General features: G+C 42.9%; 2 protein-coding genes, 1 long non-coding RNA gene and 1 pseudogene across 14 annotated transcripts; 2 read left to right on the top strand and 2 right to left on the bottom strand.

The window, feature by feature from the left end:
- The first annotated feature begins 54,976 nt into the window (after positions 1–54,976).
- Positions 54,977–76,473, top strand: Eif2s2 (eukaryotic translation initiation factor 2, subunit 2 (beta)). The gene is made up of 9 exons (NM_026030.2): positions 54,977–55,193; positions 59,523–59,700; positions 60,076–60,179; positions 63,437–63,572; positions 69,319–69,413; positions 70,064–70,212; positions 71,211–71,267; positions 74,249–74,334; positions 74,983–76,473. Exons 1-9 carry the CDS (start codon positions 55,179–55,181, stop codon positions 75,156–75,158), a joined length of 996 nt encoding a protein of 331 aa, NP_080306.1. The 5' UTR covers positions 54,977–55,178; the 3' UTR covers positions 75,159–76,473.
- Positions 76,474–76,872: 399 nt separating this feature from the next.
- Positions 76,873–156,963, bottom strand: Raly (hnRNP-associated with lethal yellow). 10 transcript variants are annotated; one of them, XM_006499014.4, is made up of 10 exons: positions 156,652–156,806; positions 126,794–126,876; positions 90,350–90,614; positions 88,133–88,205; positions 87,925–87,972; positions 85,877–86,043; positions 84,220–84,333; positions 83,834–84,069; positions 81,927–81,975; positions 76,873–80,989 (listed from the first exon to the last, which is right to left on the bottom strand). In XM_006499014.4, the coding sequence occupies exons 3-9, from the start codon at positions 90,603–90,605 to the stop codon at positions 81,931–81,933; spliced, it is 939 nt and encodes a 312-aa protein (XP_006499077.1). In that variant the 5' UTR covers positions 90,606–90,614; positions 126,794–126,876; positions 156,652–156,806; the 3' UTR covers positions 76,873–80,989; positions 81,927–81,930. The 10 variants fall into 10 exon arrangements, with proteins under 10 accessions (XP_006499077.1, XP_006499076.1, XP_006499078.1 ...); XM_006499013.4 differs by lacking the exon at positions 156,652–156,806 and adding an exon at positions 156,335–156,610; XM_006499015.3 differs by lacking the exon at positions 126,794–126,876 and having other exon boundaries at positions 156,652–156,792.
- A 10,782-nt stretch (positions 156,964–167,745) lies between these two features.
- On the bottom strand, positions 167,746–198,780 carry Gm38598. Of its 3 annotated transcripts, none has more exons than XR_866881.2 (4): positions 198,531–198,780; positions 188,157–188,313; positions 168,484–168,564; positions 167,746–167,881 (listed from the first exon to the last, which is right to left on the bottom strand). It is a non-coding gene; the product is annotated as a predicted gene, 38598 (long non-coding RNA). The 3 variants fall into 3 exon arrangements; XR_866879.2 differs by lacking the exon at positions 198,531–198,780 and adding an exon at positions 197,872–197,935; XR_866880.2 differs by lacking the exons at positions 168,484–168,564; positions 198,531–198,780 and adding an exon at positions 197,872–197,935.
- Gm14214 (predicted gene 14214) lies at positions 177,834–178,670 on the top strand (annotated as a pseudogene).
- Positions 198,781–207,898: the final 9,118 nt, after the last annotated feature.

Genomic DNA, 207,898 nt, shown 5'->3' with positions numbered 1-207,898 from the left:
GAGGTCTGCCATGAACAAAAGAGACATTTCAAACTGCTGAACTGTTCCAATGGTACGAGCAGGAAGTTCCCACACAAGCAAGCTGAACTTCACACATACTGCGTGAAGTCCAGGTGCATCAAGTACCTCTGATCTCCACAACTTGGGATTTACACCTTAATTTTGAGAGTGCCTCCTAATTGGAAATGTGGCAACTAAGTTATCATAAGCAAAAAAAAAAAAAAAAAAAAAAAAAAAAGTCTCACACCAGGCCCGGTATGGTTGCATATGACTGCCTGTAATGCCAGCACTTGGGAGATTGTGACAGGATGATTGCCACAAATGTGAGGCCAGCCTGGTCTACATTGTGAGGTCTTGTCATAAGATAACAATAAACAAAACCAAACAATAACAACAAAACAAGCAAACAAAACACCTAAAAAGGGGACCTATACCAAGAAAACCTGTGTTGACTTCAAACCACCATGAAAATCCATGTCAAAGGCCCAGTGGAGTAGTCAGAGGGTGGTACCACAGCTACAGCTCAGTAGCAGCCCTGAGAAGGGGTACCCGAGGAGATGGCTCTGTGAGTAAAGGTGCTTGCTGCCAACTCTGAAGACCTGAGTTCAATTCCCAGACCCACAAGATGGAAGGTAAGATGCGTCTGAGATGTGTTAGCTATGTGAGCGTTCTGTCCTGTTCACTGGGACTGTAAAACGGCAAGGCTTACCCAAGGCTGCAAACTGGGTGTGGATAGCCTCCAGGCCTCAGCCCTGTGCCCCAGCCTGATCTTTGTTTGTTTCTTTCTCTTTCTGTTTTTGTTTTCTTTCTGAGGGTCTCATTCAAGTGCTCTGACTGTCCTGGAACTCCCTCTGGAGTCCAGGCTGACTTCAAACTCACAGAGGTCCTCCTGGCTCTGCCTCCTGAGTGCTGGGATGCCACCACCACTCAGCTACATTTTAAAACCAGAAAACAGATCTTGTGCCTAATATTATATTCTTCTGGTAGCAGGAATTATTTAGAATTCAGTAACTTTTGTTTTCTGGAATTTTGTTCTGGTTATGAAAAATGACACAGGTATATAATACGTATTTCCCTTTTACTTGAATGTTTTTTAACTTTTGGAAGAGTTCGTTGATTTTTAAAAATATCTAGTAAAGGATAATATGTAGTGGGTGAGGCTAGGGATATAGCTCAGTGGTAGAATGCTTGACCATCAAGAATGAGACCCTAAGTTCAATCCTTAGCACAGCAAACACAATAATAAATTAATAATAATAACAATATTAATAACAACAACAACAGCCAGGCATGGTGGCTCACGTCTTTAATCCCAGCACTGGAGAGGCAGAGGCAGGCGGATTTCTGAGTTCGAGGCCAGCCTGGTCTACAAAGTGAGTTCCAGGACGGCCAGGGCTATACAGAGAAACCCTGTCTCGAAAACAACAACAACAATGTGGGCCGAGGACACAGCTCAGCAGGTAAAAGTGCGTGTCATGCAACCCTGACAACCTGATTTTGACCTCCCAGAATCCACACAGATAGCTGGATGTGGGGGATGGTCAGCAAGATGGCTAAACAAGGAAAGGCACTTGCTGATACCCTGAGCTCTCTCTCCAGAACACACATGGTGGAAGGAGAAGTACTCTGACCTCCACAGTGTTCCATAGCTTGAGAGCACATACATAACCACCTACACACGCACACACACACACAGATGTAAAAATAAAAGGCCAGATGTGGTGGGCACATCTGCCATCCCAGCACTTCTACTGTGAGACAGGAGATGAGACAAAAAAATCAACCCGAAGTTCTGTTCTTTTTTTCTTTCTTTTTAAGGTTTATTTATTTTATTTTATGTATATGAGTACACTGCAGCTGTACAGATGGTTGTGAGCCTTCATGTGGTTGTTGGGAATTGAATTTTTAGGACCTCTGATTGCTCCGGCCAACCCTATTTGCTCTGGTCAGCCCCACTCTCTCAGGTCCAAATATTTATTTATTAAGTACACTGTAGCTGTCTTCAGACACCAGAAGAGGGCATCAGATCTCATTACAGATGGTTATGAGCCACCATGTGGTTGCTGGGATTTGAACTCAGGACCTTCGGAAGAGCAGTCAGTACACTTACCCACTGAGCCATCTTGCCAGCCCCTAACCAGAAATTCTTGGGTGAGCTAGCCTGGAGTATGAAGCAGGCTAGCTACCTCAACACAGTGGTAGATGAGAACCAACTCCCTAAAGTTGTCCTCTGAACAGATCAAATAGACGACGATGATGACAGAGATGTGATTGAAATCCTCCTGCCAGAGTTTGGTAAACATTTCCTTCCCCCAGCTCCCACCCACACAGAGTGAGTCCTTGTCACCAATTCCTTCCCTGTTCGACCTGAACTGATTCAGGATCATGGCAGTAATAAGGGATGTGGAACAAACCTCTCCCTAAAGAGATTACAATGAACAGGGCTTTTTAAATCTTGAACCTAATGAGATTCTTTTAATGGTGGAATTGTTTTTTTTAAAGATAAGTAAGGGGAGTTATCATAGAGGATAAACCTACTATAATGATAAAGCCTGACTTATTGAGAACTAGAAGTGTCCTCTAGTACAACAACCTATGAGACATTTTTTAGGTGAGAAAATGAACCAGGGCAGGGGGCTTTGGTTTGGGTTTTCTACATACGTGTTTGTGTGCCCACACAGTTGCACAAGTATGTATGTCTGTGTAGGTTGGAGGTCCATACTGGGTGTCTTTTTTAATCATGCATCACCTTTTTGGTTGTTGTTGTTGTTCCTTGTTTGTATCTAGAGTCCCTCACTGAACTTAGAGCTTGCGAATCGGCTGGACTGACTGGCCGGAGAATCCCAGGCACCTTCCTGTTTCTGCCTCCTTGACTCTGGGATAACAGACCCAGCCTGTTTCACAAGGGCACTGAGGGTCACGCCCAGACCCTCTGTGCTTGGCATGCGCCTTACTAACTGAGCCGTCTCCCTGCCCCTAGGGAAGGTGTTTTGTTTGTCTGTTTTGGATTGTTTTTGTTTTTGTTTTTCAAGGCCAGTTTTCTCTGGATAGCCCTGGCTGTCCTTGAACTCACTTTGTAGACCAGGCTGGCCTTGAACTCAGAAATCCGCCTGCCTCTGCCTCCTAAATGCTGGGATTAAAGGCGTACACCACCGCTGCCCGGCGTAGGAAGTTGGTTTTTGTGTGTGTTTAAAAAAAAAAAAAAACCCACAATAACTTACACTTGCTCTTTCAATCAGTAAGGGGCAGGTGCAAGATTTTCCTGCAACACCTTCTCCCTCTGGTAACTTTAACCTGGTTACATAGCCATCTATCTGTTTCTCTGAGTATGGGGCAAACCCTAGGGAATCCACAAATGAAAAATATGAGGGATCCAAGAAAGCCTGGGGATAAGCAGAATATTATAAAACACAGAGAAATTGCGGTATCATAGGTGACTGACGTGAGACTAGGAAGCTAGAGAAAGTGAGAACTCTACTACGAGAATGGGCGTCACCTTGCAGCATTTATCTTTCTTTCCTGCCATGTGCCATGCTGTCCCTCAGATGTTCTCCCAGGACCAGGGGACCTGATGCCTCCCATCAGCCCCCAGGACTCAGGAAGGGCAGCTATTCGTGCTAGATTATTTTGGAGTCTGAAACTGATAACTTTCTTCCCAGCCCTTCCTCGGTGGGGGCTTTTGAACTGCTGTCTTCAGGACTTGTAAAGTCAGGCAGAGCAGGAGCTGAGCCCCCTGAAGGGCTCCTGTCAGCTCTGCTGTTCCCCCAACAACCTTTCTAACCCATAGACCATAGACACACTGCAGCTCTGCTCTTACCCAGGAACCTATCCCCTCTCTCCTTGGCTCAGAGGGTTGCCCGCTGGAGAAGCATGAGGACCTGAGCTTGGATGTCCAGGACCCACGTAGTAAGTCAAGTACAGCAGCTGTGAACATCTGTAGCCACAGCAGAGCAGGGTTGGAGGAGACAGGCAGACCCTAAGAGCTTGCCGGTTGAAGTGGCAATGCCAGGTTCAATGAGAGACCAGGCCTCAAAAAATAATATGGGTAATGATAGAAGAAAATATCTCAAATTTACCTCTGGCTTCTGTACACATCCACATGTATGTGCAGACACACCTGCATACATTCATATGCATCACATACACACACACTTAAGAAAATGGATAGAATTGTTCCCATTATGTTGTTTCACCCCATCATAGGGGTGCTCAGATTTAAAGTGCATCTCTGTGTTAACACTTTGTAAAAAGAAGGAGGAGGAGGAGAAGGAAAAGAAGAAAAGAAAAGAAAGAGACAAATGGAGAAAATGAATAGGAAAACCATTGAGTAGTAATGAGGTGTATGATGGGTGCGGGTGTTTGCCACCAAGCCGGACAACCGGAGGAACGCTGACTCCTGGGGAAGGAAGGGGAAAAAGAAGGAATAAGGAAAGCGGGGAGGAGATGGAGGAAAATAACTGATAACAGGTAACAGCTTGAGCCCAGAAACAAATATACAAGGTCTTTCCTCTTGTCTTCCCTCTACTGAGTCTGTGATGAGATCCATCAGGAAGTCTCCGGAGCAGAGCGCTGTGGCCGCCTGGGGGCAGTGCAGTCTCGCGGATAGGTTTTGCAGCCGCCGAGTTTGAGGCCCATTTCAGAGTTGGTTCTGCCCAGTAGTTTCCTTTCCTTTCTCTTCAGGTCCTCGTCTGAGTTCATCCTTATTTCAGGTTCCCACTGAATTGGTTAGGGAGGAACGGGGATCTGGGGCCTGGGGTGACACTCATTCACATAACACACCCACTTGTGTACATCCCGGAAATGTCCAGGTTCCAATTTCCACGAGGCAGAGTTAAATAAGACTGGAGGCATCTTTGAGCCAACAAACATCTGATTTAAAGAGCACAGGCTGGTCTTAAATACTGTTAACAAGTGCAGGTTGTGGAGACGTCCCATTTTCTTAGTTCTTTCTTAGCTCCTGGCTCTCCATGAACGATGGATGGAAGAAATACCCCCTCCCCGCTTTTAGGAGCTTTTAGCTATTTAGGAAAAGACATCGATTGCTCAACCGGTGCCTGCTGTCCTTGGTGCGTTGCTCCCAGTGGTTATATCAGGCCTCTACTCTAGGTTGGCGTCTTTGCCTGATGAATGCCTGGGGCGGAGGCTGGGAATCAGCAGTGTCTGTGCCCGCCCCTCTGAGCACACAGGCGCCCCATTCAAAACAATGTGGCCCTAGGCATCAGTGAAAGGGCTGCAGTCAGACTTGGCCTCACAAGGACTCACCTCTCTTTATCACCATCTCAAGCCCCGCTCAGGAAGCTCTCTCTTCGCTAACCTCAAGAGTCCCTTTTCCCTCAGTCAAAATCAGCTTCCAGCTCTAACACCCTGGGGTGATTTTTTTTAAAAATCTGTTGATTGATCCCGTGCCCTGTTTCTGGGATGGTTGCTTGCTGTCCTCTGAGCATAGGGAGTACTCTAAGCTTCCATACCCTTTTCTCACATGGTCACCTCATCTGAAATACATTTTCTGTCTCTCTGCCTGATGAATTCTTTATCTATCTTTATGTCCTAAATGAAACGTCCTAGAGCCGAGCACAGTGGTACGTACCTGTAGCTCTAGCAACTGGGAGACAGAGGAAGAAAGATCAGAAGTTCAAGGCCAGCCTGGACTCACCCCACCTCCTCCCCCAGTCTCTCCCATAGTTTCCCCCGACTCTTTCCTTCCCCTTGGAGTTCATACACAACCTTGTGGTTCCTTCCCCATTTTCACGTAGCCGGGCTTTAGCTGTGTTTTCCTGTTAGATGGTGAACTCAGTGTGGGCTTTAAACACTCAGCCAAGAGGCCGTGCTGAGGTTGCTTTGCCTCATTATCTTAAGGCTATCTCGTTAGCGGTAGCTCAGCCTAACACTGAGCACATAGGAGCCCGGTGTTCAACCCTGCTGGATATGATCAAAGCTGGAAGACATCAGGCAAAATGTGGTTATTCTTTTATTTTCACTTTCTATTTCCACTTCCCAGGAGATTTAGGTAACTGCTCCCAATTTCCTCTCTTATCATTTATAGTCCTCCTGGCCATCTGCATCCCATTACGATTTCATCTGGCTGTCTAGGGCCAACTTTCCTAGGCCTGGCTGCCTGCTCATTTGTGACTTTTATCAACCTGCTGCTCTGTGGGTGATGTTGTAGGCACTGGGTAGGCAGCAGCAAAGGACACTTTCCTAGCACTTAGACTGCAGGGGGAACAGGAGACCAAGATAGGTAAACAAAGGGGATTTCAATGACTAGGGATTCTAGGAAGGAAAGGGGGTCACGTGGTACAAAGAACAATAGAATCTCAGAGGGAAGAGTCCAGCCATGGGGGTATGTGCTAAGAAAGCCTTTCATGCAGAGGGTGAGCAGCCACACTGGTCCTGAACAGGAACAAGTGATGGAAAAGTTGTGAAGCATGCAGCTACATAAGGAGAGGGCTTGCACATTTTCCTTAGCTTGCTGGCATCCCTTCAGAGAGCCCTTAGTGGCTTTGATCCCTTCTGGGAAGTGACCAGTTCCCCCTAGCCTTCACCTCCTCACCACTCCATCCAATTTCCTCTCAGTGAATCTTGTTGATCATCTGACACATACCTGATCCCTTCATCTGATCTTGGTGACTGGAGTGCCAACTTATGGGGTTGAATCTTCCTTTGTGTGGTCTCTTATTAAGATAAGACCTCCTTCCTTGATTTCTTCAAGAAGTTCTGGGTTCTGCTCTCTTTAGGAAAGAGCCAAAGATTCAGATGGACATCCAACTGTAGCATGGGTTGGGGGACCTAGTCCCCTGTTTTGACACTCACAGGCGACTGAGCCTGGGCTCCACCTCTGTGAATCCCAGACTTATCTTCCCACATGGATTCTTTTTTTTTTTTTTTTTTTTTTTTTTTTTTTAAAGATTTATTTATTTATTATATGTAAGTACACTGTAGCTGTCTTCAGACACTCCAGAAGAGGGAGTCAGATCTTGTTACGGATGGTTGTGAGCCACCATGTGGTTGCTGGGATTTGAACTCTGGACCTTCGGAAGAGCAGTCGGGTGCTCTAACCCACTGAGCCATCTCACCAGCCCCCCCACATGGATTCTTATTATTCTCTATTCTACATTGTTGTCCAGTGGGCTCTTATGCCCAGATGGCGAGAGAGTCATCTTAGATGCCCAAGTGCTTACATAAAGGGGCTAGAGAGCTTCCTGGTGCTGGAGACATGAAAAGCTTTAAGTAAGTCAGGAGCCCATATCGAAGCCAGATGGTTCGCTTTACAGTAAAGATCACAGGGCCTGAAAACTATGAGGAAGGAGGGCCAGCCAGGGGACAAGCTCTTTGGAGTGAAGATCCTGGCATGCCTGTACTTAGGAAGGTGCAGGCCTTCTACCCACAGACTCCCTGCCCTTAGATTCCTACTGGACTCCTAGGCCAGTCAGATTCTCCTCAGGTCCAGACTAGTAGAAGGTTCAAACAATAAGGGCTGAAGAATGAAGCTGACTGTTCTCTGAAACGTCAGGCTCCCTACATCTTCCTGGTCAGATGCACCCCAACAATGCCTTTTTCTCTAATAAATTGACAAGCCCCGTGTCTCATTCTGACAGCCTCCTTAACCTGCCTTTCTACTGTGTAGAATACATTTCAAGTATTGAAAGCACTCTTACCCATTGAACATCTCTGCCTGGGGACTTTACATACCAGCACTTATGTTAGAACTTGGGAGTTCCCATCGTTACTGATACAGAAGTAGAGGTTGTCTTTAGGCAAGTTGGAGAGGGTACAGCATGCCAGGGCTCCAGCGACCTCTCTGTTCCCATCTGCATCATCGGCTCCGTGTAACAGGCAGCATTCATGGGGAAAGACCCATGACCCCATGCTCACACCGAAGACTAGGCAATGCTTTTGTTCCTAAAGACTGATTTCCTACCCACCCAGCTTCATCTTTATCAGATCCTGCGAACGAACAGTCCTAGCAACGTTGAGACATGAGATAATGTTTAGTCTCCATGTGGGCAAAATGTGATGCTTAGATGACAACGGAACTGTGAACTTTAAGTTCCTGGGAAGAGGTCACGTTTACCTTGAACGTTCTGATCGACTGATTGGAACTTCAGTGACATTGGAGGGGTTGGAATGTTCTGAGTCCAGAGCCAAACACTTCATCCGTACATTGCCCATCTCTGTGTGTGATCGAACATCCACGTGACTATTGGATAAATCCTTTTGAACTGTACCAACCGACTCTTAGGTTCTACCAACTCAAAAGCGAAGAATGTCCTCAGAAACCATCTGCTGCTCAGGGCACAGGAGTTGAAGCTTTGCCGTCACCTTTGCCTGCTGTTTCCACCAATGTTTTTTAAAAATTGTCTTCTTATAACTTGCTCTAGTTTGCTCCTATTAAAAACTTCATGAATAAATTAAAAAAAAAAACTTCATGAAGTTGTAACCTTATTGTAATATTGGTGGTGGTGGTGGGGAGGAGCTGGGTAACCTAAATTGTGTTTCCAGATCTTAGCCACTCAGACTTTCAGGATAAATTCTCCCTTGGCTCCTACTGTTTGGTTTTGGAAACATTATCAGTTTTGAACATGAACCATCCCACGCAGGCTAATGAGTTGAATGCTTGGTCCTTGGCAGGGGCTTACTTTGAAAGTCCTAGTCCTTAAGTTAGTGAGATCCATTTGACAAATGTGAGTCCTAAGTCCTCTGAAGATTGTGCCTGCTGCCAGCATCTTCTTTCCCTGCCTCTCTCTCTCTCTCTCTCTCTCTCTCTCTCTCTCTCTCTCTCTCTCTCTCTCTCTCTCTCTGCTCCTGCTACAGTGGTGTTCTGTTTCCCCATGAGGCCAGAACAGTGGAGATAAGGACTAGGAACCCTCCGAAACCCTGAGCCAAAGGAAGGAATTCTTCCCTTTAATTAATTAATTTATCATAGTGATACAAGCATAGCTCTCATAAGGCTTGAGGCTTCATCATCTCAAGAGCTAACGGCTGATTTCACAGGCCTCTCCTCTAATCTGCTCCCCTAAGGCAAGATGCTTAGCTTTGATTGTCAATTTGGCTCAACTTAGAATCACCCAAAAAAAAAAGAGTCTCAGTGAGGGATTAGCTCCATTAGGTTGACCTGAGGTCACTGTCTTAATTAAGCTAGTGAATGTGGAAGCCACATACGAGGGCCCCGTACGTCTCCTAGGCAAAGTTCTGATCTGTGTAAGAGTGGGGAGGTCATGCTGAGAACATGCAAGCAAGCAGGTGCACACACATGCATGCATTGATCATTCTGCTCTTCACTGTGGACATGATGTCACCAGCTGTCACCAGCTCCTGCTGTCATAATGTCCCCACAGTGATGCCTAAAAGAACACTTTCTCCCACACATTGTGGTGGTTTGAATAAGAATGGCCTCCATAGATGTATGTATCTGACCGCTGAGTCCACCAGGGAGTCAAACTGAGATGGAGTAGAAGATTAGGGTCTGATAGAATAGGTATGGGCTTGTTGGAAGATAGGTGTCATCGAGGGTAACCTTTGAGGTTTCAAAAGCCTACACCAGGCCCCAGTCTGTCTCTCTCTCTCTCTCCCCCCACCCCATCTCTCATTCTCTGTCTCTCTCTCCCCACCCCACCCTGTCTCTCCCTGCTGCCTATGGATCAGGGTGTAAAGCTCAAAGCTACTGTTCCAGCACCATGCCTGCCTGCTTCCTGCCATGATAATCATGGACTCAACCCTTTGAAACTGTAATCAAGCCCATAATTAGATGCTTTATTTTATAAGAGTTGCCTTGATCTTGGTATCTCTTCACAGCAATAAAACAGTACCTACAGCAGTCAGGATCTTTTATTAGAGCAGCAGAAGAAATAAAACAAGGACAAAGGGAAAGTCTACAATGTCCTGGGTCGAAGAAGAGAGATAAAAAAACAACAGACAGGGGGTTCCACCACTCTCTCATACTTTCTTTTATGAGGAGGAAAGCAAAGTATGTAACAATGAGATTCTTCTGTGTGCCGATTAGTTTTATGCTCAGCTTAACACAACCTGGGGTCTGCGTAAAGAGGGACCCCGGTTGAGGAAACACCACCGTCAGGTTGGCCTATAGGTAAACCTGTAAGGCAATTCTTGACTAATGATTAACATGGGAAGGTCCAACTCACTCTGGGCAGTGCTACCCTTGAGCAGGGGACCCTGGATTGTATAAGAAAGCAAACTGAGCAAGCCACGGAGAGCAAACTAGTGTGCAGCATTCCTCCATGGCTTCTGAGAGAATTCCTGCCTCCAGGTTCGTGCCTTGAGTTCCTGCCCTGACTTCCCTTCCTGTAAGCTATAAGATGAAATAAATCCCTTCCTCCTCAGGTTGCTTCCAGTCACGATGTTTATCGTAGCAACTGAAAGCGGACTAGGGCATTCCTTCCAGAGTGCTACTGAACGTGAGTATGTGAGATGTATGAGGGGCTTTGTCCTAAGCCTCCCGGAGTTGCACAACTGGAGTTATCATAAGGTCCCAAGATGGAGTTGAGACCTGTGTGCTTCCTGCACCCTCTAATTTGCTCAACTATATAATACGATTGGAAAAGGGAGCAAACTCTCAAAGCCCTTCGGTTCCAACAGGCTGCTCTTCGGTTCTGTCCAACAAGGACATGAGTCTACTTCTAGACTCTTCAACACTTGCAGGCAGTTCAGAAAAGCTGGGGTCCATCCTTACTCCCCTCCTGACGTTACTTCTCACCCTTTAAGGACTACACACTAAGCCCAAGGGCTGGCTTTTGGAGAAGTTTAGCAGGAGACTGTCAGTTATGTATATAGTTCATTCTTATTAGCTGCTGCGACAGGAGTAAGTTCTAGGAAACTTCTGCTCTGATTTGAATACAGTTTCCCAGCAGCAAACTTCACGTTGAGATTCGCTCACTAGTGTAACAGAGTTGGGTTTCCCCACAGGAAGGGATTACTGTAGGGCTAGCAATAATAGTAATCGTTCTCACGAGAGTAGGTAAGTCATGTCACTCTTGAGTTACAACCCCTGCAGCTGCTCCCCAAACAGTCGGGACTACAGGTTTGAGCCACCACTGTCACAGGCTGAGGCTGGCACCATCCTGCTTCACCTGTGCCCCTGAGCTTGTACTCACCTCCCCCGTCAGTTTTCTGGCACCCTCGACAGAAGCTGAGTTGTGCAGATGGCACTCTGCCACCATTCCAGGCCCATACGCTAACTAGACCTCTTTCTTCCCAAATAACTCAATTTAGATATTGTAATAACTGAACCAAGCTTCCCAGGGTGCGCTGAAGGTTGCTTAGGTCGGCAGGACTGTTTTTGAACAGGCAAGAAATAACTCAGACTTTTATGCTCTGTAGATTTTATACCTTCCTTCCTTTCCCAGGGTATAGATGAGTAGACCTCATCTTTTTGAAGCATGACAATGATACTATTTGTGTTTGTTTGAATGTGACCACTGCTCTTACACGTGGAGAGAAATAAACATCACAGGGTAATTTTTTCACTATAATTGGGATGAGAATGCTGACTTGTTTTCAGCGGAGTTGGCAGTAACATGGACAAGGGTGTTGTGACATTCCTCCCTATGGGCTCACATTGTAATTGTGAAATCTTCTCAGTCAGAGTCCTCTCTTCCCACGCTGGGCTCCCCTGGAGTTCAGAAGCCCACCAGACCCGCCAGCTCCCACCAGCTCCACTCACTCAGCGGCATCTCTGCTGACAGTATCACTTGCTCATGTTACTGATGAAGCACTGGGGATCCGGGAGGGCAGATAACTCAGCCTTAAAATCAGATTCTGGAGTGATGGTTAGATCCAAAACCAGCCCTTTGATGCTCTGGTCCTCTTTCTATTCTGCCATGGGCTCCCAGAAACTTGAGCTAGAACACAAACCAAACACAGATCTCCCAAAGACATGAACAAGTTCATGGACTTTACCTGCATGAGACAAAGCCACCACACAACACAGAGGAGCACTTCCAGGTCTGGAGACACAAGTGGCAAAGAGCCTCCTTGCTAGGTGCCCACCCAGACACAAGTGAGCATGCTTGCTTGACATTTGCTCCCCTCCCCCTTAGCAGGGTTTGGTCATGGCTACAGCATCCTGACAACCTATTTAAACCAACATGCAGGAACTGGCATCAAAGTACCATTTCCCACCAGTCTGAGTCCTTGAGCCTCTGCAGCCTCAGAAGAGGGAGTCATCAGCTGAAACCTCCAGGAACCACCGGGGATCCCAGAAGGTATGTGCTAAACTCCATCCAGATGTTGTGTTTCGTTTTGTTCTTTTTCTTCTTTTTTCCTCTCTAATCATAATCAAAGAGTGAACAAGTGGTTTTCACATTATCAAGCAACGCAGGGAAGAAATACAGTTTCCTTCTTTCCTGGCCAGGTCTGTACCAAATAAAGGAGCAAGAAAGAGACTTAGGGTTTTTGGGTAATACAGACAAGCACCTGAATTCACATTTGGTGCTTTATACACACAGCGGAAATACCAGGTATACAAGGTAGACCATGTCGCAGACCCTTCAGTAAGACCCAATCAGCACTGACTTTTCAGCTTCCAGGGTTGTTACCTGTGCTCAAGGGAGCCCATCAGTCTTAAAATCCCTCTTAAAAACGACTGTGGTGCAAATAGGTCAGACAGTAAAATAGAGGCGTTGCTGTCTTAGAAAGGGAGAGACTGTGAATGAAACTTTCTGGGAGCACCTGCGCATCCGCTGTGCCCATCAGCTTCGTCATCCCCGTGGGTCACAAGCGGTCACCAGACAGCTCGCAAAACTGTTCTCTGGCCGCCCAGCTCTCCTGGGGTTAACTTGCTGAGAGGCTAGGATGAGGAAAACCAGATCTTCCTAGGCTGCAGCTCACTTGACTGCCCTTCACCCCACACCTGAACTCGGGCTCCTGGGAGAGAACCTGAGGAAAGGCAGCTTAGCCAAGGCTGCACTGCCAGGGGCTTCTCTGCCAGGGGCCACTTCTGGCTGCAAGCTGTAGGCAGGACCAGGAATGGATGTCACTGGAGATGGGAAGCTCAGTGACGAAGGGATCTTACTTCCAGTCCTCAAAAGATGCCATTTTCAGTGTTCTCCTCTGAATTGGTGAGTTTCAAGACGTTAGTCCTTTAGACTGTGTGAGCAAAGCCAGACTCTAGCTTACTTACCAGTAAAACACACAAGGAAACAAAGACTATTGAGCCATTTTACTAAATCCTTTCTGATTCATGGTTTTCTTCAAAAATGCTTTTTTGGAGCTGGGGCAGACGCCTGCAGTCCCAGCACTTGGGGGACTGGAGGCAGGAGACTTGGAGTTCAAGGTCATCCTCACCTCTAAACCAATTAAAGACCAGTCGAGGCAACATGAGACCATGCCTCCAAAACAAAAATAAAAACAGACCAAAGAAATTTTGATTAACTTAAATTCAATTATTTAATTAAACAATTTTCTTGAGACAAAGTCTCATATGTGCAGGCTGCTTGTGAACCCATTACATAGTCCAGGCTGATTTTAAATTCCTGAAACTCCTGCCTCTACCTCCAGAGGGCTGGGTGGAATTAAGTGTTCTCTACCACATCTAGATTTTTAATTTTTTATTAACTCTCAGACAGAAAAAAAAAAGTCTCAAAAGAAAATAAAAAGACACACGTCACCAGATACAGTTTCCATTTGCTTCACAGAACCCCTAAGAATCCCTACAGGCCATGAGAGATCCACAGATTTCTAGGGTAAACCACACAGCTTGAAACTACATCTTAATTTTGAATCCTTTCGTTCCATCAAGAATGATCTGTTATTGAATACAAAAGAACCTAAAATGGAAGGACAGGGCCATGTATGAGCATTGAGCCCCACCCAGTGGAGAAAAATAAACGTCGTCTATATTCTTGTCTCCACAGAATTTCTATACTGTGTAACAGATATAATGAAATAATTAATATCTAAAGGGTTCTTATTTTTTGTGTATTCTCCCTCTTTTTTTCCATCATGTTTTACTTCTGCTTCTTTGCTTCTCTAGAAAACTGTCAATAAAAAAACAAACAAACATATATTCTTCTATGAAAAAAAAAAAAAGAAAACTGCCCTCTAGTTTCGATATTTAGATAGTTGTGCTCTGGAGCATGCTGCTTGCTGGAATTTCAGAATCACACCTTTCTGGTGTGATTTGGGTACAAACCTTTCCAAAATGGTTAAGCACTTAAAACATTATAAAGGCAGCAGGCCACTGAGCACATCTTACAGACAGGCCAACAAAACAGCACCAGAAAAGAGAAGGCTGAAGGTCTGAACCCTTCCCTGTGGCGGACCGGCCCTACTGAGATAGATGGAGAAAGGGGGTGATCCCTCCTGGAGGCAGCAGCCATGCATGCTGCAGAGCCAACAACACAGAGCATCAGCAGGGCAAACCCAGGCAGGAGCCGAGCCACCCTTACCTGGAAGCCCTGTCAGAAACCCAGGCAGCCTCAGCCTGCTCTGTGAGAGTGAAGGGAAAGGGAGAGAGCCACACTGAAGGCACAGATGTGTCTGTCTGTCATCCTAAGACACGGGAATTGTACTCGAGATGGGGACACTAGCGCTGATGGCTGTGCTTTGGGCACAGTCTGTATCAGGACAGCCATGCAAAGGCAATTACCTGGAAATGGGAGCCATTATAGCCTTTTGATTTGCTTCCTCCAATATCCTGTCAGACAGATGAAAAAAAGAGAGAGAGAGAGAGAGAGAGAGAGACAGACTTAACTCTGAAGTAAATTGCAGGTTGAGGTATTTGGTTTCAGCCTCCTTCAGGTTGAAGCTTTCCAAAGCAGAATTTTGTGTGCTCAGGAAACCAAACACTGGATGCTATTGCTCTAGCATGCTTGCAGATTCAGACATAAGGAAACGTGTAGCCAAATGGAGACAATTGGTTTTAACAGGTTGTTAGTCTGTCGAGTGCAGAGAGACTCACTTTGTGTAGGAGCTTTGAAAGAGGCTCTTTCAGGTTCTGCAAGACAGTCTGGAGGAATCTCAAAGTGGAAACAGTTCCAACACGTCCTAGTCGCTCACACTGGGACTGTTTCTCTTTCAAGCGCTGATGCCCATGGGTAGGCACTCAGGCATCAGGCAAGCTTGCCAGAGGTTACAGTCGGACGTGGGAAGCCAAAGAGCCAAGTGTTCAGACTGGACAGAAGCAGTCGAGATCCAGAGCCAGGATGCCAACCAAACAGATGAGCTGCTAAAGAAGAGAAATAGGATTGAGAAAGCTCAGATGTCTGCACCAGGGGTTCTGACCACGCGGCACCTTTGACTGAGTCAAGGGAGACTGAACCCTGGAGGAGAGTGTGCGGGGAGAAAGACTGAGTTAAGAGAAACTGCTTCCTTCTGGTGGGGAAGATTTATTCAGATTTGGGAGAAATTAGAAAGAGCTGTGCAGCCACAGTCTGAATCCAATTTAAATACCTGTGTGGCTGGCTCTAGTGGCCATGTGTACAGCCCTCGGAGGGATGCTTTGTGCTCCCAGGCAGCTAACCTGAGGAAAAGCAGAGGGGTGGGCACTGGGACAGGGGAAGGGTTTGATCCACTTACTGACTAGCCTCAGCAAATTTTGAGAGGATCCTGCTGGAAACTGCCTGCCGGGGACCAGCAGCTCAATCATTACCTGCTGCTAGAGAATTCCTCCCTGCATTCTTGGGTACTCTTTAGAAAGAATTCACTTGGAGAAAAAAAATCCTAAACATGAAACATTCCCATTTGTTTGCATTTTGTCGCAAGTGTGGGAGGGTGAAGGATGTGACTCTTCTCTTGTTTAGAAATAATTCTGTAGCCAGAGTCCCAGGCTCCAGGCTCCACTGTCTTCCTGGTTTACTCTGCTCTCCAGGGCCATCAGAAGTCATTCAAAGCAACAGTCAGTAGGTGGGCTTTTAGAAGGGGAAATTTTGCTATTTGAAATAGTTTCCTTATGTCTTATGGCAGCTCGTCTTGACATTTGTATCTAGGGCAGCATCTGCAATGACATTTGGCTTGGTGTCTATGTTAAGTCAATTCAAACATTAATTAGAAAGCGCCACCCTTGGCGTTACTATAATAAAGGATATGGACAACATTTTGTTCAACCCTGTAACGTCACTGGCTGCTTTAAGCCTGACCACAGCCAGGTCAGACAGCAGCTGACTAATGCTCATAGCTCAAGACCAAGAAGATACCAGGAGAGGAAAGCAGGAGGTAGAAACCAGTCAGGTAGGAAAGGGACACAGTCATGGTTTGAATAACACTTGGTCTCCCAGTTGCTACCATAGTTTGGAGGAGTTATGGAACCTTTTGGAGGTGGGGACTTTTGAGGGAAGTGGGTCACTCAGGGTGGGCTTTCAGGGTTTACAGCCTCGACCTATTTCCTGCTCTTGCTTTCTCTGCCTCCTGTGTGCCCTTGATGTGACTTCTTATCTCCCTTCTCGTGCCAACATGGCTTCTCTACCATTATGGACATCTAAGCCTCTGGAACTAAATAAAGCCTTTTCTTCCTCAGGTAACTGTCAGAGTTTTATTGCAGCAGCAGCAACAGCAACAAAACAAAACAAAAATCAATTATTATAGACCCCAAAGAATCAGCTCTGGAAATGTTCTTCCTAGAGGTCAGGTATAGCAAAAGAGCACTCCAGTGCCTACTTCCTTGTTACCTCTTGGCCTAGTCTAGGAGCTACACACAGGGATGTGAATAAACTGCAAGCAAGCTCCTGGACATCTGATCAGACCAGCTGGACTGGACAGCTCATGCTTCACCCTTCTTTTCTGCCGTGTGTGTGTGTGTGTGTGTGTGTGTGTGTGTGTGTGTGTGTGTGTGTGTGTGTGTGTGTGTGAGAGAGAGAGAGAGAGAGAGAGAGAGAACAAGCCTGCACTGAAAGCTCAATGAACCCCTCTTGCTATACAAGATCTCTGTCTTCTCGCTCCCTCTCCCTCCCTCTCTGTGTCTCCCTCCCTCCCTCCCTCCCTCTTTTTGCCCTCCCTCCTTCTCTACACACACACACACACCTAGTAACCTATTAGAAACTCTTTTCTAAAATGCATAGTCTATGATCTGTAACTTTCATTCTTCAAAATTCTCTGGACAAAAACCCCAAAGCCACCACAGCTCCGGGCAGCTTGAACCTCTGTTGAGTTTTCAGGAACCCTAGACCTCCAGGCTAAGCTCACTGAATGCCAAGAAAGTCTTCACTGAACTCAAATTAGTCTTATTACTTATAAAAAAGAACATGTCCTACCCAGGCTTTTGTTGTCCCTGCATCCACTGTGAGTTCAGACTGGCCTCTTCCACTGGCAGGGACTCTTGTGGGAGAGATGAGAGTGGAAAGAATCTGCCGTGGTTGAGGAAGGGGAACGGAGTCAGACTTTACAGCTTGGGACAGCTAACTTAAAGGTGTGTGCCACCTTGCCCAGCTTGTATTCTCTTTTAAGTAACCTTACTTTTAATTTAGAAAACATGTTCAGCTTGATGAATTTTTACTGTGAACCCATCTGTGGTGGTTTGTATATGCTTAAGCCCAGGGAGTGGCATTATTAGGAGGTTTGGCCTTGTTGGAGTAGGTGTGGGCTTAAGACCCTCACTCTAGATGCCTGGAAGTCAGTATTCTGCCAGTAGCCTTCAGATGAAGATGTAGAACTCTCATCTCCTCCTGCACCATGCCTGTCTGAATGCTGTTATGCTCCTGCCTTGATGATAATGGACCTAACCTCTGAACCTGTAAGCCAGCCCCAATTAAATGTTGTCCTTTATAAGACTTGCCTTGGTCATGGTGTCTGTTCACAGCAGTAAAGCCCTAACTAAGACACCACCAGACACATAAATCCTAAGCCTAAATAGGAAATAGAAATGAGCAGGTACTGGGGAGTCACCTGTTCTCTACTTTCAGGCTCTTGTCTCAAGGAGTCATTAACCTGACCTCTGATGCCCTTTGCCTGTTTGGGAAGCTTTTACCGTGTGCGTGTGCGTGTGTGTGTGTGTGTGCATGTGAGTGTGTGTAAGTGTGATTTTTGTTTTTGTTAGATCACAGGTCTGTCCTTTAATATTTCTTTCTCAGCCAAGACTCCCTCTCCCTAAATGACTATCTTGTGTCAAGTTGACATAAAACTAGCTAGCATACCTTTTAAGACACTGGTCACTTGGATGGAGACCAAATCTCACAACCTGAAGAATTCAAGCTACACCTTATTTCCCTGCCTCTCTGTCTGGGACAAAGGCTTAAGAAGCTGTTTTGTGCTGTGGTTTGACAGCCTTAAATTATGGCCCTACCTCTACCTGTTTCCTCTCTTCTCCCCATTACATAGGTTATCTCAAAAACTCCAAGTTGGGTATCTGCTTTCCTTGGGGATTTCTCTAAAGGCTCTTTTCTCTGTCAGTCCCCTCATCTTTTTCTCTTACTCATAATTTATCTTTTCTAATGAATCTCATTGTACACACACACATGCCAGCGGACTGGAGAGATGACCTGTGGTTAAGAGCACGGAGTTTCTTCCATTTCCATTTCCTTTTTCAGCTTCTTTCCCAAACCAACAAACTTGCCTCCTCTTCCTCTAACACCTTTGCAGAGAAAGCTCCCATCTGACCTTCCTCCCCAGCCAATGACCCAGAAGCAATCCCCTCTCTCATGCCCCAAAGAACTTTCTTCAAACCGAGTGTGTCCTCCCTTCTATTTCCTGTGCACCTCTCTATCCATCCTCCTGACTCCCTCCTACTCTCTATGGGTTTTTTTTTCCTTAATAATCCTATGTTCACTTCTTGTCAACTGGTTGCTTGTTCCAACTCTCAACCTATGGCTGACTTTATTTAATACTGTTTTCAATATCCAAACAGAAAACTCTTTTTAAAAGTGTGTGCTAAGGGGCTGGTGAGATGGCTCAGTGGGTAAGAGCACCTGACTGCTCTTCCGAAGGTCCAGAGTTCAAATCCCAGCAACCACATGGTGGCTCACAACCATCTGTAACAAGATCTGACGCCCTCTTCTGGTGTGTCTGAAGACAGCTACAGTGTACTTACATGTAATAAATAAATAAATCTTTTTAAAAAAAAAAAAGTGTGTGCTAAGACTGTGACACACTACAACTAAAAACAGACTTTTTTTTTCTTGTTTTTCCAGTAAATAACACAATCTCAGGGTACACAGTGTGATCCTGTAATCCTGCGACACTCCAGCCCCATAGTAAACTGCTTTATAGAAGGGGAGCAGAAGTGAAAATGGAGTCACCCTGGCTAAGATCCTAGAGCTCTCATTTCCCACTGTGATCCACAGTTTATGGGACTGTTCCTCATCAAAGAGGTCAGGGTCCTGGTCTCCCACTGTTCACAGCCTGAGGCCCCTGCTGCCTAAACCTCTCAGTGCTCTGCAGATAGCCTCCCCCTTCCACAACTGCTTCTTGCAGCTGCCTGCCACCCAGACACTGTGGGCAAGTGTCCCCCATGCTCCCTGACTTGTGAGTGTTCATTGTTCCCAGGTCCTCAGAGTAGCTCAGTCTCAAACCATAGGCCTCTTACTTAGGATGGCGCCTGCCTATGCCCTGGGCAGTATTCCGAGCCACACAGTGTGCTGCCTCTTCTCTGATGCTGGAGTAGTCCCTGTCAGACTGTCACTTGTAATAGGGACACAGCTCTGTACCACGTTGGCAGCTCCCTGAGTTCTTTTAGAGACTTCTGCCCAGGCAAAACTAGGATTCATGGTTTCAGTGAAGAAATGGGTTTCAGGGTAAGCGACATATGAAGCAAAGTTGGCTATATTCAAAGCACAAAGAGAGGTTCAGAGATGGGAGAGCTAAAAGGAAGAGGGGGAGAGTAAAGAGGGAGTGGGGGGAGCTGAGAGAGAGTAGGGGAGCTGAGAAGGAGTGGGGGGAGCTGAGAGAGAGTAGGGGAGCTAAGAAGGAGTGGGGGGAGCTAAGAGGGAGTGGGGGGAGCTGAGAGAGTGGGGGAGCTGAGGAGTGGGGGGAGCTGAGAGGGAGTGGGGGGAGCTGAGAGAGTGGGGGAGCTGAGAAGGAGTGGGGGGAGCTGAGAGGGAGTGGGGGAGCTGAGAAGGAGTGGGGGGAGCTGAGAGGGAATGGGGGAGCTGAGAGGGAGTGGGGGAGCTGAGAGGGAGTGGGGGAGCTGAGAAGGAGTGGGGGGAGCTGAGAGGGAATGGGGGAGCTGAGAGGGAGTGGGGGAGCTGAGAAGGAGTGGGGGGAGCTGAGAGGGAGTGGGGGGACAAGTGTGGGCTTCTTTCTCAATGAAGAGTTACACTTAAGTTTATTTACAATGGTGATTTGTGTGTGTGTATGTGTGTGTATGTGTGTATGTGTGTGTACGTGTGTGTGTATGTGTGTGTGTGTATGTGTGTATATGTGTGTGTGTATGTGTATGTGTGTGTGTATGTGTGTGTGTGTGTATGTATGTGTGTGTGTGTGTGTGTGTGTGTGTGTGTGTGTGTGTGTGTGTGTGTGTGTGTGTGGTTTTGGTGACTGTCAAGTTATATCTCTAAAAGTTGCCAGGAAATGGCCCCTTCTATTTAATGTTGCCAAAGAGTTTAATCTGTAATAAGGTTAAAAGTTAAAGATTTTGTTTCTCAGAAAACAAAAGTTCTCAGGTAGGTTCACCGGTATGTTTAGGTTTCAGAAAAAGAGGGGAATGCAAGAAACTCAAGATGATAGTTTATTTTGGCCCTAAGTCAGCACATTTGATTTTGAAGAGTTTTTCAGATAATTTTCTTTATTTTAATTCTATTAGAGTAAAACTATTAGAGCAACGTTAGGCTATAAAATGTGTAACGCAGGTACTCTGTATTATTCCAGTCTTTTAAGATGTACTAAATCTTTTATGGTCAAACATGTGGTTTCTATTAATGAATAATCCAGATGCATTTGAAAACAACATGCATTTCCCACTGTGGGGTGGAGGGCTGTGTGTTTTACACGGTGTCGTTTACGACAGCTTCCTGACTGACTCTGTGACTGCCCAGTCTGTCCATTTTAAACAGAAAGATGCAGACACCTCCACCCGCAACTGTTTAACTACTTCTTCCTTTCTTTTTTTTTTAGATTTATTTATTTATTATATGTAAGTACACTGTAGCTGCCTTCAGACACTCCAGAAGAGGGCGCCAGATCTTGTTACGGATGGTTGTGAGCCACCATGTGGTTGCTGGGATTTGAACTCTGGACCTTTGGAAGAGCAGTCGGGTGCTCTTACCCCCTGAGCCATCTCACCAGTCCCTTCTTCCTTTCTTTTGCCAGTGTTTACTGCAAATACTGCTTCACGTCCTTGTCAACACTCGCTACAGTCTTTTTAAAAAAATTATTATAGTCCTAGTGAGCATAACACTGTTTTATTGTGAGTGTGATGTTGAGTATTTTTGCACCTGCTTACATTGGGATATTTGCCTTTATGTTAATTTTCATAGTCTAAATATTAAAGCTTTAGATGATACATAATTTGAAACTATTTGGTCTCATTCTGTGGTCTGTTTTGACATATATATATATATATATATATATATATATATATATATCCTCTGAAGAACAATTTTCAACTTTGTTTGGTTTATATTTTATTTTTACTTTATGTGTATGGGTGTTTGGCCTCCACATGTGCCTGTGCACCACTGTGTACCTGGTGCCTGAGAGGTCATAAGAAGGCCTCAGATCCCCTGGAAGTGTAATTGTGGGTTCTGTGAGCTGCTGTGTGGGTGCTGGGAGTCAAACTGGGTCCTCTGGAAGAGCAACTATCACTTTTAATCTCTGAGACATTTTCTTTTGCTCCTGTTTTTGTTTTGTTGAGAACGGGCCTCCCGTAGCCCAGGCTGCTCTCAAACCAAGTGTGGTAACATACATCTATAATAACGCTAGTTCTGGGAAAGGCAGAGACACGGGGATTCCTGGGGCCTCACTGGGCAGCCAGTGCAGGCAAAACTGTTAGCTCCAAGTTCAGCTAAAGAGCCGGTCTCAAACAATGAGGTGGAACGTGATAGAGAAGGATATTCAGCGTTGACTTCCAGCCTTCATATGCACATTTACAGACACACACACACACACACACATGCGTGCCACATCTGTATGAACCATAAGCAGTTAATGTTCACTAGAATTGTATAATGTTTATAAGAGCACAGTGAGGTATAAGACCAGCGTCCTGCCTCTTTACAATGTAGGGAGCAGCTGTTCTTAAACACTTTGGATTCAAAAATTCTTTATACCCGGCAAAATTCTGTCAAGAATCCCACAGAGCTCACAGAAGTAGAGAGCTTTAGTTAGGAGGCAAAAGGGACTCTGAAAAAATGCTCAGGATTAAGGAGAAACAGCTGCATGCAAACTATCCGAATTAATTGCCTGGAAGATAATTGACCCCAATTGGTTTGTGAAAGATTTGGAAACAAAAGAACTCCAGGGAAAAACAAATAATGATTCAAGAACTACTAAAGCAAGACAATGAGATCTGTCTCAACCAAATTACCCCTTAAAGAATAAGCTCTGCAAACTAGGAAAATATTTCAATTAACATTTTTCCAACTCTGCCTTTGAACTGTATTGAACAAGCTGTAAATACACCAGATTTTTCAAATAGTTCCCAATAAAACGTTATTTTTTATTTATCAGGCAACCTGGATTCTCATTCTTTTACCTAAGATTCTCAGCTAGGGGTAGAATCTGTACTTTTTGATAATTTTTATTACTTTTATTTATGTGTGCATGTATGCACACAAGTATGGAAGTTAGAGGACATCTTGTGAGAGTCAGTTCTCTACTTCCACCATGGCAGACATGGGGCTCAAAGTGGTCTTCAGGGTTAGCAGCAAGCACCTTCATCTGATGATCCATCTCCCCAGAACCATCAGGACAGCCTGAAATCTGAAGCTTTGAAATCTTAATTGAGGAAGTTGACATACTCACACACACAGACACATACACACACCACATACACACACCACACACATACTACACACACATACACACCACACACACATACCACACACACACACCACAAACACACACACCACTTTACACCCCTAAGCATGCACAAATGCCTGTACACACATACCTTCATACTTTCAAGCATGTGCACATGAGCACACGTACACTCACTTTCCAAAAGGATCCACATCTTCACCTCTTCAGCCCTTCCTGCCTGTCCTCAGGTTAACATGGGCATGCTCACAGTACCCTTTACCTGACTTCTAGAGGACTGCCACAATACAGTTTCAGGTCTCTTTCCCTCTCTTGCCAACAGTATGTCTCCAACTTTATAAAGTGGTACTTTGGGGTTTTTGTTGTTGTTGTTGCTGTTGTTCTTAATAAAATGCTAAAAATTATTATTTATAATTCAATTCATTTTGATACAAGTTAATGAAAAGCTATTGCTGCTAAGAAAATTAGTATTAAACATTAATCACATTATTTTATAAAACCCTAGTCTCTGCCTTCTCTCTTCAGATGGGTGTGTCCCACCGGTCCACTGGCAGCAAATGGACCTCTGATCTCTCCATACAGGCCATGATATGCACGTGAACCATGCTGTGTAGGTGAAAGGTAAACCGTATTCCTAATTGTCTGTGGATGGTACATATTCCAAGTGAGTTTCTTTTCTGGCAATGATCATGAATACCTAACTTCCCCGTGGAATTGAGACAGTTGATACATTCAATCATACAAGAGATAAATTATTATGTATTTATGAAACCCATAAAACGAAAAGCACACACCACATAAAACTGAGGTGCATTAGTGAGAACTAGTGACAGGATATAATTTAAATCAATTTGTTTAGGAAACTCAATGAGTTAAGAAGAAAATCAAGCCGCAGCCATGTTTTACCCACAAGCAATACTTGACAATGAGAATGGTGGTGGTGATGGTGGTGGTTGTTGCTTCTGAAAATTAAAGGGCTTTCTTCAGTCTGGAAACATGAGAGTGTTGCAACGGATTTCTCATTTTCAGGCTGTTATTAAATAATAAGAAATTTACCATGGAAATTTCATTTTCCTGGAAAACATATATTGAGCTGAATACTAGGCTCAATAGAGAATAAAGTCGATCCCAACCTTCCAGGAACTTGGGGAGCAGCAGGGGGTCACAGGTTTATTGGCCAAGGATAGGAAGGGTTTTCCCAGTCTCAGTGACAGACAGACAGACAGCTCCTGCTAGACTGACTGCATCACTGGAGAACACAGGTGGTGACGGGGCAAATGGTGCTGAGACTGGCGACAGAGATAAGGATTAGTCATGTTCTTCCTACAGAGTCTTCTGGAAAGATTTTTCTAGTACCTCTGAAAAGTTATTTGCAATTAAAACGCTACTTCAAAGTCCACATCTTCGACGATTTATGAGAGATACCATCTATTTACAAATACAAGTGTAAAAATGTACAGCTGGGTATTTAATAAAGACTTTGTGAGAATGCAAGCCATTCATCAACCATGAGGAATGGGCCGTTCAAACCAATGGCCTTACAGTGACATTTTTCTTGGTATAAAGATATGAGATCAGGGGCTGGAGAGGTGGCTTAGTGGTTAAGGGTACTTGTTCTTGCCAAGGACTCAGGTTGGGTCTGCGAACCTACATGCTATTCACAACCATCTGTAACTCCAGGCCCAACCTGGCTGTCAAAAACACCAGATACACAAATAATACACATAAATACAGGCAGGCAAAACACTCAAATGTATGAAATAAATCTAATTTAGAAAGAAAGAAAGAAAGAAAGAAAGAAAGAAAGAAAGAAAGAAAGAAAGAAAGAAAGAAAGAAGGAAGGAAGGAAGGAAGGAAGGAAGGAAGGAAGGAAGGAAGGAAGGAAGGAAGGAAGGAAGGAAGGAAAGAAAGAAAGAAAGAAAGAAAGAAAGAAAGAAAGAAAGAAAGAAAGAAAGAAAGAAAGAAAGAAAGAAGGGAAGGAAGAAAGGAAGGAGGAAGGGAGAGAGAGAGGAAGAAAGAAAGAAAGAAAGAAAGAAAGAAAGAAAGAAAGAAAGAAAGAAAGAAAGAAAGAAAGAAAGAAAGAAAGAAAAAAGAGAAAAAGAAAGAAAGCAGGAAAGAGGCAAATAGTTGGCTCATGCAAACATTGAAAGATTAACTGAAAGGCCGGATCACCCTGTTCTCCAACTCTAGACTCCATTCCAAAATATTCAGACTTTGGCAAGACTAGGGAGGAAGATAAGATGACTTGGAAATCCAGAAAATCCACTTTTCTTCTGGGCTTTCTTAGAAGAAAAGTCTGCCTTTCTCCTCTAATGCCTCTCTGACTCAGCCCCAGGTCCAAGGAGGGAGCTGTCAGTTTCCCTGGAGGAGGCAAAGAACATAGCACAGATCCTTGGCCTGCCTTTAAGACGGGCCACCTCTCCTCAGATGGTTGTCAGTTAACGCAGATTCCCACATCCCTTTGAAGAGCCATGGCTTTTCTATATGGGAGGAAACTGGTCCAGCTTCCAGAGAAGACAGAGCTTAAGTCTGTAGTCTCCAGTACACCAGGAGGAGGACACAGCCTGCACTTTGAAGTGCTGCTTCTGGGCCTTCCCCACTTGCTTAGAAACTTTACTACATCCACATCTGCTCTCCAAAGCAGATGCTGAGACAGAAAGTGGGCAGCACAGAGATCTCCAGTGGGGATTCCCAGATGTGAGCCCTGAGGAGATGAAGTGCAGCCCTGCTGTCAAGCTGAAGGAGAGCAGGGCTTGAGTTCTCCCGACTCGTGCAGCCAGGCAGTTCTGAAAAACGAATCCCAAGTGAGGGACGGAGGATAAAATCCCATGCTTTCTTCCATTGTCTGTCTACTTAGGCTAAAATGACTTTCCCAAGTCAGACCTGCCTTGTGTATGGGAGGTAGCTGATCTAAGGTCAGGCAGTTAAACTAGATCATGGCTTTGTTGTCCTGAACTATTTGTCAACATACTTAGATGAGGGTGGCAATAGGATATGCATTGCATGTGCAAGCCTTTGCTTCTCGGGTACCATGAAGAGTCGTTTTAGAGGAGGTGATGAGGAGGCCTCACCAGGGCCCAGCTACAGCAGTTATGGAACAGAAGAGACGGGGCTCATCTGGACACTGCGTGCAGGCAGATTTCTAAGAGGCTCCTCTACTAGTTGAGATTCATGATGCACTAAAGTGGATATTTTAAAATCTATTTAAAGTGGTAATCTTGGTACTCAAGAGCCCCATAAGCAGTCTAACCCACATTTGTCACTACTAACCTTGTCTAGACCTATGGTGAACACCTTGTCCACTGGCTGACCAATCTAATTTCAGAAATGGCTTTCTGTCTTAGAAACGTACTTAATCTCCCTGCCTTATGTTGGCTTGATAGAGTCCTTCAGTTGACATCTTGACATATTTCTGTGAAAATGTAGGCTCCACGAGGCAGAGGCCTGTCTGCTTCTTGTTGTGCATCCTCAGCCTCTCACTGTCCAGCAGACAATTGAAGCTTGAATCATTTCTACTGAATGACTTAATACATGAACAAATGAATGAAAGAATGCCCTAAAGCAACAGAAATGTGTAGAATCAAGTTGCCAGGGAGTGAGTGGCTGGAGAGAGAGGAGCAGGAGACAGAGAGAACACACACAGAGGTGGACACTGCTTCCTGAGAGTTGGAGATGAACCAGGTGTATGGGAATTCCTTTAGAGAAAGACTCAGAGTCAAGGGGTAGAAGAGCTGCTCTAGGCATCAAAGAAGGAGACATGGAGCTTATGTAAGGACGCCGTGAGCTGAGTGAGGCCTGAGCCACAGGACTGACCAGGGCAGATGGTGGCCATGAGCATCAATCAGAGCAAACAGCTCAACCCAAGCCACAGTGCCAGGGGGTCTGCAGTCCTGACACATGATGGAAGAACAGCTCTGACATTTCTGGCCTGGGAATGTCCCCAGGGGCGAGGATGGCAGCAGCAGCTGAAGCCACAGAAGGGGGAGGGGCAGTAAAATGCCAGGTTCCCAAATCACCACAAGAGTAGCTCAGGAAATAAGCAATGGTGCTGTGTCAAGAAGCTCCAGGCAGTTACAGGTAAGCGGTCCACGTGCAACGACAACTGAACCCACGGCAACTGTGCTGGCTCCTTCACTTCAGTCATGACCCTCAGTCTGTTCTCATAGCAGGGGTGGGTGAGGCCAGGCCTCATGGGTAACTGTGACCACTGTTGGCAAGAGTTCCAGCCTTAACTGTAGCCAGGAGAGTTAGCACCTGTGAGTGAGAGCGTTGAGGACATGAGGAAGGGATGCTGTAGAGGGCAAGGAGCCCAAGGATACACAGGCATTGCTGGGTTTCCCTATCCTGTGCATTCACAACCACGCCCATGCAGTGAAATCTCGGTACAAAGCCAGAAGATTGGGTTTAGTTTGTTTTAGGAGAGCGGAACACATGGAGGTGGAAGTCTAGAGACAGCAGGGAAGCTCTGTGCCTTTGCCGGATCTTCATGCATATATTTCTTTTGTTCCTTTGTTCTGTTCTGTTCTGTTCTGTTCTGTTCTGTTCTGTTCTGTTCTGTTCTGTTCTGTTTTGTTCTGTTTTGTTTTGAGACAGGGTTTCTTTCGTGTAGTCCTGGCTGTAACATACTTTCTTTTCTTTTTTAGAAATGTATTTGTTATATATATATATATATATATATATGAGTACACTGTAGCTGTCTTCAGGCACACCAGAAGAGGGCATCAGATCCCATTACAGATGGTTGTGAGCCACCAAGTGGTTGCTTAGAATTGAACTCAGGACCTCTGGAAGAGCAGTCAGTGCTCTTGACTGCTGAGCCATCTCTCCAATTGTATGTATATATTCCTTAATCTATGTCCACTGTTATATCCTTTATGACAAAGTGATGAATCTAAGTGTCTTTGTAAGGTCTGTGAGCTGCTGACACTACCTAATCAAACCCAAGCATCTCCAGCCTCTCTCCACCTTTCAACGTGCCTTCTAGAACACTGATGTGTCATGGCGCCTTCTAGAACACTGATGTGTCATGGTGCCTTCTAGAACACTGATGTGTCATGGTGCCTTCTAGAACACTGATGTGTCATGGCGCCTTCTAGAACACTGATGTGTCATGGCGCCTTCTAGAACACTGATGTGTCATGGCGCCTTCTAGAACACTGATGTGTCATGGTGCCTTCTAGAACACTGATGTGTCATGGTGCCTTCTAGAACACTGATGTGTCATGGTGCCTTCTAGAACACTGACTGTGTCACGGCACCTTCTAGAACACTGATGTGTCATGGCACCTTCTAGAACACTGATGTGTCACGGCACCTTCTAGAACACTGATGTGTCATGGCTCCTATGCTGCTCTTGGCTGCTTCTCACTCTATCCTCTAAGTTTCAGCCTCCACAGCTTTCACCCCAGGCAGCATGAGCTTGCCCTCCATTAATGTACCAGGTTCTGAAACGCAGACTGACTGCTTCATCTGCCTCTCCTCAGATTCATTGCAAGGCACAGTAACAGGCACATGTCCATACACATCTGTCAAGCCAAACGAAGCATGGGCAGAAAGGAAGATGTAAGGGAAATCATTCTCTGTCTTTGCTTTCCTCACAGACGAAGCGCCTCTGATCATTCTGTCACCACCTCTAGCTCGCACCTTGTCTCACCTCAGTTGCAAGAAAGGGCTGGCCCTGTGCAAACCAGGACCTTAAGAATATGACTTGGGAATTCAGCCGTTTCCCCCAAGTCCTTCCTCCTGTGTCATTCGCTCTCTTATTCACTGGCTTCTACAGATTCCCAGTTCTGTATCAATGAGGGCTCTGCTGCTGGGCTTTCCTCTAACACCTGACAGGGACAGGGGTTCTCTCTCTCTCTCTCCCTCCAGCATGGGCAGAAAGGAAGATGTAAGGGAAATCATTCTCTGTCTTTGCTTTCCTCACAGACGAAGCGCCTCTGATCATTCTGTCACCACCTCTAGCTCGCACCTTGTCTCACCTCAGTTGCAAGAAAGGGCTGGCCCTGTGCAAACCAGGACCTTAAGAATATGACTTGGGAATTCAGCCGTTTCCCCCAAGTCCTTCCTCCTGTGTCATTCGCTCTCTTATTCACTGGCTTCTACAGATTCCCAGTTCTGTATCAATGAGGGCTCTGCTGCTGGGCTTTCCTCTAACACCTGACAGGGACAGGGGTTCTCTCTCTCTCTCTCTCTCTCTCTCTCTCTCTCTCTCTCTCTCTCTCTCTCTCTCTCTCTCTCTCTCCTCTGAGTTGTACTGATTCTCTTATTCAAGTAAACAACAACGAAACCCTTCCTCCAAGCACCCAGGGTGGACAGGCATGCATCCAGCTTCAGGTTTCTGTGGCTGCATTTTAGCAACACAAGTGGAAAAAAACAATCCTTACTTCATAAAAATGGCTCTATACACCACTGTTGGGTCACAAGACTGCTCCTTGCACAGACTACATTCTTTTCCGGAGACAGGGGACTGTGATTATCCAGTCCAGAGGGGAGTTCTTCCCTCCCTGCTCCCAGCACCACACACATCTACTCTGGCTGGTGGGCTGGAGGTAGGGTCTCTCTAGACTTGTTAGCTGCAGCAGGTGTGGTAGTGAGCGCTGTCAAAGGTCTGCACACAAATGTTCATAGCATGTTATTGACGCCAGGACCAGCCAACAGGTGCCGCAGTAAACAGTCTGTCATACAATCTAAAGAAGTTCAGCAGTAAAACAGAGTGAGCGTTTCAACCTGAGAAAACCTCAAAGACGGCAAGCTGAGCAAAGACAGCAGACGCAAGCACGCATGGTGCATGGCTGCATTTCGTATTGTATTTAGAAAAGACACAGAGTAGTGTGTGTGTGCAAGAGGAGACTTGGAAGGCCATAAGCAAGATGTGAGGTAATGGTTTCACAGCTGTGTAGATCTGTCAAAAGTCTCTAAGGCCTACACGGGGCTGGGTGTACTTAGCAGTTATTTACATTATATCTATATAAAGGAAGTGCTGAGTGGCCGTGATGTCATTTAGGATAGAGTCTTGGCTCAGTCCCCAGGCTCTGGCTGTGCAGCGCCCCTCAGTGCACCCCGATCCTCTACAGCACTGTGGCAGCACATTGATTGCAGTTCCTCCATATATATATATATATATATATATATATATCTGTGTCCTTGTGTTGCTCCTTTCCCCACCAATATCCACCAAGCCAGGTGCTTTCTTCAGAGTTTAGCTCAGAAATGCTTAAGAAATGGAAGCACTTCTGCTATCTTTCTGTCCTTTAGTCCCTGAATATTCCCTTGGGTCTGTTGTTGTTTGTTTTTAAACTTCTTTATACATTGCCTCCTTGTAGAAACTCTTAAAAGCTAGTGCGAACAAAATTTCTTATAGAAATAAACTCTGGATTTGGGGGTGAGGCTGGTAATGCAGCATGCGTGGTGTTCTGGAAACCCTAGATTTGGTTCCCAGCAGCACACAGACCCGGGCCACAACCTCACAATCCTCGCACATGGCATCTGAACACTAAAGGACCAGAAGCTGAAGGCCATTCTTGGCTACATAACAAGTTTGAGGCCAGTTTGGGCTATATACAGTGCAAAACAACAGAACAAAATAGTTTAAAAAATGAGATTTAAAGAAAAAAAAAACAAACAAAAAAACATGGGAAGCTTGGTGTGGTCATGGCTTGTCCTGAACCCCAGTGCCAGGAAGACAGAGACAGGCAGATCTCTGTGAACACTGACTACATAGTGAGTTCCAGGGAAACCAGGGCTGCATAGTGAGACTCTGTCTCAAACAAACAGAATAATTTTCCTGGGGCTGAAGAGATGGTTCAGTAGTTAAGAGGACCGGCTGACATTGCAGAGGACTTGAGTTCAGTCCCCAGACCCCACGTGAGAGTAACAACTATCTGTAACTCTGATTCCAGAGAGAGGATCAGACATCTTTTGGCCTCCAAGGGCACTGCATGTAGGTGTACATTTACATACATGCAGGCAAAACACCAGGACACATAAAAAGAGAGAAAGAGAGGGTTAGAGGGAGCGGGGAGGGAGAGAGGGAGAGAGAGATCTGGGCTGGGAAGATGGCTCAGTGGTTAAGCGTCTCTACTGCTTGCTGGGGTTGGGTGGTGGTGGCACACACCTTTAATCCCAGCACTTGGGAGGCAGAGGCAGGCAGATTTCTGTGAATTTGAGGCCAGCTTGGTGTACAGAGTAAGTTCCAGACAGCCAAGGCTACACAGAGAGACCCTGTCTCAAAACTACAACAACAACAAGCATCTACTGCTCTTGTGGATGAAGCTCGCAACTGACTTCTCAGAACTCCAGCTCTGGGGGATCCTATCGCCCTCTACTGGCCCATGTGAATAACTGTACTCATGTATACAATACCTCCTCTGCCCCCAACACTCATACACAAGTAAACATACACATAATTTTAAATTAAAGATAAATCAAAATTTTAAAATAAAATAAGGAAAAAGAAACCCCACCTTCTTGCTTACTTATATGCCAGAAACTGTAGACACTTTTACTTGGTGGAGACTGTTACTGCCGTCTGTAGTATCACAGTCCCAGAGAAAGGCTACAACGCTAAGACAGACCCGTGCATTCTCCAGCAGTTTGAATACTATCCCAGTCATTTTTTTCTAATTATGAAGAGCTTTCTTGCTAATTATTAAATCCATGTGTATTTCAGGAGGAGCTCTGCCCTTGCTTGCTTCACTCACAGTCAATCCATCATGTGTACTTTTAGGAGCTATTTGATGTTCAAGAAGCAATTAGAACCCCCGTAATGCTCATTTCTGAGAAAAAAGATGTGGGTGAATTTAAGCAAAACCATATGTTAATAAAATCCTCAAAAGAATAAACAGAATGCCATTGAGGAAAGCTATGATCCACTGTGGGGGCTCGTCCGACTCCAGCGGAGTCAGTGTGGCTGGAGCCGCCTGCATGCACATCTTTATTCCACATTTTCTCCCAGGGGGACTGTGGGAAGATGAGAGAGGGGATCATGTGGGGAGCACAGACATGTTTGGCATGCTGTTCCCAGCCGTACCGATATCTAGACTTTCTGGAAACCTTCTTGCCACAGAGCATCACAAACTGCTTACGACAAAATCAACGGGACTATCTTAAGTGCACACTGAACTCTTAAGAAAGCAGAAGTCTCGGTTATTTGTGCCTGTCTTTCTCTTTTCTCTGTCCAAGGATGAAAAGTATAAAGGGTCCTAAACCTGGAGGAAAAACGCAAATTAGACAGATGAGGAAGTGGAAGACATTGTTTATGCACTAATAATGGATCTGATGCCTGAATTTTTAAATTGTCGTAGTATATATATATATATATATATATATATATATATATATATACACACACACATATTCAATCAAGCAAACAAACAACAAAACTCAGGGACAGAGAATGAGACATGAAATTGATGGATGCACAGGAGGAACATGAGAACATGGACATTTGGTCAGAGAATTAACTAGATTTTTTTTCTACCATCAAACACACAGGAGAAGGACACAAGTCTCATATTCTTGCTCTACAGGAAAGCAATGCCTCCCTTAAGAACATGTCTCCATAGCCTGGACATTGGATGGTGATGCCTTTAATCCCAGCATTTAGGAGGCAGAGGCAGGCTCTGAGTTCGAGGTCAGCATGGTCTATAGAGTGAGTGTCAGGGCAGCCAGGGATTATCAGAGAAAATCTGTCTTGAAAAAAACAACAGGGGAGGGCAATGTTGCTATCTCTGTCTGTATATGAAGACATTTTACAAGAGCAAATAACAAACCTTTCTGGAGAGACAGACTTAGTTCAGATAACAAAATATTCACACAGATAAAAACCAAGGTTAATCAAAATTAACCTTATAGAGGCCAGAGAAATAGCTCATTGGTTAAGAGCCACCCTGCTCTTATAGAGATCATCAGAGCTCAGGACCCAGTGCCCACCCAGTAGTTCACAGCTGGTTCACAACAACTGCAGACAAGGACTCATGCACAAAAATGAAAATAACACGACATCTTTTTAAAAATGAGTCTTTAAATATTATAAAACGTAACTTTAAGATGATAAAAAATGTGCATTATAGATGTTTATGGCTTGTGAATTAGGTCAGACCTTAAGTTTCTATATAAAGGGGGGGGGGCTGTGATGCTAAAGACATCATGACAAATGATAAAAGAAGCATAAATAAGGTGCTATAGAAGTTCAGTGGCGAAAAAAAAAATGTTGTCCTACTGAAGTTATAGGAGAAAGGGAAGCCCAAGGAATGAAAAAGGGAGAATTCTCAAAATCAGTAAAACAATGGAAAGGTTATTATTATTTTTTTTTAGAAGAATTCTCTACTGGAAGAAGGGCAAGGCTGTGTGTTGGGATAACTGGAACCTGCAAAGCATGAGGTAAACAAGAGACACACAGAAGAAAAACAAAGACCAGAAACCTCTGGGTGGGAAAGGTTTAAACTGGCACGAGTATGCCGTCAGCGAAAGGGACCTGAAGTACAATTTAGGAAAGACAACAGTAAGAGGACCTTGGTCACTCACAGTCCCAAAGGAATGAAGCTACTCTAGAGAGACATTTTGCCCTTCCCTTGGGCTATTAGAAGCAATGCCCATCCCAGCCCCACCCGCCACGGCAAGAACTGGCATTTCCCCAGGAATCTCCCCAAAGGGGATGAGGAAGGGTGAGGTCCTGGTGCCAGCCAGAGAAGCCCGACTCCCAGGAAAGGATTTCACACAATTCTGACAAATCAGACCACCTTGCAGGACAGAAAGGAACCTAGCCGGAAAAGAAAGACATATTTTGGGTGTCAACCACTTAGCAGGTTGACCCTGGATAGGAAGGAGCGATTAGACAGTCCAGATCCGCTGCTGGAATAACTTTATTCTGGGTTTTTGTTTTTGTTTTGTTTTATCTTTCCTCTTCAGCTGGCACCAGCTACTTTCTGCCTCAGTAGGGACACAAGACAAGAATGTTTGGACTCTACAGGCCCTGAAGTCTCGGCTTTGCTATATCCTCCTTGCTCCGTGTTGTCTTGGCTCTGCTTTCCTTTAATTTGGAAGCACATTTGAACTGTGTGGACTCGGTTGAGCCATTTGGATCATTACAGTGTAAATTTGTTAATCTGGAAGCTCTTGAGCAAATTCAGCCTGCCAATGAAGGATTTAGGTGTTTGCTGTAAAACAGGAACGGTTGAATGGGGTTCTGGTGAACTTTTTGGAGCCCAGAGAACCGAGAGTGTTGGGGATACTTCTATTTTAATTTGCGTGATATAAAGTCTGCACTATCCCAGAATCTGACTAGTCTTCTGCAAACTTGCAATGTGGATCAGAGAGTATGCTGTGACCCAATACAATTCTTTTTAGCTGTAATTTTGTGTATGAATTACATGGGCATTGGTTCTTAAGTTCCTGGAGGAAGGGAGAAAGAAAGAAAGAAAGAAAGAAAGAAAGAAAGAAAGAAAGAAAGAAAGAAAGAAAGAAAGAAAGAAAGAAAGAAAGAAAGAAAGAAAGAAAGAAAGAAAGAGGGGGGGTAGGGGGAGGGGGGAAGAAGAAGAAGAAGAAGAAGAAGAAGAAGAAGAAGAAGAAGAAGAAGAAGAAGAAGAAGAGGAAGAGGAAGAGGAAGAAGAGAAAGAAAGAAAGAAAGAAAGAAAGAAAGAAAGAAAGAAAGAAAGAAAGAAAGAAAGAAAGAAAGAAAGGAAGGAAGGAAGGAAGGAAGGAAGGAAGGAAGGAAGAAAGAAAGAAAGAAAGAAAGAAAGAAAGAAAGAAAGAAAGAAAGAAAGAAAGAAAGAGAAAGAGAGAGAGAGAAAGAAAAGAAAGAGAGAGGCAAACTTCTAACCTTTGCATTTTAAAATTTATTTAGATCCCTAATTTATAGTAAGACTATGTCTGGGTGTGTCCTCACCTGTATGCCTGTCTAGGTCTCTCTGTGTGTTCGTGTGTGTGTGTGTGTGTGTGTGTGTGTGTGTGTGTGTGTGTGCGTGTGTGTGTTAGGAATGATTTTTGGTCTATATTAACATAGAGGTGCTGTTACATGCCAGGGTTTTTTCTCTCTTCCTTTGAAAAGATAGTGAGCTAAAACAAAAAACAAAAACAAACAAACAAAAGCCCATAGGTGTTAATTTTAGAATTTGGGACAGAAAAAAAGTCGGTGGCACAAGGACTCTGCCTCATTCAGGCCTAACTAAAATGCAGATATCGAAAGACTCACTTGGGGCTTTCTGGCTGAATGTTTGATTCTGATACTTTCAAATTCATTCTAAAAACTGAAGCTGAAGGCTGGAGAGATGGCTGGAGAGATGGTTAAGAGCACTGGCTGCTCTTCTAGAGGTCCTGAGTTCAGTTCCCAGCAACTACATGGTGGCTCACAACCATCTGTAATGGGATCCGATGCCCTCTTCTGGTGTATCTGAAGACAGCTACAGTGTACTCATATAAATAAAATAAATAAATCTTTTAAAAAGAATTTTTTTTAAAAAAACTGAAGCTGATAAAAAAAATTGCTTTTTTTACAAGAGGTAAAATGATTTATAACAAAGATTTAAAATACAATCAGCTGTCAGTGCCTGACAAATACAGAAGTAGATGCTCACAGCCATCCATTGAACAGAGCAGAGGATCCCCAATGAAGGAGCTAGAGAAAGTACCCAAGGAGCTGAAGGGGTTTTCAGCCCTATAGAAAGAACAACAATATGAACTAACCAGTACCCCTAGAGCTCCGTGGGACTAAACTACCAATCAAAGAAAACATGGTGGGACTCATGGTCCTAGCTGCATATGTAGCAGAGGATGGCCTAGTCGGTCATCAGTGGGAGGAGAGGCCATTGGTCCTGTGAAGGTTCTATGCCCCAGTATAGGGGAATGCCAGGAACAGGAAGCAGGAATGGGTGGGTTGATGAGCAGGGGTAGGGGGTAGGGTATTTTTTGAGGGGATAACATTGAAATGTAAATAAAGAAAATATCTAATGAAAAAAAAGAAAAAGAAAAACTATATATATATATTAAGCATTCCTAATGCAATATTTGAGATATTCAAAAAAATTAAGTAAAATACAATCAGATGATTTTAATTTGTCATGAATATTGTTCAAATTTAACAATGTGTTTAAATATAATAAATCTATACTGCCTTATAAACTTGGACAGTATTAATTTCTTTGAAATCTGTTAAAATGGTACTTGGGATCTATTGATATGTCTTAAAAAACATTAAAGTGATTGAAATACATCCTGAAGATGAGCTACAGAGATTGTTCAGTGAGTAAAATGCTTTCTGTTCAAGAATGAACATGAATTTGGCACTTTTTTTTCTTGGCTTTTGGAGGCAGGGTTTTTTTGTGTAGCCCTGGCTATCCTGGAATGCCCTTTGTAGATCAGGCAGGCCTCAAACTCACAGAGATCTGCCTGCCTATGTCTCCCAAGAGCTAAGATTAAAGGCGTGTGCCACCACACCTGGCTCAAGACCCGAGTTTGGATCCCAGGCCCAGTAGTTTATAATTTTTAACCTCAGATCTATGATGCAGAGACAGTTGGATTCCAAGGGTTTTCTGACCACTCATTTTAAAAATAGTGCACTCTATTATAAATATAAATAAAAAGTGCACTCTAGTTTCATTAAAGGGCCAGTAATATTGCATAGTATTAATAATAATGTGGAGAAAAATTAAGAAAGATATTTCAGTGTCAAACTCTAGTGTCTACACATACTTACACAGATAAGTACACACTCACACCCCACATCACACAAATACAAGATAAGTACAGTATTAAGCGCTATCTGATCTTCTAAAGAAGGTATTTTTATTTTTAAGGTTCTCTCTCTCTCTCTCTCTCTCTCTCTCTCTCTCTCTCTCTCTCTCCCTCCCTCCCTCCCTCCCTCCCTCTCTCTCTCTCTCTCTCTCTCTCTCTCTCTCTCTCTCTCTCTCTCTCTCTCTCTCTCTCTCTCTGTGTGTGTGATCATGAATGTAGGCTTGTGTGTGTGTGTGCAGGTACCTGGAGGTTGGAAGGAGGTGTTAGATTCCTCAGAGCTAGAGTTAGAAGCAGGTGCTGGTTTGAACTCTGGTTGGTCCTCACAGCTGAGCAGCAAACGCTCCTAATGCTAAGCAGCCCCTAAAGCAAATATTTTAGAGACAATAAATATCTATCATGCTTGATTGAAAGTTCAGTTTGCGTCAATAAAATAGCATTCCTCAGAATTTTCATAAGGAAAGGTTTTGCTCTTTAGTTTGCTTGCTGTTGTTGTTGTGCTGAGGCAGGGCCTTATGTAGTCCAAGCTATCCTTTGACGCCTTGTGTATCTGAGGATGGACGTAAATTCTACCTCCCAAGTGCTGGATTTATGGCATGAATCATTGCATGCAGCCTATTGGTTATAGACTCTGCATTGACTACATAGATTGTGATTAGAATTTTCTTGCAAAACAGATTCTAGAAATTAGTTTTTATTTGTAAGTAGTCAAATAAAACAGGAAATGAGAGGATATATTTTAAATTAAATTCTTCTAAAGGATATTAAATTAATTTTACTAGATTATTCCTATGGTTCTGTTTTCTGTGACTACTCTCTGGAAATAATATATCAATAAAATTTATCAATAAGCCGGGCAGTGGTGGCGCATGCCTTTCTTTAATTCCAGCACTTGGAAGGCAGAAGCAGACAGATTTCTGAGTTCAAGGCCAGCCTGGTCTACAGAGTGAGTTCCAGGACAGACAGGGCTACACAGAGATACCCTGTATATATATATACCCTGTCTCCCCTTCTCCATTGCCGGGATTTTAAGCACATGCCACCACACCTGGTACTTTTCTACACGTGGGTTCTGAGCATTGAACTCAGGCAAGCATTTTTTCAGTTGAGCTATGTCCCTATGTTTTAAAACTCTTTGGGGGGGGGGGCGGCGAGGGAGTGCTGTGGAGATGGCTCAGTGGTTAAGAGCAGTAACTACTTTTGCAGAAAACCTGAGTTTGGCTTCCAGCACCCATGCTGGGTGGCTTATTAATCATCTGTAACTCCACCTCCAGGACATCTAGCGCCCTCTTCTGACTTCCACGGGCACTGCAGAATGATACGCGCACACAGACATGCAAACATTCATAAACATAAAAATACAACTTAGAAAAGAAGAACTTTTGGAGACAGGGTTCATCAAGTTGTTCAGGCTGACCTTGAACTCACTGTGTGAACAAGCAGGCCTTAATTTGTGACTCTGATGCCTCAGTCTCCCAAGCAGCTGGGATTACTGGCCCCTGCAACCAGGCCCAGCTTATTTTTTAAATAAATATATACTGATTACACCTATAAATGCTATCTATAATTTGTAAGGTTTACAGAGAAATACATCTTATAGAAAAAGATTTATTTGTAGTGACTTTAGTGAAAATGATTAATTCATTAATTAATGAAAAGTAGTTAATTTCATTAATTCATGTAAATTAATAATTAATGCTTTATATTCAAAGCAATTAGACTTTCTTAGATGCTGATCTGCTTTTAATAACATTTAAAGAGAGCCAGAATTAAAAGACAAGAATTTAATGTTTTCTGTTTCCTGTTAATTTGTCGGACTTTTAGAAGAATCAAGGCTTATTTCAACTTCCGTTTAGGGAGACAGGGTCTCACTATATAGCTCTGGGAGGACTGGAACTCACTATGTAGACCAGGCTGGCCTGGAACTCATAAAGATCCACCTGCCTTTGCCTCCCAAACTCTGAGATTAAAGGCGTGCGCCACCAGTCTGGAAAGCTGACATCTTTTAATGGTCACTTTATAGCTTTGCTTAAGAGAATAATTGAGACACACGCATGCTCCTGGTCCCAAGTCTGTTTTTGGTCATTGATGCTATTTTTTAAAATCTTGTAAAGATATTTCTAAGTGGCTCTTTCCCTCCAGGGGTCCTAGGAGCTGTGAGTTCCATGAACACATGGTCAAATCCAAGAACCACGCCACACACAACTATTCCTACGAATGTACAAAAATGGCAAGAAGAAACCCTGGTCACAAAGGAATTTCTTCCTTCCTTCCTTCCTTTCTTTCTCTCTCTCTCTCTTTCTTTCTCTCTTTCTCTCTTTCTCTCTTTCTCTCTTTCTTTCTTTCTTTCTTTCTTTCTTTCTTTCTTTCTTTCTTTCTTTCTTTCTTTCTTTCTTTCTTTCTTTTTTCGAGACAGGGTTTCTCTGTGTAGCCCTGGGTGTCTGGAACTCACTCTGTAGACCAGGCTGGACTTGAACTCAGAAATCTGCCTACCTCTGCCTCCCAAGTGCTGGGATTAAAGGCGTGTGCCACCAATGCTCGGCAGGAATTAATTTCTTAAGGGGTTTGACCTCAGGTTCCCCCGAAACCTCATTTTCCAAGCTTAGCAAAGGGAGCTGAAGAGGGCTCAGGTAAGCAATGTGAAGGTCATGGGTGCCCATGCTAAGGTCTTTGTAAAGAATGGCATGACTGCAAGCTCCAAGGAGTTGCTGTCATTGCCCACCCCAAACCTTGAAATCATGTTTACTCCTGCAAAACCAAGACCTGCCAATAAAACCTCTGCCAGGGGCTGGAGAGATGGCTCAGAGGTTAAGAGCACTGTCTGCTCTTCCAGAGTTCATGAGTTCAATTCCCAGCAACCACGTGGTGGCTCACAACCACCTGTAGTGAGGACTAGTGCCCTCTCCTGGCTTGCAAGCATAAATGCAGGCAGAACACTTAATAAATAGATAAATCTTTTTTTTTTTTTTTTTTTTTTGATTTTTTGAGACAGGGTTTCTCTGTGTAGCTCTGGCTGTCCTGGAACTCACTTTGTAGACCAGGCTGGCCTTGAACTCAGAAATCCGCCTGTCTCTGCCTCCCAAGTGCTGGGATTAAAGGCGTGCGCCACCACGCCCGGCTCTAGATAAATCTTAAAGAAAAAAAAAGAGAGTGAGAGAGAGAAACCTCTGCCAACCCAAGGCCAAGCCCCAAAACAAGACCAGCCCTACAGCTTCATCTCAGGTCCCAGGCTTAAGCTATTGTCCTGGGTCTGCTCCCAAAGACGTCCACGGTCCTGTAAGCCCTAACACAAAAGACCTCTGCCTGCCAATGTGAAGGCAAACGGATTGAGTGACCCAGTTCCCTTACCCCAACCCTCTGGCTGCTTGCAGGTAGCTGGTGTCTATGCTATTTTTACAAATAAAGGAGGCATTTTAAAAAAATAGATGTTTCAAAATGTAAATTTACCTAAGGGACTATCCAAGTTAAATTTTAATGCAGTAATGTAAAACGAGAATCCAATTCTTTGTGCCAAAAGTAACAGGATTTTCTTTAAAATGTTGTTCTGCTCTTTGTAAGGACACTGGCTAGTTTTATGTTAACTCGACACAGTGTATACTCAATTGAGAGGAGGGATCCTCACTTGAGAAAATGCCTCTGTAACATCTGGCTATAAGATATTTTCTTAATTAGTGATTGATGGGAGAGGCCCTAGCCCATTGTGGGTCATGCCATCCTTGGGCTGGTGGTCCCGCGTTCTATAAGAAAGCAGGCTGAGCAAGCCATGATGAGCAAGCCAGTAAACAGCACTCCTCCATTGTCTTTACATCAGCTCCTGTCTCCAGGTTCCTGCCCTAATTTTCTTCAGCAATGGGCTACAAAATGGAAGTATAAGCCCAAATACCCTTGGCTCCCAGACTTTTGGTTATGGTATGTTCATTCACCATAGTAATAGGAACCCTAACTAGGACTAATGACGTTTACAAAAGGAATTGGCTTACGGTGCAGGTGCAGAGTTTATAGTTTATTTTGATGACTACAGAGCTGGAGAAAGGGCTCAGCATGTACTGCTACTGCAGAGGATCCCAGCTTGGTTCCCAGCACTCAGACCGTGTGGCTCACAGCTGATAGAGGCCTCAGTGGTAAATCAAGGTTTCTACAAGATGGACAAATGACTTTTTCACCCAGGCCTAGTCATATCCTAGGAAGGAATGTTTATTGGAGCAACCTCTTACCTTGGGCATTATCAGAGAGGAGAGACCGTAGGAAAGGCGCGTGTGGCCTCCTAAGGCTGCAACAATTTCCTTTCCCTAAGAATTCACCCATAGAAAGGCTTCAGCCTGTTTTCCCCCTAACAGCCCTCATCCATATCCCTCAGGAGAGAGGCTGCCTGTCACTGTGTGTGCTGATAAGCACAATTTTGTCTATTGAAAGTCAGACTCCTGTCTCTTTGCTGCATTCTGTGTCTTTACACTGCCTCAGAAGTCTAACAACGTTATCATCTGTAACTCCAGCTCCAGGGGATCCCACACCTCTGACCTCTATGGGCACCTATGCTGAGGGTCTCTGTGACCTCTATGGCCAGCAGAGTAACAATCTGCAGGAGGCAAGAAGATGGTTCAGTTCAACTTTACTAAGCAGTCAGTGTTCATTCAAACTTCAGGAGCCTGGCCTTCCTACCAAATATAGTTTATTTTGGGTATATTTAAGCACAAAACAATTTGGTGCTTTCCTAGTGGAAATTAACTCACTGTGGGCGGGGCCACCCCTAGGCTGGTGGTCCTGGCTTCTACAAGAAAGCAGACTGAGCAAGCCATGGGAAATAAGCCAGTAAGAGCATCCTTCCCATGGCCTCTGCATCAGCTTTTTCCTGTTTGAGCTCCTGTCCTACCTTCCTGTGATGGTGAACAGGGATATGAAAACATAACCCAAATAAACCCTTTGCTTCTCAAGGTGGCTTGGTGATGGTGTTTCATCACAGCAATGTAACTAAGACAGAAGCCATAAGCAGGAGGATCTCTGTGACTTCAAGGCCACCCTAGTCTACATAGTGAGTTCCAGGCCAGTTCAGGCTATATAATGAAACCTGTCTCACGGAGAAAATCTTGCCTTTTTGCAGAACAGTAAACCATTAAAGGAGCATTCAGAAGGAAAACGTAATTGTTCTTTAGCTTCATCTTAACTATAAATCTCTATGAAAGTAGAATCCTCCTGGCAAATCGTTGAGGTTTCTCCTTTGCTGTTTATTGTAATGCTAAATGCTAGCTCCTAAGATCTGGAGTCTGTATGTAGCTTCTGGGAACCTGCCCTCCCCTCCCCACCCCCCTCAATTCTGATTGGTAAATAAAGATGCCAGCAGCCAAAAGCTGGGAAGGAAAGAGGTGGTGGGGGGGGGGGATTTAGGTTTCCTGTGTTTGGGACCATGAGGAGGAGGAGGGGGAGGAGGAGGAAGAGGAGGAGGAGGAGGAGAAGGAGGAGGGAGGAGGAGGAGGGGGAGGAGGAGGAAGAGGAGGAGGGGGAGGAGAAGGAGGAGGAGGAGGAGGAGGAGGAAGAGGAAGAGGAGGAGGAGGAATGGAGACACAGAAGCAACCTCAGAAGGATAAAAATGTACAGGAGAGAGCTGCCACGCCTTAGGAGAGTGTGCAGGAGAGGAGAGAGAGCAGTCATGGAAGAAAAAGAATGTATAAGAGGGAAAACAGAGCCGCCATATAAAAGGGCCAAGAGAGCACAACCCAGAGAACCTCTCAATTGGGCCAAGAGCAGCCAAGATGGAACATAGAAATTAGTAAGAAACAGTGGGGTTATGCATAGAAAGGAGATTCTAACAACATGGAGGTTAGGCAGTTGCCCAGCTATTGTGCTGCTTAAGACATATTAAAATATAAAGACTCTGTGTGTGTGTGTGTGTCTGTCTGTCTGTCTGTCTGTCTGTCTTTCATCCGAGAACATAAATGGTCTAAGTCGGGAAGGAACCCTGCACCAGATTTATTAAATTATTCATACTACAGAGAATAATAAATTTTGTCATTTCTGAAAAGGGAATCACAAAGAAATTTAATAACATGATTCTCATGACACCAATCGACAAATGTCAGCTACACTTCCGTAGTACCCACTCAAAGTAGAACATAGTAGCAATAGGTTATGTGGGAAATGTCAGAAGCAAAGACAAAGTTGGTACGTTTAAAGTCTTTATAGTTTAATAAAACAGATAGAATCATTCCTAATAAATACACTGGGACATAGTTGCAATTGAGAGGTTTTCAGTAGGAAGCAGTTATTTTTGGATAGAAGACATAGGAGGGCCAGAGACACCTGACCAATACGTGAAAAGACAAAAAGAGCCTAAAATGAGATGGCTCACTGAGTGAAGATCCTGCTGTGTTAGCATGAGGATCTGAGCTCAGATTCCCTGCGCACCACACATACACAATTAATGCAGTCTCTCTGTGTTCTTCCCCATCCTGCTTCCCTGACATGCCTGGTAGCTTCAGCATCTGAGCTTCTCTGGTTAAATTTTCTTCAGAAAATAAATCAATGTTCAGGATTCTGCGAGGGGAAAGAATCTATCAGGAGTTTAACTTCCTGTAAAGACCTTCAGCCACACATTATGTGGCATCTGCTAGTTCCAATTCGCAATATCTCAGTGATATGCAACAGTCTCGCCTGTCTCTTAAAAGATTCTCTTTCTGCAAATATTTAAGATTCAGATTTTTTTTTTTGAAGATTCATTTATTGCTGGGCATGGTGGCACATGCCTTTAATCCCAGCACTTGGGAGGCAGAGGCAGGCAGATTTCTGAGTTCGAGGCCATCCTGGTCTACAGAGTGAGTTCTAGGACAGCCAGGACTATACAGAGAAACCCTGTTTCGAAAAACAATACAAAACAAAAAAAATTCATTTATTTATTTTATGTATATGAGTACACCATTACTCTCTGTAGACACACCAGGAGAGGGCATCAGATCCCATTACAGATGGTTGTGAGCCACCATGTGATTGTGAAAGAGTAGTAAACTCAGTGCTCCAAGGTATGCTAATCATAAAACAGATAGCAACATTCCTCCACCCACCCACTTCCTGGGTTCAAGGAGTGTTCACTCAAAGAAAGTCACCCTGACCCACCCTGACCATTGCTGGAATCTGCAATGCAAATGTGCTATTGTTAGGGGCTCTTAGAAACTGTCTTGAGAGTTAACAATTACCAGGTATTCCTTGTGACACCTGTGACTTTGTACTTCCTTGTGACTCTTAACTGGTATTTTTTGGTATTTTCCAACAACACCCTTCCCACCTCCTTGAGTTGTGGTTCCTTCCTTTAAATACCCCCTTATCCAGCTACTCCGGGCGCCAAGGTCCTCTACCCCTGCTTGGTGTATGACCTTGGGCCCGAGAGCGCTCTTGAATAAAAATCCTCTTGCAATTTGCAGCAAGACCGTTTCTCGTTGGTGATTTTGTGGTGTTGCCTCTCCTGAGTCAGAACATGGGGGAGTCCTCACGTTGTGGGTCTTTCAATTGCTGGGGAGCCGGGCGTGGTGGCACACGCCTTTAATCCCAGCACTTGGGAGGCAGAGGCAGGTGGATTTCTGAGTTGAGGCCAGCCTGGTCTACAGAGTGAGTTCCAGGACAGCCAGGGCTACACAGAGAAACAGAGAAACCCTGTCTGGAAAAAAACCAAAAAAAAAAAAAAAAAAAAATCAATTGCTGGGGATTGAACTCAGGACCTCTGGAAGAGCAGTCAGTGCTCTTAACCGCTGAACCATCTCTCCAGCCCTAGGATTCAGTTTTCTTAGCTCAAGTATGGCATTCTACCTTAAAAAAAAATTGATATTCTTCATCTGCTATTGTCTTCTGACTCTCTTAGTTAGGCTGGTAATGTTAAACCTACATAAAGGTCCAGAGAAATGGCTCAGTGGTTAAGAGCACTCATTGCTCTGACAGAGGATCCTGGTTCCATTCCTAGCACCCACATGATGGTTCACAACCATGCTCCAGTTCCAGGGGATCTAATGCCTTCTTCTGACTTCAACAGACACCAGGCACACATACGGTACACAGACATACATGTGGGCAAAATACTCATAAAATAGAAGGGATGAATATAATTTAAGAATTTAAAACTAAATATTAAATATATATTTATTTACAGTCATTTTAATGATTTGGGAGCATAAACAAAGATCAGCCTGCGCACTGATCTGTGCACACACAATCAGAGTGCAGACAGTCAGAACACCAAGACATCATGTCTGTTAAAGAAGTTAAAACTACTGAGAGCAAGGACACACTGAGGTGAAACCCTGCTCCTCTTGAGGATGATTCAGGAAGAGTAATAACTGCAGAATCCACATCCACGTTCTGAGTGCTCACTGCTTGCCCAACTGCCTGTGTCATCTCTAAAATGATGATGGTCCCTCACAGACTAGGCTCACTTGTTTAACCAAGTCAGACAACTGACCTAAATGTGACACAAATACAGATCATTTATCATGAACTCTGTACAAGGACAGAGAAATATATTTTTGAGGGTCAATGTCATGTGGTAGAAAGCGTGCTGGCCCTAGTCTTTTGGACCTCGGTCTCAAGCCTCTTTGGATCTCTGCCTCTTGGTTCATTGTACGAGTCTGAGTTAGGAACAACCGCTCTGAACTTTATTTCCCTGTTTTACCAACCTGAACACACAGTAGTGGCTTCTAGATGAGACAGCGCAGGTCTGCTGTGAGCCTGACCCCTAATGGCTTCACAACAGTGTTAGTTCCTTCTCTTAGCCTCCTAATTTGGGACTAGCTCTTTGAATATTAACATGAGAATCCTGAATTTCTATTTCCTCAATTAATGCTGTACTACATTGATAATTACTATCTTAGAGCATCAAAAGTCTTCATAAAAGTTGTTTATTTGCTGTTTCTCTGGAGCCAAATTATAAGGTGTATAACCCAGATTGAGGGGGGTTGGAATACAGATCCTTTGAAGTGGTCATAAGCTTCGGTTGAGACAATTCTAGGAACATTGCGAAATAAGACTCGAAACTTGTAATGAGTAATAAGACTAGGAATGCTAGAATGCTGTAAAGACTACTAATCAAAACATGGTCATAAGAGTTGTCTTCCTTTTTTTTTTTAAATATGATCTTTATAAAACCAGAACTTTCAGGCATATTATCTTGATTTAAAATGAATCAATAGGTATAGTTTTATGGTTTCCATTGCTGCAGTGAAACTCTATGAGCAAAAATCAAGTGGGGGAGGAAAGGGTTTATTTGGCTTACTCATCCATATCGCAGTTCATCATCAAAGGAAATCAAACAGGGCAAGAAACTGGAAGTAGGAGCTGATGCAGAAGCCATGGAGGTATGCCGCTCACTCCCCTTGGTTTGCTCAGCCTGCTTTCTTGTAGCAGCCGGTACCACCAGCCCAGGTATGCTGCCACCCACAGTGAGCTGGGCTTTCCAGCATCAAACACAAATTAAGAAAATGTTTTACAGCCGGATCTCATGGTGGCACTTTCTCAATTGAGGTTCCCTCCTTCCAGATAACTCTAGCTTGTGTGCCAAGCTGATATCAAACTAGCCAGCACACACACTGAATAAAGAAGGTACAACCAAGGACTGCAACCTTGGTCTTCTGACATCCAATGTTAAGTGTCCTTTTTAGAAACTATATTTATTTATTCTTCTGTCTGTGTGTTGCACACCCACAGAAGAGAGCATAAGATCCTGGGGAGCTGGAGTTACAGGCAATTGTAAGCCCCTTGATGTGGGTGCTGGGACCTGAACTCTGGTCCTCTCCAAGAGAAGCAAATGCTCTTAACCACAAAGCCATCTCTCCAGGCTCTTCTGCTGTGCCCTATTAAGTGTGATAAAGGCCAGCAACATGGCTCAGCTTGTAAAGGTGCTTGCCAGACAAGCCTAACAACCTAAGTTCAATCTCTAGAGCCTACTTAAGGATGGAAGGAGACAGCCAGCTCCTGAAGGGTATTATCTGGCACATGCCTACTCTGGCATGTCCATGTCTGAATTTACACACATGTACACACTTCATATATTTGTACACACAATGATAAAATTAAAGTTTTAATGTGGCACAATACACGTACCATATCATCTTGTCCAATTTCACTGCTCACTCTAGTTCATTTGCATTGTATTTTCTTTACCCAAAATTCTAGAACTCTTTTCATCCTACAAACTAAAATTCTCTGCATCTTAAGCAGCACTATTCCTATCCTAGCAGCCCCTGGCATGAGTTTTATTACTCTGGGTAGCTCACATAAACGTTTAAGAGCACCTTGCAGAAGCTAAGTGCTGGTTCTTCTTCCCAGCCCCGCACTCCCAGAAATGAGACTCAGACTCACAAAGTATTTACAAATACCTTGGCCATATAGCAAGGCTCGTCTCTGACTAGAATCATAGCTTAAGATAACCCATTTATTTTCAAGGTTCATTCTGCCATGTGGCTGGTCATCTGTGCTCAGGTACCATGTGTTCATCTTGTTACATCCTCCCAGAACAATCTCCTGCCTGGTTCTATCCCAGAACTCTTTCTTCTCCTGGATGTCCCACCTCTATTTCTTGCCTAAGCCATAGGCTTTTTAATTGACAAGTGATACATCCATATGATACATAAGATATTCTCTCTACAATTTCCCCCTTAGTCCAATGAAAGGCTCCTTTTCCTTCAAATATAAATTAAATACAATTATGACAACTATGAAAACTATAAAGTATGATATACATTTATAATGTCCAGTCCATAGTATTTGGCAACGTTTGAAATCATTTTATTATCTATCCTATTTTGGTATGTTTAAAGTTCTATATTGCCAGACAGTGGTGGCACACACCTTTAATCCCAGAGCACTTAGGAGGCAGAGGCAGGTGGATTTCTGAGTTCAAGGCCAGCCTGGTCTACAGAGTAAGTTCCAGGACAGCCAAGTATACAGAGAAACCTTGTCTCAACAAAAACACCCCCCCCAAAAAGTTCTATATCTAAATCATTTTCTGTCCTGACTCATCTCATTATCTTAAAAACATCTTCTTGGACCTAGATCATTTTTTAAATCTTAAACAACACAAGCTTATAGTAAGACTATCACTTCAAGCCTCTCAGATGCCCAAGAAGGAAATAAATATTACCCAAGTATGCAGGAAATGCTGGAACACAGCTTCTGAAATCATAGAAATGACAGACAGCTGATCACCTGGACAGTTCCCAATATCATCTCTCTAATATTAGAGCATCTATCTTCAACCTTCTGGGCCACAATATATGACAGATCTTTTGAGAAGCAGGAATTACAAAGGACGTTCTTATTCTAACTTGGCAGAGTTTAGCAGTTGATTTCCCTGCATCCATTTGTCCTTTCTGGACAAATTGTCTGCAGTTGAACCATGAGGGTTTTTTGTGTGTTTTGTTTGTTTGTTTGTTTGGTTTTGGTTTTGGGTTTGGGTTTTTTTGTTTGTTTGTTTGCTATGCTCTCCGGTCAAGTCAACTGGACAAGCTGAAAGGCTTAAAAGTCACTCATGAGGCAAAAGAGTTTCAAGGAAGTTCTCCTCCTGAAGTCTAGTGTTCTCTACTCATACTTTAATTTTTCATTCCCGAGTTCCATTACCGCACTAGTCTAGAGTTGGATCCACGTGTGCTCTCTTTCAGTATTTTCCTATAAGTGCTCTGACATGGCTAAAGTGTTCCACCAGTGTTCCAACAGTCCAAGGGCGTCCTTGACCAAGATCAAGGGTTTGGAATTCAGCAAGATTGTAAAAGCTAAGTCACTCCCTTACACAGGAATTTACCATCACTTAGGAAGAAGGAAGTTTCAGACCAAAGGAGAAACCAGAATAGATACTATAGCAGAGTTACACCCATACACACATATTTACAATGGCCTAAGGGGAAGGTGGACTATACAAGAGACTAAAATAGGAACTATGGCAAGGACGGGAAGCCCTTGACCCTGGCTTCTAAGATTAGTGAATTTTAGGTGGAGCCCTTGTTGATCCCAGCTGTTATCAATGTATTCTATCCTGGGTGGTTCCGGTTAGACCTTTTGTGTTTGCATTCCTCTGTTTTATGTAAGATCCCGGTTACCTCAATTGTACCTTGGGAATATGTCACTCAACTTCCTTATTGTCCTCTGCATAAAAAGTCTGATGCTCAGTTGTAAAATTACACTCAGATTCCACAGGAACTCTCCTGTGTGTGTGTCTGTCGCTCATCCACGCTTTGCCCACCTGCTTCGAGAGACCACATTCCACGCAGACACAGGGACCCAGAAGGTCTGCGGCATTTGTTTTTTTGTTTTTGTTTTTTTTGTTTGTTTGTTTGTTTTTTTGGTTTTTCGAGACAGGGTTTTTCTGTATAGCTCTGGCTGTCCTGGAACTCACATTGTAGACCAGGCTGGCCTTGAACTCAGAAATCCACCTGCCTCTGCCTCCGGAGTGCTGGGATTAAAGGCATGTGCCACCACACCCGGATTACATGAGGTTTTTGAAGACCAACTATTTATAGTATATCTTCATTGTCAAACATTGTTTAGTTTTATCTATTTACTCCCTGAATAACCTTAAAAGTATTTTATTGTAATTAACTAAACTGGTATCTAATATGACCATCAGTTTGACTCTCTGAGTATTAACTTGCACTACTTAATATTTTAAACAGTTTGTAAATAGCAGCCATGAAAAGGAGTGGGACTAAATTGTGTATTTTAAACTGAGTTGCATAGGCATAATACCTATAGAAGAGCTGAGTCATACATATATCATGTTGTAATAAAATTAATCTTAAATTTTGTATCAACCTAAAAAGACTTATACCAATGAAAACCTTAAACTTGTATCAATATATAAAATTTTGTATCAGTGTCAAAAAATATAACTTCAATTCTGTCAGTGCCGAGCCGCCTGACATGAGGGCTGAGAACCAGACTCAGATGTTCTTCAAGGGCAGTCTATGGTTTTTCCGTGCTGAGCCATCCCTCCAGTCTTTTTATAACTGGTTTGTTTCGTTTAGCAGACCATCCTCAAGGTTTATCCATGTTGTTGCTTATAGCATAATCCTCTTCCTTTTAAAAGCCCAGTGATAGTTCATTGTATGCCCTTACCACATTTTTGCTTGTTTGGTGATGAACAGGTAGATTGCCTCCTCATCTCGACCTCTGTCAGTAATGCTGCTATGAACCTAGGTAGACAAACATTTCTTTACCATCCTGCTTTTGGTTCTCTTGGATACATAGTCACAATCAGAATTGCTGAATCATGTGGTAATTCTATTTAAACATTTTTTTTTGGAGGAATAGCCTTACTGTTTCTATAGTGGATACAGTATTTCATCTTCCTACAAATAACACACAAGGATTCCCATAGCTTTGTTAGCGAGCACTTGTTTGGTTTATGGGTCTTTTTGGTTTTATTTTCTTAGTAACCATTTAATGAGTGTAAGTAGAATCTCATTGTGGTTTATTAGAAATCTTCTAAGAAACTAAAACATCAAGTAGCCCTTGATACCTCCGCCAACTATTTACAGCAGTGCAATTCTACTAAATTCAAAACAAGTCAGGGCAGATGGTGGTGGGGACGGCTTTAATCTCAGCACTTAGGAGGCAGAAGGCAGGCAAATCTCTGAGTTTGAGGCCAACCTGGTCTACAGAGTGAGTGCCAGGACATCCAGGGATACACAGAGAAACCTTGCCTGGATAACAAACAAACAACACTTCGGGGGCATAGTTTTATTTTTTTAAAGACTTATTTTACTTAGTCTCCATGTACAGATATGTGCAATACATACTGCCTACGGTAAGGGTTGTGATAGAGGACTAGAAGAAAGGATTTTTACCCACTCCTAAGAAATAAAAGTTTCCTTTGACCTCTGCGCACTCATCTCGACCTCTATCAGAGGTCCTAAAGTCCAATTCCCAACAACCACATGAAGGCTCACAACCATCTATACAGCTACAGTGTACATTTCCATGTTAGTCCATCATTGAAGGATGTCAGGACAGCTACTCAGAGCAGGAACCTGGAGGCGGATGATGCAGAGATCATGAAGGAGTGCTGCTTCCTGGCTTGCTCCTTGTAGTTTGTTCAGCCTGCTTTCTTTTTTTTCTTTTTTCTTTTTTTTAGATTTATTTGTTTATCATATATAAGTATACTGTAGCTGTCATCAGACACTCCAGAAGAAGGCATCAGATCTCGTTACAGATAGTTGTGAACCACCATGTGGTTGCTGGGATTTGAACTCAGGACCTTTGGAAGAGCAGTCGGTGCTTTTACCCGCTGAGCCATCTCACCAGCCCCCAGCCTGCTTTCTTATAGACCCTAGGACCACCAGTCCAGGGCTAGCACCAGCCACAGTGGGCTGGGCCCTCCCTCATCAATCACTAATTAAGAAAATGCCATCCAGGCTTGCCTACAACCCATTCTTATGGTGGAATTTTCTCAATTGGCGTTCCCTTCTCTCAGATGATTCTAGCCTGGGTTAAATTGACTAGAAAGCATGACAACCTTAGTGCGTTCACTAGAGTCAACTATCTTTGCTAGCATGAGCTGAATTATGAAAAGGTGATTTCCCGTGAATTCCCTTTCTCCATTTCTGTCACTTTCCCTTTTATTTCTACATTATTTTCCCATTTGTTCAGTCTTTATCTTCTGAATGAACAGGCTTTGCTGAAACTCCATCCACAGCTTCATTCTCTCCTCTTCAAAACCTGTCCACTCAGCAAGTTGAGGACTAGCCAGGGATATTTGTTGGATCTCAATAACCTAGGAAGAGAAAAGATGTGTCTATCACTGGTTCTCCACCAGGGGTGATGCTTATCCCAGCCCCCCTCCCGCCTCTCGCACCCCCCCCCCGCCCCCTGAGACATCAGGTAATATCATGACTGGAGGGAGTATGCTCCTGGCATCTTTGGATATTGACCAGGTACTGAATAGCCTCCATGCAGGGAACATCAACCTATAACAGAGTTGTCTTGTTCAAATTGCCAATAGTGTTGCTGGTAAGAGATCCTGCTATGCATAGATGCTAGTAGCTACAGACGACTGTGGTTTGGTGGCAGCAATTCAGATTCTCAAGGTAAAAGAATAGCCACCAGTATCAAACTGTCAGGGGTTCACTTTTTCTGTTGTCTGTATTTAACTGTGGATACACTTTCAATGCTCTACAAGCAGTTTCTTCATCTGGACAATGGGGCTAATAAACTATCTCTCTTGCTAAATTGTAAGTTCCTTGGAGGCAAGGATGTGCTCTGCCTAGATTAGGGACAGGTGTGCAGCAGGAAGTATTTCTAAATATTTGTGGGTTAACTCAGTTGTCTTCAGGCCTAAAGCAGAGAACATACTAAGGATTACAGAGCATGAGGAGAACAGCCTCGGGTAGTGGGCAGCTGTGCTGATGTTTTCATCTAGTGTGTGCCCGAACTAAGTGATTTCATAGAACATTGTTTTAATTTAATTAATATTTAGGGTGAGCCAAGATTCTAACACAACAATAAGTTTATACTTAGTGTACAGCAAAACGATCAGTAAGAAGACACTAAAGCCATCTTTTGTTTTTGTTTTTGTTTCTGAGACAGCATTTCTCTATGTAGCCCTGGCTGTCTTGGAACTCACTATGTATACTGGGCTGGCCTCAAACTCAGAGAGCCACTACTGCCTGGTTTGTTTGTTTCTTTATTTTGTTGTTGTTGTTGTTTAAGACAAGATCTCACCCCATCCTCTCGGGATCCATATTCTGGCCCACAACTCTGGCTGCTTTCCTAGAGGTCACTCCAGCACCAGGGACCCCAGACAGGAACTTAGCATAACTGTCATCAGAGAGGCCTCATTCAGCAACTTATGGAAACAGATGCAGAGACCCACAGGCAAACCTTAGGCAGAGCCTGGGGAATCCTGTGGAAGAGGGGGAGGAAGGATTGTAGGAGACAGAATAGTCAAGGACACCACAAGAAACCCTACAGAATCAATTAACTTGGGCCCCTAGGGGCCACAGAGACTGAACCACTAACCAGGGAGCCTGCCACAGAACTGACCTAGTCCCTCTACACATATGTTATAGTTGTGTAGTTTGGTTTTCATGTGGGACTCCGAACAACAGTAATAGGTTTTGCTGCAGACCTTCTGGGTCCCTATGTCTGCGTGGAACGGGGTCTCTCGACGCTGGTGGGCAAAGCTTGGATGAATGACAGACAGACACACACGCAGGAGAGTTTGTGTGGAATCTGAATGTAATTTTACAACTCGAGCATCAGACTTTTTATGCAGAGGACAATAAGGAAGTTGGGTGACATATTCGCAAGGTACAATTGAGGTGACCAGAATCTTACATAAAACAGAGGAATGCAAACACAAAAGGTCTAACCGGAACCACCCAGGATAGAATATATTGATAACAGCTGGGATCAACAAGGGCTCCACCTAAAATTCATTAATCTTAGAAGCCAGGGTCAAGGGCTTCCCGTCCTTGCCACAGTTCCTATTTTAGTCTCTTGTATAGTCTACCTTCTCCTTAGGCCATTGTAAATACGTGTGTATGGGTGTAACTCTGCTATAGTATCTATTCTGGTTTCTCCTTTGGTCTGAAACTTCCTTCTTTTTAAGTGATGGTAAATTCCTGTGTAAGGGAGTGACTTAGCTTTTACAATCTTGCTGAATTCTAAACCCTTGATCTTGGTCAAGGATGCCCTTGGACTGTTGGAACACTGGCGGAAGGCTTTAGCCATGTCAGAGCACTTATAGGAAAATACTGAAAGAGAGCACACGTGGATCCAACTCTAGACTAGTGCGGTAATGGAACTCGGGAATGAAAAATTAATGTATGGGTAGAGAACACTAGACTCCAGGAGGAGAGCTTCCTTGAAACTCTTTTGCCTCATGAGTGACTTTTAAGCCTTTCGGCTTGTCCAGTTGACTCGACCAGAGAGCGTAGCAAGGTTTTCTCTGACTCTGTTGCCTGCCTCTGGGATCCTTTCCCAGAGGCTAGGTGGGCTGCCTCACCCAGCCTTAATAGGATAAGATGCCTCTGGTCTTACTGCAACGAGTCATGCCAGGGCAGGTTGATATCAATGGAAGGCCTCCCCTTTCTGAAGAGAAATAGAGGATGAGTGAATGGGGGGTAGGGGCTGGGAGGAGAAGAAACTGTGGTCAAGATGTAAAGTATATTAATCAATTAATTGATTAATTTAAAAAGATAAAATCTTATGTAGTCCAGGCTGGTTATGAAATTCTGATATTCATGCCTCTACTTCTCAAGAGCTAGGATGGTAAGTGCTACCACACCCAGCTCAGACAGACCATTTTGTAATTCCAGTAGACCAAAACAAAGACAAACTCAGTAATCAGGTATGAATACAAAAATCAATCAAGAAGAACATTTTGCCAACTACAAAAATCACTAAGTACTTTCCCCATCTCTTCTAACGTGAGGGCTTTTTTTCACTAATCATAGATTAATCCTCACTTGATTCTTTTTATGCAAGAAGCATTAAAAACTTGATAATTACTCTCATCTCCTGATAGCATCTACTTACTTGAGCAGTCCCTTCAGTCACCTGAGTGGATCACCTGACGCCCCAGCTGAGCATTCTTTCAAACAGTGGGGCTTTGCAGTTCCCTGTGGTTACAAACACAGGTGTTTTTTTGTTGTTTTGTTTTTTAACTACAAGCGCATACTCCGAGGCCTTCCTAAATGGCAGCTGTATCTCCCCAGGGAAAATAGATGATACATCCAGAATTGTCTAGCAAAGACTCCATAAACAAGGAGTCATGTACCATATAAGGAAGCTTTAGTCAAAAAAGGACACATAATTAATAGTCCCAGATGATTATATCGCCTAGGACGTTGTAGTGTCTTTACTTATATGGTATGAAGTTCGTCAACAAGTTAATTACCTACTCTACACATTTCTCAACATAGCCCCTTTATTGAGCTAGTTAAGACTATTTCGAAGCTTCCTGACAGACTGTAGCTTGCTGGGCTGTTTCTCCTCAGAGGACGGCTTCGTTCCTCGGTCTAACTATGGAAAACCAGGGAAGAATCTTCTGAAGTAAAAAGCTAGAAGGTTAAACTTCTCACGAAGTGAAACGCTTCTACTGAGGTGCATTCCTCGAATACTAGACCGATTCTAGGGGAAAGCGTGAACTCAGCTCCACGGGTTCATATTAGGGTTTCCACTAAGTTAAACCTGAAAAATGGCCCCAAATTCACTTTACAAGCAACACAGCACTTTTCGAACCTCTTAGGTAACCAGCAGCACAAGAACCCGAACATCCTGACATGTTTAAAACAGTCGTGCACGCCCTCGAAACTCCCGAAGCGCACAAGCGCCGGTCTTTTCTAGCCAAACTACAAGTCCCAGTATGCCCGGCGCCGGGGAGTCGCCGAATAACTCGCGCCACGAGAAGCACGTAAGGTTGGCTTTACTGTACGCCTGCGCTTTGGCGAGCTCTGCGCAGGCGCACTTCCAACGTTTGAGAGGAGGGCGGGGTGTCGCTCCCTTTCGCTGATGCAAGAGCCTAGTGCGGTGCTGTGAGAAGTATCGGTGGGAGCTACGCTGACTCCGGGCCGTGAAGCCGACCGGTTTGACTTTTCATCCCTGCCGAACCCGCTCGAACTACAGCCATGTCCGGGGACGAGGTGAGAGGCTGAGCTGGAGTTAGGGCTAAGGACTGAGGCAGGAAGCCGAACCCACACCTGTGTGAGAAGCCGGGCCTGCGGCCTAGCTGTAGCCGGCCGCCATGTGGAGCAGCCCGGCCTAGGCGTCCCGGAGCTGTGGAGCCGGCGAGGACTCTGGATCCTCAGACTTGGTCTCCCTCGGCTCTCCTCAGGGCGGCGGCGAGGCCTGTCTCCCACGGTGATCGGCGTTTCGGAATGGAGAGCGTGTTGAGCCGTCCTCTCGGAAAGGGGTTGAATGCCGAGTTAGTTTGCCCGGCCGCCCCGGCATTCCTTTCCTCACACACATAGCCGCCTCGGCTCTCACGGCTGAGGGGTCAGGGTGCCCTGCGAGGCCCCTCTCGGTTCCGGTGGAGCACCGAGGTTAAAACTTTGTAGGCTGCCTTTTCCGGGCGGATATCTCGCTCCCGTTTCCCGCTCGAGGCCTTATTTCTTAAGACAGGAACCCAAAGAGCCAGAGGAGAAGATATTTTAAGTCTCAGGAAGTGACCACCTTTCGAGAAAAGTTTTCGGGCCCGAGTCCCAAAGTTTCCTTTACAGGCGAGGTGAGCAGGAAGGTCCGGCTGTGAAACTGACTGGGTTTGGATCTCAGAATTTTTCAAGCCCCGTCCCCCGTTTTATTGTGTCTTTTTTTTTTCTTTTAAATCTTTTTGGGTTTTGCCTTTTCCAGATTTATCCTAGTTCACATACCATTAAATGACTTTAAAGAAAAAAGAGTGGTCTTGGCTTAGATATTGCTTAGCATTGGGCCTAGAAGCCTAATCCTAGCCCCAAGGAAGTACTTTACGAAGAATTTGTGACTTACTTGACTTACAGGCCTAGGGGAGGGGTAAGAGGAATAGTTGAAGGTTCTGTGCAGAGTTGGCTTTTGAATGGGCTCTAGAAATGATCAGAATTTTCTCAACCAATGAGAAAACTGATCACAAGGCGTTTATGGTCAAGAAGGGAGAAAGTGCATAGAAAGTGAAGTATTCACTAGTTTGGTTGAAGTAGATGCTGGTTAGTTTATGGAGGACTTAGGTAACTACATTAAGGAATTAGAGATTTGTTTCATGGGAACTAGTTCTAGTTTAAGTTGGTTTCCAGGGTTCAGTAAAATAAATTCCTGTAAGTCCATTTTAGAGATGAGCCAATTGGAGCTTAGAGTTGTACAGTGCCTCTAATAAAATTCCAAGTGCCTGAGCTAGTAATAGAATCCCAGCTCTGTGCAGTATGCCTTCATCTAAATGACTAGGAGGCTCTTGCAAACTCACTAAACTCTGGAAGAGATAGATGTTTCTTGCTTGAAAGACACGTTAGACATTGCTCTTTGCTACTGCATTATGTGTTAGAAAAGTTCAGAAAGTGTTTAGCCTTTATTTCTACTCACGTTCCAGACTTAAAAATAACTACCTATATACAGCTGTGGTGTTCTGTGGTAAAGTGCTTATGGGTAGTAAGAGGTAATAGATAACACATGTAGTAACCAAACTTCGTAACTTAAAAATAACTACCTGTGTATTGTTATATTGTTCTGTCTATTGCTTCTGTGGTAAAGTATGGTGTAGGAAGAAGTAATGTTTAGACTAGTTTAAAGTTTTTTTTTTTTTTTTTTTTTTTTTGGTTTTTCGAGACAGGGTTTCTCTGTATAGCCCTAGCTGTCCTGGAACTCACTTTGTAGACCAGGCTGGCTTCGAACTCAGAAATCCGCCTGCCTCTGCCTCCCAAGTACTGGGATTAAAGGCGTGCGCCACCACGCCCGGCCTTAAAGTTTTATTGTTTTGAGAAATGTTACTCCATAACCAGCTGATCCAAATTTGCCATCAAGTTAAGATATTTTCTCCTCAAAAGTATGTCAGTATCAAGTTTGAGGACAACATCCCTGCCTGCCCCCCTCACCGTCCACCACACACAGTAAAGATAAGACTGAGGATGGCTTATTCTTAGTGTGCTAGGCATCAACAAAACTGAAGTAAAAAAAAAAATTAAATGTTTTGTTGTTGTTTGAGACGGGGTTTCTCTGTGTAGTCCTGGCTGTCCTGGAACTCTGTAGATGAGACTGGCCTTAAACTCAGAGGTACACCTGCCTCTGCCTCCAATTGCTGGGATTAAAGGTGTGCGCCCCCAACTGAGGCTTGATAGGAAACTTTTTTTAAAAATTATTTTATTTCATGTGAATTGTATATTTGCATTTTGCCTACACATATGTCTTTGTAAGGGTGTCGGATTTCCTGGAACAGTTGTGAGGTGCTTTGTGGGTGCTGGGGACTGAACCTGGATCCTCCGAAAGAGCAGCCAGTGCTCTCTGATTGTTGAGCAGTCTCTCCAGCCTCAATATGAAACTTTTTAAGCCAAAGTCTTAATGTGTATCTCAAGCTGGCAAGTGTGATCTTGTGATTTGGGGAGTTCTGCTTTGGGTGCTGACTTAGGTTTTCTGGTTTCCTTATGCAACTATTTTACAGGGATGTGTGAACAAAAATAAGTATTAATATGTTAAACATGTGTTAAGTATTCTAGGAACATAATTACAATGTGGCATAAGATTTCTGAGTGTTTACTACTAGCCTGCAGTCTACTTACTATAGACCTAAATTAGAATTTTCTTGAGGGGTGAAAGGTAACTAAAACTATCATCTGATCATTTTAGGATTTCCCCCTTCTTTGATCTGTCTTGATAAGGTATGATGGGTGTAATAGTGTGTCCCTATAATCCTAGCACTTGGCTTAGGAGTTCAAGACCAGCCACAAAAGCAAACTCAGAAAAAGCCACTAGTAAATCAGGGAAACTTAGACTGGAAAAAAAATGAGTGGATTGTAAGCTCTACCAGAATCAAAGTTTCAATGCCTGGAATTTTGTTTGCCCTTATGCCAAGTCTTCTTCCTACAGTATAGCTGTGTTCTTGACCTCTTTATAACAGATTGCAGCATTCTTTCCATGTGGGATTACCTCAGGCCCTGTAGTAAGTCAGCACTGGACTTGCTTTTGGTATTGGTGCTATATGAAAATTTCCATAATGCCTTGAACAGACTTGTCTGCTATGACAATTTACTTTATTACAAGGTTTCAGTCTTTCGATAGACATAAAGGAATTACAGTTAGTTATTAGAATCAATTTGGGAATTTTAAAAAAAACCAGTTTTGTTATGTCTGAAAAATCAAGTTACTCCTTAGTTGAGGAATCTTCAATGACAGGATCATTGTTAGTTATAACTACAATCAGATAGTTGATTCTCACAGTAACTTTGTCATGGTTGGTATCAGTTATCTCCATTGTACAGATGAAGATGTACAGATGAAGCATAGGGTAACCCACATGAGTTAGAGTCAGGATTGGACGCAAGGTAATTATGCTCCAATGTGCTTTCGATCACTACACAATGAACAAAATGATAAGCTTAAACATGATAGGAAAAAAAATACTTTGGACTTGAATCCAGTTCTGTTTGACTAAAGATTTTGCTTTCTTCACTAGCAGGAGTATGCCCTATATGTTCAAATTATTTTAAGGGATCAGTATAAACAGTCTACAGGTTAGAAATTAATTTTTCACTTGTTCTACAATAGATTTAGATGAAAGTGGCTTGTGAACACTTCACATTACATAGCAAAAAACAGTGAAGGATTCCTTAGAAAAATTTCTTACAGTAAGGGTTGCTGATAGGGTTCCATAAAAGTTAAGGTTGATGTGAATTTCAGCATAAATTTTTAATTTTTTTTAGAATATTTTGCTTACTGTTTTGATAGTTCCATAATGCAGACAATATATCTTTATTTTGTATTTACCTCTAACTTCTCCAAACACTCAACAGATGAAAAATTTAAAAACCAAGTCTTAGATTGTCTGGTGTTAGCATCTACTCAACCTTAAATAAAACGTTTATCATCTGCCTAGACATTGTTGGTCCTCACCCATAAATGAGGGATGCAATATAGGTTGTTGCTAAAGTCCTTTTAATAAATTTCAGGATTTGTTCAGGCCTAAATTTGTTCATGAAAATAAAAATGAAGTTATTGTAGTTTATGATAGCTTACAAATTAAAAGACTTTTGTGAGGTTCTCCCTGTGTTTAATGATGTAAAGGGAGTTAGGTGGGCTTTCTGTAAATTCTGTTTTGTTTTTTTACTGTGTGTATTGCCTGTGAAAGGGAGCCTGCAAATAAGCAAGTACCGGGGAGCAAGTGTGGGATGTCTCCAGCCCCACCTTTTGGCATTTTAATGTATCCTGTTCTTTTAGGAATATGCTTTTTGAGAATAAAGGATATTTGGAATGGGCGCTTCATTAGGAATTATCACTTGGTGTTTTTAAATTAACAGATGATTTTTGATCCTACTATGAGCAAAAAGAAAAAGAAGAAGAAGAAGCCTTTTATGTTAGATGAAGAAGGTGATGCCCAGACAGAAGAAACCCAGCCCTCAGAGACAAAAGAAGTGGAGCCAGAACCAACTGAAGAAAAAGACGTGGACGCTGATGAGGAAGACAGTAGGAAGAAAGGTGAATAGTTGTGGCGGTCACAGTTGTTGTGGAAGCCTTAGCTGCTCCGCTGGATTGGTCGACCTGGAGCCGTACATCGAGGGATAGAAGGTTGGATGGGACAGGGAAGTGGACAAAGTGAAGATAGAGTTGAATAGTCTAAGATTGTGTCAGGGAATGCTCTCTGACATTACATGAGTTTCCTGGTTTTTGGCCTGGGCTCCTAACCAGATCCTTCTAGAAAGCTTGAGTTAGCTTGTCAGTTTCTTCAAAACCATAACTGATGGTTGTGGTAGGACTACCATAGAAGTACTTGAGAAAGGAGCTGGCATAACTCAATTTGGTGCTTGCCTTTTGTTAATTGTTAATAACTGGAAACCTTTAATCTATTTTTAGATGCTTCTGATGACTTAGATGATTTGAACTTCTTTAATCAAAAGAAAAAGAAGAAAAAGACAAAAAAGATATTTGACATTGATGAAGCTGAAGAAGCTATAAAGGTAGTATTGTTTTCTTATTGAACGTAAAATTGGGATTCTGGTAAGGATGTCGATAGCTGTTTTCCTCCTCATCTCATCTTTTGGTAGTTTTGCTTTTGTTGTTTAGCACTTAGCTACTACTATTAAGGTAGTTTTCTTAGGAATGTATTTGACTACATGGTATAAAAGATATAGTTGGAAGGATTTAGGTTTTATATATTGTATTATATCATTACAGTGGAGTCAGATAATGTCCATTGTCTTTAACCATACCAAAATTGTTTGGCTAAGGGCATCTTAGTTAAGATGTCTCTATGACCGAGAAATCTTGAGGAACAAATATTACAAATATTACTATAGCTTCTTGTTAAACTTTCAGTAGCAGCAAAGAACTTCTCTCAGTATGGTAGTTGGTAGCTGATGACAGTAACTCTATAGGAAAATTAGACTTCTCTGGCCAGTTCTGTGGCCGAGTGCTCTGATTGGATTTATTTCCAATACAGATATCTGAAAATTCCTTGAGTAAAATGTAGATAGGTGGTAGGAGGGTGAATAGGAGGGTGGATTGGTGAGCAGAGTAGATGAAAGACTATTCTTCCTTGCCTGAGAGCTACCATTTAAACATGGGGCCAGGGAGATCACTCAGTGGCTAAAGTGTCTGGTGGGCAATTAGGTCTTTAAGGATGATGTAAAAGCCTGCCTGGCAGTATGCACCTGTAACCCTGACACTAGGCAGGGGAAACAGGTAGATTTCCTGACTCACTCACTGTTAATCCAAACAGGCAATAAAAATAACATGGAGAAGTAATTGAGGAAAATATCCAGAAGTCAACCTCAGGCCTCTACCCACAAACATAGGCAAATGTAATATTAACTCACACATGTACCACGCACAGGGAGACCCTATGCAGAAGTCAATCTTAGCAAAGCCCACACACATATTTATAAAATGAGCATATAGTAGTTTTGTGTGTATGTGTGTCTTGTGTATAATCACAAATATATATTCATAGTGAAAAAAGCATAAACAACCACATACTGAGGAAACTTTTACTATGTGCTAAAGTTTTTCTTTGGTAGTTAATTTGCTCAAACCTAAGTGAAGAATATTTTAAATGTAGTTGGTAATTTATTCAATAATCTATTTAACAAGGTATTATATTTAACATATACACCTGCATGTCAGAAAAGGGCATCAGATCCCGTTACAGATAGTTGTGAGCCACCATGTGGTTGCTGGGAATTGAACTCAGGACCTCTGGAAAAGCAGCCAACGCTCCTAACTTCTAGCCAGCTCTCTAGTCCCTGATTTGGTCCCCCCCCACCCCCCCGCCCCAACCCCTGTAGCTTTTGTCCTGAGAAGTTAGCATGAGTTCTACTTCTATTAAATGCTGTTTTACTTTTTTCTCTGCTTCTGGGATTCTAGCTAACACTGGATATTAACGTCTTTAATGTGGCACCAAAACTACATAGCTAGATTTAAGATCTTATGTTTTAGTTTCACTAATTCCATCTATTTAAATTTACCTGCTTAGATCTGTGAAATTACTATAGTCATTATCAGCAATTGTTTAGGATGTAGGCACACAGATAATGTAATAATTGTGATCATGTTGGTAATGTACTTGGTTGGGTTAGTGAGCAGAATAAGCTGATGAGAAACTAGAAGCCAAGGAACTTAGGCAGGGCCTTTGTTCTTTTATGGCGTTTATGAGTCCTCTTTAGGACTTAATGTGCCTTTTTCATATTCAAGCCTATAGCAAGTAACCTTGGAGTCAGGCTGTGTCTTGTCCACCCAGTCATCACAAGACCCTGATTCCCCAGGAATTCTGTCTTTTCCCTCTTTCATGGTATCATTTATTGAACTGGTGCCCAGCAACTTCTTTACAATTTGCTGTGAGCTGATGTAATAAGTATAATAAAAATAATTTGGTTTTTACATCTGGTTCCCCATGTTTAACTCCTGAAAACCTCTTAAGTCTTCAAAGACTCATGTTTTGCTCTGGAGAAATCTGGTATCCAGATAGTTTCTTAGGATGAGTGGTTAGTCACTAGGAAGATCAAGGCATAACTAAGATTGGGAACTTTAAATTGCCCCTGCTACCTCTGAAAATGGACAATGTGGAAACTGAGTTCTGCTACCCGTAAGTGATGGAGTTCCAAGAGTTTCCAGGTTGGTAACCTCACAGAAGTGCTGATAGGGTAGTGTGTTTATATACTAGGCTTTTCTTGACTCTTCCTCAGCTCCTTACTCACCATAGCTTGTCCTATGCATTGTTTTCATTTGGCTGTTTCTCAGTTAATCTTACAAAAAACTGATAATAATAATTTTGCTGAGTTTTAGCAAATTACTGAATATAGGCGGAAGGTCTTTACATTTGTAGGTTAGCAAAAGTGTAGGCGACATTAGTGACCTACATTTAATGAGAGCCCTTAAACTATGAGGTCAAAATTTTAATTTAAACATGGGATATCTGAGTAATTACTCCAGGAAGTTAGCATTCCATTACAAATGAATAAGATGGTACCTAATTTGTATTAGCGAGTTGGAGAATTGTGCAAAAAATAACCATGTATTTGGTGTCGGTAGGAAAATCCTTCCATTGACCCTATTTAGAAACTTAAAGGGGATGGAGAGGAGTTGAGGGGCGGTATCAGCATAAGCAAGTATACTGCAAATGCAATAATGAAACAAAGTTTAAGGTATAATTGACTTACCATTTCATTCATCCATTGAAAGTAAATGGCTTTAGCATATTCAGAGTTCTATAACTCATCAATTCAGAACACTTACATCCTTATGAAAACAAAGCCCATGATCATTGTCACTCTCCAGTTCTTCCCACTACATGCCAGCCTCAGGCCTCTGCTCTTGCTAGATCTGCTCTGTAGGTTTACCTGTTCAGAACATTTAAGTGGAGAAACTTAAAGTACTCCTGAATCCTGTTCCTGCTGAATATGGTCAGTTAAAAGGTTTAAGAATATTAGAGTTTCTCAAGTGACTCAGGTAGTACCTAGTTTAGGATACAGATAACAATATCTTAAAACTGTAATAAAAAGGAAGAGCTGAAGAAAGGTAAACAATCCTAAAATTTATCTTGAGGAATTCACAATTTACATATTGGACAGAGTCTGAGGAAATTTGGCCTACCCGAGACATTTCTCATCTACAATTTTAGATATGTAAATATGTGAAAAATATTCAAAAATGATACTTGTCTATGACGTTAAAAATAGTTCTAGTACCACAGTATTGAGACTTGTTTTCAATGTCTTAGGATGTTAAGATTGAGAGTGATGCTCAAGAGCCAGCCGAGCCAGAGGATGACCTTGACATTATGCTTGGCAACAAAAAAAAGAAAAAGAAGAATGTTAAATTCCCAGAAGAAGATGAAATACTAGAAAAAGACGAAGGTAATGTTGGGGATTCAGCACTTTGATTTTAAGTTACATATCCTTTAATTTGAGTCTCCTTGGCTAGGTTAAGGAGCTTTTTAAAAAATATTTGTCATGTCTTTTATTTCTACTTTGTAATAATGAAATGTATTCTGCTATCTATCCTATCTTGGTGAGTCCAAAGTCCTTTACCTAAATTATTTTTTACAATAACTTGCATTACCAACCTAAAAATATCTTTCTAGATTTTTAAAAACATTTTCTTAAGTCCTAAACAACTTAAGCTTAATTGTGAAACTATAACCATCTAGTCTCTAATCCCATCAGAGACCTGAGAAGGACAAATATTACCTGAATAAACAGGAAGTGCAGAGCAAGCAGCTCCCAAAGCTGTAGACATGACAGAGGTTGCTGGCTGCCTGGACAGTCATCCAAGGTTTCTCTGTGTCATTTGAATATTATCTTTGACCTTCTGGCCTAGAATATCAGACAGACTTTTTTATGAAGCAGAAATTATGAAGGACTGCCTACCTTGTCTTGGCAAAGTTCAGCAGTCAGTTTGTGTCTAGTTTGGGCAACATACTGTCAGCAGTTGCGGTAAGGGCAATTTTTGCCCAGTGGCTACCTTGCCACATTAGAAGCAAACCCCATATAGAGATTCTTCGATGCTCGTCATCTTTGAAGTAGAATGCTGCCAGGAGCAGATGTCTCATTGTCACAAAAAGCCTTATGTTAATTAAAAAAAAAAATCTTTAAATCCATATTCTATAGATCTCTGAGGTTTTTGAAGACCATCTCTTTAACGATGCTCATCATCTTTGAAGTAGAATGCTGCCAGGAGCAGATGTCTCATTGTCACAAAAAGCCTTATGTTAATTAAAAAAAAATCTTTAAATCCATATTCTATAGATCTCTGAGGTTTTTGAAGACCATCTCTTTATAGTATATCTAAATAGGCAAGCATTGCTTGTTTCTAGCTATTCCTAACTGTTTAACCTAGGAAACATTTCTGTATGTAATTAACTAGTATCTAACATGACCATAAGTTTAGTTGACTATTAACTTGGATTTCCTAGTTATCCTAAGCAATTTTTAATAGCAACTTTTTAAAAATGATTTGTTTTATATGTGTACACTGTTGCTGTCTTCAGACACACCAGAAGAGGGCATTAGATCCCATTACAGATGGTTGTGAGCCACCATGAGGTTTCTGGGAATTGAACTCAGGACCTCTGGAAGAACAGTCAGTGCTCTCAACTACTGAGCCATCTCTCCATCCCTGTTAATAGCAGTTTTTAAGCACTGGAACTTTATATTGCATTTTAAAATGAGTTGTATAGATACAATACTTTATATAAGAATTCAAACATATATACACAATTTTGTAGCAAAAATAATCTTAAAATTGTAACAGTATTCAAAATCCTTACCAATGTAAAATATTTGACTCTTTTGTTTAAAAAGATTCAATAACCTACTGTTTTATTTTCTTTTATCCCTTTTTCTTTTTATTCTTTCTCCCCCCACTTTCCCCTAAATTAAATAGGACAGAGAGAGAAAGAGATCCCTGAATCTAACCTCTACTTTGTTTTCCTCTCTGATCAAGACCATTAACTACTTGTAACTAACCCCCCCCTTAAGTGGTGACAGACATCTGTCACCCATCAAATTACCAAAACCATACACTCAAGTTTTGGGGAATTGGGTATCCTCTTAAAATTGCTTTCTGCAGTCTAGAGGCAACAGCATCTTTTGGGGGCCCATAGGAAAATTGGGATATTAGTTAAGTCCTAGGAAAGCTAGATGTAATTTGTCATCTAGTATCTGTGTGGTGGGAAAATGCAGGGCTTAACTTAATTTAGACTACTTGTCTTTGGTGTTTGTCCTTTTGCTCTGCAAACATAAGTTTTTAAAAGTAGTATACATTTCTGCATTAACACATGCATGAAATGTGCTGTGGGCACAATTCAGCTAAAGATGATTCTTTGCTCTGTGTTTAGAACAGGAAAAAGGCATCAAACTTAGTGTTTGATCTGTATATTCAAAGTTTAATATAAGTTTTCATCCAGGCTGTTTGAAGGGATGCCATAATAAGTCTTGAGGACACTGTAGCCAACAAGATTTATTGGTCATGCAGAGACACTTTCCTGTCTCAGCCAGTCTCAGCTGTTCCCATGTAGTGGGGATCAGCATTCCTGTTATCTGGTTTCTTGGTTTCTTCCTTCAGGGGTCCAGCCTAGATTTTCAGGGGGTCTCCCTGGTCAAATCTAATTTCTATTAATTTTGATGGAATCCATAGCTTTTCTTTTCCTGTTGAAACAAACATCTCTTAAGGCAACGTATTTCCTACCGTCCATTCTGAATTAAGACATCCTTAAAACAAATGAACTGATTTATTTCAGCAGTTTTTTCTATAATCCAATGTCTCTCAGCAGCTGTTTTTTTGCTTAGTAACATTTAAAAAATTGAAAGTTAATAGAGTATTATGTAATCCATCTCTGGGTATCTTTGTTTGCTCTTTATGTTTATTAAGTGTCTCCTTTAGAGAGTTGGATTTTTTTTTTACAGTTGCTTGTCCTGTGGGGTTGTGTGTGTACCTTTACTATGCTTTATATTGTAATAGGCAAAATATTGCTTCATTTTACTAGAGACGTTTGCTGGACCATTGTCAGTCTTAATTTGTATAGGTATGTCTACAATACCCATAATTTCTAATTAGTATATAATTACAGAATCAGCCTTTTCAGAACTAAAAGCAGTTACTTATTAAAATCCTGAATATATGTTGGTATATATACACTTTAGTTTTCCAACCTCTGTAAAATGAAACATCCATTTGCCAAATTTCATTTCTTTGGGTACCTTTGCTGTTAACGTGCTTTTTCTTAGGAAATTCTGAAGCTTCTAGCACATTGCCTACATTGCTGATGAGCTTCATCATTACCTTGTGCCAGACAGCCTCGTAGACCCATATGGGATCTGATGTGTGTTACATAGAATGGATGATTTCTACTTCTACTTACTTGTAGTTGAATAATCAATGGAGTTAATTTTGAATTATTCTGAATAAGTTCAGTGGTTTCTATATGAAAAAGAACTCTGATTAATGAGAGTCAGTAACTATATTGAGAAAGTCTGGAAAATCTAATAAGGATGGCATATAGCTTTGATTTTTGGAACTAAATCATACAGATTTTGAATTATTTTATTTATATTTCTTGATTTATAACCCACCTTTTCTGATTTATTTGCATCAGGATAGAATGTAGGGGATCCAGAAATCGGTGTCCCTTTTATTATGCAAAGGAGAATCCAATTATTTCTTTTTAAAAATTGAAATTGCTGGCTTTTGGGCTATTTGTTGTTAATCTCTCCCAAAAAATTACTGCAAGCTCCTTGTCAATATTCATTTTCACCCATAATGAGGCATTTTCAGCATTAGTCTTCTATCTGCCTAAATATCCCTGTGGGGGAATGAGTAGAAGGAATTTCTTTTCTACCAGAGACAATTCTCTTTCAGCCTCAGCTGATAATTTTCTTGGACTATTTAAGTCCTTGATACTTTGTAAGGTTTGAAATAAATTACTTAGCTCTTGAGTAGTTGATCCAATTGTGGGCCTTAACCGATTAATTTCTCCCAACAATTTTTAAAAATCATTAGGAGTTCTTAATTGGTCTCTCCTGATTTGTACTTTCTGTGGTCAGATTTTTTTGTAGATCAGTCTTACATCTTAGATAATTAGTAGAATCTCCTTCTTGTATTCTTTTCAGGAATAGTTTGTAATCTCCAGCAAGGCAAAATTTTCTTTACTTCAATCAAACATTTTTTCCTAGGGTATCTGCATTTTAGTTAGCCAGTCATCTATATAATGATAAATTGTATATTGAGGAAACTGTTTATGAGTTACTTGTAATGGCTGTTGTACAAAATATGGACATAAAGTTGGACTGTGTAACATTCCTTGTACTAAGACCCTCCAGTGTATCTTTAATAACTCAAGAGTTATTATAAGTAGGTATTGAGAAAGCAAATCTTTCTCTATCATGCTCATGCCCAGGGATTTTAGAAAAGCAGTCTTAAGTCGGTCACTACAATAGGCTGTGCCTTAGGTAGTAACAAGGAAAGCGATGGGATTCAGGGATGTAAAGAGCCCATTGGCTCAATGATTTTATTCATTGCTCTCAGATCTGTTACCATCCTCCATTTTCCAGATTTCTCTTTAATGACAAATTAGGAGAATTCCAAGGGCTGGCAGACTCTTCTGTATGTTGGCCCTCCAGTTGCTCTTGGACTAGCTGTTCTAGTGCCTGTAACTTTTCTTTTGTCATAACCATTGTTCTTCCCAGTTTGCCACATGGTAGGGCAGCTGGTGATGTACTAGCAATGGCGCCCCCATATAGAGTCAGCCTCTGCTGTGTCGTGCATAATGGACAGCCTGGACAGTCTAAAGAACAGTTGTAAACGTTTTATAGGCCTTTTTTATTAGGACCTTCTCTTTTATAGCCTGTCTCTAAAGTTGCAGGGTGCTAATCTGTGCTTCCTACTGTTAAAATAGATCTCTTCCCATAGATTTATGGCTGTATTAGCCATTTTCTGTTTGGCCTTCTGGTCCTGTGCATTTAATCCATTTTAGACTTTGTTTTAACTGAGATAATGTCCCCAATTCCTAGGAGCTATGCCGATGCCCTTTGGTTCCAGGAGTCTTATGATAATACAGTTACATCTGCTCCTGTCTCCACTAACCCTTTGATCTCAGTTCATCTACATGTAATTTTAACTTTGTTTTTTTTAATTATTTATAGTAGTTTGCCAAAATATTTGTTTTTTGATATCTTTAGAATCTCTAGTTTGTCCATAGGAGTTCCTTTATCTCTCTTAAATAGTTTAAGTTTTGAGCAGCCCTGTCATGTCAGGCTTTGATTTTTCTAGTTTTTCAGAATTGTCTTTCCTTGGTGGACAGGAAATTAATGGCTCTTGGTGGGGGCTGGGGGCGTGTCAGGCTCCTTAATTTTCTGACATTAAGGAATTGCCTCATATCTTTGGATGACCTACATTCATGAGACTCATGTCTGTACCCTCCACATCTGCATTTCACAGGAAACTTTCTCTCTGGATTATTATTATAGAGGGCTTTCTCCTTAGAATCTGTTTCTCTACAGTTCTTTAAAGAATGATTGTAGTGGCAAACAATTGACAGCCATTTTGAGTTTTTCTATCTTCTGTAATTGCTTGTCCAACCACAGCTGAATTGTGAGCATTAGGTCCTCTGTCTTCATAGGGGAAGAGTTAAAGTATGATAAATACTATTTATAAAAACCATTCTGATCCAGACAGGAAAATGAGTTTTAAATGTTTACAACTTTTAGTATTTATAGTTTTATATACTATAGGGTTTTTTAAAAATAACTTTCAACATAAACAAATGGGTTTTTATAGAGTCAGAAGTTTCTTGGGGTTTGAAAAGTTGGACTCTTCTTTAAGTACTTGATGCTTTATTTTGTCTTCTTTTTGTCAAGAAACATTTCACATATTACCATGGCTGTCTCATTAAAGGTCTTTGTGTGAGGTTGTAATATTCCTGTCTATAAAGGAACAAGGACTTCTCTGTGTCTCTTTGTACTTGATGCTACTGAGCTATCACTGTGAAAGAGAAGAGCAGTATCTGAAGCTATCGTTCTCTACACCTATCATCGCCCCCCCCAACACCCCTTTTGTTGGATCAAAGCCCACTGCTCATTCTTTCTTTCTTTTTTTAATCTGTAGCTTTAGAAGATGAAGACAGCAAAAAAGATGATGGCATTTCATTCAGTAGCCAAACTGCTTGGGCAGGCTCAGAAAGAGACTACACATATGAGGAGGTGAGACAAGAAGAAAAAATTTTTTTTCTCTTATTCATTTAAGAACAGAGAAAAGCAGGGTATAAATCTCCTGCATTGGAAGAGACACTGAAATATAGAATGGTGGAGTCCAGTAGGCCATGAAGCCAGTGCATGACAATTCGTGATACTCTCTCTTGGTGCAGTCTACTCAAAGTGTAGCTGTCATGATAGTATTCAGCAGAAGGAGGTATGGAGCCCTCTGAATTAGTGGGGCTTTGGTGACAGTGGCAAATTTGTGGTCAGGGTCACATGTAGTACTTTCCCATAAAAATCAGTAGAATGAGCTGGGGCTGGGGCTTACTGAGCATCTGTAAAGACCCAGATTTTGGTTAATAGTTTCTGTCTTCAAGAAGTTCCTAGAAGCCGGGCCTGGTGGCACACGCCTTTAATCCCAGCACTTGGGAGGCAGAGGCAGGCAGATTTCTGAGTTCGAGGACAGCCAGGGCTACACAGAGAAACCCTGTCTTGAAAAAAAATAAATAAATAAAGAAGTTCCTAGAACATAACAGAAATTCATGTGTACATTTAATAAAAGTAAATCTGCTTCATTAAAGCAGAGTATCTCAAATAGAAACTTTATATTCTTGTTATTACTAAGAATGTGCTTAAATGCCACCCTTTCCTTAAAGTTGCTGAACCGAGTGTTCAACATCATGAGAGAAAAGAATCCAGATATGGTTGCTGGAGAGAAGAGGAAATTTGTTATGAAACCTCCACAGGTCGTCCGAGTAGGAACCAAGAAAACTTCTTTTGTCAATTTTACAGATATCTGTAAACTGTAAGTTCGCTAGTGGGAACCCTTCATTCCAATAAATACCAGATAGACTTGTGGGGTATTAGGAATGTTAAATGTCTTTACTGTAGTATTTCTGTGCAAATGTAGGTCATAGATTGAGGGAAGTCAGTTTATGTTTGTCTGTTCTCAGAGCTCATTTTATCCAAAGATGAGAAAAGTGAGTTAGTGCTGCCTGATGAGTAGATCCTGGGGGCTGGAGAGACGACTCCGCGGCAGGATGATGCACAGGCAGGCAAGGTGCCCACACACATTATGGGCTGAGGATGGGATAGATCCTAACCACAGAGTCAAGAGTGAAAAGGCTACTTTTCATTACGTTCAGCATTATTCAAAATATTTTACTTTCATGCTGATGACAGCAATAGTGTATGTTTACTACAAATTAGAAAAGTAAGACACAGTAGAGAAAATTAAAAGTTATATGTAAATCTAAGTAGGTAGAGATAATCAAAACCTAGTTTTGCTTTTAGTGTTTTGTTCTGCTTTCATGCTTTTAGGCATGATACACTTGCTAGGTGTATTTACAAATAGCATGTGAAATAGCATATACCGTTTGGTGATTTTTAATTTTTTGAAATGTGTATGGGTGTTCTGTGTGCATGCTGTGTACCACAACGTATGCCTGGTAGTGAGGAGGCCAGAAGAGAGAACCAGAATTACAGATAACTGAATTTCATGCCTTATAAGTGCTGGGAATCAAACCTGGTTCATCCACTGGAAGAGCAACCAGTGTTCTTAACTACTGAGCAGGCTGTTCAGCCTATTTGTTTTTGGAACAGGCACCCACTACCCTAGGCTGGCTTTAAAATCATCCTGCCTCATGGGTACTGGGATAATAGCCAGGGCTGCACAGATCCTTGTTTCTGTGTGTGAGCTGTGTACTGAGTGAGTAATCACGTGAAATGACAAACAGTGTGGGATGTTTGTTTATTTTTTAGGATTTCCATGAAAGATTTTTAAGTATTTGACTTTCTCTTTAGATTACATCGTCAACCCAAACATCTCCTTGCATTTTTATTGGCAGAATTGGGTACAAGGTAAGAAACTGTAAAAAGTACTTAGTATTCAACACTTCAAAAGAACAATTTGTGTAATTTGAACATATTGGGGGGTGGGGGGAGCATCATGAGTCCCTGGGGAACTTTTGAGGTCAGATGGGAAAGGGGAGAGTTTGGTGCCTCAGGGATGGAGAATGGAGCTGGCAGTGATCCATCTGAGCAGGCCTTTAGTGTTGGAAATGAGCACTGCAGGTACTGCTATGTTTAGTCACTATTTGGAATTCTTGGGTCCTTTTATAGGAAATAAATAACAGGAACTCAATTCTTGTCGGGTCAGCTTTTCCTCTATAACTGGTAGTCTATTGATGAAGCAAAGCTTAAAAGGTGATGAGTGCCAAAGGAGAGACCATTTAAAACCAGGGTCTGAGACAGACAGTGGTGGTATAGCTTTAATCCCAGTACAGATGCACAGTCAGATATCTGAGTTCAAGGCCAGTCTGGTCTTCAAAATGAATTCCAGGATAGCAAAGGCTACAGAGAGACCCAGTCTTAAAACCAAAAGTAAATATAACTAGGGTCTGAGATTAACTAGCACTCTCCATCTGTGGAGCTCAGCTATTAGAGATACTGAACTAGTTAATTATTGTCAGGGAGCCAAACAGATTGTCTTTTTTACCAGTGTCTCTTTAAATAATGTAGATTTGGGTTGCATCAATGGCATATAACATTGATTGCCTGATAGTGCAAGGCACATGCCAAGTTCTGTTTGGTGTAGATGCCATTTCATACAGTTCTGTGAAGCAGAAAATAACATTTCTTTGGTTGTTTAACAGCCAACTGGTTTGGTAAGACTTTGTAGGTCACATAACAGTATAGACTGCAAACTCAAGTCTGCCTGCCTCTTTACTGGACCTTTAGATCAGAATGCTCTGTGTCTCAGCTGCAGTACATAGATAATTACAATGTTCTGTGGTCTGTGCTTTTCCTACTGTCCTGAAGCTCAAGTTGCATTTTGTTCTTGGCTGTGATATTAAGTAATCTGCTTGAACATGGATGATGGTGTTAACAGAGTTGTGACTTTTATTTATTACACTTATTGTTTATATTAAATATAAATAAGGAAAGGAAAGGTAGCCATGTTTTTATGCTTCTCAGAATAAGCTGGACTTTTTGTAGAGGTGGGATATATTCTAACATGTGACTAGTGAACTTTGTGGTCAGTGGGTTAAATTTTTCCGATTTGTTGGGAAGATTCCTTTTTCTTTTTGTTTTGTTTTCTTCTTTTTGATAGTGAAAAATGCACTACATTGGTATTAGGGTATCAAGGGTTACAATTTATGGTACATGATTTTTCTCCCTCGAAGAAAATCACTGTTCCTGAAGAAGTTTGATTTATATTACGATAGGAACAAATAGTAAATTAACTCTGCTAGACTTAATTATATTTTACTTTCTGATTTGTTAACAAGCAGTAGTGTCTAACAAGCATCTTTCTCAAGTGTTTGTTAGCTGCTTCCAGTTATTCAGTTTATCGTTGACAACTTGTAGTATTGGATTTCAGTTGTATATTTTTTCGTAACAGCTTTCTTAACATACAACTCACAATTTTAGTATAATCATATCATATGTTACTGAACCAAACTGTGTAGTACTTTGATTTTTTTTAATTTATTTATTTTTATTTATATGAGTACACTGTAGCTGTCTTCAGACACACTAGAAGAGGGCATCAGATCCCAGATGGTTGTGAGCCACCAAGTGGTTGCTGGGAATTGAACTCAGGACCTCTGGAAGAGCAAGCAATCAGTGCTCTTAACCACTGAGCCATCTCTCCAGCCCTAGTACTTTGATTTTTAATTTACTTTGTGATAGGGTCTATGTTGCACAGGCTGGTCCTGAACTCCTGGGCACTCATGCCTCAGGCATTTATATTGACCCTCTTGCCTAAGCTACCTGATAACTATGATTAACTGGTTCACACCACTGTATGTGGCTTAGATTATATATATTGATGTTTTCAGACAGGGTCTCAATGTGTACCCCAGGCTTGACTTAAACCCATGGTGGTCCTTCCTGTTTCTGCTTCTTACATGCTGGGAGTACCACCATGCTTGGTTTCAGAATTTTAAAAATAACATACAGCCTTTTTATGTTTATACCTCCTTCAGATTTGCAGCTGTGCATTCAGTATAAGTTTTTCTTTGTTGGTTGAACAAGCAATCAAACTCAAGGAATCCGTTTTGGACATAAAGTCACCTACAAATCAATCCAGTTGTTACCAGAGATAGCTGAAGTCAGATTAAATGTTAAGAAATATGAGTAAATCATTAAAGAGACTATTGAGGATCCCAGCAGTAGTGGTGCACACCTTTAACCTAAACTCATAAGGCAGGGTAGGTGGGTCTCCTGGGTTTGAGGCCAGCCTGGTCTACAGAGAGACCAGCCAGACTACATAAAGAAACCCTATCTCAAAAAGAAAAAATTAATTTGAGAGGATGGAGAGATGACTCCGCAGTTAAGAACAGATAATGCAAAGGTCCTAAGTTAGGTTTCTGACTCTCATGTTGGGTGGCTTACCTCCACCTATAATATAATTCTAGTTCCAGGAGATGCAATACCTCTGGCTTGTACAGGAACCAGCACTCACATGCACATACCCCTACGCAGACATACACATATACACATAATTAAGAATAAAATGTTTGCAGAAGATAAACTCTAAAAAAAAATTGGGGGGGGTGTGTGGCCAAGTACAGAGGTGTGTATACCTGTAATGTTAGTACCTGAAAGGCTGAGTGAGGCAGGAGGATTAGTTCAGGGCCAGCCTGGGACACATAAATTCCTGTCTAAAGAGAAAAAAAAAAGACATAAAATTTCAGAAACCAGATAATATAAAATATCAACCCTAGAAATTATCCTATGCTACTGAGTGTATTTTAAGTTCTTAAGCATGAAGGTGCTGGAATTTGGCTTGGGAAAGCAAGCAAAAATAATGGGGACATTTTTGTTTTCTTTCATAGTGGTTCTATAGATGGTAATAACCAACTTGTAATCAAAGGAAGATTCCAACAGAAACAAATAGAAAATGTCTTGAGAAGATATATCAGTAAGTATATAATTTAATTGCATTTTAAAATGTTCTTTTTAGGCTGTAGGCTTTTGAGGGAAGCCATTTTTAATGGATGTGAGGAAGTAAGTCTTAAAAAGATGGGAAATGGGGCAGGACATGGTGGCATATACCTTTAGTCCCAGCGCTTAAGAACCAGAAGCAGGTGGATCTCTTGAGTCTACATAGTGAGGTCTCGCGCAGCCAGGCCTACACAGAGACCCTGTTTTGTTGTTGTTTTGCTTTTTAAAAAAATAAAATAGGAAATAACGAGCAGGAGGCAGAAAGCTGAGTTCATGCAACCTGTGCTGGCTGATTCTGGTACTAAAGACCAAGTCAGAGAAACATGCCTCTTATTAATATGGCTTGGCCTATCAGCCCCGTTTAAAAATTGGCATATCTTTCCTGCTCTCACATAAGGCAAAAGTGGATCATTCATAAGTGGATCTAACAATAGGCATCTGGCAAACTTCCTTTTTACTTGGGCATCTGAAGTCCTTTCAACCTGTTTTTACTGCCAGTGGCATTATACAAGACAGCTTAGTTTTTAATTTTCTTACCCCTAGAGTAGGTATGCTTAGCTAGGGTTCCCTATCTGGATGGGATAAACTGTGTCTAGCAGATAATGCTGTGTTGCTTTTCTTGCAGAGGAATATGTCACTTGTCACACATGCCGGTCACCGGACACAATCCTACAGAAGGACACCCGACTCTATTTCTTACAATGTGAAACTTGTCATTCTCGATGCTCTGTTGCCAGTATCAAAACTGGCTTCCAGGCTGTCACAGGCAAGCGAGCACAGCTCCGTGCCAAAGCTAACTAATTTGCTAATCACCATTGATTTTTCCAAAATGTGTTGGAGATTTGGCTGGACAGGTTACCATCAGAGTGGATGTACCATTGAGTTAAAAACAAGATAGAAAAACTGCCAAGTTGTTTGGCAAGTGATTGTTCTGAAATACCTTGCAAGATACCGATATTCAAGCTGTTGACATACTCGTTGCCTACTTTAACAACTGTCAGAGAAACGTGATGGGGGTAAGGAGGTACTTTTTAAAATCGTTCATAGACTTCTGTAAAATGCAAGATAAATTAAAGTTATTATAACAGTAATTCTTTGAAGTCGATCTGTCCTTCAGTTTTCTTTTCTACAATAAAGTGTTCGTTAAATTTGGTTAAAAACAAAACAACAAACTTGATTCCTGGGCTGTGGCAAGTTTTCTTTGTCCTCAAAACTGGCAGATACTGGAGCTGGGCAGCCATTTTTCCTTTTAGTGTCTCTTGAAGCTACATGGCTAGAATAGATAGGTCTTCCCTTGAAAGAGTGGTTGGAACATAAGGAATGGGGCAGCGACCTGTTTTTAATGTCTAGAAAATGATTTGGAGGGTTTAATTTCCTTTTGTGAGGATTACTGCTACTTCTTCCTAGCCAATTCCTCATTCTCTCACGTGACAACAGCTGAAAGTGCCAGGTGCTAGATTCCTCCTCCTTGGAATTGTGTTAGGCTAGTTGGTCCTCTTTGAGGAAGCATATAGTACAGACTTCTTAGCACTTAGGAAGCTTCTCCAACCTGTGCTCTAGGTCAGTAAAACTTCGTCCTCTGAAATGCTTTTCTGTACTAAACTAACTTGAACGTGACCTAGAAACCAAGAGATACTGCTTCATGTGTGGTCTTTATTGGGCCACAGGAGGGTCAATCTTGTGGGTCTGTGCTGTAATCTGCCTTACTTGCACCCACCAGGATAAGGACATAAACGGTGCTCAACTTTTCTGCCACCAGACTGTTAACTTTGCTAAATGGCTCAAGAACAGTCAGTTAGCCCTGCTGTCTTGACTATGTTGTTTTTAATCACTGTGACCTCTGAATTTTCAAGTATAGGCCAAATGAGCCAAGTAACTTGGCTGTGAAATGGCAGAAGGAACCTTCTCTCAAGCAGGTAGGTCAAGAGATGGGCCATATATATACTGATATACTGGTTGACCTGCCATCACCGCTCACTGCCATGTGAATAGAACTGTTTATGACTGCAATTTCTTTTTTCTTTTTCTTTTTTTTTTGTACCTCTGCCCATGATCCCCAATGTTGGCTATAACTGCGTGAATAAAGCAAGGATCAGTGCCTCCTGTGTAACTAGTGCTCCATTGCTTTTGTGTGTTGTGTTCTGTACAATTATTTTCTTGGTGGGACCACTCGGGATGCCATGGTACTTTCACTCTTCAGTATGTGCTGCTTGCTGACTTCAATCACAATTTTCAACTTCATAATGGTGACCATTTAGGTGATTTCTAAAGAGCAAAGCTGGGTGTAGTAGGGCACAGTTGTAAACCCCCAGCATTTGGGAGGCAGAGTCAGTAGCATTAAGACTTTGTAGCCAACCTGGATCAACAAAGTGGGGGACAGGGAAACAAAGTATGAAAGAGACTGATCTGTTTGCAACATTCCATTCCCATGCTCTCTTTTGTCTTTAAGGATTGCATGTATATGGTATACATACATAAAGACAGACAGGTAAAACAAAACACTCATACACATAAAAACATGAAAACCTTTTTAATCTAATGTGAAAGAGTGCCTAGGCATACCCAAAGAATGTAAATATGGTACAACAGAATTATAAGTTTATTTTAAAACATGACATTCTATATTTCATGCAACTCAGTTACATGGGGTTCACAGCTACCCTTTTGTTGGAATGTGAGTGGAACATGCCTGAAACCTAAGGCGGGATTAATGGTAGCTCATATTACCATGGAAAAAATTAGGAGTGGAGACGAATGTAGAGAGACAGGCATTAAAGGGAGTTAAGCAAAGAACACTGGGAATGCAGAGGAAGGCCCAAGAGACTAAAAAAAAAAAATCAGGATTTTCAGTCATGTAGGCTTCAAGTAGATTTACATTATGACTCTCAAGTGACATGATCTTAGGCAATTGTCAGTTCCCAGTATATATTAACAGGATGTGCATCTCTGATAAGCAAATAAGCAGTGCCTGTGAAGAATTTAGCAGAATAGCCATGAAATCTCTATCCTACCCTTTCTCAGTACACACATTCTATAGAACTCAGTGCAAAAGCTGAGTATAAACAAAAGTGAGGCATGTGTGGAGGCACATGTCTGTAATCTCAGCACTCAGGAGGCTGAGACAGGCCTTGACAAATCTGAAAACTCAGGCCTGAATACTGTCCCACACCCAGAATCAAATTTTCTATCATACCTTGTAGTCAAAAACTAGGCAGAAGAAGTTCTGCTGTATAGATTCAGTTCCTAAAGAGCAGACAACTAGTGCAGAAACATGTACTGAAATGACCAGGACAACAGCTAAACCAAGAGGCCATTTCCCAAAACAGTAACAAACAAGGTCAGCAAAATGGAAGTACTGTCCTACAGTCCCATGCTGATGAGACTATTTCTGTTGCCACTCATGTAACTGGACTCATTTAACATACTTGTCAGCCATGAATGGCTGAAAAAGACCTATGGCAGTCCTGAGAATTTAAGTTTGATTTGTTCAAATGGGAAATAATAGATAAAATTGGTAACATAAGATCTGTGTACAATCTCCCAAGCTTGAAGCTAGTGAGACAACTAGGCAAATGTTCAAGATAAGCAGAGATCTCTTGAACCCCATAGACAAATCACCTTTTAAAGCCCCCACCCCCAAAGACTTAAATTGTCTCAAATAGTCAATGGAACAAACTAAGAGTATTTGGATACTCTCAAGGTTGTCTAGTTACAAATTGCTTCAGAAATGGGGATGGAATAATGACTTAGCTATTCTAGAGAACCCAGGATTGGTTCCCAGCACCCACGTAGTAGCTCAAAACCATCTGTAGCTCCTCCACTTTCAGGGGATCCGGCACCCTCTGCAGGCACTAGGAGCAGAAGTGTTGTAGATATTAATGCAAGCAAAACACTCATACACATAAAATTTAAATCTTACTGGGTTTTGCAGCTAAAATATTACATTTTGCAAGTTGTTCATATTTAAAGAAAATTTTTAAGGTTTTTGGAAATATGTATGTGTTCTTATTTTCATGGAACTATAACAAAATTGTATAAATGCTTAGTAAAAATCTGTTCCTTTCTTAATAGTTTAAAATTAGAAATAACAAGCCAGGTGTGGTGGCGCACGCCTTTAATCCCAGCACTCAGGAGGCAGAGGCAGGAGGATTTCTGAGTTCGAGACCAGCCTGGTCTACAAAGTGAGTTCCAGGACAGCCAGGGCTATACAGAGAAACCCTGTCTCGAAAAAACAACTCTGGGGTTTCCATGAAGGATATTCATAGAATTCCTGGCTTAAAGGGCTTTTGGCTATAACAGTGAATAAAAGCTCTTAATGCCCAGAGGGGCTATGATCTTAAAATATCTCAGGTAAATTCTGATGTTTGCCTTGGTCTGGAGTGTTTGATGTCTCATCTGTCATCAAAACCTGTATGAAACTTTAACATTGGTAACTCACTTGTTCAAAATAGTATTACTGCTGGTCTCTAATTTAACACTGCCTCCCAGGTTGGGTGTAGATGATCAGACCTTGAGTTTTTGTACTTGCTAGGTGGATGCTGTCCTACACCCTCAACCTAATCCACATTCCTGGGATCCTGGATGGCACATCTATCTAACTGAATAAGGAGAATGCAAGTTAGTTAACACTTTCTGGGCTATTTGTGGCTTTTTGGTCTGCTTAATTCAGATGGTCTGGTCTATGGGGACCCTGGATAAGGAACATATTCCAAATTCTTGGTATACGTTCTCCTGGTAGCCAGCCTTCTGCACTGTACCCTCTCAAGTTAAATGTCTACAGTCATCTACAGAACCTTGTCTTTCTTTAGCTCATGCGACAGACACATGATCGTAACGGGACTGTAAACTTAAGATGTGTTAATTGCCAGCATGCCCAAAATTGCAGTGATAGAGTAGAACAAATGGCCCACATTTACCAAAAGGGGAAAAGCCTTTTCGACTCTATAGGGATATTTGTATTTTATAGAAAAGGGGGTCTAGACAGAATGAAAAATAAAGCCTATTAGGATAGCTAGCAACAACAAAAGACAAGCCTACCTTGTTAGGAAGTGACATAAAACAGCTCCAAGAAGCTGAAGAGAGGACAAATTCTAATACAAAGTTCATCATTCTAAGGCAACAGAGAAAGTGGAGAATTCTTGAATCCTTTGAGCCAAAACCAGACTAAGAAGCTGTACAAAGATGAGGCTGTGGCCAACTGCTGGGTGACAGATGGCCTATGACTGCTTGGCGCCAGCTCAGCACCTGCACAGTTACCTTATTTTAACCTTATTTACTGTTTGTCTGTGTTTATTGAAACAGAGTCTCTTATAATGTAGGCTAGCCTCAAACTTGTTATATAACCAAGATGACCTTGAACTTTGGGTTCTCCTGCCTCTACCTAACCAGTTCTGGGATTACAGTTCCATGCTACTTGAGCAGCTTAAAAAAACAAAACAAAACAAACAAACAAAAAAACCCTGTTACATTACCATTTTGGAATAAATAAAGCTATTTCTTGCTGCAAGCAATTTAGATTCTAGAGTTGCATTAAAGATCTAAAAATGACAGGTACATTTATAGGTTGTTGTTGAAACAAGGTCTCATGTAGTCCTGACCAGTTATGAACTAACTGACCCTTCTGCTTCTCTCTCTCTCAGTGCTGGGATTATAGCCATCAAGCTTAACTTTACTCATTTTAGCAAAGGAATACTGGTGCTAATGGTTCAGTATTGGACAAGAAAGTGTTCCCTGGAGAAGAGAAGTTAGTGGAGAATAAAAGTGTTCAATATAGCAGCTTTCTGGTGGGCAGGAGCCAGGATACCTGTACCAGATTGGCCTGTGCTGCATTTTCCTGACTGATGATTGATGTGGGAGGATCCATCCCAATGTGGGCAACTATAAGAAAGCAGGCTGAGCAAGCCATGGAGCAAACCTTTAAGCAGCACTCCTCCATGGCCTTCATCATCAGTTCTTGCCTCCAGGTTCCTACCCTGACTTTCCTTAGTAATAGACTGCTTCCTGGAAGTAGAAGATAAAGTTATCCTGTTCTTCCCAAGTTGCTTTTGGTCATAGTGTTTTATCATAGAAATACAGACAGTGAGAAGACTCAGTGGGTAAAGTGTTTCCTGTGCAAGCCTGACAATCTCCAAAGCCCATCTAAAGGTGAAAAGAGCAAACTGTCTCCACAGAGCTGTCCTTTGACCTCTACAGATAGTGTGGCACACACATGTCTACCACCTAATACCATGTACACACATGTAAACAAAATAAACAAGCAAACCATTCCACCTCAGAGCATATTTGGATCCAATCTCTTTATTGTCAGGTTCCTCCCACCCTTCCCACCCTCCCCCCTTTACTTTCAAACCTATAGAAAAACCCCAAGCCTGGGAATGTCCTGGGGAAGAAGAGCAGAGTGTTTCTGCCCCTTGGCCCAGGCAGTGCAGACAGGAAGAATGCATGGGGTAAGGGTAGGCCAGTAACTCCACTTGCAAAGGATGTAGCACTCACTGGCTAGGATGCATGGGGAGAGAGTTACTGCTGCCAGCTTTCCTCTGGTACCCGCTATAGACTGGCATCCAGAGATGGGTGCCTGGCTTGAGGCCTGAGACAGTGATGCCCTTCTGCTGGTGGCCAATGCTCCTGTTAAGCTGAAAAAGAAAGAAAGGAAACACTAAGGCTGAGGGGAAGAAACCCTTTGATCACAGGATAAGGAATAGGGTATTTTATATACTGTGTGCCCAACTTTCTGACCATATATTAATCAGTCACGGGAAAGACTCACAACTCCTGCCCTGAGCCTCCATCTCCCCCATCTAAGCCTCAATACCTAACATGAACTAGCTCCACAATGTATCATGAACAGCTTTTTGGGTAAAAATAAATTCATTAAGTTCCAAGAGGAAAGACTTGCATGAGGAATTTTCTGAACTCATCTCTATGCTCTTACTGGTAGTGACCTTGTATTATAAATGCATGATCATTGAGACACCTCTCCGTTACTATCTTGGAATTTCATGGGATATACTGATATTTCATTGTACTTTTCAATGTCCGCATTTCCACTTCCGATACACACAATGCTAATCTTTCGAGTAGAAGGCAATCAGATAAGCACCAGCTGTTATACAGGAATGCTTATGCTTATCTCTACTATAACAGGATCAAGTTGAACCCCTAACTCTAGCCCAGAAGATATTAACTAGTCATCCCTTCTGAAGATGAATGACACCTTTCCCCTACTCTTCAGGGCTAGTCTACAGAATTTGTCCTTACTGCATCCTGAAGACTGTCACAGTGCTCTGCTCACATAATGGCTGTTTGCTCTCCCCCCTGTGGAATGCTTCTCCCTTAGTAATACACAGACTAAGCTGCACAACACTTCTTCCACCACCCCCAGCCTGCGGTTTCCTCCATAGTCATTCGTTCACAAGAGAACCTTTTCTAGGTGGTCCTGATATGCACAGGCACAGGCTGCATGTGAGGACTTTCCATTTTGGCATAGTATGGCCCTCTAAACCCACGTCAGGGAAGTTGCAGCCTCTACTTTACTCGTTTCCTGTGTTTGCTAGCACCCCTGCCCCATACCTGCTTACTGCAAGGCTCCATCTTCTGCATCTGTGTCCTGGCTGTGCTCCTGAGAGGAAGAAGACAAACACAAATCACTCACTGCAGGTTCCCAAGTTCTGTCCTGAGCCATCTGTTCAGAAGGTTCTATGGCTCAGAGCACTACCTGGAGGACAGAAAGGTGGTCCAACTAAAGGAAATCAGCCAACAAAACTGGCTTAGAATCCCGAGAGGGTCATTTGAAGATCCTACAGGAAAAGGGGAGGGACCAGTCATGGGGTGGGATTTGCTGGTATAAGAGGAACACATTAAAGGCACGGAAAGAGTGTGCATTACAGTAAGGTGAAAGTCATATCGGATCAGCGGGCTGCCAACATTGGGGTACTTTTAAAAACTTCTTTAGAGCTTTTACAGAGAATAAGATGAAATACTAGGCTAGGTGTTTCTTGTTTTTGTTTTGTTTTGTTTTGTTTTTAATTGGCTAGAAGTCTTTTTTCTTTAATTAGATTATTTTCATTTACATTTCAAATGCTATCCCCAAAGTCCCCTATACCCTTCCCGCGCCCTGCTCCCCAACCCACCCAACTCCTGCTTCCTGGCCCTGGCATTCCCCTGTACTAGGGCATATGATCTTCTCAAGACCAAGGGCCTCTCCTTCCAATGATGGCCGACTAGGCCATCTTTTGCTACATATGCAGCTAGAGACACAAGCTCTGGGGGTACTGGTTAGTTCATATTGTTCTTCCACCTATAGGGTTGCAGACCCCTTCAGCTCCTTGGGTTCTTTCTCTAGCTCCTGTTTTGTTTTTAAAATAGTATCAAATAGAGTTTATTTGAGCCAGGGAGTGAGAGACTCTGTGTGTGTGTGTGTGTGTGTGTGTGGCACAAGGCTGACCAGGAACACGTGGAGGTGGGGAGAGGTAAGTGGAGAGAGAGGAAGAAAGGGGTCAGAGAGAGAAGAGAGGAAGAAGGGACAGAGGAGAGTGAGAGAAGCGACAGAGCTAGGCTAGGTTCTAAAAAATAAACGAGAAACAAGCTGGCTATAAGTAGTATTTATGCCATCACAGCTAAAGCCAATAGTCATCCTGGATCCCAGCAGTGATTAAAAGGAAAAGCCCCAGACCCAGTGAAGTTGTGGATCATTACAGGCGTTGCTTTACTTGCTGTAAGGTCCTGAGCAAGGGACCTGGTAACTCTGCGCTTCAGATTCTTCACAGGGTAAATGTGGCCATTCTAATCTATTGAGTAGTTCAAGACTATTATTATTAAGGCTAAATTACAAAGTATAATAGTCGGGCTGGCGAGATGGCTCAGCAGGTAAGAGCACTGACTGCTCTTCCAAAGGTCCTGAGTTCAAATCCCAGCAACCACATGGTAGTCAACTCAGTGTTCCCTATAACAGCAGCAAATACATTGTAGCACATTATCGTGATTGACTGGAAATACCAGACCATTCCCCTCAATTTAGCCCCCCCACCCCACTGTTATGGCTCCTAGTCTCACCCTAATTCTTCCAAGTATGTGTAGGAGTTTGCTCCTTTAAAAAAGACAGCTTGTTAGAAAAGCTTGAAAGGCAATAGCTTTTAGAAAATTATGATTTAAAATTAAAATCCCCATCTTCTCTCGGCTTCCCCTGTCAACCCCAACCTTCCCTGAGAAGCTATGTGTTGTGTACCTCCTAGGCCCAATTCTCCTCCTCTTCAATACACCCCTAGCTTTGCCAAGCTCTGTCTTCAGTGGGGCTTCATATCAGCGACTCAAACAGTGAACTACACTCAGCTCATTCTTGCCTACTCCTCACAGGACTGAGGCTCTAGAAAGCAGAAAGGAGGGAGCTCACACGGAGCAGCCAGTTCTGGTTCTTCTACTGTCGCCATTTTGACAGCCCAGCCCTTCCAGGTCACACACACACGTAGCCAGACCCTTACCAGCTCCTCCTCGCTATGTGTTAGCAGTCCCTCCTCATCACCATCATCTCGAGTTTGGACTTCTCCTTGGGGTGTGCCTGCCTCAGAAGCCGTGTCTTCTTGGGGCGCTGGTAGCCGGCTGCTGCTGCTGCAGCTCCCGCTGCCGCCGCTGCTGCCACCACCAACATTGCTACTGCCGCCTCCACCACTGCTGCCTCCTCCTCCACCACTGCTGCTGTCACCCTTCTTCTTGCCATCTTGAAGGATAAAAGAAGTGGGAAAGGGACAAACTTCAGCTGGGGCAGCCTACTTAGCACACCTCGGTGAGAGCTGGCCACTCCACAGCAGGATCTCACGGCCCCTAACCCTCCGGCACTGTCTTCCCCAGGGCTGCCCTCAAAGCTGACCTGGGTTGGCCTTCTGTTCCTCAGCAATCTGTTCCAAGCGACCCAACAGGGCATCGATGTTGGACTTGATCTGTGTCAGCTCTGTTTTGATGGTCTGTAGCTCACTGCTCTTTACTGAGAATAGAGAGGAGACAGGATTATCACTTAGGGGCATGATGCAAACAAACCCAGCCTCATTCTGTCAACTAGAGTGGCAATTATTTTTCTGGTTCTTTTCTGCCCAGGAAAAGGTCTCTTCTTCAGAGAACTGAGAGGCCATCCATACAGTGCCAAGCCCATACATATGAACCTGGCCATTTGAGACCTCTCAATCCTATGGGGACTACAGGTGACTAGGAATGTAAGTGGTAGATGTTCCTATAAACACCTACGGAATGGCATGTGTCTTAGCTGTGTTATATAGGGTGGGGTCTGTTTTTAAAGATACAGGGGGTCTTTTGCAATTAGATTTCCTGGGTGCCTTAATGAAGTATACAGAGATCAGAATAAAACTGCCCTTACTTTCTCCTTACTAGAGAAAAAAAAAAAAACATTGCTATTTCTTCAGTGGGTCTCACACCACAGCACTTGACTTTTTCCAAAGGACTCAGTTGTGTAAGAGCAGTAACTTCAACTGTGGATTTGTTCCTTTATTTTATTTTTAGTTTATTTCTGTATTTTTTAAATGTCAGTATGCTCTGTATGTGTACTTGCACTCAAATATAGAGCATCCGATCCCTTTATAGTTGGTCATAATCCATCATGTGGTTGCTGGAAATTGAACTCAGAACCTCTGGAAGAGCAGCCAGTGTTCTTTTCTGCTGAGCCATCTCATCAGCCCTGAGCCTTTATTTTTTCAATGTTAAGAAAGTATGCTTTACTGGGGGCATAGGGGTGGAGGGAATTTGCTGGTCTTTAATCCCAGCAATCAGGAGGCAGAGGCAGGCAGATCTCTGTGAGTTCAAGGCCAGCCTGATCTACAGAGTGAGTTCCAGGATAGCCAGGGATACAGCGAGAAACCATGTTTCAAAAAATAAAACAAATGAACAAATAAAGCAACAACAACAATGAGCATGACTCTAGGGCCTGGAGAGGTGATTCAGTGGCTAAGAGCACTGGCTGCCCTTATAGAGGACCTGAGTTTCCCAAGTTACCCGTAACTTCAGTCAGGGGAGACTTGTCACCTGCTTCTTGCCTCCCAGGCACTGCATATAAATGGTGCAGAGACATATATGCAGGCAAAACACCCATATGCGTAAAATAAAATATTAAAAAAAAATCAATTGTTAAAAATGGAATTCTATCATTTTAGTGGTGGTAAAAACCAAACCGTCTAGCTTAGGGGTTCTCGACTCCTGATGCTGCAAGTGACCCTCAACCATAAAATTACTTTATTGCTACCTTATACCTGTAATTTTGCTACTATTATGAACTGTAATGTAAATATCTGATATGCAGGATATGCAACCCTCAAAGGAGTCAACAATTCACAGGTTGAAAACCACTGATCTAGAAAGATTAAAGTATGTCACCACAATGTAGTTGTGCACATCTTTAATCCCAGAACTCAGGAGACAAAGGCAAAAGAATCTTTCTAAGTTTTAGGTAGTCTGGCTTACATGAGTTCCAGGCCAGCTAGAGATACACAGATAAAAATAAAAAACTAGATGTTACCCACACTTGATTTTGGCTGAGCCAGTAGTGACAGCTGTGGAGCGGGCAAAGAGCTTGACAGGTATCGTAGTTTTGACACGGCGAACCAAAGGGACTGTAACACGGGGTCGCTTCACCGGAACTGCCCTGGGCACAGGCACTGGAGAAAGGCGGCCTCGATAATCAAACAGCCTGTGAAGGTAAATAGACCAGAGGCTGCAGCATGGCCTGTGACTACCAGTAGGCACTACAACACTAGCTTTACCTGTGTAGCCTGTGAGGGCCAGGGAGGAATGGTCTTCCAAGAAGCCCTGGTGTGAAAAGGGCTTTCTGGAGCCTGAAGGCTGATGAAATCCTTACTATTCCCACCTTACTCCCAGGCAGGCCAAGAGAAGCGGTGTAGGAACAAACAGCTCAGTGTCAGAAAGGAGCCTGTCCTGAGGTCACTGAGGCCTGCCCTCTACTCACAACTGCCACCATCAGTTTGTAAATCTCACAACAGCATGAGCTTCCACCCTCTGAACCTTGGTTTTCCCAACTACTTAGTGAGGATGGCTATTCACGGTCTACCTGTGTGTACAGTAAGGGTAGAACATGAGAACCTGGTTAAAAACACCTGAGAAGGTTTAACAAGTGAAATCCAGGACACCAGGGAACTGATTACCCAACAGAGAAGCCCAGGACTCCAGACTCTAAGGCCTTTCTTTCCTGTGGACCACTTCAGCACACTTTTTCTTCAGATACAGGCCAAGAACTTAACAGCATTTCAAGGGTGGGCATATAAATTAGATCCAAAGCTTCCAGATTGTGTGTTCTCACGCTAATATCAAAACCTGGCCCTCTCCAGAAGGGCTACTTTTTCTGAATACAAGACAAAAACTTAGAAGACTAAGTAGGAAGCTCTCCCACCAAGTCTGCTATTACCACGGTTCTGAAGGGAACCACAGCCTTGGTCAGGAACTATTTTCTGAATTAGTCATGGTAGCTGCCATCAGTATGAAACTCAAAAAGTCCAATTTTTTGGTGCTCTTTTCAAAGAGTCCTGCAACTGGTGGCAGATGGTGATCAGTCTCTGGGAATGAATGCAATACCTGATCCTGCATTTGACCTGACCCACGAGAGGAGGTGATGACTCTGGCCTTGGTCAGAAATCACAGAACCATAGAATTCCAGAGATACAGGAATCCTGAGAGGTCACTTGGTGTAAGCCTGTCTTACTGACTAGTAGAATGGGAATTTGCCAAAAGCCAGATAATCCATTCACTGGCAGAGTTTAGATTAGCATACAATCTCCTCCCTTCTGGGCTCTAGCACTTTCCACTGTACCACATTATTTACTGAAAACACTCACAGCAGAGAAAATGGTTCAGAAAAATTCTTTTCCCTAGGCTGTCTGAGGGAGAAAGAAGGAAGAAGAGGTCTGACTCAAACTTTACTACAACTTCTAGTCAAGACCTGGTCAGGAGCTGGTATTGTGATTAGTCTTGTAGTCTCTGCACTCAACAGGCAGATGCAGGAGGATAATGAGTTTGAAAACTGTTCTCAGCAAACAAACGTCTCTGGGGCTACATTAAGCCCATAGCTTCAAGGTAAGACTGGGGCTAGAAGACAGATGACAACCTATCAGGGACTAATTCAGGCCTCCAGTGATGACCTCTCAGTAATAAGTAAGGGTCAGACTGAACTATCTGTAGGCTTTCTTTTTGGCTGGGTGATCACTTACAGAGGCTCAGACTAAATAAAGGGCTCAAGAACTACCTGTGAGGCACTGTGCTAGGTTTTGTATTCCAATTGCCCTGTGTGTTCATCTCTTAGCTATATACTTTCCTACTCTACAAGAACTAGGAGGTGCCAAGGCAGTCAAAGTGTGAGACTTAGGTATGATGTCAGAGCTCTGAATGAGACCCTAGTCCTAGCTCTGTCACTGATCTGTGAAGCAACCTTGAAGCAAAGACCCATTCCTACTTCTATGCTTCAGTTCCCAATTGGAGACTTTGTAAGCTATACCAGCAAACTCTCAAGACCCTTCCAGTTTGGCTGTTTAATACCTGGACATGCCCCTTCCCTGCTCACCTGGCACAGAAGTAGTCTTGGTAGTAATCATAGTCAAAGCTGTAGCCACTGGGAAAACAAAGGGAGATGGCTACTCAGCCTACTTCTCCACAGGTCCTCATCTCCAAAAGTCTTCCTAAATTCTAAGCTCAGCACACTGTCACTATCAGCATTTACTCCCTCTGTGAAGAGGGACCACCCGTGCATGCAAACAGACATAGAGCCCCACCTGTAGATGGCAGTTGCTGCTCTCTTTAGCCCCTTGGGTCTATTAGGCTTGGGCTCTCCAGCCATGTTGATGTCTGTGTGAGGGAAGAAACAGAGTTGGAATGCTGATGTGACAGCGGTATGTCCACACATCATCATCATGCCTCCATGTATTTACACAGTGCACACATGGAACTGAGGTAGCCAAAGATCTTCATACATTTAATATTCAAACATCAGAAGAATACTCGGACATCACATGGATATACCCGGTTGCATATTCATATACATTCTGACACATACGTAAGTCTTCACAAACCATATATGCCATATAAATACAAGTTTTCAATTAGGTTAATATAAATTAGGTATATGTGAACACATACACGCATTCATATATACATATCCAGGTAATAAAGTCATTTACATAGATACATCTATACTCAAATATAGTCAGGCTGCCTACAGACAATGAAGCCAATGAATATTCATGAGCATTACACTGAACATCTCTATACCTAGGATAGTGCTTAGCCTGTAAGATCAAGTAATATTCAGTAAAATACACACACACACACACACACAGAGCACATTTGCTTCCATACTCACAAATGTTCTCACACATTCTAAACTTATATGTGCAAAAGTGTATATGCTCACATATTCTCTATACATTCAATCACTTCACATACATCATGTTCACTAGTACATATAGATATCCCTTCTAAAACACAAAGAAATCTGTGAGCATGTGTGGGCACAGACACAGACGGACACAGACACAGACACACACACACAGACGGACACAGACACACACAGACGGACACAGACACAGACACAGACACAGACACACACACACACACACACACACTGTATGGTAGATACCAACACAGTTATTTCACGGGTATGTGATGAATAATGGCAAGAGCAGGTATCTTCCCTTTAGTCTTTGTATTCATAGCTCCTCATAGCTTTCAGAAAGGGTTCTAACCCACATCTTCTGTAGAATGGGTTAACAAGCCATACTAACTCATTTTGTTCCCTTTCTATGGAGAATCTAGATTTTAACTGGAACGATAGAGCTTGTTATTAAGAGACTACAAGACAAGATCAGTGAGTGCACTGCTCAGCCCACATCTGAGAAGCTGCTTCCTGCAATACCCAGGAATTAACACAGAGACCCACAACTGGACAGTGTGAGACTTTGGAGCACTCAGTTCTAAATGGGATGTCTTCATCAAACCACTCCCCTCAAGGCACAGGGATCTACGCAGAAGAGGTGTAAAAGATTATAAGAGTCAGAGGTGATAGATGACTCCAGACAAACAGGGTCTTCTAGACACAACAGGACTAACTGCACATATAAACCCACAGAGGCTGTGGCAGCACACATGGACCTACATAGGTTCAAGCCAACTGGGCCGTAGCACTAAGGGGTTAAGTGGAAAAGGTTCCTTATCCAACCCAAGAAGCTATGTGTAATTGGTATCTCCTGGCAAAAGGAAACGTCAGTTTCTCCAATGCAGTTGTCAGTGATCTATCAACCATACACCAGGACAGGCCCCATGTCCTGGAGCAACTGGCCAACACAAAAATAAATCAATGTTTGCTTGTTTATTTGTTTGTTTGTGAGGAGGGAACTTTTAATTTTTACTTGGCATTTTTGTCTATCTGATTTTTTTGTTTTTATTCATTTAGGTAGATCTAGGACGAGTTAGGGAAGGGAAAAATACTCAAAAAATATTGTATGAAAAAAATTTTAAAGTTAAAATAAAGAGGGGGGAGGGAGGCTATGGAGGCCAGTGGGAAACGTTATCTGTCTAGTCAGCCTGATCCTTGAATCCACATAAAAGTGGAGAGAACCAACTCCATAAAGTTGTCCTCTGACCTCCATACAGGATCACAGTTCACACACACATACACATATGTGTATGCACACTCACTTGTTGTTTGAGACAGGGTTCCTTGTGTAGCCTTGGCTCACCCCGAACTCAGAGAGATATCCACTTGCCCTCCCAAGTGCTGGGATTAAAGGCGTGTGCTATCATGCCCAGAAACACAACTAAAAAGGGGGCTGGAGGCACTGAGAAAGCAAGGTAGCAGAAAAGGAGCTCCTATAACAATCCCCTATTTAACGCTCATTTAAGAATTACTCAATTTATATTTTAAATATAATTTCTATCTGTTGGAAATTTAAAATCTCGGTAGTAGCTACTCAGAGGAAAGATGTTGAGCTTACCCAGGGTCTGTCCAGCCAGCACCCGCCCATTCTCTCCCAGCACAGCTGCCCGGGCATGGCGCTCATTGGCATACTGGACAAAAGCATAGCCTTTGTGCACAGAGCAACCAGCCACTCGGCCGTACTTGGAAAAGATGGTCTCCACATCTGACTTCTTCACCACAGCTGTGTTTAGATTTCCGATGAAGACCCGAGAGTTGATGGACTTAGGGTCATTCTTGTTGGTTACATTGCTGGTCTGAATCTTCAAGGACATGGTGTTCACCTGAAAAGAGAATGAATGCCAATGTGAAACTGGGTTCCCAGGCTAGGCTCAGTTCCGTTCATGGCCCACATCCTTAATGACCTGGACTGCTCCTTGCCTTGCTACACACTCTCATCCCTATGGCACCCATCCCTCTCTGTTCATACATCTTGTTTTCTTGCTACTTTACCAGGAGTTGACAATGGCTGCTAATCTTATACTAGGTGCTTTATAACATTCCTTCATTTGGTACTCTCATAATACCACGTGGGAAAAACCAACATTGGAAGATTATAAGGCTGAGACTCACCAGTCCACTTAATACCCCACTGTAAAATTAATTTTAATAACTTTCTACAGCTTTTTGTTTTGTTCCATCAATGTAGAACCATAGCAAAGAGGATACATGAAAATTTTAAGAGATGCTTGCTAGGGAACAATCCCCTATTATGAAAATTGCTCAGTCTGATCTAAATGTACCTCATCTTACTAACCTAGCCAGTGAAGTCTTCATTGAGCCAGCCATTCTGCAAAAGGTGTGCTTACAGAGGCCTTACCAAGTACTCACTGCAGGCTAAGGGTAGCATATAATACTGAATAAGCCCAAGAACTCATGGGTAAATATAGTTTACTACAGACTCTAGTTAAAAAAAACAAAAACCAAAACCTGGTAGAATTATTAATTTGCTAATATGAGGTACTTAGACATGTTTAAAACTCACTTCTGTCAACTTCATCACTCTGCTTCCTAGAAGTAAAGCCAATTTAAATACTTAAGATAGCGTGTTTATCTCAGGATGGTCTTTAATAATTTATTGGTTATCCACATTATACTGATTTGAAATCTGTTAGGTTTAGAGACGAGTTAGCAACTTGCTCTTGTGTGGGTATATAGATGTAGGTCATGTAGATCAGCAGACAAACTTTGGTACCACTCCTTTGTCTACCTGTCTATTGTTTTGTCTTGTAGGACTGTTTTTCACTGTTCTAACGTCACTAAATAGGCCAACCTGCCTAGCCAGCAAGCCTAACTTTGCCTCCTCCAGCACTGGAATTACAATGCATATCTTAATACCTGACTTTTTAAAATATATGCCCTTAGCCACAATGAAGCACAATTTTAATCCCAGCACTCAGAAGAGGTAGAGTTCAAGGCCAACCTGGCCCACATGTTGAATATCAGATCAGCCTGGGAAATCCTGTCTTTAAAAAAAAAAAAAAGAAATCTGAGACTCCAGGCCCTTACTGACCCTCCCTACAAGTACTCTTCATTCTCTCCATTCTGACAATCAAGCTAGTTAACTCACAAGGCCCCTCTGCAGTATATTTATACCTTGGCATAGCCCCAGGAGAAAGAGAAGAAGGAGATATTAATTCCAGTAGGATTAGCTTGCAGTTTGGACTTGGCATTTGTACCTACTGGCTGTGTTCTGCCTACTGATGCAGGTTTGTACAATTCCAGTATCATCTAACCAAGCAAAATATATTTAAATAAATAAATAAAACCTTTCATCAGCCTGCCTGTTTATTATACTTAATATATATTAAAATATATATTAAGGGGGTGTCAGAGAATTAGGTAAGAATGCAAGCTGAAGAAAACTGTTATCTTTCTGAATGTCTTCTCTGTATGCTACTTTGTAGACAACCTATCTTCAAGTTGGCTGGTTCTCACCAGCTGGTGGCACTGTTTTCAAATAAATCACAAGCTGAACCATGACATCTGATAAGGAAAAGAAACTGCTCCTAGATCTGAGTTTATGATAAACTTGATGGACTGACAGGAGTCAGATGTGTACTATCAAAGCAAGGGGCTCAGAGCTTATCTTGCTGCTACTAAGGAAGAGCTGGTGTGATCTTTAGAACTTGGAAGAGACCGGCTCTTGTTAATAAGTTTACTTTTATACCACAATCACCACCATTTATAAAGCAGTGAGGGACACAAAGAAGATTCATTTGATTACCATGAGCACACACCACATTCTGCACAAGCAACAGGAAATGCTTAACAATCCCTATTTTTCAGTTACAACAGTCCTATCGGATACTGAGTCATTCAAAGGTTCCTTGTCCATCCACAAATAAAAAGCAACTTTTATAAGGGACCTGTGTGACACTAGAAGACTGATCCTGCTCAAAACTATCAAGTTTTAGCCAGAGAGATGCCACTTTGTTTGGTAGGAGAGAGCCATCCAGGCCCAGGGTATGGACTGAGAAAGGAGAGGGAGAGATGATAGTTTGGATATAATGGCAGTAGCTTCGCAATTTATCTGACAGGGACAGGTTAGTTGCAGATCTCCTCAAACTGTTAGGAACCTCTGACACACTAAGGAAGCATTCACTGGTTTGCTGGAGAACAGTCCTTCAGGGTTGGCTCTGTCAACCATCTCTCCTCATCTGAGTTGGGACAATAAATATAAAAGAACTTTGCAAACTGTGGAGGCTTTTACAAGATCAAATATTAGTATAACTGTATGTTTGTCTATTCTACTAATACCACCACCAATGAGACCATTCTAGAGTTGTGATCAGAATAGAACACATTCTTAGGACACCAAAGAGTCAACCATGTCACCCTGTTCTCATCTCTAGAGATGACACAGGAAGTAGCATGTGACTGCTAAGTAGAACATGCTCTGGTATCCAAACCCCAAACTTCCAGTCTGTATCCTCCCAGTTGATTTTTAAGTCTTGTATAATGCTGTGGCATGCAGGCTGCATGTTATTCTGTAGATTCCCTACACCCAAGAGGTCAAATGTCTAGAGAGTTGAATGGTACTACAGAAGTGTGTGCCATATTACCTAGCTTCCAGGCCTAGTTTTCCAAATGTCCACCTTCACAAACCAACCATCCCCAGCTTAAAAAACACCCCTATTTTATGCTTTCCCCCCCTTTATCTCCTTTCCACTATTTTGGGGGGGAGGGAGAGGGGAGGTGAGAACAGGGTTTCTCTGTACAGCCCTGGCTGTCCTGGCATTCTGTAGACCAGGCTGGCCTTGAACTCAAAAATCCACCTGCCTCTGCCTTCCAAGTGCGAGGATTAAAGGCGTGTGCCACCACTGCCCAGCTCCTTTCCGCTTTTTAAAAAGACAAAATAGCATGCCTTCAACTTGCTATATAGCCCAGAATGACCTCATCACAAGTACTGGACTACCACATCTAGACTCTTTCTGGGAATCCTAAAATATCAATATAGTTTTCAGCAAACAACTACCTAACTTGATAGTCAAGGAGACTTGACATTCTACAATCAAGACTAATCTGCTGTAAACCTGACTCTGGCTTCCAACCCTGCCTCTAGCATTTAAACCTGCCCACGACTGGACCTGTTCCTTGTTCATCTGCAAGGAGGAGTTGCTACTCTTGGTCTTGTTGCACCAATGCTGCTTAGTTTTAGCCAGTCCTGATGGGTTATTTCTGGTTCTGTTCTCCTCCCTTTGCCCTTAGATAGCCCTGGGACAGCAAGCAGTAAGTAGCTGTCAGTGATATGGGACTATCTCTGGTGAAAGCCAAGCAATCAGTCAGATCAGTATCTAAGGACTCCTTAGTTCAGAGATCCTGGTTACCAGGCAGCCATGGATGACAGAACATCTATTAATCTCATTAAACTCATCAGGCCCCCACTCATTAACACTGCTCAAATGATCATTACTGGCCAGACAGGCCTAATTTCCCAAGTAGTACTGACAATCTCCACTCCCAAGAGAAACCCCAGCTCTCAGTTACCCAAACACAGAAGCGCAGGCTGAACTGGCTACAGTACAGAGCCATGAGGCTCTACTTTGGCTTGTCTGTTCATGTGACCCAAACAAATCATGCCATTTCTACAAACAATAACACCCTTATTCTGAAAACAGAAAGCATCTCCCTAATTATCTTTTCAGACCTGCCTTGTCATCAAATAGGCTAATCGATGTGAAAGTGCTCCATTGCATCTGTAACAAACTATTCAAAAGATACAGGATTATACCATTTCTATTACTGCCCAATTTCTATACCTCATATTTAACAACCATTATTGAGTGTTCCCCATGCTGACCTTGCTGAGGAAAAAAAATAGTACTCTGTTTGTCAGGAAGCCCTCTTGCACCAAGTATGGTGGCACATGCCCTTAATCTCAGCAGTAGCTGAGGTCAGAGTAGTTTACACAGTGAGTTCCGGGCCAGCCAGGGCTACATAGTGAGACCCTGTCTCAAAAACTAAAAGTCTTTTTTTCTTGGAACCTAGCTTTTGATTGTTAGTTTTGTTTTTCCTCAAAACAAAGACAAAATAAAATGAAATAGACCAACATAAACTTTTGAGTTAGGTAGAATTGAGTTCCAAAGCTAGTCCTGTCAACTTGTAGGCTTGGCCGTGTCCCTCACACTTATTAGGCTTCAAAATCCTCAATGGTGAAGCTATTCTTCTATGGCCAGAGAGAGTACCCAGGAAGCCAGTGAGATGGCCCAGCTGGTAAAGACACATGCCACCAAGCCTGAAGACCTATGCTTGTTATATCTATAGGACATTTACAAGAGAACCATTTCTGGCCTGCTGTTCTGACATCCACATGTGCACCCACAGACAGACAGACTGACTGACTACATACATACATACATACATACATACATACATACATACATGGAATTTTTAAAGAAATTTAAGTCAGAGGTTGGAAAGATAGCTCAGTAGTTAAGAACACTGGCTGCTCTTCCAGAGGACCAGGATTCACTTCCCAGCATCCACATGGCAACTCACACCTGTCTATAACTAGTTCTAGGGTTTCCAGTACCCTTCCACAGACATACATGCAGGTAAAATCACCAATGAACATAAAATAAAAATTATATATTTTTTAAAAGTTTAAGTATAAAATATTAGGTCAGGCCTGGTGATACACATCTTTAATTTTCAGCACTCTAGAAGCAGAAGCAGGCAGAACTCTGTGAGTTAAAGGTAAGCCCAGTGTGATAGCCATTCCTAGTTGTCAATCTGACTGTATCTAGATAAAGCCCAAGCAGCTGGGCACTGAGGGATTTCTCTTCTGTTTTCGTTCTTTCTTCTTCTCCTCCTCCTTTTTTTTTTTCCTTTTTTTGGGGGATGGGATAATGGTTCAAGACAGGGTATCTTTGTGTAGCCCTGGCTGTCCTGGACTTGTTTTATAGACCAGGCTGGGCTCGAACTCAGAAATCAGTCTGTCTGCCTCTACCTCCCAAGTTTTAAGATTAAAGGCATGCAATACCACACCTGGCCTGGGGATTTTTCTTAATTAAATCATCTTAACTGGGAAGACCCACTTCTAATCTGAATCTCTGAGGTGGAAAAATAGACCTTCAATCCAGATCTTCTGAGATTAGAAGATCCACCTTTAATCTGGGTCACACCTTCTGCTGGCAACCTACATAAAAGACATGAAAGAAAGCTCACTCTCTTTGCCTGCTCTCACTTCTGCTAGCAAGTCCATTCCTTCACTGCATCAGATCCTACCTCTTTGGGATTCCAGTGTATACTGAGGACCAGCTGAGACATCCTGCCTCACAGACTGAACAACTACTAGATTCTTGGGACCTTCTGTTCAAGACAGCCATTGTTGGATTAGCTGGACAACACCCTTTAAGTCATTCTAATAAATACCCTTTCTGTAAAATATAGAGAGATTCATTCTGTAAGTTCTATTCCTCTACAGAACCCAAATATACTTCGTCTATACAGCAAGTTCCAGGACAGTCAGGTCTACGTTAAGAGACCCTGTCTCAAAATACTACCTAAATAAATAATAAAAGAAATTTAAAAAAGGAAATAAAAGTTAAATATTAACCAGTCTAATGTCAAGTGCTGGTAGGTATTAAGAAAAAGAATGTTGCCATGTGGTGGTGATCCATGCCTTTAATCCCAGCACTCCAGAAAGCAGAAGGCAGGCAGATCTCTTGAGTTCCAGTCTACAGATGACGTTCCACAACAGCCAGGTTACACAGAGAAACCCTGTTTCAAGTAATAACAACAACAAAAAGAGAAAAGGAAAAGGAATGAAGGGGGTGGGAGGGATGTTATGGTTTGGATAAATAGTTCCAAAGGTTCATGTGCTGAATGAAGTCTGATTCTCCAAATAGAAGCACTATTTTTAATGACTGGACTGAGGATGCTAACCAGTCTATCAAGACTTAACTCCCATGATGAGCTCATGGCCGTACAAGCTGTGTGTGTGTGTGTGTGTGTGTGTGTGTGTGTGTGTGTGTATGTGTTGGGGTTGCGAGGGGAGGGAGGAGAGAAGGGCAGCACCTAGCTGGAAGACTGAAGTCACTGAAAGCATGTCTTTGAAGCGTGTATCTCTTGTTCTTTTCTGTGTCTCTGCTTCTGGCTACCTTAAGAGGAACAGTTTTGTTTTACCATGCCCTCTCTACCATGGCATTCTGCTTGACCACAGACCCAGAAACAAAGAACTAAACATTGATTGAAACCTCTGAAACTGTGAACCAAACCAAATTCTCACTTCCTTAACTGAACAGAAAGTCTACACTGTTATGCCATCTTAGTATCTACAAACTTCAACAGTGTTTTATCAAACCATCATGGCAAAAGAAGGGATTCCAGGCTTTGCCTTGGCCACCCTCCACTGCCCCAGAAGTAGCCTAAGCAGAGCAGTATGGGTAATCTGAAAAGGGAAGGAACATGGGAGAAAGGATCTACCAAAAGGGAGACTGTCTAAGATGAATTACCACTGGGTGGTAGCAAGAAACTGTAGGAAAAATATACAGAATTGTATCTTTCAAACGTATCCTTTCTCACCTGCTTCTCTTAATCCGCAGACTTAAAGAAGCTTCCCTAGTCAATTCCTGCTAGATGTTTTGAGAACCTGACATGATGTTTTGCCTGGCTATCTATCCTTTATCTTATCTATGTACCTAATATTTGCTATTTACTCTTTTATTTTGGATTGCTATATACTTAGTTCACTTGTTCAAAAACAAAAGTATGACTATCATAAGTCATTCTCTGAGACACATAAAACATTAGATTTTAGACCACAAAGCCTCTCGGTATGATGGTGTCAATGTAACCAGACAAGTTAGTGCTACTCAAGCCAGAGATGGCACAAATACAGGTGAGACCAGAGTCAGTCCTTTCAATCTTGGCCAAAACAGCCCCAATGGTGAGCTGAGCATAGAGTTGGTCAGTTTCTGATCCTTTAGGCAAATTCACTAGCTTCCTTAGAGCAAACTCACAAGCCCAAGAGCCAATCAGCACTTTGCTGTGAAACTGCAATTTAGCCCCCTCCCCCTTTTCATGCCTCCCAAAGCTGGCTCCTCTCACCGTGATAATGTGGCAAGATTAGTCATTGCTTGCTGTTGCTTGATTATAGCTATTCTTTGCTGTAAATGAAGTTTAAAACTCATCAAAGGGTTTGTCAGCTATGACTTACGAGGCTTTCTCCTGCAGAGAAGTCAGGCAATGACAAATGCCCCTCTAGTTCTGTTATCCATTATAAGTTGGAAGGTGCCATGTTCCAATTACTGAAGACCCCACTACAGCTCATGGAAAACCTTCCTCTAGGCTATAGCCATTACTCAGGCCTGGCAGGGCTAGCCTAAATCCAAGCCTCCTTGAGTAAGAGTGGACAAGAGTACTTTTCCTGACTTTTGGGCCAGTCCCTTCCACCCTTACCTTATATTAACCCTCGTGGTTTAGATACATTTCATAGAACTGTGTTTGTTATCTCAAAATAGTCAGGTTAGAGACTGCCTAAGACAAATACACATTGAGGAAATAAGATCATTTATAGACAGGTGAATGATATCAAATGTGATCCTTCAGGGGAAAGCCAGAAGATGGAGTATATGGGATGTTCAGATAAAACAGGCTTAAAAATCCTTTAGAAAGCCTCTATTATAAACAGTGGCCACAGTATTTAACATCCACTATATGTCAACTCTTGTCATGCTAGAAGTTAAAGAATGTAAAATGATAAAATATGGCCCCTTTCTCATGAAAAAGAAATGAGAAAATTAAGATCCTGATAAAGCTACTTGTTTAAGGTCAAAACTAAGTTAGGTCAATAATACAATTAGAACTCTAGCTCTGGTGACACACATAAAAAGTAGAGGGACTAAGAGTTCCTGTGTACATTCTATGCAGAAAACGGCATAGCTCTCTCCAGATTCTTAATCACTGACTGCCCTATAACCTCTCCTACATCTCAGAAAAACGAGGGTGATAGCAGGACTTGCTTCAGAGTGGTGAGGAAGATTAAGTAATGTGCACACAAGGCATTAGTAGGCACATATTTTAAGTAACCTAAATATTTACTACCACATCATCTATAAAGCAACTCTCTGAGATAGGTATTGATAATTTAATAAACATGAGTGAAGAGCTTTTCTACCTTGTCATCAACTAAGTCTGTATTTCTCAAAAGTATTCATGAAGAATGTTTTTTTTTAATTCTAATAAGTACTGATACAAGAAAATGTCAAACAACCAAAGTTTCTAAGTATTTACTATCAATTTTCATACTTAAGAGTGAACTAAGCTGGGCGTGGTGGCGCACACCTTTAATCCCAGCACTTGGGAGGCAGAGGCAGGCGGATTTCTGAGTTCGAGGCCAGCCTGGTCTACAAAGTGAGCTCCAGGACAGCCAGGGCTATAGAGAAACCCTGTCTCGAAAAAAAACCAAGAGTGAACTAGCAATAACAAATGAACTACAATTTAAAGAATGGCTTTAGGCTCTGTCCTATCAAATTCTATGAAAACAAAGTGGGGAAGGGGGGAGAAAAAAATTAATTTCATTTCTTTCAAGTCATTTAGCTTGATTTTTTTTTTTAGACTTTGATGCCAAGAGTACTTTATAAAAACTGCCATTATATTCCTTTTCTATCTAAGAGTGAGGAAAATAGGCAGGCTAAGGATATGTTCTTTTAGAGGTAATATATCTTGGTTATCTACTGTGTAGGCCATGTATAAGGGAAGACAATTTAGGTTTAACAAGGACCAGAATGGTTGCTCTGGTGCCAGAGGCCTGAGGAGAGGACAGATTCCAGAAGAATGATATTTATGGCTTGGCTCTCTGGGCACCAAAAGAATAAGGAAACCAGACAAGATTGAAAGGCCATGTCCTAGCTTTTTAATTGATGTACATATGTAAATTGTGTGTGTGTGTGTGTGTGTGTATGATGTGTGCTCACTCAAGTGTGCACAAGTGGAGGGCAGCAGTCAAGTTAAGATGTTTTTATTGCTTTTCACCTTATTTAAGACTGAACCTGGAGCTCATATTTGCTAGAATGCCTTCTGGATCTGCCTATCTCTGGAACCTGCCCACACACCAGGGTTGAAAACATGTAATGCCACTGCCTGGCTTTTAGGTGGACGTAGGAGATCCAAACTCAAGACAGTGTTTGCATAATATGGTGGTTTGAATAGGAATGGCCCCGTAAACTCATGTGTTCGAATGCATGGTTCACAAGAAATGGCACTATTAGGAGGTATGGCTTTGTTGGAGTAGGTATGACTTGCTGGGAGAAGTATGTCACTGTGTGAGCAGGCTTTGAGGTTAGAGACAGGTCACTTCCTGCTGCCTATCAGGATATAGAACTCAGCTCCTACTCCAGCACCATGTCTACTTGCATGCTGTCATGTTTCATGCCATGACAATAGTGAATAAACCTCTGAGATTGTAAGCCAGCCCAATTAGATAGTTTCCTTTGTAAGAGCTGCAATGGTCATAGTGTCTTTTCACAGCTCTAAAACAAGAGAAATAAAAATAAATAAGTACTTTAATCACTGAAGTATGTTTCTAACCCCTTTTATTGTGTTCTGCCTTGTATCATGGCTGTTTGTAAGACTATCAAAGTCATTTTTCAAAGCTACTATACATCTGAGACTGTAGAGGACATGGCTTGATATAAGTTGGCTTTAAATACATGACCTGGGCTGGAGATGGCTTAGCAGCTAAGAGGACTGGCACTCTTCCAGAAGACCCAGGTTCAACTTCCAGCACCCACAAAGCAGATAACAACTGTGACTCCAGTTACAAAAGATTCAGTGCTCTCTTCTGGCCTCCATGGGCACTGTAAATATGTGATACAAAGACACACACATGTAAAACAGTCAAATACATAAAATAAAATTGTTTAAAATATATTTTTTTAAAGACAAATGAAGTCAGCCATAGTTGCTGAAGTCTTTAACTCAAGCACTGTAGGAAGAAATTTGGGACAAGCCTGATCTACATAATGGGTTCCAGTACGACCATTTGTCCATAGTTTTAATAAACATCATTCTGTAGAATGACTGCTTTAATAACTAAATGGATTTATAACAGTCTAGGGCTGGTGGTCACTGCAGCTTTCCCAACTTCTCATTATCATAAACAGTATCATCTGAGGGAAAGCTTATTCTATATACTGATACTTTCTTGGGATAGATTCCCAGGAGAAGAATTACTGGCTATATATATGAACATTTTTACAGCTCTTGAGATATACTGCCTAATTGCTTTCCCAAATGGCTGTACCAATTTATAGTGCTATCTTGAGTGATTGCCACTTTCATGGCCAATACAGGATCATGTATTACTGTGCTTGTGTATGAAGTGTGAATTAGTAGAGGAAAACAAATCCATGTGAAAATGAATAGTCTTCTGATTTTGTTTACTAGTTTTTACTTCATAGAATTTTGAACACTACAAGGAAATAATTATAGCTCCTTAGGTAAAGGAACAACAAAAAGACTTTATTGCTGATTTATCAAGAAAGCATTTATTGGGGCAGAAGAGATGGCACAGGGGTTAAGAGTACTTACTCTTTTGCAGAGAATGCAGGTTTGATTCCCAGCACCCACATCAACAGCTCACAACCACTAACTCTCCAGTTCCAGTGTATCCTATAGTGTGTGTGCCCCTTAGTGGACGCATCAGAAATTCTAATCTTATTAAGAGGGACACAATAAAGTCAGTCCACATGCAGTGGAAGCAGAAACAACAAAAGCGATAGATACAGAAGCTTAACTTGTAACTTGAAAATAATATGTAGAAAGTTTGGGATGTGTAAGGATTCATGCTGCAGAAGATGACACCAGAGAAACTAGATGACAGTTCATGAGGACAACTTTGTGGCCAGCAAAGAGTGAGAGCTAGTATTTATTCTTATGTGTAAGCCACAGTGCTCTGTAAGAAGGCACACATTAAGGGCTCTAGAGACTCAATCAACCCCTGGGCAGAGTATCCTGTCTCATGCTGGCTTTTCTATTTTTATTACATGTTAATTTCTTTAGAATAGGGGAAGGACAAGCATACCCATACAAAAGTCAAAGTACAACTTGCAGAAGTTGGTTCTCTCCGTCCACTATGTTAGATCTAAGAACTGAACCACAGGTTAGTTTTTAGGCTTAGCAGCAAGTAACTTTACCCACTAAGCCATCTTGTCAGCCCAGATTTCTTACTTGTAAAACGGAAAGATTATAAGATCTTCCTCATATGTAGGTCACTGGGAAAATTTAGTGAAAGTTAAACATTTGGGGAATATTCTAAAAAAGACATTTCTATTGCTCCCATTTACTAGGTGGCTCAAAATTGCACAGTATTAGTGTTAAATGAGGTATAAGAGCCTGCATGTGGGGCTGGAGAGATGGCTCAGTGGGTAAGAGCACCAACTGCTCGTTCGAAGGTCCTGAGTTCAAATCCTAGTAACCACATGGTGGCTCACAAGCACCCACAATGAGATCTGACACCCTCTTCTGGTGCATATGAAGTCAGCTACAGTGTGCTTATGTATAATAATAATAAATAAATCTTAAAGAAAAAGGAGGGGGGCTGAATGCGCACACACACACACACACACACACACACACACACACACACACACACACACGAATGAACAAACAAACAAATGAACAGGAATGGAACCAATTTCAGATGTGATGAAAGCTGAGGTCAAATGAATTTCCAATTACAAATACTGTAATGTGACTGATAGCTCTGATTAAAACTTTTCAGGTAAAAGTTTGTTTCCTATCACTCAGATCCTCGAGATTCTGAAATAAAATCTGCTGCATGTCTGTATTTACACATCTGCCTCCCTGTACTAAATCATATAATCTAAAAATAAAAAGATATGATTACATCAATGACTGCAACCCTGGCCTCCAACACTATTACCCTAAAACCAGTGGGTATCTGTTAAAATTAATGCAAACAAATAGGTGTAAGAATCCTACCAAGGGGCTGGAGAGATGGCTCAGTGGTTAAGACCACTGACTACTCTTCCAAAGGTCCTGAGTTCAATTCCTAGCAATCTCATTATGGTTCACAGCTATCTTTAATGAGATACAATGCCCTTTTCTGGTGTGTCTGAAGATAAACAGCAAAGCAACAGTATACTCACATACACAAAATAAATAAATCTTAAAAAAAAAAAAAAAAGACTCCTACCAAAGCTGGGCATAGTAGTATGTATCTTTAATCCTAGCAATCAAGGAATCCTACCCAAGTCCTGCTACAGTAAGTGATTCTTCACAGTTGCTGATAGAAATTTCTTAATGTTAATATATAGCTGCAGTTCTTGAGATTTGCACAAGTACTTTACCCCTCAGTAGGGAAGAAGGAGAGACGAGGCAGTGACAAGAGAAAATAGAGCAAGAGGCTAAGTTCACTACATTACTGTGAACAAAGGAAAGGAGAGGCTGAGGATTCTGCCAGACTTCTAGATCTGGGCTTTCTGTGGTAAGGACAATGCACAAGGTCTTCACCAAGCAGGGAATAGCAAAAGCCAGAAAACACTATCTCTGTGAGCAATCTACACAAAGGAGATCCACTCTATACACTGCCTGGTGATCTTCAATATGGCCAACTGTACTTCATGGTGTCCCACTATGCTGAAACAAACACAAGGCAATGTTTAAAAGACATAAAGTTCACTCCTGAGACTATAGTGGTTTTTCAATTGGTAACTATTTTTTGAACATTGACCACACATCAAGCTCATACTAAGCAATTGTGAATTAACAGTACACCTATAAATGATGACCTTAATATCCTGTTTCCGACCTTAATATCCTGTAACAAGGGAAAAACTTCAATGTCATAGGACTTTTTAAAATATTAGATAGGCTTTGGAGTCATGCAATGGTGGCATCACACACCTTTAATCCCAGCACTCGGTATGCAGAGACAGGTGGGTCTCTGTGAGTTTGAGGCCAGCCTGGTCTACACAATTGAGTTCCACAGCCACAAAGAGACCCTGTCTTGAAAAACAAACCAAACTAACGTAACTAACTGAAGATGGGCTTTGGAGCTTTAGACCTGACTCTGTGGTTAAGAGCATTGACTTCCCTTTCAAAGAACCCAGGTTAAATTCCCAGCAATCATACAGCAGCTCCCAACTGGCTGTAACTTCAATTCTAGAGGACCCTACAGCTTCACACAAACAATGTGCAGGAAAACCAATAAAAACAAAATCGAAAGAAAGAGAGAGAGAGAGAGAGAGAGAGAGAGGGAGGGAGGGAGGGAGGGAGGGAGGGAGGGAGGGAGGGAGGGAGGCAGGCAGGCAGGCAGGCTTTCAAGCCCGTCTCTTCTTTGAAGAGTCAATATAAATATAAAGGAGGCTTTTTTTTTTTTTTTAACTAAATCCAATCTAGAAGGGTTAGAAAAAATATAGGGGCAGCCCCCACCAATTTCCAATACAACCTCTTCTTCCAGGGGCTGGATTAAAAAAAAAAAAAACCCGGGCTGGTGAGATGGCTCAGTGGGTAAGAGCACCCGACTGCTCTTCCGAAGGTCCGGAGTTCAAATCCCAGCAACCACGTGGTGGCTCACAACCATCTGTAACGAGATCTGACTTCTTCTTCTTCTGGAGTGTCTGAAGACAGCTACAGTGTACTTACATATAATAAATAAATAAATCTTTAAAAAAACAAAAACAAAAAAAAACCCAAAATATAGAAAACCACAGTAATATATGTCTTTAATACAGTACTTCATAGGCAGAGGCAGGTAGATCTCTATGAATTTGGGGCCAGCCTGGTTTACACAGTGAGTTTCAGGGCAGCCAGGGCTACACAGAGAAACCATTATGTGTTTGGTGGGACTCCCAAAGCACATTCTACCCTATGAATTTCATGATGGAGATGGTGACAACAGAGGAGAAAATTGGCAGATTCTCTTCAAATTAGTGGTGTTATAATTACTGATACCAGAGTGGTCCTCACTGAGAGCTACACGGTGGGAGCCCAAGATCCCTAGGATGCCACCTTAACTTATAGGAAGAACTAAATGTGCCTAAGTCCTTTACCCTCAGTAGGGCAGAGGGAGAGGCCAGACAGTGATGAGAAAAAACAGCCTTGTTGGTTAGCTGCACTAAGCTAATTTACCTGACCAGGACTCTGGTCCTTCAACTGTTTGGAAACATTGGGTGGCCATTAAATCTGTTGTTTACTCATTTTCCTGCTCACTGGAACAAACACAGCAAAACAAAAAGCTTGATGCTCTCTGGTTAGTGTTTGCAGAAATGTCTCTAATTTCAAGATCTGCTGGTTAGAAAAGGAAGAATGATGCAGCACGAATAATGCTGTTGTCCACAAGGGAGTTGCCTCTGACCCTGAGCTTTATATAAATAGTGGTTCTGATGGCTCTGTTATAAATCTTTCTCACCTGATCATAAGACTAAAAAGGAACAAGACAACATCATTGTTGCAGTAATTCTTCAATGGAGAATAGTGCCCCTTAACATACTAGCAAAAAGGACTAAATATCAAAAAACATTAATACTTTTCCTCATCCACTTCCTGTCAGTTTCTTCAACCATTCCCCTCTTTAACTTCCCTCCCACCACTAATCATTATATCCCAGCTAACAACTCCAGGAGGCACTTCATGCTATACTATAGGCCGTACCTGCCAAAAAACCAGATAGGCTGCCCTAAGACCTCCTCCTCTCTCTCTCTGTTGCCCAACACTGAACCCCTAGTCTCACCCCTAGCACTGCAATACAACACCAGCTGCAGCCTTTCTTCCAGCCTGCCCACATATGGATCTTCCACAGACCTTCCCCTAACTTCCCTCCCCCAATCTGTTGCTTCCTCCCAGACCCCAACTCCAGCAGGCAACCCCTGCTAACCCAAACACCACTCCTCCCAGGGCAGCAAGTAAGTAGGCTGAAGGCAGACAGGCAGTATGTCTCCTCTAGAGCCCAGCTATCCTACAACAGCAGGCCCTGAATATTCCAACATAGTTGAAGCACAAGAAAAGGTCCTAAAAATAGCCTTTTTGAATATGATAGGGGTTCTTTTTTTTTTTTTTTGCTTTTTTTAAAAAAAGATTTATTTATTTACTATATGTAAGTACACTGCAGCTGTCTTCAGACACTCCAGAAGAGGGCGTCAGATCTTGTTACAGATGGTTGTGAGCCACCATGTGGTTGCTGGGATTTGAACTCGGGATCTTCGGAAGAGCAGTCGGGTGCTCTTACCGACTGAGCCATCTCACCAGCTGATAGGGGTTCTTAAAGAAGAAGTGAATAAATCCTTTAAATAAATCCAGGCAAACACAAACAATGTAAGGAAGTAAATATAACTGTTCAAGGCCTGAAACTGGAAATAGTAAAGAAACCGCAAACTGAAGGAATTCTGAAATTGAAAAATTTAGAATTCAAACAGGAATGACGATGCAAGCTTTACCAACAGAATATAAGAACAGAAGAGAGACTCTTAGGCACTGAAGATACTTTAGAAGAAATGGTTACATCAGTCAAAGTAAATGTCAAATCTTAAAAACTTGAACAAAAAAATAAAAATAAAATCCAGAAAATGTGAGGCACTATAAAAAGACCAGACCTAAGAATAATAGGTATAAAGGAAGGAGAAGAAACCCAGCTCAAAGGTCCAGAAATTGTTTTCAACAAAACCATAAAAGGAGATGCCTATACAGGTACAAGAAGCATACCGAACATGAAATAGATTGGACTAAAATAGAATGTCTCCTCAGCACATAGTAAGCAAAACACTAAATGTACAGAAAATAGAATATTAAAGGCAGTAAGAAAAAAAAGGCCCAAAAGACAGACCTATTAGAATTACACCTCAGAAGGGCCTGAACAGAAGAGGGCAGAAGTGCTGCAGATTCTGAGAGACCACAGATGCCAGCCCAACTACTTTACCTAGCAAAACTTTCCATCACCATAAATTGAGAAAATAGGGTATTCCATGATAAAGTCAAATTTAAATGGTATCTATCTACAAATCCAGCCCTACAGAGATTGCTAGAAGGAAAAACTCAAACCTAAGGTGGCTGCAGCTATACCAAAGAAAACACAGGAAACAATCTCACACCAGCAAAAATCAAAAGGGAAACACACACACACACTCATTCATATACCATCACCAACAACGAAAAATAACATCAACATTGGTCATTGATATCTCACAATTCCCCCAATAAAAAGATAAAAACAAAATGAATGTGAAAAACAGAATCCATCCTGCTGCTGTACCCAAGAAACACACCTCAACATCAAGGATAGACATTATTACCTCAGGGTAATGAGTTAGAAAAAGATAGTCCAAGCAAATAGACCTAAGAAGCAAGCTGCTGTAGCCATTTTAATAGCTAACAAAATAGACTCCAAGCCAAAACTAATCAAAAGAGATAGGGAAGGACACTGTACACACAAAGGAAAAATCCACCAAGATGACATTTCAATTTTTAACATCTATGACTCAAACACAAGGACACCCAAGTTTGTAACATCACCACAGCTTAAATCACATACTGAACCTCACACACTTATAGTGAAGACTTCAATATCCCATTCTTACCAATGGACAGGTCATCAAGACAAAAACAGAAAATACTGGATCTAAAAGATGTTATAAAACAAACAGACCTAACAGATATTTACAGAACAATTCACCCAAACACACACACACACACACCTTCTTCTTTGCACCTCATAGAACTTTCTCCAAAATTGGCCACCTACTTGGGACACAAATATATGAGAGCAGAAATAACTCCATGTATCCTATCAGATCACCATAAATTAAAGCTGGATATCAACAACTGAAATGAGAGAAAGCTTACAAACTCATGAAAACTAAACAACTCTCTACTGAATGAAAAACCAGTTAAGACAAAACTAAAGAAATTAAAGACTTCCTAAAATGTGACGAAAATGAATGCACGGCATACCCAAACTAATGGGACACGATAAAATCAGTGCAAGAAGAACTTCATAGCAGTACGTGCCTACATAAAGAAATTGGAGTGATCTCATACTAGCAACTTTACAGCTCATTTGAAAGCTCTAAAACAAAAAGAAGTAAGCACACCCAAGAGGAGTAGACAGCAAGAAATAAACTGAAAGCTGGAATCAACAAAATAAAAACAGAATACAAAGAGACAATGAAACAAAGAGTTGACTTTATAAGAAAAATCAACAAGGGGGAAGAGAGTAAATCCAAATGAACAAATTCAGAAACAAAATGGGAGAGATACCAACAGACACCAAGGAAACCCAGAGAATCATTAAGGACATAACTTTTTAGAATCTGTACTCTACCAAATTAAGAAACCTAAAAGAATAACCTTCTTTATAGGTACCACTTTCAAAGTTAAATTTTACTACGAGATAAACAATTTAAACAGGCTTATACCTCTAGTGAAAGAGAAGCAGTCATTAACAAGTCTTTAAAAAAGGGGGGGGGGGGCGCCGAAAACTAGATAGTTTAAAGGCAGAATTTTATCAGACTTTAGAGTTAACACCAATGCTCTTCAAATTACTCCACAAAATAAAAACAGAAGGAACACTGCCTATTTGATTTTATGAGGTCACAATTGCAATCACATAAAGATTCAACAAACCCCAAAGAGATTTACAGACCAATTTTCCTTATGAACACTGATTTTAAAAATTCAATAAAATACTTGCAAACCAAATCTAAGAACACATAGAAAAGATCATCTACATGTGCCATGATCAGGTAGGCTTCATCCCAGGGATGGTTCAATATGTGAAAATTAGTAAATGTAACCTATCATATAAACAAACAGAAAGAAAAGAACATGATTAGGTGCAGAAAAGGCCTTTGACAAAAATCCAACATGCTTTTGTAAGTGCTGACACTTAATAAAGAAACTGCTGACATAAGAGGCATAACTAAACATCAAAGGCATTTTACAGCAAACCCACAGCCAACAGCAACTTAAATGCAGAGAAACTAAAAGCAAGTCCAAGAAAATCAAGAAAAAGATGAAGTTGTCCACACTTTCCATAGCTATTCAATATATTATTTCAAACCGTAGCTAGAGCAATAAGACAACTGAAGGAAGGAGATCAGGGGGATACAAACTGGAAAGGAAGAAGTCAAAGGATCATTATCTGCAGATGATATGATAGTATACGTAAGTGTCCCTAAAACTTACACCAGGGAACTCCTGCAGCTGATAAACACTTCCAGCAAAGTGGCTGGATACAAGTCTTCCTGTATACAAATGACAGTTGGACTGACAAATAAGGGAAATGCCACCTTTCACAACAGCTTCTAATATAAAACATCTTTGGGTAACTCTAACCAAGCAAGTCAAAGACTTATAAAAACTTCAAGCTTTTTTCAATAAAAGAAATTTAAGAAGTTATATGGAGGGCTGGTGAGATGGCTCAGCGGGTAAGAGCACCCGACTGTTCTTCCGAAGGTCAGGAGTTCAAATCCCAGCAACCACATGGTGGCTCACAACCATCCGTAACGAGATCTGACTCCCTCTTCTGGAGTGTCTGAAGACAGCTACAGTGTACTTACATATAATAAATAAATAAATCTTTAAAAAAAAAAAAAAAGAAGTTATATGGAAAGATCTCCCATGCTCACAGATTGCTATGATTAACACAGTAAAAATGGCCATCTTACCAACAGCAATCTACAGGTTTAATGTAATCCCCATCAAAAATCCAACACAATTCTTTTCAGATCTTGAAAGGACAATTCTTAACTTCATATAGAAACAAAAAACTCAGGATAGCTAAAACAATCCTGAACATTAAAAGAACTGCTGGAGATTCCACCATTCCCTGTTTTAAGCTCTACTACAGAGCTATAGTAATAAAAGACAAATGGTATTAGAAAAAAATTGACACAATGGAATCAAATTGAAGACCCAGACATAAATCTATATAAATATGGACAGTTAATTTTTGATAGAGAAGCCAGAAATACACACTGGAAAAAAGGCAGTATCTTCATCTGTGTTGATCAAACTGCCTATCTGCATGTAGAAGAATGCAAAAACATCCTTATTTATTATCAACTTGCACAAAACTCAAGTCCAAGTGGATCAAAGATTTCAACATATAAGCAGATAAACTGACCCTGACAGATGAGAAAGTAGGAAAGAGCTTTGAAGGAACTGGCACAGAAGACTATTTTCTGAACAGAACACTAATTAATACTGCAGGAACTATAAGATCAATTAAATGGGACTTCATGAAACTGAAAAGCTTCTATAAGGCAAAGACCACCACCAATCAAAGTGATAGCCTACAAAATGAGAAAAGATTTTTTACCAACTCCAGATCCAATGGAGGACTAACATACAATATATATAAAGAACTCAAGAAATTAGATATCAAAAAAACCAAATAATACTATTTAAAAATGGTATAGATCTAAACAGAAAATTCTCAATAGGGGAATCTCAAATGACTAAGAAACTAAGAAATGTTCAATATCCTTAGCAAATCAAAACTACTTTAAGAGTCTATCTTACACCTGTCAGAACAGCTAAGATCAACACAAGTGGCAGCTCATGCTAGTGAGGATAGGGAACAAGGGAAACACTCCACCATTGTTGGTGGGAGTGCAAACTTGTACGGTCACTTTGAAAAACAATATGGAAGTTTCTCAGAAAACTGGGAATCGATCTACCTCAAGACCCAGCTATACCACTCCTGGGTATATACCCAAAACACACTACATCCTACTACAAGGACACTTGGCTCAACATGTTTACTGCAGCTTTAGTCGTAATAGCCAGAAACTGGCAACAACCTAGACATCCACCCACAGAATAGATAAAGAAAATGTGGTATATCTACATAATAGAGTATTATTCAGCTGTTTTTAAAAAATTGACACAAACAGATATAGCTAGAAAAAAATTCTCCCTGAGTGAGGTAACCCAGACCCAGAAAGACAAATATAGTATATATTAATATAATATACATACACACACACACACATATATATATTCACTTATAAGTGGTTATTAGCAGTTAAGTAAATGATAACTGAGCTACAATTTGTAGACCTAGAGAGGTTAGATAAAGAAGAGGGGTCTAGGGGCACACAAAGATCTCCCTGGGAAGAGAAAATAAATAGATTTTACAGGTGGAGGGGGAGATCAAGTGGAGTGGGGAGATGGAATGATGGGAGAGTGTGGAAACTCCCTGGAATCTATAAAGGTGATCCTAATGAGGACTCCTAGTAATGGAAAATATAAGTCTCAACTGGCTATCTCTTACAGCCAGGCAAGGCTTCCAGTGACGAACGGGATTGAATTCAATTGAGTTGTTGGCCAAGGGGGAAATCCCCAAACAACTCAGGCTGCTAATGTTAAGACAAAGGGTTACTCTCCAAAAACACAGTGAGAGCCCATTGTTGAGGTTAACACCCACAAAACTCACTGAACATGGAAAAGTCAAGCCAGTGCCTACATGTAAACTTAACCCCTAGTGTCTTCAGTGGGGGGAGGTACTCTAAGCTACTGAAAGGAAGTGTGAGCCCCAACCCACCTACAAAATCTCTGGCCTACAATCTATCCCTGCCTGCAAACTATGCTAGGGCAATAGTGGCACAAAACGTGTGGGAGTAGCCAACCAATGTCTGATTTGACTTAAGACCTACTCCTCAAGAAGAAACTGATTCCTGACACTGCTTAGGTAACCAAGAACCAGAGACTACATAGTCCAGAGACCCTAGAGTAAAACCAAACACTATGTGCCCCCCCAAAGCTATAAAACGATGGATGCCTACTAATATTCTGCTATACTCAAAAGACCAGTGCCTTAGCCAGTCATCATCATAGAGACTTCCACCAAAGCAGATGGAAACAGATGCATAGACCCACAGGAAGACATTCTTTAAAGAGAGTCTAAACTGGAAATCTCCATCAAATTTCTCCCCTCAGAGCTGAGGAAATTCCATAGAATAGGAGGCAGAAAGATTTTAAGAGTCAGAGGGATGGAGAATACTAAGAGAACAAGGGCCTCTGAATCAACTATGCAAGGCACAAATGAGCTCAGAGAAACTGAAGCAGCAAGCATGGGGCCTACATGGGCCTACAACAAGTCCTCTGCGTATATATTGTAACTATTAACTTAGTATTTTTTAAGGGAATGTTGACTGATTGGGTTGTTGTGTCTAACTTTGATTTAAGAGTTTCTGCTTCACCTTACTATTTGGTTATTATCTCTTAGAAGCCTGTTCTTTGCTAATGAGATAGAAGGGAGTGGGTCTAATAGGGAAGAGTAGAGGGAGGGGAAGCTATAGTCAGAATATATTGTGTAAGAAAAGTGGGGTTGTTTTGTTGTTGTGTTTTTGGAAAAAAAGAATACAACTTGTTTAAAACACCAAAATAGAAGCAGGAGGATGACCATGAATTCAAGGCCATCCTTGAATGAGACCATGTCTCTGAAACAAAAATAAAAGGAAACAAAAAACAAACTGTAAGGGGTTAATGAGACGGCTCAGCAGTACCAGAATGTACTGCTCTTCTTCCAAAAGACCCTCTTGTGGCTTTTAAGGCACTTACACGCGCACGCATACGCACACACACACACGTTACTGCACAGGTATACATACAAAATTAAAAACAAGTCAGATAAATCTTTGGAGAAAGGAAAAAAGAAAACACTGAGCTAAAAACAATTATTGAGTTCCTATTATTTCTAGAGGGTGCCAGCATACGGCACCCATAAGTACACACTTTCCTTATGTGACACAGAAAGAAACAGGTTCAAGAGGCTCAGAGTCACAAGGCTGTAACCATTTATCTCCCAAATCTTATTTCTATTTGGGCTCTGTCATTAAGATCATTAAATGGTCACTAACCTTCCCTACACTCTCATAAATGTCAAGCTGAAACAGAAAATCCTTGTACTACTTGTCTCAGAGCCGCTCAAAGATGGATAAAAAAAATCAGAATATTGGGAAATTTCTGAAATGATAAATAAATATTGTTATCTTTACTTTCTTTTTTCTAAATTTGACATTCTTACAGGGCTTCCCAGTCATGAGCCCATTAATACTTATTAAAATTTGACAGGATTTTAGATAATCAAGAAACATTAGTTTCTCTCGGTATTGATTACTCTTGAAGTTGTTTAGTAGTCACACTGAACAGCCAATCTCAGAAAGTAGGGAGTGGGTTTTTTTGTTTTGTTTTGTTTTTTGATTTTTGCTTTTTTGAGACAGGGTTTCTCTCTGTATAGCTCTGGCTGTCCTGGAACTCACTTTGTAGACCAGGCTGGCCTCGAACTCAGAAATCCGCCTGTCTCTGCCTCCAGAGTGCTGGGATTAAAGGCATGCGCCACCACCCCTGGCGAAAGTAGGGAGTGAAAGCAGGTGAGTGAATGGAGGCCTGGCAAGAGGCTAATGCTGGCTGTGGGACCAGATTCCTTAACCTCCTCTTGAGGCATGCCTGGGAAGTAGGTTTAAAGTGTCATTTGGGACTGCAGTCTAGGATCAGGCTCAGCTCAGGGTAACTATATGGCACTAGGAGAAGAGACAGGAGATGGAAGTGGGAGACTAGACAAGGGAAATAGACTGAGATACTCTTGCTTTGTTCTGAGATAGAGAATAGTTTAAAAAAAAATTGAACACAACAGCAGCTGGTTATAGAGTTTTCAACATATCCTCTAGCTCTACCTGAGATCATACCCTCATGATCCAAAATGCTGAGATGGCCATCTGTTCTCCCACGCTTTTGGCAACTAAAGCCAAAACTATAGCAAAGCATGCTTGAATCCAGGCCCTGGCTGTGTTCTTAATGAAGAAACTATACCTAATCTCGGTACTGCAATATAGAAGTCAGTGGTGCTGGCCCTGAGCCTTAACATTTCCCTATGTACTTACTTCTCTAGAGAATAAATTCCTTATCATAGTAGTTATTCATCCCTTTTTCTTTTGTCTTTCTCTCTGTGCATGTGTTCATGTGGGTATGAATGAATGTATGTATGCAAGTGGGTGTACACAGGTGAGCGTGGAAACCAGAAGTCAGTATCAGATGTCATTCTTCAGCAGATGTCCACCTTGTTTCCTTTTTCAAACAGGGCATCTCATTAGCCTGGAGCTCACCAAGTTGGCCATTGAGTCACAAGGATCTGCCTGTCTCTTACTTCCCTGGCACCTGGGTTTTAGGAGCATGACACCATACTCAGCTTTTATTTACTTATTTACTTACTTTTTTAGATAGTCTCACTACGTGGCTTTGACGAACCTGGAGCTGTATGTAGACCAGTCTGGCCTTGATTTCATAGAGATCTGCCTCTGCCCACATTGAAAAGGGCATGATACCACATCCATCACGCTTTCCTCTCTCCCTCTCCCTCTCCCCCAACCCCACCTCCTCTCTTTGGTTGTGAATACAGGGTTTTCTGTGTAGCCCTGGCAATGCTAAAACTCACTCTACAGATCAGGCTGGCCTCAAATGGTGAGCTTTTCTTAACATTGGTTTTGGGAACTGAACTTGGGGCCCAAATGCTTACATGGCAAACACTTTACCAGCTGAGTTATTTACTCAGACCACTGTGGTCCTGCTAATCTCTAATATTGGGAAGCCTGTATGACTTTCCTCTTCTACCTCCCCTCCAGCCCCATGCTTGCTTTATCACAGAATACTGGCACACAGACTGTGTGTTATTGTATTTTAGCAGCTGGAGAAATGGCTCAGTGGTTAAAAGACTAGTTGCTCTTCCAGAATACCTGAGTTCAATTCTCAGCACCTATTTGGCAGCTCCCCCAACTGTCTAAAATTCCAATCCTAAGAAATCCAACTTCGTTGTTGGTCTCCTCAAGCACCATACAAGCAAAATGCCCACGTGCATAACAATAAACAAAATAAATGTTATGTTTTACAACTGAATGACATTCTGAATCTAAATATTCAAAATGGGTTCTAAGTATATTCTTGATTCAAAGTCAGGCAATGTGACTGTAATTTCACCATTAAGGTACTTGGTGATCTTAAGAGCAAGTTTCAGTCATTCTTTGGACCCTCTGTAAATGAGTCATCACTTATGATCTAGAAGGTCCTTTTAATGTTGAAGGTGAGATTTAGACTCATAAAGTCCCAGGGATGATATTCTTCTCAAACCACCCGTATATTCCAAGGAATATCGGAGGTACAGCCAACACCCACATAAAGCACATAGGACTCTGCTGTCAGCAGCATCAGAGTAGACTGTTGGTTTACTTTAATTCCTTCTGATAAACTGCCAAGAATAAATTGAAGGTAAGCAGCAGAGCATTTTAATGAGTCCAGGGCCTAATGAATCTTTTTCTTCCTATGTCAATTAGAATTTCAAAGCCAGCATCTCCAAGGACCAATTTATAGGGAACAGAGAGAAAGCCTTTTGTTCACCAGCAGCAGCTTCGAGCTACCTGCCCTGCCCTTGTTATCTGTTAGATAACGCCCTGCTTACTCATGTAAGTCATTGCTGTGAGAGAGCCTGACCTGGGGGGGCTCTTTCTTTCCCTCCCAAGATCTCTAGGGACTTAAATTGAGAAAGAAAATGAGACCCAGAATTTCTTACGTAAGGGTGGTTAGAGAAGAGTTGACTTTACTGCCGTCTCCTAGTCTTCCAAGAGCCAACACACAGAGATCAGCTTGCCTTAGCTTTTACTCAATCAAGTTTTGTACAATATTATAGTATTTACCAAAAGTATTTAACTCCCAAGCCAATCTGTTATGTTATCTGTAACAAATGACAAATCAAGAAAGTCAAGTAAGGGAGGAAAAATGAATTTTGGTGTACGTTTTCAGTCCATGGCTAACTAGTTCCATTGCTACAAATGAGGCTGCTCTTCTTATGGCATTAAGGAAGCATTAAGACAGACAAAAGGGGCAGACACAGTCTTCAAAATCATGTCTTCAGTGACCGACATTTTCCAACCAGACCTACTTCCTAAAAGCCCATTTAGTATGAACCTATCAGTGGATTTAACTCACAGAAGAAGTCATTACCTTCATGGTCTAAACACCTCAATAGTGCTAGCCAGCTAGGGAACCAAACCTTCAATTCACTGTGGAGGCAGGGAATGACCCACTATCACATCTTCATATCTGAAAACTGTAACAATCTCAAAAGCCGTTACCAACAGTACTATTACTAGACATGAAAACTGATGTTCTTGAGAGGCAAAGAATTAACCTAGAAACAAAATTAGGAAGTTAACAGGTAGGGATCAGAACTTATATAATTCTGAAGAGGGTTCTTTCTACCAAACTACACCAACCTTGTTTAAAACAAGACACCTGCAGATGATGTCCAAAGCATCAGAGATGGCCTCCAAGCAGCCTCAGCAACACTTGGCCAATTTGCTATTTCTTAAGCAAGTACATGGAAAAGTGTGCATGTAACCCAAATCCTGACTTACACATCTCTTATTACAGCTCAGCTTCCATGCACCTAGATAATCATTTCCTGTCCTGTTCTCTCCAAGTGGAACAATGCCAGCTGGGTTCCTACTGTTCAATCATCAGAAAATATATTTTGATGTACGAAGACATAATCAAATCAAGTTTCCAAATGGCTGTGAGGTTGAATTTCAGGACACTGATGGGAAAAGCAGAAGTCAAGACATCTAACTTATATTGCAAAAGAAAGGAGAAGAATCAGAGCGACAACTGTATAATAGACAGATACAAGCAAAATCCTAACCTGGCTTCTATGACTTGTCTCTGTGTGTTTATTATATTACAACAACTGTTTGTTACTCCAACTTCAGGGGACCCAACACTCTCACACAAACATACCTGCAGGCAAAACACCAATGCACATAAAATAAAGATAAATTTTTTAAAAAGTGGTAGCATTCTGGTGAGGAAGAATCTACCTACTGTGTTTAAAAAAACAAAAATTTGGGCAAGTAAGATAACTGCAAGTGCCAAATTTGGGTTTAATCTCTAGAACCCATAAAAAGATTGAAGGAGAGAGCCAATTCCATGAAGCTGACCTCTGACCTCAACACACATCGTGGCACAAACATACATACACTTTAGAACCTGACATACTCGTTATATTATGAATTAAATTATGCACTGGCAGGAAACATATATCGATAAGCCTACCCAGCTCACAGGAACAAGATGCCAGAAGAGAAGAGAACCCTGATACTCAGCCCAGGTACAGATCAATCAAGTGTTACTGGTGCCACTTTGGTAACAACACAGTAACTAACATAAAGCCACACCTAGTTCAAAGAGCCTGGAGTAAGAGTTGTGGCACCTGTCACCTATACACAGTGTTAATTTTAGGCAAAATCCTTTGCTGGGGCTCAGGTTTCACAATTGTAAAATGTGAACACTGGTTGAGGTCTTTGTTGTTTTCCCAATGGTGTCCAGAACTCGGGCTTAAAACAAATGCCTCAGGGACAGTCTTTTGGAAAGTTGGGGAGATAAACTACTGTGCTACTGCAAAGCTACAACAAAGAAAGCAGCTCTGCTGGGCTTTTTCTATGAATGGCTCTTTTGTAAATGTGTAATTGTATGATAAGGACCCTTGACTCTTAATATCCTAAAATTCCATGATTTTATGACAAATGGTAGTGAGAAGTAAGAGACAAAAATATGCCCATCCTTTTTACTCTATTCCTGTAAGTATAGCATAACAAGGGGTCCCATTAAGAAGTCAGTAGCAGTTGATACAAGAGTTCAAGGCCAGGCTCAGCTTCCTATCGAGTAGGAAGTCTAGACATGAAACTCCATCTTGTTTTTAGAAAGGAAAAAGGAGGGAAGGGAAGAGGACAGAAGGAAAGGGAGCAGGCAAGCAAACAAGCAAGCACCAGGAGCCCCTACCAGTTAAGTATGGATGAGGATGAAGTAGAACATGAAAACACAGGAGGTCTCGGAAAGCATAGAGACTAGGGGCTAAGGTCCTGCCTCTTCTGAGACTATAAACAGTGGATGGCCCAAACCTGGGGACAGAGCCCTCTCAGAGAAAGCTTAAACTCACTGGCTTCATGGTGACTAAGGATTGGGATGATATCATTCAATAGCAGAGCCTTTCTTCACAGTATGGCCTCTAAGTCAGAGGACTTTATAAACTCCAAAGTGAAAACGGGTTTGAGGACCTGCCTAAATCCAAAACAATCTTATTCCCTAAGCCCATTGCAGGTCTCACCCCCCCCCCAAGGAGGCTCACTGAGCTTGATATTAAGCTTGATATATACAGACTCCCTTTTCCTTTTCCTGCTCTTCAGTGGTAGGCACACAAGGAGGACTTATTTGCCTGAAATATTCCCCTCTCTCAACTTTGAAAATGACAGGTACATGTTTTACTAGACGCTCTTTCATGTCAAAGATGGCCTTCTGATTCTTGGCTCTCTGGGCCCGAATCTGAGTTCTGGGTACAGCAGTTTGAGACAAGGTATAGCAGAGACCTGAGAAAATGACTAAGACATGAAGACAGTTCCAATTCTCAGGCTACCCTATGCCCATTCTTTGTTGAGCACTTTTAAATACAATACTCTTCCAGAAATGATGTGACCAGAGGACACTGAGGTAGCATGGTTGTCGGGAAAAAGCTCTGAAGTCAGGAGGTCAGAGTTCAAAACGGAGCTGTTTTAGACAGGATGTCTAAAACATTTATTTTCTTCATTATAAAGCCTTAGCTTCCCCCTCTGGAAATATTGCTAATTTAATGAGTTACAAAGATTGGTTAGACAATCTATTTAAAATACCGACCACACACATACAGTAGACATATATTAAATACGACTCAAGAGGGAGAGGAGTGGCACAGGAAAGCAGTAGGGGGTGAGAACAAAATAAAGTTACATACATATATGCTATGATGAAACCTGTTACTCATACTAAGCTAAAAAGTTAATAATAAAAGAAGACTAGAAAGATGGCTCAGTGGGTAAAAGTGTCTTAAGTTCAATCTCCAAGATCTAGATGATTAAAAAGAAAGAACCAACTCCCAAAAAGTATTCTGACTTCCTTTTGTAGTGTGACATGTAAGCAACTGTACTGGCTGGTTCTGCCTGTCAACTTGACACAAGCTGGAGTTATCACAGAGAAAGGAGCCTCCCTTGAAGAAATGCCTCCATGAGATCCAACTGTAAGGCATTTTCTCAATTAGTGATCAAGGGTGGGAGGTGGGAGGGCCCATTGTGGCTGGTGCCATCTCTAGGCTGGTAGTCCTGGGTTCTAAAAGAAAGCAAGCTAAGCAAGCCAGGGGAAGCAAGCCAGTAAGGAACATCCCTCCATGGCCTCTGCATCAGCTCCTGCTTCCTAACCTGCTTGACTTCCAGTCCTGACTTCCTTTGGTGATGAACGGCAGTGTGGAAATGTAAGCTGAATAAACCCTTTCCTCCCCAACTTGCTTCTTGGTCATGTTTGTGCAGGAATAGAAACCCTAAGACAGCAACTTTGAGTCTTTTCTATCAAATACTATAAAACTCGGGTTTATGACAAGGAATTCAAATCTTTTTGTCTCTCCTACCTTGTGAGACTTCATGCAAATATTTTAATCCCATTCCCCATAAAAGCATTATTTACATAAAGGCCCTGCTATATTTTTGGATTAAAGTGGTTAATTCCTCCTCCCCCTTTATTTCCTTTGTACTTTTCTTTTAAAAGTAGCCAATCTTTTTTTTTAAATTTATTATGTGAGTACACTGTAGCTGTACAGATGTTTGTGAGCCTTCGTGTGGTTGTTGGGAATTGAATTTTTAGGTCCTCTGCTGCTCAACCCCACTCAATCCGGTCGGCCCCATTTGCTCCAGTCAACGCTGCCAGCCCAGGCCCAAAGAGTTACTTATTATTATACATAAATATACATAAGTACATTGTAGCTGACTCAGATGCAGTCGAAGAAGGCATCAGATCTCATTACCAGTGGTTGTGAGCCACCATGTGGTTGCTAGGATTTGAACTCAGGACCTTCAGAAGAGCAGTCAATGCTCTTACCCGCTGAGCCATATCACCAGCCCAAAAGTAGCCAATTTTAAGAGACTATAGGAGGCTGAACCCTAGGCTATGGAGAAAAGACACAGACCCTACCAGTGTCAGAATAAAAACCAAGAACACTTCCCATAGAGATGGGTGTGCTTGCTTATCTGCTTCTATGAACAGTACACCCTTGGAGCAATGGTCTCTTTCTTTGCAAACTTATTTCTAATAGCATGCATGCATCTATGCACATGAATTAGTTTTAAGATTCTTAAGTGGGAAAGGGCAAACTAGCAAAAGAAAACAATTATTTGATTTCTTTTTAATTGAATCATTGAAAATGATGATTCTGATTCCCATGATGACAGGTAGAGAGGACTCGGGGACAAACCCCAGCCCGCAGGTCAGAGGGTGTCACCATGGGAACGGGCTAATTAGACAATCTGCTGTGCTAGTCTAAGATCATCTGGATCTTGTACCACCAGCCAAAGTAAACCAAACAGGAATGTCTTTAAAGCGCTTTTTTCTAAAACAAGTACAGCTTATGTTATTGACACACACCACAGGAGACTTAAGAAGGCTGTTGATGAAGATGTTAGGAGAGCTGACATTTCTGTTCCAATCTTTGCTACAACATATATATGAATGCAAATGACCTTGGCTCTAGAGAAGAAAACCCTGGAATGAGACAGAAGAGATTTAGAATTTAGTCTGAGCAAGTGACTTACTTCACTTCTTGATCCTTAGTTTTTTCCTTTCTTTATCTCAGTATTATTCCTCTACACGTCTACTCTATTATCAATATCCCCTCTTTCAGGTAACAATATGGTTCTGAAAGATTAAGCTAATACTGACAGGAACTAGAATTCTGGTGTGTCTTTCTAGTCTATTCTACTGCATTATCTGTTATATGAACGGGCTGGATTAGAGAAAACAAGGCATTTCTACAGCTGGGAGGAAAAAAACCGAAAACAACATGTAAAGTGAATAAGTAAAAACAGACAGATTAAAATAACAAAAGTTGGTTTCAAGAAGATTCTAAATATTCTAGAGCAAGACAAAGCCATTTTTTTAATGTATACAGTTATTTTGCCCAAATGTTATGTCTATGCACCACTTATGCACTAGTTCCAGTGGAGACCAAAGAGGGCCTGAGACCTCTAAGAAGCATCCAGTGTCATCTCTTCAGCCCCTAAAGCACAACTCTTGAAAACCCCTTTCATGAGGCTGGAAAGATGATTCCATGGTCAACAGCATTTGCAGATTACCTGGATTTGGTCACATCAGGCAGCTCACAACCAACTATAGCTCCAGCTCCAAGGACTCTCTTCTGGCCTCCAAGGGTTCCCACGAGGCATACACACACATACACATAAATTAAAAAAATCAAAATCTTCTCAACCAAGGGCAAAGGCCAGAATAAAAATACAACTCAGAACAAGGGAGAGGACCCTCAAGCTTCCTACCTTTGTTCCTCCTTTTATAGTTGAGGAAACTGGGTTTAGGAGTGAACTGCTTTTCTAAAGGTGGGCAGACTTAAGTTCAGAGCCTGAGTCACCACTTTTTAAATCCAAGTATTTAAAACACAATTTGAGAATTTGTTTCGGTTACTGGCAGGTGGACACCACCTAATAGATATTAGGTCTCTTCCCTTCTTACTCTCTCTGCTCCCTTTTTCTTTTCTCTACCTATCAAGGAGCAAGAACTTCTTTGGTTTCACACTGCACCAGTGTCAAGGAACAGAGCAGTTTACCTCAGGGCACACAGGAAGCAGAGAAAGGGGAATACAGCCCCAGGAATATACAGTCCAAAGATGAACCTCAGCAACCTGCTTCCTCCAGTAACCCATTAGCATCACAATAACCACAAGAAGATCTAACTTTGCAGATTAGGAAAACTGAAGTTAATCACACAGGAAATAAATGTCAGAGCAAAGACTCAAATCTCAGTATAAATCTGGTTACTTTCTTTAAGCCCATGTTTCAAGTTTTGAAGAATATACTCAAAAACGAGAAACACTAACCCCAACAATTATGTCTTTAGCCTTTTGACTCTCCCTATGCACTTTGTAAGGTAGGCCTTGAGAGGTTCAGCTAACTGTAGAGATGGAAGGGAATGGTGATAAAGGTAGAAGAATGGAAACTCAGAGAAGACAAAAATGTCAGGCCAAAAAGAAAAAAGGAAAAGGAAAGAAAGCAAGCCCAGAGGCTTTGCTTGCTCTTCCAGCCTCCTCTGAGGTAGCCAGAATCACGGCCCTGCACCACCAGGCCCAGCTCTTCCATCTCTGCTTTTGTGTTAATAGGGTCTTTTGTAATAGGTTTGCCCATTACCTTCACCTAAACCCCATTAGATAGATAAGTTCCCCATATTGTCTCTTGACAAATGATCTAAAAACAAAAACAAAAACAACTCTGTCTATCACAGTACTAAGTCTTGAACCTAAGATGGAGTGGCCTTGTGCCTTCTATCATTCACTCATTTTCTTTTTAAGAAACAGTCTCTGGGGCTGGTGAGATGGCTCAGTGGGTAAGAGCACCCGACTGCTCTTCCGAAGGTCTGGAGTTCAAATCCCAGCAACCACATGGTGGCTCACAACCATCTGTAAGAAGATCTGACGCCCTCTTCTGGAGTGTCTGAAGACAGCTACAGTGTACTTACATATAATAAATAAATAAATAAATATTAAAAAAAAAAAAAAAAAAAAAAAGAAACAGTCTCTGGAAGTGCTCAGGCTGAGCTTTCATTTCTATTGCTGGAGCAGGCGCTGAACTTTTGGTCCTCGAGCTTCGGCCTCCAAAGTAACTGGGACTGTAGACCTGTGCCACCACACCTCGCTTTATCTCATAATCCTAGCACCACAGCTAATAGCAGACTTTGGTTTCCTTAACTGTAGTTTCCAATTTCCTAACTTAGATCCTGATTTCTTGGCGGTATTCTTACACTCAGAACTCCCTGTCACCACCAATGTTCCTAGCAGTGTCTCTTAATTGATCTGACCTACAGGGCCTCCTTACTTAGCTATCTTCTCTGCCCACTGTTTCAGTGGGGGGAAAAAATCTTTAACTTTAATGGAACTAAAGGGGGAGGGGGAATCCACCGCACATATACACATAGTAATAATAAATAAATACAATGTAAAAACAATCTGTCTTTAAGATAATAAATGATCTAGTCATAATAAAACCTCTTAATAAACTTGGGTGGGGGCCGTGTTTACAAAGGAATTTTCTTAGCTTAGTAAGTCACCCACAAACAGATGTTAACGGGTTTAGACTGTGTGCTACATCATAAAATAAATGAGATCTAGAACAAGGTACATACAGCTCTCATCAGTTCTCTGCAACACCATACTACTAGAAAGAAGCACTAGCTGGTATGGCAGTCAGAGGGATTTAAAAAAAAAATAAATAAAAACCAGGTGATTATGACATTCTTCTGCCTATTTTATTCAAAACATTCTCATGTCCTCTTCTTTAAGACAAGTTCTCCACAGTCTAATGTACCCCTGCTTATTTCCTCTCTAGACACTAAAGACTGCCTTTGGTTTCTTCAAACACAGCCCACTCACTCCTGTTTCAGGGCTTCTGACTTGCTGAACTGAACTTTTTCCCTTAAGATTTATTTATTTATTTAATGTATATGAGTACACTGTCACAGTTTTCAGATACATCAAAAGGCATCGGATTCCATTACAGATGGTTGTGAGCCACCGTGTGGTTGCTGGGAATTGAGCTCAGGACCTCTGGAAGAGCAGTGAGTGCTCTTAACCACTGAGCCACCTCTCCAGCCCTGAACTGAACTCTTGTGCCTAGAATGTTATTTCAAAATATACAGACCTCAATGCTTCAACTTCTACACCAACCTTATTGTTTTATACAAACCTTCTTTAATCACAGCCCCCCTTATCCTACATTATTTTTCTTCATATTTATTCATTTTTCTGCTTTCTTCTTCTAGAATGTAAACCACAGGATCAAACTATTTTATTCACTGCTAAAACTCAAAACCCAAAACCATGCACCATACATAGAAAACACCAATAAATACTAGGTAAATGAATAAAAAGTGTCTTTCAAAAAAATCATATAGTAAAATGAATAAAAGGGAGAGCTATAGTCCAAAAAGCTGAAAAGAACAACAGTTTAGAAGCCCAAACCCAAGTATAACAGAAAAGGTTTGGTCTCTGCAGCCAGATCCCACTGTATTCTGAGCTTAGCTCTTCCAAGGAATGCCTTCATGCCCTCTCTAAGTCTGAGGAATTTATAAAACAAGAATATCAACAGAAACCTCTCAAATTGCTATGAAAATGAAACAAATTTATATAGATTTAGAATGTGCCTAGTAATATATTCCATAAACAACTAACAAGTTTTCTGATAAACTAAAACCACAGAACTTACCTAATTTCTCTAAGTTCCACCCCATCTTACTGAATGACACGGATGTTTGTAGGACTGTTAGCCACCTTTGTATTCAATGCCTTCCAGTCTATTATTTTAGATTTATTATCATTTTTAAAATTCTTTTTACTACTGTCAGCTTCCAGCTCTACCTCTAGCTGTTAATTAGTGTAGCATAGCTCCTCTTGCTGTTTTTAATTTTATCTGCAGGAATTTAAAAGCAAGATTGCTAAAATTGTAATAACATGTTAAAAACAAGAATAAAATTTTAAGCACTGTACAAGGACTTAGGGATGATGTTCTGCTTCCGTTTTCAGCTGACTCTGGGAAGCTGTTAAATAAGCTATTATACACATGCTTATATACTACACTTAGTTACATGGAATCATTCACTTTCACACAAGGTTTCTCTGTGTAGCCCTGGCTGACCTGGAACTCACTCTGTAGACCAGGCTGGCCTCAAACTCAGAAATCCGCCTGAGAAATCCGCCTGATCAAAGGCATGAGCCACCACCAACTGGCTGAACAATTCACATTTTTAAGTAAAGTGAAATGTTTTCACAGGACAATAAGTTCCAAGATTGGCACACAAGCCATGGAAAGATCAAAATTTGAACTTTAGCTCACCAAGACAAAAGGTGTTAGTAAAAACCTGAAGATTCAGAGTAGGAAGAAAAACTAGAACTTGCCAACACTAAATTCAAGAGTACCATGTGGGCATTATATTCCTCTGTGCCCTCTCAAGTAGACAGAGGTAAAATACAAAATTGGGGGGGGGGGATACTGTCTAATGGAAAAACTGGAATGACCAGTAAGGTTGACAACTTCAACACAAGTATGCTTTTTCACTAACAGTTGGGGTGAGAGTAGGTGGTTCTTGAGACAACAGGAAACAAGTAATGTACATAGCTGGTTAGTGTTGAAATGGGTTCTTGAAAAGATTTGCTTTAAGATCTACACTATAGCAGAGGCCTCACAGCCTGGGCACCTGAGTGCATTTAAACCTAATCCTAGAGAACACACGATGCAAACTATAGCTGTCAGTGTTGCAGTTCTGTCATCTGAGCCCTAGAATCCATTTTCCCTATGATAAAATATTGTTCTGGGTAGGTCCCACAGAAGAAGGGGGACAGAAAGATAGGAGGAAGCTGGAGAGTTGGCTCAGCAGTTAAGAGCACTGACTGCTCTTCTGGAAGTCCTGAGTTCAAATCCCAGCAGCCACATGGTGGCTCACAACCATCTGTAATGGGATCTGATGCCCTTTTCTGGTGTGTCTGAAAACAGCTGCAGTGTACTTACATATAGTAGATAGACAGACAGACAGACAGACAGACAGACAGACAGATAGATGGATGGATGGATGGATGGATGGATGAAGATTTACAGCGGAAATTCCCTAAGGAAAAGACTTTGGGGAATAGAGTGGCAAGCAGGTCTCATTTTGTCTCATTCCTGCTACTTACTGCTTCACAAAACTTTCTGACTTAGATTTTTCCATTTGATTCTCTACATTATCACTGAATGGTTGTACACACAAAAGACAGATGGCAGGGGTTTGGGGATTTAACTTGGTAGCAGAGTGCTTGCTAAATAAGCACAAAGCCTTGGGTTCAGTCCTCAGCACCAAACAAAAACAAAAACAACAAAAACATAGTGGCCTGGGAGGACAGGAAGATACAACAGTTTACTAACTGGACACAAGTTAAGAGATAATATTAAAAACTCAGGTCTAGCGATGTCAACCCAGCTGTCTAGGTCCCTAACTCCTGTCAGTCCAACTTCTAACATCTCTTCAGTTCTAGGAATTTTCTTCTTCCAGTCATAGATGGGTCACTTCCTGCATGAGTTGTTCCTATCTTGTACTTTTTGATCCCCTATTATAAATTCTACAGCTCACAACAGACCCCAATTCCTCTCCATACAGTATACTGGGCTCCTCAAATAACTTTAATTTCTGAGGAGGGCTGTCTTCTTAAATTTATAAACAAACAAATAAGCAGCAGAATTCCATGGAAACTGGCATGCAGCTCACGGAAAAATCTGCCCCATCACAATGGTATTCACGGTGACTGATTCTAAGGTCAACTTTAGGTTCCTAGATTATTTGCACTGACTGAATCTCAATTTCTTCATCTATAAAATGGAGTTTGACAAAGTGAGGCCTAGCATAGTCTCAATGTGGTGACTTCCCTTCCTCTCTGATTACCCAATGCCCACTTCACACAGCTCTACTCAATCACTTTATCCTTAACACCTCTCAATGTCACATTCTACAGGACAAAGACTTAAAGATTTCCTGATGCTAACATGGGGGTCACAGAAGACACTGGAGTCAAGAAGATCCCCAATGGCTCTGAGAACACGTCAACAGAATTCACGAGAGGATACACATAGCTTCTAGATCCCTTTCTCACAGCACTGCCAAGAGCAACAAGGAAAGAAGCCTTATTTCCGACAAAAGATTCCACACATTCTTAAAGGCAACTGCAAGAAAGTGACCTCAATCCTCCTCCTAGGCCAGGAGGCCACCTAGGCTCATATCCAACCTCTAGAATAATCCAACACCTAAAAATAATAGCCACCATAAGATATCAGTACAAAGGCTGAAAGGAATTTCTAAACTAATCATAGCCCGGTGTTGCCCAAACTGCCCAGATACCCTCACTCACCAGTACCAAGAATGAGTTTAGCCAGCTAGTTTGTCCTTTGAGTTACAGGGTCAGCAGCAGCTGTCTCTAGAAATAGGGCTCACCTGTAACAGGAAAAATAAAATAAAAATAAAAAAAGAGGTCTGTCAAGGGTCTTACCCTCATACACTTTGAACCCTGGTTCAATACTGAATATATGATTTTCAGACCATGTTAAGTGTGAAGAAGAAAATTTAAACACAGTCATGAAATAAAAAACAAGGAGTAAGAGTAGAACCTATTTCAGATAAAATGGCCAGGGAAAGCCTTTCAAAGGATACCATGAGATCAGTGTAGTGAGAAACCATGGATTTTCTTTTTAAAAGAACAGCAGTAAGGACTCATTATATAAATCTTATTTGTTTTTTGAGACAAGGACCTCATGTAGCTCAGGCTGGCCTTCAACTCACTAGGTAACCAAGAATGGCCCTCAACTCTTGAGCCTCCTTGCTTCCATTTCCCAAACTGAGATTACAAACATGTACCACACCCAACCCTCTTCTTTTTTTTTTTTGGCTTGTTTGCAAAACCAGAGCTGGTGCTGTGAGTCTACTGTTACAGGAAAACTTCACAAAGATATGAATGACTTTTCTATGACAAAAGCCACTTCGGGAGGCTGGCTAGATAGCTCAGCACTGCTGCTTCTGCACAGGTTCAGCATTTATTTAGTTCCCATAAAGCAGCTCACAGCCACCAGTAGTAACTCCAGGTCCAGGTGACCCCAATGCCCTCTTCTGACCTCTGCAATCACAAAGCACACACCTGACATGCAGGCAGACAGACAGAAAGACAGAGATACACATAAAATAATATCTCTTTTAAAAAAGAAACATGCTGAGTGGTGGTACAGCACACAACTTTAATCACAGCAAGCAGACCCCTGTGAGTTCAAGGCCAGCTTGATCTACAGAACTAGTTCCAGGACAGCCAAGGCTGTTAAACAGTGAAACTCTGTTTCAAATCTACCACCACAACCAAAAAATAAAATAAAAATAAAAGGGGGTGGGGGAATACAGGGGACTGGAGAGATGGCTCAGAGGTTAAGAGCACTGGTTCTTGCAGAGGACCAAGGTTCAATTCCTAATACCCACATGGTGACAGCCAAGGTTCAATTCCTAATACCCACATGATGACACACAATAATCCTTAACTCCAGTCCAAAGCCCTCTTCTGACCTAAGCACACACACAGTGCAGACATGCATGCAAGCAAAACATTCTCACACATAAAATAAGTAAATCTTGGGGGGGGGGCAGGTTGAGGGGGAGAAGGTAAACGGATGGACGGACAGACAGACAGGGGATACAGAACTGGCAGAATGGTTCAGTGGATAAAGGCACTTCAATAGTTCAATCCACATGACCCAAAAAACGGGACTCACCAACTGACCAACACCAAGAGGGTTGTCCTCTGACCAACACACACACTCGTACACACACAATTAAATTAATAAGAAAATATTAGAAATAAGGAGAGACAGAGTCCAGCATGGAGAGGGACGAGAGCATAACAGCACATTGGTCAGGAAGCAGAGAACAGACAGGAAACAGACACACGGCCTTCCCATAGTAGCCTACTTCCTCTAGGGAGGCTCCATCTCCAAAAGTATACACACCCTTCCAAAATAGCACAACCAGCTACGGAACAAAGAATTCATACACACGAACTTACAGGTGACATTTTACTTTCAAACCACAATATGAGGCTTTTGCCACACTGGACCACAATCTTTCTTTCCCCACTACTTATTTATGTGAGTGTGGAGGTATCCTACACATGAGCATGCTATGGTACATATGTGGAGGTCAGAGGACAATTTGCAGGTGTCAGTTCTTTCCTCCCACTATGTGGGAACCAGTTATTAAACTTTACCCACTGAATCATCATCTTACTGCTCCCCATCTTTAACTAAAGATTGATTTTATTTGAGAGATGGTTCAGTGGTTAAGAGTACTTGCTATTCTTCCAGAGGACCCATTTGGTTCCTAACACCCACATCAGACATTTCATAAACAGTTGTCAAGTGTGGCTCCGACTCTCTTCTGGCCTCTGTGGGAACCTGCCACACGTAGGGTATTCACTCACACAAACAGCCAGACACACATGATCAAAAATAAGAAAAATCTTAACACAGACACACAAAAATAAGAATCATAAAGGATTATGATATATTTTTATTTATGTGTTTCTGTGTGGGTTTATGTGAATGAATGTCAAGTATGTTCAGGCACCATGGAGGCCAGAGTATCCAATCCCCTGGAGCAGCTGTTAGAAGTAGTTGTGAGCCACTGGGTGTGGATGTTAGGGACCTCATTGTGTTACTCTGACTAGAAGAGCAGCAAGTGCTCTCAGTCACTTAATCACCAAGCCAATTCTCCAGTCCCGAGACTACATTCTAGAGGTTGAGACTATTAACAAGTAGGTCTGGCCTGAAATGAAATATCTGAACTTATACACTGATATGGAGACCTTTCTGAGAACCAGCATTTACTGGGACAGCTTTCATGAGAACAGCATTTCTGGGAAGCACATTACTATGGCCCAATTAACTGCAAGTTAGACTGAAGAGAATTGCCCTTCCCTTAGACTATGTTATTATTTTAGAATATTCCATCTAAAAACAGGAAACAGATTTACAAAAGTATAAGGAAACCAGGAATCTATACTTAGAAGCAAAGGAAAATAAATCAGGAATATAAAATAATGGGAACAACAGAACCCGAACAGTAAAGATGAGGTAATCAAACAAAAGGCTCAGTGAGGTAAAAAGGGAATACTTTAAGGGGTAGAAGACTAAAAATTTAAGAATCAATCATTTTCTATATTAGTAAACAAATGCTTAAATAGTATATCTTTATAGAACTCTTAGTTGTTTACAGTAAATGACTTCCAAAAGCTACCTCAAAGGTGGTACTGAAGTGGTATCTTCCTCAGGGAAGGGAAAGGGAAAAAAAAAACAAAACTGGGTTTCCTTGGCCTTTGGAGTAGCAACCAAGACAGAAGAGAGCAGCCACAGAAGATAATCACTAGCTCCAAACTCCCTCCAGCAATGCTCGCCAGCAGAGGGCCTCCTCCAACCCACATTGCTACAATCAGTGCTTCTGGGCTTCCAACTGCTCACACACAGAGAATCAAAGATTAGCACTCAGCAAACAGCCAATGTCCATAGCCAAGCTTGCATATGTATTTACTAGTTCTGTTCCAGCTGTCTCTAACCTCCCACTTTCAAAGCTGTCTCAACCTTTCTATGAATCTTGCTTTTCTTATTAGCCTTAAAACAACTACAGTCTTGTAGTTCTTTCAAGACTCCTCCCATTCACAAAGATATCTTACCTTGACTAAAAAAATTAATCAAAATGTTGTGTTGCTTCAAGACCTCATAACATAAATATGTAGCCAGGTCACAAAGTGTTCCAGCAAAATCCTACCCTATTCCCTAACAAAGGCAGGTGTCAGAGTGCCTGGCATATTACAGAAACCCTGGTGGATAGCAGGCAATTTAATGACAGACAATAAGAACATAATATATACCACAAAAATTGAAATTCAATCCAGGCAGTCTCCAGCCTGCCTGGAGGAATGTCCGAAGAATACAACAGATGTGCAAATTCTTGTCTTTGCATATTCTGAGAACTAAAAGCATTTCTCCTTTCTCAGCCGAAGCTGTTTCCAGTTTCCCCTCCTCCTTCCCTAAGAACCAACCCGCAGAAATTATCAAGGGAGGCACAAGTAATTACTGTTTTCTTTTCTCCATGCTAATGAGACAGTTGGATAGTTCCCCTTCCCCCTCTAGAGCTAGGAGAATCTAAGGCTTTATAATCAGAAATCAACACACCAAAGCACATGCCAAACAGTGCTCTGTACAGTTGAGACTATACAGAAGATGATTTCCTATCCCTGATGAGAGCTACACTGAAAGACTGTCCCACCTGATGGAGGTCAGACCAGAGCTAGTAGAGCATCTGTCTAAAACCAGAGCAAAGTCAATGGCAACACCACACTGAGCCTCCGTATTCCCAACCAGTGTGCTTTTCACATTATCCAGACTTCCCACAATATACAATCAGTATGGAGTTCCCTCAGTGCTGAAGCTGGGACTGTTGGTTTCAAGTTCATGTCAGTTTTGAGCTAGCAAGAACAACTACCCACTCTGGAAGCAGTTTTGCTGAACTCTAGGAACTGCTGGATCTAACTCCCGGGATTGGTTCCACTCCAGTAACTGAGTTCTGTCTATTCCTAGACTCTAGCTATGAAGAATAGCTACAGATTGCTACAATCTTCACAGTCAAAGGTGGTGAATTTCAAGCACATGAAGGTGCTAGCATAAACTAATACTCTACATTAAAGGGGGAGGGAAACTTTAAGGAAAAGGTTAAAAGGAAAAAGGATGCGCTTTGTCACTGACCCCTTGAAAAGAAATCCCAAGTCTCCCAAAGTGTCCATCTGTATACTTTTATAAGAACCAAAGATATAAAATGAATTGGGTGATGTCAAACTGAAGGCAGGAGGGAGTCTGGAATCCACCAGGTCTTCCCCACCATGATGGACTGTAACCTAAAACCATGAGCCAAAATATACCCATCCTTCCTTAAGTTACTTTCTGACAGCTATTTAGTGACAGCGACAAAAGGGGGGGGGGGCGCGCAGGGGGCCGCTGGTGATAGCTGGAGAGATGTCTCAGCAGTTAAGATACTTTCCAGAGGGCCAGAGTCTCAGTTCCCAATATCCAAAATGAGCAGCTCATAGCCACCCATTACCATGACTCCAAGAGATCCAACATCCTCTTCTAGCCTCTGTAGGTACTCACATGCATATGTACGTGCAGATACATAGACATACACACATAAATAATAAAAAAATCTTTAAAAAAAAAAACAGCACCCCAAAATAGGACCACTGCTGCATTAAACCTGACTCATGTGGTTTGCAGGAGTTTGGGAAAGGTTTGCAGTAGGCATATGGAAAAAGAACTGAAGACTAAAAAAGAACTAGAATGGTATAAGTGGAGTTTACTGGGTCATTGTGGAGAGCCATCCTAAAGAGAGTGCCAAAGACTGGAAAGACAAAAAAAAAAAAAAAATGCAAATAGTAAAAACTGGAAGCCTAGCAGAACGGTTCAGTAGACAAAGCATTTACTTGTTATACAAGCCTGATAACAAGTTCAAGTCCCCAGAACCCACACAAAAGTTGAAATCGGAACCAATTGCACAAAGCAGACTTTCACCTCCACACTTGCACCATGAACAGTGTGTCCCCCTACCATTGTTCATTCAATTAATAAATATATGTGCTTTACTATTTTAAATTTTTTATTTTGGTTTACAGTTTCAGGGTGGACACCACTGCAGGAGCAGGAGGCAATAGACACACTATATAGTCAGGTGGCAGGGTCGAGATGGTACTGTTGTTTAGCTTGCTTTTTCCTTATTTAGTCTGGGTCCCTACCCTATGAAACGATGCTCTCTACCCACATCCTTCCTTGCTGGTGTCCTTCTGAAAACACCTTCATGAACACGCAGACTCTAAATCCCAAACTGACAATGAAGATTTTAATTATCAGTACCAGGAGTGAACTAGAAACCATTAATGCTCCAGTCTAGTAAAGCACCTGACTGCACCCTGTCAAGTCCTAAACACATGAACATGGTGAATCCAAAGGGACTAGACTGATTTGGTAGAAGATATTTCAAGACACTGATACTCTCAGGCTATAGTATGGTTACTGCTTGTTACATTTACCTAGGTTTACAGTGAGAGAAATCATTAAAGCAGAAAGAAAAGGAGAAAAGGAGCTTGAATCTGGTCAAAGTGGGAGAAGGGTAGATGTGGGCAAAGTGACTAAATTGTTGAAAATATTAGCACTGCTAAAGAGAAACCTTATGCTCTGCACTGGAACAATAAACAAGGACACAGCCTATTGAAAAGTCCAGACAATCCTGCTCCACAGTGTCTGTCACTTAGGAAGGTGGTTCCTGCCCATCAAGAACAGAAGCAGCAGTTGTAATCCAAGAGGACCAAGTTCCATCTCCAGCTGGAAGAACTTGCGGCCACCTACTGGTGCTGGTTTACAAATATGCAAAATGCAAACTCAAGTCAGGCAAAACACAAGTCATTACCCCAACATTAAACATAGAATTGCAAGGTTTGGTGTTTGTCCTACTAAGTTTTAGTCTTACTTTGGGCCTAATCATTGCTTGCATATCCTTGAAATCTATACCTTTAATATGGAAATACTTTGTTCCCTTTGTGATACTGTATACTGGAAGTATATAACTTTGCTTTTTACAACTAAGAATGTATGTTTCTCATGGCTCAGGTGAGACTTTTGACTTACAAGGTTTTTTGAAGTTGTACAGAATATATTTTTCATTTTTAAATGTAAAAAAAAATCCTCACCTTGATCCTCCTCAGCTTATGTAACTGTTTTGGCAGTTGAAACCGTCAGAAGGTGAAGACTAACTCAAAAGAGGGTCACTAATGTGGGCTTAAGATTTAGTCTGGTTATTTACTCTTACTGCCCTGCTAGGAGCTACTTACAGTCATGTCTTTCTATGATGGGAGAATACCTTGAAATGTTAAGCAAAATAGACTTTTCCTACCTAGAACTGCTCCTTTTTCAGGTGAGCTTTTGTGCTATGATAAAACATTCTGATTAAAAGCAACCCAGAAGAGGGAAGGACTTAATTTGGTTATACTTTCAGGTCACAATTCATTGAGGTATTCGGGGCCAGAGCCATAGAGAAACATTGTTTGCTGTGTCATATTTAACTAACATTCTTATTCAGGACCAGGTCACCTAATGATAGTGCTGCTCGTGGTGGGCTGATCCTTCCTGTATCAATTAGTAATGCAATACAATCTACCACAAACATGCCTACACACCAAAGTGATGCAGACAGTTCTTCAACTGAGGCTCTGCTGTCAGATGCTAACATTACAAATGTCAATTAGTGCTTATGTTAGTTTCTGATTACGAATAAATCCAGCCTTTGGTTTTTGGCAATTAAAAGGGTAGAAACAACTTCAATCTGGCTACAACAAATGTCAGAAATAATGAAGAAAAAGGGTATGGGGCATTTTGAAATTATTATGAACCCTTCCCCTATACCTCCAGACATTTTCAGTCACCAAACCCTCTACCTAACTTCTTTTGAGACAGGGTTTCACTATGTAGCTCTGACTGGCCTAGAACTTACTACATAGACTAGGCTGGCCTTGAACTCAAAAACATCCACCTTCCTCTGCCTCTCAAGTGCTGGATTAAATGTTGGACTAACACCACATCCCAACATCTCTAACCTAACTCCAACCATTTTCTAGGACATATGTCTTTCCAACTGAAGGATCTTCAAACTTAAAAATTCCGTAAGATGGGCTGGAGAGATGACTCAGTGGTTAAAAGAGCACTGACTGCTCTTCCAGAGGTCCTAAGTTCAATTCCCAGCAACCACATGGTGGCTCACAGCCATCTATAATGGGATTGCATGACCTCTTCTGGTATGTCTGAAAGAGTGACAGTGTGTACTCATATAAAATAAATAAATAAACCTTTTTTTAAAATTCCATAAGAAAGAATCAGCCTGACGATAAGACTTACTATATTATATCCACAGTCATCTAAGCCTTTAGGCAGTTAGATGGCTGGCCCAAGGTTACCGGCTAATTAAAGCACATCAGCATCTTCCCATTTATCAAATGTCTTTCTAACTATGATGCTGATATTCCAACAAAGATGTTTTTTTTACAAACTTAAGAGACATATAGGACAAATTTTATCTGTTAAATCATGTTAACTTCTTTTAATATTGCCAATCCATTTCAGGCTAACATTTTCTTCTTACAAAATCTATATAAATAACTAACTTAAATATCAGCCAACCTTACCTCTTACTTTTTTTTTTTTTTTTTTTTTTTTGGACACAGTTTGTGTAGCTCTGGCTGTGCTGAAACTCATTCAGTAGGGTAGGCTGGCCTCAAATTCAGAGATCCATCTGCCTCTCTGCCTCTCTCACAAGTCACCAGTGCCTGGCTCAGCCAGCCTTTTCTGTGTAGTGCTGGATAGCTAAAATTTTAGGTTTTGTGGGGTATGGCAGAAATCCCTGTAATATTCAGTGTAGCCTCCCCTCCCCCAGCCTTAATGGTTCCACTGTTTACACCTGGATGGAGCTTGCCGCTCAATCGTTCTGCCACGCCCACTGCTGGAACCTGCCACTTTGCTGTTCAGAGCCATACACGTGGTCACCCGGCTACTGGACCCCAGGACTATTTGGCGGGAATCGGCCCCCCTTTCCCCTCCTTCATAACTACGTGTTGGAATAGTAAAATTGAGCTTTGATCAGAATGCCTGTCTTAGCTGCATCCTTTACTCGCCCACCTAGCCCTTCTTCTCTTCCAGGTTTCCAAAATGCCTTTCCAGGCTAGAACCCACGCTGTGATCTGCTGGCCGGACACAACAATTCAGCATATCACTGTAATGCAAAAGCAATCACAGATAAACAAGTTCTTTGGGTATAAAACTGTTTAACAGCCCATGATCATAGCTTACTGACATTTATTCTAATAATAGCCTACTGCCTCCAATTACTTCTACCAGAGAACACATCATATAGACTGCTATTTGAGCCCTGTATCTTTTCAATGGATTCAATTCTTCTTGCCTACCGGGTAAAGCTTAAGCTCTACCCTCATCATCTACCATATTCTTTCCCTGTACACCACTCCAATCACAAATGACTGTCATCACATAATAGCTCCTAACTTTGGCCAAACTATTTCCTAATACCTATAGTGCTTTTCTCCATTCCCCTGCTATTCCCTATTCAAGAATAAATGAAAGGAGCTGTAGTAAACCTTTGTGGATGATCAGTGGGAAGTTAATTTTCACACTTTTCTTGACCAGCCTCTTCTCCAGATAATTCTGTCCTGCATATCATCCACATATTGAGTGTTACAATCAACTTTTCATAAGCCTACCTGTCTTAAGATACTAGGTGCTCTTGAAAGTAGAGCCTGTATCTGAAATATCTATGTACCTCATTTCAGTACCTCGTATATTACAGTACTCAAACTTTCTAACACTGAGTAAGGTTTATTCTGCCCTGCATAATTTTTTCATATACAAACAGCTAGCTCTTCTTTACCTGTCAATGCCTCACCACAATTTCACTGTTCTCAGGAACAGGAACTATATCTCATTCAACTGTATCTCTAACTATTAGCATAAAAAGTAGCAGCCAGTGTCTATTTAACAGGCTTCTCTGATTCTAGACTTCCTGACTCAGTAGTATCAATTGTTTCTTTAGTTGGCTTAATAGGTTTAGACCTCATACTCGCCCTAAAATGAGCCTCACCTTTTGAGGCTAGACAGGTTAACTAATTAAGACTACACACCCATTGATATTATACAAAGTTAGAGAAATTGGAACTATGTGAAGAGACTTGTTTTCAGATTCTTGTTACTAACCTCAAATTATGATTGTTTTTTTGTTTGTTCTGAAGTAGGACTTGATTAGCTTTGAATTCCTGATGATCTTCTTGCCATCAGCCAAAGTGTAAGGTTCACAGGCTCACCACCACAGGTGGCTAAACAGCGTCCATACTAGCCATAAACTTAGCCTAGAGCAAGATCTAACCCTAGATCAACAGTCTTCTAACTAGTGCCATTTCTTTAGTCTTCAAAGCAGAGAATTTCACTCAAAAGCTTAAGCCCAATTTCAACTTAAGAAAAAAAAGCAAAAACCAGATATATATGTATGGTAACAATCATCTTGATCACCATCTCAGGGCACACACCCAGAGGCTATGTCCACGGTAAGCCTGCAGCCCACCACTGCAGCTACCCTAGCCTGGTAAATCTGTGGGACCAAAGACTAAGCTGCTGATGAGAAAAAGCAAAAGAATTTTGTCTAAGCTCAGAACAGAACATTTCATCTGGGTAACTGAGCCTGCCACAGGCCTGGGGTTCTTACTATATCTGCCATTTCAGGATTACAGCTGTCAAGTTTTAATTAGGGTAATTAGAGTTAAAAATGTAATTTCATTTCAGAGGTATTTTGAACAGATTCCATTAATTTCTTTTATAAAAAAAACAGAGAGGAGGGGCAGACTATATGGAATGAACGGAATTCTGCCAGAAAAAAAAACAATCAATTTGCCCAGGCCTAAATTTTCAAATCACTGCCAAGAACTCAGCACCTCTGGCAGGCTTGGCCCAATAGACTGCTGGGTTTTCAGCTTTCCTTCCTCCTTCCCACTACAGAATTCTAGAAATTTCAATTGGTGCCTGCTAATAAATCTAACTGTTCCTCTACCTGGAGATGCCTTACATCACTGTCATCAATAGCTAACAACTGAAATGTGGCAAAGGGCAAGGGCTCAATCTGATCTGCTCTATGTTAAGAACTGCTCCAAGGTCCACTCCCACCCTGGGCTCTTGAACACAACTTTATGCTTTTGTCTGTGCTGGTCCCTTGATCTGGGGTGCCTTTCCCTACTTTAACTCTTACTTTTCCTTCAAATCACAGGTAAAGCCTGTAGTGCACACCTTCCAGCATCCAGGACGCAGAGGCAAGCAGATCTCTGTGAGTTCAAAGCCAGCCTGGTATACAGAGAGTTCAAAAAAAGAAAACAAACAAACATACATACAGGGAAGAGCCAAGTATGGTAGGTAGCATACCCTTGTAATCCCGGGACTCAGTAAGTACGGCAACAGGATTAAGAGTTTGAGGTCAACCTGGACTACATGAGGCAACCCCCACAAACAAAAAAATAAAAAAGTATATACAACCTACTATGGTTAGGATCATTCCCTGAATGGTGAAGTTATCTAGGATTTTTAGTACTACCAAAAGTTCTAATATATAGGCAACAATCTTCAAATATTTATTAAATGACCAACAATAGGAAGAATTGGGTCTGACACAACACAGGCAGCTAAACAAGTTAAGCCTTCAGGTTCTCAACATTTAGAAATATCCAGGAAGAGTCCTTTTCTCCTCCTTCAACAGGCCATCACTCTGAAGGCCCTACCACAGATCTCAAAAGACTTCACTTCCATTAGAGCCTGCTCATTCCTTAGAGACCTTAAAAAGGAAACAAGAAAATAAAAACAAGCAGGGCAGTGGTAACACACACCTTTAATCCCAGCACTTGGGAAGCAGAGGCAGGTGGATTTCTGAGTTCAAAGCCAGCCTGGTCTACAGAGTGAGTTCCAGGAGAGCCAGGGTTACACAGAGAAACCCTGTCTGGGGAAAAAAAAAAGAACTTACCCACTATTTAACATTTAGTAAGTATTAAATGTGACTTTGCCATCTGAAGTGGTCTATAACTAATAAGGAAAACATAACCAAGGAAGATACAAGTTCACCAACCTTTTTTACAATGTATTCAGAGCAGCACTGCCTGCTACTGGTCCCAGAAGAGGACTACACTTTCAGAACTACTGTGCTAACAAGTATAACTAGATACATTTCCTGGTAATCAGAGTCTCCCCAGGTCTGGCTACAAGCCCATATAGATCAATTTCTAATTAGGAACCACTGCAACATTTCTGACAGGTCAGGCTTTTAGACAGCCTCTTTTGGCCTTTGGCCAAATGTCCTGAAATGCCCTGTCCATAGGACATTCTTGTGAGGTAAAAGATTCCACACTATTCCAGTGAGACAGAAAAAAAATCCAAACTAAACTCCTTATAAAGCAGTCAGACTTGGTGCCACATGCATTTAATCCCAGCACTTGGGAAGCAGAGGCATGTGAGTTTAAAGCTGGCCTGATCTACACAGTGCAGTAGTTCTCAACATTCCTAATACTGTGACCTAATATAGTTCCTATGGTTGTAGTGATCTCCAGCCATAAAACTTTTATTGCTTCATAACTGTAATTTTCCTGCTGTTATGAACTGTGATGTAAATAACTGAAATGCAGAATCTCTGATCGGTGGCCCCTGAACCACTGGTCTAACCTAACCTTCTCCTCTATCTCCAAAAGATCTGCCATAAATGGGTCAAACAACCAACAATCCACTTACTAATCTGTCAGCAGGCATTTCTTTTCAAAAATAGTTTTTAAAATTAAAATGTCTACTAGATCCAGGCCAGCCATGACTGCAAATAAGACACTGTCTCAGGGGGAAATTTTTTTAAATGTTAAAAAGTTTGCTTGGAAGACAGACAAGCTCAAGGAAGAGAACACCTTGGCTAAGGAGCATATGGTAGATGCTACTGCATTAAGTGTGGGATTTTGGGGCAGACATGTCAGTGACTGTGCAGAGGGGAGTATAGCCTTCAAAAAGAGAATGATCTGTCCTACACTATCAAGTCTCTTAGCTTCATTCTTTCTGTAATAGAACTCACTCAAAATTTTAAAAATCTTAACTGGATTTTTCAGCCTCAGCTCCCTATAAGAAACAGCATGCTGACAGTATAGACACTCTGCTCAGAAGCCCTGACTAGGTTAAACAAAAACTAAATAGAATTAAAACTCAGACTGACACCTGTCCCAGTTCAACCCAATGAGAACCACATGAATCTACATAAGCCTATTTCATGGCTTTTTTTTACCTTTTCTATAAATTTTAACACTTCAATGGAGAAAACAGAGACATATTGAGTATGGCTTTGTCTCTGGTTTTGGGCCAAAACCATAAGTAAGTTTTTCTTGTATATATTTTATATCATTTTTCTCTTTATGGAAACAAGTGCCAAACCCAGAGCCAGGCCTCTGGCTAAGGGCTCCAATAACAGCCTACCATTTCTGACCCCATTACCTATTTAGCCATGTCATTTCCAGACAATAGTGTACTTCATAGGTCACTCACATGTATCAATCCACACAAATCTGGCTAACAAAATCCCAGGTTAGCTGCCAACATTCAAAATTAAGTCATACTTCTTAACACTTTAGATTTCCAGGCAGTGTGGTATAAAACACCTTTAATCTCAGCACTCAGGAAGCAGAGGCTGGTGGTAGATCTCTATGAGTTCAAAGCTAGAGCCATCCTTTAAATTTTAAATTTAAGAGACAACTCATAGAACATCACTTTTAAAAAAATTTTTCCTACTGTTCTAATAGTTGTCAAGATCTAGTAACATTAGATCCACTGGAAGGTCAAAAGGCTTTTCATTCTTTTCATTCTTTGACATTTTCTCATTTAACCTTAAACAAACAAACACCACATCCGTCTCTTGGGCAGGTGACAGCTTAGTAACCAGGTGTCTGTTGCCAAGCCTCTCTGTACACAGTAAAAGACACTGTTTTCACTGCCCCTATTGCATGCTTGCACCCCCCCCCCAAATATAGAAGTGTACAAACACACTCATTTTTAAAATGCATGCCAATTTATTAACCATTCCATACAACTTAGAAACATGGTAGGGTTTGGTTTAGTGGTCAAGTACTTGCCTAGCACAATCAGGCCTTAAGTTAGATCTTCAGCAACATACACACAAATTCCTTTCTATGTAATATTAAGAGCAAACTGTGGCTGGGCATGGTGGGGTATGCCGTTAATCCCAACACCCAACAAATGGATCTCTGTGAGTTCAAGGCCAGCCTGATCAACACAGTAAGTTCTAGCACAGCCAGGGATATGTAGAGAGCCTGTTTCAAAAAACAAAACAATACAAAATAAACCAAACCCCAACACCCCCTCAAGAAAGAATTTTAAGACAGCCAGTTCTTAAATGCAAAAGAAATCAAGTGCACTGACACTTCGAGTGTATTGAGATTTTACATATTTGCCACATGCACGCATGTGCCTCCATCTGAGAAAATAGCATCACAAGAGCTTAGTTTGAATACCTTTTGAGTTGCACACTTACTGGCATCCTCTCAGGCACTCTACATCCTACAATGACCATGGTACAATAACATCCAGAAGTTTCTTGCTCAGAAGAGGCCTATTTTTCACACACAGGAGTGGCTGCTAATTGCAGCCACAAGAAAAAGAATCAGGTAACTCCTAAGTAAAACAGGTTTTATTTTAATGAGAAGTAATGGCATCAGACCCACCTCCCTTACTATGCACAGCCAGTTTACAAATATTAGGAATAGCAAATCATGGTCAACTTAAACAAAATCAAAGTCTACTAAGTTTGTCCGTTTTAAGTCCTACACTAAGCCAGGACACAGGACCAGGACGTAGTGGCATGGAAGGTTCCAAGTAAAATAAAGAGACCTCACTTACACTCAGGAAATTTAACAGCACTATAACTAGCTGAAGTCTCTTTAATGTTACAAGTTCAGTCAGATATACCTAAAATCCTAGCACTTAGTAGGTAGAACAGGTAAGATCAAAAGTTCAGGGTTCAACAGGTGGTCGCAAAAATCAAGTTTCCAAGATAAAGTGGAAGGAAAAAACAAAACAAAAAAGCAACTGGTTCCCACCTTGGCACCAATGAAAAAAGTTGATTAGTGTGGCTCTCACAAACTTGAGGACAAGTATGTTGCTGTCTAAAGGAGCTTACCCATATAGAAGCAGTAAGAGGAAACATGAAGGTAAGTGAAGACTGTATACACTCAAGGTTTCTTCCTTCCATGCTGCAGATTTCCCACAGAACACAGTCACAGGGTCCCAAAAAGCCAAGTGAAAATATACATAGGCAAGGCAATAAAGGCAAATAAAGTAAGACAAAGAGGGATCCCTGGTAGAGAGCACTCAAGTATGAAGAACCCTTCTGAAGAACAGCCCAAGCCTAGTCCCACTCCTGTAACTGGTTTAGGGCCAGGGAGCCATGAGGGGGTGGGAGGCCTGGAGCAAGAGTGGGGTCAAGGCATGTCCAAGCCCTGAAAATCTTGTCCTGAGATTGGTAGGAATACAATTGCTCTCCCCACCTGCCCTGGCGGCACATCACCCTGTGCGCTCACATTCACCCACTAAGGAGGTCCGGTAGCCCAGTAGTCAAATTAAACTTCCTTTCCTCTTATAAAGTCATGTCGAGCAGCACCTGGAATTCCTGCCTTCAAATGAGGCATCCCCAGCACCCTGGCCTAGGATGTACACTCACCCTCATACCCAGTAAACTGATTAGACAGTTCTCAAATACAAATGACCCGTGAATATCTGAAAAAATAGTGACTATTCTTAGCCATCAGAGAAACAAAGTACAAGCTCGAAGGAGGATCTGGGGAGAAACTCCTGCTGGTGAGACTGTAGTCTGGTGCAGCCACTTATACTACAGTGTGGCAGTTCCAAGAAAGAAAAAGGGGGGGGGGCCTAAAATAGAACTATCATGTGGCCTATATACTGGATGTACACTCAAAGGACTCTAAGTCACATACTACAAAGGTACTTGAACATCCATGTTTATTGTGCACTACTAAAAATAGCCAGGAAATGGAACCAGCCACTGATAGATGAATGTATAAAGAAAATGTACTCCTTATACACAATGAAATTTTATTCAACCACAAAGAAAAGTAAAATCATGGCATTTGCAATAAAATGGCTACAACTGAAAACTATTATGTTTGGAGAAATAAACAAGACTCAAATAACCACATTTTACCTTGTATGTATATTGTAGGGTGTGTGTGGCAGGGGAGAGAGAGATCTTTCTGTAAGAGACTGGAGAAGAAAGGAACAGGGGAGAAAGCAGAAATGGGAGACTTTAGGGGAAGGGTGGGACCGGTAAGAAAAGGGCAGGGAGCATAAAGAAGGGCAGTAGGGAAGTGGGATAAGAACAAACTGCAATATATGTATGAAAGTGAATTAATGAAACCTGTTACTTTGTACACTAACCAAAAATAAATCTTCGTTCACATTTGTCACTCTTATAATGCACACCGGGGTTATCTCAGGGTCTAACTCAAGAAAAGAAAAAAAAAAGCAAAGACAACATGTATTCAGAGTCTAACAAGTAGGATGCCAGTTTTTAATCTCTGATCTAGAGAATAAAATACTCTGAAGAGATCTAGAATAGAAAGCATCTGGTTGTCTCCAATGTTAAAAAGAACTGTTTTCTCTTAAAAGGGCTGCATCTCCAAAGTTCACAACTAAAATTTTCTTTTATTTGCAAAAGAGCAAAACTGCCTTCATTAGATAACACTGGAGTGAATAGTCCCACATAAATGTTTGCTGCCCATGAAACAAGATGGTACTCCATTATTCTACTGCCTCTGGAGTTTTAAAATATTTCCACAAAAGCAAAAACACCTCTATCCAACAAGAGAAAAAAATCAGTTACCCATGAAATAGTAAGTGAATCCCAGGAAGATTTATTGCTAGAAAAACATTTGGTTTTTATTTAAGAAGTCTCCCAACTATATTTATGATCACAGAACATACCATTACTACCACCACCTCAACAGGACTCAACAGAAAATACTTTCATAGGGCTGAGGTAGAACTAAAAGAGATTTTGAAGGGGTCAGCCCATAACTTATCACCTCTGTGAGCACAAATACACGGTATTAAGTATGGCATCATTACAAAATGGGCACACAATTCACTGCAGCTATTAAAATGAAGACAGATTCAGTACCCAGGTCAGATTTTTTTTTTTTTAACAAATATTCAAACTGACCAGGAGCCTAATATCCCTCTGGTTAATGTCTCTAGTGGAAACTCCAAAACCCCTTGATCCTTTAGAAATGCCCTACAGACACAGAATCAAGAGCTGAGTACTATTTAACATTAGGGAGCAGCCAGGGCTATCTTTTTTCTCAGCCAGGTAATTTAAGGTACATTTTCTAATATTTGCTCATAGAACAAAGAAAAAAGGTTCTAAGACATGATCTACGTTCACGGCAGCCTTCGTTCACGGCAGCCTTCAAAGTGCTTTGGTAAAAAACGCCCAGCAAGGTTCCACTGGCAGGATAAAAGCTAACAAAGAAATGGTCGCTTTCCCCTAAGAAAATAGGGTGAAGACAGATGGGATCTCGGTGTTTCCCATCTCTTCTGCTTTAAGAAAAAACAAACAAGCTCTCTAGGTACATGGGAAGAAAATCTCAATTAAAAGAACAGCTCCATAGACTGACCTACAGGCAATGATTGATGTAGGAGGACCTAGCTCACTAGGAGTGATATCACCCCTGTGCAGGTGGTCCTGGATAGATAAGAAAACAGGCTTGAGGGGGTTGAAGAGATGGCTCAGCAGTTAAAAGTACTAGCTGCTCTTCCACAGGTCTTGAGTTCAATTCCCAGCAACCACATGGTGGCTCACAACCACCTGTAATGGGATCCAATACCATCGTCTGAGTGCGTCAGAAGACAGCTATGGTGTATTCATATAGATAAAATAAATAAATAACTCTTTAAAAAAAGAAAAAAGGGAAAAAAAAACAGGTTTGACACTGGAGAGAAAGCTCAGCGGTTAAAGGCTGCTCTTCCAAAGTTCAATTCCCAACAACCACATGGTGGCTTATAACCATCTGCAATGAAATCTGATCTTTTTCTGGTGTGTCTGAAGACAGGAACAGTATACTCACACATAAAATAAACAAATCTTTAAAAAAGAAACAAAAAAGCACTTGTTACTCTTGCAGACATCTGGGCTTAGTTCCCAGCACCCACTTGGTGGTCCACAAACATCTGTAACTCCACATCCAAGAAACTCTTCACTCTCTTTTGACCTCCATGCACACACACAGTGCACATACATACATGCAGGCAAAACATTCATACACATCAAATAATTCTAAATTTATTTATTTTATAAGAAAAAAAGAGAAAAGAAAGGAGGCCAAGTGAGCCATGGGTACAAGCCAGGAAATTCCTCTGTGGCCTCTGACTTCCCTGGATGATGGACCAGAAACTGTAAAATGAAATAAACCCTTTCCTCCCCAAGCCGCTTTTGGTCATGATGGTTTATCACAGCACCAGAAACCTAACTAACCTAACAGATCCCTCCTACTTCCCTCCTGCTAATCATTACCAGGAACATGGATGCTACTCTGGTCATTCATCTGTCTCTCTACTCAAGGTTCCCATCATACAAACCATCATCTATCTCTCTTCTATGAAAAGTAGAAGGGGGAAGGATTAATTTACTTTAACTGACAAAGAAAATGTATGAGTGTTGCTTCTAGATAAGTCTGGGTAATATAGTCCAGAAACAGAAATACTGGCATTTAATCACTTCTAATCATAGACAGAATATTAGAAATGAGGACAAAGACAAACAACATTCACTATCCTTATACAAGACCAACCCAACTCAGATATTTAAGTGATTTCTCCTGATTTTAGACCAGTTCAGACTACTCTTGCTGTCTCAGATAACTACAGCCCAAAGAGATCCCTCCCTATGGAAGCCCTGCCACTTACCTATTCCTTCTGACAATGCCTCATCGACTTACCATTTTACTTTATGTTGTACTTTTAATTTTAATACATTACCTCTTTTTTTTTTTCTTTTTTCTTTTCTTTTTTTTTGGTGTGTTTTGGTTTTTTGAGACAGGGTTTTTTTTTTTTTTTTTTTTTCTCTGTGTAACCCTGGCTATCCTGGAACTCACTCTGTAGACAGTCTGTCTGGTCTCCAACTCAGAAATTCCCCTGCCTCTGCCTCCCAAGTGCTGGGATTAAAGGCATGCACCACCACTACCTGACTTTTTTCTTTTTTAAAAGATTTATTTATTTATTTATTTATTTAATGTATTTAATGTGTACACCATTGCTCTCTTCAGACACTCCAGAAGAGGACATCAGGCCCCATTGCAGATGGTTGTAAGCTACCACGTGGTTGCTGGGAATTGAACTCAGGACCTCTGGAAGAAGAGCAGTCAGTGAGTGCTCTTAACCTCTAAGCCATCTCTCCAGCACCCCCTCATTTTCCTTACACAGTAAGGGAAACAGCTATAGAATATTAACACCCACCTTATGAGAAAATGGAATTTCAGTGAGAAAAATTATTTCTCCAGTTTATTAGTGCCATATAAATAGAGTAAACCTTCTTGTCCCAAGTTTAGTTGTCAAAGATAGGAAACTACCTCATTCTCAGCATTTTTATCTCCTCCAAAGACAAAGACATTTATAGGTCACTTAGAACCAGAAAATGCCTTGGTGGTCTCCAATTCACTGCCTTCAACATTATCTCTAACCTTAAAAACATGCTTCAACCTTCTTAATATTTTTTAAAAAGTATTTTTAAAGATTTATTTTTTAATTATTTTATTATCGTATTTTATGTGTATGAGTATTTTACCTGCATGTTTGTTTCTGTTTCTTTTTTTTTTTTTAAAGATTTATTTATTTATTTATTTATTATATGTAAGTACACTGTAGCTGTCTTCAGACACTCCAGAAGAGGGAGTCAGATCTCGTTATGGATGGTTGTGAGCCACCATGTGGTTGCTGGGATTTGAACTCGGGACCTTTGGAAGAGCAGTCGGGTGCTCTTACCCACTGAGCCATCTCACCAGCCCCTGCATGTTTGTTTCTATACCACTTTTTTTTTTTTTTTTTTTGGTTTTTCAATCTATATCACTTTTGTGCCTGGTGCCCACAGAGCATTGAATTCCCTGAAACTAGAGTTACAGACAGCTGTGACCCACATGTAGATGGTGAAAATCAAACTGGAGTCCTCTGGAACAACAGCAAATGTTCTTAACCACTGAGTCATCTCTCCAGTCCCATTAATTATGAGAGAGGTGGAGAGGGAGAGGGAGTAAGGTCTAGGAGCTGGTTCTCTCCTTTGATGGTGATGCATTCAGGATGCCAGGTCTATATAGTTACCCACTGAGCCATCTCAAGAACCAACTTATTCTTTTAGACCCCTCAGGCAATGCTAAATTGCTGGAAGAAACCATTGCCATAATCCACCAACCTAAGCAACTTTTCTCCCTTAAGAGATAGGGGTTAGGGCTGGCGAGATGGCTCAGTGGGTAAGAGCACCCGACTACTCTTCCAAAGGTCCGGAGTTCAAATCCCAGCAACCACATGGTGGCTCACAACCATCCGTAACGAGATCTGACGCCCTCTTCTGGTGTGTCTGAAGAGAGCTACAGTGTACTTACATATTAAAAAAAAAAAAAAAAAGAAAAGAAAAGAAAAAAGAGATAGGGGTTATAGCAGGGCGTGGTGGCGCACGCCTTTAATCTGGGGGGGGGGGGCAGAGGCAGGCAGATTTCTGAGTTCGAGGCCAGCCTGGTCTACAAAGTGAGTTCCAGGACAGCCAGTGCTATACAGCGAAACCCTGTCTCGAGAAAAAAAAAAAAAGAAAAAAAAAGGGGGGGGTTTTAATGGGATCAGGTGTAGAGAGCAAATAGGAAGAAAATTGGGGGGGGGGCAATCTTTAGGACTTGCATTCCAGAGACCTAGGACTGGGGGAGGCCCCAGAGACTCTAGCTGAGAATCCTAGCAGTGGGGGATACAGAGTCTGAAGTGGCCACCTCCTGTAGCCAGGTAGGACTCCCACATAGGACACCAACCCACCCACAAAATCTTTAACCCAAATGTGTCCTGCCCACAAGACGTAAAAGAACAAAGATGGAGCAGAGACAGAGAGAATGGCCAGCCAATGACTGGCCCAACTTGAGACCCATCCCATGGGTAAGAGCCAATCCCTGACAATATTAATGATACTCTGAATGAGAGCTTCACCCAGCAGCCAATGGAAACAGATGCAGAGACCCAAGGCCAAACAAGGCCAAGCTCTTGTGGAAGAGCTGGGTGAAGAGCTGGGGAAAAGGATTGATGGACCCAAAGAGGACAGGGACTCCATAGAAAGACCAAAGGAGTCAACTAACCTGGACCCTTGGGGGGTCCCAGAGACTGAACCTCCAACCAAAGAGCAAGCATGGGACTTAAGCCCTCTGCACATATGTAGCAGATGCGCACAGCTTGGTCTTCATGTGGGTCCCCCTGTCTCTGAAGCTGTGAATCTCATTCCCCTAAAAGGGCTGCCTTGTCTAGCCTCAGTGGGAGAGGATGGATCTGCTCCTGGAGTGATTTGATATGCCAAGGTGGGGTGATACCCAGGAGGGGGATACCCAAGAGCCCCCCACTTCTCAGAGGAGTAGGAAAGGGGAGCGGCTCTGTGGGGTGAACCAAGAGGGAGGGCTGTGATCAGGATGTAATAAATTAATGAAAAAAAAGAGTTCTTCACCATTAGAACCTTCATGTTTCCTCTAATTCTACTTCCATTTTCTAAGACTCCATGCAGCAAAGCAGTCAAAGAAGGCAGTCACAATGATGACCTTTGAGAATCACAATTTAATCACAATTAATAAATTACAAAAACATAACTCAAAATAACTGTATTACAAATAAAAGTCCTATTTTATACCAAAAGAATGTAATAATTTAATATGATATTTATTTCTCCTTATTCTTAAATCAAAACTAGACAACACCAAATCTTTCTGGAAGCCAGGCTAAGAACTGATACTAGAACTACAGAAGATGCTAGGCAGATATCTGGACCCTCAACAAGGTCAGTGTTCTCCCCTATCTTAATGTTCTTGACTTCACAGGCCAGGGACTAGGCTCATAAGATATGGACACATTGGATATGAAAGGTAAGCAACCTAGCTAGATAATAGGCAGAAAAAAAAGAAAAAGGAAAATACCAAAAACAAATCAATACACTAGAAATCAGAGAATCAAACTTCATTATCTAGTGACGTTACCCATCAATTATGCTATTTCCCATCTGAATTTACACCTCAGGTATCTGGGCCAGAGAAGCAAAGGGAAGAATGGGATACAAATTGTCACTGTTGTTTTAGTTGTATTTATAGAGTATTTGCCTAATGTTCTCATCATAATGGCCATGTAGCGGTCAAAGGACAACTTGTAGGAGTTGGCTGTTCTACATGTGGTTCCCAGGAATCAAACTCCAGGTCGTCAGGCTTAGCAGCAAATAAATTTCTTTACCCCATGTGCCATCTAACCATCCCTGATTTGTCTTACTTACCCCTTCAGAATGGAAAAATAACTGCAGATAAGGTCATGTCTTCCTTAATTTTGTTTTTTGTTTTTTTGTTTTTCGAGATAGGGTTTCTCTGTGTAGCCCTGGCTGTCCTGGAACTCACTCTGTAGACCAGGATGGCCTCGAACTCAGAAATCTGCCTGCCTCTGCCTCCCGAGTGCTGGGATTAAAGGCGTGTGCCACCACACGGGGCTATGTTTTGCTTAACTACTAGGAGAACACATAGTAGGTACACAAAATTGCTGCAATGACTAGATGAGCTTAGGAGTAGAAGATAAGCTGTTGGAATTTCCAAACATAATCATATTACATCACCAACATAGCACAGTACCCCTATTCATGACCCTAACTATAGAAAGGGCTATTTCAATTGGTGTGAAGAGCCAATTTAAGGTGAGACGTTAGGGTTTTAAGAAAAATTAATCTTATGTTCCACTGATTCATGCACAGCCCTCATTATTATATTGGCAGCACCATTTCTTAGGGGTAGCTTACTGCTATTTAGAAGAACAAAGTCCAAAAGCCTGAAAATGGTCTGTGGGAACAGCAACATATGACTTCTCAGTATAGCATGATCAAATCTAACACAAAGAAAATCTAGACTTACAAAAATGAGTTACAGAAATTCTACTGCTAGGATTGCTTTCACTGGCACAAAGAATTTCAAATCAAACTAGACAAACAGATCAAGAGAAACCATGCAAACATTGCCTTTAACTAGGCTTACTGAAATCTTTAATAAACAGGAGATAGCTAAATACCAGATAAATGCCTCCAGAATGAAGAAAAACTGGCCAAAAACATTAAGCTGCTAAACTTGGCTTTTTAAAAGAGAATATTTATTTGGAGTAGAGCAATCATTTTGGCTTGACAAACTGAACTATTCATTTAGATGTCATTTCAAGGGCCGGGTGTCCACAGTAGGGGTACCTATCTCATAAGGCTAAAACTGCAAAAATGCCTCCTTGGGAGCCAGGCACACACGCTAATCCTATCATGGAGAGGCAGAGAGGCAGGTTGATCTCAAGGCCAGTTTGCTCTGCCTAGCGAGCTCTAGGACAATCAGAGCTACAGGGACCCTGACTCAAAAAAACACACAAAACAACAAACATGTTTTGGGGTTATTTTTCACACCTATTGTTGTGCTATATTTAAGTGTTTAAATTTTTCTTTTATTATGGAATTCACAGTCAGTTTTTCATTTACATTTAAATGTAATGTTCTATACAGTCTTAGGCTCCCAAGTCTGCCCCAAAGGACTTCAGCTCTAAGATAATAATGGAACTCAGCAGACAATTTGGTAAATTAGTCTTAAATTTTTCAGCTATCTCTCTCCACTCTATAAAAACAATATCCATGTGTTTATATAGTAAAAGATACATTTGATGATCCCCGAATTTAACCCTGAAATATCTGTAATATTTTTAAGTAAAACCCCTTTCTTCTTCCAGAGACAAATTCCTAAGCCACTTCCATAAAACTGTAGTAGAAATATCACAATTATTCCAGGGCCAGCTAGATGGCTCACAAGTCAGAGTGGTTGCAATGAAGAGTCTGATGGCGTGATCAGAACCCAGGATGAAAGGAGAGAAGTGACTTCCAAAAGACCTCCACACTTGAGAGGCAGCCCACACATTCCCATTAACACAAATGCATCATGCGTACAATAATGAGTAATAAAATTAAGAGATTATCTAGTCCTATCACTTGTTTCACAGTCTTAGGTGACTGTGACTTAGATGAGTCCAGCAGCATCAAAGCCACCAAGTGTTATTTTAACCCTAATGCTTGCTCTCTCACTACACAGGGTAAGAGGACTGTGAGATTTGCACTTTCATCAACTCTCAGCATTCCCAGTACATATGCCCTCTAGGAAACCCATGTATTCAGTCACAACCCCGATCCCTTACCCCATCCAGAGCAGGACACAGCAGACAGCTCAAAGCGCTCTCCTAGAGACTAGAGAACTAGAAAAAGGGACCACAACTCACTTTCCTCTTTTTCCTCCCAAGAGGTATAGCACATGTATTACTATAAAAGCAATTATGAAATGACAGTTAACATGGGAAAAAAGGTGCCATGGAAACAATGAGAAAGATACCTCTGATCTTGTTCTGTCACCACTTCCTATCTCTAATCTTTAGGCCTTTATAGAATTTCAGAAACCTCCTAGATTACTTTATGAGGAAAACAGATCAGTGAATGAAAGACCTCCACATTCAAGGCAACACACTTAGAAGCAACAGATAATCCAGCTAACTTCCAATTTAGGACTCCCTGTAGAGAGAGTCCTTCCAACTTAGGAGTCCCTGGTCCTAGTCATCTGTGTGCTGCACCCTGAATACAGATCTCAAATTTTCCTTTTCTACCTAAGAAAAGCAAATTGGCATTACTGCTATTGTTTTCTCCCCCTAACATAATGCTAAAAATTGAGCACCTGTTTTTACAGGCACATGAAAGCCCTCCTTATCTCCTCCCTATCCAACCCCCTAATACGTCACAAGCTGTCTAGAAGACATCTTAGGAGACAGAGTGTCCAGGCAGTGGTGGCGCATGCCTTTAATCCCAGCACTTGAGAGGCAGAGGCAGGAGAATTTCGAGTCAAGGCCAACCTGGTCTACAGAGTGAGTTCCAGGACTGCCAGGCCTATACAGAGAAACCCTGTCTCGTAAAACAAAAACAAAAACAAAACAAAAAAAGGGAGATAGAGTGTCTAAATTATCTAGTCACAAAATATGACTGCTAGAAGAGAACTTAGTTATCCAGATGAACAAACCTAAACATTTGCAACCTGATAAAAAGTCTGGAAAACCGGTCTCCAGACCCTATCCATAATTTTAGAAGTCCTTGATACAGTCCCATCCCGTCCCATCCTCTCCTGTCCCACGCCACTGCTATGCCAAAGCCACTAAGATCTGGGGCTCTTCTAGAAAGGGAGTTCCTTGTGCTCTTTCACTTGCTTTGCTTTTCTGTTGCCTAGCTTAGATGACACTACTTACAGAGCAGCACAGAGTGTTACAAGATGCTGCCTAGAGAAAATATAAGATTATCCTAGCTTAACAAAAGCAGTCTTTGCAGCTGTACAGGATCTAGATGCCTAGGAACTAGTATTTCCCTTTTCTAAAACTAGTGTTTGCATCACTCACTTCAGCCCAGGGGTTCCCAACCTTCCTAACACTGGGACCCTTTATCACAGTTCTTCATGTTGTGGTGACCTCCCCCACCACACACACACACCATAAAATTATTTTTGTTGCTACCTCATAACTGTATTTTGCTACTAAGCACTATATCAGTCTCTAAGACTGTCAGAAATGTTTTCTGATGGTCACTATCTACAGGTTGAAAACCATTGGTTTAGCCAAAATATTAGCTTCTGAAATCACTAACCCCCCACCTCCCTTCACCACCGGCCCCAGCTCTGATTGAAAACTCTTATCTATAAGAGATTAGTAATAATTTTACTTTCCTCTCAGGGAAGAGGTTAACAAATGTTAACTGCCTACAATCATACTTGATACAGTAAATAAGCAGAAGTCTCACCTAACATCATGACCATATCTAGAATTACAGTTCTTCCCACCTCTCCCCTGGCTCCTCCAAATTTCATTTCCCAGGCTTTATGTTTAAGCAAAGCCAGATTCTCCAAGAATGCCCTCCTGACCCACCAATGCTGGGTTAAATGCCATCCTTCTAGTGTTCAGGGTCCTGTCCTTGTCACAACACTTCTCATGTGCTTACTATTTCTTTTGCCTGACTATGTGTGCCCAAATCCTCGAGCTTCGTACCATGCTTAGTAAATGCCTCAAAACTGGGCTATGAAAGCAGGCATCAACTGTGAAAACTCTTTTAACTCCACATTGAGGCAGATACATCCCAAGTTCCAAGCTAGTCTTAGCTACATAGTAAATTCCTGTCTCAAAAAAAATTTTAATTCAGTAAATGAAAAAAACTTTCCAATAATAATGTGCCCATTGACAGAAGTAGTCATCTGGAATGTTAGAAGTCTGGTCTAAATAGCCATCCAGCCCTATCAACTATAAACCTCTATCCAAGGGCTGGAGATTACTCAATGGTTAAGAGCACTGGCTGTTCTTCAGAATATCTGGGTTCAATTCCCACCACCCATTGGCAGCTCATAACTACCTGCAACTCCAGTTCTAAAAAATATGACATCATCTTTTGGCCTTCTTGGGCACTGCACACACAGTGCACAGACATATATGCTGATAAAACACCGATACACATAAAATAGAATAAAAACGTAAGCTTCTATTCTAAGCTGGAGACCTAGCTCAGTGCTTGACATCTCCTACGTATGAACTCCAGGTTCATTCTCAAGCACCACAAAAGAAAGAGAAAAAAATGGCACTTTATCAAACCTACTAGTCAATGAACTCTGACCTTAGAATACAGGCCAAGTCAGCTATCAGACTTTTATGTTTGTTTTCTTGTCCTACTCCTCACTTCTGGAATACTACCTACTCCAAAGCCACATTACCATCAGAACAAAATTCCAGCTACTTTTGTAAATATAAAAAATCTCACAAAACACAGAAACAGATGAACCAAAGTGAATTTTGAAAGACTAAATGTGACACCTAACCCCACCCTAACCACAGCAGTGAGGATCCATAAGAATTTCTAAGACTCCAGACTCCAAACAGTCCCTTTTGTGTGCCTTTATGGAGAGAGAAGAACACAAGGGGGGTGCTTGTCACTGAGATAATCCACTTACTCAGCTGACAAGTTTTGATCCTAGCTGCTGTCACAGCTCCTGATCACGACAGCTCCGGATGCCCAAACCCTAATGGCAAATAAACATGGACAAACAATCAAAGAATATGTCTGGGTTCAAGTTCAAGAATAGAAGATCTCATCTGAAAATACAGGGGCTGATATAATCCATAACTCGCTTCAGCAATAAAGCTTGAACTACAGAGGGGAAAAGGGGGTTTTGCCAGAGGCACACCAGGCCTGCATTCCTGCTCTGGGGATGTCACTCTACTGCAGATGGGAACTAGTAAATCATCCTGCATTTACCGAACACTGTGAAATGAAGGAAATGCTAGCTGTGGCAATCACAAAAGGACAAAGATTGAATTATTTCACTTCACTGTGAAAGTCCTAGGGTAATCAAATTTACACCAGAACACAAAATGGTGTTTGCCAGAAGTCTTCAACAAGTAGTGTATGACCAGGAGAATTTCAGTTGGGAAAAGGTATGATAATTTGGCAATGTCAGCTGTAGAACAATTTGACTATACTTAATCCCACATAATTGCACACTGTAAAACTATTACAATGCCAACTGTTTAAAATTTGACATATATATCTGATACCACAATTTTTTAAAGCATCTGACTTTCAATGTTACTGTCTGCAGAGTGAATCCAGCTTGGCTCTGAACAAGTCAACGGAACCTTTCTCTAAGCCTGTTTCATCTGTAAAGTAGGGACAATAAATATCTAGTTCATAGACTGCTCCAAGGATTAAATGACACGTTCCACTAAAACTCTTCAGACCTATAACTAATAAAGGTTAGCTACTATTAGTGATAACAAGCATTCTCACAATTATTTCCTTGTAGTCTCCATAGTACCTGTACCTTGAGACTTTACACATAAGGAAACAGACTCAAAGGACCCCAAGAAGTGGCTCAGCTCTTTGAACAACACCAGCTAAATCCTGTGATCCTAAAGGCAAATGTTCCAATCTTGTCTCCACTGCCTGACACTACAAAGGCATAAATAAAGCCCTGCAAACGACTTCACACTAGATTAGAAATCAGATAATGGTTACAGCAGAGTACCTAAACCATTCGGAAACTAAAACAAAATTGGTAACAAGAAAATACAGACACTGCCTTTTAAACATTGAGGCAGAAACAGCAGCTGAATTTACACAGGATCTTCTGAGATGTCCAATTACCTGAGACTCATGATCTTAAGGCCTGAAAAGGTAGCTCATACTCAGGAAATGGCAATGTACAGGAGGTGTAACAACAAAACAGACTCAAAGAAAGGCTACTAGGAATCTAGTAATCACCAAGGTAGTCCATTCAGATGACATCCCCCTTTCCAAGGGTCAGAAAAAACGGAAAGAAGGGGTGGTTTATCGAGCCATCAACCTCCTATGTTCCACCATTACTGTATCCTAGACTCTGAAGGGATGGAGGAAACACAGTAGACCTACAGGTCCAAGGAACTAATGCAAACCTGTGAACCTTCTCAAGAACCAGATCCCAGCAGCCAGTATCAAACTCACTGCAAACACACTGCAAAAGGAAAACAGGTGCCAAAGTTAAGTTTAGCTCTCTTTAATCCCTCTAGGCCATGTTGGAAGACAAAAGAAAAATAACACTATCTGAAGGCAGGGAGTTAAAGATGACTGGAGCTGCCTACATTTCTGACTGACTGATCGCTAGGACTGAGGTGGGGGGATGATGGAGACATGCAATAAACAAAGTAAAGGGTGGACTTCCGTGAGGTCCTGAAGCTAAACACCTCAGAACTATGTTTGAGACTTAAGATCTCTGGACCAGTCTAAGCACAACACCAGCAAAAACATTTCCTCCTAACCACTTTCCCTCAGAGTTCTGATAGCAACAAAAGGAGATTTTATCTATGGCAGATCAGTCCCTGTCTCTCAGTCAATGTCTCAGAGAGGAGCCTACCTTTCTTACCTATACGGTGTTAAGACTAACGGTAAATCAAAATGCCCTCTGCACAAAGAGATTTCCTATCAGGAAATAAGTAACGGTTACTAACAGCTTTGTACTTCTACGGCGGTTTCATGTCTCTGAACCTTGATTTCTGCTCCTGTGAGCAGGGACAGCTCTGGAAGACCGGTGTGGACATGAGGCGATACATTCACGAAGTTCCTGGGTCAGTCTCGTTAAACGTTACCTGTTGGCATTTAACGCTTCTGCCCTGTACTAACTCCCTCCCTGAATTCACTAACACCCGGAGAGGCTGCGTTCCTCCTTGACCCCATTTCACCCAGGTGAAAACTGAGGCTCGGGCTGGAGCAAAGTGGGGGACGCGGCCCCCCAGTTCGAGGGCTGGCCGTTCCCTTCCGCGCTCCACAAGACACCGAGCAAAGGCTAGGCAAGGGTAGCGAGAAAGGCGCTCAGACAGACCCGTGAGGGAAAAGAAAGGACCAGTTTTGCGCGCCTAAGGGAACCTCAAAGAGCTGGACCGACTGGAAAGCCGGAAGAAACCCGGGGCCCCAATCCAGGCCAGAGCCAGGCCCCAGCCCGCCCGAGGCCTCCCCGGCGCAACCTCCGCTCCCTCCCCTCCTCCCCTCGCCGGTCGGGGCGGGGCGCAGCACAAAAGACTCCAACTTCCGAGCGGGCACCGGCCCACCCCCAACTCCCGGCCCGCGCCCGGCCGACCGACCGGAGGCGAGCTGCGAATACCAGGCGTCCAGGGGCGGGCGCGCGTGGCCCCGGGGCAGGCGACCCGGGGCGGCGGGCCCGGGAGGGAGCACAGAGGGAGGGGGCCGAGAGTTACTCCGGCTCCCAGGACTCCCGGGACCGCGGAGAGAAAGAGTTTCTAAAAATAGGCACCGGCCCGCCCGAGGAGGTGAGGAACGAAAAAGGCACACGGAACAGCCCGCCCGCACTCCTCAGGAGCGGCCCGCGGCCCCCACTCACCCGCGCCGAGGTCTGGAGGAAGCCGCGCGGCACCGAAGGGCGACGGCGCGTCTGCTCTCGGAGGGCGGGAGGGAAGAGGCGGCCCTGGCCGCCGCGTGAGGAGCCCGAGCACACGCGCGAGAGTCGCGACCGCTTCCGCCCCCTCGGCTTCCCTCGGCTCCGCACCCCGCGCCGCTCGCGCGCCCCGCCGCACTGACAGAGGCGCGAGCCCCGCAGCCGCGAGTCCTTCGCTCGGCCGCCACCAATGGGGCGAGCGCGGGGAGGGGGAGTGCTGGACAGGCGTCTGCACTCGGCCTGCCCGCCGCCCCGGCTCCTACCCGGTTCTCCTCTCGGTCCTCCGAATAGGATCCTGCCACCCGAGCACTCAGTCCCCAGCGCCGCCCTGCACGGGCCGGGCTCTCCAAACGCGTGGGCTCCCTGCACACCCCTCGCGCCGGGCTTTGGAAAGGTCCAGAGCTTCGGCGCGCAGAGGAGGAGGGCGGGGCCGGGGCGGGGTCTAGCGTGGGGTGGGGGGACGGAGGAGGCAGGCGGGGCTGAGGGAAAGGAGTTTGTGGCTTCCACCAGCCGGGTGCTGAAGGCGGGGCGGAGGGGGTCCCGAGGGCTGACGGGCGGGAGGACACGAGGGAGGAGCAGCAGGCTGAGGGCGGAGCCGGGGTGGGGGGGAAGAGCGTGCCCAGGGGAGGAGTCTGAGGGGCGGAGCTTGGGCCTACGGAAGCGGAGGCGGTGCTAAGAGGTTGCCGCCGGTCTGCAGGAGGTGGGCCTTGGTAACACCGCGGGCAGGACAGTCGGAGGTAGACCCTGGGCGGGAGCCGGAAGGAGGAAGATCCTAAGGGAGGAGCGCGGCGCGGGGGTGGCGCTTGATTGGGCGAGGCCTGGAGATGGAGCCCTCTCTGTTAGCTGGAGGCGGTGCGGCAGGGGCCAGAAGCAATTGGAGCGGTTATTTCACTTTCTAGGAATTAGAATGCTACCATTCGCTGGGAAGGCTTGGGGTTGGGCGGAGACGCTTCGATGTCTGGGGTCTCTCGTCAAAGGTGGAAAAAAAAAAAGCCTGATTAAGTAGTTTTGCCCTTATGGGATGAAATGTTTTCTTACTTAATCTGGGTGTTGGTTCTTCCTCCTAAATATTTATCATGTCAGGATCTCCCATTTGAATCAGTTTTTCAGTCTCCTGTCTCTCCCACTTACATCCCCAATTTGCCTCTCCAGACCATCAGGGGGTCTTCTGAGAGCAAAGAGGACCATTGTCAGCTATAGTCACAAATCTCCCAGAAAGCTGGAGACGTACTTATTTGTATTCCCCATTCCCTTCAGACCTGTGATTTCATTACCTGTTGGGAATTAGGACAGAGTTTGAGGCAGGGTCTCTGTAGCCCGGGCCAGCTTTGTACTTGCTCTGTAGCCGAGAATAATCTTGAACTCCTAATCCTCCCTGCTTCTGCCTTCCAACTGCTGGCATCACAGCGAGGCCAGGCCTCTTGAGTTCGGGAATGGGTGATTCAAACAGGTTCTCAGCCTTGAAGAGCAATCAGTCTTACTCACTAAACCATCTCCCCAGCGCCAAGACCAGGAATTCTTTACTGGTTTTTGTACATTACTGTGTTTCCAGACCTACTATGGTGATCAATAAACACTTCCATCAATCAGTCCAGCCCCTACCAACCTCCTCTGCTTTTTCTGGTTTTATCCAGCTCCTCACTTCCCTCTCTGTGTAACAGTCTTCCTATATTTGCTCAAATATACCATCTATTCTTTGTTGGGTTTCCTTGTCCGTTTGTTTTTTCAAGACAGGGTTTCTCGGGGTAGCCTTGGCTTTCCTGGAATTCACTCTGTAAACCAGGCTGGCCTCCACCTCATGTGCCACCACCGCTAGACTTTGGATATAGCAATCTATTAACTAACACCTCAGGCAGCCTTTTCACTCATCCCATATTCAGGAGGAGCCTCCTCCTCTGAGAAGCATTCTCTGAACTTGCAGCCCCACTGTCAGGCAAGCTGCCACTGGTGCCCTGCTCCGGTCGTGGCTTCCATTAGAAAAGATTGCAGATGATAGTCTGCTGCCACTGGGAATTCTGTGCACATTCTACAAGGTCCTGAATACCTTATCACCCGCTGCCACCCTCCTGACACTGTAAGCTTTAGTCTGCTATTTTGCTCCAGTTACTTCTTGGCTTTTTTCCTGGTCTTCTAAAATGCCAGGTATACTGCTTCTTGTGGGCCTTTGCTTTTGCCCTCATGTTATTCTCCTAGATATTGCTATGGCTTGCTCCTTGCCATTTAAACAGTTTCTTTTGTGCTTTTTTTCTTTAGCTTTTTTTTTTCTTTTAAGTTTTAGGTTTTGGGTTTGTTGGTTTGTTTAATGTTTTTGTTTGTTTGAGACAGAGTCTCACTCTAGCTATCCTAGAACTCACTATGTAGACCAGGCTGTCCTCAAACAACCATAGATTTGCCTGCATCAGTCTCCTAAATGTTGGGATTAAAGGTGTATACCAGGGGCTGGAGAGATGGCTCAGCGGTTAAAATCACCGATTGCCCTTCAGGAGCTCCTGAGTTCAAATCCCAGCAACCACATGGTAGCTTACAACCATCTGTATTGAAATCTGATGCCCTATTCTGGAGTGTCTGAAGACAGCTACAGTGTACTTACATATAATAAACAAATAAATCTATGAGGAAAAAAATAAAGGTGTGTACCACTATGACCAGCCATCTTCAGGCTTTCTAAAAAGAACTCTTACATGGTCAGGAGTAATAGTCCAGCACATGGGAAGCAGAGACAGGGAGATCTTTGGGAGTTTGAGGCTACTAGTCTACATACCAACTTTCAGGCCAGCCAAGATTATACAGTGAAACCCCGTCTTAATTAATTAATCAATTAATTGTCTTACCTGTCCACATTTTAGATAGCCACCTTTCACTACTGTATTCTTTCTTGTTAGATTCTTCTCCAGAACAATGTCCCATCTGAAATGTGTATATTAGCTGATTGTCTCTCTGCCAAACACACTTCCACTACAGTGTGATGAGTGCAAGGACAGGCTATTGTCTGTCTTGTTCAGTCTTCAATGCATAAAAATAGTAGATCCCTCATTTAATGTCTGTTTTATGGTTGACCATAACAAATCCAACAAAGAAATGTCAAGAAGACTCTCAGTATCACCTCAGAAGAGTCTCACAAGATGAGAATTTGAAGGGCGATGTTTCTAAGAAAATATGCTGGCAACACTAGCTAACAGTTATGCAGCACTAACTAGTTAGTTACCAGGCAGTGCACTGACTGCTCTTCAAGCTTAACCCCTGTAACAGTCTTATGAAATAAGTACTATTAAAATCCCCATAAGTGAGGAGACAGTCACAAAAGAGGTTAAATTCCCCAAAACCACACAGCTAGAAAAATGATGAAGTCCAATTTTAGAGTCTACATGCTAAATGATTGTGCTACGTTTTCTCTAATTTTTTTTTTTTTAAAGACAGGGTTTCTCTGTGTAGCCCTGGCTGTCCTGGAACTCACTCTGTAGACCAAGCTGGCCTCGAACTCAGAAATCTGCCTGCCTCTGCCTCCCGAGTGCTGGGATTAAAGGCGTACTCCACTACGCCCGGCCCCTAATTATTTTTTAAGACTTATGTGTATGGGTGTTTTGCAATCCTGGTGCCTGATTGCCTGATGGGGTCAGAAGAGGGCGTCAGATCACCTAGAACTGGAGTTACAGGTGGTTGTGAGCCACCTTGTCGGGTACTGGAAAACCAACTCAGGTCCTCTGCAAGAGCAACAAGTGCTTAACTACTGAGCCAGCTCTCCAGTCTTCCTAATTATTAAAATCCCAGGGTAAGCCAGGCATCGTCTTTGTTTTTGTTTGTTTGTTTGTTTGTTTTTTCCTTAGTTACCATTAGGGACAACAGCAAAAGACAAGATGTTGTAGAAGTTTTGGAGGAAAATGAAACTTAGAAAATATTTCTTGGAGCTGGAGAGATGGCTCAGTGGTTAAGAGCACTGACTGCTCTTCTAGAGTTCCTGAGTTCAATTTCCAGCAACCACATGGTGGCTCACAACCACCTGTAATGGAATCTGATGCCCTCTTCTGGTGTGTCTGAAAACAGCTACAGTGTACTCATATACATAAAATAAATAAATCTTTTTAAAAAAAATTTAAATCTGAAAAACTGTGTCTGAAACCTGATGAAACTGTTCAGAAAATTCACTCACTTCTGGATTTTTTTTACTTAGGGTTAGTGATATTGGGGCAAAGGGGGGTGTACAGAAGTTTACATGAGTATCTTCCACGATCTTTCCCCACCTTTAAAAAAAAAAAACAACACTTTTATCTCTGTTTATTTTATTCCCATACTGTAAGGTTTTTGTTTCATCTAGAATATCTTTTTCTTCTGTGCTTAGGAACACTTTGTGCCAATGTGGGCTAATCTGACCCTGAGCTCTGTAAATTCAGTGCTGTGTCATCGGGGCTTTGTTCACCAGGACATGCTCAAAGACCAAAGATTCTACATCCAAATGCTCGCGTTCAGCATCACTCCGAATCATTAAGCTTGTGTGTCAAGAACGCAGCCCCTTTTCAGGCCGCCCCGTCCTGGTAAGCCAGGCGTCTTGGTACGAGCCAAAGTGTCTGGCCCTGGCACTCCTCCCAGTATCCCCGTTACACCCACAGAACGGCACACTTTGCTACTTTGACACCTTTCACACTTGATGGCTTTTCAAATGTGCACACCCTTGATGACCTGCTTGGACAGTTTTATGGGTGTTCTTATCATATGCATGATGGCTTGAACTGCTCAATATGTGGGATTTGGTAGTGTTTTCTTGGTTAAGACAGTATGGGGACCATTTCACAGGTCACCTTGGACCACTTACACTGTAAATCTTCCAGGACTAGCCTTCTTTTAAAGACTTACCTTTCTATTTTATTTTTACTTTACATGTGTGAGTATTTTGCCTGCTTGTATGTCTGTGCGCTACATGCATGCAGTGCCCTCAGAGGCTAGAAGAGGGCATCAAATCCCCTTAGAAGTAGTGGTTATTAGCCACCTTAAGGGTACTGGAAAGCAAATGAGGATTTTCTGGAAGAGTAGCCAGTGCTCTTAACTGCTAAGTCATCTCTTCAGCGCCCACCCCTCCCCCACCTTATCTCTTCAAATGCAGCTTCTCAACCTGGAGCTCACAGTTTGCCCAGACAGACTCCGCCTCCCAACACTGGGATTACAGATGCATGCTGCTGTGCCCATCTTCCTATGTGGTGTGGGAGAGCCAAACCCAGGTCCCTGTGCTTGCAGGGCAAGCACACAAATGACTGAGCCACCTCCTCAGCCCACTTCCAACGTAGACATGAACAAAATGAACAAAGAGACATCTTCCCAGTGGGTTTTCTAACTTGACGGTGTAATTTCCTAACTAAAACAGCCGAGTAGAGCCCAACAGAGCCCACAGTTTTTAAAGGGTCTCATTTACAGAAGGCTTCCTTCTCCACACAGGAGGAAAATGCAGTATGGAGGTGGGCATGTAAGAGCTACAGGACTCCAGAGAGTGGCATATGGATTGAGAAAATAAGAATAAAAAGTAGACTATCTCTAGGAACTGGTTTCTACATTCAACTGAATACAGAGAAGGTTTTTAAAGTGTCAAGGTTGGGAAAACATTTAAAATACACCTTATTCAACTGCCTTTTTAAAATCGTATCAACCCTCATAGTTAGTCTCTCCCCCATTCCAAGGATGAGGACATGTGACATGGCCAGGGTCTTAGAGGTGGTGGGAGGGAAGCAGGACTAAACCCGAAGCCATCTGAGCCCTGTGACACACTCTCAGACCCTTCCTCTTCCCATAATCTGCAGACCCTCCATCAGCCCATCCTCCTGTGTGTGAAAGGGGACATCTCGGCGGCTCCATTGGAAGCTTACAGTCAGAGAAAGGGCAGGAGCATTTCCCCTGAGATGAAGTCCACGGCTCTGGACAGACTAAAGACCAGATTTTTACCACATGAGCCCCAGAGTCACCCCACCAGTGCATTACTCACTGCTCAGCTCTCTTCCTTCCTCCTCTCCTCAGAAGCCTCCAGTGTCTTCCCATTGCCATGCCAACAGCATGAATCAAAAATTCAAATGCCTGCAGGGGCCAGAAAGCATGTTAGGAGCAGGATAACAAGGAGAGGAGGGTACTGTAGTACTAGAGAGAGCACACAGAGATAGGTGACAGCTAGGCAGCTGTTACAAGGACAAGATTGTTCAAGAGAACCCCTAAATATGGATTTCTTTTCCCATGAGATCTTCCAGTTTCTAAGTATCAGATCATGTTTTTAAAATAAACCTACGTAAGCCAAACAAGTTATGTCTGCAGATTAATAATTGTAGGTTGTGATCTAAAGACTGACAATCTCTTACTGTTTGGTTAAAGTCTGTAACTAGACACCTTTGAGGTTTGTATTAGTTTTCTATTGCTGCAAAATAAACTACCTCAAAACTTAGTGACTTAAAACAGTGATTTGTTACTGTTTTTACATTTATTTTATGGGTTCATCGGTGTTTGACCTGTTTGTGTGTTCACCACATGCATGCTGTGCCCTGGGAGGGCAAAAAAGAGACTCAGATCTCATTGAGACTGGACTTATAGAAGGTTGTTAGCTGAATGTGGGTGCTAGCCCGATTTGTTGTTTCTTATAAATGTATGGACCAATCATCTTCTACTTCTGTTTCCACCTCACATGCATGCCACTGGCTAAATTGAAATCAGACGCTGCCGGGTCTTGTCATGATTTGAATATCACAGTGGTCATCCAGCACCGAAAGGACTACATAAACATGGGTGGGCATGACGCTGCCGACCCAGGGGTGCTGTAAAGACGATATGCAAATCCTTCACTGAAGGAATGTGTGTGCAGTAAGGGCATGCCCTGGGGAGCTTCCCCAGTTCTTGTGGCCTTTATATGCAACAACTAGAGCATATGTGTCTTGCTTACCCAGGACCAAGGCCTTGTGTCTCTTGGTGTCCTTCAACACAGTCACACAGGATGACCCCAAAAGATGCTGTCAAATTGCATTGACCTGAACTGGAACTCCAAATACCCTAAGAATACTTAGTCTAGCTTTCCCATTGTACAGTGATATGCGGTCCACAGAAAGAGCTCATGCAGACTGAAAGATGCCTGTCAAGAGACTTGCAGAACGGGGCAAAGGTTTCGCACACTGACCCCTAGGACAATGCAGGCTAGTCTGTGTTGAATCCTTGTCACTGGGAATGTCTAAAACTTAAAGACATTTCTCATTTTAGATGCATCCATTAGCAAGCCTTAGTCAGGAACTTGGCCCTCCCTACTGTTCAATAATTGATGACACTGGAGCCAGAAATCGAAATGAGCCTCTTTATACCTCCAATCCGGCCACTTATGGGCCAAGCTCCTGACGTTCTCTGTCCCCGCTAAAGTGGATACATATAACATTTACCTAGAAAGTTATTTTGAAAACTAGAACTAATGTGTTTATTATCCCCTGTCACAAAGAAGGTGCTTTCGGGTGAGGTCTCATGATTGTCATCAGATGAAAGGCAAGAGCAGAGCTCTGACTTACTAAAGGGAAAATCGCTCCTGAAGCTTGACTCTTGGAGAGCATAAATCCATATTCTTTTCCTAAGCAAATCCTCTGTAATGCAGTAAGGAGGGTGGGAGGAGGAGGAGGGAGAAGAGGTGGGAGAGGAGGAGGGAGAGGAGGAAGAAGAGGTGGGAGAGGAGGAGGGGGAGGAGGAGGAGGAAGAAGAGGTGGGAGAGGAGGAGGGGGAGAGGAGGGAGAGGAGGGAGAGGAGGGAGAGGAGGAGGAGGAGGTTGCAACTTTTTTTTTTTCCAAGACAGGGTTTCTCTGTGTAGTCCTGGCTGTCCTGGAACTCACTCTGTAGACCAGGATGGCCTCTGTCTCCCAAGTGCTGGGATTAAAGGGGTACACTACCACTGCCCAGCAGGTTGTAACTATTTTTCTCTAAAACTTGCTTTGCTCTCTCATCCCAACCTACTCACCACCGTACTGACTGTGGGCCACAGGCAGGCATGCTGGTATGAGCCCACTAGCTCTGAGCCATCTTGGCTGAGCGTGAAGAAAGTACACATGGCAGGATCAGGGCACCCAAGGATAACAAACAGGCTTGCAGCACACAGCCTCCACCAATGGGGCTGGATACTGGCATCTCAGGGCTATAGGGAAAGTTCTCCTATGTCAAGCTAGCTGCGTGTCTTTCATTCCCCACTGGCTGGGCTCTCAGAGCCTTCGCTCTCCTCTCTGCCTTGCCAGTAGGCTCGATGTTCATTTCATATCAAACAGAAGACAGGCTGGCATCTTTAAAGTATGGTCTCCATTAAGGAGGCAGTAAATCATTCCACAGCTCCCCTTCTTTGCCAGGGCCTGTAAGACCCCCTAACAGGAGCTGCACCGCCTCCCACACCCGAGTGACCTCCCTCGCCCTGCACTGCATCCAAGAGTGGCAGCACCCCGATCAGAGGCAGCTGCGTTAATTGAAACGGACATTAAGGGCTTGCTTGCTCAAGCAGAAGCACATTAGAAGGAATATAAACAAGGACACGCGGCGTTCTGTGGCATTTGTAGTAACAAGAAAACCCATTTCTGAAGCATCTTATTCAAAAAAGGACTGAGTGTCCAGGAAATCGCAGCTATATAGGTTTCCCATTCGCCCCCACCCGCCCCTACTCACCCGCCCCTACTGCTAGTGTTCAGAGAGGCACATACGCCACCAGCAAACTTTCCAGTCACCTCCGTTTCTGCCCCCACCTTCCAGGTGCTTATCTGCAGGCCTCACTAGTCATATCCCCATCTGCTTCCCCAAACCTGCTTTTCCATAGTATTTTAAGAGCTCATGACTGGATGTTGGTCCCAGATGGTTTTATTTGATGCCCTTCAGCAATTCTTGACCAGGTGGCCTGAAAACGTCTCAGTTTTGAATCCAATCAGGGGACTCATGGTGCCTGGCTCAGGCCTTGCCAATCAGAACATTCTGTCCTCCTGCCCACAGCGAATCCCTTTCCACAGGCACACAGGCATGCCAATCCAAGTGATTAAAAACTAGTTAAAACTTAGTCCGCTGCTCTGACAGCCTGATCCTGCCAGGCAGAGCTGCAAAATTTAAATCTGGACTAGGTTCAGAGAAGAAAGTTCTGAGAAGAGAGACATAGACAGACGATCAAATTTCATCTTCTGAGGGAAGGCACCCTCCCTCTAGCCACTGGCATGATGTGATGGACTACCAGTCTGGTAAGCCTCCAGTGCTCTACTGTGGTATCACAGTTGATTTTGTGATGTGAGGTTCACACCCAGGGCCTTGCACACATTACATAGGACCTCTACCACTGTGTGGCATCTTCAGCCTGTGCTCACATTCTAAGGTGGTCTGCTAAGGATGGGCCAGGGGGACCTCAGCAAGCGGAAGGGAGGCCGAAGCACAACAAATGTTTGCACGTCGAAGCTCATCCTCTTGGAATTCGGAACCCTGGACAACTGTACAAGATGTCTAGATGCCCTGATGGAGGGAGAATCATATGGAGAGAACACACAAAGAGAAGAGTCCTTAAACCACATGAAGACTCATAGCAGCTTCCCTGTTGAGCCCAATGCTCAACCAATGCAGCCAAAATAGAGATCATCAGCCAAGTCAGTTGTAAAACCACCCATCTGAGCCCAGCCCAGACTAAAAACACACAAGGCAATCAATAGTTTTTTTAATTTTGGTTTGTTTGTTTGTTGTTTTGGTTTTTTGGTTTTTTTTTAAAGATTTATTTAATTATTATTTGTAAGTACACTGTAGCTGTCTTCAGACACAGCAGAAGAGGGCATCAGATCTCATTACAGATGGCTGTGAGCCACCATGTGGTTGCTGAGATTTGAACTCAAAACCCCTGGAGGAACGGTCAGTGCTCTTAACCGCTGAGCCCTCTCTTCAGCCCTCAAGTACCTTTTTAAACCACAAAGTTGCAGGAAGCATGCTTTGTTACTGAGCAATAAGCCACTTAAACAATAGCCATGTTAGTAACGTTGCCTAGCTCCTCAGCTCTCCCAGTCTTCTCACTTGGGGCTGGAGAGATGGCTCAGTGGTTAGAAGCACCTTCTACGTTTGCAGATGGACCCAGGTTCATTTCTTGGCACCCATGTGACAATCACTCACAGCTGTCTGTAACTCCAATTTTAGGGGATCTGACACCATCTTTTGGCTTCTGTGATCACCTGCACATATATACACAAGAACAAATTTTGTTGTTGTTGTTGTTGTTGTTGTTTTTTTTTTTAAATCCAAAACCTTCTCTCTCTCTTGAAAGAATGCTATTGTTAACACCTTCGCTTCAGAGGTGAGGAAGCTGTGGCCAAGCAGGAGCAGAGCTTCCAAATTCCTATGCTTCTAGGCCAGCTCCTTCTGATGTGAGAGCGTCTACCCGGATGAAGACCCTCAGGAACGGCCACTGGGGAGGCTCACTGGGGGAGGCACCGTGACCTAGTCTCCAGTTCTGTGGCTGTCTGACCATAAACAACTCAGATCACTTTCCTGTTAGAGTCTCAGACTTCCCAGTGCTCTGGTGAACTCAAAAGCTACTAGACCAGCAGGCCAGGGAGCAGTTGGCACAGACAAGGGAAATGGTGGGCTGAGGACTGTTACGGTGATCACATGATCCCTAAAGACGCATCGTCACTAATAAGCTCCAGCAAAGGGTCACCAAGTGGAATCTGAGTCCCATGTGACCAGTGTGACCAAGTTAACTCTCTCTCTCTCTCTTTTTTTTCCAGTTTTTTTTTAATTAGGTATTTTCCTCGTTTACATTTCCAATGCTATCCCAAAAGTCCCCCATACCCACCCCCATCTTTTTTTTTTTTGAGTTTTTTTTTCCCACTAGAGAAACTGGAAAACTTACTAGTTTACAACATGAAATTTTCAAACATTGAAATATTATTAGTTCATCTGAATTTTCAAAAGCCACCTTCCTCCTCCTCTTCCTCCTCCTCCTCCTCCTCCTCCTCCTCCTCCTCCTCCTCCTCCTCCTCTTCTTCTTCTTCTTCTTCTTCTTCTTCTTCTTCTTCTTCTTCTTCTTCTTCTTCTTCTTCTTCATTTTTTGTTTGTTTGTTTTAAGAGAGAGGGTTTTTCTGTGTAGCCTGGGCTGTCCTGGAACTCACTCTATGAGACCAAGTTGGCCTAGAACTCAAGAGATTTCCCTGCCTCTACCTCCTAGGTGCTGGTATTAAGGCTGTGCCACCACTACCTGGTTGACCATAATTATTTCAAAATGTCCTGCCAGCATTTATGCCAGTATCAGAGTATCTCCACTCAGCCCACCCTATCCTACACACATGAGAATGGTCCCAGCAGTGTGACCTCACCCAGGTCACAAAGCCCGCCTACTAGAGACTCCAGGACATAGTTGTCTTCATTCTTCTTTATTTTTTTTATTTTTTATTTTTTAGTTGTCTTCATTCTTTCTCTGGATTCTCACCTCCAGTTCTCCTATCCCTGTGACTGTAGGGAAAATATGCAGACCCTCAGATGCATCCAGCTGGTAGCATTCTCCTGGGAGAGAGAGGCAGGAGTGGAAACAAGTTAACACTCTGTAGTCTGATACAAAGGTGACTGGTCCCAACCCAAACATAGCCGCTATTGTAAACTGTGTGCCTCTGGGCTAGTCCTCCCCTTTCCCAGTCTCAGCTCACTCATCTATAACACATTCTGTTCCTAATCACTTAAGCTTTAGTAGGATTAAGCAGGGAAAGGCATAGGTGACACATACTATAAATTGACTGCCTCCAAATAATCCCGTCTCCCTTGACAAAATCTGGCTCCATCTCCTAGACTCTCTAGCAGGTGGGGTTGGCCGTACAGATGAAGTCCAGCTGGTGATATACAAATGGAAACTGTTTGGTGTTGCCAGAGAAGTGTTTTGCTTGGGTTTGGTTGCTTGTTTTATTTTGAGGCAGGATCTCATTGGTTTACCCTGAACTTCACCATGTGGACTAGAGCGGTCTGGAATTCACCGAGATCTGCCTCCCAGAATTTTGGGATTAAAGATGTGTGCCTGGCTTTGATTTTGGCTCTTAAGCAAGATTCAACTGGTACTCTTTAACCTTTTGCATGACGCCCTCTCTCATCTTCCCTTCATCTCACCCTCTACTCACTTGTTCCGAGTTTCAGTTGGAACACAGATTTGATACCCTGAGGCACAGCGACCATATTGAACAAGAATTGACTCGTTGATCCTGACAGAGAAGAAATGTAGGGCTAAGGCTCTCTAGAATTCTTGTTACATGAGATAAATGTTCTGTGGTTGTCCTGCTTTTTTGAGTCTTGCTGCTCTCTGTCAAGCACATTTCTGACTCACGCAGCATAATATCTAGTTCATTCTAGTGTTCAGTAAACATTAGCTAGTGTTGCTTTGCCAGCGCTACCTTTTATAATCACAACCACCTATGCTATGCAGATTATTGCCCTCAGTTTAGAATCGAAGGAAGTCAGACTGCTCCCCAGGGTGGGTTGAATATGACATAGGTTGTCCTAACAACAGTCATTTACTCAGAGCTGACACAGTTCTAAATGCCTCCCACATCTTACTCTGCCGAATCCTAGCCACTCATGAGAAAAAGGTTGTTATTACTCCCAGTTAGATGAGGAAGCTGAGTGTCTGTCAGAGAAGTGAGGTTGTCAACTTACAACCAGTCTCAAATTCAACAGTCTGAGGAGAGCAGGGCTCTGTGTGTGTGTGTGTGTGTGTGTGTGTGTGTGTGTGTGTCTGTGCACGAATGCGTATGCACATGTGCATGTGCGTGGGTGGGAGGTCACAAGAGGGCAGAACAAGATGAGGTTACAAATGAGTATGAGCTACTATGTGTGTGCTGGGTCCAGGTCTTTTGGAAAAGCAGCCAGTGTGCTTAACCCCCAAGTCATCTCTTCAAACATCTTATCACCTTTTGACAATATTTTTAAATTACATTTATTTATTTATTTATTTATTTATTTATTTATTTATTTATTTGAAATAAGAGGTTCACTATGTAGTATAGCTCTGGCTGACTTGAAACTCACTATGCAAACTAGGATGACCTCAAACTCAAGAAGATCTGCCTACTCCGTCTCCCTAGTGGTAAGAGTAAAGACTTATGCCCAGTAGATGTGTTTGTATGTGTGCTTACACACATGTTTGTGATGGCTCATGCCAGGCATGTGCAGACCAGAGGGAGACCTGCTGAAGTCGATTCACTCCTTCTATATCATGAGGGTCCCAGGACTAGAACTCAGGCTGTACCCACTGAGCCATCTCGCCAGTCCTCCATCAGGCTTTATGTGTACCCTATCCCTGCCTCTACTCAAGTTGGTGTTTGGGTGTCAGCCAGTCTCCTTGTGAAATCCTTATGCTAGCCCAAGAGACAAAGAATGCTATATGGACTTCCACATGTGAGTCACCCTCCCCTCTCCATTGGTTCATTGGAACAGCAAGAGCCTATAATACATGGTTTAGAGAGGTGGAATTCACTTGGCACAGACTGACCACTTCAGAGATGATTACCGCAGGTAGGACTCTGCTGAGGGGTATCCCGGGTCATAAGAGCAAGCTTGGTATATACTCAGGGAACCAGAGCAGAGGACTGGAGATGGTGGATATCACAGAGATATCCACCATCGAGTGACAGGTGGTGAATTAGTAGTGACCTCCATATCCTTTCCCAGTGCATGGGGTAACTCTAAGGCAGGTTTTTTTGTTTTGGTTTGTTTTGGTTTTTCAAGACAGGTTTCTCTGTGTAGCCCTGGCTGTCCTGGAACTCACTCTGTAGACCAGGCTGGCCTCAAACTCAGAGATCTGCCTGCCTCTGCCTCCCAAGTGCTAGGATTAAAGGCGTGCGCCACCATTGCCCAGCTAAGGCAGGTTTTTTTTTACTGTCTCCTGGAGCCATGCCCCCCACCCCCCAGCAGAACTGAACCTAGTTTGCCTTTGGGTGGGTGGGGGGGAAATAACCATTTATTAGCAGATTTTCCTTTCTGTCCCATCCCTTACTAAACTGGTTTCTTCAGATTCATCCCAGCAAATAAAACACTTGTTTTCAGTTTGGGGCTTTTTGCTTTTGTTTTGTTTCTTTGTTTTTGACAGAGTCTCCCTGTGTTGCCTAGGTTAGCTTTGAACTCCCAGTCTTCAGCAACACCCCCCCCCCAGCCTCTCAAGTAAGAGACTATAAGCACATGCATTACCATACATTATATTTAACTCCACTTCTTGTCCTATGGTATACATCCGAAGTATCCCTTAGACATCATCCGGTATTTTAAAATATCAGATCGATTATATTTTCTTTTGGGGGCTGATAGACAGATAATAATAACATGATAGAATCAAGACAGATAATAATAACATGATAGAATCAAGACAGTTATTGCCTGTCATTCAACAAACCACTTCAAATGTAAATTCATCAAGCATGTATTAAATGTTTTTAGTTTATTTTGAAATATACGAGTAGTTATGTGCCAATCTTTTGGTTGATTATTTTTTGAGGAAAAAGTTCCCTATGTTATCCAGTTGGCCTAAAACTTGGCTCAAGTGATCCCCCTGCCTCAGCGCCTCAAGTATGGCTACTTGACAATCTTGACACCTTTAGCCAATCGTAAGAAAGTTCCACACTGCTCCTTAAGACATCTGAATGGGTAGAGATGTGACCGGTGGGGCGTGAAAAAGGAATCCAGTCGCTGACAGGAGATTTGATCAGAGGTGTGGCAGAGCCAGGAAAACAGATCAAGAATTAGCATTCAGGGCTGACTTGGCCCAGCCCTCAGATCCAAGGCTGAATTTGCCAAGTCACAAACAGAGACACTGTGAGGCTGGCCAGGAATCAGTTCTCCCAGGAGTTCAAGGTCAGCGGGCACCCATGTTTCCAAATGTGCTGCCTCCGAGAGCCAGGAAACTGCTGCCTGCCTCGCTATCAGAGTCCAGCCGCCCTGACAACATTTAAGGTTAAATCCTACCCACAGCTCTACAAAGGCCAAATCTGAAGGGCCATGGAAGACAGCATGAGATGGGACAGTCTCCTTGATTGGTACTGTTTTACAGCAGTGTCACAGTAGTGTCACAGTAGTGTAGGAAGAACTTCTAGATCACAGCCCCCCTCCTCCAACACAATACACACACCAGCCTCCTAAGGTGCTGGCTGGGCACAGGTCTGTGTGTGGCTTGAATGAGAGTGACCCCTGCCGGGCTCTCATATTTGAATATCTGGTCCCCACTTGGTGGTCATGATTGGGGGAGCTTAGGAGATACAGCCTTCCCGGTGGATGTGTGTCACTTGCACCATTTTGAGTTTGCTCTCTCTGTTTCCTGTTATTGTTAGAGATATGAGCTTCCAGCTATGGCTCCAGCCCACCATCTCTGCCACCCACTGAAATAGTTTCCCACCATGACAGTGATGGACTCCTTCTATAAGTCATCCTGATTGCAGTGTTTTATCCCCTCAGATAGAAAAGTAAGGGACAGGTGTGGTGGGGCAAGCCTTTGTTCTCAGCACTCTGGAGACAGAAGCCGGCGAACCTCTGTGAGTTCAAGGCCAGCCTGGCCTACATAGTAAGTTTTAGGACATCCAGGACTACATAGAGAGACCCAGTCTCAAAAAACAAAAAGAAAAAAAAAAGTAACTGAGACAGTTTCCCATTCACTTCCTGTTCTGGTCTCAGAGGATCATGGGGTCTTGTGATTTCCTGTGATTTTTTTTCCCAGTGTTCCTCACCTGTATTCTGCTAATGATTGGTCCAACCCATCAGCAAGGGCTATTCAAAGGGATTCAGGCCAGTTAATGGCATCTCCTTCTTACACAAGGTGAAAACTTTACTAAAGTGATATGTTCTTTGTCCTCCAGAAGTTACTAGAACCCAAAGGCTGTAACTCTGGAGTCTCCATTGTGCACATTCTTCTCCCTGTGGAGAAGAGAAGAACCTCAAGGAGTCTGGATTTCTGGATCCAGGTACTCCTCAGATCTGTTCTGCTCCACTCATATAGAACAATATACAGGCCACATATAGACCAATAAATCCTCATCTTGCTCAGACTAATAGCAATTGGGTTTATCCCAACAAAGAACCCTTGGCCAATGCATATATCCCCCCAAATGGGAGAGAAGCCTCCAGGAGGCCTCCGAGGCAACAGATGGTCACCTGTTCACTGGTGTGGGTGGGACTAGAGAGAAGCATCTTTCTTAATGATGGCTGCCAATAGGTGGTCTTCAAGTACTTAAAATCCTTTATGGACCTCCTAGGAATACATATAACCCCCCCCCACCCAGCTCCCACACATGTAAGTGATAAAAGAAAAAATCTTCAAGGAAAGGTGTTAATGTGAGGCAGCATTCCCCAGGTCAGCTGCCATATTGTATAACTCCCCTGTCAATCCCATTCCCTAAATCTGTTCTCTTCAACCAAGAGGGTCTTAAGTATTGTTCAGCCTCTTATGCTCTCTCTCCTTTTTTGGGTCATTTATTAATGAATTTGTTATGTCTTGTAACCTTCTGTAACCATAAAAACTAGAACAGAACCATTCTTTATGAGAAACTGCACAATGCACAATTCCTCCCAAACAGAAGCTCTTGTGTGTGTGTGAAAATCCTGAACAGAAAGCACTGAGCTACTGCTGAGTCCTCTCAGAGCCAGCCCCAGCCTGCTGGGCAGAGGAGGAGGCCCTAACTCTGCATCAATGCTGCAATGTCTAATTTCTTTATTATTGGGAAGAGATGCTGGTTAATTAGAAAAATGTGCATGAATTTTTCTAAAGCCCTATTCAAGAGGAAACTATTGTGAATATTCATTATTTTGAGGGTTAATTGCATTGTGGTATTTTAGACTAGGAGGGAACATAGGGAAGATTTATAAAGAGGGCTTGAGGTCCCATGTGAATAAAAACTGTTATAAGATAAATGATAGGTGATGGATCCTGCTGATGCCTGGAACATGGCCTTCCCTCTGCCTCCTTAGATGGTCCATAACTTCCTTGTCTTGATCCTGAGCTTGGCCATCAGACTTGCTTTGGTTGGTAGAATATCACCAGATGTGGGAAAAGGGATCTAAAAGATGCTGCACTGCTGGGCACATTCTTCTGCAATTCCATCAATTCCAATCCTTAAATAAGCTCAGGTTAACCTGTGACCCCGGGAGGAGAATGGGAAATACAGTAAGCCTAGCCACCCTGCTGACCAGGAGACCCCAAACACTACAGTGATATAGTCATATGCCAGTGGAGTGTGTTTTGTTTTGTTTTAAAGTGTTTTGTTTATGATGTTTTGTCTGTGTTTGTCTGTGCACCACATGTGTGCAGTTCCCACAAAGGCCAGAAGGGGGCATTGGAAGCCCTTAAACTGGTGTTACAGACCACTGTTAGTTGCCATGGAAACCTGGGTCCTTTGCAAGAGCAGCCAATGCTCTTAATTGCTGAGCCACCTCTCAAGACCTGAGGGAGTTTGTTTCAATTGTCCAGTGAAATTACTTTAGCAATAACTCATTGACACAAGCTATCTGTAAGATTTCCTTTGACCACCAAAATTGGAAAGGCCCAGAAAAATGTGGGTTATTTTGCTAAAAATATTAAAATCACTGAACCTGGACTCAGTGTCTCATGCCTATACTCCTAGAATTCAAGAGGCTGAGGCAGATTGATCACCATGGACAGCCTGGACTATATAGTGAACTCCAGGGCAGCCTGGACTACAGAGTAAGAATAGCCTGGGCTACCCTGTCTCAGAATAAATAAATAAATAAGTATTGAAGTATTGAGCAAACCATTTGCTCAACTCTTTTAAATTTAATTTGTATTTTATTTATAGATATTGGTGTTTGTCTGCGTACCACGTGTATGCCTGGTTCCTGCAGAACCTAGAAGAGGGCATCACATCCCTTGGAACTAAAGTTACAACTTTTATGGTGAGAACCAAATTTGGGTCCTCTGGAAGAGCAGCCAGCACTCTTAACCACTGATCATATCTCTAGCCCTCAGCTTCTGTTATTGTCAATTAAAATGAAGTCAAGATGAACCCAGTAATGCCCCAGCATTACTAACCAGTTGCTTTCAGAGTAGAGAAGTGGATAATGCAGTTTCAAGTCTGGAAGCCCACAGGCCGCCTAGGCTGGACCTGGTTGTGGGACTTGTGCGGTGGGTGTACGTGGACTGTGAGCATCCCTCTCCGTTCCTGCTCGATGAACCGAGAATGTCAGGCTATGACTGACCTTTTCCCAGGCCACTTCTCAAGTAAGCAACATTGAGGAACAAAGACCAGGCTTGATAGTGCGATTGTGAAAGAAGTAATTCCCCAGACTCTGTTTTCCTCCCCTGCTACTTATTCTGTGCACAGGCCACCTCCATTGTCTCCAAAGGACTTGGGCAACATGGAAAACCCCTGTGAACTTGTGGTTCTGCATCCATCTTCTCTAGGAAGAATGCAGTTCCTTGTGACTGGGCTAGGAAGCTATTTTGGCAGTGTCTGTAACAGTCTCTCTGATAAACCTGCATGTAGGATCACCTCCACGAATGTTAACTGTCTCACCCGTCAATCAGGAATGAAGTTTGCAGACTTCTTCAGAGAAAGGTTTCTGGGGAAACATGGAGGCAACCAGAGGCAAAAAAAAAGTAAGAAATTCTCAACTGTATAAACTAGATCAAAGACTGTAATTTTAAACCTGTCAGGCGAATGCACACACAAGCACACACACACTAAAACCAAAACCAAAACCAAGAGATTTCTATACTTAAGATACAGTCTGACACTAACAATAACTAAACCATTTTTTTAAAAAACAAACTTCTTGGGGGCTGGAGAGATGGCTCAGAGGTTAAGAGCACTGGCTGCTCTTCCAAAGGCCCTGAGTTCAAATCCCAGCAACCACATGGTAGCTCACAACCATCTGTAATGAGATCTGACGCCCTCTTCTGGTGTATCTGAAGACAGCTACAGTGAATTTAGATATAATAAATAAAATCTTTTAATAAATAAATAAATAAATAAATAAATAAATAAATAAATAAATACTTCTTATTCTTATTTCTTGATCCTTCTGCTTTTTTTCCCCAAATACATGTCAATTAAATAGTACTTTGAACATCACGGCACACAGTTGAGGTGTTAGACACTTCTGTGACTTTAAAAACTGCAATGTGGGACTAGGGGTATAACTGTGTTAGAACACTTGTCTAGAATACATAAGACCTGGGGTCTATAGTACTTTTTAGTACTTAGAAAGATAAAATAAAACAAAAATTATAATGTGAGCAGGGCCTATAGCTGTGGTCACAGCTGGAATCTCAGGTGTGCACTGTGCCTGGCATCACTTCGTGCTTTTGTTTTTTTCTTTGCTTATCTGTTGAGGAAGGATCTTGCTACTTAAGCCTGGCTGGCCCATACAGTATCTCAACTTGATGGTTGCAGGATTTTTTTTTTTTCCTATTACCAGGGATTGAACCCAGGACCTCATAGAGGCTGGTGAACCATTCTACCACTGAGCTACTACTCCAGTAGTTATATTATTCCCTTAACTGGAAGACTTGGTATAGCAAAAATGTTAATCCTCTCAAATCTATAGCTTTTATGCAAGTACTGTCAAATTCCTAGCAAGGCATTTTTTTTTTTAACGTAGTCAAGTGAAAGAGATCTAAATCAGTACTGAGAAGCAGGAAAAATGGGAGGACTTACTCTACATGATATAAAGCCTACTATGATGGCATGGTAATCACAGGATAGAGGCTTGGCACAGAGATCGGTAACACAGAATGAAGAATCCAAAGATAAACTAGCACAAATATACCACACTGGTTTTTCTTGGAACAGGTGCAAAATAATTCAGTGGAAGGAGGACGGCCCCGCAACTCCTTTTTTTTAAAGACAGAAGTCGAGGGTGTCCTTCGGCTTCTGATCCTCCTGCCTGCACCTCCCAAGCGCTGGGATTTCATGCGTGTGCCACCAGGCCTGCTTTTGAAGGATGTTCTTTTTTTTTTTAGACAAATGGTGCTGGAGCAGCAATGAATGATTATGCACGGGGGAAATAAAGAAGAGAGTGCTGAGGGGAAGACGGGAAGAGAAGCGAGGGAAAGGGAAATAACAGCCCCTAACCTTACACATTATAAAGATATTCACTCAAAATCAGATTGTCAAATCGTTCTAAGTCCTGGCCCGCAGAAGTATGGTCGATAAAGGATAGAGCTGATACTTTAGACTCTATTAAAATTAATAACATTTTCTCTGAGCCAGTGAGATGGCTTTGTGGCTAAAGGGGCTTGCTGTGCAAACCTGGTGACCTGAGTTTGATTCCCGGGACCCACATAAAGATAGAAGGCGAAAACTAACTGTGCAAAGTTATCCTGTGACCTCCACACATGTGCTATGGCAAACATGCCCACACTCACATCACACACACGTCATACATACACACACATTAATAGAATAACGATAATGAAAACATTTTCTCTGTGAAAGACCTTGTCAAGTGAGAAAAGGTTTACAACCCGAGCATCTAGAAAGAACCAGAATCTAGATGTGTCAACAACTCTCAGAACTCAACAGCAAAAAATGATGCATTCAGGAAGTGAGGGCAAGCAACAAACTGACATTTGACCAGAGGCTGCAGACGGAAAGTGTGCAAGCACTGCTAAGATGTTCAGAGCCTTATCACCAGGGAGCTGCAAAGCAAAGCCTTAGAGAGATGCTGCTGCACCCATCAGAGTCCTAAAACAAAAAGCCAGGGCATTAAATGATGATGGGAGTCACGGAAACTGGGCCACTCCTACATCAACGCTGAGAATATTAAATGGTCAGGCTACCCAGGAAAAGCTTGGTAGTTAAATAGGTATGCGTGTGTATGTGTATGACATGTAGGTATATAGATGTGCATATATGTAGGTGGTTGTGAGGTTATAGGAGACAGAGAAAGGGGATGTTACTGTGTAATAAGAGGTACAGAGTTTCAGTTTTGCAGAATAAAAGTGTTCTGGTGACAAATGATGATGAGGATGGTTTGTAAAAATGTCAGTGTGCTTAATGCCATTGACTCTGTATTTGAAAGTACTCGGAGGGGTAAATTTTGCTGTGTGTGTTTTGCTACTACTAAATATGCAACTCTGTACAACCCAGTCATTGCATACTTGGGCATTTGTCCTGGAGAAATGAATGCCTATATCCATATGAGAATCTGGACACATGCAGTTTTGTTAACAACGGTTCAAAAGTTATTACGTGTGTGTGTGTGTGTGTGTGTGTGTGTGTGTGTGTGTGTGTGTTTATTGAGGGCTTTCATAAACAAGAGTGTGCTGTGGTGTGTGTGGAGGTCAGAAGACAATAGGCAAGATGAGTTCAGGAAATCAAATTCAGGTCACCAGATTTGATAGCAAGTACCTTTATCCACTGAGCCATCTCAAGGGCCCAGTAGCCTAAAACTTCAATGGGTGACTAATTTAAAAAGCTACAGAATAGCCATACCATGGCAGACAAGTTCTCCATAAAAAGAAATGTGCATGCTCTCTCCACCAGACAAGCAAGATGCCCAAAGGAAAGAAGGCCAAGGGGAAGAAGGTGGCCCCAGCCCCCACCATTGTCAAGAAACAGGAGGCCAAAAAGGTGGTCAATCCTTTGTTTGAGAAAAGAACTTTGGCATTGGGCAGGACATCCAGCCCAAAAGAGATCTGACACACTTTGTCAAATGGCCCTGCTACATCAACCTGCAGCAGCAAAGAGCCATCCTGTATAAGCAGCTCGGAGTACCTCCTGCCATTAACCAGTTCACCCAGGCCCTGGACAGACAAACAGCTACTCAGCTGCTTAAGCTTGCCCATAAGCAAGAGAAGAAGCAAAGGCTACTGGCCCGTGCTGAGAAGAAAGCTGCAGGCAAAGGGGATGTCCCAACTAAGAGACCACCTGTCCTCCGAGCAGGAGTCAATACCAACACCACCTTGGTGGAGAACAAGAAGGCTCAGCTGGTGGTGATTGCCCATGATGTAGATCCCTCTGAGCCAGTGGTTTTCCTGCCTGCCCTGTGTCGAAAGATGGGGGTGCCCTACTGCATCATCAAGGGAAAGGCCAGGCTGGGACACCTGGTCCACAGGAAAACATTCACCACTGTTGCCTTCACACAGGTTAACTCGGAAGACAAGGGCGCTCTGGCTAAGTTGGTGGAATCTATTAGGACCAATTATAATGACAGATATGACAAGATCCGTCACCACTGGGGAGGCAACGTCCTGGGTTCTAAGTCTGTGGCTCGCGTTGCCAAGCTGGAGAAGGTAAAGGCTAAAGAACTCGCCACTAAACTGGGTTAAATGTACACTAAGTTTTCTGTACATAAATATAATTACAAAATTAAAAAAAGAAAAAGAAAAAAGAACTATGTAAGAACCTGGCTGAACTGCCTGAGAACTCCACTTAGTTAAAAAGTCAATCCTAGCGGCTGGAGAGATGGCTCAGGGGCTGGGCATTTGCTGCATCATCGTGAGGATTAGAGTTCAGATCCCAGCACCCAAGGAACAAGCCGGGCATTTCTATGCTTGGCTGGAACCCCAGATCCAAAACTGGGCAGAGGAGACAGAGAGAGACTGCTGCATCTTGATGGTTTCCAGCCTAGCCGGAAAACGAGAGCACTGGGCTCAGGGAGAAATCCTGTTTGAAAGGAGCAGGCAGGAAATGATGGAGGAGGAACCCCCATGTCCTCCCTCTTCCAGCCACCCCTGTGTATGCGTACAGCTGTGCATAGCTGTGCACCTGCATATAGATCCACCCCACCCCCACACACGTAAGAAATAAATATAAATGAAAAGGGGAAGTCAATCCCAGAGGATCATGTGCTGCTGTGTTATTCCATCTGTAGAATATTGTTCACATGACAAAATTACAGGGCTGGGGAAGAGAGCTTGGTGTAGGTGGCACACACCTGTCATTTCAGCACTTGGCAGAGGTAGAAGGCTCGCAAGTGTGAGGTCAGCCTGGGCTGTGGATTAGAGGTTAGCCAGTGTTATAGTGAGACCCTGTCTTTGAAAACCAAAAGCAAATAAACAAGAGAGAGATGGAGGGAAGGGGAGAGGGAGGGGGAGGGGAGGGGGAGAGCAAAGCCGGGCAGTGGTGGTGTGCATGCCTTTCGTTGGGAAGCAGAGGCACTTGGATCTCTGAGTTTAAGGCCAGCCTGGTCTATGGAGCCAGTTCTAGGACAGGCAGGGTTACAAGGAGAAACCCTGTCTCAAATCAGATAAACAAACAATAACAAAAAACTCAAAGAAACAAAAAAGAAAGAAAGAAATATAGAACATATCAGTAGCTTCCAGGTCGTCGAAAGGGAAGAGGAGGTAGGAGAAAGAGAGGAGAGGACGTTGACTCTGGCATAAAATGGCAATACACGAGATCCTTGTGAGGGTTGGGGAGGGGGTACTTTAGTGACAGAGCACATGCCTGGCATGTGTAAGCCCCTGAGTACAAGTTTCAGCACCTACACACACACACACACACACACACACACACACACAGCTAACAAAAGGAGGAGGGAGGAAGGAATTTTTTTTCAAGAATGTGGGGTATTTCTATACAAGGAATGCACAGAAAAGTCTAAGAGAGGGCTGGAGAGATGGCTCAGTGGTTAAGAGCACCGACTGTTCTTCCAAAGGTCCTGAGTTCAAATCCCAGCAACCACATGGTGGCTCACAACCATCCGTAATGAGATCTGACGCCCTCTTCTGGTGCATCTGAAGACAGCTACAGTGTACTTAGATATAATAATAAATAAATCTTAAAAAAAAAAGTCTAAGAGAACACAAAGAAACTAATTAAAGTAATTTTTTGCTGGACATAATATTGAACGTCTTTAATCCAAGTGTGGAGGCAGAGGCAGGAGTTCAAGGCCAGCCTGATCTACATAGTGAGTTTCAGGACAACCAAAGCTACATAATGAAAAAAAAATTGTCTTAGTTAGGGTCTTATTACTGTGAAGAGACATGACCAATACAACTCTTTTGTTTGTTTGTTTGTTTTTGTTTTTTTGAGACAGGGTTTCTCTGTATAGCCCTGGCTGTCCTGGAACGCTGTAGAACAGGCTGGCCTCAAACTCAGAAATCTACCTGCCTCTGCCTCCCAAGTGCTGGGATTAAAGGCATGTGCCACCACACCCGGCCCTTACCAACACAACTCTTATAAAGGACAATATTTAATTGGGGCTGGCTTACAGCTGCAGGGGTTCAGTCCATTATCATCATGAGCATGGCAGCCTGCAGGCACACATGGTGTTAGAGAAGGAGCTGAGAGTTCTATATCTCGATCTGAGGGCAGCCAGGAGGAGGTTCGGCTTCCACGGGCCTCCACAGTAACACACTTCCTCTAACAAGGCCACACCTCCTTCAATAAGGCCACACTTCCCATGGACCGATCATATTCAAACCAACACCACAATCAAACAATCAGTCAATCAATCATCAATCAATCAATCAAGCGATTTCTTGAAGAGGAGCTAGGGGCTGGGGATATGTCAGTAGAGTGCTTGCTAGCCTGTGCAAAGCCCTGATCTGGATTCCCAGCACCTTGAGGAACCAAGAAGATCATCTCAATTACAGAGTGGGTTCCAGGCTAGCCTAGGCTACAGGAGACCCTATCTTTTTTTTTTTTAAAGATTTATTTATTTATTATATGTAAGTACACTGTAGCTGTCTTCAGACACTCCAGAAGAGGGAGTCAGATCTCGTTACAGATGGTTGTGAGCCACCATGTGGTCGCTGGGATTTGAACTCTAGACCTTCGGAAGAGCAGTCGGGTGCTCTAACCCACTGAGCCATCTCACCAGCCCCAGGAGACCCTATCTTAAGAAAACAAAAACCACAACAGTAAAAAATGGAGGGCTGAGCCGGGCGTGGTGGCACACGCCTTTAATCCCAGCACTCCGGAGGCAGAGGCAGGCAGATTTCTGAGTTCGAGGCCAGCCTGGTCTACAGAGTGAGTTCCAGGACATCCAGGGCTACACAGAGAAACCCTGTCTAAAAAACAAACAAAAAATTAAAAACCCACCACCAACAACAAAAACAAAAAAACAAAAATGGAGGGCTGAAGAGATGGCTCAGTGGTTAAGAGCACTGACTGCTCTTCCAGATGTCCTGAGTTCAATTCCCAGCAACCACATGGTGGCTCACAACCATCTGTAATGAGATCCGATGCCCTCTTCTGGTGTGGCTGAAAATAGTGACAGTGTACTCATATACATATAATAAATAAATAAATCTTTAAAAAAGATTTATTAGAAGAAGAAGGACAAGGAGGAGGAGGAGGAGAAGGAGGAGGAGGAGGAGAAGTAAGAGAAGAAGAAGAAAAAGAAGAAGAAGAAGAAGAAGAAGAAGAAGAAGAAGAAGAAGAAGAAGAAGAAGAAGAAGAAGAAGAAGGCGACAAGTGGGTGAGCCAGTTCTCTTCTCTCCTTCCACATGGGTTTGGATATTTAACTCCAGTATTCAGGGTGGCACATCAATAACACATCTCCCTAGTCCCGACCCCACTTTCCTGAGTCAGTAGTTCATGTTATCCAAGCTGGGCAGCAGCCTTGGCCTCTGGAGTAGGTGCGCTCACAGGCACGGCCCACCACGGCTGGCTGCAGCTTCTAACTCTCTACACCTAAATTCAAGTTCCTTCTCTTTTCTGAGAGCGTCTGAAGCGGTCCCTTCCCTGGAGGCCGGCACAGCTGCTGGGTCAGGCTTCCCCAAGCACTTCCTCTAACTCCCATTTGATGACTTGCAGTGTTGGCACACACTCAGATGATCCTTTAATTAACTGTTATAAATATACATGCTACTCCATTTATGATGGGGTTGTGACCCAACAAACCCGTCGTAAAGTCAAAGAATCACCAGTCCTCTGGAATTAGCTGAGTGGCCATTTGTATAACATCATCTTCCCCACTAGCCTGCCAGGTCCAAGAGTGAAAGGTCAGAGCCTGTGTCTGTCATATAAGCTCATTGGCAGAGACAGTAGCTAGGTTCCCAGGACTCTCTAAAGAACCTGGGAAGTGTGTGTGTGTGTGTGTGTGTGAGTGTGTGTGTGAGGGGGGAGGGGGAGGGTGTGTGTGTGTGTGTGTGTGTGTGTGTGTGTGCGCGCGCGCGCAGGTCAAAGGTTAACCTTGGGTATCCTTCCTCAGGGGCTCTTCACCTTGTTTTTGAAATGTTCTTTCACTAGAACCTGGGACTCATCATTATCTAGGCTGGGCAGGCAGTGAGTTCCAGGAATCCTCCTGTCTCCACCTCCTCAGTGCTGGGGTTACAAACATATCACCATGCCCAGCTTTTTGGATGGGAGTTAGTCCTTATGCGTACATGGCTGGCCCTCTACCAAACAAAGCTTCTCTCCAGCCCCAGCCAGGGACCCTGAGCACCCAATAGCTCAGAGTGTTCGTCCTGGGCAGAAACCAATTGACTCACAGCTCCCAAAGCTGGGAAATTGAAATGAAGGCGCTGACAGAATGGGTGTCTGAGGAAGGCTGTTTTGTCCTTCCAGGACAGCACCTTGTTGCTGCCACCTGGAGGGACACTTGGAAGAGGCACTCTTGAGCCCTTACAGGGCAGACAAGATAGAGAGGATGAGCCTGCTCACTCAAGCTTTTTAAGTGGGACCTCTGGAAGGCCCCAGCAATCCAGCTGTCCTCACTTCCTTCCCCAGAACCGGGGTTTTGTTTTGATTTTTGTTTTGTTTTAAGCATGGACTCTGAGAATCCAATTCATGACCTTGTGCTTGCAAGACAAATGCTTTAACCAGTTGAGCCATCCCCACCCCCAGCCCTGTTCTTGGTGGTCTTTTGGTTTGGTTTGATTTCATTGATTTTTTTGTTTGTTTGTTTTTTTGTTTTGTTTTGTTTTGTTTTGTTTTAGATGAAGTTTTGCCATGTAAACTTACCATATAAATCAGATTGGCATCAAACTTGTGGCAATCCTCCTGAGAGCTGAGATTACAAGTGTGGGCCACCATGCCTGGCTGTGTGTGGCCTTTTCTACAGAAGTCTTGCTAATATAGACCGGGAGCTCTGGGAGTCTAAGCCAACAGTTGTCAGAGCTAAGCCCCATTAGTGTGGTCCGAGACCATGGGAGAATCTGGAGTTGCATGTCCACCAATCACTATGTCTAAAGAAACTACAATTAAATAAAAACTCAGGGTCTTCTATCAAGCTAGCCATATTCAAATATTCACTAGCCCCTTGTGGCAAGAAGGGCTCTTATACTGGACAGCATAGAATTATAAAATATTTCCGTTAGCACAGAAAGTCCTATTGGATATCACTGGACTAACGAATAACCCTTACTGCCTCCTTGTTAGGAGATACATAGTCCGTTGAAGCATTACAGAGGGTAACTTTAAGCTCCATCAGTCATTTGCTCTGTGACCTTGAACTAGTTACTTCGCTTCTCTTATGCCTTCAAGGACAATCATACATCCATCTTATCAGGTTGCTATGGGGATTCAATGAGAATACATGTCAAAACACTTAGAATTCCACCTTGTCCTCAGTAAGTGTTTTTATTTAAGCCCTCAGTTAGATGGATGCTATTATGATCCTCACTTGCAGAGATGCAAACTGAAATCAGAAAGCTGGAAAAACGTAGCCAAAGTCACACAATAATAAAGTGGCCAAGTTGGCTTTGAATTCCAAACCCCATGACTTTGTAGACGACTTGAGGGATGAGCATGGGTCTGCTCCAAGGCCCAGGAAAAGGAACTTGGTTTTGTTCCATAGCTCCCTGGGCCAGGCGGATACCTGGAAACCCTGCTGGGAGCTCGGAGCACTTGACTGACAGACATGGTGTCCCCAACAGCATCCACTTCTACCCTGCTATCAGCTGGCATCCATCAGAAAACCTCCTCCTCCCCGTCACCCTGGATGAGATTCTGGACCCAGAGCTCTGTGCAAATAGAACATGAATTCTGCTGACAGGGTAATAATAAGGCCCCTAAATCAGCGCCTGAACTTTCTGCTTTACATATATTACTCAAATTACATGTCAGGGATTAATACACATTATAAACCAGTTGTGCTGCTGACATATTTCTCTCAGAATGTCTCTCTCGGGTGCCTCCTAGACCTGCTAGTGGTGTTAATCACAGGGTCTCCCCACCCTGCTTAGGCCTGGGTGGGGCAGCCCAGATAACAGGAGTGCTAGAGAGTGTTACAGGAGAAGGAGAACAGTGGTGGGCCCAAAGCTGGTGTGCCAGCCTTGGATCAGGCCAGCTTGGTTGCGTTCCAAAACCACTCCCATATTTTTTTTCTGCTGCACAAGCCATAGGTTTCAAACTGAGATCCAATCACTTCTTGTCCTGTGGCTCCAATCCAGTGCAGGCTGAGGTCTTCAGTACTTGGCTAGGGTCAGGCTCGGAAGTCTGCATTCATAGGGGGCCTCAGAGGCTAATGGTGGCCTATTCTGACGCCATTCTCTCTTTGTCTCCAATTAACAGAAACCTGATACTGTTTGGGTCTGTCATGTAACGATCTAAAGAGATCCCATTCTCATTTCCTTTGTGACTAGGTATTGATGTGGGAAGCAGCTCTGGCCGGTGAGATGGAAAAAGAAATATGCTGGAATTTCTGGGAAACCTTCGCGTCAGAATCACGTCTTACCACATTCTTTTCTCCCTGTCTAGAACATAATCATGATGGTCATAGTTGTAGCTATCCTGCAACCAATAAGGCAAAGTCTTCCATGTTAAGAAAAGACGAGGGAAGCCTGAGATCCTGTAGATAAACTTAATCTGTGTCCAAACCCTGGTCTTCATACCTCTGGACATGCAGAAGTAAGATGAGTCTGAGCCCTCTCTTTGCTTTTTTATTTTTTTTTTCGAGGCAGGGTTTCTCTGTGTAACCCTGGCTCTCCTGGAACTCACTCTGTAGACCAGGCTGGCCTCGAACGCAGAAATCCGCCTGCCTCTGCCTCCCAAGTGCTGGGATTAAAGGCATGCACCACCACTGCCTGGCATCTAAGCCCCTCTTAAGCTGGCAGTTACTGGGGCTCATTGACATCCTGAAGCCTTGCTCCCAGTGCACCTGGCATTCACAGAGAAGCAACTGTTGGGGCATGACCGCAGTTCTTACCTCTCTTCTCTGCAGTATGCCTTGGACCACACTCCTGAGTTGGGGAATGTCTACCACACTCTATGCTGGCTAGGCAGGGGGCGTGGCTATCGCTTCCTGTGCTGATGAAATGGACCCAACCTAACCAGGCTGTTGCCTGACAATTTAAAGTGAACCTAGAGACCCACATGAAGAAACACAAACTGACCTCTGCAGCCTGTTCTGACTTCAGTATGGTGTGTGCATAGCTTTTTGTAAAGCTTTCTATAAAGATCCGAGTTTCTGGCTTTGCTTGAAATAGTGTACGAAGCCTGGCATCACTGAGATCACAGTCCACTTGGCAGTAAATGGATGTTGCTGAGCAGTGGCTTCCCCCATGAGACAGATGTGGCTCTCACACTCTCTCTAGCTCCCACCTTGTGCCAGTGTGTTTGTGTACACGGCTCGCCAGCACTTGTCCCTGATGCTTGCCTGACTCCTGCTGGTATTTGAGTTGATGTTGCCTGTTCTAAGTAGGCTCCATAAGGCCTTTGAATCATGATGATGGTGATGATAATGGTGTGTATAAAGATAATAGAAGCTGTTATTGATGGTTACGAGGAGCCAGGCTGCTTAGTGAGGGCTCCACCCACAAGTTTCCTTACCCAGTCCTCAAAACAAGATCTCTCCCACTGGACAAATAAGGAGATGAGAGTTCACTGAGGTGCAGTAACTTGAATTCCAACTTCACAGTTAGAAAGCTTTTCAGACGGGATTTAGATCCATTAGAGTGGATGCCTCCTAATTCAGTGTGCACAGCCTTCCTGTGAATAAAGACTTATCTGTTCAGGTGGAGCAGACATGCAGGATGGTGGACTCAGGGGGCATTCAGCCTGGGGTAAATGAGACCCTGTCCCCAATGCACAGCTGGAAAATAACAGTACAGGTACATAGAGGAGACAGGTACAGAGGGAAAACTGAGGAAGGACCAGAGAGGGAGGCAGGGATGAAGCCTGACTATAGTACACATCTAGGGTAGGAAACCTCCTCCAGCTGGGACTCATAAATGCAAGTGATAAGCTGACTTGAATCTAAGCAGAATAGGAAACTACAGAGTTTGAACCTGCTAGGAGGCAAAGGAATTTGAGCCTGGATACTGATGGCAGAAACACAGGGACCCGTGACCTAGGATGCTAGAATCCTCATCAGGCCTCTGTAAGGGTTCCTCAGAGCTGATCTTAAGGAACAGTCACTGTTCCTACTGCCTGGCTTATCCCTAGAGACAGGGACCACCTCCTCAATATCCCTGTGTCTTTGTGTCTCTGATTCTAAGTCTAGTTAGTGCCTCTGGTTGACAGAGCTTGGGTCATATATCCAAAACCTAGCTGCAAGGGAGGCCAGCACATACACATTCTACATGGGAGCAAGCTCTAATTTCCACCAAGACTGGGAGGAATGTCTCCAGACAAGAGGATGAGAATCGAAAGGTGTGTATCAAGGAGGAACAATAATCCCTGAAAATTCACAGGTGCCCTTTTCAAGACACTGGCTCACGTGGTTGCTACTGAGTCTCCTCAGGAAGGAGATGATGCTGGAATGGAGCCATCAAGGCACATGTTAAGGTGGAGGAAGGATTTAGGGAATCCATCAGTGCTGTGAAGCCACCCAAGAGGTTGCAACATTTGAGGGAAGGAGGAAGACTACAGGGCCAAGACAAAATGATGCTTATGGAGCTATGAAAATAACTGACAAGGAAGAAGAGCCTCTTCCAGGAAATAAACCTCATTTCTCCATTTCACTCCTTCTTAGACCCCACAAGTCTTCCTCAGGACAACAAAAAGTCAGAGAGCAAGAATCCTAGTGACATCTCCCATAAAGGTAAGTCCCTGGGCATGGTGCTACCTGGTGCAGAGGCTGAGAGCAGTGATCAAGAGCTAAGCAGATGGGTAGGATCTAATCACTCAAGCACTCCAGATGGGATTGTCCGAGTTGTTCCTGGCCCAGGCATGTGAGTTCTCTTGATCACCCCCACACCACTGTCCTAGCTTCCTTCTGTTGCTCTGATAAGATGCTTCGAGCAAAATCAACTTAGAGGGGAAAGGGCTTATTTGTCTTACAAATTTGTCTTACAGTTTTGGGTCACAGTCTGTTACTGTGAAGGGCAGTCAGAACAAAGCCCCAAGCCTTTGGAGTAAGGAAACCTGGCGGAGCTTTGCTCCTTGGCTTACTCCCAGGCTCGTGTTTAACCAGCTTCTGTTCATATAGCCCAGTCCCACCTGTGGAGGGGACCCGACATCAGGCTGGACTCTACTACATCAACCAACAGTCAAGACATTCCCCCATAGACATGCCCATAGGCTAGTCTGAGCTAGGCCATTCTTCAATGGAGAGCCCCCTCTCAGATGACTCTGGGCCGTGTCAAGTTGACAGTTAAACCCCTCACTGGCTCCTTCTCCTGAAATCACCTCTTTGTCTTGCCCTCACAGTTTGACCCTCTGACAGACTCCATGTGAAGTTCAAAGCCTGGTCTTTCCAAAGCGCTGGGCCTTTTCTATGTTCACAAGGATTCCGTGTTTTTGGAATATTTGTCTCTCTCACAGGTTGGTCTATTTGCCCTCTCACAGGCTAATCTGTCAGTCAAACTCCTTACCAGCTTGCCCCAGGCCCTGTGGGGTGAGCCTGGCCCCAATCTTGATTTTTTTTTTTTTTTTTTTTGAGACAGGGTTTCTCTGGATAGCCCTGGCTGTCCTGGAACTCACTTTGTAGACCAGGCTGGCCTCGAACTCAGAAATCCACCTACCTCTGCCTCCCGAGTGCTGGGATTAAAGCGCGTGCGCCACCACACCCGGCTCTCTATGACTTCTTAACCTGGCTTGAAACTATTCTTGCCTCTTGTTGTCTAGGTCCCACATGGGAGAAGCAGAGCTGATCCTCATCCTTTAAAGGTCTAAGTGATTCTGGAAAAAAAAAAAAAGAGCAATGGAATCGTGATGACAGAGTTCAGAGTACCACAGACTGTGTCCCAGCAAACCAAGGCCTACAACCCATCCTCAACAAAACAAACAATATCACATTAACAGTAAAGCTTGGGGGTGGGAAGAGAGATGTATTTCATGGAGCCACAAAAGGAAGAGGGACAAAGAGATCCAATGATCCCAAAAGAATTCATTTTCAGGGCCCTGAAGTGAATGTAATGTTTAAGTTAAGGTCAGAATTATGGGTTTCTCTGTGTAGCTTCTGATGTCCTGGAACTTTCTATGTAGACCAGGCTGGCCTCGAACTCACAGAGATCCATCCATTTAGGAGCTTCTGCTCCCAAGTGCTGAGATTAAAGGCATGCACCACTCTGCTGCCTAGCTCTGTTGCTTTAAATTATGCTGTATGGCTGGGGAGGATCATATGCCCATGTGAGAAGAGGTGTAAGGAGCTCGGAGGAGGGGACCAGATACCCTGGAGCTGTGAAGCAATAGACATGGGCACTGGGAACAGAACTTGGGTCTTCTGAAAAAAGCAACAAGCTCTTTTTTTTTTTTTTAAGAATATTTGTTTTATCTTATGTGTATTTGCTATTTTGTGTGAATGAGCGTTTTGCTGGCTTGTGTGTGTGCGTGCACACAACATGTATGTCCAGTGCCCATAGAGATCCGAAGATCCTCTACAACTGGAGTTATGAATGCTTGTGAGCCACCATGTAGGTTTGAGCCCCAGTCTTCTGGAAGAATAGCAGTGCTCTTAACTGCTGAGCCATCTCTCCAGCTCATCATACTATTCCTTGAGTCTAAACTGGCCTTGAGACTTGATCTGGCCACCAGAAGGAGGCAGAAGCCACTACTCTGCCAGTCTGTGCCTGAGCCACCAGAAGCTCTGCATGATTCTGATCTTAGAGCCCTGCTGCTAACTAGAAAGCAAGCCCAGGCTAGTCTGCAGAGCATGAAAGTCCCAGTAATTCCGCTTCTAGAAATTTAGAAAGGAAACTCTTGCATGTGTGTCCAGAAAATACATACAAGAATATTTGCTTTTTGCTGCATTGTCTGTCACAGAGGAAAATTTGTAAAAAGCATTAACTGTCTACAAACGAGCTTTGCATAGACAAATTTATAAATATTCATGTGATGAACTGCTACATAACAGTTAATATGAATGAACTGTATATATCTGTGTCTACATATATCATCAAAATAGCTCTCAAGTACACATTATTGCATTAAAAGCCTGTTGTAGAAAATAAAATACGATTCTATTATGTGCATCTTAAAGCCATGCAAGACAGGCATATATGATACATTACATGTGTGAAAAGAAAGGTAGATACCAAATTCCTGTGGGTTTCTCTATGGAGGTGGGTATGTACAAGAGATTTCACTTTATATCCTATCAGATATTGTTTTTAATCAGAAGAAAACATTGTAAAATGGTAACACCAAGTGTAGAGGGCACAGACATTTATTAGATTATTCTCTGTTCTCGTCTGTATTTAAAACTTTTACCAACTGAGAAAAAAAAAATCTAATTATACCCATGAGCGCGTTTTGTGATTCGAAACTGACTCTATGTGTGGCTGAGTTTCACATCTGTGTCACTGACATTCATAACAGAACCAGGGCCCTGGGAGGCACATTTTACAGAGCAGGAGTCCCCTGGGGGCTCCCAGCACCTGAGGAAGGACCTGTGGACCTATAGGCCAAGTCTCTCAACCTGAGCCTATCTGACAAGAGCCACCAGATGGGGGACATCTGGGTTACATGTGTAATTGCATCAGGCAACAACACTGCACTGAGCTGGTCTCATAAAGTGACTGGTAGAGAAAAAAAATCAACTGCCGTTCTACTTGCTGAGTTTCCTGGGTGCGTGATCAGGCTTGACGTAGATGGTTTTCTCTAAATGGGCCTTAATCCCACATATTTCAAAGAACCTGTCTGGAAATGAACATTTGTTGGTAAGAGGCAGATTTCGCGGGCGGAGGATGTAGCTCTGTGGGTAAAGTGCTTGCCTGGCGTGCACAATGCCATGGATGCCATCTCAAGCACAAACCTGGCTTAGTGGTATAGGCCTCAGCTTTTGAGAGGTGAAGGCCAGAGGATCAGAAGTTCAAGGTCATCTTTAGCTACGTAGCCATTTTAAGGCCAGCCTAATTGGCTTTAGACACTGTCTCAAAATACAGGCATACAGAGGGAGTGAAAGAGCACAAGAAAAAGAAAAATTTTAAATCAGCCCTAAGTCTGCTGTGATGGCACATACCTATAATTCTAGTGCAGGGGAGACAGGCAGAAGAATGGTGAGTTCCAGGCTAGCCTGGGCTATATAGCAAGACCCTATTTTTTTTTTAAAGACAATAAAAAAAAAAAACCAATCAAACAAAAACAAATTTAAAAAACAGCACTAAGAAAAGAAGTTTGGGGTACATTAGGAATGGAGAAAATTCACACCAAGCAAGATCATTGTTCTCAACAGGTTCCACTCTGTGCACCTGATTTGAAATCCCCTGGGTTCTCTCTTGTTGAGTTTCTCTCCAAAAGCCTCCAGCGTAGGGAATGATGCCACCCACACTGGTCTGGGTCTTCTCACATTAATTAACTTAAGGTAATCAAGACAACCCCTGATGGATACACCACCGGCCAGCCTGGTGTAGGCCATTCCTCACTGGGACACACTGTTCAAGTGATTCTAGATTATGTGAAGTTGACCATTAAAGCCATCACGGTAAAGTCCCTACTAGAGTCAAGCACAAGGACCCGAGTTTGATCCCCAGCACCCACATAAAAAGCCAGGCATGGTGGAGTGTCCTTGTAGTCATGATCACAATCACCAGTGCTGGGGAGGTATTGACAGACAGCTCCTCTGGCCAGCCAGTCTATCCAGCCTAGTTATTGAGACTCAGAAACCAGAGCCTCCAAAAGCCAAGTGGACAGCTCCTGAGGAATGACACCAGGTTGTCCTCTGGGCTCCCTATGCATCCTCTCCCCCCCCCCCCCGCCACACACACACAGACACACACACACTAACATAAAACACAGACAGCTGGGGGCTGGTGAGATGGCTCAGTGGGTAAGAGCACCCGACTGCTCTTCCGAAGGTCCGAAGTTCAAATCCCAGCAACCACATGGTGGCTCACAACCATCTGTAACATGATCTGACTCCCTCTTCTGGAGTGTCTGAAGACAGCTACAGTGTACTTACATATAATAAATAAATAAATCTTAAAAAAAAAAACACAGACAGCCAACTTGCGACACGTAAGGCTCTATAGGAACAGTGCTGAGCTATAGGAACAGTGCTGAGCTATCCTGCAGCTCTCAGGCATAACTGTTAGACACTTTTATTTTTCTCTGAGTAGCCCTGGCTGTCCTGGATCTCATTCTGTAGACAAGGCTGGCTCAAACTCAGAGATCCACCTGCCTCCGCCTCCCAAGAGCTGGGATTAAAGGTGTACGCCACTACACTCAGCTCTTATATTTATATAAATCCAAAAGTGATAAGAACAACAGAGGTGCCAAGATGGTGACTCTTGTTGTTGCTCTTCTTCTCCAGGAGAGGGCGCTATCATTTTGTAGCTCCAATGGTCTTTGAGTGGAGCTGGTGTAGGCTGTGGCCACATCTTTTTAGTCCCAGGTTTCAGCTTGTACTGTGAGAATCTTTGAAGGGAGTCTCTTTCGAAGTTCTGGGGCCACGTTTCCACCACACCCTTGTCGTGACACTTGTACCTTGCCTTCTTCACTAATAGTATAGATGGGTAAAGACTTAAGCAGAATCTATTTAAACATCTTTTATCTACTAAAAGAAACAAAAACAAAAGAATCTACCATCCTTTATTTCTTTTCTTTCTTCTCGTTTAGGTGATGGGGTATTTGTTCGCTGTTCTGAGACAAGGCCTCACTATCTTCCTACAACCTGGGATTCATCAACCAACCCAGGCTGGCTTCAAACTCACAGTGACCCTCAAGTCTTAACCTCTGGATGATGGGTGTGTGTTCCCAGGGCCAGCTATACACCACAGTGCTTTTGATTGGTTGCTTGCTCTGTATTTATTCACTTTGCATCCGGCTCTCTGCCCTTCTCCCGCAACCCCCCCCCCCCCATGCCCAGTTCTTTTTAATCCCTTTCTAGACTAAAAGTTGGGTCGGTTTCCTTCAGAAGGGATTGTGGGAATGGATGAAGTCCTGAGTGACAGTGTCTTATTGACATAGGCACACACACGTCAGGGGGCTCAGTGCCTCAGACCATGAGAATGGTAACTTCTTCCCATGGTCAGTGTGAGGATGTTGACAGAAAGTGTCTGCCTACCTGGCAGGTTTCTCCTTAGATGATTACAGCCTGAGACAGCTCCCTTACAGAAACTACCTACACAGATCAGCTAAATCTGCCTCCGTGTGCAGCTGTATACAATAAACCCACCTACTCTCAGCTGCATGTAATATATGTGCTGAGTTTCCCAGCTGCTGATGTATCGCCATCAGAGGGTGTGGCCCAGGGTGGGGAGGTGGTTCCAGAGGTTAGAAGCACAAGCTGCTTTTCTAGAGGTCCTGAGTTCAATTCCCACCACCCACCTGGCAACTCACACCCATCTATGAGATCTGATGCCCTGTTCTGATGTGCAGGCATACCTGCAGACAGAATACTATATACATGATAAATAAATAAATATTTTTTAAGTGCATGGTCCACTCAATCCCAGCTTTTCTCTGTCTGTGTGTCTGTCCTTCACACCCTAACCACCCCAGTCAGGTTGCAAGGACCCAACTATGTAGGTCATGGCAAGAGACAGGGATAGATGTTTTAGAATTAAAGAAAAATATAAAGTATGAAACAACAAAATATATTTTATCCTGTCAAATCTTGGCATGTTTTCTTCAGGTATTTAGAAAACGAATGCTATTATGTGGGCAAAGAGATAGCACCCTTTTATGAAGGATCCTGTAATGTAGAGAAGAGGAGGGTGGGGGAAGAGATCACACCAGACACCAGGATCCAGACCTCATAACAAAGAACCAGCATGGTGAACACGGCTCTATGCCAATAGAAAGCTAGCAGAACACTTGATCAAGGTGGTATATTATAATCTTAATGGAAAGTTTGGGGTTTGCATATTTTGTTATCATTTACTAGGAAAAAAGGGAACTGAGGAAACTAAGTTGAAATTCAAATAAATAGTTGCATACTTCAAAAGACAGTTTTTTATAGTAGCTATCTTACATTTGTGAATTGAGGTGGCAGTGCCATTGACCTTGTGGTTAGTTTTTATGTTACACTTTGGTCTGCTCATTTAGAAACCACAACAGTAGACTTCCCTCTCCTTTTATCACCCAATTTTCTGTTCATGTATTCTCTTGCGCTCTCTCTTTGGTTTTCTGAGAGAGTTTCTCTGTATAGCTCTGGCTGTCCTGGAACTCACTTTGTAGACCAGGCTGGCCTCAAACTCAGAAATCCACTGCCTCTGCCTCCTGAGTGCTGGGATGAAAGGCATGCCCTACCACGTTGAAATAGATTCTTACAGGTATATATTTACACACCTCTCTCCCCTTTTGCAGGCTCTTCCTGCGGCAGCATAGGCAGCATATACATTTTCACTTTAGTGAGGTCCTGTTCCTGGAGACAATTGGTAATGTTACACTTACAAGACTTGCCTAACACAGAGATTTTTCACCTGTTTTTTTTTTCTTCTTCTAAGAATGTAACAGTTTTAAGTCTTATCTCTAAGAGCTTGCTCCACCTTAAGTTGATTTTAATAGACATGGTGGGATAAACTCCGTTTCTTTGCCCGCTCTCTAGACACTGCTGAAATTGTTCTTCTCTCATGGAATGTTCTGGCATTCTCATGGTAGATTATGTCTCAGTGTGAGATATTTTTAGTTAAAGTCTCCAGGAATACCATGTTTATCTATATTTGGGTTTGTACTTTGTTTTATTCAGAGAACTCTCCTTGCTTTATCATTTTGATATGTCTTCCCTTGTTGTAGTCTCTGATTCCCCGGTGTCAATTGTCTTTACATTGAATCTCTGCTTCCCGTGCTTGTTAGGCTGATGATGTTGTTGTTGTTGTTTTGAGTCAGGGTCTCTCTGTGTAGCCCTGGCTGTCCTGGAACTCACCATGTAGACCAGGCTAGCCTTGAACTTACAGAGATCTGCCTGTCTCTGCCTCCTGAGTGCTAGGATTAAAGGCGTGCGCCACCATCACCATGACCAGCTATGCTTTTCCCCCCAACCAAATGTATCATGTGTGTGTATCATGTGTGTGTGTGAACAATTTACAGGAGTCAGTTTTCTCTTTCTGCCATGGACCACAGCATCACACTTGGGTGGAGGCAGGCTTGGTAGCAGGCACCTTCAGGGACTGAGCCTTCAGACAGCCTCTCTGGTTCTTAGCTCATTTTCCTTCCCTCTGAGCTCACCACAGTCCTTCATTTGAGTCCTTCCTAGAGAGTCCTTCCTTTGTGTTAGTATTTCTGTTTTTCAGAAGTGTGTCCTCTGTGGTCTTAATTTATTAGTCATAACAAGCATAATTAGCAATTTGGGCTTTCAATTGGCCTCCTAGGGTCCTATCTAACTGATTTTGTCATCTTACCATATGGGCTTTTTTTTTTTTTTTTGAAAAATAAAATGAAGGGACTGGAGAGACAGCCTAGTAGTGGTGCCTTGAATGTGTGCTGTCCTTGGTTTAATGCCTAACCCTGAAAAAAAAAATTACTTAATTAGACTTCATTATACTTTTATCATGTTTTTGAAATGTAAAAGCAATTTCCATCTGTCTTTTTAATTAATTATGTTTTCTTCCCACATAAGGTCTGTGGTTGTACCACTTCTGATTGCGTGAGTGTGTGGGAGTGGGTGTTCTAGTAAACTTGACACAGCCTAGAGTCACCTGAGAAGGGAGTCTCAATTGAAGAACTACCTAGATAAGATTGGCCTATGGACTTGTCAGTCGGGGATTACCTTGGAGTACCCAGCCCACTACAGGCATCTCCCTTCCCTGGGAAGATGGTCCTAGAAGAAAGCTAGCTGAGCATGAACCTGTGAGTCGACAAGCAATGTTCCTCTGTGGTTTCTGCTTCAAGGCCCTGCCCTGACTTTCATCAATGATGAACTGTAGCCTGTGAGCTGAAGTAAGCCTTCTGTGACCTAAGTTGCTTTCCATAATATTTGTCCCAGCAACTGAATGAGACCAGAGCAACAGCCACATTTGCACACACGTGTGCACACACACTGAAGGAACAAGAGAGTATGCTAACTTTTTGTCCCTTGCTCACGTGTTCATGACTTTATATATTCCATTTTCTCCGCATCACCCGGAACCCCTATCCCTCGGTAATTGAGATCAGTTTGCTTCCCCCCTTGGAACAGAAGTGAAAGAGTTGCCTTGGGTGTCTTTTCTTCCCTTTGTCAATTCAAGGACATTATGTGGGCGGGGCCAAGCTCCGTGGCAGCTGAGTCCTGGCTTTCTCAGTGAACCCAGCCTCTGCTCTCTCTCCTCGGCTCTGCTCAGTGTTCTGGTCCAAGGTTTCCTCCCCAGGCAGCTGTGTGTTTTATTTCTGTGGGGTGGACAGCTTTGGTCTTTGAATGATTTCATGTTTGCTTTCCTGGAACTTTCAGTTCCATCAGCAAGGTACGACAATATTGTTCACTTTCCTTCATGGATTCACCTCAGTAATGAGTTCTTTCTTGCTTTTCTTTTGGGAACAGAGTCTCATCATCTAGCCTAGGCATCTGTAGCCTCAAACTTTACTGCTACTATTATTATTGTTGTTGTTGTTGTTACTATTATATGTTTGCCTTTTGGTTATTGAGACAGAATCTCACTCTAGCTTTGGCTGGTCTGAAACTCACTATTTAGACCAAGCTGGCCTGGAACTCACAGAGATCCATCTGCCTCTGCCTCTATAGTGCTAATATTAAAAGTGTTAGCTACTGTGCCCAGCAGGCCACAGACTTAGGATCCGCTTTACATGGCTCTGGGGATCAAACTCATGTCTTCAGGCTTGTAAGTCAGGTAACTTTACCTACTTAGCAATCTCACTGGCCCTCCATATTTATTTTATCTGTGCTTTGTTTGTTATTGTTATAGGCAAATGCCAGAGGCTGTGCACACTCATGCAGGTGTTCACACTCATGCAGATGTTCACACTCATGCAGATGTTCACACTCATGCAGATGTGCACACTCATGCAGGTGTTCACACTCGGGCAGATGTTCACACTCAGGCAGATGTTCACACTCATGAAGGTGTTCACACTCATGCAGATGTGCACACTCAGGCAGATGTACAGCAGCCAGGATGAAGGGCATCCTATTCTATTACTCTACATTGTACTTAGCGATGGTGCAGAGGAACTATCAAACTAGACTACCTGTGGGTAGAAGGAAAGGGTTACTGGAGACCAAACTGCCAAGGCCATCTCTGGAGGGGGAGGTGGCAGAAAAGCAAGTAGATTTTATATGATGTTCATCAGGGGACACAGTGGACACACTGAGTCAACACAGGCTGTTGGGACTGAGCTGGAAGTAGGTGCCCTTCTCCAAAGTAGGTGATCTTTGGGGGAAGGTTAACAGAGGTTCCTAGAAATCAGGAACCCACTCTAACAAATCTGCCTTTCTGGCAAACAGAAACCTAGTGGCAAGCCTTCTGTTTTCTGCACCCAAGTCCTTCTATTTAGGACAATGTCATCAGCAGTGCTATGTGGGGCTTTGGACCTAACTACTCCTTTGAGACAAGGTCTCTCACCACTAGATTGGTGGCCAACAAACTCCAGTGATCATGTTATCATGGCATGAGTGTTGGCCCTCTGGAAGAACAGTAACTGCTCTTAGCCACCGAGCCACCTCTTCAGCCCCTAAAGAATTTTAAGTTATATATGTGACTTGAATTTGTAGTTCATTTCATATTCCTATTTATTCTATATATTGCTAGTAATATATAATTAGCCATTGATATATGCAGAGGCTTGGTTCCAGGACATGCACACATATATGTGTACACCTGTCAGATTCTAAAATCAAAAGATTTTCAAGTCCTATACATAAAACAATAGGCTAGGGATGTAGCTCAGGAGTTTCCAGCTTGCCTGGTATGTGCAAGGCCCTGGGATCTATGCTCAGCATAAAAAATGAAAAACTGCTGCAGGTTTTGTATATTACCCACACACATCCTCTCATACACTCACACAGCTTAAGAACATTAGGTGGCTCCCACTGCCTCATACTGTGTAAATGCTATGTAAATATTTTTGAGACTATTGTTTAGGGAATCATGAGAAGAAAAAAAAAGTCTATACATGTTCAATATAAACATGGTGAGGCTAATGAAATATTTTATATTCCTAGTTGGTTGAATCCATAGCTACTGAACCCACAGATCCAGGCAGCTGACTGTATTTTGTATTGCTGGTCTTAACCTGGTTTTCAGGAGCTGAAAAGGTCTGGTGCCTGTCCTGGTGCTACACAGGGTTGATGGTTGTATGTCTTAGATGCCCATCCCAAGGGGAGGGTGACTTATTAGTAACTATTCTATAAAGACGGAAACTCACAGGTTGCTGGTTTGCTGGGCAAGTTAAATCTCAAGGAGGATGGTTAAGTCTGTACCCACCAGTTCAACGTATTGATTGACGTCATGACCCCCTGCATTCCTACCTCCTCCCAACCTCACCAAACATAACTCAATTTGGCACGGAGCCCTGAGGCCCTGATACCTAGCAGCTGGGTCTGCAGCTCCACTCCGCCACAGCCTGTTTTCAAGCAGTAATTTATTCTCTGAGTTGGCTCTTCCCCAGTCTCTGCAAAGGGCCTGCCAAATTGCATCTCCAGATGAGGCCAGCCCCATACCCCTTTTCTTTCCTTTCTGTCATTTTAGAGTTTGTAAGGAATGTAAAATTCTCTTTTCTTGATGAAAGTGTGAATGAGTGATGCCCACCAAAAAAATATCAACGTGGAGGAGCCTGAGCCGTTTAAACAGAGGAAACCTCAGATATCCATTCCCGATCACACTCCGGGCCACCCAGAGGGAGGCATTCATTGTGAAATTCAATTACCAGACTTCGTTCAGCTGCTCCCTGGAAGACCAATTAATTTCCCCCTACTCTGCCCGCAGAGCCTCTTTATAAAGCTGCAATTAGGAGGCTTCCAAAAGCAAAACCTGTGTTACCTTACAGGTAAATATAATGAACAGGAAATCGATTCTTATTCTTACCGTTGGAGAGGCGTCAAGACCCAGGAAGCAGCTTACGCCAGTGTGGCCCCGCCCCCAGGTCTCTCCATGCCTTAACCTCCTAGGTGAGCCAGGAAATTGTACACGGTTAGTACAATTCCTTCCTCCAGGTCAAAGGATTTCCTCAGAGCCAGATGCTGGCATGGTCCTAAACAGAGATTCTCTTCAGTGCCCAACCAGAAGTTGGAGACAAGGCCTAATGGCGTAATTAGCATTGAGGGCAGCTGCGAGGGAAAGGGATCGCCAGTGTGACGGGATATAGACATTCTGTCCGATTGCGGTGTCTGTGGATTCTTGTTTAATTCTATTTTACTGTATTGTGTTGTCATTTGATTATTACTTGTTTTACCGTGAAACCAGTCTCCTGAGGGAGAAGCTCAATGTATAAAATATGGAAACGGTGGAGGGCAGAGGCAGGAGGACCCCAAAGTAGCCAAAGGTCAAGCTCCACGGTCAGTGACATACATTGCAGAAAGGGAACAGGGTAGACAGGAATCTGGGTGTGGTGTCACACCTTTAATCCCAGCACACAAAAGGCAGAGGCAGGCAGAGCTATGTGAGTTTTAAGGCCAGCCTGGTCTACATAGCAGACAGCCAGGGCTACACAGTGATTCTCTGTCTCAAAAACCAAACCAACCAAACCAGAAAAACCATTCAAGGGGGCAAGAGAGATGGCTCAGGAGTTAAGAACAAGAACTGCGTTTGCAGAGGACCCAAATTCAGTTTGAGCATCCATGTCTGATGACTTGCAACTTCTGCCCCCTTCTGGCTGCCATATGCAACTGCACTCACATGCATGTATCCCACACACAGGCATACACACACCACATAACTAAAAATAAAAATAAATCAAAATACGACTTTTTTTTTTGAGATAGGTTTTCTTTGTGTAGCCCTCACTGACCTGGAACTCACTAAATAGACAAGGCTGGCCTTGAACTCAAACTCATAGAGATCCACCTGCCTCTGCCTCCCAAATGCTGGGATTAAAGATGTGTGCCACCACCACCCAGCAAAAATGAAAATAAATCTTGAAGAAAAAAATTAAACCAGACAAAACCAGGCCAGCTCTGGTTGAGACAGATAGGACACAGCTGTCCTGGCTGCTCAGAACAGCCTTCTGTCTATGTGAAAGCACAGGTCTCACTTCAAAGGGAGTAAGAGATCATTTATTGTGATGCCACGTATGAGTGGGCATGACCCAGGGACACAGGGTCAGATCAGCTGAAAGCCATATTCCAGCACAGTAATAGTTACATCAAGTTTTTATAGGAACAGCACAGAGAAAAATGATAAATCAAGACTTTTTTTTCAAATATATTGAGTGAGATCTCAGGGAGGCAGATTTCCAGCTAAGTGGGGAAGACTTAGATCCCTCTGAGGACACTCTTCCTATTGTTCTTTTGCCTGTGAGTATGTGTGTATATGTGAAAGTGTGTGCAAGAGAGAGAGTGTGTGGGGCTGGAGAGGTGGCTCAGCGGGTAAGAGCACTGACTGCTCTTCCGAAGGTCCTGAGTTCAATTCCCAGCAACCACATGGTGGCTCACAAACACCCGTGATGAGATCTGATGCCCTCTTCTGGTGCAGCTGAAGACAGCTACGGTGTACTTACATATAATAATAAATAAATAAATCTTTAAAAAAATAAATAAAAAAGAGAGAGAGTGTGTGTGAGAGAGTGTATAAATCCTCATATGCATGTGTGCATATGTGTAGGCAGGTGCTCATGGGTATGTAGGTCAGAGGTTTTCTTCAGTTGCCCTCCACCTCATTTGTTGACATGGGGTCTCTCACTTAACCTGGAGCTTGCTGATTCAGGTAGAGAGGCTTTCCAGCAAGCTTCCGGAACCTGTCTCCACCCTTCTTCAGTTCTGGAATTACAGACACCATACCCAGCAGCATGAGGAAGATGGAGGTAGGAGAATCAGTTTAAGGAAATTCTTCTCAGCTACATAGAGGGCTGGAGGCCAACACGGAATACACAAGATCCTGTCTCAAAAATAAATAGGGCTAGTAAGATGGCTCAAGGAGCAAAGGGGCTTGCTGTCAAACCAGACAAGACCTGAGTTCAATCCCTGGAACAAACATGGTGGGAGTTGTTCTGTGACCTCTACCCTTGTGCTGTGACTTGCACACATCCATACCCACCCGGACCCAAACAACAAAGCTGTAGAATGCCTTTCTCACTAGCTATCTGAGTAGGGAACGATTTCATTTTCACCTGTTAAATGCCCAACTCTGTAAACACAGCCACACATTGAGGGCAGTGGCATCCACCCTGTAAGGCTGTGAGACTTAAACAGGAAGTACTAGGCATACTGGTGGTACACAGTAGGCACACGATGAGTGGCCACTGCTATTACGATTTTCTGCTTCCATCTTCTCACACACTGATGAACAGCGCATGTTCTGACCCCTGTACCTGGATTCCTACTCCAGTTACCGTCAGTGTCAGGTCTATGGATTCAGGGGAAAGGCTGTCTTCCCAGACTCCAGCTCTAGTTTAAATCCGTGTTGGTTCTAGTCATTTTCTCATGGGCCCCGGGCAGCAGCTCCAGACCACAAGGATATCAGAGCCCTGTCTGTAGCCTGTTTCTGTTGCTCTTTGGGTGTAAACTATCCCTCAGAGGCACTTGTGTTCAAGGTTTAGCTTTTAGTTTGCATCCATTGGGAGGAAGTGAAATTTTCCACAGATGGGGAGATAGTGGGGAGTGGGGGTCTCTTAGGTCGTTGGATCCATGCCTTCCATGGACCTGGCAGGAATTCAGTTCCTCTTCCTCCTCTTCCTCCTCCTCTTCCTCCTCCTCTTCCCCCTTCCTGTCCATCTCCCAATAATGAAATGAATGGTTTTGCTATGATACATGCTCCCCACCACAGTGTCTGCCCCACTACGGGACCCTAAGCAGCAAAGCCAATCAGCCATGAACCAACCCTCCAAAACTGTGGGCTAAGTAAACCTCTCTTCTTTCTAAGTTGATGGCCTCTGGTGCTGTGTTGCAGGAGCAGAAAGCTAACAACATCCCTGAAGCCCATGGGTCTCCCAGGGCTACAGCAGCGCTCGCTGTCTTAGAGTTTTCTGTTCTTGCTTCTAGATCACTCCTACCTTCAGAAACTTATGAGTTTTCTTTTCTCCTTCTTAACTCGGCTGTGTGTTAAATATATATATATATATATATATATATATATATATATATATATTCAGAATTTTCCTACATTTGTGGCTAAAACAAGGGCCTATATAAGCCTGAGGATGGGTGATACATCACTCGGGAGCCTGAGGCATAAGGACAGGAATTTCAGAACCTGTAATACTATAATAGTATAATATTATATTCTGTCTTTAATAAAAGAAAATAAAATTAGTACATAACTCTTGTTATAGATTAGAGCTGTAGATCAGCTGGAGGGTTGGTGTGAAGAAGACCCTGGACTCTATTTTCTTTCTTTCTTTTTTTTTTTAGGTTTATTTATTTATTATATGTAAGTACACTGTAGCTGTTTTCAGACACACCAGAACAGGGCATCAGATCTCATTACAGATGGTTGTGAGCCACCATGTGGTTGCTGGGATTTGAACTCAGGACCTTCAGAAGAGCAGTCAGTTCTCTTAACCACTGAGCCATCTCTCTAGCCCTAGACTCTACTTTCAACATTATATTTTTAAAAATTCAGCAGAATGACCCTTACCTATAGTTCTAGTACTCAAGAGGTAGAAGTGGGAGGACCAGAAGTTCAAGATTACCTTCAACTAAATAGTGAAATTGGAGGCCAGCCGGGGCTACATGAGACCTTTCCTTCAAAAAACTAAATTAAAAACGGGCTGGGGAAGACAGATGAGCACCTAAAGTACTTCCTGCACCAATGTAAAGGCTGCAGGGCACTTACAGAAGAATCCCCAAAGCCCATGAGAAAAGCCAGCGGGCAGAGTGGCTTGCCTATGGTCCTGGCTCTCAGAAGGTAGAAACAAGGAATCTCTGGAGCAGGCTGGCTCCTCAGAGTAAACCAGTGAGGTCCAGTTCAAGGAAAGGCCCTGTCTCACTCTGTATGCTGGACAGCAACTGAGGAAGATGCCTGATGTCAACCTCGGGCTCTGCATGCATGCTTGTATATCCACACCCGCTCACATGGGAATGTGCACACATGCATCATATATCTGCTACAGATAAATAAGAGTTGCCAAGCTACAGCCAATCTCAAGCAGTTCATGTAACAAGCAGTAAATCCTCTCTCCCTCATTGTGGTCAAATGCCTTTTGTAAACCTTACTATTCCATTTTCTTTTACTTTGATTTGTTCTTTTAATTGTTATATTTATTCTTCTAAACTTATTTTTGCCTAGCTTGTACAATTATAAGAGATGTATGGATCCATGGGATACCATCAGGACAGTTCAGATATTGGGAGGGAGCAGAATTGATATGTGGAAATGAAGAGGCAGTCGAGTGTTCACATCTGGGTTGACAAAGTGAAGGATGGTAACAGCTACCGCTGAGTGTAACACTGACTGTTCTCTGTGTTTCTACACACTTATTTACATCCTGCATTTTCATAGAAGCCTGGAGAGGTGTTATTGTATCTCCACTTGCGAGTGAGAAAACCGGGGCCCAGAGAGGATAAGTTGACCAAAATCACACACAAAGTATCAGAGGTTACACTTCCAACCAGTGAATCTCACAGCTTCTCAAGACACATTCTAGAAGCATCCAGTCAGACTCTGTCTTAGTCAGGGTTTCTATTCCTGGACAAAACACCATGACCAAGAAGCAAGTTGGGGAGGAAAGGGTTTATTCAGCTTATACCTCCAAACTGCTGTTTATCACTAAAGGAAGTCAGGACTGGAACTCAAGCAGGTCAGGAAGCAGGAGCTGATGCAGAGGCCATGGAGGGATGTTCTTTATTGGCTTGCTTCCCCTGGCTTGCTCAGCCTGCTCTCTTATAGAACCCAAGACTACCAGCCCAGGGATGGCACCACCCACAAGGGGCCCTCCTCCATTGATCACAATTGAAAAAATGCCCCACAGCTGGGTCTCATGGAGGCCCTTTTCCAACTGAAGCTCCTTTCTCTGTGATAACTCCAGCCTGTGTCAAGTTGACACGCAAACCCAGCTAGTACAGACTCATAGAGAAATGAGCCCTGAGGGCCTCGGGGGTTTGTATGTTTCTGTCCTGACCCCTTAACAAGCATTAATTTGCTGTCAGAACTCATCTTGTGTTGATCTCAAGAGGCCAAAGCTGTAGTTACCATGTGGATCATGTATCTCAACTCAGACCCTCGGGGCCAGAGAGCTGGCTCAGGCGTTAAAAGCACTGGATGCTCTTGCAGGGGACCTGTGTTCAGTTCCCACATCTACATGGCAGCTCTCAATCTGTCACCCCAGTTGCAGGTAAGCCAGTGTCCTTTCCTAGCATCCAAGGGCACCTACATGCATGTTGCACACACAGACAAGCATACACACAAATAAAAAAAAAGGATTTAAAAACTGACATAACTTTCTGAGGTTATCACCGTGTCCAATAAGCACACGTGGAACCCCTCTACCAGGCAGCTGTCAATTCCTCAATCCCAGGAATAGGAAAGATTCATGTCACAGAACTAGACATTGAGGTCACATCTGTCTCTGCTTAGGAGGCCCTCTTGGCCTCTGAAGTTCAAAGTGTCCTCGAGGTGAGGGTCCATTTGACCCACTGCCCAGCGCCAGGAAGAGGAGAGCAGGCAAGTGGCTTCCAGCAGTTTGTCAGGTTAATGAGGCAGCCACTGGGTCATTCAGGCAGCTAAATGATATCTAAACATGTTTCAGAGCCACTTCGCAGAGGGTTTGGAGATGGTTCCCCCGAGTCCACAGAGCATACATTCAGAAGGAGCAACAGGGTGTGACGGAGAAGCCATGAACCAGACATGACATGCTGTAAGGTCAATACACAGAGACACAGGGACAAAAGTGATGGGAGCTGGTTTCAAACAAGCCCCACACTTAACTCCCAGGCCCAGAAGGCATCATGGGCTGTGAAGCTGTTGGTAGAGATCCCAGCATGGGTGCCGGAGAGGTGAGGGGTGATGGTGCTTATGCTTAGCAAGCCTCCTGTATCCCAGAGCACAGGAAAATCCCTCATCCCATTCCACTGATGGAATTATGGAAGAGCTCTCTAACAGGCGCAAGCACGGCAAACATGTTGGCAGCAGGTTTTGCCCTTTCCCTTTCCCTCTTCCATGCTAAATCATTAGACTGCATTCCTAAAGCTAGCCCCCAAGGTCCATTCCCTTATTTGGTCACTGATTCATTCCTGAGACAAACCTCCAAGGTCCAGCTATCAATCAAAATAGATTATTTGGCTGCCCTGGCTAACCTGTCCAATCATGATTTGCCAATTCACCCCAGCACGGACTCCCCCCTTTTACCCTTTAAAATCCTACTCCTGAAAAATAAAAAATAAAAAAACAATAAAAAAAACCTGCTGTCTGTGTGTTTCTAAACCAGAGACCCACTCCCTACCCTTGCTCATTCCTCCAGGATAATACATCTCCTTTGTGCTGAGACTTTGGGGTCTGAGTGTGTTCTGTGCCAACTGTAAGGCCCCTTACAGGGATGCTATGAGCTGTCTCTTCAGTCTGAGTACCCAATAGGAGGCCTGAAGGCAGAGAAGGGAGACATAACTTGACTGTGGAGACTAAGCATGGCAGAAGAGTTGAGAGTCAAGATCAATGAGGGTCTCAACTTAGTGACTGGGGACAGAAAACGTGCTTTTCTCAGGATCCTGCAGTTTGGGCAGGTTCAGAAGAGACGGCTCCTTTTTGTTTACGCCATGGCAGGTGCAAGAACCAAGACTGGAGGAGCCAACCCCACCAATGGCTGCTGCCTCCTTTCCATGTGGGTCTCTCTTCACAGCCTGGTGGCTGGGTTTCAAGAATGGCTATTTTGGTCGGGCAGTGGTGGCACACGCCTTTGATCCCAGCACTTGGGAGGCAGAGGCCGAGGCCGAGGCAGAGGCAGAGGCAGAGGCAGAGGCAGAGGCAGAGGCAGGCGGATTTCTGAGTTCGAGGCCAGCCTGGTCTACAGAGTGAGTTCCAGGACAGCCAGGGCTACACAGAGAAACCCTGTCTTGAAAAAAATCCAAAAAACAAAACAAACAAACAAACAAAACCCAAGTGTTTTGCTTGCATTTTCCCTGGAGATCAGAAGAGGGTATCCAGTGCCTCTGCCTGGAGTTAGACAGCTGTGTGTGGTCAATGCTAGGCAAACCCTCGTCCTCTGCAAGAACAAGTGCTCTTCACTGAGGAGCCAACAGTCCAGCTGCATCCCCTACCCCTTGGTAGACAGGGGTTTCTCTGTGCAGCCCTGGCTACCTGGAACTCATTATGTAGACCAGACAGGGCTTGAATTCAGGGATCCACTTGTCACCGCTGTCCGAAGGTTGGGGTTAAAGGTGTGCATCACCATATCCAGGTTCAGCAGATTTTGAAGGTCTATTCCTGGAAAGCCACACAGCACCATTTCTGCCATATTCCCCTGTTGCAGTGTGTGGATTCAAGGGGAAGGGTCGTAGATCCCACAGTTCTGTAGGAAGGATGGCAAAGAATTTCAGAGTTGTATTTTAATTCCGGAGGGCAGAGCATGGGTTGAGACAGCATCTCAAAATATAGTGTTGGCTGGCCTGGAAGTCACTATGTAGACCAGGCTGGCCTCAGACTCACAGAGATCCTTCTGTCTCTGCCTCCCTACTCCTGGGATTAAAGACGTGTACCACCATTCCTGGACAGAGCTGTATTTTACAACAGCCATCGTGAGGACTTTCTGAACCTCCTCAATCCTGATACCACCAAAATGTTCCACTTGCTTGGCTTCCTGCACTTCATTGTATGAGAGGACTGGACTGCTGGACTAAGACAGTGGAGACTACGTCCATCACTCAGAAGTGAGTGGGGATCAGAAGCTTCCTCAAGACAAGTATTTGGGGGCTGGAGAGATGGCTTTGCAGGTAAGAGCACTGACTGCTCTTCTGAAGGTCTTGAGTTCAAATCCCAGCAACCACATGGTGGCTCACAACCATCCGTAATGAGATCTGATGCCCTTTTCTGGCGTGTCTGAAGACAGCTACAGTGTGCTTACATATAATAATAAATTAAAAAAAAAAAAGACAAGTGTTTGCCATCTCTTGCTCTCTGAGGAAGAGGGTGAGGTGGAGTTAGATTCAGTCTCTGAAACTCGTATCTCCGTTGCCTTAGAGACCTCATTTCATTTACTTAGTCATGTGTGCATGCATCGGCTTGATTGGCCTATATGCAGATAGAACAGTGTCCCATGAAGCAGACATGTGAGCTGCATCCATGAAATGTATGCTCTCTGCAGGGCATCACACAATAGCAGGGAAACTCAGTAAGGACACCTCATAGCAACAGCCAAGTGTGCACGGAACTGACCAGAATCACTTCAACAAGACTACAGTGACTATAGATGACTAACAAGTCTCTCTGTGCATGACACTGATAGCATGGAGATGCCCTAAACCCCATATTATCATCCAGACCTTCAAAACTCAGAAGTTGTGAGTGTGTATGTGTGGTGGTGGTGGGGGTGTTGCTGATAAGGGAAATTTGTAACTTTATATTCTAGTTAGTGTCTGCTGTGTGGTCTAAGAAACAACCCTTATTCTGTCTCTCTGTGTTAGCCAGCTTTCCGTTACTATAACAAAATGAATGAGACAATCAACTTTTTAAAAAGAAGGGTCTATTTTGACTCACAGTTTTATTGGTTTCACTCCATGGTGGCTTGGATGGACTCTGGTCAGGTCCATCTCTGGGTTCCTGTTGGGGAATAAAAGGGGGTGGGAGAGATGACCCCTGTCCCACCAGAGCTCCGGGGCTCTGGGTGGGTGGAAGTGGGGGACTGCGGGGGACCACGCTCTCCACAACGCCTGGGTGGGTCTGGCTATTGGAAGACTCAGAACCCCAGTCCTTGGGGGTGGAGAGAGAGAAGTCCGGGGTCCCTGGGCCTCACAGGAGCCAGGGACGATAGGTTCTAGCTCTTGGGCATCTAAGGAAGTCGCTGGACACCTTGGAAGAGCTGAGAATGGTGCGGGGGGGGGGGGGGAGGCGCTCAGTCTGCCCGTGCGGAAGGGAAAAGGGGCAAGAGGGAAGGCACTGGATGGTTTCTGGGAGGGTGAGAATCTGGCTAGCTCAGGCTGCTAACTCAACAGCCGGCTTGGTTTGGCGGCCATGGCTAGAGCTCAAGAAGGCCTCCTGGCGAAGGTTAGACGCGCAGTTCATTAAAGGGAAACCTGTTTCATTGCTCCAGCCCTGCGGATATTGATGAGAAGAGACAGTCCATGGTTTCAAGGTGTTTATTGTAGAAAGGC

The sequence above is a fragment of the Mus musculus genome, chromosome 2 (assembly GCF_000001635.26).
Source record: "Mus musculus strain C57BL/6J chromosome 2, GRCm38.p6 C57BL/6J".
Lineage (NCBI taxonomy): Eukaryota > Metazoa > Chordata > Mammalia > Rodentia > Muridae > Mus > Mus musculus.
This window is presented reverse-complemented; position numbering and strand designations above follow the sequence as displayed.

Excerpts from the sequence above, each read along its gene's own strand:
- Eif2s2 (NM_026030.2), top strand. Across the intron at positions 63,573-69,318 it reads AATACTAGAAAAAGACGAAG|CTTTAGAAGATGAAGACAGC; the intron begins GTAATGTTGGGG and ends TTTAATCTGTAG. Across the intron at positions 71,268-74,248 it reads TTGGCAGAATTGGGTACAAG|TGGTTCTATAGATGGTAATA; the intron begins GTAAGAAACTGT and ends TTTCTTTCATAG.
- Raly (XM_006499014.4), bottom strand. The coding sequence starts at position 90,605 with ATGTCCTTGAAGATTCAGACCAGCAATGTAACCAACAAGAATGACCCT. Across the intron at positions 84,334-85,876 it reads TGGCTCAGCCAAAATCAAGT|TAAAGAGCAGTGAGCTACAG; the intron begins GTGGGTAACATC and ends CTCTATTCTCAG. Across the intron at positions 84,070-84,219 it reads GGAACAGAAGGCCAACCCAG|ATGGCAAGAAGAAGGGTGAC; the intron begins GTCAGCTTTGAG and ends TTATCCTTCAAG.